The sequence below is a fragment of the Oenanthe melanoleuca genome, chromosome 18 (genome assembly GCF_029582105.1).
Source record: "Oenanthe melanoleuca isolate GR-GAL-2019-014 chromosome 18, OMel1.0, whole genome shotgun sequence".
Classification (NCBI taxonomy): Eukaryota; Metazoa; Chordata; class Aves; order Passeriformes; family Muscicapidae; genus Oenanthe; species Oenanthe melanoleuca.
The window spans coordinates 5,957,344-6,167,785 of record NC_079351.1 but is presented as its reverse complement, the minus strand read 5'-3'; the positions used below and the strand labels follow the sequence as shown (position 1 = coordinate 6,167,785).

General features: G+C 52.0%; 17 protein-coding genes and 2 long non-coding RNA genes across 33 annotated transcripts; 11 read left to right on the top strand and 8 right to left on the bottom strand.

The window, feature by feature from the left end:
* Window positions 1-341: 341 nt before the first annotated feature.
* On the bottom strand, window positions 342-43,527 carry TMEM104 (transmembrane protein 104). 2 transcript variants are annotated; one of them, XM_056505608.1, is made up of 10 exons: window positions 43,424-43,527; window positions 42,057-42,180; window positions 40,154-40,275; window positions 38,266-38,347; window positions 37,247-37,349; window positions 36,778-36,858; window positions 32,423-32,522; window positions 31,634-31,742; window positions 15,523-15,616; window positions 342-3,841 (listed from the first exon to the last, which is right to left on the bottom strand). In XM_056505608.1, exons 2-10 carry the CDS (start codon window positions 42,099-42,101, stop codon window positions 3,081-3,083), a joined length of 1,497 nt encoding a protein of 498 aa, XP_056361583.1. In that variant the 5' UTR covers window positions 42,102-42,180; window positions 43,424-43,527; the 3' UTR covers window positions 342-3,080. The 2 variants fall into 2 exon arrangements, with proteins under 2 accessions (XP_056361583.1, XP_056361584.1); XM_056505609.1 differs by having other exon boundaries at window positions 31,634-31,739; window positions 43,424-43,523.
* A 217-nt stretch (window positions 43,528-43,744) lies between these two features.
* On the top strand, window positions 43,745-49,707 carry NAT9 (N-acetyltransferase 9 (putative)). The gene is made up of 6 exons (XM_056505604.1): window positions 43,745-44,150; window positions 44,783-44,892; window positions 45,830-45,964; window positions 46,179-46,238; window positions 46,402-46,496; window positions 46,588-49,707. The coding sequence occupies exons 1-6, from the start codon at window positions 44,074-44,076 to the stop codon at window positions 46,732-46,734; spliced, it is 624 nt and encodes a 207-aa protein (XP_056361579.1). The 5' UTR covers window positions 43,745-44,073; the 3' UTR covers window positions 46,735-49,707.
* On the bottom strand, window positions 49,525-59,215 carry NHERF1 (NHERF family PDZ scaffold protein 1). Of its 2 annotated transcripts, none has more exons than XM_056505595.1 (6): window positions 58,740-59,215; window positions 52,772-52,933; window positions 51,869-52,022; window positions 51,303-51,343; window positions 50,689-50,787; window positions 49,525-50,565 (listed from the first exon to the last, which is right to left on the bottom strand). In XM_056505595.1, exons 1-6 carry the CDS (start codon window positions 59,130-59,132, stop codon window positions 50,413-50,415), a joined length of 1,002 nt encoding a protein of 333 aa, XP_056361570.1. In that variant the 5' UTR covers window positions 59,133-59,215; the 3' UTR covers window positions 49,525-50,412. The 2 variants fall into 2 exon arrangements, with proteins under 2 accessions (XP_056361570.1, XP_056361569.1); XM_056505594.1 differs by having other exon boundaries at window positions 49,525-50,577; window positions 58,740-59,211.
* Window positions 59,216-59,303: 88 nt separating this feature from the next.
* RAB37 (RAB37, member RAS oncogene family) lies at window positions 59,304-76,255 on the bottom strand. 2 transcript variants are annotated; one of them, XM_056505603.1, is made up of 9 exons: window positions 76,202-76,255; window positions 70,667-70,777; window positions 64,696-64,737; window positions 64,481-64,547; window positions 64,347-64,399; window positions 63,807-63,872; window positions 63,085-63,141; window positions 62,742-62,818; window positions 59,304-62,631 (listed from the first exon to the last, which is right to left on the bottom strand). In XM_056505603.1, exons 1-9 carry the CDS (start codon window positions 76,238-76,240, stop codon window positions 62,526-62,528), a joined length of 618 nt encoding a protein of 205 aa, XP_056361578.1. In that variant the 5' UTR covers window positions 76,241-76,255; the 3' UTR covers window positions 59,304-62,525. The 2 variants fall into 2 exon arrangements, with proteins under 2 accessions (XP_056361578.1, XP_056361577.1); XM_056505602.1 differs by lacking the exons at window positions 70,667-70,777; window positions 76,202-76,255 and adding exons at window positions 66,712-66,822; window positions 68,733-68,899.
* A 5,192-nt stretch (window positions 76,256-81,447) lies between these two features.
* On the top strand, window positions 81,448-83,960 carry LOC130260328 (protein CD300H-like). Its single transcript, XM_056505601.1, has 4 exons — window positions 81,448-82,193; window positions 82,591-82,926; window positions 83,110-83,197; window positions 83,407-83,960. The coding sequence occupies exons 1-4, from the start codon at window positions 82,142-82,144 to the stop codon at window positions 83,777-83,779; spliced, it is 849 nt and encodes a 282-aa protein (XP_056361576.1). The 5' UTR covers window positions 81,448-82,141; the 3' UTR covers window positions 83,780-83,960.
* Window positions 83,961-85,501: 1,541 nt separating this feature from the next.
* Window positions 85,502-89,822, top strand: LOC130260326 (CMRF35-like molecule 6). 3 transcript variants are annotated; one of them, XM_056505596.1, is made up of 7 exons: window positions 85,502-85,623; window positions 85,704-86,048; window positions 86,763-86,898; window positions 87,811-87,914; window positions 88,448-88,500; window positions 89,029-89,166; window positions 89,419-89,822. In XM_056505596.1, the coding sequence occupies exons 1-7, from the start codon at window positions 85,584-85,586 to the stop codon at window positions 89,551-89,553; spliced, it is 951 nt and encodes a 316-aa protein (XP_056361571.1). In that variant the 5' UTR covers window positions 85,502-85,583; the 3' UTR covers window positions 89,554-89,822. The 3 variants fall into 3 exon arrangements, with proteins under 3 accessions (XP_056361571.1, XP_056361574.1, XP_056361573.1); XM_056505599.1 differs by having other exon boundaries at window positions 85,507-85,623; window positions 86,832-86,898; XM_056505598.1 differs by having other exon boundaries at window positions 85,508-85,623; window positions 89,032-89,166; window positions 89,419-89,793.
* Window positions 89,823-92,771: 2,949 nt separating this feature from the next.
* XYLT2 (xylosyltransferase 2) lies at window positions 92,772-105,110 on the top strand. The gene is made up of 11 exons (XM_056505577.1): window positions 92,772-92,943; window positions 97,579-98,050; window positions 98,511-98,686; window positions 98,953-99,155; window positions 99,549-99,629; window positions 99,773-99,989; window positions 100,392-100,568; window positions 101,415-101,677; window positions 101,785-101,980; window positions 102,381-102,714; window positions 103,049-105,110. Exons 1-11 carry the CDS (start codon window positions 92,791-92,793, stop codon window positions 103,369-103,371), a joined length of 2,595 nt encoding a protein of 864 aa, XP_056361552.1. The 5' UTR covers window positions 92,772-92,790; the 3' UTR covers window positions 103,372-105,110.
* Window positions 105,111-105,658: 548 nt separating this feature from the next.
* LOC130260332 (uncharacterized) lies at window positions 105,659-111,366 on the top strand. Its single transcript, XM_056505605.1, has 5 exons — window positions 105,659-105,808; window positions 106,394-106,515; window positions 108,370-108,468; window positions 108,894-109,058; window positions 110,345-111,366. Exons 1-5 carry the CDS (start codon window positions 105,721-105,723, stop codon window positions 110,489-110,491), a joined length of 621 nt encoding a protein of 206 aa, XP_056361580.1. The 5' UTR covers window positions 105,659-105,720; the 3' UTR covers window positions 110,492-111,366.
* Window positions 111,367-111,848: 482 nt separating this feature from the next.
* MRPL27 (mitochondrial ribosomal protein L27) lies at window positions 111,849-115,064 on the bottom strand. Its single transcript, XM_056505606.1, has 4 exons — window positions 114,936-115,064; window positions 113,456-113,578; window positions 112,700-112,767; window positions 111,849-112,272 (listed from the first exon to the last, which is right to left on the bottom strand). Exons 1-4 carry the CDS (start codon window positions 114,955-114,957, stop codon window positions 112,066-112,068), a joined length of 420 nt encoding a protein of 139 aa, XP_056361581.1. The 5' UTR covers window positions 114,958-115,064; the 3' UTR covers window positions 111,849-112,065.
* A 4-nt stretch (window positions 115,065-115,068) lies between these two features.
* EME1 (essential meiotic structure-specific endonuclease 1) lies at window positions 115,069-121,261 on the top strand. The gene is made up of 8 exons (XM_056505589.1): window positions 115,069-115,834; window positions 115,918-116,045; window positions 116,223-116,315; window positions 116,734-116,852; window positions 117,045-117,177; window positions 117,697-117,812; window positions 118,824-119,013; window positions 119,362-121,261. The coding sequence occupies exons 1-8, from the start codon at window positions 115,159-115,161 to the stop codon at window positions 119,536-119,538; spliced, it is 1,632 nt and encodes a 543-aa protein (XP_056361564.1). The 5' UTR covers window positions 115,069-115,158; the 3' UTR covers window positions 119,539-121,261.
* Window positions 121,262-121,357: 96 nt separating this feature from the next.
* LRRC59 (leucine rich repeat containing 59) lies at window positions 121,358-126,087 on the bottom strand. The gene is made up of 7 exons (XM_056505600.1): window positions 125,753-126,087; window positions 124,962-125,021; window positions 124,315-124,473; window positions 123,904-124,008; window positions 123,260-123,332; window positions 122,664-122,837; window positions 121,358-122,160 (listed from the first exon to the last, which is right to left on the bottom strand). The coding sequence occupies exons 1-7, from the start codon at window positions 125,855-125,857 to the stop codon at window positions 121,916-121,918; spliced, it is 921 nt and encodes a 306-aa protein (XP_056361575.1). The 5' UTR covers window positions 125,858-126,087; the 3' UTR covers window positions 121,358-121,915.
* A 3,525-nt stretch (window positions 126,088-129,612) lies between these two features.
* Window positions 129,613-165,209, top strand: ACSF2 (acyl-CoA synthetase family member 2). Of its 2 annotated transcripts, XM_056505587.1 has the most exons (16): window positions 129,613-129,819; window positions 134,995-135,190; window positions 136,865-136,993; window positions 137,980-138,033; window positions 140,481-140,599; window positions 140,801-140,963; window positions 141,357-141,452; window positions 142,338-142,486; window positions 143,031-143,122; window positions 144,181-144,257; window positions 162,564-162,671; window positions 162,777-162,928; window positions 163,371-163,512; window positions 164,576-164,686; window positions 164,845-164,913; window positions 165,005-165,209. In XM_056505587.1, exons 1-16 carry the CDS (start codon window positions 129,734-129,736, stop codon window positions 165,053-165,055), a joined length of 1,794 nt encoding a protein of 597 aa, XP_056361562.1. In that variant the 5' UTR covers window positions 129,613-129,733; the 3' UTR covers window positions 165,056-165,209. The 2 variants fall into 2 exon arrangements, with proteins under 2 accessions (XP_056361562.1, XP_056361563.1); XM_056505588.1 differs by lacking the exon at window positions 141,357-141,452 and having other exon boundaries at window positions 129,624-129,819.
* Window positions 145,435-162,557, bottom strand: CHAD (chondroadherin). Of its 2 annotated transcripts, none has more exons than XM_056505592.1 (4): window positions 153,006-162,557; window positions 149,343-149,506; window positions 148,530-148,675; window positions 145,435-146,386 (listed from the first exon to the last, which is right to left on the bottom strand). In XM_056505592.1, exons 1-3 carry the CDS (start codon window positions 153,783-153,785, stop codon window positions 148,534-148,536), a joined length of 1,086 nt encoding a protein of 361 aa, XP_056361567.1. In that variant the 5' UTR covers window positions 153,786-162,557; the 3' UTR covers window positions 145,435-146,386; window positions 148,530-148,533. The 2 variants fall into 2 exon arrangements, with proteins under 2 accessions (XP_056361567.1, XP_056361568.1); XM_056505593.1 differs by having other exon boundaries at window positions 145,435-146,381.
* A 410-nt stretch (window positions 165,210-165,619) lies between the features above and the next one.
* Window positions 165,620-167,274, bottom strand: LOC130260335 (uncharacterized). The gene is made up of 3 exons (XR_008841766.1): window positions 166,691-167,274; window positions 166,474-166,539; window positions 165,620-166,081 (listed from the first exon to the last, which is right to left on the bottom strand). It is a non-coding gene; the product is annotated as an uncharacterized LOC130260335 (long non-coding RNA).
* A 56-nt stretch (window positions 167,275-167,330) lies between these two features.
* RSAD1 (radical S-adenosyl methionine domain containing 1) lies at window positions 167,331-169,966 on the top strand. 2 transcript variants are annotated; one of them, XM_056505591.1, is made up of 9 exons: window positions 167,332-167,514; window positions 167,897-168,030; window positions 168,112-168,316; window positions 168,393-168,758; window positions 168,842-168,905; window positions 168,984-169,131; window positions 169,201-169,255; window positions 169,618-169,721; window positions 169,796-169,966. In XM_056505591.1, the coding sequence occupies exons 1-9, from the start codon at window positions 167,350-167,352 to the stop codon at window positions 169,950-169,952; spliced, it is 1,398 nt and encodes a 465-aa protein (XP_056361566.1). In that variant the 5' UTR covers window positions 167,332-167,349; the 3' UTR covers window positions 169,953-169,966. The 2 variants fall into 2 exon arrangements, with proteins under 2 accessions (XP_056361565.1, XP_056361566.1); XM_056505590.1 differs by having other exon boundaries at window positions 167,331-167,514; window positions 167,897-168,316.
* An 89-nt stretch (window positions 169,967-170,055) lies between these two features.
* On the top strand, window positions 170,056-182,118 carry MYCBPAP (MYCBP associated protein). The gene is given in 20 exon segments (XM_056505576.1): window positions 170,056-170,521; window positions 170,524-170,823; window positions 171,421-171,557; window positions 172,456-172,603; window positions 172,704-172,807; window positions 173,270-173,444; window positions 173,742-173,857; window positions 174,529-174,679; window positions 174,856-174,971; window positions 175,590-175,690; window positions 176,322-176,442; window positions 176,781-176,970; window positions 177,496-177,683; window positions 178,234-178,380; window positions 178,556-178,789; window positions 179,573-179,694; window positions 180,404-180,519; window positions 180,978-181,093; window positions 181,284-181,496; window positions 181,971-182,118. Coding segments are annotated over 20 exon segments (3,084 nt in total). The 5' UTR covers window positions 170,056-170,298; the 3' UTR covers window positions 182,037-182,118.
* Window positions 182,119-182,426: 308 nt separating this feature from the next.
* On the bottom strand, window positions 182,427-186,569 carry LOC130260336 (uncharacterized). The gene is made up of 2 exons (XR_008841767.1): window positions 186,348-186,569; window positions 182,427-183,903 (listed from the first exon to the last, which is right to left on the bottom strand). It is a non-coding gene; the product is annotated as an uncharacterized LOC130260336 (long non-coding RNA).
* On the top strand, window positions 185,696-194,805 carry EPN3 (epsin 3). Of its 3 annotated transcripts, none has more exons than XM_056505585.1 (10): window positions 185,696-185,939; window positions 188,381-189,027; window positions 189,347-189,465; window positions 191,042-191,125; window positions 191,400-191,507; window positions 191,600-191,684; window positions 191,941-192,249; window positions 193,132-193,233; window positions 193,566-193,787; window positions 193,903-194,805. In XM_056505585.1, the coding sequence occupies exons 2-10, from the start codon at window positions 188,457-188,459 to the stop codon at window positions 194,220-194,222; spliced, it is 1,920 nt and encodes a 639-aa protein (XP_056361560.1). In that variant the 5' UTR covers window positions 185,696-185,939; window positions 188,381-188,456; the 3' UTR covers window positions 194,223-194,805. The 3 variants fall into 3 exon arrangements, with proteins under 3 accessions (XP_056361560.1, XP_056361561.1, XP_056361558.1); XM_056505583.1 differs by lacking the exon at window positions 185,696-185,939 and adding an exon at window positions 186,626-187,064; XM_056505586.1 differs by lacking the exon at window positions 193,132-193,233 and having other exon boundaries at window positions 185,697-185,939.
* Window positions 194,806-195,081: 276 nt separating this feature from the next.
* SPATA20 (spermatogenesis associated 20) lies at window positions 195,082-205,326 on the top strand. 5 transcript variants are annotated; one of them, XM_056505578.1, is made up of 16 exons: window positions 195,082-195,164; window positions 196,042-196,179; window positions 196,268-196,332; window positions 196,696-196,850; window positions 197,079-197,222; window positions 197,471-197,672; window positions 197,771-197,901; window positions 197,995-198,099; window positions 198,592-198,666; window positions 198,878-199,090; window positions 199,218-199,410; window positions 200,104-200,272; window positions 200,675-200,883; window positions 200,987-201,186; window positions 201,301-201,381; window positions 203,870-205,326. In XM_056505578.1, the coding sequence occupies exons 1-16, from the start codon at window positions 195,136-195,138 to the stop codon at window positions 204,038-204,040; spliced, it is 2,280 nt and encodes a 759-aa protein (XP_056361553.1). In that variant the 5' UTR covers window positions 195,082-195,135; the 3' UTR covers window positions 204,041-205,326. The 5 variants fall into 5 exon arrangements, with proteins under 5 accessions (XP_056361553.1, XP_056361557.1, XP_056361554.1 ...); XM_056505582.1 differs by having other exon boundaries at window positions 195,088-195,164; window positions 195,987-196,179; XM_056505579.1 differs by having other exon boundaries at window positions 195,098-195,164; window positions 196,013-196,179.
* Window positions 205,327-210,442: the final 5,116 nt, after the last annotated feature.

Sequence of the window (210,442 nt, the reverse complement as noted above, 5' to 3'; positions counted from 1 at the left end):
GCTTTAATATTTTAACATAAATCAAGCTGCGCTTTATGGTGATAATAAATTTGCTGGCAGAAACTCCTTTGCAGCCTGAGGCAGCAGAGAAATTAAATTTGTTTGGCTTTAAGTGTAAGGAGCCGTAATTGAGAAGGGGAAAGTACAGATGTTTTAATTGAGTTTGCAGAGTTGCAGTAGGCTAATAGAGAAGAGGTGAGGGTCTCCATTAGCCTCTCCACTTGCCATTTCTCCTTGACCTGCAGCCCCATCCGTCATGGCCATCCCCTCCAGGAATAGCTGCTCCGTGCCTAAGCACGAGGAAGAAAGGGATGGAAAAAGAAGTCAGATCAAACCAGATGTATAATGTACATTTTATTGGTTTTAATCCCATTTTTTTAAAACTAATTACAGTCAGGACAAAGCATCACGTGTGAATCTGCAATAATGAATTGTTAGTGCTGATAATGGCCAAATAAAAATAGACTTATTCGTGATGAGTGAGAGGAGAGAGCTTGTGCCCTGCACCATGGGGTCACACAGCAGTCCCTCAGCCAGGGCTGGCTGCACTGAACCATCCCCTTCCTGCTTTCTCAAGTAATTTTTAAGGCATTGCTACGTCATGTTTTATATGAAAAATGTTCTTTGCTGTAGAGCTTCTTTCTGTTAATCACCCCAATTCCTCGGATATATTTGTTTTGCTGCTGTGCAAGGACAGCAGGTGTCTGGAAATTCATGGTTATTTATTTGAGAAGCACTCGTGCTCCTTGGGGAGCACGGTCCTTCCCAGTAAGGTACCGTGGCAAAGGCTGGGGCTGGAACACAAGCCCTAAGCATCCCATTGCATCCAAAACCTGGATCCAAGCAGCTCTTGGAGGAGCAGCCCCTCAGAAGCCACTGTCACACATTTTTGAGGAGGAGAGTGGTACACACAGGCCAGGGAAAAGAAGGCACATCTTTAAAAGCAAGAGATGGTAGGGAAGAGGATGCCAGGCTAGGCTCCCTCCCTCCTGAGAAGGGAAGGGAGAGTGAAAGGAGATGAAATAACAGAGAACAGCCCTGATGCCTGGCTGCAATGAAATGTGAAGGCAAGAGGCTGAAATGGGCATGTGGAGGGCAGGGGCTGAGCCAAGGGCTTTGCAACGCATGGGCAGCTCAGGGCAGACAGCCCTCAGCCCCTCCATGAACCCACACCTGCACACTCATGCAGAGGAACAGCCCCCTCAGCATCTCCAGCTTCCAAATGCTCATTTCATCAATGCATTCCATTCTCCTGCCAGCTCTGCCCAGCTCCCAGCTGCCACACAGGTGGCTCCCAGCACAGCTGCCCCGTGAATCTGCCCTCCAAACTACTGCTTCCTAAACAAGACACCAGCACCAGATACCTGTAAAATACCTTCTTAATTTGGTACTGAAGATGCCACATCAGCTTTCCAGAAGCACTTGGGGATGTTTAAACTCACTAGCAGGGGCTGCAAATGCCTGTTTAGGATCAAGCTGGAGAGAAGATGAACAGTCTCTCCAAATTCTCTCCAGGCAGCTCAGCAAGGACACAGTGGCGGTGCTCAGGCTTGAGAGGTGCAGGGTTTTGCTTTAAAAGCCATGAAGTGGTTTTATACAGCTCCAGGTACTTGCATATTCCCCCAGGAGGAGCACTTCAGGTCATATGGAAACCAGAAAGTCCTACTTGAAAACAGAGCTTGATTAAAAAGAGCTGCAGTTCAAAGCTTGCTTTAGAGAGCGATGACATTTAATATTGCAGCAAGTGCAGAGGGCAGGAGGATCTGCCATGCACCTGGCTTTCAACCTGCTTTGATAACAGGGGGTTTAAAATAGTTCAGGTGAAAACTTTCTAAGCTCTTCCTTCTGTCAGGAGACCCCGTATGATCTGTGCCCCAGGGCTTCTGAACACAGGACTGGTGACAAAGTGTGGTGTTACAGTGACCACGGTCATTCTGAAAGCAGAGACTCTCCTAGAGCTGCCTTAGGTAGGAGCAGCCCAATTCTGAAAGAAGCAGAGCAGGAGCAGCCACAAGCCCACCTTAACCCCGTGCAGAAACACAAGGCCAGTTCCAGCAGGGTTTCAGGATTTGCTCCCTTGTTTCAGGAGCTCTGCTGCTGCATGCAGGGCTGAGGCAGGGCACAGCTGCTCCCTCCTGGCACCGGCTCATTCCCCTGAGTTAACACCCACCTTGTTTCAAGGCTAATTACCCAACGCGGGAGCCGGGAACGCATCAGTGTGCACAGCCAGAGGCTCTCGCGTGTCAGGACTGGGTAATTAGCACCTCACACCGATCCCAATCCCGGCCGCTTGCACCAGCCCCGGGCAAAGCTGAGAAGGGGAGAAGGGCTCTGCCAGTGGAAAGCTCCGAGTCCTGTGCGGGTGCTCATTTCCTTTCCAGGGGGAAGAGCTGTATCCCTACATGCAGAGGGGCATTGCTCTGCCCAACCGAGCTGCCACAGCACAGGAGAACAGGATGGAAGTGTGAATGTAAACTCCCAGGCTGGAGAAATCCAGCTCTAAGCAAAAGATCCCCAATCCCAGGCAATGTGCACAAACATGATAATGCTTCTAGAAAAAGAAAATGTAACAGCACAAAATTATTTCCTTCTTAATTAGGTCTATTTCTACCCTTATGTTTTCCTTCAGCTGGCACAGGAGGTTGGTCTGAAGGAGTCTCATCAGAAAGAAGAGACTCAGTTATCCCAAACTCCTGTTGGATTCTGCACAGCACATTCCTGCCTTTGGGAGAAGGGACATTTAGTGATGCAGCCAAGACTGTCTCTCTCCTGTGTGCCGAGACCTGCAGCACACAGAGAACCACAGAGGGACAGACAGAGAACGTGCTGCTCTGACAGAGCCAAAGGCAGGAATGGCTGGACACTGATTAACGGTGCAGGCTGCCAAGGGCTCAGCCCCAGGTCTTTGTCTGAGAACCAGAACTGTAACAAGGCTGAGTCCACTCCACCCACACCCAAAGTGGAGTGAAGAAAGTCTGTGTCACCACGCAACAGCCTGGAAACTTCCCTTCATACTGCCTCTCCCCCTCACTGCAGAGTTCCAGAGGGGGAGCCGAAATGCTGGAGTCTCTGGAGCTCCATCAGAGCTTTGACTCACTCAGGACAATGTTTGCAGTCACAAACACGAAGCAAGAGAAGCCCCAGATGAGCACGAACACAATCCAGAAGCTGTGCCGGAAAGGGGAGAGGTGCTTGTTGACTGTCCCGCTGCCGAAGACCAGCTGGGTGTCCTTCCTGCTGCAGTACGCCAGGAAAGCCGGGATGAGATACTGGATCCCATTCCCAGCATAGGCTCCCGTGATCCCCACCAGGGACTCCAGGTCGTGGGTGCAGAAGGCCACCAGCACCGGGGGGATCAGCGTGATGGCAGGAAAGACAATCCTATCCACCAGCCACGGGTAGGTGCCCCCCTCCCGGTGGAAAAGGGTCTTCCAGTTGTTGCGCAGGGTCACTGCGATGATGGGGAAATTGGTGCTGATGGTGAAGACCGGGAAGAGGCCCAGGAAGTAGCGAATGAAGGCCACGCTGATGATGTCACAGTTGGTGAAGTTGAGCGTGTACATGTCCATCAGGGTGTCGTTGCGGAAGCAGTAAATGGCGGTGAAGGACAGGAGGCTGTAGAACGCCAGGATCAGGATGTAGTCCAGCAGCACCAGCTTGTTGACGTGCTTCTTCTTGGAGATGGGGGTGATGAGGGAAGGCAGGGAGTGCTGGCACATGAAGGAATAGACACACACCCCAAACAGATTGCGGATGCCCGAGAGCTGGGCCATGGACGGGTGACCTTCAGCTTGGCCTCTGCTGATGCGGATGAGGGCCAGAATAATCATGAGGATGAAAGCTGGAGAGAGAGAGAAGGTCTCAGGTCAAGCCCAGGCTCCCACTCCTCATGACCTCCTCCCACTGCACTGGCAGTCTTGGCACCAGCTCTCTCCTGCTATGCAAGAGCATCTTCTTATCTCTTTGATGCACCACCTTATCTGAGGGTGCTACATTAAAGGCAAGGTGCACAGGAATTAATCATGATTTGCTGTCAATGCCAGTCAGCAGATAAGGGAATGGGCCCAGACATCTCCCTCCAGTCTCCTTCCCACCCCCAAGAGCACAGGGCTGTGCTAAGCCCTTCAGAAGCAGAAGGCTGACATAGCTGGTGAACCCTAAGCCCTCAAGGGTTTTGGTCTATGGATGCTTCTGCCACATACACACAGGTTAAATACCATCATTTCAAAAAGGCTCAGAGATGTCTGAGCTCTGACTTGGCTCCAGCCAACCTCAGTAATAGTCCTACACATTTCCAACTGGACTAATGTTTTCAAACCTCCCCTATGTGCACAGGAGCAGCAGCTACTAGCAAGCTTTCCTGTCCCTGGGATCTGTCAAGCATGATAGAGCAAGAACTAGCCAGCCATTTCCTGGGCAGGAGAACAGGCTGTCTGTAGCTAATCCCAGGGTGGAGAAGCCAGTCTGGAAGGGACTAAAGCAGCACTGAAAGACTGCTATTAAAATTCATTGTTTCTAGACAAAGTCTGCTCGTCTACCCATCACTTATGTCAGGAAAAAGCCTAACAACATTTTACAAAGCTTATTACAAATAACAACGTGCCAGGGACAAAATGAATTGAGGAGATTGGGCTAATGCCCTTATTACTTTGAGGGTGGAAATTTGAGCCAGAGGAGTTACTGTGAGACTTTCATTCCTAGCATGGCATATAAAAGCAGCAGAAAACTAATTCTGGTGTCACAAAAATTGCATCAACCTGGGAAAGATGATCATCAGCTGCTGGAGTTAACAAGTAATGGGGAGAAAAGGACCTGCCTGGCAGGGTAGCAAGCAATGAGATTTACAGTCTGGTGCTGCAATGGGTGAGCCACTGTGGCTTGCACAGAGCTGTCCTTGCACCAGTCTGAGGCACAGGAACAGAGCTGTGAATTATCAGGTAATGAAAAAATCAACAAAATGCTGAGACAACTACTACAGACAACTTTGAATGTCATTAATATAAATCCAGAGGAATTGAGCAGAGCAGTGCACAGTTCAAGCCCATAGGAGGCTGGCACCAGTGCCAGGAGCTGGGCAGGCTCACCATGGGGTGACAAGATCACAGGCTTGCTCTGTGCCCAGTCCTGCTCCCAACAACAGGCAGCTGGAGATGGGAAACACTGCCAGGGATGGAGCTAGGGAAAATAGTTACAGACCAGTTAATGAATGCTGCCTCTTCTTGTGCCCAGCAAGATCAGATTAACCTCATTGAACATTGCCTCCCATAAACCCCCAGCACCCTCCAAAACCCTCTCTCAGAAATTCATGTTCTCCTGCAGCAAACACCAGCTCCATGCTGAACCCTCCCCAAGCCACACACTGCATTTCATCCTGTGTGCCTCAGGAAACCTCTTGCTTCCAACTGTTTTCCAGTGACAGGACAAGTCTACCAGCTGTCCCCATACACTGCACTGACAGCAGCACATCCATTCCTTCACAGTACCACGAGGCCAGGTCGTTTTGGGAGTGCTGGGCTCTATTTCCTCCCCCAAGGGCAGTCACAGAGAGCTATGGAAGGCAACAGCTCATTGCTCTGGGGGTGTGCAATTCCCCTTGCTTTCACTCAAGCACAGCAGGTGAGGGGCACTGTGAACAGGGGTACAGTTGTGCCTTCCCCACAGCTCCCCAGAGGGGAGGTGCTTGCCAGCCATATCTGCTCAGCAAGAGATGCAGAAAGAGCTGTGTTCCACGAGATGTGACATTGCTGCACTCCCCAGGGCTGCACAGGCTACAAGGAAGAGGAAAAGATGCCCTGAGTAGTAAGACAAAGCAGGTTGGGCAGCTCTGGAAATGTGCAGAGACTGTAGCTTTCCTTCTTGCCTGGGAGAGGTGGTCAGGCTCTGCAGCCCCATCCTGTATCTGGGCTAAGACATGCCTCAGAAGTCTCACACCTCTTCCCCTGCACACTAGACAGTGAACCTTCTCACACTCTGCTCAACACAGTAACGAGTAACTATTTCCATCCCCCAAATCCACTCTCACCATTGGCTCAAAGCCCCACTTTCTGCACCAGTGCCAACAGGACCAGGTCAGGGGAACTTTCAGGCAGGCACCCCATCCTTGAAGCATCTCCCACAGACTCTCCTCTGCCCTAACTTGTGCTGTTCTGGCAGGGAACATTAATGAAACAGAATTTTTGTGGACTCGATAAATGATGGATGGTCTTTGGCTTAAGCAACTAGAATTTAATACATTTGTTTTTCATTAAATATGCATTTCAGAAATTTATTAGAATTACAAGGAGTGAGGATCCAATACTAAGATCCAAACTAGTTTTGCTTCCAACAAGGCAAGCTCTGCTTCCCCTGCCTGAGCACTGGTGCTCTGCAGATGCAAGATCCTTGAGAGAAATGGTGCTGGGTAAACTGGAAACCTCCCCTGCACAATTCCAGCCTCAGAGAGGACAACAAAAGCCCTGGCCCATGGTTGTTTTCTCTCAGTCCCTGAGGCAGAAGAGTTTCTCACTCCTGGAACTGGAGAGCTAAAACACTTGCCTGTCAAATTTATCTCTCTGTCCCTGAGAGGAGGCGAGCCAAAAAATGAAATTCTGAAACCTAGATCTGGTTTGGATGATAAGTCAAAATGAAAAGAAGATGACAGGCTGATGGACAGGCAGCTTTGAGCAGAAAAGAGGCAGCACAGGATCCTCAGGCACACAAAAAGCTCCCACTCACATCCCCTACTCAGGACAATAGGCTGAAGGCAGAGTCACACAGCGCTATTTCATGTCACCTACTGCTGTCACATCAGCAGTCCAACAGCATTCCTTCAGCACAAGGATCCTGGTGAAGTAAGAAAAAAAACCTTGATGGGCTCCTCTCCACACAGAACAGAGAACACAAGCAACGTGTTCAGGTATGAAACACCTTCAGGCCATGATCATCAGCACCCAGAGCCACAAAGCAAGGTCAGCAGTGATGGCACCATGAATTGTTAGTTGGTTACATGAAAAATTTGCTTTAAGCCTTGTTTTATATAAATGCTTGAAAAGCAACCAATGGTTTTGCTTGTCCTGGTTTTTCCACAGCGTTAAACCCACTCCAAACCCCCACACCAGAGGCTTGGCAGTCAGCAAGGCACAGAGGCCACTTCTTGTCTCATCTTGTCTCCTCTAGATGTTCAAGCACCATTTTTAGTGAAGGATCTAAGTGAGCCTGAGGAAAAAAATAGAGGGGCTACGCCATAAAGGAAAATTGTGATGAATCTCATCCCAACCATCCAACTGCCTCTCCTGCAGACTCTCTGTGCTCCCCTCACTATTTGAAGAACAAATGTTCCTCTCAGATAAAGCAGACCTTGAAGTCAGCTACTGCTCCTCTCCTGCTTGACTAAGATGTTGATTCAGAGACAGGGCAGTTCTGCTCTGGTTCTTGCAGGTGAAGTAAGGATGAATATGGATGAGCAGACATCCAAAGTAGTACAGTTTGGGAAATATGGGAGTCTGGGGATATTAAGAAATATATTTTTGTGCATTTTGATAGAAACATAACAGAGCTGCAGAGAAGCAGTGAAGATAATCTAGCCATTCCGAGTTTAAGGATCGTTTTAGAGTCAGAGAAAACACCTCTGTAAATGAAAAATGGTGTTTGTACATGAGCTTCATCTCTCTGCAGAAAGGCTGTTGCAGGAAAGAAAATAAGTCCAAGCCTCAGACACATTTTTTCCCTGTCATGGTAGGTTCCTGCAAGAACAGATGCTCAGAATGAGCTTCTGGTTTAACCCTCACTTACATCCCTGCAAGATGTGAGACATACTTGTGAGGTGTTCACATCTTCTCCAGCCCTGTCCCTACTCCCATTTCTCCTTCTGCAAGGAATGCCTGGAGAGAACATCACCACATGTGCCTGCCACATTCCAGGGAGCAGAGAGGCAGTGGTGAGCAGCCACCCCATGCCTGGCTGCTCCCCTACCCCCAGCCATTTGTCTGAGCTGGTGCCATGACACGTTTGTGGCAGCGCCATCCGTCACCGCCGGCTGAGGGTGTGACAGAGCTTTCCTGTCCAAGCAGAGAATCAATATGCCAGGAAATAATGATAATGGATCACCCTATCCCAACACACAGCACTTCCTTCCCTTTTCATACATTAAGCAGCATGATGGATTCCAAGAGGAAGATGCTTTCAGGAGATTCCTAAACTCAGTCTCTCTGGAAAGGAGAAGATTTCTCACCACCTCAATTCTGTATTGAGTCAAAACACAGCATGCCACTCTTAAACAGAGGAACAGATCCAATTTAGTTTAACATTAGGCAGCTCTGTCATAGGAAGGGTACAAAAACAGCAGCATCTGCTCTGTACACACTGAATGGGCCAGGAACACGTCATGACAGTCCTACCTTCTGCATCCCCACCTGACACTTGTGCTGTCTACTTCCCTGCTGATGTCTTTCTAGGATGTTGGTGCCCCTTCTCAGGGCCAGCTGCCTTCCAGCAGTGATGTGGACAAGCTGAAAAGCCCACTGCAACTCTGGAACCACCAGGCATTCTGGATCCTGTGGCATTTGAAGTATTAAAGCACAGCTGGAGTCCAACATGCTGGCAGGACAAAGTATCTGAAATTAAGACATTGATTTTTAAATTTAAAACTCATTTAGCCAATTTCTCTTGCAGAAGCTATATCCTGCCACTTGTTCATGACCTCCAGCTCCCCACAAACTCCAGAACACCAAGTGATTAACTTCTCCAACCTTCAGAGGGCGTTTCTATATGAATTGACAGTAAAGAAGTAACATGAAAACCAGGTTTTGCTCAATTAAATATGGGAGCTAGAGTAGTTAAGGATCAGATTTGACAATCACAGAGCCTAAAACACCATCTCGAGGAAGATGAAGGATTTATGAATGCAGAGGCTGTGGGGAAGCAAGATGGATATGCTCAGAGAAGACAGCAATTCTCTGGAGAGAAACGTCAGGAGGAAAAGAAGAAGGAAATTACTCCCCAGAAGAAAGGTATGAACAAAAGTTGTGGAAAATCACTGTGACTCCTTCCTCCAGTGGAGAGCAGGGACTTGTCCAGACAGTGTTACCCTCCCTGCCCCAAAGCCTGAGGCAGGGTCCATGTGGCAGAAGACTGTTGCTCATACACAGAAATGTGACACAGCTTACCAAGAAGGCAAGAAAAAGCCTCTCAGGCACCTCCACTACCCCAGGCCTGGCTTGCTCCTGCTGCAGCCAACTCAGACACTGATGCCTTGGGCCAGGTGGAGCCCCTTTTCTTCACAAAGGGAAATTCCATTTAAAAAGTATTACCAGGACTTTTTGGCAGCCAAAAGCAGTTCAGTGGAGTTCCTCTGCTCTAAGGGCATAATTTCCCTGCTTTTCTTCATCAGGCTTGCAATACCATAACCAGGATTTACAAGTAGCTTCCCTAACTGTGGTAACAACACCTGCCATGAAACCAGCATAGCTGCCCCATCCCAGCCTGCAGACATCTGAACACCAACAAGTCCACAAAAGAAATATGGCCCTGCACTCGTGTGTTTATCACAGATGCCTTTTCTCAACATATAGGAAGGAAAGCAGCCAGTGAGGCTTGTTTGCTTCTGGGGGAAAATTACTCGTGTAGTTTATGGTCCTCTGTCTGCTGGTCACCTTTGGCAGAAGAACCATAAAACTTCTGCAACCAGGACTCTGCTCTCAGCTCTACTGCTGGCTTGGCCTATTAGCTCTGACAGTCACCTCTCTGTCCATGCCATAATTTACTCTTCTGAGAGAAGGGAATAATACACACTTTGGTGTCACCATGAGCCCAGACTATAGCTTTGCATGCTTTGGAAAGCACAGGCTGCAGAGCACCCATGTCCCATGACATCCAGCTGCTCTGCAGACTTAGCCACATACTGCCATCCTGCCTTGGGCCCTACACAGCAAAGTTTTTTATCATCTTGTTCCACCAACATCCAGGAACAGGAAGCAGCTTTTCATGCCACAGCCCCCCTCTGAAAACCTGTGTGGGCACCGTCATCCAGACCCTTCTGCAGGGTTGAATGTGCCCTTACATTCCAGCTCCCTTTCTTCAGCTCTCAGGCCCATCAGTGTCTCCTGCTGCCTGAATAAAGTGCTCTTTTCAGGAGCATCATCTCCTCAGGCAGAATCTCAGTCCAGCACTGCAAATCACTCTCCATCTGTGTCTGAAGCTCACAAGGCTCTTTCTCTCACACAGGCACTGCTTCACCCCATTGCCCCCCACAAACAGCACTGAAATGAGCTCCTCAAGCAACAATTCCAAAAGCAGGCCTGACAGAAGCACAGCATTTTAACTAACTCTTCATAAATATATTCACTTCTCTTGGTGAATTATTTACCCTGGGCTCTGGCAGCAGCTTCATCTGCTCCAAAAGGGATATAAGAACATGAAGTAACTTTGTTGAAAAAGCTTGTCAGAATGAACATGCAACAGTGTCCTGATTTACAGTCCAATTCCCTCATCCTCCTGTACGCCCTGCCGTGTTAAAGGAGAGAGGTAGAGATCACAATGATCCCTCCTTAAGCTATTTGCAGAAAGCTCAATTTCTGATGTGAAAAGAGGCCACCCACCTTGAGGACTGTGGGCACTGGCAGACTAATTTCTCAGCAGGGGACTGGAAATGCAGGACTTTAGATAACTGTCACCCCCTCCTAAATCTGCCTCCTGTGTAATTCTCAGTCTCAGCACTTGAAGGGATGTAGCACAGTGACTCCAGATTTCTGCAGCCAGTCAACTCCAGCACAGATAGTTCTGCTGCTAAGGATGGCAGCAACAGTTACCTGAGACTGCTCACAAGGTGAGATGGTCTGAGACCAGATCTCTGCAGAGCAGTGCTGTCAAAAGCAGGGTTCTGGTGGATCACAACTACTAGAGAAGCCACCAGGCACAGCAAGTCAGCCCCACTAGCAGGCTCTGGACAGCCCTTTCCCAGTTTCTGCCCCAGAAGCCTTCTACCAAGTATCCTGGAAGGGAATGGGATGGAGAAAAGAAGGGTTTAACACAGACTTCCCAGAAATTCTTTGCTTTCCCTCCATGTTATTGGCCTGGGGAAAGAGATGGAGTAGAGATTTTATTCTTGAGCATGTAATTGTGAGATCATTGTTTGGGCAGGGTTGGGAAGGCTCTGTCTCAAGGGCTGCATTTGCTTGAATAGATGTGCTGTGATCCAACAGGGAGAGAGAACCGAGCCTGAACCAAACCCAGAAGTTTATTACTTTCTAAACTATCTCTTCATTAAAATACAATACTTTCTAATAACTACAATACAGCATCATGAGCAGCACACAGAGCACAGGCCCCATGTGGGAGCTGTCTGGGAACATTTGGCAGAGACAATTTAATAATAGCAGCGATAATCACGCTACCAAAGTCTTTAGAGCCAGCAGTCCTCACCTATAGAGCTGGACATCTCGGGCTGCAACAGGCTGCAATTAATCGGGTTAGCTGCTTAATACACAATAGCCCAATGTTTGCTGCTCAGCTCCACCAAGCTCTGTCCTTTTGTTATCTTTCCTAATCCATATCCTATCCCATGATGCTGCTAGACAGTTATAATCCAATATTATCCAATAATATAGAGGTAGGGCTGTGCCCCAGTGAGCTGTATCCCCTCTGCTGTGAGAGGTGCATGGGAGTTGCCTGGCTCAGTCCCTCTTGTTGGGCCATGCCCTTCAGCAGCTCACCCCTAACAGTACCCACTTGATCAGGATTGAAGAATGAGAGGGGAAAAAAACAGCTAGATAAGCAGGTCTCTTTAGAGAGCAATCCATCGCCACTATAGATTTAAATCCTCCAGAAAAAAAACAATAAGTCTGAAATCCAAATAGCAGAATTGGAAATACCAGCAGCTCTAAATTTATTGATGGCTTAGCTGGTTTAACCTTCTGCAGAAAGTCCTGCTCCAGTAACTTTGTAAGAGACCTGGAAAAAGGCTCAAAAACTGGTAAAGGAATTGACCTAATAACAGCTCTACACTTTCCCAAGGCTGAGGTGGAAGAGCTGAAAGAAGGGAAGGAATTACACTTTAGGGAAGGACCCTCCTCACTCCATAGGAGCAATTTGTACTCACATGGCCCCAGGACTGGGTGAGCCAACAAGGTTCTAGCCACAAATCAAAACAAGACTTAACCGTAGGCACCACTGTCAGGATTTAAACCCAATGATTTTCATGACTGGCCCTTTCTCCAGAGAAGCACAGAGGGCAGGCTTCCTGTTGCACACCTTAGGGTGCCTCTGCTCCATCTCCCAAGGCAGCCTAGGTACCTACAAAAGGCTGGCAAAGCACCGGGAAAGGGATGAGAACTTGGGTAGGCAAAGCCTTACTCATCTGCCAGCTCCTGGAGACCAGAGATCTCAAAGCAAGGATAAGGCCAGCAGTTCAAGCACCAACTGCTGCATTGAATTTAACCATTGGCACTCACCAATGCCAAGTGACAATCAGATCTGCAGCCAGGTGTGTAAGCTGCTACTCTTCAGAAGACTGGCAACAGCTCGATTCCGCTGGAAGCTTTCTCTGCCACCAGCCCCACTCCACCTGGAGACACAGATCCACCCTCTGTGCTCCTATCAGTCCTGGCAGGGAAGTGCCTTGCCATGCCAGCCTTCTTTCCAGATGAGCTGTTTGTGATCAACAGGCCCAGACAAGGAGAGCCCATCTGTCTGGGCTCTCTAGCAGCACAGCATTTGGGCTTGCAAGCTCCTCCTTCAACTTTCTCCTTTTAGAGGCTTCAGAGGTGGCTGTCCTGGCTACGTCCCTTATCCTGGGAGGATGCCAGATAAAGGGCTGATCCCTGGAACATCTCCACATTCTTTGAGCTGGCCCATTTTTAATTTCCAGCTCAGATCCCAGAGTTTAAGCCTATTTTTCAGAGAGAGAATGAGTTTTTTTGTTTTTTTTTTTTATATCTGTGAGGTGTGGAATGAGACTGCTGTAGGCTTTGATAGCCAACGTGCTGCTTGTGATGAGCACAGGGCTCTGGAAGAGGCTGGTGACATTTGATTATCACTTAGATCAGGAGAAAGAGGGAAAGCAACTTTTCAAAGGCAAGGCTGACACTGTTACAAACACCAGCAGAAATGACCTTCACACACAGCTAGCTCTCTCTGCTGCCAAGAACCATCCTCTCAGCTGCTATCATCTGAATCACCAGTACACCTGAGGCAGTGCTGCTTGACATCAGCCTCTTCTACTCTGAAATCCAGGGACTTTCCACTGGGCTGGGGAGAAGAATGTGTGGTGGGTCCTGTGGGAAGCACATTGCAAAGTCTGTACTGACCTCCCAGCTCAGGGAGGCATGATTTTTTCAAATCAAGATGCAAAGCATGGGTCAGATTCCCATCCACACCAAGCCAATGAGCACAGGTAAGCTGAATAAGCCACTGTCCACATGGGAAGGTTTTCTTTCCCTCACACAATAAACAGGTAGGCAGGAAGCTGGAGTGTTGCTCTGCTGCTTAGAGTGCTTTGCAGAACCACCCTCAGCACTACATGGCTAAAACCAACCCAAGGAAGGTGAAGGAAAGGCACAGCTTACACCAGGACAAAGAATTCACATCTGGCCATTGGCATGCAGGCAGCACCACAAAACACTGCCCAAGACCATTCTTTAGGATCTACGCTCTCTAAACACCAACCTGTGTTTAACTCACAGCCTTGCTTTTGGAGGAGGTGACAGCAGTTATGTGAGGACATGGGAGAAGCCAGTTTGACAAATCTCAGCAGTATGGGATTGATCCTTATGCTGGGATCTGCAGCAGGAGCTTTTCTCTGCTCCCTGCATCACATGGCTTTTTGACAAATTGTCTTTCCCAATAAATCTATCCCTCATTGTACACATACGGAATCCGTTCCTCTAAGTAGCCACCGAGGTGCTGTCAGGGTCATTAACTATCATTATCTGGGGCAGCTGTTCCCCAGCGTGCTGACGCAGGAATCAATCAGGCTAAAGTATTAATTTCCCCTACACTTCTCCAAACACTGCCTTTATCCCTCTCCATCAAGCCATGAAAGAGAGGAACAGTTCTGCCATCAAGCCAAGGTTCAGCAATCCTCATACTGGAAGGAGCTGGCTAAAGGGAAACCAATGGCAGATGAGGCAGGCATCAGACTCACAGAGACAGGATGAGGTCTGACTGATGTCTTTACCAGGAAAGAGAAGGCAGGGTGATTGGAATCAGGCCAGTCAGCTGAGCAGAGATCACTCTTATAAAGAAAGAAAGAAAAAAAAAAACCAACAAAAAAACCCCACGCAAAACTTTCTCATTTTCTTTAGTATCCCTTAATGTGATAACCTCTTTCTCTGAAGAATGGGGGTGCTTTCAAACCTTTCATGTGCTCAGACAATAAAGGAGAAAAACAGGCATTCAGGATTTTCACACTATCCAAAGTCAGGATTTATTAACTCAAACTGTTCGACATCTGAGACTTGAGAGCTTAAAATTCAACTTAATTTTCCTGGGTGTCAACTGCTTAACCCCATCTCAGGAATTCTCTAGAACAGAGGATCTCTATTCCTCTGCAGTGACTGCCAGTCACCTCCAAACAGGATGAATTCACAGAGAAGGGACAATACCCAACTGCAGTCTGGTCAAGAGTATGGGTGTAATGGGAAATAGTTAAAAAAGCAGCTTTTCTTCTTATTCCAATGATGGGTATAAATGGAACTAATTCTGTGTCTGAATGGTCTGGATTCACACACCAAGAGACTGTTAACTGGCAGAAATGCTGGCCATTAACCTGGAGAAATGCTCTTTATTAGCCTTGAGTATCAGGCACTCAGTCTAGGTGACACAAAAATAGACAAACCTGAACATAAACCTTCCCAACCCACACACACCTCTCAGCCTTTAAGGGCATATACACACACACAAGCCAGACGTGAGGCAGCTGCATATTTGAATGACAAAGGCATTGGGGAAAAAAAAACAGGAGTGATGTCTTACTTCCCTTAAGGGAATGATCTGTCTTCCCAGAAGTTCATGACAATATTTTGAAAGAACGCATGGAAGCAGGACTTCCCAAGGACAACATACATTGGTTTGGAGGTTTCCAATGCAGCACATCCTACCATAAAAGAAGACTGAGGAAAATAAATGCAAGCAGATGATAAAATTAAGGGTGGAAATTCTGACAGAAATGCCATTTTTTCCTCATATCAAAACAAAGATTGTCCAAAATATGTTGTGCATATGCTATGAGAATGAGAAACTTCCAACTGGTGAGTATCACAGCCAGTATCCTCAGACAGGAGATTCTGCCCCTCACACAAACCAGACTACAACCTCATGTACTAGCCATGTCTGACTGAGAACAATTTGTTTTCTTTTAATCAGAAATCTCATCTTAGACTAAAACCTTTCTCCTCAAAGATTCATTAGTCCTGCACAATTGTCCTCAAAGATGTTGCTTTGACAAGCACTTGCTTCCAAACAAGAAGATCTTGCCAAAGAGAAGCGTCAGTGGCATGACTCAGGTTCCATTAATGGTAAAGAGGTGGCCAAGCCTCTGCCAAGACTCACCTATCCATCTCATGAGGGACGTCATGATTTGAAGATACTTGGTCTTCTGCACATTGAAGAAGGTGAAAGGACCCAGGAGGAGCGTGAATGCTGCCTGGAAGGACAACAAAATCACACATTAGATTAAAGACCAGAAATTCTGCCAGTGAGATGAATTTATCAGAAGAACAAAGCTTGCATTGAAAGTTCACCTCCAGACACGTCTGTTTATCATGAAGCTTTCTCTGCTGCTTAATTTTACAGCTAAGTTGGATGAGACACAAGGGGGTCAAGTAAGCTGTAGAGTATCAGAGAACATGCCTGGGGAAGAAGTAGATCTCAGGATCTCTTGGCTCTCAGCCGTTTGCTATCACTGCTACAGCACTCCTTTACTGACACATTTCAGTAAAAGCTCTCAGTGCAGCCTTACAGAACATTAAATATTAAACTGTGGCCTCTTTGCCCAAGTACATGCTCACTTTACGTATGAATAGCAATAGCCCTCACCAGTCTGCTTCCATTAACATTGATGGGGTGGCTTCGGGGAATCCCAGGCTCAACAGCAATGGAGCCACGTCTGCCTGGAGCTTTTTTACCCACATGCTTTAAGTGGCCTGTGTAAAACATAGAGGGTTTTCTATACAGGTAAAAACAGATAGTGGGAAGCTACAGTGTAACAGTTCAGCTCTTGGAAGCTGAAAACCTGTGTAAAGTGAGGGATCAAAGAGATATTCATGAGAGAACTTAATTCAGCGTGGAAAGTGAAGGTTCTTTAATAAAGAACCTCCTCAGTGCCTTCTTGAATGTCTATTAAGAGACCAGTGTTTCACAGAATCACAGAATGGTTTGGGTTGGAAGGGACTTGAAGACAATCTCGTTCCAATCCCCTGCCATGGGGAGAGACCTTCCTCTAGACCAAGCTGCTCAAAGCCCTGTCCAACCTGGTCTTGAAGACTTCCAGGGATGGGGTAAATTAAATTGGGGTATACTGCAGCACCAGTCTGTTGCAAATCTTCCAACTGGGCTGCAAAATACATCCTACAAAGATCCATCCTAGAAACCTGGACTATAAAGCTTCCCATGAGAATTTCTTCCCATGAGAGCACACAAAGCAACCATGCTATCAGCCCATGCCCAGAGGTGACACCTCTGCTCGGGCATGAAGCAGCACTCCAGCCTTACCTATCTAGAGAGAAAAGGCTTCAACTGTAAGAAGAAACAGACCTTGGTTGCAGTCTGAACATAGATGAGAGAAGCTACTTTTAACAGGGAGACAAAATGGGTGTCAGAGAAGAGAGCCCTGCCTGTCCTCCATGGGATGGCACTGGCTTGCAATACACTAACAGGTCCAAATGCTGTATGCAGGCAGTGCTTAGAACGCCACAGCACACACAGCATAAGTTTATGGAGCATCCCAAAGAGATTTTTAAAGACAAATATTCAACATTAATATTTACACATTGATCTTTTCCATGACTCCTTAACACAGTTCAAGAAAAGGTGTCACCAGAAGCGAAGAACTGGGACTCAAAGGGGCAGGTCTGCCAAGCCTCAAGGTCTCTGTCAACCCCAACAGAGTCAGGACAGAACAGAATCCAAGCTATTTTAAGACTAGCACAACCCCAAGAAACCTTTTTTGAGACAGTTTCAGAATATCTGCAAGGCAAATTGGAAATGCCTCGCATCACAAGTATTCTCAGGTGACGAAAGTAAACCCAGCTGGGGAGCAGGGGACAGAACCCTTGGTTTGACATGTTGCTTCGTGGGGATATATTCTGATCTGAGACCATTGCTTACACCAAGTCCTGCTTTTACTGCTCAGGTTAAAAAAAAGGACAGGAAGCATGCACAGAATTCAGATTTTTGAAGCAACTGATGGTTGTTGGAGGATATGCTGAAATCACACAGAACACAATGCCACAGGCATAACTAGCAAGACTAAGAGCCAAATCAGGTTGAATAGTTATGGGACTTGAGGTTTTAATACAGAAGCAAACCAGTCAATTACAAACCTTTCTTTACTCTTCTCTCTCTTAACTCCACCCTCCTGCCCACTAGGGACTGCCACTCCATCCTAGAGCAGTGCATAAACCCCAACAGACTAAATAAACCTTTGACTAAAAGTGATGTAGGGCAAGGCCCCAAAGCAAACAAAAGTTGACACCAACTGTCTTACTGACAAGTATTCTTGACTTTGTGACTAATCTCTTTCAACTTTCTCTCCCAACACTGCTCAGCACAGCCTCCCTTCAAATCACTTTATAGCTCCTGCGTCAGAAAGCGCTGAACACAGAGACAAACTAAGGATGTGATAATTAAGGAGCAGGTGCCTGCTGCAAATGAGAATGCTCCAGAACCAATTGGCAAAACAAACGCTCAAACCATAGCGAGGACTGACACAGAATCATCAAGCACCAAAGCAGCTGGGTCTGAAACCCAGATTTGCCTCATCCACCGAGAAAAGGAGATGTGTCAAGGTGGATGTGGGGCTCAGTTGCTGAAAAGCATCAAAAAGCATCCTTAGGTACTGGAAGAACCTGGGTGTCCTTCACCTTTTGCAGTTATTCTCTGGTTTTCAGAGCATCTTAAATAACCAAATCCATTCAGCAAAGTTTTCAACTCTCCTCCTCTCTGGCCATTACTGCTTAACTCATGGGGAAGAGATACAAGTTGTTGTGCTTGAATGGTTTAATGTTCCCCCCATCCTTTAGGATGATCAGTGCCTTCTGTTCTTAACAAGGGCCTGGTCCAAAAGAGCCAAGTGAGAGATCAATTCTAGTGCAATAGAAATTTATTACCTTTTCCACTTGACACCCATTAATGATCCAAGATGAATACCCATGGATCAATACAAACAATGCTAAGGTCTGAAATGTGATGAAGTTGCCTTGCTTTGCAGGGATTTGTGCCAACTGCTGTTAGGAAGGGAAGGTGCAGAACACACTGGGCTGCTTGGAAGAAAAAGCCTGGGCAGAACTGGACATCCTTAAACATCCAGACTTAAACATCCAGATCAACATCATTTTGAAGTGAAACTGCATACAGCTCAACAGGATTGAGCACAAGGCAGGAAAAAGGGGCCAGTTTCTCACCAACAGCCAGGACATGAAGACAAGGACTCAGTCCCTGGATTAGAGCTAATCTCAACATCAACCACCAGAAGAGTCTCAAGCCCAGGAAGCCTGTTTAAAAATACATCCCCAAAAGGATGAGAAGAGACCACAGTGCTTAGCAGGAGGATGTCTACTTCCTCTGCCTCGCTGTGCCAGACACCTCAATGCTCTTCCAACCCATTAAGTTAATTAGTTTCATAACTTCTCCCTAAGGAAAAAGTAAGCCCAAATAAGCACCTCAGACATATCCCAAACTTTCTACCTAACATTTTCCAAGCTCTAGTCTCTCCTGGAGGGAAATAATTTAAAAAGTACTTCATTACACATGTAATTCAAACAATCTAAAACCTACATAGAAAACTTTACCAGTCAGCCCTGTCAGAAGTCAAATATGCAGAGCCCAGGCAGATGAAAAAAACGCTTTCAAGTTTTCCAGTTCACCTCTTGAGTAAGCTGAGGTATTTTCTAGTAGATTATAATTATCTTCCTAAAATTCAGCAAATAAACCCACCCAAGGCAGAATGGGCATAGTCTATTTTGATTAAGATTTTTCTGCTGGTGAAGTGGTTTATCAGAAACAAGCAGGCATAGGGGACTGATTCATTGCTAAACTGAAACAAGGTAAAGAAATACCTCCTTCAGCTAAGAAAGGGAACTGAATCTATTAAATGCTGTCTAAATTCACAGGATGGCAGAGAGAAACCATTACAGGGCTGGCTATTAAGAATTATTCCCTCATTTCCCTCCAAGCTCCTCCATTAAATGGGAAAGGCCAGGTAAATCACCAGGCTCATAGTGGAGGCTACGTGGCTTCCACACACAGCAAGTAAATGCAAAATTCTTTATTTTTTCTTCCTTTCTCATGCTGAAAAACAGCATGAAAATCCAGCATACTAATAACTAAAAAAGATGGTGTTTTTGTTGCTTTTACTGACATTTCCAGCCAAAAAATGAGAAACCAGTGAGGGAAGAAGAAAGAACAGCAGCTTGTCACCCTGAATTACACTCTACCCTGCAGGCTAGTAGGAGCCACAAGCAGCACACCAGCTTGCTCAACTCCTGGGAGGGACTTCAAATCCATTCCTCCCACCAAGCCACAGCAATACAGGCACCAAAGGTTTGGGATCTTCCCTGGGCTGGCAACTCAGCTGATACCATTTTCCCAGCTTCTGCACCTGTCAGCTCTCAGTATTTCAAAATGAGAAAGCAGGTTGGTCAACTCAAGTCTTGTTGCCACAGGGGAACTAACTAGGGCTTACCATTGCCTGGAATATATTTATTTATAAATATATATATATATATATATATATATATTTCTAAAAGTATATTTTATTAAAGCTCTTATGTTAAAACTTGGTTGCATAACCTTGTTTATTGGATTATCTTACAAAAGCAAGAGTAAGATCAAGGGTTAATAGGACATCTGGTTGGTTTTTATCAGCTTAGCTGCAGCCAAGAGGACCACCAAGACAGCTCTCAACCACTAAGTGATGGCCAGCCAATGCCAGGAGTTTTTCAGACCATACAAACATGCTCTATGCCAGTCAGAGGGCTGTTTGACCAAAGAGGCTCTTTATTGACCTGAAGGGTCCATCTATCACTCTGAACCAGTACGGTTCAATAGCTTTCATCTGCTGCTTAGCATGTGGCTTTTACAGCAGCATCCAATAAAGCTCAGGAAGCACAATTAGCATCCAAAATGTGGCTGATTCATGTATTAGATACAGTAGTTACAGCATTATGGCTAGTGCCTGCATACATTTGCAAGAGAACCATCTGAAAAACCAGCCTCATTCATAACTGTCATCAGAACTTGCTTGTTTTCATGCTACACAAACTCATCTGGAAGAATTGCATCTGGTTTTGGTGCTTGCCAAGTAGTGAATTAAAAACAGTAGCTATTGCTCTTTATTGATTCAGGGCCTTGTAACTTTCAGAAAGAGTGGGTGGAAGCAGGGTATGTACCTGAGCAAAGTGAGACCATGATTGTTAAATGCAGCAAATGTGCCAGGAGCAGTGCAAAACGTGCAAGACTTTTGGAATAAAATCATTATGCAGCACATGGCTATCATACCAATGAGAAGTTGCTAAGTTTCAGATAACAGAGCAATGATCCCTCAGTTTTAATGTGAAGATGGAGAGGAGGTGTTGCAGTGCTCACTCCTTAGATACTCATCTCCCTTTGGGCCCTCAGCCACCCTGCCTTTTCCTTTCCTCCTCTCTGCCTTTCACACTCTCATTCAAAACTAGAACCCACCCCAAACCAGAACATTCCTTGGAGTTCTTGCTTCCCTTTGATAGAAGTGACATCTCAGACAAACTTCACTTTAAGATGGTATCAGCTCCATCTCTGCAGATACTGGTGTTTAGATTTCACAGCTCTGCCCCACAAGACAGCACAGGAAATAACTCTAGAGACTGGCAAGATAAGATCTCATTAAAAAGTCACTGGTTTAATAAAATGGATCACTCTCCTTGGAAGACTTTGACACTTTTGCAGGAAAGACAAGGGTTGAGTGCTTGATACTGGACTGTGGGTACATAACATTCCCACAGCAAAACCTGACACCAACAAGACACAGGCTTGACTGGACGAGCACTTCCCAAAGGAAGCTTTGCTTGATTCAGTGCTCAGAAGCAAGGAAATCTCCTTGAGCACAGCAGGAAAAAGCAGACATTTCTTACATGCTGTCAGGAGTGGGAACTCTGACACTCGCTCTGCTTCTGCAAGACATCCCCGAGCTCAGAGCTATTTCACAACTCAGATGAGCACTAGAAGGGACAGATGAAACAATCCAACAAAACCAGACTGCACAAGTACAGAGAGCAAACAAGATGTCAGGGAACTGGGATACTCTGTTCCCACCTCAGCTGCTTCTCACTAGAGTGTGTCACACACAGGGAAAAAGAAGTCCAAAAAGCAAAACTGGATTTATTGGCATGGGAACAAATCAGAGGTTTTATTCCTGCTTGGAAGGCTGAACCAGACCTATCACCTTTAGTAATTCCTTAGGAACTGGTGTTGTATTCACACCCTCAGGGAATTTTTAGGACTGACTTTGGAGAGAAATATTACATGCATGGTGCTTTCCCCACTCTTGTTTGGAACTCCTCAGCTTCATGGCATTTCAGACCTACCCGCAGCTCTCCCAGCACACACCTGCAGCCTCTGCAAGCTCCTCTGTACTCACTTCAAGTTGTGGCTACTGCAGTGCTACCCCAAGATGGGCTCCAGTTACTCCTGCCAGGGCCCCAGGGCTTTTCAGCTAAAACACCTTAAGGGAAAAGGGTCTTGAGTGTGGTGTCCCCTCTGCCATCTCCTGTCCCCTTCACTAGGGTAACAAGGCCATGTTTCTGTCCTACATGAGCTCATATCTCAAGCTACAGAGCCAGATGGCCTATCAGCAAGGGCGGCGATCCAAGCTTTCCTTGGTAAAGCTTTACCCCTTGCAGCGGACAGTACAAATATAAATACATGGAAAGAGTCTGATTGCTCAGGAAGGAGCTTTTTAGAGAGCTAAAAAAAAAAAAAAAAAAAAAAGCTGAAAATCCACAGCCTCTCAAGGTTGGAGGCAGGGCTGCAGCAGAGGCTGTGCTGATAGGCAGTAAGTTATCAGCAGACAAGCTGCTATGAAGCTCAAAGTTGGTTGAAAAGAGATAAACCAGCCACAGAACAAGGATTGCTCAAAGAAGTTGAGAGGCAAGAGAAATTTTAACCTCCAGATCCCCTGCAGAGTCAGGAAGTCACAATGGAGGGAGGCCATAGCCACCAGACAATCCACAAGGAATATTTATAGCTGAAGAAACAAGGGCAGTTCTGCTTCGGGTACAGCAGGCAGCTGCCACAGCAGCTCCGGTAATTAACGTGCTGCACTCGGGACACCTGGCAGAGCTTTATAATCATAACTCACACCAGGCACATTCCTGGCACTGAGGAGCCCTCACCCACCTTCTTCCCCAGCTCCTTCAGCAGGGAGGAGGCATCCTCCAGGAATTAAGACCTAGGTTGCTGCCAGGCTGGTTTTTGCCAGCAAAGCAAAGTGGCCTTTCACCCACAGTACCCTTTAAGCTGGATGCTTCCTCCCAACAGTTCCTGTGCCACAGTGATCCTAATGCCTCTTACAAAATGGAAGACTTTCAGCAAGGGATGAAAAGAAGTGCTTGTATCCCCAAAGATGCCAACTGCAGTGGATCTGAATACTATCTAGAGATTTTCAAAGGCTCGAGCTCAGCACCAGCATTTGATTCTAACTGCCCACCCAGCAAAAAGGTGTAGTCATGTCAGCTCCTTAAGTTCTGACCTTGGTGGTCATCCAACACACAAAAAACCAGCTGTGAACTGGGAAGCCTCCACAGGCATGGACAGCAAGGCAGTACTTGGGGATACTGCTCTCCTCTCCCCATCCCTACTCAGTGCCACAGCCTGTTTCTGGAGCTGGTCAATCTCTGAGCACCAGGAACTTTCCACTTTGGAAGAATACTCTGAATATCAGTTCTTTCTCCACTTAATTTGAAGGAATTCAGGCACAAACTGTTCTCAGAAAGTCATTAGGTGCAAGAATTCTGTTCCTGGCATACCTGAGGTGTGCAGGATCACAGCCAGCAGCAAGCTTACACTCTCTGGGGTAAATACACTTCCATTATCATTTTTCACAAGAAGAGAGAGATAGAGGCCAGCAGTAACCCCGAGGTGACTGGAATCTAATTTTTTATCATTGGAGTATTTATGGCACAGCCATTTGCAGCATCTTGTAATCACTTTACTGCCTCCTTGACCCCTGGCTCCCCCTTATTCTGCATCTCCTAATTGCATCTGAACAAGCAGGAGGGAAGCAGCAAAGTGGATAGATGCAGGACAGCTGAATGCTTGGGCTGTAATACTTGGAAGGACAGCAGAGGAGGTGCAGGGCCAAGTTTGGCTGTACCCCCCACCACCAGCTTGCTCTGGTCTCCTACAGCTCATGAAAGTGGAGCTTTCCTCCTTCCTGACACTGGGTGACCTTGAGGAGTTGTTCTCTGCCTCCCCAATTCATTAACATGGTATAAGACATTAATGAGTTTCCTCTAAGAAAAGTGTGAGGGCATCATCTTTATACACAAATACTGCCCCAATTCCTGCATATTTGTAGCCTCTCCTGGCAGGGCATTGGCAACTACAATATTTATATTGACTACAAAAGCCCCTGGGTTAGACAGCACAAAGCGAGGGAGATGTGGACCAGCATGACACGGATGCACAGAGGGCCCTGCAAACATGTCAAGTACAAGCTGCCAGGGTTAGGAGGTACTTGGGCTCAGCAAGGATGAATGTTCCTGACAGCCACCAAGCCTTTGTCTGCCACAACACCAACAGTGCTTCCACCACTAAGCTGTTATTTGTCCCCTTTACTTTTTTCCCCCTACAAACCTCTCAGTTGAGTTTCACAGGATTCTCCAGCTGCCTGGAAGATGCAGCTTCAGGGGCAGCATCATCCTGCTCACTGCCATGCAGGAGTTGCCTGAAGGGAAGGAAAGTCCCTCACTTTGAAAATACTTAGCACAAGATAAGAGATGAAGCCTTGTTGCCTGGGGTTAGTGGGGTGTCTGTTCACTTCCAGCCTTCCTCCCTGTACAGTGCACACCAAACAGGTGCAACAGGCTTGGGAGATCAGCTCTGCCCCAGAGCATTATACTGACTTCAACTTACAAGATAAATCCCAGCTGCATTATTTGTATTTATAGTCCTGCTTACAGAAGCATGAGCTACGTGTGGGATTTGCTGATGTAGTCCAAAAATCCACATTTTTGGACAAGAGCATCAGTGATCTCACTCAGACATACAGCGCAATTTAGGATGGTGTTAAGTTGCAGACTTATTTAGGAGTAAAAAGATATATGGGTCTGTCCCAGAGCTATCCTCCACAGCTTCTGATAACGTTCATAGCAGCAGAACTGCACAGATCTGCAGTCCTGGTACTTTCTACCTGTATATTAAGGAATTAATGGTAATTCCAGGGGATGAGAGACCAAGACTGCTGTCTTACTTGATGAAAACACTGATGTGAATCAAGCAGGCAGCAAGGTCAGACCTCTATTTAAAAACAAAGCTGGTGCTAAAGCACCAAACAGAACACTGGAAAATATGCTGTTAAGAAAAAGGCTTATATTGCATTTCCCAGGGGATTGTTTAGCTGACTTAACAGGTCTTCTCCAACTCTGGCTCCTAGGATGCTGTCACAATCACTGCAAAAAGTAACACTGCACGGGAGAAATGTATTTATTACTTATTTTCTACAAATGTTCTGAAAACCTAAGATTTGTGGCTCTGCTGGAACAGCCTAGTCCAAGAAAGGAATGCAAAAAGGCCCTTTTTAAACCTTTACCACTCAGCGTAGGGAGGGGGTGATCACAGATATTAGTTCTGACACCTGCCCTATTCAGGAGACATTGGTCTCCAATATCAGGAGAGAACAGTGTCAGCTTTGGTACCTTGCTGCCCAAGTGAGCTGACTCCAAAGGACAGCTTTATTCAGGGAAAGCAGAAGCATGGCCTCAGCCTTGGCAGGGTGGCTGTGCTGTGCAGCAGGGCTGTGGTTTGAGCCCAACATCACCTCTGGTCAGCTCCCAACTGCAGAACGTGCAGAAAAGCAAACAGAAATCTATCTAAAGCCACTGCTTCACCCAGTTTGTTTGGCTGGTTTGCTTCCAAGGTTCATGATCCCATCCAATACCACATAAGTCAAACCAAGCACCGAAGTGTGCAGGACATTCTTCCTTGGGGAAGCCAAGAGTGCCTGAGCTCACTGATGGCCTCTGCCCATTGTATCTCTGCATTTCTTGCACCTTGCTTCTCTGAAGGGCTGGTAGCACCTGCAGCACACCTGGCTATGCATTCAAGCAGCACCACAGCATCCTTTCCTTCCAGACAGCCCTTGCCAGCCTGCTGGAAGTGCCAGAGGGGCAGGATTGGTCCTTTGGAAAAGCTCAGTGTCCAAGTGACAAGCTCAACCCAAGCTCCACTTAGGAAAAACCCACTTCTCATTGTGAAGTGAACAGACAGCTCTGTACAGAAAACACATTCCAGTCCCCTGCACTATTGATTTTCCAGTGAAAAGAGACAAGCTAATCCATTAATGTTAGTTGCTTCAAAGCGTGGTCTTGCAGTTGCTTCAGTCTGGTCCCAAAGGCTGACTCTCTCACCCAGTGTTTGCCTTCTGGCTGATGTTTCTTTTACTCAAAAGGCCATCAGTTACAAGGAAGCAAGAAAAATCACCCATCAGAAGCTGAACTCCAGCTCTTAGGTCACTGGTACAACAAGTTTATATTTCACTTCCACAACACGACACTGATCTGCCTCTCCTCCTGACAGCTCAGGAGGAACCTCTTTTTCACAAGGCCAGTTATTATCTGAAGATCTCTTTGCATTAGGAAACACAAGGAGTGTGGCAACCTCTAGGAGAGCCAGTTTATCTGTCACAGGCATATGATGAGCAAGCAATTGGAAGGATTTATTGATGAGCCCACAGAAGAAAGGACCAGGATGAAGGAGGCAGGATTTATGCCATATTAACAAGGCTGTCTGCCAATTTCAACCTATTAGTTGCACAATAAAAAGAGTTGAGACTTGCCTTCCCATCCCACACCCAGACACAATTTATTTTAGCAGAATTTGGCTCCTCTCCCTCTTCAACCACTTCAGACCAAAGCAACAACTTAACTGACCTTACTTTTTGGAAGCTGAGTAGACGAGAGGCCTGAGACGACTCCAGTCAGCCTCTGAGACAGGGCTTTTAGCCAAGCAAAGCTATATTTCAGAGGCACCTATAACAATGTGGCCTACTGATATTGATACTTAATGCAGTACTAATTCCTCTTGTATCACAGCAATGTTTCAAAACTCAGGTGGCCTGTACACACAGAAATGGCACAATATTCTGGACTCTTGAAAAGCTTTTTCTTATTTTGAAGGCTTTCAGAACTGTCTTTATGCACAGAAGTATCAGCTGCCTTTTTTGTGCATTTATTTCTATTTTGTGGTAAGGAATATAATGCAGTATTTTTGGCAAGAAGGTCTTACCATGAATAACTTCTTATAGCATATGCGGGGTGACAAGCTAATAGTGTCCCAGTCCTGCTGCATCCTTACTGCAAGCTGAGGTAACCTAGAACACAACAACACTACAGTTCAGGTAATTTATATAAACAAGATGATGACTTCACACCATCAGGATAAACTTCTATCAGCTTTCCTTCCTTTTTACAGGCTCACTCTGGGAGCCCAGGACAAGCACCCTAAACCTTTTTGATTGATGTGCTGTGAAATCAGCCCTACCTGGTCCAGCTCCTGCCACTGAGGCAGCTTCTTTCCCCACCATGGGTTTTCAAGGTCTCTAGACATTGAGACCTGTAAGAATAAACATCCAGGAGACAGCAGCTGTGACCCATTTATTACTGAATGTTGCTGCAGGGCACAGCTGAGGAAGGCAGGGCACAGGAAAAGCACTTGCTGCAAAGGGCATGGTGGAGAAAACCCAGGTGCCCTTGGAAGAAGTACTCTGCTTGCAGCACTGCTCCAGTTCCCAGTTGGCAACAGACAGCTTAGATCAAGCAGGGATGTACAAGTACTGCCATGAGGGTTCCTCTCATATCACTGCTGGCAGGCAAAATATAAAAGAAAAAACCAACAACAACAAAAAAATCTAAAAAACCAACAAAAAAGTCTACAGAAGCCAACAACGGACTGACAGGCCACAAGAGAATCGTGTACCAAACAAGCTGGTAAAACTGCCCCAGTGCAGGTAAATGCATTTGAAACGATCTATTTTGACAATAAAAATCTGAGATTCCTTTACCCAGAGCAGGGCACAGGCAGAGGCAGGAAGGAGAAATGCCGTGGAGGGAAGCAGAGCACATAGAGCAGGCACACTTATCAGCTCAGCCTTTACATTTGCCAACTGAGTTCTGCTGGTGCTGAGCAATGGCACAGCAGTGTGTGTGTCCTCAGAGCACCCCCTGACCCCCCTGCACAGCCCCCTGCAGCTGCAGCCCCGATCAGAGCGGCGGGCCAGGGTGACATTGTCCCCTCCTGAAGAGGGACAGTGAGCGCCTGTGAGCCCGCTCGTTGTACTGACTGCACAAGCACGTTTCCAACTGGGATAATCTCCATTAAACCATCTGCGCTGCCATGCTCGCCCGGCCCGCGCCCGCTGGGCTGCCTGCGAAACTGCAGCATCTGTGAGCCGGCACAAGCGGATGCCACGTCCCTTCCCCAAGCAGCTAAAAAAACCAACGGAGACTCAGACAGAACAGATGCACCTGGTGGCTTTGACGTGCTACTGAGCCAGGCTACCAGGAGTACCTGTGCCAGTGCCTCTCCTGAAAGGCACACGGCTCCCCTGGAGAATTTAAGCCATTTCCTTGCTATCATGGGAAGACATCATGTCCCAGATTGCCACAAGAGGAGGGCTGAGAACAGAGTCGAGGTTTCAGCCTCAATGACTGCCCTGGTGCAGAACAGAAGTACTGTTTGCCAGGTCATGAACACAGTTTGGATCAGACACTCTGAATGGCTGTTGATCCTCAGGATTTAATCTCTTATTTATCTCGGTACCTGCTTTCTAGAAACAGGGACTATCATATCACATTGCCACATGACTTGGACAGAAAGACAAGAAAGCGTTACAATGAAAGATCTGAAACTTAAATCTGCTGCCCCTTCCCCGTGACCTCCCCAGCAAGCCCAGTGGCTTTACAGAAAGCATGATAAAGCAGCTGCACTGAAGTGTGAATTCAGCACTGAGAGAATGTGACCCTACCTCAGCATTGCCAGAGACAGCCAAGGGACTTGGGAGTCACTCCAGCTGTTGAGGACATAGCAGGGTGGCAACGGGTCTGATGCAAAGATAGAAAGCCATCGATCTGCTTTAACTGTGATCACTGCTTGCCTTAAACAAGGTCGCTGGGCTGCCCAACACACACCTTTCCTCAAAGAAAATCTGTCCTGCAGGGTCTTGCCCTCACAGGAGTGGAACAGTACAGCAAGGCTCACCCTTCAAGCCTCCCAGGTCTTTCACGGTCCCAAAAAGGAGGCAAATATTAGCAGCAGGTGATGGGACAGGAGCAGAAGTCTATTTACATATTTCCTGCACTTGCCTTCACTTATTTGTTTTTATTTTCCAAAGCAATTTATAAACAAGAAGCGAGACAACCGTTTATTCAGACAAAGGTTAATAGGGGCCTAGCAGTCTCTGAAGACTCTGCAGACACACTTAGGTGTGAAATCTTGGAGCAGCAATAAAGATGCTGCACAGACAAGCAAGTCTCAAGAGAAGAGTTTAATCTGTCTAAATATTCTCATTATGTACACAGTTTTCAGCTTCCATTCACAGTAATCAGAGCAGAGACAGCTTCCAGAAGCCTTTTTAGACAATAAGGCGTGAAGAAGGATTTTTACGCCAGCCATTATTCTTCTCTCCATCCCCAGATTGAAGAGTCAATGTTTGAAATGGTTTTTGTTGAAAAGAAGACACAGTGTTGGGAGAGAAAAAGTTGACAGGAGGAAGGCAGCACGGGTCTTTGGCAGACTGGTGGGACTTGGCACAAAGCAGCTCCCATTGGCACCATTTGTCCAGAAAACCTCAAATAGATTATTCTCCTCCAAAATAGGTTTTCTGTAGGGTCATGCACAGAGTATGAAATACAACACTTCTTCCAGAGAACTGCTTCACTGAAACAGGCAAGAAGTTTCAGTTACATCCACACATCTTCCTCCTAAAAGTCACTTAAACTTAAATACAGTACTAAGATAAGGTAGGAAAACTAGAGGCAGGCATCTAGGACAAAAGGGCTGATCCAAAAACTCAGCTGCTTTCTTTTGGGATCACAGTGTCCATCTGTCCCCTTGCCACAGGGGAAACTTGTTTGCAGAAAGAGACCTTGTTTGTCCACTGAAACGTGGAATCTGAATTATTCCACCAGGCAAGAATTCAAAATAGAAAGTTAAGAAAACAGAATAGCTCTCTATGGGTATGATCCCCTGGAACCAAGAGATGCTTTACTCTTGATGCATCTCTCCCCTCCTCACTTTCATGTTGCATTTTTCCCTTCAGACAGGCAGGTTTCAGCTTTTCTGGCATGTTCAAAACTCTACTTCTATACACAAGAAGCTCAGACAAAATGTGTAGAGATAATGACAATGGTTTACTACAAAATTATTTGCTTGAAATCAAGTGATTTCCTTGCCCTGCCCTCCCACCCCCAGGTTTCTCTCAGAAAGTTTAAGAGTTCAACTTGTCACTAGTTATCCACACTGCAAACAGGACAGTAGGGAAAGTATTAACCAGGACAGCAGGTGAAAAATCTCAGCCAGCACAGCCACTTCAAGGGTACTCAAACTCAAATCCAGGGTCAGTAATGTGGTCTGAGTGTTTTATAAATGATTACATCTCTTATCCCTCTCTAAAGAGGTCACCATCCTCCCTGTTTTCTGGAGAATGAAATCACACAGGGCAACCAGGGAGTGGGACCAGAAGAGCTGAGGCAGAACAAGTCCCAATTTATTCCCACCCTCACCCAGTAAGAAGCATTAGAGACTTTTAACAGAAAAACAGAACTCAGAGGCAATGATGACACCCAGAAGTATCCTAAGAACAGTGATTGTGAGAACTGACCTCCAGCAGCAACCCACTGCACTGGTCTGCTTTCCCACAAACAATCCCACCCTCCATCTAAGAGGGCACAGAGAACAACACTGAAGCCTCATCCCAATTACTGAGCAGGAAAGGATTAACCACTAGCAAAGACTTGGCAGATATTTATTTTCCAAATCCACAAGACAAGCAGAGGGAAAAGCTCCTCTGAGAGTTATGTACACAGACTGCAAGTCTAATGCTTACACAGTCTTAATTTTTTTAATTTTGCAAGTCCTAACAACAATTATCTTCATGAATTATAGACATAATATCGGAGAGACACAGGCAGTAATTAATGCATGTCTGCCTTTTCTAACTAGCTCCTTCTGCTGGGTCAGGGAGAGTTATTGAAATTCAGGAAGGAAATCTTCAATCTTCTAGAAGTTTTAAAGAAACAGACTGAGACAAAATTTAATAAAGCAATAATATTTCTCTTAAATAATTAACTAGACTTTGACATTCACTAATATTTCTGAGGCCCAGCTCTTACTTTTGCAATCACTGAATGTGATCCACTGCATGTCCAAAATGCACTAACTCCAAAATTACCTCTGGATCTCCCTGCACACACACAGCAACCCTCATTCCTTCTACTTAAAATTCTCACTGAGACCCTTAACAGAAGCCACACTACACAGCACTAGCATCCTTTCTTCCTCCCATTCTGCCCTACCGACATCTGCCTCCAAATACAAGCACTCAGCATTCCCCAGGCTCTAGAGCAACCATGTTCATCATCCTCTGGGAAAAACCCTGGGTTCAGAGCAGAACCCCAGCACAGCATTAGATGCAATAGACAATCCTGAACTAGACAGAGCTATTACTAAGGCAGTGTATAGCCCTGGATGTTGTCTAAGCTGCTTGTTTCCATCATCTTTCAAGTAGCAATTTTATTCACATAAGAATGGACTCAATGATCCTTGTGAGTCCCTTCCAACTCTGGGTATTTTATATTCTAAGCACTCAAGTGAGTTTAATATACTTCAGTATCTTGACAACAATTACCCTCAAGTGAAAATTACTTAGCCAGCCATTGAAAAACCCAGTGAAGAAAAACCCAGCCTTTGGCAAAAACATCTCACCTGCTTAAGCAATATAAAGCTACACACCAAGATGGACAGAACTCAAACTCAAAACCATAGGGATCATTATGATGGCAAACAATTTCAAACACAGCCATATCACCAAGAATAGGGAGTGGGTATTTGGCCAAAAAAGCCAGACTGAACCAAAAGTTTCATATTCTGTTTTTCACTTGAACTATATTATTTCTAAAAGAAAAAAAAATCCCTATGCACTAGAAGCAAAGTTTAAACAGCAACAGTGGTCATCCCAATTCCAGAAGCTCACCAGATACAGCCTGTAAGCATCAATCCTTCGAATTGGCCCCCAGCACTTGTCCGTGTCGTTGTACTTTGTGCCATCTCCAACACTGCAAGAATGGTTGCCAGTGACACTGCTGGGAAAGGAGGGAGAAACAAAAGACAGTAATTAACTCCTAGCAGATGTCTTCCCCTCTCCTGCATTCAAGAAAGAAGAATGAGCAGAAGCCAATCCTTCTCTCTGTCCCTGATCACACTCACTTCCTTACATCTTCTGGACTGTGTAACACAGCAAGTCACTGAGTACCAGAGACTTAAAGGCAAATTCTTGAACTGCCTGCAGTTATTTGCAAGTTTCCTCATTTAATCATCAAACTGGCGAGCTTAGATCTTTTATGGATTGCTGAGGTTTTCCATTTTCGAGATAGAAGTCTAAATCAGACCCAGATTTGATCAAACCAATCTTCTTTATTATCTGTTTCTTAGAGAAAGGCACCACTCTCAGTCCAGAGCTAAGTCCATGTCCCAACACCACTCACTAGCCTCAGGCTTAGTAAGCATCACACCCTCAACTCTTACCCAAAGAGACAGAGAAGGAAACATACTGCAGAGTATTGCAGTCAAACTATGGAGCAACAAGTCTCATGTCTGCAAGCAGGCACTCAGGTGGGGAATACAAAACACCTTCACCTCCCACCCACAACAGATGAGCTGTCCTTGAGTCATTTCTCCACCCCATGCTTTGGAAAGCACAGCTGACCCTAAGCCTGCCCTGCTCCCTGGCAGCACACAGCCCCTCAGGAGTAAGCACACTTACCAGGTCACCTGCATTAGGGAGACTGGCACCGCTGCTGCATAGATTGCCAGATCTCCATAAAGGTAGATAATTATGCAGAAATAGAAGAGGTTGACACCCACTGCAGAAAAAGAAAATATTGTCCAGATTCAGCAGAGTACACAGAGAGTCTTGTTCTCTGCTCTTCAAATATACAAAATTTTGAAGATCTTAAATCACCATTTACCTCCATAGTTTCTGCAGCAAACTCCACCCAAGCTCAGGGAACAGAACTGATGGGGCATGAGGGGTCTCTGAGCTTCACTCTGCCTCCTTCAGTACCTGGCACTGACACTAAATAAACCCTCTATCAAGGGTTCAAGCCATCCTGCAGTCAAGACCAACAGGTCTCACATAAGTCACCTGCCAGACAAAGCTGTCGACTCTGAACAGCCACAGGCAAACATCCAGATGATGTTCTGACTCAGTGTGATCACAAAGTAAAATGCAGAGAGAATGTTTTTAGGCTCTGCTGATTCCAAATCCTCTGACTGCAAACCTGCAGGACTTTCACAATATGGATTTGTAGGAGAGGGATTTGGCCTACAGAGTTCAGATTCCAATGGGCTGAAATGGAGCTGCTTTGGGAGATTCCCTACCACTGGCAGCTGAGCCAAGGTACAATTCTGCAAAGCTTTAAAACTGTTTCTGCATCCCACTTACCTTGATGCCACAACATACACTGTTCCTGCCTCTACTAATTTCTTTGGATAAGTTTTTTTTTTTTCTTTTTTAAAAAATTATTTTTAATTTAAAGCTTGCCATGCCTTCACCTATGAGATTAAAAGAAAATCTCACACAAATTAATTGGATGCACAGAATAGCCTTACCAAGCCACGAGACACTGCTGTGAAGGGCTAAAATCTAAAGGGATAAAGAAATGCTTGATGAGACTCCTGGATTCTCTTCTTGTAAGCAAGTCTGTATAAATTTCACCAACAAATTGGAAGATATTTTATTTCAGAGTCAGATGAGTAAGAGAATAAAAGCTTCAAATTTATTTAATTTAGGAAGTTGACACTGAAGGAAAACAGCTCAAGAAATCTGCCCATACTTACAAGTTGTGATGCCACCTGATGCTTAATCCCAGTACATCTTAAGCAAACCTCACACTCATAGCTGTGACAACTATCAAACAAGGACAATGCTGCTGCAGGAATGAGGACTCATTCCTACAGTGCTTGGGTGCCCCAAAGCTTCACCATGTTTTGCCATCATACTGCCTCTGGATGTCTGGAAACGCTATTAGGCAATCTCCTTTGTTTAAATATTTAATATTTAAATATTTAATATTTAAATATTCCACATGCTAAGCCTGCTTAGCATGAAAGGGGCTGTATCAGGAAAGCACTGAGAGAACTTCCCTGCTTCTTTACAGCAGCACACTAAATCAGTGCTCTAGAGTTGCTCCTGGAGGCAAATGGACTTCCTACAAAAATTGTGAGATCATTCTATACAGTTCTCCCCTTGTTTTCTTGCTCTGTGAAAGATGTCTTCACAGTTAGGGTGTCTCTGCATTGTTCTGGAGACAGCAACAAACTACCCACCAGTCTTCTCCAATTTCCATTAAGAACGGTTGAAGGTTTTAAAAAATGTCTGACATAGGACAGAAGCTGCAGAGACACTCAGAACAACACAGACTCAGACAGATACTCTGTTTTGGGATCTGTGATTGGTCTCAGGACTCAGCTGCCCCACACACACAAAATAAAGTTGGCATGACCAGCTAAGCCACAGCAGCACCAGCCAGTACCCAGCACTCCCATCCCAATGCAGACCTCTCTGTGTGCAGGAAGCACAGGTGACACTCCTCTCCCAAACTCATGCTCTCCAAGACAGGAAGACTTCAGCATCAGCTCTTTTATAAACTGCTGCTCACCCTCCCAAATCAATACTTTCATTACTGGGCACAAAACAGGCTGAGAAAAAAAGAAGCAATTACTTCCTGTGAGGAAACAGCATGACAGATGCGCCTAAAATCTATTACTGCAATAAATGACTGCTCATCTCCAGAAGAAAGCACCCAACATTAAAAAATAAAAAAATTAATTCAAGAAAAAAGTAGTTTTTCAGAGCCAGATCTTTCAAAAGAGCACACAGTCTCTTCACAGCCTAAACCTAAAGTCAGCTCCCTTTAAGAAAGCAGACAATCTGAAATTGAGATTTATCCCCAGCTTACCTCCTAGGACTGCAGATTCAACTCCTGTCAGATTGTTGAAAATAAGAATCAGTCAAGGGAAAGAAGCAGAGAACTCACTAGAAATCAGGGGTTTTGAGGTCTACTGCACAGCTTTCATCAGCCTTCCCTCTGGAGGCTGTAAAGCCCTCCATCACTTTGGGTTTGGATCCATACTTTGTATATCATAAGTAAACACCCAGACATTTGCCAGCTATGAAACCTCACAGGCTGGTGCCCAGAGCTAAGAATTCCCCAGTGTGGCCCAGTTTCTCAGCACTAAGTGGTCACTGAGCAGCTGCCCTGCTGAAGGCTTTCTGTGCAGCTGTGGGGAGGCAGCACCTCAGCAGAGACCTGCAGAGGGAGTTCCTTCACCTGCCTCTGCAGTCACTCAAAGGCCACAAGGTGTCTCTGAATAGGTGACAGGGATGGAGTCTTACTGCTGAGATCAAAGGGAAAGCAGCAAACAAGCCACAGCTGCCTCAGGCCCTTTGCCCATCTGGAAGTCACAAGTAGGGTCAGGCCATGGCCTGCAGCTGTTCCAGCCACCTTCCTGCAGATGGATTCACCCCTTTGGATGGACTGAGTAGACCCTGGGGAGGATCCCTAACACAGAAATCAGATAACTCTGGCTAAAGCAACATTAAGAAGAGGGATTAAGATTTAAGAGTACTAAGCAGTTTATTTAACTTTGCTCAGAAGCTCCATTACTGCTGATGGAGAGGAGGACACATATTCCCAGCACCCTCTACTGGCTGAGCACCAGAGAGGCTCAGAACCTGCCTGGCTTTTGGGGGTCCTTTCCAGCTCCTCTTTGAAGCATAAGCAAGGAAGGGGTCTCCTGAAACTTGAGGAAAACACTGACTCCTGTGATCCCCATCCCTCCACTGCCCAATCCTCAGCAATACTGCTAAGCCCTGTTACATGATTGTTCTCAAAGCACTTCTTAAATACTCCTCAGAAGAACATCAAGAGACAGGGATGTGTTCACCATATTTTACATATAGCAAAGCAAACAAGCAAGAAAACTTGGCTAAGATCATAACAACTCGGTGGTACAGGAAAGACCAGGAACAAGATGTTTCTGACACACTTCACTTCTCTGACTAAAAACATGGCAGCCTAGTCCAAGGTGGATTATTTTGATAGTCCTAAATGATTCAAATCTACAAAATCCCAGAAGAGGCATGCAGGAAAATGAAAAAGTTTTTTTTCCAATTAACTTAAAATAAATAAATAAAGTTCAAAGAATATTCACTCCTTAAGCCCAGCTGTCCTTCAGAGGCAACAGCTTTACGCTGGTATAACCCTGATGTAATGTAGTGGAAAAAACCCAGCCTTCCATCAACTCTTTACAAGGTGGCCAGCAAACAAGGGAAAACATCACTTTCCACAAAAAATGGGGCCTGACAGGCTCAAAACTGCACAGCCATGGTGTCTGATGATGTTCTGGCTCTGTGCAGCATTTCATTGTCCTGCTTTACAGGTTTCAGGATCCTCATCGCTGTGGTTTGCATTTCTAGCACGCACAGCAATGGATGGGGCTTTATTAGAGCAGGGTTACAAGTTTGTTCCCTGGCATACAAAAGATACTTAAAAGCAAAAAGACAAGCCAGCTGTCTATCACATCCTCAGCAGGGACCTCTTCAACCGTTCATGTCCCAGTTCTCTTGATGATTCCCCAGACAATTCCTAGAAGCTCCTATCACAATCTCTCTCCTTCAGACTGCTGTTTACAAGGCTCAGGGAAGCCTGAATGTCTTATTCTCAAATGCAACTAGAAAACATTACCACCAGGCTCTACTGCTTCAGACAGTGGAGATCACAGAGGACAGATGCAGTTCAGAGGTAGGTGAAGTGCAGTCAGGAAAGGCACTGACTTACACTTGCCTGTATCAAGAAACTGCTCCCATAATCTGCAGTGTTTTGATGGTTCCATGCCCATCACAGCAGATTCTGGCCCACCCAGCCCATAAATACTTTGTAGAAATACCACACAGGAGGATGAATACAGTTCACAGAAAGAAAGAACAGCACCTTTGGGTGGAATTATCACAAACTCAGGATGCAAACCCACACTGAGAAGCATGAAAACTTATGGAACAGCCATACACAGAATGTGCAGGAGGACCCAAAGGGGCTTTTGAAAATGTTCACTTACCTTTATTGAAGAACATGGAAGCCATCTGACCCATTTCCACCCTCTCAGTGATTTCAAAGATATTGGCTGAGCCACGTCTCTCTGCAAGTTAAAAAATAAGAAGAGTTTCAACCAGCCCCTCCAATAAGCCCTGAGGCCAGATTACCTGGATACTCGGGAAGCCCTAGCAGCAGTTTGAAGGACACTATGTACAACTCCACAGCTGCAGTCACTGGGCCAATTACTCTGCTGAAGCTAGTTTAAAGGTATTTAGAAAATAAGATGTTCTCATCTTAGTGACCTAGAAGGAAAAGATCTTTATCAGGCTGCAGAAGGCAAACTGAATTCTCAATGAGTCTTATCTTGCAAGTGCTGAGGACTTTGGGATGAGAGCACGTGGAATTAAGGTGAAATGGGCAGAGGAGTCCACTGGAACACTGTCTACAGAGAAGAGGCCTCAGACTGGTGAAAGCATGAACTGGGTACTCACGAACTGACAGGATAGGCCGTGTCTCCGCTCGCTCATAGCCATCCTGGAGGAGAACATCACTGTCAGACACTCCAGAGGAAGAATCCTCATCTTCATCATCCTCCTGGATGAAAAGACCAGACCACTGTGAGATATCTGCTGCCCGCAGTATAGACTGTGTCACCCCCAGTGTCACAGTCACTTCCAGACACAAAAAGGAAGGTCCCAAACAGGGAGGGGAGGACATGCAAGCAAAGGCAATACCAGGGAGCCCAGGGGAAGCTGTGGAGGGCAGAACAGGACACTAGCAGAGCAGGCTGAAGTGAGTGACAGGCTGTCCCAGCCCCAGGTCACATACACACACAGAGCAACACTGCCCAATTCATGTAGTGATAAGCAGCACAAGGAAGTTGGAAAGTTCAGGCAGATCTGCAGTGTTGCAGAACCGGGAGAAAAAAAAAATAATTCCATGCACATATAACCAGTACAAGCAGGTCTAGTTCCTAACTCCATCCCAGTAACACCAAGCCAGAGGTCTAAATCAGTGCAAACAATTATGCCTCCCTCTGATCTAGCAAAGCCACAAGTAAGTTTTACAGCAAGGACATAATTCAGAACTGTCCACAACCTGGGATACTGCCCAAGTAACAGCAAGGACATCCCAGCCTGTCCCAGTTAAATGACCTGAGATCAGCAAGGATTTATAGTCCTCAGCACACTCCAAATAGCACCAATATATTGGCTGCCACCTCTCCACATTCATTGAGCAGCGCTTCTGAGCAAGGAGAGCGTGAAGAAGAAACTTCAGTAAGAAATGTGGACAGCACAACAGATTTTTCAAAGCAGAAGCAGAAAATCCTGTCTTTAATGAGCAACCCCACAGGGAACTAACAGCTATATTTTATATGGCAAAGTTAAGTACAGTAGAAATTTATTTCTTTAGAGTAAGTAACTAGGCAAGGCAAAGATGCAGAGGAATGCCAGGAAAATCCTAATGATAAAACAACAGGAGGAAAAGGAGAATTAAACCCCACACAAACTTTGCGTTTTTCCATTCTCTTCCATCTCAGCTGGGCATTTGCAGCAGCCATGGCTTCCACCACAAAGGTCGTAGTCATATAGCTACAGAGAGAAGAATTCAATTGATATCATCAGTAATAGTCAAGAACTGTCACTGAAGAGAGATGGAGAATAATTCTCATCTCTTTGTAGGAGCAAACAAACAAACCAAAACAATCCTTTTGCCAGCTCCCCACACACTGTTTTGATAGAGTTTCATCTCAGTTTATTGCTCCCTTTGGCTCTTGAGATTCAGGTGTTCAAGCAGACCACAACATGCAGTAAAATACAACACACTTTCAGATACAAAAAGACACTTTAGATATTTGGAAGGCACATTCCTGGTGTTCCTGTGGGTTGAAGGCAACAAGAGAACTTTGGCCTTTGCTAGAAAGCAAATTTCCTTCCTCTTTTTAGAACCTAGGATAAAATGAATTTTATTCTGAAGCTCATGGCAAAAGTACTCTGGTCCCTTAAAGATTCTTACACATGGCATCAGAAGTAAAGCAGCAATACAAGAACAAGGAGCATTTCATGCATGCAGGTAAATACTGGAGGCAGTGAAAAAGCTGTCTAGGGAGACAGGGAGAGCTACTGATGGAAGGAATATCATTATCTCAGCTAAAACCAGTCCTATAATGTTAATCAATACATTTTAAAACACCTTCAAAACAATCCTATTTAAGGCTTTAGAGTGGTTTCTCACTGAGAAACCTATCAAGCTCAAATAAGAGACCAGTTTTGCAAGAATAAAAGGAAGTGCTGAGCCTGTGTAGCAATTTCCACCCAGGCTTTTCCTGCACCAAAGGTGCCCAATGGGCATGAGGAAGTCACAAGTATCAGAACAAAAGCAACAGAAATCCCAAGGCATGTTGCACTTTGAGCTGTGTCTTCTCAGCTTAATCCAATGAAGTTCTGGTGCACAGATTTGTGCTTTCCTGCTGACCTTGAAGGATTGTCTGCTGGTGCTGAATTCCATATATTGAATTTATGTTTTAAACTAACATAGCTAAAAGGAATTGCTTCTAAAGCTCCCAGTTACTGGTAACTCCACAAATATCATTTCACCAAGCCTTTGCAGCACCCAACTCTGAGGTGGGGCACTCACGAGCATTTGACAATACAGTGTCCCTACACAGCAACACAGAACAGATCCCAAAAGCTCTGCCTCCAAACCAAAGGCACATTCAGGCTGGCAGAGCTGGTTACTTAAAAAGACTAGCACTTCAAAAGTCCACTTGTACAAATGGCAGGAAGGAATTTTGATTTATTTTATTTTAAAACCAAGCAAGAAGCAAGCAGGGATTCTCAGCCCACCAGAAGATGGCAATTGTAGCAGTAACTCCTGAGAAATCAGCGCTGTATCCACAGCCTTCAGCTCCACCTGCTGCTCCAGTGAACCAGCGTGACAAACAGGAGGCCATCTCCAAGGTCTTGAGCAGCAAGGGTCTAGAGGAGCTAAGACAGGCCTGGCTATACAGGAATTTGTGTTCCTGACATTCTCGTAGCTGTGAGAGCATTGCCAGAAGCCAAGAGAAAGCTTACACTTCTGCAAGTCACAAAGCAGCAAAGCAGACAGAGGCAAGCATGGAATGCATCCACAGTGAGGACAATGTCAAAAAGGTAGATGGGATAAAGGTCCCAGAAGACTCTGGACGGGAGGAAAAGTCCTTCCCACCAGTCAGGAAATGGGATGTACCAGAGAGTCAGGAAGTGCATCCTTCAAATTGGGTCCACAGCCCACACCACTGCGGAAACCAACATTCAAGGAGCAGAGGGACAGAGCACACAGGAAAACAGCAAAAGTCCTTCACTGTCCTCACCCAGCTGAACCTCCCAGTCCCCTAAAGACACACACACACATCCTACCTCATAAATCCCAGGAACATCAGGAGGACAAGGCTGACGAGCCACCCTGCTGTGGCAAAGGCCTTGGGCATGGTCAGGGCTCCTGTCCCCACGATGAGGTTGAACATGTACACCAGGCCAACCTGCAAACAGCCACATGAGCCAGCATCAGAGTGTGCCAGGAATCATCCAGAGCATCTCACATACACCCTGATTTAAATGGAGGGGGCAATCTCTGAGCCAGCAGGGTGGGAACAAGTCCATATGAGAAATAACTGGAAGAGGGGACTGAAATCCAAAGAGAACAATGTGAGTGTCAGAACATTTCTGGAGAAAGTTATATTCCCCTCCATTTTTCTAATTATTTTAAATTATTTTTTTCTCTTTAGTTTGTAGAGTTATAAAGTACATGAGAATTTTTTTTGTTTGTTTTCAAATCACTGCCTTCTACCAGAAGGTCTGTGCTGTGGGTTGGGGTCTCCTTTTTTTCCTGACCTGAACAGAAGTAGTTATAACTATGAACCTTTCAGGACCTTTTATTTCAGTCAAGCAGGAAATATCCAAACAGAATTCTAATTCAAAGCCTGCTTGCCATTATACCAGTTAGAAGCTGAGCATATTCTGAAGAAGGGATTTTACTTTCTGAAGGGAAAGAATTTTATCTTCTCTGGCAATGAGCTTTTTCAGTGTCCAGAGACAAAAGAGAACTCTGCACTTGTAAAGAACCCTCTGGGCTATGAATTTAGCTCAATCCAAGATCAAAAACTGCCAAAGTTGTTGTGTTTTACTGTTTGTTTTATTTTTTAATATAGGTCAGAGTCCCTCCAGAGGAAAGCCAGTAAAGAGCTGTGTATGAGCAGACTTTTCTGGGCATGGAGCAATTAACATCAGGAGAACTATTCCCCAGTGACCCTGAGAGCACTTCACTGGCATAAACACAACAAATTCATCTTTTGCTGGACATCCCAGAATGATGATTTTCCTTTGGTCAAGCAGAAATAAGAATGGTGCCTGTAGTGCTCAGCCTGGTCCAGCCTTCAGGGAAGAGGGGAGTCTCAGCCTCTGAGATGACTCCAGGAAATTCATGCAGCACCAGCATAACAACATGAGAGCAGGTGACATTAATCCTTGAGGGCCCAGACATCCCAGTTACTGTCTTATTTCTCCATTTTCTCAGTTGTGACCTATTTCTGCAGCCTAATATCCACTTCTCCTACATTTAATCATTAACATGGAGATGAAATTTTTAAAGCATTTAAAATCCAACACACAAATTTCAGGGCTGGTTCTAAATTTATTGAGTTCACTTTAAAAAAAAAAAAGGGTTCACAAAGTGCTGTTTTGAAAAGCTGACATTTTGTGAAGACCTATGAAAACTGGTATTTCCAGTAGTATAGGAAAGCAGTAATTTGCTCTGCAGTTGCACAGGACGCCACATTACAGGGAAGAAACCTCTTAATTACTTTCAGTGAAGTGGTATAAAACAAATTACTGCAACAGCTGCAGCTAAGTAAACTTTGAGAAATTCAGGGGAAAATGTTTATATAAAGCAACGGAAGAGAAGAAAGTGGGATAGTTTCAATGTCCCAATCCCCTGTGTTTATGCCAATGACAATTTTGGTTGATGAAAACATCAACAAAATGAAAGAAAGTGGGCAGAAGGATGAAAAGCTGGTATGGCACATGAAGCTCTTTTTAGCACTTAAGCACACATCATCCCTTTACTTTATGAAAAGCAATTTGTGATGTAAAAAACCCCACATAACTACAAATACTAAGCATCTTTAACCACCCTTTGACCTCCATCATCTCCTGAAATGCTGAGGTCATGTCCATGAGGAAGTAGGATTTGCAAACAAAATGCTGAGGAAAGACAATTTTGAAAAAAATTCTCGTGACCAAACCCCCAAGCAGTGGAACTTACATAGGGAGAGTAAAGCTCTCCAGTATCAGTGATGCCACCTGCCATCCTGGAGAGGGAGGGGAGCCCCAGAGCAAAGCCAGAAGGGTATTTTGGGAGAGTGTTTTCAACTTCTGTCGTCTTTAACCTAGGGAAACATCATAACACTGTGTTATCTTTGCTGGAAAAAGGAAGAACTCACAAGTTAGCTTTGGCACATCAGTTTTGTGGTATTTGAACAGATTCCAGCAGGATCTTTCCCTTCAGGCAGACCCCACTCACCAGCACCACTTGGTTCAATACTCTGTGAGAAGTTTTCATACCTGCTAAACTGGTTTAAAAAGCAACCAAAAGGTCCTGCCCTTTCACAGCATGTGATGACCAAACTTCATCTTCTCCAAACAGCCAGAGGGGCTGTTTCAGATAACTAAAACCTCAAGAGGAAAAATGACTGCCTGGAGGATGATCTCAAACTGCTGCTTCTCATGCAGCTACTACTCCGAGTAAACATGTGCTTCCTGCAAACCAGAAAACCAGCCTAAAGTCTCTCTTCCTAAATTCAAGTACAGAAATAAGTAGACAAATGAAAATATTGGATCTATTAAAGACACACCAAGATGCTTTTCACACACCAAAATTTCCAAAGTAGAAGCATTTGGGAAGTTTTATATTGTATGAAAAAAACTATACGTGTATGGGGGAACTGAAGCCTTCTGGAAGGTTTCAGTGTCAATGACTACTTATAATTGAATTAAGTATACACTTCCACATGTGCTTCTACTCAGCCACACCAGCTGGGACAAACCATCAGCAAAACATGAGCTCCACTAAAAAACAACAGTTATAAGCTTGTACACCCACGCTGAACGCCAGAAAGGAATCAGGCAGCATAGCTCACTGAGGTCATAACTGGACCAGCCTCAGAAAAAGAGACCAAACACCACCTTTTATAACAAACCTCGGCTCAAAACACTGAAGGCAAACTTGGCAAACGCAGAGCAAGCAGCAAGACAAGGGACACTCCGGGACAGCTGGCACCACCCCAGGCGGGGGGAACCGACCCCAGGGCCCCCCGAGGGCACCAGACCCCCGGCCCTACCCGGCCTGCCTCCCCCGGGCCTGTCCCACACACGGAACGCTGCTCGCCCCCTGCCCTCTCCGGGGGAACTCCCCCGCCCCACAGAGCGCTTACAACCCCGGCAGCGCCCCCCACCCGGGTCCCGCCGCTCCGCTGCGCACCCCGCCCCACAGCAGGACCCTCCCCAGGCCTCTCCCCGCCCGTGGAGCTCCTCCCCAGCCCTCATCCCACCCTGTCCCCACGCAGAGCCACCCCCAAATCTCGTCGGAGGGGCGCGTCCCGCCCGGGCCCCCGGGACCCCCCGGTCCCTCACCGGCACCGGCAGCAGCGGCTCGTGCCGCGGCCCCGCCCCCGGCCGCGCGGGGGCACTCACGGCGCACGCGCTGCCCGAGCGCGGAGCCTTCCGCGCACGTGACCGGCCCGCGGGGAGCGGTGAAGGTGATTGGTGAGAGTAGCGAGGGAGGGGACGGGGCGGGGCCTGCAGGGGGCGGGAGCAGGAGTGGGCGCGGCCCAGAAAGGGGCGCGACAGCGCACATGGGGTGGGCCAGAGAGAGGCGTGGCCGTGCCGGGAGGGGGCGTGCCCAGAAGCGGGGCGGGGCAGGGTGAAGGCACGCACCGCGATTGGGCCACTGGAGGGGCGGGGCGTGGGCACGGCACGGAAGGGGAGGGGTCACGCGGGGCGGAGCGGTTACGTCACACGTTCCGTGGCGGGGAGGTGCCGGGGCCTGTGCGCGTGCGTGGAAGCGGTAGGGCGGGCAGAGCGCGGTGCCGGTTCACGATCCTAGGGCCAGGATCCTCCCCCAGCCCCGGGGGTCCCTCGGGATGTTGGAACAGGGATTCGGGATTGTTAATGTGGGGGTATTGGTGCGATCTGGGAGATCCGGACAGTGAGAGCCGCCCCATCCCTTGGGCTCGGCCCGGACGCGGAGTGGGGTGTTGGGTCTCTCCCTCGGTGCAGAGGCCATGAAGATTAACCAGGACACGGTGCTGCGGGGAAAGAAGGTGACGCTGGTGCCCTACACGGCTGCACACGTGCCCCGGTACGTGCCCCGTGCCCTGCATGGTCTGGTTCCACTTCTCCCCCTGAAGGGATCAGGGCAGGTGCAGGGCCCGCTCCTCGCTGTGAGTCAGTCACGAGAGGTGCCCTCCGTGCCCGGCAGCACCACCCCTGTGCTGTGAGGGACAGAGAACTTCACCTGTGCGCCGGGAAATACCTGGCTGTGAGTGAGCACAGCAGCTCCTCTGTTCATTGAGGCTTTTCCCTGGTGATGGGGGAAGAGCAAGGCTTCAGCATGTACACCCAGGGGATGTTTGATAAATTAGGCATGCCAACAGTTTTGTAAAGTCAATCAGCACAAAGATACCAGCATTAGTGTTCAGTCAGTGCCCAGGAGGTGCTGTGGGATGAAATGCACCAGAACTGAGAAACATCAGGTTTGCACTGGGCACTCCAGACAAAGCCACACGATGGGTGAACTTCCTCAGTTTCCACAGAGAAGTCTGTCTGTGTTAGATAGATTGTGTGGAAATTCTATCCGTGTTAGATAAGGGACTTGTGGGTACATTTTAAATTGCCACAAAAGCTGCTGTTTGCAGAGCTGCTTGGTGCTGGCCTGAGCCCTGGAGCTCTGGGAGGGCTCCTGCTGTGGTGCTCAGCTGGGTCCATTGGCAGGTACCACCAGTGGATGCAGTCGGAGGAGCTGCAGCGACTGACGGCCTCAGAGCCCCTCAGCCTGGAGCAGGAGTACGAAATGCAGCACAGCTGGCGGGATGACACTGACAGTGAGCATCTGGAACGCTTTCTGAGGGAGGGTGGGAATGGTGAGCAGGTTCTTTCCATCCTGGGAAGGACCCACAGTGATCTGGGAGTACTCCTGAGTGGGTTCCCCTAAACCAGAGGGGATGTGAGACTATCTACAACAGCAGTTTGAACTGGTTTTTTTGTTACAGCTGGTATATACTCAGAGAAGTGGAGAATATCCACTTCCTCGAGCTGTTTGTGTCCTTTTTTGTTGCAGTTTTCCAGAGACTGTAAAGATTCATTTCCCACAGCATTTTGTGCTGAGCTAAGAATCATTAAGCACTCCTGCACTCCCCAGGTCTGATCGTTGCAATAAGGTGGAAGGAGGTTGTATTTCTCCTTGATAAACCGAATGATTTTATGATCACCTGGTTGAGGTGTGTTGATTGAATTGGTTCCCTGACTCTCCTACAGGTAATGAATCACTGCCCATAAAAGCCTGGTAGAAATTTAGTTAGCTGGAAAATACTGAAGCTGGCAAAGACCTCAGTCTGGAGCATTTGTCTTAGGTAGCATTAAAAACCTTACTCAGAGTGGCAATAACATGAACCAGGTGAATCACTCAGTCTCAGCTTCTTGTGCACCCAACAATTCTTTGCCCCAACTTGCTGCTGAGTAAGACAAGGCAAGGAGACCTCAGACATGAGAAGGAAGTTTTCACACTTTTTCCACAGGCTTTTTCTAGTCTTGGTGTCTGTGCCACCCTCACAAACGGATTTTCCCAAGTATTTATTTAATTTCTGTGGGTGGGAACAGGCACACCTAGTGTGGGAAGCCAAATTATTAACTCTTCCTTGCTGTTAACACATGGAAACTGTTGTTCCTCTGTCCCTTATACACCTTCAATTTCATCCTTTGGTAATTTATGAATAATTTTCAGTACACTCTGAAGATGCTGCCACATTCTTGTTTCCCCAGAGTGCACCTTCATCGTGCTGGACTCGGGGCGCTGGCCTGGGCAGGCAGAGGAGAACTCCATGGTGGGGGATGTGAACCTCTTCCTCACCAACACTGAGGACCCGACTCTGGGCGAGATTGAAATCATGATTGCAGGTCAAGTTCTGCTTCATAGCTCGGGGCTCTGTCAGTGTGGCTGTGTGCTGCAGACAGGTGTTGATGTTCCTGCATCAGCCTTTTGTTCTCATGCTTTACCATAGCTGATCAGTCCATGGTGTGTCCAGGTCACACACAGCCTGTTCTCAGACGTGTCTGGTGTGGCTGGTTTGTCTGCCCTAACTGGGTGCTGACTCTGTGCTGTCTCTTTCAGAGCCCAGCTGCCGTGGCAGAGGATTTGGCAAGGAGGCAACTCTGCTGATGATGGCCTATGGTGAGGGTGGCTCAGTGCACAGGAGCAGGAGTGTGGTGGGGCTGGGATCTGGGAGCACATAATCCTGGTGATATGGGCAGGGCAGTGAGGGATGCATCTGCCCCACAGCTGGAGTCCTGTGCTTTTATAGATGTGGCACATCTCTCTCTGATTTTTCCTACAGGAGTGAAAAAACTGGGGATCACCAAGTTTGAGGCTAAGATTGGTCAGGAAAATGAAGCCAGTATCTGCATGTTCAAAAAGCTTCACTTTAAGGAGGTGCAGTAACAGCCCACCTCCCCAGAGGATGTGAGCAGCATTTGTTTGCCCTGTGGCTGAGGCTGAGCTGCTTTCTCTCTGTGTGCTACAGGTTGCTGTGAACAGCATTTTCCAGGAGGTGACGCTGAGGCTGGATGTCAGTGAGCAGGAGAGGCGGTGGCTCCTGGAGCAGACAAAGCACGTGGAGGAGAAGAGCTACACCGAGCTGAAGCAGCCAGCTGGGGCGCTGGCCAGCTGACACACACCTCCAGACACCAGCTGGGCTTCCTGGGAGAACTTGGACATTGTTTTAAAGCTTGGGTGTGGAGGACACCAGTGAGCAAACTCTGGAACTGTTTTCATCTGTCTCCTTCAGCTGCTTTGTCATCTCGTCAACTTTGCACTTTGCTCTGCCAGCCAGGATTACTGCCTGAAAGTTGGACCTGGGGATCAGCCACCAACTCCCAGGTTTGGCTAGGAATGACTCTCAGTTGATTCCTGGACAAGCAGAAACTTCTCTCACTGCTCTTAAATTAGGATTCTGCAGCGAGGAGTTTTCATAAAGTGCAGCTCAGTCTTTTTTACTCTTGAATTAAAAAAAAAATAAAAAAATCACAAAGATCTGAGGTGCCTGAGCACTACGTGGGGCTCAGCTGCTCTCTTTGGCAGCTCAGTAAGTGGTTTAGAAGTTGTGAAGGACAGCAGAGACTCTTTAAAGCCAGTTTCTTGGGGTCTGGGAGGTTGCAGGGGGGCACTGCTGGGTCCTGGCAGGGGGAAGCCCAGATGTGGGTGAGCAGAAAGGGCAAGTTAAGATGATGGAAATTGTTGATATTGGCTGATCAAGACTAGAGCTGAGCCCCACCACGATGAGGGAACTGAGAGTTGCAGGAGGCTTTTGAGACAAACCCCCTTCAGTTTCAGGGCTGTGCTCCAGATCTGAAAACCTCAGGCCAGCAGTGATGTTGCACTTTATTTTCCTTGGCTTTCCTTTGATGAATTCATGGAGAACACACTGAAAGGAGATAGCTCCCTTCTTCCATCAGCTCAGGACTTGCTCTACTGAGCCTGGAGGCTTCATTTGCTGTTCTCCACTAAGATAAAGATGAATGTGGGGAAAATATCTCTTACTGGGGGGCAGATATATTTAGGGCAGGAGTTATCCAGCATCTGCTGCAGAAGAGCCGAGATCCATGGATGAAAAAGAGGCACTTGGCCTGACTCTCACTGGACAAACTTCCCTGTGCAGTTACTCAGCCTGACCTCTCCTGCCCTACACAGGCTGTCCACAGCAGGGAAGCTGCTAAGAGGAGAGGACAGAAGGTTAGAAGGATAACTGATGCTCCTGTGTGTTTTTCTTTGGTAACAGCAGCTGTAATGGCTAATCGTAGACCACAAATTACCTGTTTCAGTGATGGAGGATCAGGTAGTAACTTTCAGATTTGCCCAGGGATGTTTTGCAGTTTGGCAGTCTGTGGAATTTTTAGTGTTGCTGTGCCTATATTTTTAGGGCCTGGGGGCTTCAGCTTTCCAATTTTAGCTAATTTAAATACATGACTCCTGTGACAAATATTAAGGCCAAGCGTGGGAACAGTGTATCATGGCATTTTAAACAAGTATTTAGTGTGGATTTAGTTGTAGTGAAAGCTCTATGTGGTAATAAAGTAAAGAGCAGCTCTACTTCCCGCTGGGATTACCATGACAAGGGCTACTAATCCTCCTGCTACTCGTCACCTGCTGCAGGCAGAAATGGATTCTGTCCTCCAGAACAAGATTTACAGAACCTGCTTGGTGAGCTGCTGGCTCTGGTGCTCCTTCCCTGAAGTGTCTCATCGCTGTGCCAGAGCAGCAAGGCCAAACCAGCAGGAGAGATCTAGCTGGGCTGGGATTTGCTCCCCTAAAACCTGACCAAGGTGGGAAAAAATAATTTCTTTCCACCTCTGCTGGCAGGGGGAAGGGGCAGGGTGATGTCTGTCAGCTCCCCTGCCCAGCTGGTTGCTCTGGAGCCAGCGAGGGCCCTGCTTGGCATCCCCGGTCCCGGCAACGCCGGCGCTGCCCGGCTCCGCGGGCGGCTGGGAACAGCTTTTCCTGGCAACCCAAAACAAAGTTGGGTCTGTCCTGGAGCTCAGCCCGCCCCAGAGGCTGGGGAGAAGAGTCCCAGCAGGGCTCAAACAGGCTTCCCACAGGGAACCAGTGCCCAGCTGCCCTGGCCAGGCCAAGAGGCAAAAGATGCTGCTGGGACCCACTGGGTGCCCCCAGTGCTGCCCTGCCCCACCCTGGAGCATCCATCCCTGCTGCCCCAACGGGATGAGGATGGCAAAACAGGGGATGGGGGCTCACTTCCCTCAGAGGATGAGACAGGTTGGAATGGGCTCCCCCAGCTTCCAGGAGGAAGTGACAGCCTGTACATCCCCTGGAAATCTAGTGGCACTTTGTCACCTGGGTGTCATTTGAGGTGCAGGGATCAGTGACCACTCGTGTGCTCAGGTGGAAGAGCTTCTTTGCAGATTTGGAGCACAAGAATGTGCATTAAGGGAGGGAGGAAGTGAAGATACCAGACAGAGGCCAGGCACAGCCCTGCCTTGTCCTACTGTGCCACCAGTCTGGCCCCACTGAGCCACGCAGGGCTACATCCATTCATTCAGAGGTTCAAGCACCCCTCTCCTCACCAATCCCCCATTACCTTGCCTCAACCCTGGCTCATCCCAAAAACCCCCACAGGGACTGGGGGCACATAGGGGCTGCCCCCAAGAGAGTTGCTGCCCTCCAGCCTGGCCAGCAGACACAGATTAGAGCTTTGCATCACTGCCCCTCACCCTCCCCATCCCCCTCCTCCCCTTCCCCACCCCCAGCACTCCCCAGGGGATTAAAGCCCATTAATCACCCCGAGGCATTAACCCCCACTGGGACCAGACAGTGCTTCCCCCAACCTCCTCAACCTGTCCCTCAGGTGCTGAGGGGCCCCAAAACTAGGCCCAGTGTCCCCCAGTTACCTTTCCCCCAGGACTCTGCACCCCCTCTACTTCTGGAAGAATTTAGCCTTAAATCAGACTTGTGAAGTCAGAAAGGTTTATTCCAGTAAACAGAATTTTTCTTGAGCTCAACAGTACAACAACACCCGATTGCAGCACATGGAAACAAAACATCCACAGGAAGAATTTCCATAAAATACAGGTAAAAAAAAAACCCAAAGATGTGATTGGAAAAATGCTTATTTCAGAAAAAAAAACAAAAACGAAGTCTATGAGAAGCTTTTAAATTAAACAGTGTTGGATTAAAACCCTGATTGGCTGTCTCCGGAAGTGTGCAGGAGCAAAGGAGACTATTATTGCTTGCTGTGCTGGCTCCAGACACCCTCTCCTCTCCCAAAATTGCCCCAGGGCAGGGTGCTGGGCACTCCCCAATGCTGGGCACCCATACCCCTCCTTGCAGCTGAAGAGGCAAAGGGACAGGGTCACTGTGGACGGAGCTTGCCAGGCCAGGGTCAAACACCCCGGCTGTGGTCAGTGGCTGGGAAGGTGGGGTTTGGTAGAAGACACTAAAAGCCTTTGCAGTTAAAGGGTGATTTAGAGGGAATCTCAAATGGAGATGGGGTTTGGAGTGGGGAAAAAAACAGGGAACAATGGGGACCAGGAGTGTTGGGCATCCGGCCACTCCAAATCCTTGATCTCTCCCAAACCCCTGCTTGTGCCTACCAGGGTGTGCAGGGCTTCAAGGCAGGGCTGGAGAAGCACCCTGGGGATGAGCTTTTGGGAGGGGGCACCCCCAGAACCCCTCTGCAGGGATGCTCACTGGCCATCAAACCCCTGCACCTGGGTCAGGGTGGTAGGGAGCAGCCCCACATCTCCACCAGGAGCATGTGGCAGGGAGGAGAGGAATGCAGGAGAGGTGGGTATGGGGCTGGGGGGAGCTAGAAGACCCTCACCCTGCCTTAGGGCCTTCACAGGTTGCTGAACAGTTCATTTTTCTTGCTCCAGTCCATCTGGGGTGCCCTCTTGCTGGTGCGCTTCTGGTGCGCCCGCTCCTTGGCCACGGCCAGCGGGATGTCGAGGTCCAGGAGGGAGCCGGGTGCTGAATGGCGTTTGTCACCCTCCTGTGTGACAGGCTGGGGATGAGAGGCAGTGTCAGCCCCACTGAGTGTGCCCTGCACAGCCCCACGGTGGGGGTGCAGCCCAGCTGCTGCTCTCCAGCCTTCCCCCAGCATTCTCAGCCCTACCTCGCTGTGGGTCTCGCTGGAGTTGGGGGACACAGCCAGTGGTGCGGGGCTGGACGGGCTCTCAGACACCGAGCTGGACCGTGGCTCTCCTCCATTTTCCTGAGGGGAGCAGGGAGGGAGTGTGAGCTCCAGCCCTGGGGCTTGAGAACAGCCTCCAGAGCTGCAACTCCCACCCAGGGTGCGATGAAATCCATCCTCCCCACACGTAATCCCCTGCAAGCTGCAGGCACATAAATACCTCCAGCACTGCCCATCTGGGGCGGGGAAGGATTAAAGCCCAGCCTGACCGCCCTGGCTTTAGCAGGAGCGGCAGGAGGAGGGCGGCTGCAGGGCTGGGTGCCACTTCCCTCCTGCAGCACGAGGGCTCCCAGCCCTGGAGCATCAGAAAGCAAAGGAGAGGAGGAGAACAGCCACCTCCATGACATTGAGCACCACAATCCCCCTTCCTGGAGGACACTAGTTTCCATCCCAGTGGCACCAGCTCTTGTGTGGCAGCATGAGACCACTGTAGTGTTGGGTGGCATCACCCACCCATGGGCAGAGGGGACATGAACAGGAGGGTCCCTGACTGCAGATGGGCATAGATGGAATTAAAATCAAGACGAGGCTCTTACCTTCCCTATATCACCGTTGGCAACTGGTTCTGGCAAGGGACCTGTGGGATAAGGATGTAGGCAGCGGGTGAGGATGTGTTTGCTTTGTCCTCTTGCCAATGGATGGCAAGCCAAGGCTGTACATGGCCAATGCTCACACAACACTGCCCAGGGTCTGGCCAGGTCCTGAATTTTTTAATCACTCACTGCAGCCAGCCCTGTGGCACAGGGGAATGCTGCCAGATGCATCACAGATGCAGCTGTGATGTGGAGCCCAGTGAGACCCCCCTCCCCCTCCTCCTGGGGACCACAGAGGAGAGCAAAGAGCAGCTGATGCCTGTTTGCTCCCCAAGCCATAAACCCTGCCAAAGTGCAACCCAGGGCCATAAACCTGCCCACGTCAGCCCCACCAGCCCAGCACTGGGCCCTAGGCAAGGCTGGGAGACACCAAAGCCAGGTGACTCTGCTTGGCTCCAGGGTGATAACACCACCTCCCAGGGCTCAGCACCCTTAGGTTTGGTGAGAAGGTGACACAGAGCCAGCAGAGGTGACACAAACCCCTCCCAGCAGCACAGTCCCCAGCCCACCTGTCAGGTGCTGCTCCGAAGGCACCACCTTGCACTTCTTGAAGAACTCATCTGTGAGGACGTCCACCACCAGCAGCCTGGTCTCATCACCACTTGCCTTGATGGCTGCCACCACGTCACTGTGCTGCTTGCCTTCCATGCACACACCATTCACCTGCAGGCACCACATTACCACTGAAACCAAGGCACATCCATCCCTCAGAAGCACCATGGAGGGGTCAGGTACCAGCCTTGATACCAGTCATAGTCCCAGCACAGCCACCTCATAGCCACAGGCATTTGTGGCCTCACAAGGATTACCAGTGAAGCCAGGAAAACCTCATTAAAAGCAGATTTTCCTCTGAGTGATTGGCATGGGATCGAATGGGCAGAGCTGGCAGGGAACTCCCAGCAGCACATGGACTCGGGGCTGGCACAAAACTCTTGTGCAGTGCCATGGTCTCCAGAAACCCTAAAAGCTTCACCCCAGAACAGGCAGCAGCCCCACACCCTGGTGAGAAGCAGGGCTGGGGCTCAGTTGGTCCTTGCTCTCGTGGATCATCATCCCACCTGAGCTGGCACAAACCTGAGCTCATCCCCACCCCGGTCACAGCTGACAGCAGGACCATCGTGCACCTTGTCCCCAGCCTGCCCCACCCCAGGGGCATCCCGGGGACAGTGCTACTGCTAATTAACCCTTAGACAGCTAATTACTGCTCAGTCCAGCCCTCCCCAGCGCTGCACCCCTGGGTGGGGTCCGGCAGGCTGGTGCAGGTCGGGCAGCTGTGCCGTGAGTCACCGCCGGCAGCAGGGACACTGCACACCTTCCCGGCCAAGGGCAGCTGTCTGCCAGGCCCCAGGATGTGAGGGAGTGCCAAGCTTTCCAGAGAGACACCCCTCAGCCCTGCCCTGAGCCCAGCACACCTCGATGATGCGGTCCTGGGGTGCCAGCCCCGCCGCCTCAGCCGGCGAGCCGGGGTCCACGGCGCGCACGTACTGCCCTGGGCGGCTCTTGTCACTGTGCAGGTTGAAGCCATAGCCTTCAGGGCCCTTCTTCATGTGGCACAGCCGAGGTCTCAGCTCCCCCTGCAATGGGAACAATCTGTGGGTGAACTGCTCCTCGACCCCCAACACCCAAGGACAGCACCAGGAATCCCAGACAGCTGCTGGAGTGGCAGGGATACCATCCTTGGCTGGCCACCTGTGGGCACTGACACCTCAAGATGGGAGGCAGGGGGCCAAACACCCTATGCTCTAATTAATTAATTAGGTGCAGGGCACACTAATTGCAGTGAAACATTGAAGAAACATGTTATTATGTGTGTGTTTCCAGACCACGCTCTTCCTTTTGGGATCAGGATTGCAACTGCCATGAAGGTGGAGGAGGAAACACAGCCCAGGCTGCTGGTAAGCACCCCCACTCCACCCCATCCCACTCGGGAAGCTTTGGCTACTGGAGAGGTCTCAGGTGCTGGCACAGGTTCTCTCCATCACCCCCTTGCCAAATGTAGCCCCTCTCCATGGCAAACCCAGCCATGGGTTCAGGGAGATCCCCCACCCCAGAGCACCCCACAGCCAACTGCCAGCCGGGAAGGGGCACACAGGGCTCGGGCAGGCAGCTGGAACCCAGCTGGAGCAGCTGTAATGCCCCAGCATGAACTTCCAGGATTGCAAAACAGAAACCAGATCCAGTGGGGCGGTGTGACTGGGACGTTCACCTCTCCAGGAGGCAACACCCAGCTCATTTGCACCTGCTTTCACCTGTGGACCCACCAGTACCTGAAGCCAGGGAACCCCACTGGGGCAGCCACAGCCACTCACTTGGCCCACCTGGTGCCCTCTGAGCTCCCCACATGGTGAGCAGCAGGAAGAAGCAGGAGCATCCCCGGGAGCCTGGCACATAGGAACTGCCTCTGCTCACCCAGCAGGGAGTAGGATGTCCAGGAAGCATCAGAGGAACCAGGTGACATGAACCAGACACCTGCATGTGGCACTGTCAGAGCTGCTCCGACCCTAGCACCCAATACCACTTTTACTGTTTATATATAAAATTATTTGATCCCACCTTGACCACCAGAAACTGGGCTTTGGTTGGGCTCTCCCAGCCTCACTTATGGAACATTTCTCACCAAGGGGGCTAGTATTTAACCTTTCATCCAAGATAATTTTTTCTCTGTTCGTACCCATAGCATCACTGAGGATGGGCACTGCAGGAATTTGCCCTCCCACACCTGCATCAGGTGCACCCTCTGCACAGCACAGGGACAACCTCAGTCCTGGGGTGCTGACACCCCATATCTGACACACTGGTGTGGCACAGGGTCCCACAGGAGCCAGAGTGATGGACTTAAAATTGCTCAGCACAACACTGAGATAAAGCACTGATAAAGCCCCGATAAAGCCCCATCCTCTTGCACAACGCCTTCCTTCATGGTCAAGGCTGGCCACCACCCCAGCACCACTTGACAACAGCCTGGGAAGGGAGGTGCAGGCAGCACCCAGCACATCTGCCAGGAGTGAAGGTGATCCCGAGATGTCTCAGCACTGGCATGCAGGACTCCACACCCAGTGCAATAGCCCAGCTGTGGATTCCCTGGCTGGGTGGAGGACTGTGACCCCCTCGACTTCACCCCTTCCACCCTCCTATCCCCGTGCCCAGGTAGCAGTGGGTTCACAGGGTGTGACAGCATCCTCCACCCAGGCAGAAATCCCAAGCAATGGTGGGGACAGACAATACCCAAAATAAGGACAAAAGGCAGGAGCTGCTGGAGCCTGGAGGAAGGCAGCACCTCCCCAGATCCCTGCCCTGGCTCGACCCTGAGCAAGGGGTTCAGGCTCCGGAGCACCCACGCTGCCGGTGCCCCTGGCAGCGCTGTGGGGCTGCTCCACGCCGATAGCTCAGGACAAAGCCAGAGGGAGCACCCAGCAAGTGGTGCTGGCAGCGCTCCCGGGCGAGGAGGAGGAGGGAGGGCTTCGCTCCCACCCATGCCAACAAAGCCCTGGCAGCCTGGGCTCCCTGAGATGCTGGTGCTGTGAGTTTTTTTTGGGGGGATGGGTGGACAGATGTCTAGGGACACAGGGACAGGTCACGGCAGTGAGGGAGGCACTGATCCTGCAAAGGCAGCTGGCCAAGGCAGCAGCACTTGGTGCAAGGGCAGCCTGGCCAAGCCATGACCCGGCCCCCAGCATCCCCCCAGCCCAGCGAGGCTGCCAGTGCCAGCCCAAACACAGAAACCCCACAGGCAGTCACCATTCTGCTTCCCACGGAGGAAAACAAATGCATCTGATCCTCCAGCAGCTGTATCCTGCCTGTGCACAGGGTGAGCACCCCATGGCAGGGCATCCTTCCAGCCCCAAAGTCCCCTTAGGGCTGAGCAACGTGAGGCAAGAGGGTTTGGGGCCAACCCCCGGGATGTGAGCAGACCAGTGGCTATGGACCTGGGAAGCGGAAATGCCCCTAATTTCTCTAAGCCGCTGCATCCTGTCCTGCAGGGCCAGCAGCTCTCCCACCACGCTGGATTAGCCGGCAGAGCCTCGTTACCAGCAATTACAACTCGGTCAGGGAGGGCAGCGGGGAAGCTGGAACCAGCCCCCTGCACAGGCATCCCATGCCTCCCCCTCCTCTACACCCAGGCAAGGCAGAGAGGTCTCTGTCTGCAGAGATGCCTGTTTGGGATGAGGACTGCAGCACTGCACTGCTGTTCTGACCCTGAAACAGGATTTGGGGCTAACCCAGATGCTTCTCCCTCCGCAGCGCCTTCAGCCACCTGGCAGGACCAGCAATCCCAGGATTGTGGGGACCCCAGCTGCACAGTATGTCAGCACTCACCCCCCATTTCCCAGCCCCCCAACAGCAATTTCAGGACAGCTTTTGAAGCCTAAAGTCCGAGGAAATTCCCTGCAGCCCTACAAGCAGCATCAAGCCTGCTGGCGGCAGCAACATTCCCAGTTACTCAAAGAGGACACAACAGCTCTGAGGATGCCTGGGCCAGCAAATTCACACGGGTCCCAAAATCTGGCGCACACATTCGGGCTTCATACAAAGGGGATGCAAAGCAGCCTCCTTGCAGCATCCCTGTCACGTCCTGTTTGACTGGAGCTGCTTTTCATGCAGCTGCCTTGAGAGGAAATTTAATTCATTTCCTAATTAAACACCAGCTACCCCAGCGCAACACTCCCAGCGCCGGGGGAACTGCTCCCTGTTACACTCTGAAACCCAGCCCTGGGAGGCTCTCCCAGGTTTTACAAGGAGCCTTGCTGGCAGGGAGGACTCTAATTTAACACTGTATTTGCATGAAGGAAGCTGGGGCTGGTAGCAAATGCCTTGCCCTGGTACCAGGCTGGCAGCACTGATGCTGCCCTAGGAACACTGTGTGGTTTGCATGAAACTTTCTCAAGACACTTTTGAGCAGCTGAAACCTTCAGAAACAAACGTGGAGGGAGACAAACTGTCACAGCTCTTGGTGGAGGGACACCCCCATGGCACAGGGCCCCAGGAAATGGGGGTCACCTGAGGGGTGTGAAACTGTCACCGTGCTGGCTCAGCACCACAGACAGGGGTGCATGGATCAGCTCCCCAGGGAGGCTCAAAACTTCCACCACAGCACCAGGGGGATTTGCACACTCAGATTTTGATAGGAATGACAAAGGATCCCATAATGAGTCTCCCACAGCTGCCTCAGGGATCTGTGGGGGTGCCCGAGCCCCCGGCAGTCCCAGTTGTGCAGGACTCAGCACGGTTTAGAAAGAGAATAGATTCTGCTGGAAGGTGGGAGATGCCAACTAAACATTGCTCACCACAAGCAGCTCTCCCAGCTTTTGAGCATCTCCAGGCTTGTTAAACAAATAAAGGCAAGTCCAACCCAATAAAGCAAACAGGACTCTGACATGTGCAAATCTCCCGCTTCTCCTGTGATCCCAGGGAATCCCACCAACCCGCAGTGATGAGTAGGGCTGTGGGGGGATGGAGCAGCCAGCACTGCTTGCCTGCCAGTGGCCAGGAACAGGCCACCAGTGTGTTCCTGCCTCACTGGAAAGAAATCCCTTTCTGCCTGCTCCGGCTTGGCTCAGCATCCCGCCCAGCATCTTCCCACTCTGCTCGGGGGGTGCCTGGCCAGGGCGATGCCTCTAAACCCACTTGCCTTTTCCACTGGGCCCTGCCCCCAGCCACAACATTTCCTGCTGCTACCTGTTGAGAAACCGTTTGGGGCCTTGTGGCAATGTCACCCCATGTCACCCGCTTCCTGCTCTAGTGAGGAGAGAAACCGCCAGTAGTAACTGTGCCTGAGCTGTGCCCCGAGCCTGCCTCCCAAAGACTGTGGGGAATCTTCAGCCAAGACTGTTCCCCAAAGCCCATGAGTATCTCCAGCTAGGGCTGTCTCCCAAAATCTTGTAAGGCATCTTCAGCTTCCGAAACTCTTTCCATCACTCCAGCCAACACAGTGAGCAGGCAGCAGTCCCAGAGCACGAGAGGGCTCCTCCTCGGGGACAGCACATCCTCAGCCCCCAAGCCTGGCAGGGGACTCACCTGAGCTGCATTAACAACATCCCTTTTATTTTTCCCAGCTTATGGAGAGGTCTGGGAGCAGAAAGCAGAGCACAGACAGTCTCACTCACCCTGAGGGAGTGCTGGCACTGTGACATATGGGAGAGCAGGCACGTTGTCCCTGCATGGGGCAGCACCAGAGCCCAGCACGGGGCCACACGCAAGGGACGTGGGATGATACAGGGAACAGGGGGAAAGAGAGACAGCACAGGGATACAGCATGGCTGTTCCCACATAAATAAGCCCATCAAGGAGGTGCTGGAGTGATGTTTTAGCCAGGCAGGGATTAGAGGTATGCCTGCAGTGGATCAGCCCAACCAGGGGAACAAGCACAAGGCTAAAGTCCAACAGAAGACACAGCTCAAAACCACCTAATCCTCAGCAAAACCTATGTGACAACAGCTCAGGCACCAGGGTCTTCCTGGGGCTCAGCATCAACACTGAGAAGGCTTCACTGCACCAATCTCTCTGAGAACAGGTCATGAGATTTCCCCCGAAGGTTCCTCACACTGGGGACACCGAGAGGCTGCTGCCCAGGGAGCCATCCACACGTCTGTTGTAACAACAAACACTTCTTTGCTGGGTAAATAAAAAGCAGTATTATCTCCCAGAGCGTCTCTTAGGAACCACTTGGGGCATAAAAAGGTCAGCTGTTTCTCAATTCCTCACCTTTCTACATCACTTTGTTTGTGCAACTGCTCGCTCCCACGCGTGCTTTAAGGTCGACATTCCTGAATTAGGAAGTGTCTGTGGGATCGGAGTGCCACGATCGAGCCCCCAGCCCCGGAAGGACTCTGCTATCTCCACAGCAGGCACTGAACGCACTCAAAGCAGGAGTGACTACCACCAATACCTGAGGTCTCAGCCACAAAACCACCCTCTGCCACGGGTTTTTTTGTTGTATTTTGAGGTGGGTTAGTGCCAGTCCTGAGCTGCACGGCTAAGCTCGCCCTGTTGCTTTTCTCATCCGTGTTCCAGCCCCGCAGCACAAGGAAGGGCCGGAGAGCTCCGGGACCCGCCGGGTGCAGTTACGGGTCCGACCCGCCCGGTGTGCCCGCCTGCCCCGCCCTCACTGACAGTGCCGGGAGACGGGACCATTAGGGGAAAAAACAATGATTTAGAATAAAAAAGGCAAAGCAGTCGGGCGCGGCAGAACCCGGAGCTTCTGGAGCCGCGTTTAAAGCAAAGCAAAAAAAGAAAGAATCGAGACCGAAACCGCACACGATGCCCATGGCAGACGCGGCTCCCGTTCGCTCGCTCGCCGCGGTCGGTGGCGACCCCTCCTCCTCGGACAACACCCTCTGCACCGAAAACTTCCGCGCCCCAGCGCCCCGGCCGCTCATTTACCCGCTGCTCGCCGCCGCTGGGCTCCCGCGCCGGGGGCTCCGCCGGCACCGGCGCCGCCTGCCCGCCGACCACCGGCGGCTCGGCCCCCGGCCCGTCCCGCTTCGGCAGCTGATCCTCGGCCGTCGAGTCTACGACCAGGAGACTGACGGTGCCGGCGGCGGCGCGGATCCGCTCCACCACCTGCTGATGGCTCTCCCGCTCCACGTTCTCTCCATCCACCTCCACCAGCCGGTCCCCAGCGCGCAGCCCCGACCGCTCGGCCGGCGAGCCCGCCTCCACTAGGCGGATGAACTGGCCCGGCTTGCCCTTCTCGCCGTGCAGGTGGAAGCCGTAACCGTCCGGGCCGCGCTCTAGGCGGCACAGCCGGGCGGCGGGGCCCGCGCCGCTGCTCATGGCGGGGGAGGCGGCGGGAACAACAGCTGATCCGTCCCGCCACCCGCCCTCAGCGCACTGCGCGGCAACCGGCCTGCCGCGCGCCCTATATAGGGGGGCGGGGCCCGAGGGCCGGCGGCCGCCAATGGGAGAGTGGGATGGGATTATGCCCGCCAAATAAGGACAGTGAGGAGGCGTGTCTATGCAAATATTAAGGTGGGGTTATGCAAATGAAGATGGTGGTATGCAAATATCCTCGCCCCGGGGGGGCGGGCTGGGCGCCCGCAGCGGGACCGGACCGCTCCCGTTGGGGGTCCGGCCGCTCCTCCCGGGGGCCAGGCAACCCCCGCAGCCACCTCCGCCTGCCCCTGGGTCACCCCAGCCCACCGCGGCAGCTCCCGATCCTCGCTGTGCTCCCCGCACCGCGCATCGGCACGGAGACAGCCCCGACCTTGACCAGAGATCAGCGGCACATCCCGGGTGACCTCTCGGAAACCTTCCATCCCGTAATTATCGCCCAGTCCTCGAAGGCTGCAGTCGGTCCCAGCGCTGCTCCGGTGTATAGGGTGGAGGGATGCTCCAAGCTTCGACAGTAAAATAAAATCCCCGAAACGAAACTGCGTGGGACAGCAGGCCGGGAAGAGGGAAGGTAACTCGCTTTGCAGTGGAAGTGAGATACCAGCCCTGTTCCCCCAGCCGCCTCTGAACCTTGCTCAGCACCCTAGAGCTGGGAGAAGATGGAGGGAACCCCAGAGGATTTGCTTTGCCCTGGCTCCATGTTCTCTGCTCGTGGACTGAGGAGCAGAAGTAGCTGCAGAGGGTCATGAGCATATGAGGGTTTGGGCTCAACCAGGGCAGAGCAAGGCAGCAACAATCCTGGGCTGCTCCGGCTGCTGCAGGGCTGCTAGTGCCAGGCAGAGCTGGCTCCTGGGACTGTCCCAGAGAGGGTGGCACAGAGATACCTTCGGTGTCTCCCAGTGCAGGGCCTGGCTGAAGTTCCTGGGCAAAGGTCCTCAGGGCAGCCAGGACCACGTTTAACCGAGCTGCAGACAGGCGAGCAAGGAGGGGGGAGCTGCGAGCCATGGGACATGTCTGTCACAAGGTGCTGTGCCCCAAAACCCTGCTCGGGAACCCCCTGTGTGCTCGGGGTGGCCGTGCTCCAGCTCTGTGGGACCCAGCTGGGAGCAGAGGGTGGACTCATTTGTTTCCTCCACTCGGCTGAGCATTCGCCCGCAGCCACTGGGCCCTGAGAAAAGCGTCGGAGAGGAATCCCACGGCAGCCGGCAGCAAATGCCTGTGGAGAGGAAAACCAGGGCAAGCATGTTGTGGTACGGCCCCAGGACGGGGGGATCTATCACCCATGTGATTGGCAAGGGGGTTGTGAGCAGCACAGTCCCACAAGTGAGCTTCTGGGAAGGGCAGATGCAGAACATCTAAGTCAGGAAACAAAACCCAGCTCCAGCAGGACTGGTTTGAGCACGGGACCGTGATAAGGAAGAAAGGCAGCAGCAAAGGAAACAGCTGAAACTGCGTTGGTGTCCTATAGTGCCTTCGGGATGGCCGGGCACAGGCAGGACCGTCGTGCCCCAGCTGTCTCCTCCTGCCCTTTGCCTCTTGGAGTGAAGTTAAAGGAGCTCAGGCAGGAGGGGGGAAAGAGAAAAGAGCCAACGTCTGTTTGTGTTGAAGCCATCCAGCATTTTTTTGCAGACATCAGCCAAGCGGCAGCAGCAATGCCATTGGTGGGAAGACGGAGTTATTTGGGGAATGCTGGACTCCGCACCATGAGAACAGCAGGGGAGGAGGTTGGTTTTAATTTAACAGGCCATGTTTACTCTTCCCCTCTCACCTTTGGTCTGTCTGCAATGTGCAATTAAGCCCCCCCGGCAGGAAGGCAGGGAGGAAGGGGCTGTGCTGCCTCCCCCTCCCCTGGCTGCTCCCAGGGCCCCCAGCACAGGCTCTGCAGCTCCTGTGTGCAGCAGCCTCCCACGTTGCAGACCCAGGGCAGGGATTTCTCACGCAATAAACAACCAGACAGATGCAAAGCCTCAAAAATACTCAGCTTTAATCTGTAAACTTGCAAAGAGAGACCCAGAAGCAGAGGTGAAGGAGGCACTGGGGCAGGTGAGACAGGAGCAGTCAGGCACAGGGCCAGGGAAGATTATGGGGACAGATGTGCTGGACAGTCCCTGAGTCCTACGTGCAGCAGTGCCATGCCCTCCACAGCTGCTCTCTGCATCAGTGCTTCAGCTACACAACCCAAATATTCACCATCTGACTGCTCTGGGTAGTGCTCAGGGGAGTGGACAGTGTGCTCGAGAGAGCAACAAAGCTGGGCTGAGCACCAGGGACGTCCCTGAGCCCCACCAGTGCCCAAGGGAGCAGCGTTTGCTGGCTGAAGGCTCTCAGGCATCTGATCTCCAGAAAGTGGGTTCCAGCTGCTATTTGCCAGCAGCAGCAAGGCATGGTTGTATTGCATGGGAGAGAAATGCAGCCTGGCCTGGGAGGCAGCAGGGCTGGAGCATCACCCCAGGTGATGCCACTGTGGGCATCTCCTGCGTGAGGCTGGAGATGGTTTAGTCTGGAGGCTAGTCTGAAATGAAAAAGCCTTTTCCTGTTAAAAAATAAAAAATCTCTGATTTCTGTTGCTACAACATGGGGGAAGCAAAGTTTTTCCAAATTATTGTGTGTACCAGAAGTGCCCCAAGCATTGCTCGGATGCTCCCAGGGGAATTTTACTTCTCACACCAGCTGTGTGGGCAGGGAGCAGGTTTGGCTGGACCCTTCCCCATCCCAGCCCTTCCCTCGAGCAGAGCCAGGATACAATGGGGACATCATTGGCTTTGTGGTGGCAGGAGGATAAAAGCCATTGGCAGCAGAAATGAGGAGCCACAGCTGAGCGTGGGCATTGGGGTGTGGGGCAGAGCTGAGGTTCCTTGGAGGGAAGCCAGAGCCTGGCAGCACTAGGGACACAGGGGCTGGACCAGGTCCTTCCAGTTGGACAGGAGCAGCACTGTGAGCAGGAGGAGCTGCAAGGAGAGGGCAGGACTGGGGGCTGCAGGGGGGCTCATCCATGGCACAGCTGCTCCAAGGGTCCCAAGGGTCAGTGAGGTGTGTGGCTGTGTCCTGCACCCTCATGTGATGGAGGTGTTGCATCACCATGGCTCGATGGCCAGGCTGGCAGTCACCACACCAGAGTGATTCCCACGGTGGCACACAGGTCATTGCCCTGCAGGGCAGCAGGATCTGAATCCTGGCACCAGGGCAAGGGCCCTCCTCGTGCACTCTGCTTCATTGTACTGTCCCATCCACCTTGGTTTGTCAGAGCTTGGTTCCCTCTGGTGCTTGAGGGCAGGATTGGGCCCTGCTCTGCCTCCTGCCTGGGCCCCCAGGCCTGCCAGCTCCTCTGGGCCACCCTCAGGAGAAGGCACAGCAGCTGGATTTCTTCTTCTGTGACTCGATGTACTCGTGGATCTGGAAGCGGGGCTCATCCAGCGGCTGCACCGAGCGCTGCTTCAGCTCCCTGGAGTGGTGGGGCTGTGTTACCCCCTCCCACACTCTGCTGGTGTGTGGGAGGTGGTGGGGCTGCAGGAGACACCTCCCTTGCTCAGTCCCCTGGCCCCAGGTACTCACTTGGCAATGGCCAGGAAGGCCAGCTCCACGTTCATGCCTGTCTTGGCACTCGTCTCCATGAAAGGCACTCCGTACTCCTGCAAGAGCAGCATGGTTCCATCAGTGGCTATCCCCACATGGCCTCCTGGCCCTCTGAATCATCCCTGTAGCCTGGACAAGGCTTGAGAGTCAGCCCCTCCCTGCCTTGCCCCAGGTTTTGCATACAAGTGACTGCTATGCTGCCCCTCCAAAACCCAGGCAGGTCTGGGCACTCAGAGGGGATGGCACAGCTGCATGGGAACCCTGAGTGACATGAAATTGTCTGGGGGGTGCTTAAGTCAGGTTAGACCCTGGCACAACTCACCCTGGCCAGTGATGCTCCATCCTCTGTCCTCACAGCCCTCCCGCTGCTCACATCAGCCTGCCAAGGAAAGGAAAACCACACACCAGGCTGGCACCCTGGGGCATCTGGCAAACCAGAACTGTGGGGTGTTGAGGGGGTGACAGGAACAAGGGGCATCATAGATCCAGAAGAATCTACTGCCCAGAGAATCTGGGACCTGTGGAGCTTCTGGGACCTAGTGGCATTGAGGATGTCAGGAGGCACCTGGGACCTGGGGACACTGAGGACCTGAGAGCATCCAGAACCCAGGGCAGGCTCTGGTACCCTGATGAGCATCAAGCACCCAGCATCATCCAGTCCCAGGAGGAAATCCAGCTGGGCACTGGGCATCCAAGAAGCATCTAGGACTCCTGGAGAGGATCTGGGACCTTGTTGGGTCTCTAGGGCTTGGGTCCAGGGGTGCATGCAGGCCTGGGTGGGCATTCCATAGTGTCCCATAGTAAAGCATCCCATAGGAGGAGCATCCGGTCCCTGGAGCCTCAGCCTCGTGCTGCCACCCGCTGGCTCCAGGGAACACTGCCCTCTCCAACCCCCCGAACCCCGGGATCACCGCTGGGCTGGGCTGAGCCCAGAAAGAGCTGAGCCCGGCCGGGGGTGCAGGCAGAGCCCCAGTCTGCACAGCCATGGGGATGGCAAGGGCACAGCACAGCAAACCCCAGGGTGGATGGGGACCCTGGACACACCTTATTGCCCAGCAGCATGATGACCACGTCCTTCTGGGCATACTCATGGATCTCTGTCAGCCAGGCCTGTGGGGCAGCAGGACTGTGTCAGGGTGAGGGGTGCTCCTGTCTCCCCCAGACTCAGCTCTCCACCCCTCAATACCCCCTCTCTTCCCTCTCAGCCCTCACACCCCCTCACACCCCCATCTCTCCCCCTACGAGGACAGGGATAATGACTTTTCTTGGCACGGGAATTATTCCAGCATCACAGATGAGCAGTCCTGAAAACACCCCGTCTCCTGGCTGCTGCCCAAGCTGTAGTTCACATCCTTCCCAAACCACGTTTTCTCCCTCAGGCATTCACCATGTCCTTAAACAAAACTCACCCAGCCATGCAGCACCCAGCCAGGTGCCCTGGGATGAGCTCCCAGCTGGCTGGGTCTGGCCAGAACAGCCAGTGTTTACAGGGAAAACAGGCTCCCAAGTGCCCCAAACACCCAGGCAGCCAAGCAGGGCACCAGTCCCTGGGAGGAAACACTCCCAGCCCACGGTGGGACTCACACGGATGTTGTCAAAGGACATCTTGCTGGTGATATCGTAGAGCAGGAGCAGGGCTGGAGAGGAAGAGGCTCATTGTTACCCTGCAGGGATGTGCTCTGGATGGTCTCCCCACCCCTGCTGGACCCCAAACTCACCTTGGGCATCCCGGTAGTAGGCGTGGGTGACGCTGCGGAAACGCTCCTGCCCGGCTGTGTCCCAGATCTGCCAAGAAACTGCCCTGATGAGAGCAGGGAGAGCAACCTCCCCAAGCTGGGTCTGCTCCTGTGCCTCCCAGCCCTGCCGGGCCAGCACGCTCGGCCTGAGCTGGATTTCCATCTGGAAATCTCTTCCCCCCCCTCCCAAAGCTCACCTGCAACTTCACCTTCACACCATCCACGGCCACCACTTTGTTCTGCAGAAGACAAGGAGAGCAGGTTTATCAGCCCAAAGCATGTCCTGGTGCATGTGCCAGCCAGCCCTGGCGCTGAGCTGGCATTCCACAGCCCCTGAGCTGCTCTCCCAGGCCAGTGGGATGAATTTAGGCTGCCTGTGGGGCTGGACCTGGGTTGAAGCACCATTGCTACAAACCGTGATCCTGCTTGTTTGGCAGCTGCAGGCACAGCCCAGAGCAGCAACCCCTCGAGTCAGTGTGAGGAGCAGAATCAGCAGAGATGAGACAGCAACATCCCAGCCTGCCTTGGATCCAGTGCCTCGTTCATGTCCTACAGCCAGAGTCCTCCCAGGTCCCTTAATGAGTCAGTTAATGACATTGGTGTCCAGAAAATCCCAGCAACACTGACCTGCTCTGGCTCCTGCTGGGAAGCTCTGGGATTGCAGCAGCCCCTGGGAATTGGCCAGAGCTGAGGAATTGGGGAGGCATGGATGAACCACATATAAATTTTCATTTGTCTATAACACCTTGGTGTGTTTTTATGTTTGCCCACCAAAAAACCCTGATCTTTCTGACGGGACTCTTCAGCTCCAGGTGCTCAAGAACCACTGCTGCACTAAAAATTCAGCCTGTTTGCAGTAATTTAAGGCCTTTGCATGCTACAAACTGCCTGGGAATGCTCACTTGATGATGCTGAGTGTCCTGCTCAGGTTTCCTTGCTTGGTTCTTAAAGAAGGTAAAGAACACTGAGCTGGAGGGGCTGCATGTAGCACACAGCATGGAAGGAGGAAATCTCCTGGGTCAGGATGGTTTGCAGCCAGGCTGAGCTGGGACTGGGAAAGGAAAGAGGTATTTCCAACTGAGCTGGGAAGGCAGCTATTGAGGCTTAAGCAATCATTGTTCTCATCTCAGAAGTGCAGGGGCTTCTCTCCAGAGGCCAGAAAAAAAGAAAAGCAAAAGCTACTGAAAAGCTATTTTAAGACTCTTAAAGAATCATACTTGGAGTCTGAAAAGAGAAGACCCCTATAAATAATTTGGTTGCCTGGAATTGTTTGAAATGGAAATTCAGCCCATGTGGAGATGACAGCATTTGAGCAAATGGGCTGGATAAAACAAAAACATGCCCTAGGAGACTCTGGAGATTACCTAGAGCAGTGAGCCATGAGCTGCTGGAGGGGATGTTGCAGGAGGCAGAGCAGATACCTACGGGCTGCCAACACCTCTGGGGACCCCATTGAGCCCAGCAGTGGGACACAGCAGATTTTCATTCTTTCATGGCTTTATCACAAGGACAGGCCTCATGACCCCTTCAAACCAAGCCCACAGCCCCCTCTTTTCCCCAGCCCCTGATCACCAAGCCCCAGTTCCACCAAAAGCCAAGCACAGCCAGGCAGCAGCACGGGAGCAGCTGCAGCTGCGGGGGCAGAGGAAGCTCTGACCACACTCGACACGTGTCAGGGGTGTGGGCAGAGCCTGCCAGGGACACCCCCGTGGCTTCCTTCCTGCTCTGCCCTGTGCTGCCAACAGCTGTGCCTCCCTGCACACCCTTAGAGAGAGCCTGCAGCTGAAATCTGGTGAGCAGAGAACAGATCACCAGGATCTGGTAACCCTAACCACTTCTCAGCAGCCCACTTCAGCCCTTTCAAGGCGTGAAATTACAGCAAGCAGTGTTTGTCCCCAGCTGTTGGTTTTGGCCTGCATGGTGGAGCACACTGGCTGCCCAGCACACACCCCCAGCCCACGAGTACAGCTGGGATGAGCTAAACCTGGGCTGTTTGCTGATTTAAAGGTAAGAGGCAACAGTACCAGCAGGCTCTTCTGTCCGTTCCTGCTCTCCCAGGGAGGTGTGGAAGGGTTCCAGCAAGCACCTGCTGCTGGCTGGGAGAAAATTTGGGGTACAGAGGCTGGAAACCCCCTGTTCCCCCTCCCCAGCACCCTGTCCTGGCCAAGGTGTGGGTAGAGGGGGGCGAGAGGCTGGCAGCCTGGTGGTCTCACCCGGAAATCTATGCCCACGGTGGCAATGAATGTCCCGGAGAGAAAGGCCCCGTCTTTGAACTGGAGCAGGAAGCAGGTTTTCCCCACGCCCGAGTCTCCAAGTAACATCACCTGCAAGATGGGCGCAGGGAGAGATGTCAGCAGCACAGGGAGGGAGCAGCACCCCTGACTGGTGCTGAGCCCTCCCCAGCTCCTTCTCTCCCTTAGTTTCTTTCCCCAGGGCTGGTCCTTATGGGTCTGGGAAGCCCCACGGGAGCTGGGTATGGGATGGGACCCCTGAGGGTGCAGCCAAGCAGTGCTGCAGGGCAGCAGAGTAGCCCCCAGCCATGAAAAAGGGGGAGAGCTGGTGTGAAAGCAAGTACTGCAGCAAGAACAGATACCTCCTGGCCAGCTCCTGGCCATCTCCCAGGCCAGGAGGCTCCTGGAGAACCAGCCACAGCTCCAGGGGCGTGATGCCACCTCCGCCCACGCTCTGCCCCTGGCCCGGGCGTGCCCAGCCCGAGGGCTGATGCATGGCTTGGGCAAACCCTGCGTGTCCGGGACTCTGTCCCTGCCGGTGCCTGCTGCGGACACCAAAGCAAACACCGTGCCTTTCCCCTCCTGCTAAGCAAACAGGATCAGCCCAGACTCTCCTGGGCTCCAGCACTGCCGGGCTCAGGCAGGGAGCAACTCTGGGCTCCATAGGCACAGCCTTTCCTGATGCTGTGCTCCTTCTGCCTACCTGCAGCAACCTGTTCCTGCCCAGCAATCATTAACCTGACTGCATCCGGCCCCTTAGGGAAAAAAGCAGTGAGCAGGACTTCAGCAGGAAGGTTCATCCCCACATGCCCACCCTGCTGGATGGTGCTGGAGTTTGCAAAGTAAATCCCTGCAGCCCCACTGCCTCTGGAGCAGACAAACACAGCAGGCCATGGCCACCTTCCACAGGGATGGCACAGCAAATGCCAAAGCTGGTAGCGGGAAGTGCTCTGCCTCCTGCTACCACTTTGCTGGTCAAATCTTCTTCCAGGACTTGTGGGGAGCTGGGAACACTGCTTAGTTCTGTCTCCATCTCACTCTAGAGCAAGCTGAAAACTGGTTTTCTCCCTCAAGCACGGAAATTGCCCCTCCACGGAAAGGAGTCAGAGAGGGGAGGATAAAGGCAAAGGAATGAAAGCAGTTTAGAGAAGATGGCAGTGTGCAGGACCACTTTGGAATCAGCTCAGTGAGGCAGCAGGGGGTGTCAGGGCTGACACCATCAGTGCTGGGCTCAGCCTGGGGCTGTATATGAAATTTGGGGGTAAAAGATTCATCAGCCCCGTGCCTCCCCTGAGCTGCTCAGAAAAGGAAAGTTCTTCCTGGGCTGGGATGAGGAAGAGGGGGGCACTCAGGGAGGAAGGCTCCCCTCTGCCCCAAGGCCTGGCAGGGGTGCAGACACATTCACAAGCAGCATGCTGCGGTGTGGGGGAAGGGGGCTCGGATGCCCTGGGCTGATCGGGGGCTCAGATGCTTCTCCCACCTCGGAGCCCTCAGGGTGCTGTGGTGCCCTGGACGGGGTCCTGCCCTCCCTGCCCTGTCATGGGGAGCACTGCTGTGGGGCTGGCAGGAGCCCCTTGCCCTGGGAAAGGTCTGACGGGCTTTGCGGGGGCAGAGCTCGGTAATGCTCCTCTTCCCCCGGGAGCCCCCCAAAGCCCTGTTCCTGCAGCCGGTCCCTCCTACAGCCACCGCTGGGCAGGGACCCCCCATCTCCACCTCCCGCGGACAGAAACCCCAGTCCCCGTTCCCGCAGCACCGGGGACTCCCGGGGCAGAGGAGAGCTGGGGGATCGGCCGGGGCTGCCGCCTCCTTCCCCTTCTCCTTCCCCTTCTCCTTCCCCGCTTCTCGGCCGCTTCCTGGGCGCGATCGCAGCAGCGGAGGAAGCGGGGGCCCCCGGGACTCTTCCTAAACCCTCCTTGTCCCCCCCGAGACGGGGAGCGGACCCAAACCTTCCCGTCTGGCAGAGCTGGGAGGGTCCATCCCGCTCACCCCGCGCCGCTCCCCACCTTGCCGGACAGTTCGTGGTCCCGGGGCAGCGCCGGGGGCTCCCCGCGGCTCCTCGGCGGCTCCCCGCTCCCCTCGGGGGTCCCGCTCCCCTCCGCCCCACCGGGGCCGCCCATGGTGCGTCCGGCAGGAGCCGCCGAGTCCCGGAGCCAGCGGGAGCCGCGGCCCCACCCGCCTTCCTCCTCCTCTTCCTCCTCCTCCTCCCCGACCGGTGCCATCCCCGAGGCCGTGCCTCCCTGCCCAGCCCCGGCACGGGATGAGGAGGAAGAGGCTGAAGAGAGGAAACCTGCCCCACTGCATCCCCACAGTGCCTGGGTTTGCTGGCGGCTGGGCTGCGCTGGGCGGCGGGCAGAGCCCGGCACATCGCTCCGGACACACGGGCGGGGAGACCAGGAGCTGCTCACCCCGCTAATGAACGGACACCCGCCCCAGCAGATCGTGGGGATGGAGACCCCGGTGCTGCCGAACCGCACCGTGCCCCGGCGGGGCAGTGGGGATGCAGCTCCCCCTCCAGCCCAGCCCAGGGTGCGGGTTCGCCCCGACTGCCGCAGCCCCAGCGGGGCTGAGCCGCGCCCCGGTGAACCGAGAGGAAGCGAGCGGAGCCGCTAGCCGGAAACCGCGAGCGGTGCCGAGCCGGTTCAGCACCTGCATCTCACCCGCGACTGCTGCCAGGCCTCCCTCTCCCCTGCATCCCACAGCAGCTAGTGGGACCCTGCTCATACCGCACTCCGTTTGGGAAAAGCCCAAAGGGGAATGTGGGTGAAATCCCTGGAGAGAGATGTTGTATTACCCTAAACCCCACCCCGTAAAAACCCCATACAAGTTCATGCACTACAGCTGCCCAAGATCCTCAGCCTTACAGGCATCACTTCATGTACAGGAGCCTTGAGCCCTCCCTGATCTATTTTCCCTGGAATATCTCATCTCTCCCACATCAGGGCTGATCTCAGGGCTAATCTCCCTGCTCACACCGCTGGGGTTCAGGGGAGTTCCCCTCGCTGCTGTCCAGGTGAAGGCCATGCAGTGGCAGAGATGCCCTCTGGAATGGCATCCAGCTCCGTGCCTTCTGGGGCTGCCAGCTCCTGCACCAGCCAAGCCTTCCTCTGCCCCCCGGGAAATAGAACCTGTATTTCCAGTCCTGTAACTGCTTTCAGACCCAGCCAGGGGATTTATAATTTATATGTGCTCTTTTGCCAGGAAAGTGCCTGGAGATGGAGGCTGGAGGCACTTGGAACTCCTGGAAGTGGCTGAGCTTCCCTGCAGCAAGATGGGGAGGGGGCTGGAAGGATATAGAAAACCATGCTGGAGCTCATGGATTTGCCTGGGCAGGAGAAACACCTGGCTGAGCATCACTTCCACACACTGGCATTTGCTGTGGGAGGAACAAGGTAGCCAGAAGCTGGTGGAGATCAGTGGTGTGGATCTCTGGAGTAAGGTCCCAAGCACTGTCCCTGTGTTGAGCTCCCCCAGGAGAGGGGACACACACATCAGAGCCACTTGAGACCCCATGGCAGCTCCACAAATAGCTCTGGAAGGCAGCCCAGTGCTTTTCCCAGGCACTGTCACCATCTGCCTGACTTTCAGCAGGGCCCCGGGCAGGACACAGGCAGGACACAGGCAGGACACAGGCTGGCATCTCCCTGACAGAGCAGGGCAGCTCCAAGGACAGATTTCTGTGTGTGAAGCATAAGGCTGCACTCAGACACCGCTCCACCAAGGATTTTGGAATATGGAGCTTTACCCACCCTTCATCTCTCCCAGTAATCCAAAGCATGTCAAGAAACACACAGCCAAACCAAACTCTTCATCCAGCAGCACCCAAAGCAAAGTATCCAATTCTTTGTGCTTACCACAGATTCAGAGATTCTGATTCCCCAAATAAAGCTGCTCCCCAAGGGTGAGTGCACAGCCCAGGGACCAGGGACTGGGCACTTACCGTGAACCCAATGCCCACAGTGGCAGAGAAGGAGCCAGGAATGAACTTGCCCTGGTCAAACTGGACCAGCAGAGATGTCTTCCCCACGCCACTGTCTCCAACCAGGATTGTCTGCAAGGACCAGATAAAGAAGCATCAATGCAGGTGCAGGTGATGGAGGAGCTGGGGGCCAGACATTTGGCTTTGTGTGCTGGGGGGATGTGGCAGCAAATGCAGCAGGATCAAGAAAGATCCACCCAGCCCTGGATCTGTTATATTTGATTCTGCCACTTGCCCAGAGAGGAATTTCCACTCTTTTGTCCATCTCTACAATTAATGAAATTAATGAGCTTTGGGTGAGCTTTCAGGCCTGAAACCCACTGCACCCTGTCCAAGAGAGGAGAGATGGGAGGGAAAGTAAAGCACAGCCTGTCATGCAGAGTGAGCAGGAGAGATGCTCCTACCCCAGCTCAGGAAGCTGCTGGGCAGAAGCAGCCTTGGCTCACACAGGCTTGTTGGAAAACCTCTTTGGGAGGACTTTGGAGTCACTGGATTAAGTCCAAAACTCTTTAGTAAAGAGAGCACCTCCTGCTGCTACTGCAGACAGCTGCTGCCACAGACACACAACTTCTCTGGGACACTGGGCTGGCTTTGTGCTGCCTTAATGGTGTGGGCCCACAACACTCCCTCCTGCAAAGTGATGGGTTTGAAGTCGTGGAGTCCCTCTGCCTCTCCAGCCTCTGTGGGAAGCCCCAGACCACTCCCACCCCAGAGCAGAAGGGACAAGGGAGCTGTGCTGGTGACAGAGCTGTCACCTCTTAAGCAGCTCCCACACTGCCAACCCCCAGCCCTGGTACCCACACTGCATCCCTGGGGAGCTCATCTTCCCTTCTGCTCCTGCCAGTGTCCCTCAAAATCCCTGACCTGAGGGAGACCTGCAGTGCAAAGAGAGCCCCTCCCTTCCCTCTGCTGCTGTCTGGGTTTTGTTCACAGAGCCACTGGCAAACATCCCCATCCTTTCAGGAAACCAAGGAACTTTCAACCCTTTTGCAGGACACCAAATAAAATAAACACTCTGCTACCAGCCCTCTTGCTAGAAGTGGTTTGTGCTTTGTCATTCAGGACAGGGGTGTTCCTGAAGCTGCAGTCCTGGCAAACACAGTGTCCCCTCTGTTACTGATCCCCTGTCACCTGAGGCTGCAGGGATGAGCCAGGGAGGTGCTGGGACTAAACCTCCCCACTCTCTGCATCCACCTCTGCTACACTTGGCTGCAGCTGGTTTTCCCCTGCTTGCTTAGTGTTTGTGCAGTTCCAGCAGCCTTGCTCTATCCTGTGACACCTCAGTCCTTTGTCTCCACCCTGAAGGGGCTTTGGTGCCTCCCCAATATGTGGGGGAGCCTCTGTGCTCATCCTGTCCTATCCCTCTCCTGCCCCAAAGTGCCCTGGGTGTGACCAGCCCTGGCACTGCTTCAGGCACTGCACTTCCCCTTGGGAAGCACAGGATGAGTGTGAAGGAATGTGTTTAATCAAATGCCTGAGCAGCCCCAGCAGATCAAGGCCCAATTCCATAACCTGGGAAGACATGTGGCAAAGAAGTGGGCTGAAACCAAAAGCCAAGGAGCTTGAGGACCACAAACTGTGGTCTGCACAAGGGATGCAGAGTGTCAGGAAATCAGCGTCCTGCCCTGCATGAAGCACCACTCCACAACCTGCCTGGAGCCTGTTCATGCCAATACACCTGGGTTAATGCTTGCCTCAGTGAATCAGCAATTCCACTTGGAAAACACACCCCAGACACCAAACCTGTCCTGGGAAAAGCCTGACCTGCTGAGTTGAGCTGTTGGCAGGAGGGAGCCCTGCCCCTCTGCCAGATGCAGGCTGCTGCACAGACCTGTGTGCTGAGAGGCAGCAGCCTGTGCTCAGATCCACAGCCAGAGATTGCTCCCCCCTCCCTGCCTGGGCTGTTTGCAGGTCACTTGTACATTCAGAGCAGCCTCGTGAGCTGGGAGCTTGCACAGGATACAGGGGAATGTTGGGAGGCAGAAATCCCTGGGCCAGAGGATCTGGGTCACCCCTTTCCTGGGGGAAATCTCCCTGCCCAAACCCCCCTTGGCTTTTCCCTAGGGTCCAGAACTCTTCCCTATGCACAGAAAAGGATATGCCCAGGAGCAGCTGGATAGGAAAGCACTCCAATAATTCATTACCAGGGGCTCCTGCACATCAGTGCTGTATACTTTGGTCTTACATACTATTTCCAGGTAAAATACTGATGCTGGGATGTGCAACAAGACTGGGTGCACCCTGCAGTGCTGTCTTTGGGAACAGTTAATGCAGAGAACAGCATTAATTATGGAGGGAGAAGAGCTGGTTGGAATGAGCACCAGAAAGCCTCCAGAGCCCAGGGTTTACAGAGAACATGTATAAAAGGCAGATTCCTCTATTAATAATTTAAATGGGATTCATAATAGAGACAACTCATGAATTGCTTCATGACTTAATAATAACACTAACATTTGGCCTGGATCAGCCAAGAGAGGGCTCTGTGAAGGGACAGCTCAGTGGAAATCACTGTGGCCTTCCTGGTTACCAAATAAACAAAAAACAAGAACAAAAACCCCACTGTGGGAAAGATGTGGCTGGCTAGCCCTTGAAACCTCAGGCTGGACACAAGTGAGTCATGATAGTAAAAAGTCTCCCAGTGACAAAGTTCCGTAGCTGTGCTGACTCTTCTGCCATCCTCAGCCACAGACTGACGTCCCCCACACCTCCTCAGCCCCCAGGTTTTCCCAGAGGTTTTTTGTTTGGTTGGGGTTTTTTTCCCCTCCATGGGAAACTTTAGTAAAATGTTGCAGATTTCTTTTGGTGCTGTCAATCCTCTCTGCCTCGTGGAGATGGAGCAGTGCTTTGCCAGGGTTGGGCAAGATACCGAGGGAAACCTGACTGAGATCTGGGGACTCACTTGGTGACAGCCCCACATCACTGCTGAGCCCCAGTGCAATCAAACAATCCTTGTTTCCAGGTAAAGGAAATTATTTCCACTGATGGGCAGAGGTAACCTGACTTCCCCACCACCTCTCAGCTTGTAACACCCTCCTGAAATCTCTTGTCTGCCTGCTCTTCCTTAAGGGAAGAGCAAATATCCTTCCTATACCTTGAGTTAGTTTTGGAGCTAATTCAAATGTAGATGGATCACTTCCAGTCAAAATCATTGCTGGCTTGTCATGGGCTGCAGGGACAAGGCAAAATAATTCAAACTTCCCATACTTGCAAGGAAAAGAGAGATTTTGGTCTAACCTGCCAAGGGAGGGAGGTTTTGCACGGCTGTCAAGGCAATGCAGGGAGGCAATGGCTGCAATTCTGGTGCCAGCCAAGCAGGAGGAGATCTGGGACAGCGTGTGTGGGTTGAGGTTGTCTTCCCAGTTCATCCTCAAGATTTAACATGCAGAACCTGGACCTGAGCTAAATATAGCTAATGGAAGCTTGACAGGGTAAAACCCCAGTCAGGGGATGCAGGGAAGGGAGAAGGGCTGTCCACAGGCTCTGGTGCTGCTCTCAGGGAGCTGATGAAGCCCCAAACCCACAGGTCTGTGCCCAGGTGAGCAGGATTTATCACAACAAATTGTGGCAAATGTGTAGGTGTGGCCTGCAGAGCTCAGCTGGGCCATGGCACTGGGAGAGCTCTGAGGGTGAAGATGTGGCTGCTTGCTGCCCCTCACCACCACTCTCATGGCCCTTCTGGCTGACATTCAGTCTCTGAGACTTCTTTTCAGCCTGCTCTTTATACAGAATTGTGCTGCCTCCCCCCTGCTCCAAGCAGTACCCAGGGATGGAGTTGGATGCTGCTGGAAGTTGCTGTGTGCCACAGGGACAGTACAGGGCTGTCCCCACCTGCCCAGGCACTATTTCACCATGGCCAGGACACTTAGACTGGCTCGAGAGAGAGCCTGGAGCCCTCTGCCAGCCTGGCTGGGCCCTTGCCTTGCAGAGCCTTGCAGACAGGAGCTCTAGGGCTGTGCATCAAACAAACCTTGGCTCAGATCATGCAGCAGATCCCTGTTTGCAACCCCCTGTTAACACCTCGGATCAACCACAGCCAAGGAACACATCCCTCTGCCTCTGGGTCTTGTTCCAGCTAAACAGATCCAGGAATCACACAGGAAGAAGAAAGATTTGGCAATGGGTCAAACCACCTGAGAGCAGAATTCATCATTTTGTATCAAGCAAAATTTTTCTGGAAAAGCTCAGAATAAACCTCTGCTGTTGCTGCTTTGGTTAACTCCTGGCCCATTTCCTCTCCAAGCCTGGGTTTAACCACCAACCAGAAATCATTTAATCCTTGTCTTCAGACTGCAAACCTACCTTGAGGTTTTTCAGCACATCTAAAATGTGATTGCTTGCTTAGACACAAGATCTAGTGAGGTATTTGCTGCCTCACTTCCCTGGAGTGAGAGCAACCTTGTTTCTGCAAGACAAGCAGCCCTGCCAGGAGAGGCAGAAAATTACCAAGGGAAACAGCAGGGAACTTGGGACTGCAATGGTTATTAGCCTGGGCAGGTCTTCTGCCCAGAGCCTCAATTCCACCAATTTCATTCCTTAACTGCTGCAGCTCCTTCCTGGAGAAGAGAGAGTTAAGGCTTTGCAAAGAATCAAAGTTTCTCAAGTCATCCCTGGGGGCATGTTCTATGTATTCCACGTACAACAGAAACGAGAGCTGCTAGTAACTTATATTTTGCTGCTAATCAGGGGCTGGGCACTTAGCCCTGAGTACAAGCAGGGTACAGAACAGACTGGGATTTGTGAGGAGGGATCCACAGAACCCTAGCCCTTCCTATGTCTTCATCCCTGCTTTTCCCGAGAGTGCCAGTTCCTGCACAGTCACCGGGGACTGCAGGGAAGCAGCGTGAGGACATCAGGAGGGAGTGATGTGTGGGTCTATCATAAATCAGCATCTCCTCCATCGCTCCAGACTGCAGAGAGCAGAAACGCCCCGCGTCCTGCATGGACAGCGCCAGCCCCGACCTCCCTCCGTGCAAAACAGTTACAAAACAGTCCCGGGAGTCACAAAAGCACAGCCCAGTAGCGCTGCAAAAGAGGATTTCAAAGCAACAAGGGCAGGAATGGACGTCTCTGGGACACGGCTATTTCATGGCAAGGAAGTGCCGGCTCGTTAATGTGTTTCTGGCAAACGGAGCCCCGGGGTTCAGCTGCCCCGGACCCTGAGCCCGCACAGGACAGCGGGAGCGGCTCAAGGGCGGCTGCGGGCAGTGCCGCGGGGCTGGCCCGGCTCCAGCAGCCCCGGCTCCCCGAACCCTGCCACCCCTGCCTTCCATCAGCCGGGATGTGGCTGGGACCGGGGCCAACCGCTGCAGGCTGCCCATCCCCACAGCAGGGAGAGAGCTGCCGCCGCACCGGCACGGGGGCGACAGACGGACCCCGCCGGGAGACCAGCAGTGAGCAAGGCAGAGGGACGGGATTTGCCGGGAAGTTCAAGCAGGATCCCCGCCCCATCTCCCCGCTCTGCAGCCCCCTCCAGGGTGCCCCCATCCCCAGCCGTACCTTGTGCAGCAGCGCCTCGTTGTAGCCGTCCCCCACCATGGCCGGGGGGTTGGGGATGCTCGGGCCGGGCCCCTGAAGCACCGCGGACAGCGCCCGTCCCGCTCAGCACCGCGGGCAGCGCCCGCCCCGCCCGGCCCCGCCCGGCCCGGCCCCGCCCGGCCCGGTTCGGCACGGCACGGTACCGCCCGGCCCGGTTCGGCCCCGCAGCGCCCTCCCGGCCTCCTCGCTGCCGCCACTCGCAGCTCCCCCGGCCGGCGGGGGGAGCGGGGAGAGGCCGGTCCCGCCCGGGGGCGGGGAGGCGGCGGGAGCGGCCCCCAGGCCGGCAGAGCCCGCCGGACTCAGCACAGCCGCGGGTCCCTGCCCGGCTCTGTGCCCCGCGATGGATCCCCCGACCCCAAAGCCGCGGGTCCCTGTTCGGCTCTGTACCCCGCGATGGATCCCCGACCCCAAAGCCGCGGGTCCCTGCCCGGCTCTGTGCCCCGCGATGGATCCCCCGACCCCAAAGCCGCGGGTCCCTGCCCGGCTCTGTGCCCCGCGATGGATCCCCCGACCCCGCACAGCCGCGGGTCCCTGCCCGGCTCTGTGCCCCGCGATGGATCCCCCGACCCCACAGCCGCGGGTCCCTGCCCGGCTCTGTGCCCCACGATGGATCCCCCGACCCCGCACAGCCGCGGGTCCCTGCCCGGCTCTGTGCCCCGCGATGGATCCCCCGACCCCACACAGCCGCGGGTCCCTGCCCGGCTCTGTGCCCGGATCCCCCGACCCCGCACAGCCGCGGGTCCCTGCGGCACCGCCGGCAATCGCTGCCGTTCTGCGCTGCGGGAGGCGCCACGGGGCACGGCCAGCCCTGGCAGGGAGATTTTGGGTACCAGCTCCGCTCAGTGCCGAGCTGAGAGCACGGAGCCAGCGCTGCTCCAGCCAGGATTCACTGCAGGCTCGTTGGCACTTGAGGAGCCTGATGCCCGCACTGAGGCAGCTGTGGCTGACACCCTCCAGACTCCAGCCCACAGAGCCCACGGGCACAGTGAAGCTCAGAGCTGCTGTCATCAGCACCACAAGCTGTGGTCACCGGCCTGTCACTCCATATCGTGCTACCCAGGCCACTTCAGCCCCTTTACCAAACCGGTGCTGAGCCTGGTTTACCCTGGCAGACTCACTTTGGGATCCCACTACATTTACAGAGCCCAGTTAGGAAGCTGCTTAGAGCAAAAAAAAAAAAAAAAAAAAAAAAAAAAAAATTGTTATTAGAAACAGGATGAAGCTGTGCCTAAACCAGAACGTGACAGTCAATATCCAGTTGAGATCCTTCTCTTTATGACTCTCTTCAGAGCAATCGGATGTTGTCGATTGCACTGGAAATATATTAATCTTTACTCAGAAGTTTATTTAAGAGACTCAGTTTCAGTCCTTCCAGATCAGCAGATGGCCTCAAGCCAGAGGAGCAGACCATGTTTCCAAGAGCCATCTGCACCCATCCGATCGCTGATTGACTGCCTGGGCCTGACATCATTAATTATAACTAATAATAATATGCCCATTATTTCCTCTGACTGCAGAGATGGCTCTGCTGGGTCAGATGACTGGACTCGGAAACAACAGACAGAAAAAAAATTTAAAACCAATAGGGACAGTGGAGTTCGGGCTTGCCTGAAGCCAAAAAGCCCAACCCAACCCAGACCATGGCCTCATGCACTGGAAGACAATCAACAACACAAAAATAAATGATATCACAAGCCCTGGTGTCTGGATCAGAAAACTAACAAGTGCTTCAACATAGTGCACACACCCCACAGCAAGAAAGGCCAAGAAATAGAGAACAGCAAACCTCAGGGGGGCTTCAACAAAGCTAGGGCAACTCTTAAAAACACCAAGAACATGTCAAAACTCCCAAACTCCCATGGACATCAGCACAATCCTTCCCATGGATGGCCCATTGAGGATGGAGACTTCATGCCACCATCCTGAGTGCATGCTCAGCCTTCTCCTGGCCCAGAGGGGTGGTGCTGCCTGACCCCAGCTGTCTGCACAGACCCAGACCTGCTGCAGGGACTGCCCTGGGCACCCAAACTGTGCAGGTACTCAGACAAATCTCTCCTGGAAGATGGGGGTGTACAGGACAGTAACCCTCCAACATCTCACTGGGTCTGAGGCTTCAGGTCTGCTTATCCCTGGATGGGAATTCCTGGCAGGTTCCTGGTGCAGGAGAAGCTCTGAGGCTCAGAGAGCATTCTCTGACTTTTTAGCTCAAGCAGCATTTGTTAACTACCCTGAACACAAAGGAGAGCAGGGAGGAGCTGCTGCTGGCTGAAGAGCTCACAGAGCCAAGCTGTCCATTCCCTCTGCAGGCACTGGTGCTGCACCACAGACACACTCAGCCCTGCAGGTTTAACCTCACTCAGGAGGAAGAATATTTTCCTGTCTATCATATCTCCAAATGTAATTAACGCAGCCTAATGAGACAACACAGATTGCTGGCAAAACACAGGCACCAGCCCTGCTCCAAGGGGTTTATCCCACTTTCTCATGCTGGAGGACCTGACCCATCATAGATAAGTGGTAACAGCAGCTCTGTCAGAGCCCAGCAGCCCAACACCTGCATCACTGCCTCCCTTCAGACACCAAGGAATGCATTTCCCCACCACCCAAAGCAAACCACTTGCTCTACCAGCCTCCCCCAGACCCAGCAGAGGTTTCTGGCAGCCGGTGAGAAGTTTATAGCCCCGAGCTGAAATCAATGCAAAGCAATGAAATCAGACGAAATGACCTGTAAAAGGCAGGAGTGATTCCAAATGAACCTGCAATTTAGATCCATTATTTCATGTGTTTGCTCTCAGACTGTATCTCTGGTAGCTTAATTACTTGTGTACTTGCCTTGAGAAGTACAGCTCTAACAGTGGAACATTTAAATCCAGCTCAGGAGTTCCTGCTTCACTGTCTTCCTGGCCTGTTCCTGCTTGTTCCCTGCTGCCAACCCCATTAACTGCTGTAGCATCTCCCTGGATTGCCTGTACAACACATCTAGGGAAACTGGAGCCTTGCTGAAGTCATTCCTCCCCCATCAGCTAGGAAGGGATCAGAATTTCATCCTCCAAATGCACCGAGTATGGATTCTTAATTTCTTAGCATCAAATAACCTCTACTTTGACCCTTTCTGGCTAAGTCCAGCCTCAGGTAGAGCCCAGAGCAAATCCTCCACCACAACAAATTTGGCAAGTAAGTTTTGCCACTTTTACTGGCTTTGCAAAATCAGGAGATCTGGGAATGATCTGGATTTATCTTGGTTATCTGAGATGGCAGCAGAAAGGAGAGATGAGACAGTGCCTGCTCAATCAGCCAGCACTAAAGGAGCTACATCATTATACTCAGCCTTATCTCCTAAGGACAATTTCACCAAACTTGCTAAATCTGCCCTTGAAGAACAAACTGAAATGACTTGATTATTTTTCAAAGGACCTAGATTAAATGACAGAGTCACAATTGGAAATATCATTGAAGTCCAGAGAAGACAGGACTCTGGGAAGGCTCAGATGTGGTGGGTGTGATGCATGGGATGAGAACTGGGGGAGATCTGTTTCTTGCTGGGCAAGAATTAACTCGATCACTGTCTGTCTTAGGAAGGCTTTTTCTTAGGACCAACAGCAGAGAGTAAACCCAGATTAATAATCTCGAAGAGCTAGAGCAAAAGCATCAGATGGCAGTGTCAGGCAGTATTCTGTTCCTACTGGGCAGGGGCTGCAGGGGCTGCAGGTGTCAGCTCATCCCATCCCCTGTGCAGCACAGACCAAAAGGCAAATTGATGTTCTTGTGTCAGGGTGCATCAGTGAGATTCCTCAGAAGGGTTCCAGCAATGCTGCTTCTCTCGAGCAGCCTCACCTTGTGCTTCCTGGGCTTCTTTCTGCCAAAAGAGAGAGAGGTCTTGGCTTGCAGGGTCCTGCAAACCCCCAGAGGTGCTGGTTCAGAGCAGAGTGCCCCCCTGTGCAGGGGCTGTGTTTATTCGTCCCCCCAGGCTTCTGGAGCACCTCAGCACCTGTGCCTGGCTGCAGGGTGTGGGGAGGGCTCTCTGCAGGGCTCCCCCCACTTTAGGAAGACATTCCTCATCACACTCTGTTGCACTGGTTTGTGCCTGAGTTGCCTTGCTCCCTTTCTGCTTTGCCTTCCAACTGACACTCACTTTAATTGGGATAAACATCACGGCTCCTCCTGTGACAGACTTCTGTGTCAGCACTCTGGGGTTCCTCATTTCTGCCTGCTCTCATCTTGACCTTCTGCTCCAGGAGGATGTTCACACACTGCTGTTTGTCTGGGGCTGAGGCACTGAGCTGGAGCCATCCCCTTTGCAAACCCCTCACTGACAGCCCCTGGCCAGTGTCCCACTCAGCCAGGGACCCTTCACACAGCAGGTGAGAGGAGAAATAAAGGAGAGGAGTAAAACCCCATGTGGAAGTCACAATGCTGGTGTTGAGTGGTTGTAAATCACTGCTGCATCATCCTCAGGGGGTGGAAGGAGATCTTCTTTCACCCACTGACACAGCCAGGAGCTCCCTGGGGTGTAACACAGTCCTGGGGACTGGCACGATGGGGTGAAGGTGGCCTCAGTCTGTGCAGGGGGTGCCACCCTCTACACTGGATGGGGCAGCTGCTCGTCCTGTCCAGGACCCAAACCTGGGAAATAGGGAAATGACACCTCACATCTGATGGTGATGTGGCAGTAATCACAGCGTGATGGGATAGTAAACACAGCGTGGGTGTGGCTTGAAAAATTCCCCAGCAACTCGACCAAAGTGGCTCTTTGAAGGAGTGCTCCTGCCTGCTTTCAGGTACTGAGAAATCCTTTTGCAGCAAATACCTTTGAAGGCACCTTCCCTGTACACATTCCACCCTCTCCCAGTCCTCCTCTCACTCCAAGGGAAGGGTGGGTAGGATGCACTGTGATTTTCCAGGCAGTGGCAGGGATGCACTCCCAAGGAAGGTGAGCTGACTGGAGAGGGAAGTTTCCCGGCACAAAGCAGGTTTGCCCTCTCTAGCCACTTTTAAAATTTAGGTCTTGCTGTTACTCGCAGCGTTTTGGCCCACAACCAAAGACCAGTCAGCTGGGAAGGAGTTGGTGAACAAAAGGAAAACCCAGAGCTTCTTCTTGCCACGGCAAGGCATTGAGAGAGGAGGGGATTCTGGAGGTTTGTGCTTTCTGCCCCTTCCAAGGGGCATATTGGAAAAAAAGCCAGGGAAGCAGATTTACTTTTTGTGTTTGGGTTTCTGAAACTTTTAGTGGAAGCATTTAATTCTGGGGAAGAACAGCATTACCACTCAAAGCCCCACAGCTGTGCTAAAAAAAAGGTGGTTTGGGAAGGAAATGAGACACTTCTGCTGGAGAAAACAAACAAAAGCAGTCCAGCTCAAGCTGGCAGCCCACTCCAAAGCCAGGGAGCAGCAGTGCAGGGGGTTGGATGGCTGTTCATCATCCCAATCCATCACAGGACAGCAACCCAGCATCCCAACCAGCCCATCAACAGGGATTGACCTGCACTCACTCTACCCCTGTCCCTGCATCCCTGCTCTGGCCAGGCCCTCCAAAATTCCCCAAACCCTCTGGGCTCTGTGCAGGGGAAGGGTCCCTGCTGGGATGGGCATCACAGTGGAGGAACCTGCTGCATTTTGGCATTTTTCTGAGAACCCAGTGACTATTTCAGAACAAAAGCAGAGTCTCTGTCATGGAACAGCCCCGGGGTGAGTCATGAGCCCTGGGTGGAGGGGAGGAAGCAACTGTCCTAAAAAGAAGACATCCAGGGTTGTGGGTAAGTACTGCCCAAAGAGAAGCTGCAGGAGAAGACAGCTTGGAAAACTCTTAGGACATCCATGTGCATGTGGGCCTGGCTTCATCCTGAAGGATTTTTTGTGAAAAACCACGGGGAAAATTTCACCTTGGGAGCAAGGAGCTGAAAAATGAAGATTTTCTTGGTTTGGACCCTTTTCCTCATGAGACCCATGAGCACAGGTCAGGCAAATCTGTCTTGGGGGTTCTGGCAGAGCTGTGGAGAGGCTGGGGCTGAGGCAGACTGGGAGGCTCACAGTGGTCATGGCAGAAGACCAGCTGATCCCAAACTCTTCCTCAGGCAGTTACAGGGCGTGATCTCTGAGATTTGCTTGTTCTGTCATGTGAACCCTGGGATTAAGGCTTTTCTCTTACTAACATACACCCTTCTCTTGCTCTCTTACTAACATACACCCTCTGGGGGCTCTTTTTTTAATGACCTCTCACCTCGCCACTGCATAGTGGGTGCACAGGCACAGCTTCCCTGGGGCTGTACCCCAAAAAACCTGGTCTCAAATCCTTCATGGTTCTTGAGGCAATGCCAGCATGGGTTTACAGCACCTCTCTCTGTCCCCTGCAGGTGGCCAGGCAGTGACAGGCCCCAAGCAGGTGACAGTGGAGCAGGGCAGCTCCCTGGCAGTGTCCTGCAGCTACAAGCCACGCTACAAGCTCAACTCCAAGTACTGGTGCCGCAAAAGCTCCCCCGGGATTTGCTCGACCTACATCATCCAAACCGATGGCTCAGAGGTGACAGTGACACAGGACAGGGTGTCCATCAGGGACAACCACACAGCAAATTCATTCACAGTGACACTGAGCAGTGTCACACTGGCAGATGCAGGCCGGTACTCCTGTGGGGTGAGGAGGAAACTGGGCATCAAGCGGTGGCACAGCACCAAGGTGATGGTCTCTGCAGGTACAGCAGGCTGGAAGCAAAGCTGGCATTAAACTTCCCCCTTTTCCCTCCTCCTCCTCTGCAGTGCCCAGATACCTCCATACCCACCCCCTGCACCTTCACTGCTGAAGAGACTCCTGTGCAGGGTGCAGGACAGGGGGCGTGGGGGGCTCCACTTTGCTCTGACTCTGTTTTCTCCTCCAGCTGTTTCAAACACGACTGAGGACAGCAACGTGAGCCCGTTGACCACCAATCCTCTGTGTCCCAGGGGCTGTGAGGAGCTTCCAGAGCTGTGAGTCAGGCCGAGGGATCTGGCCAAGCCCCCAACAGCATCCCTGGCCAAAACCTTCTTTTCCCATCCATGTATCTCCCAGCTTTGAGTCCCCAAGGAGCATCCTGGGGAGAAGAAGGGCATCTGGCAGATGTGCAAGTGCCCCAGTTCCCATCCTCATTCCCCAGACCCTACTAAAGCTCTAGCATAAACTCCTTTCTCCTGCACAGGTCCCAGTTCAGTGTCATCTTGCTGCTCCTGCTCAGCATCAAGGTACCCGTGGCACTGGCCATGGTGTGTGGGGCAGCCTGGACGAGGAGCTGTGGCAGGAGCCATGGCCAGGAAAACCTGCAGCTCTTGGAGGCATCCAGCAGCACCAGGGCACAGGGCTGCCCACCCACCCCAACCACCTCCCAGCCCCAGGGACACCCTCCTGCTGCCCTGGCCCCCACCCTGCTGGGGCTGTGCCACCCCTCACGGCCTCCCCGTGCTGGGAAGGGCTCAGCTCCAGCTACTCCTGCCCCTGGAAACCTTCAGCCCCTCCTGGCAGCCCCCACACTGAAGAGGGAAGGGTTTGGGGTGCAGGGAGCCTGTGTGTGTTGAACTGCAGCTGCCAACCGCAGACAATTTTGCAATAAAGGCAGGGGATCCTGCAGGACCTTGTCTGCTTGTCTGTCTGTCAGTCTGCTCCTTCCTACAGCTGCCAGCCCTGCCCGGGATGCCCGTGGCAGCCGATGGTGATGCACATACCTGTGTGGGGACATGCTGCATTGTGGCTGGGGGGCATGGGGTCACAGGGGCTGTGCAGGCTCTGCCATGGCCCAGCTGGACTTCCTCATGGGGAGAGGAGCCCTCAGCCCTGCCACCTCCGCCTGATCCACCAAATGCCTGTCTCCAGCTGAGAAACAGCCAGGAAAGAGTGTCCTTCCACAACTCTGCTCCCCACTCAGCACTGCAGGGACTGGGGACACAATCAGAGCATGGGGCTCCAGAGCCACAGAGGGGCTGTGCTGGGAGCAGCCTGGGGAGATGTGCCAGCACTGGGATAAGGGGCTGAGGTTACCCATTTCATTCTCCTGGGAAGGACAGGGTGGCCATGCAGGAGCATGGAGGATTGTCTGGGGTTCAGCTGGTCCCTGTGCTGTGCTGTACCTCTCCCACTGGGTGCCCTGATTGTCCAGAGGGGCTGAGCAATGTGGCAGTGAGAGGCAGGCTGTGTCCCGACATGGGGACCATGCTGGAGGAAGAAAAAGGAGAAGGGGGAAGAGCACAGGGGACAGTGCACAGCAAGTAATCTCAGTGACCGAGAGAAGCTGAAACTCTAGGAAACAGGAAACGCCATGATCTTGCTGAATCTCCAGCAGTGAGGGAGGTGGTACCAGAGGCAAAAGGGGAAGCGAAGCCCCAGAGACACAGCGAAGAGGAGCAGCAGGGCTGCCCCGACACGTCCATGTGGCTCCTGCTGGTGCTGGCCCCGAAACTGCTGCCAGGTAGGGCTGAGCGACCGCCGGGGCTGGAGCCCCACCCTGGATCCGCCAGAAGAAGCGGGAGGGGCAGCGGCAGCGCTCCCGCCAGTCCGTGTGTCTGCACAGCCCCGGGACAGTGCCAGTGCCCGACACCGGGCACGGATCCCTGAGGGAATTCCTCCCAGCAGGGACTCCCTGCTGTCACCTGCACGTACCAGCCCGGCCGGGAGATGTTGCCGAAATTCTGGTGCAAGCCGAGTGCACGTACTGGTGCTGCCTGTGCCGCTTACATCGTCAGCACCCGGGAAGTGCAGCCCGAGGCGCGGCAGCACCGGCTCTCCGCTCCGGACAGCTGCGTGCGCCGGGAATTCGGGGCGGCTGTGGAGCGCTGGTCCAGGAGGATTAGGGCACGTTCCGCTGTGCGATGCAGAAGGGATTTTTCCCGTTACATCAGAGTGCTGATGTGGAGGTGATCATAACCGCAGGTCGATCCTTGAATGTTTTCCCCACAGCCACGGCCGAGGTTACACCTGTGCGTGTCAGGAACACGGTGTCCGCCCGGCACTCGCTGCATCCATCCCGTTCTTCCTCCGCATCTGCACACCCGACGCTCCGGAGGATACCGGCAGCACCTCCCAGTGCTTCCCAGCGCTGGCCGGGCTGGCGCTGCTGGCCGTGCTCTGGGTCAGCCTGCGGGACCCCGGCCGGCGCAGCTCGACCCCCGGGCAGGGGCACGGCAGCACCGGGGTCCCACCGGGCCCTTCCAGCTCCAGCAAACGCTGCCGCCCCCTGCCCTGGTCTGTTCTGATCCCCGCGCTCCGCCCAGCGCGGTGACCGTGCCCGGGGGCGGCGCGGGGCGGGCCGGGCTCCGCCGGGAGGAACCGGGGGGAACCGGGGGAGCCGGGAGCGGCAGCGCGCTGAGCCCCGGCACCCGGAGCGCCATGCGGCTGCTGGCCCTGCTGGCCTGGGCGCTGCTCCCAGGTAAGGCTGTGCCCGAGCCCCGGCTCGGCGCGATGTGCCGGGGCGGCGGCAGCACTCCGCGGCTCCCTGTGTCCCCACAGGCTGCGGAGCGGTGATGGGACCCGCCGAAGTGCGGGGATTCCTGGGGGGTTCTCTGTCGATCACCTGCACGTACGAGCGGGGCCAGGAGAAGTACCCGAAATTCTGGTGCAAACCGAAGGCATTTTCTCTTTATACCTGTGCTTACGACATCGTCATCACCTCGGAGTCGAAGCCCGAGGCTCAGGAAGGCCGGTACGCCATCCGAGACAACGACACACTCCTGGCATTCACGGTGACCGTGGATAATCTGTCCAAGGAGGATGCGGGCACCTTCCGCTGTGGGGTGCGAACGAGCAAATTATGGTATGATAAGAGTGCTGCTGTGAAGGTGATCGTGTACTCAGGTCAGTACTCGTGGGTTGCAGGTCCCCCAGCATGGATGTGTCCCCTTCCAGCTGCTCGGAGCAGGGGCTGCAGTGGGGGCAGCCTGGAGCTGATGGGTGCCCATGCAGGTGGGACAGCAGCAGGGTGTGTCCCCAGAGTGTAGTAGGTGCCACTATCACTCATTCTCTGTTCTCAGTTCGCCCCAGAACCCCATTCTTGACACCCCAGCATCAGCCATCTCCATTACTGAGGTGCACTGTGTCAAATTTTCTTCTTCATTAGCTCTTGCTGGTGTTTTATGTGCCTTCCTTGCCTTACTGTGTAACACTGGGGAGTTCCTCATTGCACTGTGCTTGGGACAGGCAGTGCCTCTGGGCACCAGGCCCTGGGTTTAGGAAACATCCCTCTGCATTGCCCTGCCAGGGATCAACCCACATAGCAGGACAATATGTATGTGGGATTGTTGTGTTAGTACTAAATGGAACATAGAGTGCCCAGACCCCCTTTCTGCAGGGTGAATCTGTTTTGTGCATGTTTTGGGGGGGACTGATACTGTGAAAAGCCTCGTGGGCAGGGGAAGGGTCTCAGAGCACTCTGACTTCGAGATGTGTCCTCTGGATGTGGAAGAGGGCACCCAGCTTCTCCTGCTGTGACAGCACACTTCTAACTCACTGCAAAACCCACACCATTTTCCCCCACAGAGATCAACCAAGTCTTTCCTCTTTTTGTTACAGCTTCTTCCACCCTCCCATCATTGACCTGCACCACCATCACGTTCTCTGATCTTACTCTCTCTGTAACAGGCCACACACAGACAGTTTCCCAGGGGGAAATTGTGCAATCAACATCAAACCCCTCCACCCCTCAAGTGTGAGTAGCAGCTCCTGCTTACAGCAGCCCCTTTCCTCCATGAGCTCTGTGGTGCAGCTGGAGCCCTGCAAACATTGAGCTCTTCACAGCTCCCTTAAGGATCCACACCTCCTGTTTTTGCATTTAGAGACCACTCCACATGGAAAAATTCTTCCATGTGAGGGTAGGGAGGTCCTGACACAGGTTGCCCAGGCACAGTGTGGATACCACATCCCTGGGACTGTTCAAGACCATGCTGGATGGGGCTCAGAGCAAACTGGCCTAGTGGGAAGTGTCCCTTCCCATGGGAGAGGGTTGCAACTGGATGACCATTAAGGTCCCTTCTGACCCAAATAATTCTCTAATTCTATGACAGAAATTCTAGTGCCTCTAGTCAAGTGGGAGAAGTGGTTTCTGCCTGCAACATCGACCTAATTTCCTTCCCCAAAACTCAGTAGAGACTGTTTGTGGGAAGTCAAGTGCTGCCCAGTGCTCTGTTCTTTGTAGTCACACACAGCCTGGCAGAGTTGAAAAAGCATGAAACCAGGGTGCTAGATCTTCCCTGCTTCTCTCCTGCCCATGGGAGGAGATGCCAGCAGCAGACAAAACTGACACTCCCCATCAGCACACTCAAGGTGTGTTTGTTCACCAACTTCTCCTGCTTGTCCATTACAAGCAAGGTTAACAAAAGAGTGGAGTTAAACCAGAGCAAATCCATCCTTAGATCACTGAAGACACAGCAGCTCTCAGACCCAAGCGTCATTTTGGTTCTGCAATTTTTGGTTTGCTCTGCTCCACACACAGATGGCAGCCTGACCATCCCATGCCTGCTGTGATGGGCAAGCCCTGCACCACACAGCTGCTTCCTGCAACCCTGCTCCATGCTGCTTCATCCTGACTAGTGTGACAACATAAACTCTTTTTTTCTTGCAGCTTGAACGTGGTTGAGCACATCCTCATTCCGGCTGTCATTGTGGTACTTCTTTTGCTTGTAGTGGCTGCTGGTGTTCTGGTAATACTCTCCAGGAAGAAGAAGGGTGAGTGAAGTTGTCAGTACCACACACATCCTGTTTCTGTAACAGAGCCTGCTCTACTTCCCTTATTTTCCCCTCTGTTTCTTTTTCCTCTCCCATTCCCTTCCTGATCCATCCAGTTACTCAGCCCATCATTGACACCTCCACCAAGGAGGTCTCCTTTCCTCAAGGGAACAGTGGGACCACCCCATGGGTGCTGTACCCTGGGAGCAGGGAATGGCAGCCCTTGGGGTGGGTGCTGCTGGGCACAGAATCTGCTTGGGTTTGTCTGGGCACCAGCAGCTTTCCAGATGGGCTCACTTGCATGGGCCAGGCTTACACTAGGCTTGATGCAAAGTTTAAGGCCAGTGTGAAGGATGGAGAGGGACAGGAGGGGACATTCCCAGCTGGCAGGTGGGGTGTGGCTATATTTTGAAGAATTGCTCTAGTTTAGCTGGCTCATGGAGTGTCAGGTTCCTGTCCTGCTTTATGGCAAGGTTTGCAGTGGCAGTGCAATTTCTCAATACATTTCTTTTCCTCTGTTTTCACTCACCCAGCCCTTTCCAGCACAGACATAGAGATGGACAAGACTCGCAGCATGTCACCTACAGTAAGGAAAACCTCATGAGCTCTTGGGATTCTGTGCCCCTAGTTCACATGGAGAAGGGAAACACTGCACCCTGAGCTGCCAGAGCCGCTGCTTTCAGCCAGGCTTGTGGCAATTTAGGCTGGGAGGGAACCTTTGGGCTCTGTTTACCAACAGAAAGACACAACCAGGGACTTTGTGTGACTATCACACAGTATTGCTGGGAAAGGAATTTAGGATTGAGCTGAGGGGCTTCTCTCCAAACCTTTCCAAGCATGGGAGCTGCTTCTCTGGATGAAACGGCCTTGGCACACCTGAAGTGGCTGCAGGGTAGCTGCTCCTTGCTTACTGCTTGGAAAGTATTCTCTGGTATTTTCTGCCAGCTCTTGAGGAGGGGCTGGTGTCACTAGAATTCCCCTGGGGAATATTGAGCCAGCCCTTGCTCGAATTTTTATTTCCATCCAGTGCCCCAGGCAGCAGGCTGGGAGAAGTTCCCACCCCTGTGGATGCAGGCAGGGAGTGACAGCAGGGTAAGAGCTCATCCTTCTCCAGCAGGACGCAGGAGCCTTGGACTATGCGGACATTAATCACGGCAGGGGCGCGGCCGAGAGCCCGAACAGCAATGCGGGGGCTGTGCGGCCCCGGGAAACGCCCCCGATGGAGTACGTGGAGGTCCGGCAGAGCGCTCGGGTAGGAGAACGCCGAGCACAGCGGGAGGGTGGGTGGGTGACAGAACGGGCAGCAGGATGGGCTGGCTGGGGAAGGAGGAGCTGCAAAGGGAAGTGCCAAAGTGGGGTGCAAGTGACCCTGGCTAACGTGGGTTCCCTCTCCGGTCCCTGCGGCTGCTCCTGGGTGCTTAAAACACCACAGAGAGGTTCCAGCAGTGTTTGCCAGCAGCAACCCCGTGAAGGATGTTTTTTGTTTATCTCCCTCCTTTCCCAGCCTTTGGAAGAGGAAACAGAGGCATTATACGCCAAAGTGCAGAAGCCCGTGCCGCGGCAGGAGCAGATCTACGCCAACGTGCCAGCAGCTGCACGGCCCGGTGAAGAGCTCTACAGCACAGTGTGGGGGAGATGAGCGGGCACCCGGCCCCATGGGCTGCTCCTGCTGCTGCCAGCACCGAGACTTGCACACAGGACATGGGCTTGATGTTCTGCTCAGGCAGGAGCAGCTCGACAGCACAGCAGCTGCTCTCCGAGGCTTGGGTGTTTCTTTGAAGCAACATCAGAGAGGATGAGGTTGTGTGGAGGCACAGGGAGGGTTGAAGATAAAGTCATCCCTTAGCAAATGCGATTTGGAGTGCTCATCTGTACAGCAGTGGTGCTGGAATAAAGCTCTCCACCTTGAAGTGGGGTACTCCAGGCCAGAGACCCTGCAGGCAGGGTGGGAGAGGTGGGCAGGGAGGTGGGCTGGCTCCCTGTGCTCACCACCCAAGTGCTCCTCTGGCTTCATTGTTCGTGTGGGCTGAGCTCCCAAACCCACTGGTTACCTCAGACTGGCATTTTTTCGTGCTCATGCCAGCTGGCAGCTCCTGGGAGCTGGGATAGTGGGAAATGTTATATCCAAGTGCATTTGCATGGGTGCTCATGTGGAGGGCGAGGTGTATCAGGATCTTGGTGCAGAAATGGCATCTCCCCAACCCCTGGTCCCACAGGCTCCCAAGCAATTTGCTCCCCCTCTTTCTCTTCCACCAGCCCTGAGGACCCCAAGCTGGGAGCACACAGATGGGCTGTAACCATCACCTTGCTCTTCTCTGCTTTGCTGATAACCTTTTTTCTGGCACCCACAAATCACTTTCTGAGCTTCATCAGTGGCACTGAGAATCTGATGGCATCAGCCCAGTGTGTGACTGTGTTTGTACAGCAGGCTAAAGGGCTTATTGCAGAGTGCCACCCTGAAAACAGCTCCAGCCCCTTCCTGGTGCCCAGCTGGGCTCCAGCAGTGTGAGAACTCACATCTTTAAAGACAAGGGCTCTTGGGGCTCCTGCACAAACCCACAGCCCCACCACCAGCTGCTGCAGCATCCCTCACCACTGGAATATTCCATGTATTCCAGCTCCTGGCATTCTGGTGCCCTCCCCCATGAGTGTTCACTGTTCTCCAGCCCACTACCAGGCAATTCATCCATCCATTCCCATGAAAAACAGGCCATAGGGCTGGGTGTCCATTTGTGATGGGCTTGGAAAACCTGACCACTTACACATACACAGTTCTATGCAAGCGTTTTTGACAAAAAGATGAATTTTTCCTTGCCATGAGAATTTGGGCACTGTAGGTTTTTGCAGTGAGGTTGGTTTCAGGGCAGGGGTGCTGATTTACACCAGAATCAGGAGGAGGCTGAGGTGGGAGCTTCTCACTCTCTCCAAACACATGAAAGGAGGTTGCAGTCAGGTGCAGATTAGTCTCTTCACCCAGGTAACCAGCAACAGGACAAGGAAAAACAGTGCCACAAGGGGAAAGAATTCTGCAAATTGTGCTACTGGAAGTTTAGATTAGATATTAGTGTAATTTCTTCACCAAAAGGGCTGTGAAGCCGTGGAACAAGCTGCTGAGGGAAATGGTAGAGTCACAATCCCTGGAGGAGTCTAAAGGACATGTAGATGTGGCACTCGTGGACATGGTTTAGTGGTGGCCTTGTGGTGCTGGGTTAATGGATGGTGTTGATGTTCTTAGGGGTCTTTTGCAACCTAAAGGATTTTAGTAGGGAGCCTTTTCCTGCTGGTGTGGAGATGCTGAGGCAATCTTGCAGCTCTCAGCCCTTGAGTCATGGACCAAATTGCTCCTATCAAAGGGGAAGCCCTCCCAGAGCTCAGCAGGCTGCTCAGAGCCCTTCTTTAGCCTGGGGAACCCCCTCTTGTCAAAACTTCTTCCTCTTAAAACCCTCAGGGGTGTCGAGTCTGCAGTGTTCCCTCAGCTTCACTGGCAGAATCTGCCTACAGAGCTCACAGGAGGTCATGGAACTCCCAGGAGCTGCTATCACCACCCAGCCACTGCTTCCTACTTCCTCTGCTGAAATATTTCCCCCCAAGCAGCTTTCACAGGAGAAAGGCTGAGAGAGCTGGGGGTGTTCAGCCTGGAGAGGAGAAGGCTCCAAGGAGACCTCAGAGCCCCTTCCAGTGCCTAAAGGGGGTCCAAAAGAGCTAGGGAGACTTAGAACAAGTGTCACTTAGGAGAGTGCCAGGATAAGGGGAATGGCTTCACGGGCCAGAGAGGGCAGGGTTGGATGGGATATGAGAAGAAGTTATTCCCTGGGAGAGTGGGGAGGCCCTGGCACAGGATGCCCAGAGAAGATGTGGCTGCTCCATCCCTGGAAGTGACCAAGGCCAGGTTGGACAGGGCTTGGAGGAGCCTGGGATGGTGGAGGGTGTCCCTGCCACGGCAGGGGGGCTGACACCAGTGGCACAGGCACACACAGCAGGGCACGGGTGGCCACACACAGCCATATGTGCACCCCATGCACACTCACATCACTCACAGTCCCACACACATTCACTCACACTCATTCACACCCACATTGTCTCACCTTCATTCACACTCACACATTCGTTTACATGCTTACACTGATTCATTCACATCCATTCACACACTCACACATTCATTTGCACACTCGCTCTCACATTTTTACTCTCACATATTTACTCTCACATTCACATGAATTCACTCTCACTCACATTCACTCAATCATTAACTAACATGCTCACACTCATTCATTCACATCCACTCACACCATTTGCATACTCACTCTTACACATTTACTCTCACATTTACACATTCATTCATTCATTTGCTTATTTACGAACATGCTCACACTCATTAATTCACACTCATTCACTCATACATTAATTTGCTGACACAAATTCACTGACACATTAATTCACTCTTACATTTACTTACACACTCATTCACTCTCGCGTTTACTTTAACACTCATGTTCATTCACTCACATTTACTTTAACGTACTCACATTCATTCACTCTCACATTTACTTACACTCACACATTCATTCACTCTCACATTTACTTTAACACACATTAATTCACTCACATTAATTCACTGTCGCATTTATTTTAACACTCACGTTCACTCACATTTACTTTAATGCATTCACATTCATTCACCCTCACATTTACACTCACACTCATATCCATTCACTCTCACACATACTTTAACACTCATTAATTAATTCTCTCACATTAATTCACTCACATTTACATATTCTCCCACAAGCCCCGCCCCTTCGCGTTGCCCCGCCCCTTTCCCGCCCAGCCCCGCCCCCGGTGCCCGCGCATGCGCGTTGGCGGCGCGCGGCGGGCCATGGTGGCCGGCGGGGCGATGGTGGCCGGCGGGCGGGCGCGGAAGCTGCTGCGGCGCTACCGGCTGGCGGCCGCCACGGCCCTGGCCATCCTCCTGCTCCAGGGGCTCGTCCTCTGGAGCTCCGCCGGCCTCGACGAGGAGGGCCCGGCCAAGGTGTGCCGCGGGAGGGAGGGGGGGCGGCCGGGGCCTTGCGAGGGGGACGGTGAAGGGTGTGAGGGGGCCGTGCTGAGGGAGGGCGATGAAAGGGCTGCGGGGCCATGAGGGGCTGAGGGGGCTCGAGGTGGGCTGAGGGGTCACGGAGGGCGGTGGGTGCTGGAGGGGTCTCTGTGGGGAGCCCTGCGGGGGGACAGTGCCCTGGGGGTCGGAGTGTCCCCTCGCTCAGGAGCGGGGGACAAGGGGGTGGGCTCTGGGATTGGCAAGGCCAGACCCAGGCTGGGGTTCCTGGGGTGGGGGTCCTGCTGCCTCAGGCTGCTGGAGCTGTTGGCGGTGGGCGGTGGGTGTTGCCTGGGGGGCTTCTGGCTGCAGCAGTGCGGGGTCATAGCACCTGAGAAGAGGAGCTTGTGGCGCACGGTGGGTTGTTTTGGGTCTGGCATAGAGTGGGAAGTGTGGGGGGTTTGATGGGGATCTTGCACTTGTGATTTGGGGAATGTTGTGGGAAACTGGGGTCAGAGAAACCCAAACCAAAAAACATGGAATTCAGAGAGCTGGGAGGTTTGTGTGAGCTGCTGTGTAGGGTTTTGGTGAGAGGTATCCCTGTGAATTGGGAGAGTACAAGGACTTTTTGGAGTTGCTGATGTCTGTATACCAGAACACCCTACTGAGGCCAAATGCATCACTTCTTTCTTGTGAGCGTGGGGAAACTGAGGCATGGTCTGGTGAAGGAGTTTGCCCAAGGTCAGACACAGAGCAGGTATCAAAGAGGACCCAGGCTGATGAAGCACGCTGCTGCCACTGTCAAACCATGCTCCCACCCCTGGATTGTTAACTTGGATTTGTTTATTTGTTGGGAACTGCCCAGACTGTGCTAAGTCTATGTGGACCAGTGGCTGAAGCCTCTTATGGGCTCCCTGGTGTGGAGGGATCCCATGGTCAGCAGGTCTAGAAAGCTTTCCTTGAGACCAGAGATGAGAAGGGGAATGGGGCAGCCCCTTGCACTGGGGAAGGTCTCTAAAGTGGCACCACTCTTTCAGCAGGTTAATTCCCAGCCTTAGGCCTCCTCCTGGGCCACAGGGAATTGCCATGAGCACCCTCATGTGCTGCCATATGCCCATCACCAGGGAATGAATGTGTCAAGGAGAGGGTTGTGGTCTGGAGCCACTGGAAGTGTGAGGGTAAACTCATCTGGCACCAAGGAGTGCCCAGCTGCTCCTTTACCTGTTCTTTGACCTTGATCAAATTACTTCACCCGTCCTGGCTTCTCCTTCCCTCTGCACCATCCTGCACAGCTTGTCTGCTGTTTTCTGTTCCTGCCCTTCACAGCTTCCTGGGTTGGCTCATTCTGCCTTGGTCCTTGCCTGGTTTCCCCATGTCTGATCCCAAAACTGAGCTGGGCAGCTGAACCACCAGCAGTCCTGGGAATTGACAAGCCTCTTTGGAGAAGACAAGAGCCATCCTTAACTTCATGGACAGCCCAAACCCATTAGCAAGCTGGGAAAAGTCCAATTAACCTTTATTTCTTATAAAATGCAAAGGTCTCGGTTTCTGTGCCATCCTGCAGCTTCTGATTTTGGCCAGACCTAGAGGAGACACCATTTCCCTAGGGCATTTCTGGTAAAGACAGAGGAGCAGTCCCAGAAGAGTCTGACCTTGCAGAAAGGCTTTGTGGAAATTTGGAATTGCCACAGTAAATGGCTCCTTCCCACTAATGGACACAGCTCATCCCCACCATGAATGGGCTGTGACTGGCTGTGGAGAAAGAAAGAGACACTCAAGTCCTGGAAGTGCTGTGGAGCTGGCTGTGCCTGTTGGATCCATCAGTTCTCTTCCCAACTTTATTTAGGATCTTGCAGGCTCCCTGTGTTCACCAAGCAGATGCTTTATGGGGTGCAGACTAGGAGTATGTGGATCTGTCTCCATCTGCCTAAGTCAACACCGTTTTTCCTCATGGAAACCAAATTAATGTTGTTCCACCAGAACCAAACAACACTATCCCTATCTAGACTGACGGATGAGAGAGGAAATTCCCATTCCTGCTGTGGTCAGCATGAGTGTCTCCCCACACAACTGGGAGTTCAAGAGGTCAGGGCAATCCTGCCTCTGTCATTGTGACACCCACAGCTCCTGAGTGAGCACATGAGCTTCCTGAAGCTCTTAGTTCATGGTGGAGCTGGCACCAGTGAAACTCAAACCACAGAGTTTCCTTGTGGGTGGAGAAGAGGATCTGTCACTGCAGTGTTTTAGCCACTTGGTCTCCTGTCTTTGTCTGTCCAGGAAGGAGGTGGCACCTCTCTGGGCCTGTGTGCTGGTGTCCTCTGTGTGCTGTGGCCATAAGAGAAGCTTCCTATAAAGTGTCTTTGCTTCCAGAGAAGAGATTCCTTGATAGTTACTTTTCCTGCAAAGAGCTTGTTTTTAGGGGACTTCAGCCATTTTAATTCGAGATTCCTCTGATGGCTTTGGAATGCTTTGGTGCTGGTTTTGCCTGATGAGTTCTGGTATGTGGCAGAAACCAGAGTCAGACAGCCAGAGAGGGAATCCTGCAGAAACCAGGTGCTGTTAGCTCTACTCCTCCCAGTGGCACAGCAGGACCTGTGCTGGGGGTGCAGGTAGATACGTGACCCACGGCTCTGTGTCACTCTGGGGTGGTGCTGTCACATTGGGGAAGGCAGACAGGACAAGTCTCTCCAGTATCAAGCAACAGGACAAGAGGAACTGGCCTCAGGTTGTACCAGGGGAAATTTAGAATTGGATATTAGCAAAAATTTCTTCACCAAAAGGGCTGTGAAACCCTTGAACAGGCTGGATGAGGAAGTGGTGGAGTCACAGTCTCTGGAGCTGTCTAAAAGATGTGTAGATGTGGCACTTGGGGACATGGTTTAGTGGTGGCCTTGACAGGGGTTTAACACTTGGATGATCTTAGTGATTCTTTCTAACCTAAATTATTATGTGATTCTAAGTGTGCTTTGGCTGGTGCCTGGAGTCATATATGTGTGTGTCAGAAGGAGGGGATGGGGATGGGGAGCCTCACTGACTGTCCCATACAGGTCTTAAATACAGCAGAACAATGTGGCCGGAGCCATTCCCTGCCAGGCTGGGGTGGAGGATCACTCTGCTGTGGTGCAGTAATTAGAAACCCTTGAGCTCCTTGGCTGGCAGCTCTGGAAGGGCTGGCAGTGCTTCTAACAACTTCCCTACTGGGAGAGGCAGCTAGGCATACTCCTGAGCTGGGAACAGCACTCCTTCCAGGAGAGTGAGCGGGACTGTAACCTCGGGTGGGCATTGAGTAAGGGGTGTCCCCAGAGTCAGGTGTGTTGGGGAGTGCAGGGTGTGTGTAGGATCAGTGAGTGTCTTCCTATAGGAACATGGAAGAGACTCTCCTCACTTGTGGCCTTCCTGCTGCCCTCTCCTTTGATGCTCTGTGGGGAAAACAGGTTTATAGCTCTGGAACAGATGGTCTCGCACGGTGACTAATGAAGGGTTTGCTGCCTGTCTCAGGCTCCTGTGATGCCTGTCTGGGTGGAAGCAGGCTTGGCTGATCCCTGCTGAACCAACCCTTCAGGATTTAAGCAGTGGTTTGGCCATGGCTGTGCCAGCACCACATGGGTAGTCTGGGGAGTGTGAAATGGGCAGATCACACCAAATGCTTTCCAGCCTTTTCACTCTGTGCTTTCTCCTGGCTGTGACCTTCCCAGCAGTTACACCCCCAGGGTAGTCTTATGCCAAGGACTAGTTCAGTCCTGCTGTCCTTGTGAGATGCTGCTGCTCAGGAATGCCCCTGGATGTTCCTTACAGCTCCCTGTGGTGCTGGCACAGCCGCTGGGCAGTCAGGGCTTGGTGGTGCTGTGAGACAGCCCTGGGAGGCTGGGCTGGAGCAGTCAGCTGCCTGCTGTCATGCGGGAGTGCCTGCGGTGGGCTGGGGCACATGGCCCCGACATCACAGCTACCACTCACTGGGGAAGTTCTTTACCCAAATTTCCCAGCTCCCTGCTCTCCCCAAGGCTGTCTCTGTTGGTCAGCCAGCCTGGCAGAGGTAATGAAGTGCAATTAACTGCTCCCTTTGTACATCCACTTGGGTCCACAGGAGGGTTTGTGACCGGATTTCTAGGGAAGGTGGTGATGGCAGTGCCTGCCCCAGCCCAGCGGGGAGAGCTGGGGGTCTGGGGAGGGGAGCGTGGGCAGAGCATTGGTCTATTCCTGTCCAGTGCTTTCAGCCCAGAAAGCACAGCTGTGGCTGCCTGGGACTCTGGTTGTGCTGGGCTGGGGCTCACAGCAGGGTCGTAGCAGGGAAGAGCTGGTCCAATAGCCTCCCAGTGAAGCAACCATCACCAGCCAGTACAGCCCAGTGCTCATCTCCAGCCTCAGAGAATGAGACCGTCTGGGTGTCCCCAAGATGTGGGCATAGGCAGGGGACTGCTGTTGGGTGTTAGCCTGGGGTTTTAGGTGGCAAAGGGGCTGTGCAATGTCCTGTGCTGCACAGTGACTGGTCCTGAGCACCTGCCATGCTGCAGCATTGAGCTCTGTGGGGACTGGGAACAGGGATGCTCCGAGGAGCACGCTGACAGATCTGGGGGGAAACAGGCCTGAGTTAACGCTGTCTGTCCTCTCTTCTGCATCCACATGGACCTGCAACAGGAGCGGCAGAAGAAGGCTGGGTTTCCCGAGAGCAGCGAGGGCTCCAAGGACTCGGACAGCTCCGCGGGGCGCCGCAGCAGCGCCGGCCGCAAGCACGGCCGCTGGCGGGGCCGGCCTGACAGCCCCGGCGCCGCGGTGTCCAAGGTGGTGAGAGCCGTCACGGCCAGGCACAGACCAGGCTGGAGGCTGCCTGCCATGCTGGACTCCTCCAGCCGCAGGAACCTGACGGAGCTGCGCGGGGAGGCCCAGCTGGCCGTCTTCCAGCAGGGCGACACGGGCAGTGTGGAGGGGGCTCCCCAGCCCACCGACAACAGTTTCACTCCCAAGTGCGAAATCACGGGCAAAGACGCCCTGTCGGCGCTGGCCCGGGCCAGCAGCAAGCAGTGCCAACAGGAGATTGCCAATGTGGTGTGTCTGCACCGGGCTGGCAGCCTCATGCCCCAGTCTGTGCCTCGCCACTGCCAGCTCTCAGGTGGGTCCTGCTGGAGTGCTCCTGGTCACCCTAGGCATTGGGAATATCCCAGGCAGGCTTGTAGGCCACCTTCCTTATGTCACCAAACTGCCCCACCTGGCAAACAGCGGCCTCAATCTGTCACTGATTCCCAGATCACCGCTGCCTCTGTAATCCAATCAAAGCTGTGCCAGCCTTCTTAAATCGGGCTGCTCATCCCAGCCTGCAATTCTGCAGGGGTCAGAACCAGGCCCAGCTGCAGTTTCTGTTTTAAGGCACTAGAGGAGGACACCTTCTTTCCCAAAACCCCCCATCAGTGTAACAAAAGGGGCTGCATGTGCTACCATGCCCTGGCACTGCAGCCAGTTTGGGGTTTGCCCGAGATTAAGTGCTTCCCTGCTGTCCCCTGCCTTGCTCAGGAGCTGCAGGTAGCAGATACCAAGGCTGGGGATGGCTGACACCTCTGTCCCTCCCCATGCAGGCAAGGTCAGCCCTGTGATCCAGTGGGACGAAAGCCGGCTGCAGCAGGGGGCCCCCAGCAAGCCCGTGCGCATTGCCTACATGCTGGTGGTGCATGGCAGGGCCATCCGCCAGCTGAAGCGGCTCATCAAGGCCGTGTACCACCAGCAGCACTTCTTCTACATTCATGTTGACAAGGTGTGTGGCAGTGGGGAGGGAGTGGGTGCTAACAGTGCTCCATGGGTCCCTGGGAGAGGGGGCAGAGCTGAGGCAGTGGCTGGATAAGGTTAGTCCTCGCTGCTGTGGAGCTGTGACCCTCTGCCACTACTTCTGCACCCCCACGGAAGCAAGATCTGTCCCCCCTACCCTATTCACTGCTTCCCTCCTTATGGAGGCTGGTTGAAAGGAAAGCAGGGCCCTGGGAGGATGAGCTCCTTGCTGAGGGTGGCCATGTTCCCTGGCAGCGCTCCAACTACCTGCATCGCGAGGCTGTGGAGCTGGCCCGGCACTACCCCAACATCCGTGTGACACCCTGGCGCATGGTGACCATCTGGGGAGGTGCCAGCCTGCTGAAGATGTACCTGCGTAGCATGAAGGACTTGCTGGAACTGTCTGAGTGGCCCTGGGACTTCTTCATCAACTTGAGTGCAACTGACTACCCCACGAGGTGAGGGCCTTGCTGGGGCAGGGGAGGGGCTGGAAGTGTTGGGCTGTGTGATGCCTTGGGAGGGGCAGGGACAAGTGGGGAACTGAGGGAGATAGGGTTGGGAGTTGCACCCATGTGCTGGTGATGATGCTCTGGGGCCAGGCTGTTCCCATGTATGCAGAGCAGCCCAGCCAGTAGCTCAGAAGCTGTTTTTTCCTGTGGTCTGGGTATTGCAGGAGAATATGCATGTGAGGCGCCAGACAGCAGAGAGGCTGTGTCTGTGTCTGCCCAGTGATGGAACAAGGGTTTGAGTCAGCAGCTTTGGGCTCCTTGCGTCTAATGGCTCTTGCAGAATTAATGTTTACTGGGCTGTTTCACCCCAGGAGCATTAATGATTCCTGATTTGCATCTCAGGACCAATGATGAACTGGTGATGTTCCTGTCCAAATACCGAGATAAGAACTTCCTGAAGTCACATGGCCGAGACAACGCCAGGTAATCTTGGCTAGAGGCAGAGCTGAACTGGAGGAACAGAAAACGAGGGATTTCAGAAAAGAACTGAAACAGCTGTGGCAGGGAGGGGATGTTCTGCATCTGCACTTAGCAAGGTGGTTGACACTTCTCATCCCCATGCCCAGGTTTATCAAGAAGCAGGGCCTGGACCGCTTGTTCCACGAGTGTGACTCCCACATGTGGCGGCTGGGCGAGCGCCGCATCCCCGAGGGCATTGTGGTGGACGGGGGCTCTGACTGGTTCTCACTGACTCGCAGCTTTGTGGAATATGTGGTCTATGCTGACGACCAGCTGGTGTCCCAGCTGCGCCAGTTCTACACCTACACACTCCTGCCAGCTGAGGTGGGTGCTGGCTGTGGGCCACGGAACAGATTTTCTTCCCAGTGTGCTTAACATCTCTTTCCCACTTTGTCACTGCTCTGAGTAGCTGCAAAGGGTGTTGCTGGTTTTGCTCAGGCAGTTTTGTGCCTCCCCTATTCCAGACTTAGATATGAAAGAGGGAAAAGAAGAGCAGACAGGTCAGGGGTCATGTTTACATACAGCCCAGCTTTAGGTCCAGTCACCCTCTGGGCCAGATAAGGATTGGTGCAAGCCTGGTCCCTTTAGTGTTCTCCTGTGCTGGGAACAGGGATAAGTTTCTGTTCAGTAGCAGTTGAGGTCTGTCCTTCTCTATTAGTGGGAGTCTCCATTAACCATCTGTCCTCCATCCCACTGTGTGTACTGTCCCTTCTCTGCCTTACACAGTCCTTCTTCCACACGGTCCTGGAGAACAGCCACGCCTGCGAGACGCTGGTGGATAACAACCTCCGTGTGACCAACTGGAACCGGAAGCTGGGCTGTAAGTGCCAATATAAACACATAGTCGACTGGTGCGGGTGCTCCCCAAATGACTTCAAACCCCAGGACTTCCTTCGGCTACAGGTGAAAAAGATCCTCCTTTCTCTTCCTGCTCTTTCCCCTGCTCCCTGTCTTCTCCTCTCTGAGCTGTCCTACGGGCACCCCAGGCTGCAGTGCCAGCTGCTGTGCATGTCCCCACAAGAGACTGGAGCATGGTCAGGTCCCCCAGTGGGGCTCAGTGGAGATGTGTCTGTAAACAGGTAGTGGGATTATCCTTACTATACTGTCCTGCAGCCAGGCTTCTGCTTGCAGCATTGCTCCTGTTCCCAGACTTTCTCTCCTCTGTTTTCCTGCTCTTTCCCTGCAAATGTATCACTTGGGGCAAATACCTTTTTAGAAAAACTCCTTCAGAGTGCTGTTTCTTTGGCAGATCAGAATGCCTTGTGACGAAAAGTCTCCCATGCTCTCAGTGCATGAGAACGTGGACTGAACATAGGAGGTTTGGCGGAGATAGAGCCAGCCCTGAAAAGAGAAGTTGTGGTGGGATTTTCCAGCAGTCCCAGGCTTGCAGAGCCCAAGACCATGTTCCTGCAGGCAGTGCCAAATGGTCAGAGCTAATGCAGGGCTCAGCAGTGTCTCTGGTGGGTAGGATCCTATCAGAGTAGAGATTGCAACAAAGGAGCTGGATGACACATGGCTGCTTCTGAGCACGGAAAGGGGGAGGTGGTGGGAGAGATGGGGACCCATCTGCATTACCAGTAACTGGTGGTGTGCTCCCACTGATCCTGTCGTAGAGGATCCCACATTCAGGCTGGCTGTGCTGTGCTGCTTCTTCGCCTGTGCCTTCAGAGTGGGCAGGATGGCTCCTGCTGGAGTGGGAGGGCAGAGTGGGTGCAGCCAACACTGTTAGAAATGCCTGTGCTCTTCCAGCAACTCTCCAGACCCACCTTCTTCGCCCGCAAGTTTGAGTCGACAGTGAATCAGGAGGTGCTGGATATCCTGGACACACACCTCTACGGCAGCTACCCCGCCAACACCCCGGCCCTCAAGGCCTACTGGGAAAACGTCTACGACCGTGTCGATGGGCTCAGTGGGCTCACCGATGTCACCCTCACCTTCTACACAGCCTTCTCCAGGCTGGGGCTCCACAAAACCTCATCCACACCCGCAGCCAAGGCTGACAAGCTCTGCAGGTGGGATATTCTCTGTGGTCTCAACCCAGGCTCCAAATGGATGCCTTTATCTTGTGCTGGAAGGATGCTTGTGCTCAGATGTGCAACCTCTCTGTCTGTCTCTTCAGATTTGAGCCTCGAGGCTTCCCCACCAGTGTGCACTTATATTTCTATGACGACCGTTTCCAGGGTTACCTGGTGATGCAGGAAGTGCAGAATTTGGCAACTGGGCAGGCAGAGTCCTTGGAGGTGTGGATGATGCCCCAAGGAGCTCTGAAGCTGTCAGGTCATGGAGGGCAGGCAAACCGCTTGCAAAACCTTGAGGTAAATGGGGTGCTTTCCTCCCTGGCTTTCCCACACCGTGCTGCTGTTCCTCCTCTGCCCCACCTGCATGACATGGGGACAGTGGGACACAGAGCTGCCATTGTGTCTAAGAATAAACCTTTATCTGGGAGTTTATTGGTTTATTGTGAGGAGCTGATGGTTATAGAGAACAGGCCACCAGGGGATCTTTCAGAGGTAAGTGAGATCCATCACCTGCAGCTACAGGAGCCCCTGCACAGCTGCTGAATCACTGCTGGAGTGTGATCTGTGGAGGGTGGGGTGTCCATTGCTTTGGACTCCAAGGTTTATGTGTTCTCTGTTTTGGGAAAGTGAAACACAACCTCAGCTGATAGTGTCTCCTTGCCCAGTGTCCCATTGCTTGTGTTTCCTGTTCCTTCAGGTGGGCACAGAGTGGGACCCCAAGGAAAGACTCTTCCGCAATTTTGGAGGCTTGATGGGGCCTTTTGACGAGCCGGTGGCCATGCAGAAGTGGTCACGGGGCCCCAACCTGACAGCCACGGTGGTCTGGATTGATCCCACCTACGTCATTGCCGCCTCCTACGACATTACAGTGGATGCTGAGGCAGAGTTCACCCAGTACAAGCCCCCCCTCAACCACCCCCTGCGCCCTGGCGTCTGGACCATCCGCCTCCTCCAGTTCTGGGAGCCTCTGGGGGAGAACCAGTTCCTGGTGGTGCCTCAGACCTTCAACCACAAGCAGCCTCTCAGGAAAGGTGATGATGCTCTGGAGTTTGGGGCTGGATGAGAGGGTGTCCCTGTGCACAGACCAAAGTGCTTCCCCCTGTGCTGGCCCCTTTCCACTGGTGTCCCCTTGCCCATGTGAATCTTTAGACTGGGCTGTCCTCTTGGCAGCTGTGGAGAGCCCATTGGCATGTCAGTCAGGTCCTTCCTGCAGCAGCATCCCTTTCCTTGTGCTGGAGGGGAGCTGGGGTTGCAAAGGGATGGGGTGCTGTGTCCCATCTCTTGGAGTTGGAGGTAGGACCTGCAGGGTGCCAGAATGTTGCTGTGCTGCTCATCCCCTCTCTCTTCTCTCCCTGTCCTTCCTAGACGACAGCGACTGGCTGCATGGTGGCCCCCCACACAACGAGTACATGGACCAGAACTTCCAGGGGCTGGGCGGGATCCTGAACCTGCCGCGCTCCGAGGCGGCAGAGGAGGAGGCGGCGCGGAAGGCGCGGCTGACGGGCAAAGAACTGGAGGACTGGGCAGATGCTGCCATCAGCACCTTCTGGTCCGCAGCCAACGTCTGTGTCAGCAGCCCCTCGGCCTGCGCTTCTCTGGAGACCTGCAGCAAAACCTCCTGGAGCTCCCTCTCCCCAGACCCCAAATCAGAACTGGGGCCCGTCAAACCTGACGGGCGGCTGAGGTAGCAGGAGCAGCCGGAGGGCAGCCTTGGGAGCAAGGAGCATCCTCCGTTCCTGATTTGGAGGGTGTCTCTGGACCACATCACCCTGTGCCATTTGCACCATAGTCACTTGAGGAAGAGAAAATGGGAACCTCCAGGCAGGGGTAAACCTTCTCCTGTGGGGTCTTTTGGGCAGAGAGAGAGGCATGAGGTGGGTCTTTCCTATCTCTGCAGGAATGAGCCCTTGCTGGCCAGGGAGGGTGTGCTGGAGTGCCCATCCCTGAGGGGGCATGGCAGGCACCTGGGAAGTGCTGTGTGTTTGTTACTCCAGGCCTTGGAGCCTCAGAAAAGGGTGATGTGAGAGAGAGGGACGGCTGGCAGGTGGACAGGCTCTGGATCAGCTCAGCATCCTGCCCAGCCCCAGGTTAGAACTTGGCAGGATGGGCCCTTGCTGCCCTGGTGCGCTGATAAGGGACTGGGGATAGGCAAAAGCAGACTGGGTCAAAACCTGCCGTGTGCATGGAGCTGCTGCTGGCCCAGACTTTGCATCTCATCCCTTCCACCCCAGCCCTTTAGTTTGTATTTTTATAAATATATATATAGAAATATATATGATGCAAAGTGCAATAGAGACGAGACCCCGCATTGGCCGGGAAGTCCTTGTGTCTCCATCTCCCCTCAGACTGTAACATGTTCCCTTGGGTGTCCTGGTGCTATAGGACAGGGTGCTGGGTTGTTTACATATTTTTTTATTATTATTGTTTTGCCATTTGCCCATTTCCTGCTGAGGGCTGCTGGGGACCTGTAGCCTGCTGGCCTTGGGGCAGGGTTGCCCCCAGGTTGTGGGGCAGCTGCCCAACTATGCCAAATGTCTGGAGCCCTGGTGTGTTGTGCGACAGCGAGCGGGGAGTGCTCTGTGTGTCGTTCAGGGCCAACAAGCTGTGCTGTAGACCTGCCACTTCTGTCTCCACTTCAGCAAAAGGACGCCCTGATCCCCTGCCAAAATACCATCCACAGAGCCGATGTCCTGTGTGGATGAGCTGTGCCTGGAGGGCTGCCCTGTGCCACAGCTCCTTGACCCAACCTTTTCTTCTCTCCCACGTCGGCAGAAGCTCTTGGGACCTGCCACACTTCCCTGGCCAAAAAGCAAAGCAGCGAGACAGGGTCCAGCCAGCTCCATCCTCCCTCCTCTGTTTCTGCTCCCCACTGCTCCAGAGGGAAGAGGTGCCACCTCCTCTTGGGAGGGGTTGTAGTGGAGCATCCTTCTTCCCTGCAGTCCCCCCGTGCTGTCCTTGCGGTCTGCCTCCAACATTCTCTCCAAGACTGGTGCTGCCTGGAGAAGTCTGGATTTGGTTACACCCTGGGGAGACACTTCACAGCTGGGGACAATCTGGAGCGCATCTGGCCCAACCCTCTGCTCGAAGCTGTCTCCGTGGATCTGTGCCATCCTAACTTTTCTCCCATGTCCCAGCTCTCCCCGCCCAGCAGGTCTGACACTCCTAGTCTCCAAATTTAAGGATTGTGGGTGTTGCAAGATGTGTACTGTAAAATGGAGGGGACTGAGACCTCTGTGTGAGGCAGGTACCTGCTGGCACTCAGCCCCCCTGTCCTGCACCCACTGCTGCCTGGGGTGCTTTGGGGCTGTGGAGGAATGTGGGGGGAGAGGGGCCACACGGGGGAGGACGCCAAAACTCTGTGTCAGAACCGTTATGTAAAGTTGTGTTAAATATGCAACATCACCACAAATACATCTATATCTCTACAGTTTGGTGTGTCGGATTTTTGTGGTGTTCTGAAATGGGTGAAGGAAGCTTGACCATACCCGGTGAGGGTGTAAATACCTCCTGGGCACCGGGACAGGAGCTGTGAGGGTGTTGGGGCAGGGTCACCTTCCTCAGATGGGTGACGTGTGACCCAAAATCAACCTCAGGGTTTTCAAAGCCTGTGGCTGGAGAGTGAGAGCTCGGAGCCACGGGCTGAGTCCGGTTACGTCCTGGCAGCGGGTGCCCTGAAGGTACCTGGATACTTAGCCTTGACATGGCACGCAATTAAGGTGTTAATCAGCTAATGAGCGGGCACCTCCTGCTGCCTGCGGGGCCAGGAGTCTCCCGCGGCACAGCCCAGCTTTCCCTCCGCAGGAGCGGGGCCGCGCTGCGTTGTGCCGTGCCCGCTGATCCGGCACTGACCCGCGGGCTGGTGCCGCTCGCCCGGGACAGCGGCACCCGCGGATGAGCCGGGCCGGCCCCGCCGCGGTCCGAAGAGGGAGCCGCGGGAGCCCCGCGCTGAGCCCGCCCGCTCCGGTCCCGCCCCGGTCCCGCCCCTCGCGGGCTGCGGGCGCGGGCGGCGGGCAGGGGCTGCCGGCGGCGGGGTCGGGATGGCGCAGCCCGCGGAGGCCTCGGGCCACACAGCGACCGCCAGCGCCAGCATGGACAACAACGTCCTGGCCATCGTCATCGCCGCCAGTGAGAGGCGGGCGGGGGCTGCGGAGGTGCCGGGAGCGGAGCGGGGGCGGCCGCCGGGCGGGATCGGCCTCTTGCCGGTGCCTCGCGGGCTGTGCCGGTACCTGGGGGCGGGCGGGGGAGCGGCCGCTGCAGCGGCCTGACCTGCTCCGGGGGTCCCGCTGGCATCGTGGCCGGAGCGGAGCGGCGGCGGTGCCGGCGGGGGCTGGCATTGCTGGCGGGCTCCGCGGATCCGCGGGTGGCCCGGGGAGGAGCCGCGGGCTCCCGGGAGACCGGACCCCTGGCGAACCGGCGCCCTGCCGTGGTGCTGAGGGAGCCGAGAGCCCCGGGCAAGAAGAGACGGTGGGTGCCGGTGCCGGTCCCTGCCGCCGCGGTCCGGGATGGGGTGAGCCCCTCCTGGCTCTGCAGGTTGTTCCCGGCTCGTAGAGAGAGAGATGTTGGGTATAAAGGGGCTTTAGCGCTCTTGGGACGGGTAGCAGGTGGAATCGGCTTCTCCGAGCGGCAGCCGCGGGGCGAGAGCGGGCGGCAGCAGGAGGCCCGCGGGCCCGTCCAACCTGCGGCTCTCTCGCCTCTCCCGTCTCTTGGCAGCCGTGTCCACCTCCGTGTTCATCGTGGCAGTCCTCATCCTGCTGCTGCTCCTGTACCACCGGGACCCCATGTGCTGCCGGTTCCTCTGCTCCTGCCGCCTGTTCCAGACCCCCAGCCAGTATGTGAGTGCCCTCCGAGTCCTCCCTCTCTTCCTCCTGCCCACGAGTCCCCTCTGCCCCCTGAGCTCCTGCTCCCTTGTGCTGGGTCTGTGGGGCTGCACTGCTGGGTTACCATCCTGCAGCCTGGCTGGGGTTGCTGATGGCCGTGGGTCCTCCAAGTGGAGCTGGGCTCTGCCACCGTGCTCCCATTCCATCCACGAGATCCATCCATCCACCCAAGTCCTGCCTGTGCCATTGTGGTTGTATCACCAAGGGCCACCACTAACAGGCTTCCCTGCTCTCCACACAGCTCGGGAGGGAGGTTCTCCTCCCCCTGCACAGTCGTGTGGGGTCGAGCTGTGCTCTATAGGAAGGGGCCCAGAAGGGAAGGGAACTGGAAGCTGAGGGCAAAGGCAGACAAAGCCACCCGCATCCCTGACAACTGGCTCTCTTGTGCACAGCTCCTGGGGAAGGAGCAGTGAGACACAAAGCCCTTTCGCTCGCATCTGTGATTTCCTGGGGCTGGCTTTCAGCTAGGGAAGCTGGTGGAAAAAGAGCAGTGCATGTAGCCAGCATTGCTTTTGTGGCAGTGACTGCCTGGGGAAAGCTCAGCCTCCAGAGCTGCAAGGATGGCTCTTGAGGGGAGGGCTGCAGGTACCTGGGAGAAGAGTGGACATTCAGTCTCACTAGCAAGGGGTGGAGAGACTAGTGCTATGAAAGGCAAATTTAATAGTCCAGCACAGGCTGGGAAGTCCCTAGCAGAAATCACAGTGAAAATGGGCTGCACTGATGGTGTCCTTGTCTGATTGTCTCCACTCCTTTCCCTCTCTTCCCTCATGTCGCCTGCCCATGGCACAAGTTGGGGGTGGGTCTTGCTGCTGTGCTCCCTGCCCTGTGGAGCTGCTCCCTGAGGCAGTGTGGGATGCTCCCTGAGCTCTCAGGGTATCTTGCCCTTTAGCAAAGGGCTGTGCAAAAGGATGGATGCAAAGAATTATGTATGGAAAGGGAATATATATAGAATGTATTTCCTTCAGAAAAAGCAAAGCAGTTTTAGTATGTGAGGCACCTTTTGGGTAGGAATAGTTGCACTGGTTTTGCTCATCAGTTATTGAATCAACAGCTGGCTGCTGTTTTCCTGCACCTTCTGTAGTTGTGCTGTAGGGCCAAGACAAACAGTTCCTTGGTTGTTAAGAGCAAAAGTAAATCCTCATAGTCCTCCCTTGCGTATCCCTGGTTGCCCTGGAAGTTTCTGGGCTGGTTTCTGCTGGCAGAGATGGGGTTTTCCTGAGAGCAAGGTACAGCCATGGCTCAAGTCCTGGCTCTGGCTCAAGGGGCTGTTCTCTGTGAATAGGATTTCTTCTCACTGTTGCTCAACACCTTGACAGAGAATCCAGTTTAACTGGAGTGAGACAGCTTGGGGACAGCCCTGCAGATTTGCTTGCTGCATTATCCTGAAATGACAACCTCGGTAGATAAGAGCTTACAAATTCTGTAACCCTGAGCATGTGATAGAGCTCTTATCTACACCAGTGGAATAGTTGGGTTGTTTTTTGTTGTTCCCCAAAAAGAGATGATTCTGCTGATTTTCATCAAAACCCTGCCCTGGTGTCCAGACTCTCCCTGTGGCTGTGCTCTGCTCCAGCTGGCTCCAGCCCTTGGAGCAGACCCTGTGCTGCCAGGGAGGATGTCCTGGAGCTGTTGGTGTCACTGAGCAGGCAGGGGCTGCTGCCAGTTGTGAGAGCTGCAGGAGCCACATGGGCAGAGGGAGCAGCTCTTCCTCTGCCAGGGTCCCGCTGTCCCATGAGTGCTGGTCGAGCTCTGCTCTCTGCTGGAAGGATGTGAGGAATTTTGGCTTTGCTCACGTGCTCCTCTTTCCAGGACCGCCCCCCGCCCTACTTCAGCAGCAGCCAGCAGCTGGTGGGACCCCAGCGTGGAGCCTCACGGCTGGAGAGCACTGCTGAGAACCCCAGCGTGCAGGTGATGGCAGGGTCCCTGCTGGGAGCTGGGTGGGAATGATAGCAAAGGTGCTTGTGAGCTGGGAAAGAGACTGGTTATGGGGTTTGCCTGGGGCAAACTTCTGGTGCTATCCCACAACTTTGGAAGTGGTGCCAGTATGTAAAAACCCTGGGGTAGGCAGCATGTGGAGGGAAGGAATATTGCAGAGGACACCACAGTGCCCTGAGCTGTTTGGGCACGATGTGCCAGTGGTAAATCCTGGGGGCTTGGATCCTGCAGTGCAGGTCGTGGCATAATTGCCTCCTGGGAGGGGGAACATCCTCTGTGGGTGTACAACCACCTCCAGCTTTGAACCCCGAATTAACTCATGGTTGTACCAGGGCATGAACTTGTAGTGATAAGAGCCACCATCACACTGACCCTTTTCTGGGGATGGGCATTTCTAGGGAGACGAGCTGTTCTGTGTGGGACCCCCAAGCACATACCAGCTGCCGTCCTGGGAGCAGCCCCGCCTGCCCAGCTACGAGAGTGTGCGCAAGAAGGATCGCCAGCGGGAGATCCATCAGATGATTGCTGACAGGTTTGGGCTGTGGGCTGAGCCATCCCAGGAGGTGAGCTCTCCTCCCTGCAGTGGGGGCTGGCACATGGCAGTCCCCACCGTGGTTCGTATCTGAGCTGGTGGTAGCCGAGGACTCTGTGCTCTGTGATTGCCTTCCCCTGATAGCTTTTATCTCTGGGACAGCACAAAGTGTATCGGGAGGCTCCTTTGGTGTACATCCGTGCTGGTTAATGATCTATCTCCCCTCCCCCAGTGCATTTGCAGAAATGCCTGTACCAGGAGGCAGGGCAGAGCCCCAGGGAGGGGGGGCCTGGCTCTCAGATCACCTGCTCCATACAAGTCCAGGCTGGGAGTGTTATTTTTGGATCTCTAAAGCTTTCGTGGGTTCTTGCTTCCTACTCCCTGCAGGACACTCCTGGGGAGACCCCTTGCTATTACCTTGAAGTGTTTATGGCTTATTTATGAGCAGAAGGCTTTGCTTTTTATGATATTGCACTCGCACAGTAGAACAGGGAAAAGTGAGTGCATGCTGCCAAGTAGATCCTGTGGCAGCATCCTGAGACGCTCCTGTCACAGACCTCATTGTCTAAAGCAGAACAAAAACGTTTGAAACCCTGAGCAAAGCATTAAAAGTTCACTGATTTCCCTGGATTTTGAACTCTTAAAGCTGTACCATAAAGCCTGGCATAATCAGCCCTTGCCACTCAGCATTTAGGGCTGTATCTAATAACACCTGCCTGAAAAGTACTAGCCTGATATAGTGGAATGTGTCCCTGCCCATGCAGGGTTTGGAATCAGATGATCTTTATGGTCCCTTGCAACCCAAACCATTCTATGACTCTATGAAAACTCGACAGCAAGGGCACAGGACAGTAAAGCTAGCCCAGCTCTGCCAAAATAAATGTGACAAGGCCTGGAGGTTCCTCTCTGTGCAGTCAGACTTGCTTCTGAAATCTGGGTACAACACCTGGTTTATAGCGACTTGTGTAAATCCCAGTAACTTTAGTTAAGGGAAAGCAAATGACAGCCCTCTCTCAAGAAAAGTCAAGTTTGTTCTGGCCTTCTGCCAAGTCCTTGAAGGGGAACAGGGAAGAGCAGGAACATGGCACAGAGTGTGAGAGGAGAGCATGTCTCTCAGCAGGTTTGTGCTGTGTTCTAGACTGATGCTCTCATCTCCAGGTGTTCCCCAGCCTACAGCCGGCTGCGCTGGGGGACTGTGGGGGTTTAATTTCAGGCTGGTGGCAGCTGTGAGCCTTTTTATCCACTCTGTAAGAAGAGGTGGGATAATCTCCTGGTTATTTCTGATCTGCTATAATGCTCTTCCTCTTTCCTCAATAGATGCCACCTCCTTATGAGCACGCTCTGAGGCACCCTCCAGCTTTCTCAGGAACAGGAATAAGCTCGGAGAGCCTGGACAGACATGGTGTTCCAGACCCTTTCCATGCCCCCCTCAGCTACCAAACTCAGCGAAACACTGCAGTGTAAGGCTTGGCCTCAGTGTACTGCTGCTTCCCCTGCTGTCAGCAACAGAAGTGCCTGGGATACCACTTTCCTCTACAGGGAATGGCCAAACCTTCACCAGATCCACAATCAGCTGAGACACAGGCAAGCCCAACCCAGCTATCAGTGACTCCCTCTAGCAGCACAAGAACAACCACAAAGCCATTGCTGGGTATTGCACTGAGCAGAGGAACCAGGGACGTCTGCTCATCCTCTGGCAAACACCAAAGGCAAAGGTCCAGCTGCTGGAGCTGCACAGGGCAAAGCCAAGGGAAGATGTGCTAGGCCAGAGCTCCTCAGGAGCACCATTTCATACCTCTGTGGGGCAGCACTGCTGGCTGTGCAAAGGATCAGACCTTAGGCATGGTGGTGTCGTGCTGCTTCACCTGTTTCTTAGGTTATCAAGTGTTTTACTGTATCTGGGTTGCCTGCCAGGTGGAAATCCTCACCTGTGCATGGTGAAGGGATGTGCTGTGGAGCATTGCTGCATGCTCTGGAACCAACAGCCTCTGTGACAGTGGTTCTGTACAGACCCCACACACGGATCTGGATGGGCTCCATGGGTTATACCCAAATACAGACCATCAAGATGAACCATGGGACTGGATTTGCAGGCTGGGAAAGGACAGATGCATGGACTGAATAGCTGGAGGTCTACATGAAGACTGTGAAGCACAGGTGGACACCTGTGGCTGACCTAGTTCACCTGGTCTTCTGCAGAGCAGAAGAATTGTCTAAATAATGTCAACACTGGTGTCCTTACACTACTGATTTTGATAACCTGTTTTCTACTGCAGAGTCAATGTTTCAGATTGTTTACAAACCTGTAGATAAAATGAGATCAGTTTGGGCATAATGCATTGGGGCTCCTTTATTTTGAGCAATACAAGCTCAAAAATGTCATGTAATGACTCAAAGATACAAAGGATGAATAGCCTGGATAATTCTTTATTATACACCTCCAGCTGCTGAGCTTCAAATACCAGCCCAGATTTGGGAATCTTGCCAGGCCCCCTGAACTCAATAATGAGTTAGAGTTAGGCCTGTGTACTTGCCTCACATGGCCACTGAATGGAACACTCAGATATTTGAGTTAATCATTGAGGTAAGGCAGAGGGACAAATCCAGCTTCCGGGTGCACAGCCTTAGGTGCATGTGGAAAAGGATCTGTTCTGCAGCATTGTGAATTAAGGTACTAATAGAACAGTAATGACTAAAAATGAGCAAAAATAGAAGGAATTGTTAGCAGGACAAGTACTGACACAAGAGTGATTGTAGAGGGAATTTATCCAGTGGCACAACAGACCAGGCTCTCCAGGTACTAAATGACCATGGTAACACATTCCATGAGCAGCCAAGACCTTCAGCTTCCCCACAGCATTTATTAAACACTCTTAAAAATACCAGCAGGTGATCTCAGTGCCTGAACACAGATGGTAAGCACTTCAGGAGCAAAACCAAGTCCTAAAACAGTATCTTCAGAGTCACTCTTGTCCTCAGATGCCAGTGTAGCTGTAGTGGTCTGTCCTTTCCATCTGTGCCCACATGGCACAGCAGGTTCACAGCATGGTGACGAGTTTGAAGCTTCCTACCTCTGTGGAAGGGACAACACTGATAAAAGTTTTATAAAGGACTGCTCCTTTGGGCAGCTGGCAGATGACATCCCTGCTCTCGCTGCTGCGGGGTGGGGGCACGAAGACCTCTTTGGTGTATCTCACAATCCCATCCTCCAGGGCATAGAGTGTCTTGTTCCGGCCCATCCCCACCTGGGAGAGGATGAGGAGCATTAGAAAGGAGGGGTTGGATATCCACAACTAAAACAGATCTAATAATTGGTCTGCCTTGTTTGATATGCTGGCTTCAACAGCATCTGTTGCTTTATTTTTTAAAATAAAAACACTCAACTTGCTTCCAGCAAGCAGTTTGCAATGGTGCTCAGTATGAGACATGAGACACCCATTCCAGCCTGAAGCACAAGTGCCCAGTCAGGTCACAGAGGTGTTCTGGGACAGCCATTACTTGCAGACCCTCCCTGAGCCCCATGAACACAGGTGCTGCTCTGAGCAGGCTCTGGGACTAATACCACAGAACACAGGGATGAGCATTAAAAATGAGACTCAGAGGAGGCAGTGAGTGTGGGACTCTGGGGGAAACTGATCTTCTCTGAGAACCAAGAGAGAGAAAAGGCCTTACGTGAGCGCCGGGATGCCAGCGGATCAACCGCTGCGTGGCCAAAATGTTTCCAGCGTGGACAAATGCACCTGCAACAGAGTGACACAGTCAGACTGCAGAGAAACAGCTCCCCAGAGCCCTGGCAGAACACAAATCATTCCAGGACTTACAAACCCCAGCTTTCTGTAGGCATTTCCTAAGGAAAAATTACTTCAAATGCTAAAAGCATCTGAACAAAGATGCTGTTAGCAGGAAATAAAAGACAATGAATAGACCATGTCAAAAAGTGAAATCTCTGAAAAGATTGCTTCTAGGGTACAAGGCATTTTCTGGTTCCTGAAGGCATTTGTTTTATTACATTTACATTGATATGTTTCCATCAGCAAAGCTAATAATTATTAAGCACTCAACTGCAAGAATCTGCACTTTGGCTTCTGCTAAGCCTCATAATTCTCTCCTTTGTAAACACTGGAAATGCTCAGTTTTTCCACCCAGCATGGGGGGAAAGTGCAGTGCAGTGATGAGGTGTCCCACAGTGTTCCCGCCTCCTGGGCTCTCTGGAGAGGCAAAGTTAGAACCAAAGTACATTTTCTGTAGGCAGTTTCAGCTGGTAGCTGCTGGGCTCATGATGGGGGGAGCTGACTCACCCTGCACACCCACCAACGACCCTGGATCATGAGGTTTCACTGATCCCCCCCTTCTCTTTCTCCTGGAAAAGTGCCCTGCCCACCTCCTCTGAAGAATCCAGTGAAATGCAAATAAGACACTCAGATCTACCTTCGACTTTTTTGAACCCGTAGCGTTTCCCAGGGCTGCGGCCACCGAGGTTTTTCGAGCTGCCCCCACTTTTCTTAGAAGCCCATCGGACAGCAACCAGGCTTGTATTTTGAGTGGTTAGAACTAGGTGAGGAGAAAGAACATCAGCTGGAAAAAGCATCATACATAATTCCTTCTGTCGCATGTAAAGGATATCAGTTAAGACAGGCTTTAAAATTAAAGACAAAGAAAAAGCCCTGGGTAAAACAAAAAGTATTCCAAGATAAATTAGACCAAAATGGCCTAAGTTTCCCTAAAAAAGGCCACAAGTGCTGCTGCTGCCCAGGTAGAATAAAACTCGGAGCAACAATGTTAAATGCTGTGCACAAATTCCCATTTCTTTCTTGTAAAATGCAGCATGTCACTGGCTGCTCTTACAGTGTTTTGAGAAAAGATGGGTTGTGATTTGCTTCAGTTTCCCCTTTGATCAAATGGCATTTACTTACACAGTTACATCCTGAAATCTTACAAATGAGCACACTCCAATTCTGGAAAATATATAAACATCCATGACCAGCCAGAAAAAGTCTGAGGAGTGTCCAAAAGGAGCATAAAGGTTGGACTTGCTGGTATTGGAGGTATTTTCCAACCTTACTGATTCTGTGATTCTTAAAAGCTCTAAGAAGAAATACAGAGCCTTGGGAGTGGCAAAAAAGGGAGTGTGGAGCACAGTTTTTTCATTAATCTTCCCAGTTTAAGGGAAGTGTTTAAGGCTGGGATGAACAGGGCTTGGAACAACCTGGTCTAGTGAAAGGTGTCCCTGCCCATGGCAGGGGTAAGAACTGGGTGTTCTTTAAGTTCCATCCCAACCCAAGTCATCATTATCTTAAAAATCTCTGCAGTACCACCTTTCATGCAGTTAAGAGACAAACCTAATTCTTCTGAATCCCTCTACTTAGCCTGTTAAGGAGCAGGTTAGTGCAGAACAGTAGTTATCTTATTTCCTTAACCAGAGCAAAACCACTGGTTTAACTTAATTAAATCATCACGGATACTCAGTGAGCTGGAAGTATGTCCCATCACTGGAAGTGTTCAAGCACAGGTTGGATGGGGCTTAATGCAGCCTGGGCTAATGGAAGGCATCTCTGCCCCCGGCAGGGAATTGGAACGAGATGATCTTTAAGATCCCTTCCAACCCAAACCTGTCCATAATTCTACGAAATGCTGTTCAGTAAAGGGTACAAAACCCTATTAATTTCAGGAGATGACCTATTAAGTAAATTAAAGCTTCCGACACTTGACAATTTGCAGGACGAACTACAGTTACAGTTTCACGTACGCAAACCCGTCCACCACCAGGCAAAGGCGAAAGCCGCGGGCTCGCGCTACCGGCAGTGACCTCCCTGGGGCACCTTCTCCCGAGCTCATCCCTCCCGCTGCACGGGCAGACCCCGCTCCCCGCCCCTCAGAGGGAAATAAGCCGACACAGGCCCACACTCACACAGCCGCCCCAGCGCCGCCATCTTGGTGGCGCCGCTTCCCCGCCGTCCTTCCGCTGGGACGGCCACGCGCACGCGCGCGCGCTGGGCAGCGATTGGTTGAGCGCGCGCCCCCGCGAGCGTTCCGACCAATGGCCGCGCACCGCACGCGGCTCCGGGCCAACCAGCGGCCGGCGCGCGCTTTCCCCTCAGGCGGGCGCGGGTGGCCCTGAGGAGCCGGGGGGGATGGCGGAGAGCGAGTCGGGGTCTGAGAGCAGCGAGGAGGAGAACCTGCCCTCCTTTGCCTACCTGCTGCAGCCGTCCCCATGCCTCGGCGAGCCGAGCCGCCCGCGATCGCCGCCTCCTGATCCTGGAGCGACAGAGGTTGTCACCATGGTGAGCAGCAGGAGCGAAGAGGGGGATGAGGAGGAGATGGACGTCGTCCCTTTGCATGAGACGGTCGAGATGAGGGTGGGAGCGGAGCCTGAGCCTTTCAACGTGGGCGCTGGCGATACAGGAGAGGCATCTGGGCTTTGTCATACTGGTGACCTGATGGCTCTTGGGAGCGGAGGGCTGCAGGACGACCTGGTACCGTCTGGAGAAGTGGCTTGCGACGGTGAGAATGGTACACGCAGTGCTGAGAGATTCCCCGTGTGCTCCTCGCCAGTCGACTCAGACAGGCCTAGTAGCCCCCCGGTAAGCAGAGAAAGGCCAGAAGCATCGCTCCCTCTCAAGAAGCGACAATATAGTCAGAAGGAACGGGAGGCAATCTGCCAGAATGCGTTGCAGAGAAGGAAGGAGCAAGAGGCAAACAGGAGGGAGCAGGAGGAGGAGAAAGAGAGGAAGAGAGCCGTTGCCAGGATGCTGAGAGCTCAGCGGCCAGGAGAGTGCCAGAAATACGTAACAGTGGTGCTAGATCCAGGTAGTTGTCCTCACAGCCTGCACCTGCCTTGTATTGACTGTTGTCTCCTCTCTCTGGAGGCCTGACCCGTGCATCGATTTCAGTCATCTTACAGGTAGAAGGTGGAGAGCAGATCCTTAGTGCTTTGCAGGCTGCCAATTATTCCTGTGTGTTTGAGAACCAAGCTGTTCCCTGCAGCATCACCTGGAGGAGAAAGACAGTGTCATCACAGGTATGCGAGCAAAATTTTGATAGTCTTGCCTATTTCTTCATGGGTTATTTGCGGTTGTTAGTAATTGTATTTAGCCACCCAAGTAAACACCCTCTGATCTCCCTGCTCGGAGCTCTGAGTGGGAGTCTGAGGGAATTCGAAATAGACTGTGGCCTGTTTGTTTTCATATCTGAACAGATGGGAGGAGGAGATGAATGGACAGAAGAACCAAATGTCCTTGTTCTGCTTGGCTTGGAGGAGTTTTTGTCCATGGCTCGCAGCTACAAGCAAGTGAGAATACTTATGACTTTTGTTTTCCTGAATATGCCTTGATGCAAAACTGGTGTTTTGTCATCTCTCTTAGTGGCAGGAAGGTTTTGGTGTGGGAGGAATGCAGGGTTTCACTAAAACAGAAATCTGGGTTTAGGAGCCATTAAGGAGTTGCATAATGTTAAGTCCTGACAAGCTTTCTTCGCTAGTTAAAATTATTCACACATTCCTGAAGAGTTGCATTGTTACATCAAGTGGGTTGGTTTTTTTTTTTTCTTTCTGCTCTAACTTCATGTGGGATCAAGTATTGCCTGCTTGCCCTGAAGAGCAAGGATGAACAGACTCATCTGCAGACCTACAACCAGGGCCATAATTTGCTATGCTTCTCTGTGTACCTCAAAATGGTTTAACTCCTTATTTTTCCCATTCATCTTTGCAGAACACTGATGGCTGTGCAGAAAGGCAGGAGACCCTGCAGAGCTATGTAGCTCACGTGATGGAGAAAATGCCTGGGAGAATTCTGGCTCTGGCAGTAGTTGGAGTAGAAAATTATTTCAGGTCAGACTTCTTCCCTCCAAATGTTTCTGTGTTTTCTCTGGCCTTGAAAAATGCCATAGGTGTTTGTGTTAATTCCATCTAGCAAAGACTGGAGTATGAGAGGTATTCCCAGAACTGCTCCTCCACTTTTTACAGAAACAGAAGCAAAGGTCCATCCAGACTGTCACCCCAGTCTTACTTGACTCTTTTTAGATCTCTCCAGGTTCAGACAAAACAAAGGCTGCGACAGACAGCAGCAAGTGGGAATCAAGAGAAACGGGGAGAAAGGAGAAAAAAGGAGGTTAAGGATTCTGGCCTGGACTTATCCAGAATGGATGTGAAAGAGGTGAGTACTTTTAAAACAGACATGCAGCCATCATCTCTTGTTTCCCAGTATTTGGACATTTGACCCAGTCACACAATTTTATGGGTGGGAGTACATGGCTTTCATTATTAATTAGTCCATCAGACTGTGGACAGAGCTCTTTGGGTTGAGCTCCCCACTGCTCGGTCATGTACCTGCTCCCACACAGACTGATGTGTCTCATTCACCTGGATACTGATGTCAGTCTCAGCACCTCCTGCCCTTCATGGCCCATTGGCAAAGCCCACTGGTGGCTTTTTTGTAACAAGAGCCACAGAGGAGCTGAGGCAGCTCAGAGGACACTGAGGTGGTATTAGCTGTCAGGAGACAGACTGCCCCTAAATGCTTCAGTGTCTTAAGTTAACTGTTCCCAAAGTGAAGGGAGTGTGAAGGTTCTTGTCCTACAGCAGAACGTTTGTGACCTTTTTCTGCTTCAGACAAAAATGGATTTTAATTCAACAAGACTGATTGTGCCATTTGTTGTTCCCAATGGTGATACAGGCCCTGGTGGATCTACAGTTGAGCACACAAGTCCAAATAAGCATTTTTGAGAGCACTGAGGAGCTTGGGGAATATGCCACTATGTTCACAAAAGCTGTGGCTGAGGCACCGTACAAGTGAGTAAGCAGAGGTTTAGTCCTACCTTTGGAGAGGCTGCACTTTAAGCTATTGGGAAGGAATAGCAGGTACAACACAGTGCATAATGGTTCTTAAAGGCACAGGTGACAAAGCAGCTGCTATTGCAACTCCTTCAATGCAGGACTTATTCCTGAAATTGATGTCCTGCCCACTGAAACCAGGATCTGTCCTGATCCCTCTTAGTCACAGGCTAGTTTGGGTTGGAAGGGACCTTAAAGATCATCTAATCCAGCCACCTGCAATGGGCAGGGACACCTTCCACTAGACCAGGTTGCTTAGTGCTCCATCCAGCCTGGCACTGAACACTTCCAGGGATGCGATATCTGCAACTTCTTCAGGCAGTTTGATCTGGTGCCTCACCGTCGTCAGGTTTCACACTGGAGCCTTGACATCAAGTAGAGCTCTTGTTCTGAGTCAGACTTTTAGAGTGGGAAGGGATTGCAAGTAGGGTTGGCTCTTAGAGTGCTTAGCTTTTCTTCTTCAGTATGTAACCAAGAGACGTGCCTGAGAATGAACCACTTGGCTCTTTCCATTGACGAGGGAGGACAGCAGCTTGTTGCAGTGGTAACTAAGAAAGCCATCTTGTGCAGTCTCACACAATCCTGGCATTCCCATCACAGCAGCTGTTGGGTTTCCATGTCAGCCATGACAAGAGATGAGATGTCATTAAAAATGACATCTAAAAGTGTTTGATTATGGTTGACAGCCAGAATGTGACTTCTTGTTTACCACTTTGTCTGCAAGTTGGCTTGTGTCAGGATTGCTGCTGGGTACAGGATTGTTTCTTTTTCAGTAGCAATCTGGGCCTTAAAGAAATTGGTAATGCATGTAAAGAAAACAGGGTCAAATTGTTCATGTTTCCTTTGATGCCAGTTGTGTCTGACAGCTCAAGTGAGGGATGGCGCTCTGTGTGACAACAGATGGCAGGGACAGGATTTTCTTCACAGCCTCATTGTCTCATTTACTTCCTCATTCCTTGTTCTCCCTAGGCGAGAGCGAGACAACACAGCATTCTCTTTCTACTTGGAGAAAGGCTGTTCTGGAGGAGTGAAGGTGGATCCTTCTGGAAAGGGTCTCTTGAAAGTTTGGAAGAGGCAGATACAGCAATTTAACCGTGTCAGCTCTGAGATGGCTGAGGCTATCGTGTCTGCATACCCTTCTCCTCAGCTTCTGATCCAGGTGAGGATACCTCAGGGATACCCAGCACTGTGTGCAGGCAGCCAGCTCATCCAGGGGGTGGAAGAAGTAATTGAATCGGTATTAAATTAGACACAATGGTTCTGTATAAGCGGTTCAGTAAGTTAGTGAAGGAACTGATTCCTTGGCATCCACTGTTCTGGCTTCCTACTGAGGGAGCAGCACTGGCCCCACTCTCCAAACTCACAGATGGGACTTGGGCAGAAACCAAGTGAAAAAGGAGTGGGCATTGTGGAAGGGCAGAGCAGGTACAGGTGCATAGCTTTGATTGTGTTATTGAGCAATGGCTGCAAGCGGGTGATGCCATTGTTCCCTTTGTGCTGTCTCTAGGCCTATGAGAGATGCTCCTCGGAGCAGGAGCGGGAGAACATGCTGTCCAACATCCCTGTGCACCGTGGGGAGGGGGTGACAGCCACCTCCCGCCGCATCGGGCCCGAGCTGTCCCGACGCATCTACCTGCAGATGACTTCCCACGATCCTGACCTCTGTCTGGATTCTACTGGGTAGCACTGGGAAAAAGGGTTTTACTGTTTGTCCAGTTAAGTGTTCAGTTTTGGATTTCACTGGGTAGCTCCAGGGAATAAGGGTTTTACCATTTGTCTGGTCAAGTTTTCAGTTTTCTTCTGTGAAGAAGTGCTTAGATAACACTCATTGATCCTTGTTCAAAGACTTGAAGCACATTTAAACTTTACTGTTGTAGGAAAAAAGTTGGATATCAAGTTGATGAATAGCAGGAGTTTACACAAGAAAGATGGGGAACATCTTCCCTAAGCCACATGAGTTGCACACAGCTTATAGTACTGATGTTGTTTTACTTATCTGTCTATAAAATAAATAATTTTGAAGAATAACCTTTGCTCCTTAACATGGCGTCTTGAACATAGACAGGAATACTTCCTCTTGCTCTCCTGAACTGCAAGGACTCCTCCCTCTTTTGAGACAAATCCTGATGCTAGAGCAACATGGTGCTGCCCCCCCAGCACCTGCTCTAATGAGATGAAAGAACTTTACCTCACAAAACAGCCTCTCATTGTTCCACTGTAGCAGATGGGAATGAGAAAGACTAATTTTCAGATATAAGTTTAGAGTGCTCTGAGTCAGTCTCCAGACAGCTTAATCTACAGAGGATCTTGAAATCTGATTATATGTGCTGGAATTATGAAGTCTAAACAGTTGGCAGAAAAAGCTTCCTTTTAATTAGATTGGGGACCACGGCCTGTCCGTGCAGCCATCAGCAATTGTGTGCACACAAGGACAGTTGAGGGTTTTTGTAACAGCATTGCTGAGATGAGTGCTCAGAGAATTAAGCTGCATTCCATATGTGGAAGTTAACTCTTTGGAACTCTGCTGCCTCCAGTGGAAAACTCCCCACCGGCCCTGCTTGTTCCAGTCTTCCACCATGAGCCCTGGCCTGGCCAGAAGTGCTGTTGACCTGAACCTATAAATTGTGTAAGCCTGGTGCTCACCAACCTATGCAACACTCATCTGGATGTTGGCAGGAAGGGCTGCATGGAGGAAACATTGCTTTAGGTGCTGTTTGTCATTTTCCTGAACATTTCTGGATATAGAGTAATGATCTTTTAAAGAATGGGATGAGTTAGTCCCCCAAAGCAAAGCTTAAAGGTGTTTGAAGGAAGCTTTGAAAACATACACCCTCCTAAGGCAGAGGCAGCCCTTCCTTCTTTCTATCTGATACTTCTGCTGCTGCTCTCTCCTGTGTGATATTCAAGGAACCATAATCTTCTCACTGGGCTACAGAAAAATTAAGATTTACTACTATGATGGTTTCCTCATAGCACTGCTCCTGGCAGCAATAATCCCAGGTATGAGAAGAGGGAATTATTCTGGATACCAGTGTAGGATGTCTCAGTGGAGTCTGTGTACAGATATATCTCTGTGGATAGATAAATACAGACTGTATATACAGTCTGTATATCTGATACAGATATACAAGTGTAAAACTTGCACTGCATTTTAAGTACTCACAAAACTCTTAAGAATATGAAAAACTTTTGCTTGATGGGGGTTTTTAAAGGAAATTTTAAAATTAATTATTTCAAATAACTTTAAAGGAAATTCTAAATAATTCACAGACCATTGCAAAGCTGAGTTTTCCTCTCAAGGTGCAAACCACCCAACCTTCCCCCAACCCTGAGGCTTCCCCTTTTCTGCCAACAGTGCTCCCACAGTGCCACCCGGTGCTGCTGCTGCTGCAGCAGCAGGCAGGAATTATCCCCACGTCCTTGGAAACCACTTGTGGCAGTTCCTAAAAGGCCTAATTAAAATTAAAGCCATGTTAACAACATAAACATTCAGTTCAGACAAATTGCTGTGAAAACTGTTGTATTGAAAATTTTCAACTCCTTTCAATAGCACATCAGCCTCTTTGCTCCAACACAGGGATGCACAGCCATCCTACATGCCTGTAATTGGTCCTGGAGTGGGGCCTTAGTGTATTATTCCCATACAACCATACCACCAATTTTAGCACAAACAGAAATGAGAGCAAGGAATGGATATGTATTAAAAACCTTCCACCTTCAAGTCAGAGCTACAGCTGTCTCCCCCAGGTGATATGAGGGCTGCTGGCCCCCATTCCTATAGACTGTCAGCTTCCTGTACCTCACAGTCCTGGTGGATACCACTTGGAAGCAAGGAGTGGTGACAAGTTTGGGTTAACATGCACAAATAATGGGAGTTACAGGCTGACTGAGAGACATGCACAACGAAGATGGTTTGAACAATAGCTCTGCTCTGTGGAGTGGAGCAGCAAACCAACGCTGACTGGTTCAAAGCAGTTTCATCAGAACACAATTCCATAGGAATTCTGGCTGCGTAGATGGTAGAAGGAGATGCTGACGAAGCGAGTGCCCATCCAGGACAATCACTGCTGCGAGTTGTGCTGTAGCATGTTCTGCAGGGTTTTGTGGTTTTGCAGAGCAGCCACCACGTCCCCGTAGAGGGTGTTGACGCTGACACACAGAGGTTGGTGCTGCAGCTCCGTCAGTTTGCAGGCAGCCAGAGTGCAGAGGATGCAGAAGAGCACAAAGAGCAGGACTCTGAGCACCGACCGCGACCACGAGGGCTTGTGCCGGGGGGGCTGAGGGGGACGGGAGCTGGAGGCTGGCTCTGCAGTGAGAAATGAACAGCACAGAAAGTGAGCAGTTCATCAACTACAACAGGCTATGCTCACAAACTGTTCAGGTAAGATACTTAATCTCTGCTGCAGTTGGCTTTGGTTGTGAATTTTCACCACTTAGCTCTGATAAATAAGTAGATGTGCAGGATTTAACCGCTTAGGATGAAAAGCTTCAGATCCAGTTACACTGTAAAGCACCTCCATGTTGCACAGGATCTGATTATGCAAATGTAGTTCAGTAAATTTAAAGAAAAATGAGTGAAGATCTCATTAGGAACAGCTGGAGAACTTCCTGACTTGTAGCTTCACAGTTCATGGCAACACAGGCAAAGGGAAAAGTGCACAGCAGCAGAGTTTATCAGAACTATAAGTCCCCTTCTTCCCTCTTCCACTGTTTCCCAGTACCTGGACTGCATGAAAACAATTCTGGCAGCATCACAATCTGATGACAATGAATCCTGACACAATCCCACCCAAAATGGACACTACTTACTTCGGGTGTGCACCGTTTCCTTTTTAGTTTTCTTTTCCATCTCCTGTTTTGCAGCTTTCTGAGCATCGTACTCCCGCCTCCTGCGCTCCTTCTCCTCTGCCTTCTCTCGCTTCCGCAGTTCTCTCTCCTGAGCCTCCTTTGCTCGCTGCTCTGCTTCACGCCTCTTCTCCATTTCTGGGGGTTAACAGCAAGTTTTTCCCTTTTATGTAAAGGGTAGTCACTGCCATTTTCCTTATTACATTATTATACCAACTGGAATGAGGAAACCAGTTAAACAGCTATCTTTTTTATCATTTTATTTAGTATTACACACCTGCATTTTACTGTGCTTTTCTTTCATGTTTTTATAGGTAAGCTATAGCATATTCCATGTAAAGATTTAACTATTCCTCAGGCCAAGAAATCACATATGTACCCCCCTACTATCTTTCTCCCTCCAACCCTTTTACCCTACTACTCCCTGAGTACTTTGGGCTTGGGTGGCTACAAGTATGAGTTAAATGGCAATTTTTTAGATGGTGATGAGAATGTTTGGGTGTGTTAGAGAGACCAAGAGCAGTCCTCAGCAGACAGCACGTGGAGCTCTTCGTGCCTACCTCTCTCTGCCTGGAGTTTCCGCTGCCGTTGTCGATCTTGCTCGGACTGGATTGCTTTCATGTGCTGCAGTACCTTAAAGGGCCAAGAAAACAACCTGAGGGCTGTGCAGAAGCCTTGTGGCACAGTCAGTTCAAAACAGCACAGCTGGACTGTGGCTGAGGTCAGCTGACTCCCAACCCTCACCTACACTACAGCTATAGCTCTGAAAAGAACTCACAACTTACGTGAGTCTGTTGTTAAAAAACAGATCTTCCCATTAAAAACAAACTTGGCAAACTGGTGCTCAGGGATCCAGAGGATCACAGAACATTTCTATTTATATTTATCAGAACTTCTCCAGAGGTTGTTGTACTACCAGCACAGGCATGGATTATGATGTCTGATTACGGCTCCACTTTATGGGCAACTAGCATTTAATCCTCTCTTAACTCCACTAATAGAGAAGCATCCTGCTCAGCCAGGTATTTGCCCTCCACAGGCACAGCAGCAGTGAAGTCAGTGGAGAGTACCTGCACCTTACACCTCCTGAAGAAACTTCAGGCTCCTGCAGCAGCTGCCCAGCTTGCTAAGCAAACAGAGGAAGAATCACTGGCAAAGCCATGAAAGGAAAAAAAAAAAAATTTAATAAAAGCAGACTCCTTACCTTGACAGCAGCCTGCTTACACTGATTCTCATCCAGACAGTCTCCTGCCACTTTAGCCAGGACAGGATCAAGGGGATTGTCCTTCAGATCCAGCCACTTCAGATTCTGCAAAAAGGCACAACAAAGGGGAGGCTGTAAGAGCATAGCAGTCGTGGAATCATTTAAGAGATCCAAAGCAGAAGAAAAGAACTGCTTAGTTTTTACATGGATAAAACAGGTACAGAAGATGAGCAGAGATGTTTTCAATAGATTGAGAGGATTTTCACTGAGCTTGTGGTGCAGAGCCAGCTGAATTTTGGAATGGGTAGTCAGCAGGATGGATGCTTTACCAGAGATATCAACTTGAGCAGGATCACAAGACCCTGGGCTGCATCCCAAAGCTTTACGTAACTGCCCAGCAAACAGTTTTACCTTGAGCTGTGCAAAGCTGACTGGCAGGGTGACCAAGCGGTTGTTCAGAAGGTCCAGGTGCTGCAGATTCACCAGGCGGCCGAAGTCCAAGGGCAGCTGTTGCAGCCGATTTTTACTCAAATCCAGCTTCACCAGATGCATCAAACTGCAGAAGTCTGACTACAAACCAGACAAAGAAAACCCAGAGAAAGCTGGTCAGCACCTTTATGGAAGAACCTCAGTGGAAGCACATAGAGATAGCCTGCTCCTCTCATCTGGCACAAATCCTTCACTTACTACAGGACTGTGATGGAGGAAAATCACTTGCCTTGGAAGATGGAGGTGAGATACAGTGGGACAGATAAGACAGACTGAGAAGGTTATGGATGACAGTATGACAGGAACAAACCCATGTCCCCACTGCTGATGGGATGCTCTGGAAGGAATGTACTGTAACCTTCACACAGTTCAGCCCTGTACTCTCTCCTGCCTCAGCCAAATCCACTGCCAGCACTGACCTGTCACTAACAATAGAGTCATTCAGCCATCCCAGGGCAGGGAAAGTGCCAGTTCCACAGTGCCTGGTGAGCCCCTACTGAAGCACCAAATATGAATCTTTCCAAATATTTCCCAGCACACATCCCCACGGAGACTCTCTATCACCTTACCGGCAAGGAAACGAGGTTGTTACAGGACAAATCCAAGACAGTAGCTTTTGGAAGAGCAGCCTGAAAGACAAATAAGGCACTGAATGAACATGGAGGTTCACCCAAGCCCTTCTGACACCTGCTAGTTCTGCTTCGGCCTCTGCGGTTTCTCCCGCGTCAGTCTGTCCATCCCCCGCGGCTGTTCTGAGCTCACGTCATCTCCGGCTCCATCTCTGGGGCCAAAAAAAAAGGTTCTTATCCCGGGACAGCCGTGACTAGCGGCTGCCAGGCCCGCGGGACACAGAGCCTTACAGCTTTTAAATACCTGCAGGCCAGCTCACAGAACCTTACAGCTTTAAATACCTGCAGGCCAGCTCACAGAACCTTACAGCTTTTAAATACCTGCAGGCCAGCTCACAGAACCTTACAGCTTTTAAATACCTGCAGGCCAGCTCACAGAACCTTACAGCTTTTAAATACCTGCAGGCCAGCTCACAGAACCTTACAGCTTTTAAATACCTGCAGGCCGGCTCAGAAACCCTCAGAACACAGAACCTTGCAGCTTTAAATACCTGCAGGCCGGCTCACAGAACCTTACAGCATTAAATACCTGCAGCCAGCTCACAAACCCCCAGCACACAGAACCTTACAGCTTTAAATACCTACAGCCAGCTCAGAAACCCCCAGCACACAGAACCTTACAGCTTTAAATACCCGCAGGCCGGCTCGCAAGCCCCAGCACTCCTGGCTCTCCTACTGCCCCTTCCCGGGGGCCGGTTCCCACCCCCGCCGGGACGCGGCCGGACACTCACCAGCTCCCGCACCGGCACCTCGTTCAGGTCGCACAGGCTCAGGTCCAGCTCATTGCCGTCCAGCTTGTCCTTGAGGCTGAGCCCCTTCCCACTGCCCCGCGACATGGCTCCGGCGGCGACTGCCTGCGGGGGATGCGGCTCGGTTCGGAGCGGCTAGGCACGGCACAGCCCGGTCCGTCCCGGCGTGGCACGGCCCGGCACAGCACACCACAGCCCGGTATGGCACAGCCCAGCCCGGCCCGTCCCGGCGTGGCACAGCCCAGCACAGCCCAGCCCGGCCCGGCCCCGCCAGCCACTTCCGCGGCCACGTCCGCGCGGGCCCTGCAGCCGCCGCCGCGGGACCGAGCGCGCCCGCTGCCGGCCCGGAGCGGGGCCGCAGAGCACGCACAGATCGGCTTCAGGAGGGACGCTGCCCGGTGTTTGAGCTCTGCATACTTCCAAACATAAGCAACAAGAAAGGAGATTTAATCCCCGAAGCAGAGAGCAGCCAATAAGCTCTAAGTGCTGTCTTAGAAAGATGGATTACTTGTTGGTAGAATTGTCTTGTTTAGGTTTAAGGCTTGATCCAATGATCTCAGACTTAGTGGGAGGTTAACAAATCTTGGGAAGGAGGATGTAGTTCTGATAGCGGGAGCAAGGAATGCAGGATTTATAGGCTACAAGGAATCCCCAAGATAAGGAAGAAGCTAAGAAACCTAACTCAGCAATTAGGTGGAATCAGCTCCAAGTGGGTGAAAGGTAATTCTGTCAGGGGCAGATTGTGACCACCTACTCATGGCCATAGACCCAAGAAACTCACCAACCCAAAATAAGAGAAAGACCAATCCCGTGGGCTAATTAGCATGGGATGTGAAAGAATCATTAACCAATGGAAGATAGAATACTAGTTAATATGAGAACTAGGTAATTTGTAGCCAGTGAATATTAATGCCTTTTTTGCTAAAATAAATAGTCAGAAGTTTTGACAGTCATCATTCTGGCTTTATGGATTTGCCATCCAGTGCAGAACTGTAAATAAATCCAATACCTCAACTCTGGATGTGGGTTGGCCTCTTGCACACTGGATGGGAGAACCTATTTTGTGACATACTGCCACAGCTCAGGGCACCCCCACAGCTGTCCCACCATCCCTGGAGCCCTGGCCAGGCTGGCAAGAGTTTACATCTGGGCTACATGAAACAGCCTTGCAGAAGGAAGAACTCCAAGACCCATGGGCAGGGGAGGTTTGCATCCGGTCACGTCACCTGTCACACACCACTGCACAGAGAACCAACCAGTTTATGGCCAATAATCCCAAGAGAAACCTAGGGATGTATACCTTGTTTTGCAATACCTGATCCAGCTGCTTATATCTGTGGGCTGTTACATTACCCCACAATGTCTCTTCACAGGAGGAATGCTTTATGGACATTCTTGCTTTGCAGCCAAGGCTCCAGTCCCACAGGAGCAGAGCACTCTCCTAATCCTCTGTGGAGAAAGTCAGTGAAAGAGAAAGGAGTCTGAGGCAGAGCCAAATTAGTGTTACCTGGTAGTGGGATTACAGCAAGGATTAACCATGAATTTCCTGATCTCTGTGGTATTTATGATGTTTGGGATGTTGCAAAGATGTTTTCACTACACAGCATATCTACCCTGTGGATGCATTAGTTCATTTTTAAGCTACCAGTGAATTTCTTCCAACACCCAGAAAGCAGCATTAGCTCCGTATTGAGGTAACTGAGGTGACAGGAGTATCTGAACAAAGGCATCCCAAAACAGCACACAGGGATTTGCTTAGTAGAAACTACAATAAAGTCTGTTTGGATTTAGGTGCTCTTGTCCAGGAGATTATAGAAGTTTTTCAGAGCATGTTATTGTTCTTCCAAATGTGAGCAGGGATTACAGGGCCCTCATCTGAGAAGAGCAAGGTCTACTTATCCAAGAATCTCCCCCCATACCTCAGCTTTTTACAACAGTGTTTGTTGTTGGAGTGAAGGGCCAGAGAAGATCTGCTCCAGGGAGTGCTGGGGAAGCCTCTCATTGCCAGATCTCCAAGGGGACAGCTGAGTTCTGATCCCCTCGTTACCCTGAGCCACTGAGGGATTCATGTGATGTGCTGTGCTCTGTTGTTCCCTTCCATGGCTGGGAGGCACCAAATACAGTCCTGCTCTGGAGAGCAAAGCCCAGAGGGCTCTGAGGGGGTCTGACCAAGACTCTCTGAATCTCTGGGGAAGGTCTTTGTCCACGCAGTGCTACAGAGACTGAAATCTGTGTTTACACAAATCCGAGAGTCTTTGGCTCCTAGCAAAAACAAACAAGGGTGTAGATGGGTTACAAAACCTACCTACTTATTTGTGATTAACAGATTTTAAAGTCTTGACTAGAAATGAATCATACCTTATGCAATGGTGTATGAAATGGTACTGCTTCAGGGGTCCTTTGCTTTGATCTCCAACAAACAAGCAATTGTCAATGTCATATTAATTTCTGCATAATTCTTGGCTTAATTATTTTTTAACCACAATTCACTCTCTGGGCTAATGATCATAATGTGGGAAGATCAAGCCAGAAGTCATCTTTATTTTTATTTATTACAGGTTAACATCAATTTTTTTTCCATGTGGTTCTACGATACCGAGAGCTCTGATGCTCCATCAACACAAAGACAGTTGCTCTGTTCTGGCCAAATGGTGGAAGGACAAATTCTGGCCACAGATGTTACACAGCTTTACATCCCCTGTGGGAATCCCGAAAATTACCTGGCTGCTGAGTTCAGTGGGACTGACTGGAAGAGCTATCTGTGCATGTAGGCTAGAAGGACTCTGAAGCTCACAAGGCAGACAAAGCAGTGCACAAGGCACATCTGTGCACTCTGCTGGGGTGCAAGAACATTAGCAAGGAGAAAGGAGCAGGAAAGGCTGAGGGACATGGATGAACACAGTTGATCTAATTGTGATTTAATGATCCTGAGCTGGCCATGCCAGTCTGGGGTTGGAGACCATTCCCAGACTCTTGGAAGATCTCTGTGACCCCTCTGCAGCCAAGGCAAATTTTTCACGTTTCAAGGAAAAAAATCCTCCCTTTCCCTAACAAAGATGTTGTCACTGCTACCACCAAACACATTCATTGTGAACTAGATGCACATTGGGGAAAATCTTTCTTGTTTCTGAAAGCAAGTGTCAGACACTAGAGGTCTGCTGGCAGTTGGTACTTCACTCTGTTACAAGCACATTTCTGGCTTTGATGTCTGAGATTCACCATTCTGAGGCTGATATTTACACCCTCGTTCATCAGCACACTTTGTGCTTGATGTAGTACAGATATACTGTCTCCTCTTCAGGATCATTCAATCACTTCTTACCTGGTGCCTGCCCACACCTCTGTGCTTAGGTGAGGGGTCTCAGCCTGCCTAGCCCTGGAGCAGCTCTGCAGTTCCCAGCTGGTCCCTTCTCCTCCACAGAGAGTGCCTAAAGGTGTTAGTGGAGTGCTGACTGATAACTGATTGAGGGGATGGGGCTGGAGGCCAGATGGGGACTCACAGGGCTCCGGCACCAAGTGGCACATGTGGAGATAAGTGGAGCCAAATGATGGTGGTTGTCTTGCACCAAAATCCATCTCTACTCATTTGAGTGGAGGGGCTTATATGGGGTGTAAGAGCGTCAGGCTGATGGAACAGGCTGGAATAAGAGATAATGGAGCGAGAATGTACAGGGAAGAAATTGTGGTACACAGCTCGGGCTGGGGACCAGCAGAGGGTCGGGCAGGGGGTTCCCCCTGAGCCTGCAGTGCCTGTCACGGAGCGGGCAGGGCGAGCACTTTCTGTGCTTCCCTTCCCCGGTGCCGCTCCCGGAGGGTCCCGGGGCCGCGGGCGGGGCCGGGGCCGGGGCGGGTCCGAGCGCAGCGCCCCCGAGCACCGAGCGGCGGAGCGGAGCGGGACGGGACAGGGCAGGACAGGACAGCTCAGAGCACCCGGCTCGGGTCCCGCCGGTGCTCGGTGCGGGAATGGCCACGGCCCGTCTGGCAGCGCTGCCCCGGCACGGGCTGCGGCTCCTGCGCCGGGCGGGCGAGCGGCGGCGGGCGGCGGGCAGGTAGGGATGGGCTGGGACACGGGAGGGGAGCTGCGGGGGCTGCGGGCTGGCAGGGATGGGAATTATAGGGGTGAGAAGGAATGGGGGCCATAGGGCAGAGGGCTCTGGGTTGGGGATCTGCAGGGCACAGAGCTGCAGAGGATGGAGACCGTGTGAGGGGCTATAGGGCAGCTGCAGAGCTGTGGGTGTCCAGCTCGGGCAGTGGCTGCATGCAGGAGGGCATATTCGTCTCGGTGTGTAACCCTTGGCTACCCTAAAACCCTTCCAAAGTGGTAAAGGCAGGCTGGTTCCCCTGGATCTGCTTTGCCCCTGCTTGGGAGTGGGGCAGGGGCAGGGATGAACCCTGCGCAGCTGGCAAAGGGAAGTGAACGCATGGCAAGGGCTGAACTTTGTGCAGCAGCTCCATCCAGACTGCAGCAATGTGAAATGCATCGAATGGCTTCCCCACCCTCCTTCAGGGCTCCAGCTTGCAGTCAGTGTCCCTGTCCCCCTGTGGTTCTGTAGCCCCCAGAGTGCTGGATGACCCTGCGGGTCCAGGACACCAAGAAGCTCTGGAAGTCAGGCCAATTGTTTGCCTTGCTTTTCTTCAATGCTGCCTCTTGGAGCAAGTTCACATGAAAAAAGCAGCAGTGGGAAGCACCTGGCTTTGGGAAAGGCTCTGAAGGATTAGCTGATATTCACTGTAATAATCACTGGGATTAATGCCTTCCAGTGAGCAGTTTCAAGAACCAGGTGGGGCATTCCTTGTTTTTCACAAACAGGGTTTGGATGGGTTTTTTCAGCTGGTTTGACATTAGGAGTGAGGTGACTGAAGTCACTTCATCATAGGGGTGTGAAAATTGCCTTCTCAGAATCTGTTCTTACGAAATAGAAGGGAAGCACGACAGGGTTCACTGCAGTTCACTCCAGCCCAGAACTGAAACTGAGGGACAGGAACACAAAGCTGTTGGAGATAGAGAGCATGTATTTAGAGAGTAAACTCTTTCTAGTTATGTTATAAGAAAAGCTTATTAAATTTTGCTCCCAGGCTTGTTTATCCTTTTGGCAGGGAGAGTGCAGAGGGCAGAGAAGTACAGTAGGAAACCAGACCAGAAAGCTGATGCAGGAGGAGTCTGAAAATCTTGGGAACTCGATCTCTCCTTAAACAGTAAACAAACAAAAAAAAGGAGTAGTAAGTATCTGATTAACACTTTAGTCAGCAGATTAAAGTGGAAGTGAAGACAGAGCAGAGTTAGTTTCCACCACCCTTTAATTGCAGTCAATTTTGCAAGACCCAAAAGCTCTTGCTTTGGGGAGAGAAGCTCCTGGTAGATGTCCATGAGCAAAGGAACTGGCAGAATCTATGAACCTCTCCGAGTATGAGCTCTGTGTTTGGGACAGTTCCCAAGCTCTGGGAAGGCAGGGCCTTTCCCACGTGCAGAGGTGCTGGCACCGCAGGGCAGGTCAGTGTCCTTCACCCTGCAGAGGGGACAGGAGGTTACACTGCCTTGTTTTCTCTCTCATCCTGTTTAATAATTTCTGTAGAGACTGGTAAAGAGTTAAAGTGAAAACAGAGCTGGTTATCTTATATCAACAACTCCAGACTGTTCATTGGGGCTGTTCACAGAAAAATACAAACAGCTCCTAGGGTTAGTCCAGAGTGCTTACTTCAGTCTGATAATTTTTGCTTCCTGTCATCAGGCAGGAGAGCTCTGGGATTGCTGGGATTTGGCTGCTCTCCCACCTTATCCAGGGAGGAGGAGGATGCATTTTTCCCAGATCTGTGATGTCTCTCTGTTGAGCTGTGTTGCTGAACTTGAGGGTTCTGGAGTTTTGCAGGAGCCTCCTGTGGATGAGGCTGGCTCATTTGCAGGCTGTCTTGCTGCTGAAACTGTGCTGCTGACAAAAGGCATGTGCTCTCCAAAAGTCTGTGCTGACACCCAAGAGCAAGCAGAGTTTTATTTGCTCTCCTTTGGCTGAGTCAGGGAAATGAGAGCTGGTGTAATATCAGACCACTAGTCTTGTTTTATCTCCAGCAGCACCAGATGCTTTGTAGGAAGAGGTGAAGGGTGAATTACTTGTTTTCTGTAACAAAGATGAATGCAGAAATTATTTCTAAATCCTTTGGACCCTTTCTTTCTAGAGGTCTCTTGATACATTCTCTCAGATCAGATATGTACACTTGCTGCTGGCTGTAGGCAGGAGGGAGACCAGTGCTCTGTGATTTCCAGCATGATGCTGCTGATAATGAACATACCTTGTGTCTGCCTCCTTCATTCCACTCATGACCCCCCGTGCTTCCAACAGGCTGCTGTGTTTTATCTCACACCTTTCACTTCTGCCACTCTCAAAGTGATACAGAAATGCTGAAGCACATGTGAGTGTCAGACTCCATGGCAGCTGAGAATTTTGCTTTAATGCATTTGAAGAAATTAAGTGAGTTAGTGCTTTGAGAGGAGTCAGTAACTCTGGGTTATGAGCATGAGATATCTTAGCCTTCTTAACCTCTAATTTAAGTGCTGCTGATGCTTTCATTTGAAAATGTGAATGCTTGGGATCTCTGAGAGCAGGCTGTGTTCACAGTGTGAAATACAGCAATAGTTTCTCAGTACTTTTAAGCATGTGGCTTTGTAATGGTATCTTTTACTGCTCTTTGATGCACATTCATCCTCATGTTTGGGGGTAGGGAGGAAGCCAATCCATGAAACTTGGAGCTTTGTGCCTTCTTGCATTTATTGTAAAAATCTGGTTTCTGAAAAGTCAGTGAAACCCTTTGGCTCCTCTGGTCTGGAAAATATTGAGACAGTAAGTCCAGAGAGGCTGATCTGTGTAATGCTTGCCAAGACATGACAGTGTAAGATGTTCCCCTTTTCAGGGTTGTGCAATGACCTCTTTGAAGGCTGACTGCAGTGAGCAGGAGACTGTTTCAGCTGGACCCTTTGGATTCTGATCAAATTTTCTCCATCTGAATTTTGTAGTATTTCTCCCCCTCTCCATCTCTTTTTGTGGTGGTCTTGTGCTGTTTATTTTTCCCAGTGCTGAGCCTGCTTGGCTCCCAGTGCCCCCTGAGGCGGTGCTAGGGGAAAGATCTCTTGTGCAACCAGGTCAGCAGCTGCTCCCTGCCCACTGCAGCCCTTCCTGGATGGGAATTTAGGGACAGCCTCTGCTGACACTGGAGATGAGGGAGTTGTGAATGTGGCTGGCCCCATTAAGCATTTTAACAAACAGCTTGAGGGTTCCTCCCTGCCCTGAGCTGTGACAGGGGACAGGGACTTCTCCAGTCACTGTTTCAACCAGCAAGTGGCTGTGGGTGGCTGCACTGGCTTTCACTGCTCTCCCAGGAGCATTCATCCTCCCCTTGCTTTAGGGAGGGTTTTCTCTGCCTTTTATTTTATAGAACCTGTGTTTATAAAGGCCTTTCTTCAGAGCTTTCTTTCATCTCCTCATTTATCCACATGCTTTGCCCAAGAGTTTTCAAGCAATAAAAGGTATCTCAGTTTAGCACTTGTCCTCCCTCCTCCTCAGGCAGTCTTACAGCTTTGATGTGAGTTGCTCAAGAGCTCAGTGAGGAGGGATGTCTGAACAGAGCCTGTGGAAGTTTGCACAATCCTCCCTCTGCCAAAAAGCAGTGGGGAGAAAAAGGGTCAGGTAGTTCACTTATCTCTTGGAGCAGTACTCCCCTGAAGGTAAAATCTAGTGTTTTGTTCTCTGGACACCGCCTTTCACTCCACATAGGAGGTAACTCCATGCTCAGGCTTGTTTCTTGTGGGCAGGAAAACAAATCTTCTGTGGCAGTAACACCAAGTCTTTGCAGAATATTGATCCCTTAGTAGATGGGTGTTTAGGCTGAGCTATTTTTCCTCTTTAAGGCAAGGATTTTCCCATTGTACACAGAATTACACAAAGCCTCTGTACTATGCATCCTACAAGTGTCCCTTAGCCCTGTCCCTCCTGGTTGTCTCCTAATGTTGGAATGGAGGAGCTGAAGTTGTGGAGGAAGGCAGAGAGGAAATGAGGAGGGACAGAGAACGTGGGGGCTGTCTGGGGAGGAAGGCAGCATGATGGGAGGTGGCTGCTGGAGCAGAGAGAGGCTTGTAAGAGGTGGAGAGAGAAACCAAGGTGGGAACTGCAGTGCTCAGATGGCAGGAGCTGTGCTTTGAGGGGAGATTGCTGCATTTCCACTGATGGTCAGACCTCAGGAAAAGCCTTAATGAATTTTAAATTATTTGCCTTATTGTTCTGACCACATCTTCTCATTGCTACTTCTCTTGACTCATTGGCCTCCCTCTTGGTCTCCAGCACAATGTCTCAGCTCCCCTGCTTGGTTTGCACTTCTCAAACCTGTCCCTGCTCTCCTCCTCCCCACCTGTCCCAAATTTGCAGTGGGGGCCATCTCCTCCCTGCTGTGGTATTGCCTCTGCACTTCTCCCTCCTCATCTTGCTGGGTAACTCCTTGTTTTATTGATGCTGTTTCAGCTCCATAAACTCTTTGCATTCCAGCTGTCAGAGGTAGAATGTACAGCTGCTCGCTGTTGTAAATGCAGACCATGCCTTTGCAGACACCTCAGTTACAGCTCAGCTTCTCTGAGCTCTTCTAAACAGTTTTCATTCTTCAGGATTAGACTCTTCTCTGCTGATTGTTTTGGAGACTGACCTCTTTAATTTTAATTCTCTCATTCTCATTTGTTTGCTCTTTCCAGCCAGTTGGGAGAATTTATCTACAAACTGGTTTGGTTGTGTTACTTCACATCTATTTATCCTTTTTAATGTTGCAGAATGACCAAACCCAGTTGCCATCTCCCAGTGATCTGCAGAGCCCTTATTCTGTCCAGGCATGCTGACATGTCAGTGTAGTTTTCAATGCAGGTGGATGATGGTAGGACCAGGCTGTGCCAGTTCTGCAGGTTCCATCCCCACCAGGTTCCCATGGAGGGATGGAGGCTCTGCCTGTTCTGGTACAGACACACACGTGCCTGCCCTGGGGGTACCAAGGTTGTCTGTGTGCCCCAAAACACTGCATAAGCTTTCCAAGTTTTCTTGGAAATCTTCCTGATCTTGACCCACTGAAGCAGCTGCCTGTGGTCCCCACTGGTGCAGGACTGTGCATCAGGTATTCCCAGGCTGATAATCCCTCCAGCTGGGGAGAACTGTATCGACTTTAGCTTATATTAAATAACCTCTTCTTTTCTTTCCCAGTGCCCTGCACACAAGGGTGCCCTCCGTGTCCCCCAAGGTGACCAGCAGCTACATCCAGGGACCCACAGACGTTCCCCTCCTGGACAAGACCACGGGGCAGTGCCTGGAGGAGACTGTGGGGCGCTTTCCTGACCGCGAGGCTTTGGTCTTCTGCCGGGATGGGGTTCGGAAAACGTTTGCTCAGCTCAAGGAGGAGGTGAGTGCCTTGTTCACCCCTCAGGTCAGTGGATGACAGCAGGTGTGATGGAGAAACGGGAAACAGTTTCATTGCTCAGCTCAGGACTGGGATGAGTTGCTTGTGGACCTTCATCCTGGTGCAGAGGGAAGAGTAGGTTTCCTTCACCCTCCTCAGAATCTCGGGATGAAGGGGAGGAAGTGGCATATGCAAAATGCTGATATCCCATAATAAACATTCATACTTTAAAATTATCACACTTATCTGATGAGTCATGGTCTGAGTAATGGTGTTTTTCTCTGCTGGAGTAGACTCCACCTTCTGGATTAGTCCCTGGTTATCAGAGGTCCTGAGTGTGGGGAAGATTTTTATCAAGCATGAAGGCAATGGAGCAAAGTCAAGGACTAGGGCTCAATATCATATGCACAGATATTGAGCATATGTGGGTGTGGGCATATACAAATATATGTTTCTCTGTTTTTGGAATGGAGGGACTAACTACCTGGAAAGTTTCTAATAAATGCATGATATGATCTTTGATAGGAAAGAATTGTTTACTTACTATGGTTTTGATCACATCCATTCACATAAACAAGATTAGTTGTGTTCACCTTGATTTTAAGAAGTAGGCTGTAATTCAGAACTAAATCAAATGATTGCTCAAATTCACAATTCCTATGAGGCAGATTTTATAAATTCATTTGAGAACTTAACAAAACTATAGTTTTATGACTATAAAACCTTTCCTGAATGTCTCAGAATATTTAGATACACGTTTGTGACCTGAAACACACTTACCATCCTGCAAAATAAAGTAGTTGTTAACACAGTGGCTGAATTTGAGTTAACAAATCACAGAATCACAGAATGATTAATGCTGGGAAAGGTTTCAAAGACTGAGTCCAACCTCTGGCCAATCACAGTGCCATCAGTAGGTCAGAGTACTGAGGGCAGTGTCCAGCAGTTTCTTTAGTGCCTCCAGAGTTAGGAGGGAAATCCTTTCCAATATTTATTGACCCTTTCTGTGAAGAAATTCCTCCTGGTGTGCAGCCTGACCCTAGCCTGGTGCAGTTTGTGGCCACTTCCTCCCATCCTGTCCATGGTCCCTGGAGCACAGCCTGACTCCCACCTGGCTGCACCCCCTGTCAGGAGTTGTGGAGAGGAGGAGGGTCCCCTCTGAGCCTCCTTTTCTCCAGGCTGAGCCCTTCCAGCTTCCCCTGGTCACTCCTCACAGGACTTATGAGTACAGGAACCCAAAACTGGGCAAAAATCACTTGATAGAATTTTCTTCACCCAAATCACACTTGAAGTAAGTGATACCCAGAAGGGAGGCAGAACCAACAGTGTGGTTGGGCCCAGCACATAGATAGGACTTGGTGCTAAGTGGAACTGATAAGGAATTTGGCAATAGTCTTTGGGCAAGAAGTAACTTGCAACAGCATAATTGCCTATTTTGATTTCCTTTCTGCTTTGTTGTATTTTTATGCTTTCAGTTAACCTGCTGAGCAGGGGCTGGTCTGTGCTGCAGGCTCAGAAGCTACTGCAGCCACAGCTGATGGACAGTTCTGGGGAGATACAGTCTGTTGCATTTCAGTTACAAAGATGATACTTTTTCTCCAGAAAGCAGTGCCTGGAGACCAATATCCCTCACTGCATCCTGTGTGTGATCCTCAGGCTTTGTGTTGTATTTTTCAGGTGGATCAAGCAGCAGCTGGACTTCTGGCCCTTGGCCTGAGGAAGGGAGACAGGCTGGGGATGTGGGGACCCAACAGATACGAGTGGGTTCTCATGCAGTTTGCAACTGCCCAGGCAGGAATCATCCTGGTAAGGAGTTTGCTGTGTCCAGGTTTTAGAAATCTATTGGGAAAGGAAATACAGACAAAGATTCAATAGGAAATACTGGAGAATAAAGTATGTTTGTCTCTTTTGTCCATGCTCTTACCTGGCATGTCATCTATAGCTGAATCAAGTATTTAAGGAAGATCTGTGCAGCTCTCTGCATCTTTATCCTCCACTAGGGAATCAGGCTGCAGAGGGAGGAGCAGCAAAAAAGTGCTTGCAATGGTTGTTAGTAGGAGATGTGCTTTTCCCTACAGGCCCATTTCTATGGGGGATGTTGCTGTCCTCACCAGTTACCAGCTGGCTAGATCCCTTCAAAATGTATTGCTCCATGGAACAAAGGCTCACTTAGAAATCTAGTCCAGGCTGCATATCCCTAAAAGCCAATTTTCATTTGATAGCATGACCAGAATGCTGTTGCTTAGGCAGTGCACTGTGTTGAGGTCTGTTCCCTGCCTTCTGCTCCATTTCTTCCATCTGGTTCATTCCAGTGTCTGCAGGAATTGGGTGGAAGAGTGTGGCTCAGTAGGAATCTGTGGGTGAGCTTAACTCCAGTGGCCACTGTGGAGAGCTGGGTGGAAGGTGTTACCATGGTTGTCCATCAAGAAACACAAATTGCACAAGAGTTTTGATCTACTTTAGTGGGTTGGATCAACTAAATCTCGTTGATCTAGTTGATCAACTGGATCAACTCCTGTGAGCCAGGTCTGGTTTCTGTTCCTGAAGCTCTGTTTTGACTATGTGACCTCACATACATCTCTTTTCCAATTGTTTCCTTTAACACAAACACAGAATTCAGATATATTTTCTGTGAATGTGAATCCCTGTGGTGGTGAGCTCTTAGTTTTGTGTTGAAGGAGAGGCTCTGGCTGTAGCTTAACCTTGGGGGAACTTCTCTGTTGGAATCTGTGCTGGAGGGGAGGGTGTTCAAGGCAAGAAAGTGATCACTATTTTTGTTTCTGGCTCTCCAGGTATCTGTGAATCCAGCCTACCAGGCCTCTGAGCTGGAGTTTGTGCTCAGGAAGGTTTGTATGGCATGAGCTGTGTGTTGAAGGGGATTGGGGGGCACATGATGAGCTGCTCGAGATTTGGGTGTATGGGAAGAGCTGGAGAGCAGGGCTGGTGTTCAGTGTGTAGAGGGGATGAAGCTGCAATTCAGTGGCCACACTTCTTGCTGCTCCCTGTGGCTGCCACTCTGGTGGAAACTGCTGTATCCTCCTTCTCTCTCTGCTAACAGCCAGTGCTGCCCCAGCCCAACCACCCCTGTCAGCAATCATTTACCAGGGAAAAATACAGGGCTTGGTATCTCCTCTTTACCCTTCCTGCTCAGGGCAAAAATCACCATCTGGGATCTCAACCTTGAAAACAGAACCTCAGGAAAGACCTCATTTTAACCTCAGAAAGGACCAGTCTGCTTGGTAGCTTGATTTCTCCTTCCCAGGTTTGCCTGAGGCTGGCTGGCTTTGGATTTAAGCTGGTTTAAGTCCTAGGTATTGCCACTGTGTAACATCTCCTTGCTGTCTGATCCTGCCACCTCACCTACCCTTGAATACCTGCCTGGGTCTGAGTTTGTGATGTGCAGATCAATTTAAACTGTTCAGGCTTCCTTGCTCAGATAATGAGGAATTCTGGTTATTAAACATTCGATGGCTAAAAATGAAGATTAAGCAGATAATTTTTTCACTGTGGTTTGTTCAGCTACAAATGAAAAGCTGATATTAGAAGAGAGGGAGCCACTTCTGAATGTTCCCAGCACCATCCAAGTTCGTTTCACCTAGAAAGGGGATAATATTTAGCAAATTTCTTTTGCATTCAGTAACTCTGTAATGGGTTGTTGGGATGCAATTTGAATTCTTGTTTCGTCCTTTGTTTAATCCTCTCAGCAGCCCTGCTGGTCACTCCTGTTCTGCACTGGAGCACTGTCTCTTTCAGGGTGGTGTCCTTGTGCTTCTCTGTCCTATTGGAATGTGCAGCTCAGTTCTTCCCTTTTCCCCAGCAAGGCTTTGCTTTTCCTGTTCATCTCCTCTGATTTAATCTGGAATGTTGATGGGGTAAGAGCAGAAATGAGCTTCAGCCCCACTGGGAATTGCTGCTCCCAGATTTGCCAGCATTCCCAGCTTTATTGTGCACCTTTGACACTGGGATCTCTGGAGCTCCTCACCATCCTAAGGATTTGTTTATTTGCATAACAACATTTCTGAAGACTTGAGGGCTTTTTCAGTTGGATCCTGTCCATCTGTGCAGTCCAGTTGGTATTTATGAAAATATTTGTGGAATAACCATTCCTTGGATTCCTGCTGTATTCCCAGGGCTTTTTAAAAGCAAACTGGTGATGAGTTTTCATATTTTACATTCTTTGAAGACAGGTCTGCTGCCATTCAGGTTGAGACCAAGTGGGAGAGGCCCCCAAGCAGAGACTCTTATCTGGTACAACATCAGCCCTTCAATCAGCCCTCCTCTCCCCACACAGCATTTATTTTCCAGAATTGTAGTTTGAAGGAATCAGTAGTAAAAAGTTGCAGAGCCCCAAAACAACCTCAGTCCCCTGGGTTCTGGGCAGCCTGTTCCAGAAAATAGAGCAAATGTTTATCTTCCTTTCTGACAAAGCCCAGAGGGTACTTACAAATAATTTATTGGCCTAGCCTTTGTCTCCTTATTTCCCAGACTCTGAGAAAATGAGAGCAGCTGAGTAAATAATTTATGTAAATAGTTTATTGGACACAAATGCATTTTTTTGGAAGATGAAGAGAGTTTGCAAATCTGGGTCAAATTCAACAAATCTCTGCTGCTGAAAAAGAAATGAAAATTCTTGGATTAATTAAGGTGTTTTGTTATGGGATTATGTAAATTTAAGAGTTGAATGAAAAATGTTTTTATTTTCAAAATAGCTAGTAAAAGAGAGCTATCTTAAAAAATAGCTTTAAAAAGAAGTGGGAAAATCTTAGGAAAAGGACCACCTCAAAAAATTCCACAAAAAAATCTTGGCTTGATGTTTAAGCCAAATTTTAGAAATCCTTGCATTTTCCAAATTCCCTCAAAAACCCTCATTCCAAACCCACACAAATCAATTTGTTTTAACTTTATTTATTTATTCATGTTTTGAGACTGGGCTTTTTGTTAGAGTTGAGACTCATAATGTGGAAAATCAGTTGTTGGCCTTGTGCTAACAAGGAGGAGGGAGGGAAGGAGGGAACCTTGTGCTGCAGCTCTGCTTTCTTGACCAGAAGAATTCATCCTGAACCCAGCACTGGGGAGGAGCAAAGCTCTGGCTGCACAGCTGGAGCCAGGCTTTATTTCCTGGTGTGCAGTGGTGGCACAGCATTTCTTTGGGAGGGTTTTAGGAGTGCACCTCTGCAAGGGCTCATTTGCTTTAGTCACTGGAGAACTTTGTTCCTGTTCTGGTGGTGGCTGCTCTTTATCATGTCCTGACCACCTAACATGACTTTTCATGAGTTTGTGTCTCCCTTCACAGGTTGGCTGTAAGGCACTGGTGTTCCCCACTCAATTTAAAACACAGAAATACTATGATATTCTAAAGCAGTCATGTCCTGAGATAGAAAAATCCAGTCCAGGGGGAATAAAGAGCAAAAGGTGAGTTAGGAAGATGTCTTTGCACTGAGCTCACAGCCATGTCCTGCCTTGTGTCCCCTCAGCTGCACAGGCTTTGCTGAAGGAGGACCCACAGGAGCTCTCATGTGAGGAGAACCAGTTAGGCTGGCCCAGAGGTTTGCACCTGTCTGGGCACTTTTCTCCTTGTTCTGTTATTGATGATGGTATTTTTCTCTCTGCCAGGCTGCCTGACTTATCCATTGTCATCATGTGTGACTCTAAGCTGCCTGGCACCTTCCACATGGATGAAGTGCTGCAGGCTGGGGACAGCAGCCACGTGAAGCAGCTCAGGGCAGTGCAGCAGAGCCTGTCCTGCAGTGAGCCCATCAACATCCAGTTCACTTCAGTAGGTGCCCTGCCAGCTCCAGCCCTGCACTTGGGTTCTGCTTGGGGACATGGGCAAAGATGTGTGCAATGCCACACCTCACATTTTCTTCCTATTTCCCTCTGAGAACAAGCTTCAAGTTTCTGCAGTAGGATGGAGAGTGTTCCAGCATTTCCCCTTCTTCCATTCTTTTTGTTCAGCCCTCTGTTAAGGAGATGAGACAGTGCCAGGTGAATTCTGTTCAGCTGAGATTGGGCTATTCTTGGGGGTTCAGGTGCTGTTAAGGAAGTAAAAACAGTCTCCCAGGTCTGATAGGAAGAAACCTGCAAGATCACCCCTGAGTGTCCCTGGGGAATCTCCCCTGAGCTCATCCTCAGAAGATGGTGTTACTGCCCAATGCCCTGTGTCTTCCAGGGGACAACAGGAAGCCCCAAAGGAGCCACCCTGTCTCACAGGAACATTGTGAATAATGCCAACCTGATTGGTCTGAGGCTGGGGGTCACACACCAGGTGGGTTTGGTGGGAACAGGGTTGGGGAGGCCTCAGCTGCCACAGAGAGACCACGTGTGGAGAATGCTGGGGTGTACTCTCTGGAAGGGCAGGATGTTTTGCTGCAAATGACATTGAGGAATATTAATGCATAACATTTTTGCATTTCAATGGAGTTCAGTGATGTTTCATTTTAGTTTCATGTCAAGCTTTTTTTTTTAGGCAGAATAAGCTATCTTTTTGTGGGGGAAAAACATGAAATTAATCACTTTTCATTTTTGTGAATACTCATTTCAAATAATTACAAGACTCTGGATGTTAGCTTTGAATTCTGTTGAATGAAGTTTTAATTTGATTTACATGACTTCTTTTCATGTCATGTTTACAGTCTTATAACTCTTATCAGGGTATGAACTCTCTATTTGCAGTTTCTTTTAAAAATTTTTAAAGACAAATATTTTCTTTTGAAGTTCTGAAGTATTTATTTCCAACATATCAGCTTTGATCCAGAGAATAGATGAGTTGTTTCAATCAGTCTTCAGAGCCTTTGGTGATTTAAAAAAAAAAACAAAGTAAAATGAATAGCATGTGCCAAGTCCTGCATGTTTTGTGCCTCTCACAGCATTCCCATTGGTCTCTCTTGGCATATAATGTATAAGCAATACCAGACCAAGGAGTCCAGCAAAGAAGAGACATTGCAAAATTACAGGATGAAATATTGACATAAAACTCGTCCCACACTGATTTTCATTAAAGGCAGGATGTGCCAGTCGCATTTTCACCTCACAGGAACGTCAGATTTCCAGCCGAGCGGATCGGGAGCAAATGTCTTTGCTGCAGGGCAGGGAGATGGGCTGGACACTGCCGGGAGGTGTCCTCTCCTCACTGCTGTCTGGTTGATCCCAGGAGAGTCGCTGTGGGCTCCCTGCACCTCTCTACCACTGCCTGGCGTCGGTGGGAGGCTGCATGGTGATGGCTCTGCACGGCACCTCCTGCGTCTTCTCATCGCCCAGCTTTGAGGGCAAGGCTGCGCTGGAGGCCGTGTCTCGAGAGAAGTGAGAGCTCTTGGCCTCGTGGCTCTGCTTCTTCCCTTGCCCCACCTGCCAGCACCTTGCTTGTGCTCTTCCTTCCCACAAAGGGAGAGGCAGATTTGCTGCTGCTCTCGATTGCACAGGCACTTCAGGGAGCACAGCCTCCCTTTCCAGCTGTGCTTGGGAGCCTGTCACCCTTCTCCTGAAATCAAGGGATCCTTCTGTCACCAGAGGGCTTTGCCTGGGAAGCACAGTGGTGTCTTGGCTCTGTGGCTCTGTTTTCACATCTGAGCACCTGCCCTCCTTTTCCAAGCCCAGCTCTGCTGCTAGGATGATTGTGTTTCACATTGTTCCTCAAGTGTAGCTTGGGAAACAACAGAGCCGTTGCTGGTTCTTCACCATCCATGCACATGTGTCTCTGTTCTGTGCAGATGTATGTCTGTGTGTGCTGATGAGCAGCACCTCAGATGGGACAGGATGGGACGGGACAGCATCTCAGGGATCTGAGCTGGGGCTGCCCCCAGTTCCACCTCTGCAGCTTTGCCTTTTTTGTCCCTTCTTCCTCAAGATGCTCCTTCCTCCTTGGCACACCCACCATGTTCATAGACATGCTCTCCCAGCCGGACTTCGACTCCTATGACCTCTCAAGTCTCCGGGGAGGTAAGTCTCAGAACTCAAATGGAAAATCCTGGCAACCAGGATATTCCTGGTTCCCTGCTGGGAGGCTGTATTTAGTTTTGTGAGCAAACATCTCTTCTGGTGGGAAGAATTTAGTTGCATGAGCCTTGTGTTTCCCCTGTTAATTTGATGCTACATTTCCTTTCCTTGGGGAATCCTTCCATTATTATGTATTTTAGGACTCCTTCCTCTCAAGGCAGTGTAGGGAAGGACCTTTCTATTTTAGCTGCAAGGGGAGGTGTTAGGAATAGCCTGATTTTCCTCAGCTCTTGTCTCTCCAACCACCACCATGTGGCAGCAGATGCTTTCTGTGTCTCAGGCTAGTGCAGAGCCAAGCTTAGATTTCCTCCTCACACCTGAAGTTTCCTGCCTGAAATCATTCATCCCTGTTCTGGAGGGTGTGATACCATGTGCTGGAGCTTCCTCTCTTGTCACAGCCCACCTTGGAAATAGCTGGGCAGACCCCCAGTCCTTCTGAGGCAGTAATAGAGCAGAGAGAAGGTGGTGCTGGAGCATAAGGAAATATTTTAGCAGGTTACCTAATCATCTCTGCTATGTGCAAAATGATCCTGTCTCATCCTGTTCCCCACCAAAGCTCATATATTACCCTGCTCTTTGGCTCTGTCATCCTGGGTTGGAACAGGTGGCAGTGGGATCTACCCTCTCCCAAAAGCACTGCTCTATGCAAGGCCAGAAGAAAGGGTTTTGGTTTTATAGGGGTGATGGATGAGAGTGTTTGTCCCACTGTAAAACTGTGCCTCTTTCTGCTCTGAATCAGGCCATTTTTGGAGAACTGTAGGTTGCATTAGGTTTGTGTTACAGAGTTTATTTTCCTGTTGGGGAAGGCAAATTTGTCTTGCTGCAGCCTTTGCTTCTAGAACAACTAGGACCTGTATAAAAAGGTTTAGAAAGTGTTTTAACAGGAACCAGTGTATCCCACAGGTCTTGTCAGCATTAAATCTGGGAGTGCAGAGCCATTTGAGGGACCCCTCCTAGGAATAAATAGCTGGTTTCCAAGGTCTTTTCCTCTTTTTTCCTAGGAATTATTGGAGGTTCTCCTGCTCCCCCTGAGGTCATGAGGAAAATTATGACCAAGATGCACATGCCAGAGGTTGTGGTGAGTGTGGTTGCTGTGACCAGAGCTGCAAGGGGTGTTTGTCATGGTGAGACAGTGAGTTTGGGTATCTCTGGACCACAGTGGCACCTGGCAGTCCTGGGTGCTCTGGATCCTGCTGGGATCAGGCTGAAGAGGGAAGGCTCAGGGCACCTGGAAGGCAGAAGGGGGGGTCCTGCCTGGTTGCTGCTGAGGTGTCTGGGGGGGAAAGCTTCTGAAGAAGACAAGGCATCACATTCAGTGTCATTAAGTGAAATTCTGCTGCTCATTTCAAAACTTCCTCTGACATTCAGTTGTACCCCTGCCAGTATTATGATGGCAGAGTGCTGTTTCATGGATGCTTGCATTCCCCTTGTAGAGTTTCTTTCCCCATCCTGGATTTCCTGTAAAACCTCACTGAGTGTTTTTATCGTGTCTGAGTCAGGCTGTGGGAATGGTGCCCTCCACATGTGCAGCACCAAATGCTGCAGTGCCAGCAGGGCAGTGTGTGCTGCTGCTGCACCCTGCCCCATCACCCTGTGCAGGAGCCACCAGCATGTGCTCATGTGGGGGACAGCAAGGGGCACCTCTAGGTGCCACATTTCCTAGGCATGTCCTGCATCTGCATGGCTGAGCCAGAAAAGGACTATTTTGTTTTACCCTAGAGGAAATTAATTTGGTACCATGCTGCTTCCCAAGGCTGAGGAAGCAGCCAGTAGTGATGGATAAACATGTGGGTCTGGGAATCAGATTAGGCTGTTGTTGTTGGCAGACCCTGACTGCACCAGCACCAGGGTTTTACAGGGACAGCTCTGTGCTCTGCCACAGACTAGGGGAATCCAGGGCATCTCTCCTGAAGCTGTCTTGGATGCAGCCAGGTTTTTTTCCCAGATATGATGCTCTTAATGCTGAGCTGAAAACACCAGGGACAGCCTTGGTGCTGCTGCTTGATCTCTGTCAGGTGACATCTACCTATTTTTGTAGTAAGCTTGAGTTTGGCCTCACAAAATATTTTCAAGCATTACTGTGAGTGTTCAGGACTCATTAGGTGTCACATGTTCCTGTTTTGTAGCAAGAGAAATAATAAAACCCTCCCAAACAGTTGTGCTGCCCATGGGATAAAGAGGATTAAATCTATATTTGTGCCACTGGTCTCATGTTACTCCTGATCCCTCCAGCCCTCAGACAGACACACAGAGACTTGTTGATTTCATCTTTGCAGCAAGAGCTTTATACAGAAGATGTACATAAGAAAATATACAATTCAATTTCTATATAGGAGGCAGAGGAGTGTTCACCCTCTTAAAGGTCATTTACACTGTTACAGAGGAATAAATAGACATATATTTATATAACTCCTTAGGATTAAAAAAACATAGTTGAATTGCAACTGTGGCATTGTAACAGCTGTGACAATAAACCACAGTCATCCTGGTGTCCTGCTAGATCCTCTGGAGTGTGGGTGGGGAGGAGAGGAGGGGTGCCTGAGCCAACTGCACCGTGCCCACCTTCCCCTCTTGGGCATCGTGGTGACCCCACGGAGCGGGAGGGGATCCAGGTTTCAGCTGGCTCCAGGTCTGGGGGCTCCCAGTACTGCTTCCCTTACAGGATTTCTGGCCAATTTGGGAGCTTGCTGCCTCAGGGCCACCAGATCTTGCTTCACCTGTCCCCTGAGCCCTGGCCTGCAGGGATCCCCTCGTGGGAAGGCAGGGGAGTCTCTTTGTGTGGCTTGGGGCCAGTTTTCCTTGTCAAGCAGCTGGGGAGGGATGCTCCTGCCTTCCCATTTGCTCCCTCTCCTCTGGAATGGGACAGAGAGCGCCCAGCTGGTTGATCAGGGGTGTGGGTTTTGTTTCTTCTGGTAAAGATGTTTTCTACTGGCAGGATCTAGCTTGGTTTGTCTTAGTGTGGTCATGCATGGTTTGGTTTTTAAAAACGCCTCTTGTAAAATACATAGATGTTGGAAAAGAGTGAGAAGATGGATTCCATCCTTGTGATCAGCAGAGAAGCAGGGGTTTGGAGGAGGCTGCAGGTGTTCAGATAGGTCAGAAGTGTTTCCTGAAGGCAGGAGAAGCTCGAGGAAGGACTCAGAAGTCAGTAGTTCTGATGGTTGAAGTGACCGGTCACCAGGACGGGCCATGCTGGAGCCTGCTAGCCTTGAGAAAGAGAGAAGGCCACAGCTTTAGGGGATTTTCACAGCAGAGCAGTCAGTTTGTAACATCTGTATATTTCTAAATGAGTGGATGAAGCCCACACTTGAACATGGAGTCAAGGAACTGTTACAACCTCCCACAGCAGAGGAAATGGGTTAGTCGTGTCTCTGAGCTACTCTGCTTCTCTCTGTGACTCCTGAGGGTCTTACCCAAAGTGCTGATGGTCAGGAGCATTTTCTTGGCAAAGGAAGGAAGCCTAGAGTGAAATTTTCAGGAGTAGTGGACAATTTTGATGCCCTGGTTCTGAAAATCCAGGGCAGATGTATTTTAGAAACTACCAAGCAGCTTTTAATCTTAAATGTAGCTGGTGACCCAAGTCAGTCCTCATCCCTGAAATGCAGACCCCTGTATCTGACACCTGCCTGGCTCTCAAGAGGTGCCTGATGAAGTCAGAGGTACTTTCATAAAATTCATGCTCACCACACTGCAGTGCATTTGTGTACCTGCATTTTGGCACTGACACTTGAAGGGACTGAGCTTTGCTTTCTGCAAGACTAGAATAAATAGTTTCCTATTTCATTAGCACTTGTAAACCTGTTTGAGGGAGCTGGATATAAAGTGCTGCAGAAAAAAGCCAGGTATTATTGTCATGGTTTTCTTACTCTCACCATGGAGGAGTGAACTGGGATTGAGTTCAGGGCAGGGAAAGAAGATTAAGAAGAGTCAGACCTGTAAATAAACTATGTTTAAGCGCTGTGGTTTAGAACACTGAAATTTTTCTGTGCTTAGAGCAGAACTTTTCCTGCCCTGTATGGAATGACTGGTATTTCCATCTCTAATCCATAAAACCCTCTGGCACTACAAGAGAAATAACCACTTTAGAAAGGCACAGAGCAGCTGGCACTTTGGTCATAAATTTCCTTTCTCCATCCTGTTGTGCATCTCCTTAGTGAAATGGGGATCAAGTGGCCATAACGTGGCACAATGACCACCTCTGTTCATACAATGCTGTGCAGGATCCCTGCACTTTCCTGAAAAAATGAGCAAAGGTCCCTTTCCCAAGAGCTTACAAACTTGCAGGCTCCTTCAAAGCCCTCTGGAATCCGTACAAACTTCAGGCCTATTTCTGGGATGGGGAAAAGTAAAATGCTTGGGGTGGAGTGATGACAGTTGTAGCTTTTTACTCCTCTGCAGACTGAACTTAATAGCCCTTGTGGTTTCCAGCTGTGGAAGGTGTCTATGTGATCTGCTTTCACAGTTGGTGTTTGCCTTGGTAGCTGTCAGCAAAAGCTCATGGCTGGAAGGGAATGCTTCATCTCTGAATCACCTCCTGGCCCAGGACACCTTACCCAAAGAATATTTGCTGTCTTGAACCTCTCTTCTCTGGGATACTCATTTGAAGGCAACAGCCATTGTTTTTAAATACCTGACTGTCTTGGAGGGAATTGTAGCTGCAGCAAGGGAAGTGCTGGATCAGAGCTGCTCCTTATGGAAGATATCTACTGTCCTATGGGCTGGGCTGTCTGGGGCAAGACTTTCCAGCAATTCCCTGCCCTGGATTTCACACCAGAGCTGGAGAACCTTATTAGGGCAAAGAGCTGAGCATCTCCAGTGGTTAGAAAAGTAAAGCTTGTGTGGTCCCACCTCAGGGTAAGAGTTGGCTAAACCCACCCTTGTTTTGATATATGGTGTTTATTCCTTTTGCATAACAATTACATCTTGACTTGATATAGGGCTTTGGTGTTAGGACAGGGTGCATGTCTCCATAGTGCCTGAAGCATGATTGAGGCTTAAACCCTGTTACAGTGTGGGGCTTTTGGTTTTTTTCCTAATGTACAATGATTGCTGCCAAAAGAGACAAAATTTTTCCCATGTTGCAATAGAAGCTCTGAAGATTTCAAAGTTATTCTGTGTGTATTTTTAGGATCCTTATTTCCCTATTTTATATTTATTTATTTAGCGCTTCCTTTCTGCCCCAGGCCTGTCTTTAGCCCAGTGTTTGTGGCTCCATCCCTGATGCTACAGGCAGGTTCTCTGCTCTGGGAGCTCACAGAGCCAGGAGCTGGGTGGATGTGGGTGGATGAGCTGCTCTAAGCCAAACCCTGGTGGCATTTAGGACTGGTGTGCCTAAATGGGAACATCTTACACGTTCAGTGGCGGCTCCCCTTCCTGGACCTCTTGGTGGGCAGCCTGCAGGCACGGAGGGCAGGGCTGTCCCTGATGGGCTGGCCCCGGAGCTGGGCTGGAGTGGAGCACGAGTCCTCTGCGCGGGTGCGGTTGCCTTTCAGCCACCTGGGACACAGGGAGGGCGAGAGGAGCTTAAAGCAGGGCAAAGCCTGGAAATCAGAGGGCAGGGAGGGGAGAGCATCCAGCAGTGCCACGGAGGGGAGAGCATCCAGCAGTGCCACGGAGGGGAGAGCATCCAGCAGTGCCTGGGAGGGGAGAGCATCCAGCAGTGCCACGGAGGGGAGAGCATCCAGCAGTGCCAGGGAGGGGAGAGCATCCAGCAGTGCCACGGAGGGGAGAGCATCCAGCAGTGCCTGGGAGGGGAGAGCATCCAGCAGTGCCACGGAGGGGAGAGCATCCAGCAGTGCCACGGAGGGGAGAGCATCCAGCAGTGCCAGGGAGGGGAGAGCATCCAGCAGTGCCACGGAGGGGAGAGCATCCAGCAGTGCCAGGGAGGGGAGAGCATCCAGCAGTGCCTGGGAGGGGAGAGCATCCAGCAGTGCCAGGGAGGGGAGAGCATCCAGCAGTGCCACGGAGGGGAGAGCATCCAGCAGTGCCTGGGAGGGGAGAGCATCCAGCAGTGCCTGGGAGGGGAGAGCATCCAGCAGTGCCAGGGAGGGGAGAGCATCCAGCAGTGCCAGGGAGGGGAGAGCATCCAGCAGTGCAAGGGAGGGGAGAGCATCCAGCAGTGCTCGGGGAGCCCCGGGGAGCGCGGGGGGTGACAGTGCCCTACTTGTGCAGAGGTGCCAGCTGGCAGCTGCAGTGCCAGGGGTTTCTGGAGATGGTCAGTGTCTCCATTTTGTCGAAAGGGAAGTTCCTGGGCAGCTGGGTGAGCCGGTTGTTCTCCAGGTGGGCGGTTTTCAGCACGGTCACACCGGCAAACGCATTGTCTGCAAACTGAAGCACAAAGGTTCCTGGTGAGGAATGGGGACTCCAAACCTCAGGGCCTCTGTTCCACACTTCAAGTGTCATAAGAACAAGGCACTGGGATGTGTTGCCTAGAGAAGCTGTGAATGTGCCATCCCTGGAAGTGTTCAAGGCCAGGTTGGACAGGGCTAGGAGCAGCCTGGTGTCCTTGCCCATGTCAGATGGTTTTGGAAAGGGATGATCTTTAATGTCCCTTCCAACCCAGGCCATTCTGTCATTGTATGAAGCACAGAGAGAGCAAGAGAAGAAGGTGTGAACAGAGAGCTGGCCTGCTGGAAGCTCTGTACACTTGGGAGGCAGCAGGCTGGTGGGCTCATGTGTGATGGAGACCTACATCCCAAATCCACGTGGGTTGTCTTTGTGACCACAACCCTAAATAAATCACAGTCTGGCAACTCTTTATTTTTGAGCCACACTTCTCCCTTCTAAATGAAGATATTTTCTGGTATATTCCTTTCTAAGGCTGGAAATCCTCCCAAGGCCTGTTGCCTTGCCTGTCCTGGAGCGACTGAAGCAGGCTGTGGCCTCTGAAGGGGCTGTAGACTTTGGCAGTGCCTGGGGGCCCTGAGTGGAAAGTTACACTTGGCATCTGAGCAATGTAGAAATACAGGCAGGTTTCCAGCACCTCAGCCTCCTCCTTTTTTTCTCTTTTCCAGCAGTTTTTTTTGCAAGGGATGCTGTAAAATTTGTGTTTTCTTGGTTGACAGGGAGCTTTAAGGTAGAGCCTCCCTTAAGAAAGCTGCCAAAAAACAAGAGAGGCTGTAGACCCAACTCTGCAGCCCTCTCACCTCTTCCCTGAGACCTCATCCCTGACATTTTTCAGCTCAAGTTGGAAAGTTGTTGAAAGCAAACCCCTCAGCAGAAACTTGCATGGCAGTGATGGGTTAGAGAGGGGCTCCCTGACAAAGCACAAAGCTCTTCTTGGCCATGACAAACCACTTCTGCCCCCTCTCAGAGCAGGGGGAAAGCTTTCTCCAAAGGTTGGTGAGGACACCACATCTTCCCAAAGCCTGCCAGCCCCAGGAGCTGTGCTCCCATTTCTGAAAAGAGCCTTGCACTTCTCATGGACCATCAGGGCGTGTTGATGCTCTCTAAGCTGAAAAGCTTGACAGAGTCACTATTTTAAGCTGTGAACTTTTGTCATCTTCCAAATTAAGCGTGGCTGGATGGGATTAGAGCTTAGCTAGGAGACTCCCAGATCCCTGTAGCTGTTGGACACTCAGCATTGCTGCCTCCTTCCAAAGGAGCTGACCTGGGGAGGCTGGGCTGTGCTGATAGCAGAGCTGCTCTGAGGGATGCTGGCACGCTGTGCAGAGGGAGGAGGGTTGGACAGTGGTGTTACTGTCTCAGCTGCTCATTCCTCTCCCAGCCCCATGAGAAGAGTCCACATCTGCTGCTAACAGCTGCTGAGCTGCCTGCCAGACCATGTCTTTGGGAAGAAAAGAGTGATTTTTATCCCTTTTTTAGATGGAGGATTGCTGCTGTTCAGTTATTTTACACTGAATATGCAGAGAGGGGTCTCATGTTGGGGTACAAGGAGGGTCCTGGCCTGTGCAACACAGCCCTGAGGGGTCTGGTGTGGGTCTGTGATGCTGGGGGAAATGGGAGCTCTGTGCTGGAGCCTCAGGGCTGCCCTTCCTTTTGCTCAAAAGTCATTCAGGCTGGGGTAGAATTGCTTGGGTTTACACTTGATCAGCTCAAAAATCTTGCAGCCATGCAGGGAAGAGCCAAGAACAGCATGTTTGTGAAGGAGAAAGGGCTGCAGTAAGATGCACTTAGAGCATTTGATGGTGATTTCCTGGATCATGCAGCCTCTGTGATTAGAGGTCTCTTAGCAGTGCAAAGTTCACACGTGGGCTGTTTGAGTATGAGGCCTTTGAGGATTTGAAGGGAAAATGCTGAGCTGGGAGCCTTGTATTTGGAAGCTCTAAAGCTGCAGAAGCCACCCCTATTAGTGCTGATCCCATAAACTGATGTCCTGTTGGGCTGCTGGGGAGGAAAGGAGACACTGGCTGCACAAGAACCTTTTAAGTTCCTGTCCACATGTGGTCACTGTAAAAAAACCAAAACTTTTTCCTAGCTAGAATTGTTAACCATTGTTTCTTGGCCAAACCAAAGATGTTTGTTTCCCTAGAAGACCCCAGAGTCTATTTTCTTCAACATTGATATCTCTTTGATATCTCTAGCTGGTACAACATTATGGTGCAATATTTGACTGAAGGTGCCTTAGAACTGACTCTGCAGAAGTGCTGTCACAGCCTAAGGTCTTGCTAGTAAGGTCAGTAGATCCTTTTCAAGTGTTGAGTTTGCTCAGTCCCATATTGAGGTTAATGCACAGAGTGGACAAGGGCTTGAACACTGAAGTATTATTGAACTGGTTTAGTTTGTGTTGTAATTCCAGTTTTTGAGGTTTTTGGGATGCTATATCCCTTTGAAAACTCTGGCTTGATGCATTTCTTGTAGCTTTCATATGATCTGCTCATCCCTGTGAGACTGTCTGTGAAGAAATTCTCTTTTTCATCACATCTTCCTGTATGTGGTGGGTGGCTTTGCCATGCAGTCCCAGCCTGCCTCACCTGGGTGCTCTTTGGGCTTCCTGGCAAAGCATCATCCCAGAGGGAACTGTCCTGTTCTGCCTGCAGCACCCTCCCCTTCAGCCATGGGGGATCCACCCAGGACACCAGGCTGCATCAGGATGCTCTGCTGGGTTCTGCAGCACTGCCTGGCTTGTCAAGGTCCTGACACAAGTGGTTCCCTGAGTGTGATGCTCCTGCCTGTGGATCCTGCTTTCTCACAGAAAAAGGAGGGGTTGTTTTGCTCTTCAGGATACCTGAATGTCCCTCCTCCCCTGCAGTGGGAACAGGGCTCCTTTGTAAGATGCTGGGAGAGTTCCTTCTGAGAGAGCATCAATAAACAAACCTCTCTTTGTAACGTGTTGGGTTGGGAGGCAGCGGGGAGGTGAAGGTCTGTGCCCCTACCTGTCTGCAAGGCAGGGGTAAGAAACCAGGGCTATTCACAGCCCCTCCAAGGAGTCTCCTTCCTACCTAGAGCAGGTACCTGGGCTGAGCAAAGGAGGCAGAGCAGTTCAGCTCTGCAAGGTGGAAGTGCCCTCCACTACAAGGGACATGCTCACCTCTCATCCCTCACCTTGTTTCTGGGAGTATGGAAGGTTCCTAATTGTCTTGGAGCATACCAGGTACCTTTCTGAGTGTCCAGTGTCACCTCCAGCTTGGGAGGGAGTGCCTTGCATCCATCCAGAGGGCTTAATCAGTTCCAGATAATTTGGTTTTGCATAAATAACTCAGCAGAGGGGTGGGGTGCACTCTCTCATCCCTCGCTTGAGCCACGTCAGGGTGTTGTCAGTGCCTGCTCTGCAAGGGAGGGATGGCAAACCAAGGGCTTTGCAAAGGGGAAGAAAACCAAGCCCCATGTTTCTGATCTGGAGCAAGTGGAAGGAGAAAGGACTCACCTTCTTGAGTTTCATGTTGTCCAGGTGGAGCGTCTGCAGGTATCGCCCGAAGGACTGGAAGGCGTTGTCAGGGATGACCTCAATGGGGTTATGAGAAAGCTTCAGCTCCTCCAGCACTCTCAGCTTACTCATTGCATTCACAGGGTAGCTGCTGAGCTGGTTCTTGTCCAGGTGGAGGACAGCAAGGTTCTCTACATCCTCCATGGCCCCAGGCAGGAGGTTGGTGAGGGAGTTGTCAGAGAGGAAGAGCCAGCGCAGATCTTTAGCCCCACTGAAGACCCCTGGTTTCAGCTCCCGGATTTTATTGCTGCCCAAGTGCAGGATGAAGAGGTTGACAAGAGGGGAGAGGAGCCCTTTGGAAAGATCTGGGATCTTGTTCTTGTCCAGGTACAGGTAGGTGAGGTCAGAGAGATCGCTGAAGGCCCCTGGCTTGATGACGCTGATCTGGTTGTCGGTGAGGTAGAGGTAGACCAGGCTGCGGAGCCCGCGGAAGGCTCCGCTGGAGATCTCCCTGATGCGGGAGCCCTGCAGGTGCAGGGACACCAGCTGCTTCATCTCTCGGAAGCCGTTGCTGGGCAGCACCGGGAAGTTGTTCCTCTGCAGGTTGAGCAGCCGTGTCTGCTCAGGCACCTTGGGGATCCTCTTCAGCCCCGCGTTGTCGCAGATGACGTGCTGCAGCTCGCCGCCGTGGCAGTGGCAGCTGGGGGGACATGCCTGCATGGTGGGGACAAGGCATGCCAGCAGGCTGAGGACACCGAGGAGGAAGCCTGACCCATTCATGGTCAGATCTGGAATTAAGTGTGGTGGGAAGAGAAGCGGGAGGAGGAGAGTGATGGGTGGGGGAAAGAGAGAGAGAGTAACCGGGTTTGCAGCATACTGAACACAGCCCTATTTATAATGTTATTAAAAAGCAAAATCCCTTCCCACAAACCACAGGCAGCAGCCAGTTGGAAACAACTGGCTTTGGGAACTTACTGTGAGCTTAACCCCTTGGCACCAGGCAGAGGAGTGTCCACAGCCCTGCCTGGCCCTGCTGCTGAGCAATGTGCAGAGGCAGTTTTCATCTCTGGAGGAAAATCGGAGGCAAATACTCAGGAAGAACCAATGCAGACCTGCTCTGTGGAGAAGCCCCTGAGCAGGGCCCAGGTTCATCTGGAGGGGGGAAAACAACCTGTCCTGGTTGAACAGCAGAGCAGGGAGCACTGCTGAGCTCCACAGCCACCTCCTGCTGGAGCTTCCAGAGGCTCTGGGGTTCTATTCAGCCTCAGGTGGTTTGGGGAGAAGCACCTGGTCCTTTCTCAGAAAGGAAGGGTCCTGGTGGGGGGCTGGGGTGCCTTTTTTCACTGATTCAAGAGGAGTTTGCCTAAACAGGGATTGGGGAAGGCGAGAGTGCTACGGGGTCATGCCCAAAGCCAAAAGCACTGCAGTTGCTCCTGTAATGCAAAATTTTGGTTGAACACTTCCAGATCCAGGCTGCATTGAAGAGCTGGCCAAGAAAGGGAGCACAAAGACAGTCTTAATTTCTACTGTGTCTTTTCTTATGAACAATTGAGGATAATATGGTCATGGTCAGGACACCTGGTGCCTTCCAACAAGGGATGGGGCAGCATCAGACCTGCAGGGAAGTGGTGGGACATAGGCTGGTGGAAATGAAATGCCAGGCAGTGGTGTAGAGGCCAGTGGCAATGCCTGTGCCTCTTGAGGCATTGGTAAAGGGATGGAGAGGTAGCAAAGCAAAACAAATCACTGCTGGATCTGGGAGTGGCATCTGCCTTGGGGTAAGGGTGGCAAAGGTGAGTTAACACCACCAGAGATGTCCCCTGCTCTCCCAATAAAGAGGGCTAAAGCAAAGCAGTTAAAAGCCCCAGTGCCTGCTTGTGTGAGTGTGAAGAGAGCAGTCAGGGGTTGTGGGCTGGGGTTTGGAACTGGAACATTTTGAACTGATTTCCAGCCAGTTCCTGGCTGCAGCAAGCAGCTGAGCCTCGAGCACATAACTGTGAGCTTGTTGAGCTCGGGGCTGGCTGCAGAGCCCCAGCGGAGCCTGTGCAGGGGCGAGACGGGCTCCAGAAAGGGAGGAAATCCAAGGGCTGACTTAGGACACAGACTGGCTCATTCAGGGAGATTTCTGGGTTTTTCCATTGTTGCAGGAGGAGTCAGCAGGCGCCAGGAGCGCTCCGGCCCGCGTTATGCAAGCGGCTGGCAGCCTGCTCTGCTCAGCAGCTGTCAGGCCGAGCAGGGTGTGCACTGCAGGGCTCAGCTGGGGGAGAAAACAGCCTCTGGGCCGGGAATGTGCTTCTGTGAGCTTGTGGCCGTCAGTGATGTAATGTGGGACCTCGGTGCAAACCAGGTCAGGCCAGGCTGTCGGTGTTTGTGAGCCCTGAGGTGCCAGCCTCACCTCAGCACCACCAGCTTCTCACCTCTGCAGAGATGCTCTGACCCTGGCAGCTCCAGCCTGCTGTGGAGGGATCTCCTGGTTAATGTAGGATTTAAAACTCTGGTCAAAACGATGGTGTTTTGGCTTATGCCTGGTTCAGTTGGCACCACAGTGGTCATGCACATGCTTTTCTCTCTGGAGAAGCTCTTTGAGTGCTTTGATCAGGACCTTTGAGACAGAGAAACAGGAGATAGACAAAACCTTCTGTGTTTTCCTTCTTTGCCTCTTCAGTTTGCTGTTCCATGATTCTCAGAGTGCCCCTGAGTGTGCACTGCTCATAAAGCTCAGGCAGGGAGCTGGGTGAATGCTTGGAAAAGACAAAAAATCACCTTTAAAGTATAATTTTCTATCTAGCAATTGATTTTATTTTTTCTCTCTGAGCAGGTTCAACCACTTTAATTTTCACTGTAATCATTTGATGAACAATTCCTGCAGTTATGTTATTCTGTACAAGAGCAACTGGTGGGTGATATTTAAAACTCTGCCTGTTTCTGCTGGGCACTGAATCTGGGGACTGAATCTGTGCTCCTTCCCTGAGAGTCTGGTATTTGGATTTCCCATCCCCTTGCAAAACAAAAATCATCTAACAGCTTACTGCTTCTGCAGAGATTTTGGGCAGTGTGGGTCAGGTTGGAGCAAAAAGCTGGTGAGGGCCTTGCAAACCCCATCCATAAATACATCCTACCCATGTGTATTTCTGGAACAAGACCCTTTTCAAAGGTTAAACTGCTCAAACCTCCTTTTCTTTCTTCCTCTCAGGATAAAATTCACTATCTTCTACCCTTTTATGTTTGGTGGCTGAGATTGCAGATCTGGGGGGACAGAGACTCTGTCCCTGCAGGGATGTGTGTGCTGTGGCTGTGGGCACCAGTGAGACCTGAGCTTCCTTGTGAAAATGCTGGGACACAGCTGCCACCCTGCTGCTGTGAGGTGGGAAGCTGTCCCCCACCAGCCCTGAGCCTGCAGCAGAGTTTAGGTGGATGCCAGGTTGTTATTGGTGCCACAGTGGAGTGGCAAGAGGGAAAAGGTGTCTGCTCCTCAGCTCCATTTCTCCAGGCACAAATGGTGGATAAAAGGAAGTTCTTTCCCTCAGTATTTTTTGATTTCCTGCCTCGGTGAGCACATTCCTGTGGTGGGAGCTGTTTGGGCTCTGCTCAGCTGGCACCTCTCTCCTGGCTGTTTGTGTTTTGAGCTGCTTGCTGGATGGCTCTGCTCTCCCCATGCCAGGTTTTACAGCCCTCATCTGGCCAGCAAATGTCCAGCCATCCTCAGAAGCCTGCCTGGGTCCCACCTGTGGGTGGTTTGCAGTCTGCAGGTGACAATGGAGCAGTGTCAGTGTCCCTGTGCTGTGGTCATGGGCACCTGGGTCCTGGCCAGCTCCTACCTCACACATCCCCTGGGACCAGCCCTGCAAGGACAGTGCAGAAGAGGCAGGATTATCCTGCCACCCTCTCCTTCTTAATTGATTAACAGTTCTGCAAACATTCCTGGTGATTTGCAGATGCTGGACTCCCTCCCAGAGGCATTGTGGGCTAAGCAAATAAATGCAGTTTTTGAAGAAGTATAAATATAGATTTGGGGTGTTTCTTTGATGTTGCAGGTCTGAACTGGTTTGGTACAATACTGGAGATGGTATTTTCTATGTTTTATCTTAATTTTAATAAGTATGAACAGTTCTGGCATATCAAGTCAGCTCCATAGTTAAAATAGCCCATTGCTCTTTTAAGCCTGATTTTGTAGCTTTTAGGGGCTCCAGATCTGGTTTCCTGTGACAGTGCAGACTTGCAATCACCTTCTTGGAGTGGCAGTAGTGTAGCTGGCCTTGGGGTGCACAGCTCCTCATTCTGGCTGAGGGTGGGGCTCAGGCAGCTTCTGGGGGTGTCCTGGAGTGCCCCAGCTCTTATGGAGCTGAGTCCCTGGCACTGGGTGCTGGGCTGGGAGCAGGGTGAGAGAAGGTGCAAGTTCTGCAGTGCCCCAGGAGCAGAGGACGCTGCAGGCAGAGTTGGAGGAGCAGTGGTGGGTGGGCAGAGGGGAGTCCCAGAGGCTTTCCTGTCCCAGCAGTAGCATGCAGGGCTCTGTGTCCACACCTGAATTGCTATTTTTATTTAAAATTCTTGAAGGGTCCCCATTACTGCAGTTGTTGAGCTGGAGGAGGTGATGGTGGGTCCACCCTCCTTCCTTCTGATGGTTTTGTTCCGCTGTAGCATGGCCTCCATTCATCTGCTGCCAGTTTGGCTCCCCACTGTCATCCACCCACCCTTCCCTTCTGCTGATTCCAGCAGCTGCTGGATGAGGCTCTTGTCCTTTCCTGTGGAGCTCACCCAGCCCTTACAGCCTCTCCCAGCCCTGCCATGTCCACCCTGCAGGGCATCAGATGTTCCCCAGCATCCCACTGCTCTGGCCAGGGCAGTCCTGGTTTGCAGAGCCTTCTTCCCTTGTGGAGCTGATCCATGCAAGACTTCTGACTTTCCCAAATGCTCCCCAGCCATTAGTTCCCTCTGTTCCCAAAATGGAAAATGGGCTCCATGTGGTGACACCATCTCTGCTTGTCCTTGGCCTCCCCATCCCACCCTAGCTTGTTTTTGGGGAGGACCTGTTGAGGAGGTGGTTTGTGTAGCTGTGGAAATAGGCTGTGAGAACATTTAAAATACCTCATGGAAGCAACAAGATTCTGGACTTCCAGCCAGGTGTTTGGTGGGAGCTGAGCTCTCCAAATCCATAGGGATTTTACCTTTGCCCCTAGATTTTTGCTGAGTTTCCTTCTCCAATAGCTTTGATCATCCCAATACCCCAAAACAGTGGTTTTCTACCTTCATGTGACACTTTGTACATTTCCTCTCACTTTTTCCTTTTAATTTCATTTTTCCCAAATGCATTGGCATCAGCACTAGGGAGGATGGAGTTAATTGCACAGCAAAGACCTTTTATCATACTGTGGATACACCAGTACTGTCCATGTGTCTGCTGGTTGCCACTGGGCAGCACTTCTGCACTGCTGGCTGGAAGGGGGAAACATTTCCAAGCCTCAAAGCTTCTGCTTGGCCTGGGGAGAAGAGAGGCTGCTTTAACTGCAGACCAGCTTGTCCTCAGTGGGCAATAACAGGAGATTCATTCCCAGTGCAGTCTCAGCCTGGGCACACTGGGGTGTCCTTTTGGTCTCCTCCTGAGGCAAAGCCATTGCATGCCACAGCACAAAGAAGGTGCTTTGGGCACTCATATTTTTGGGATCTGTTTTAAGCCCCATCCAAACTGGGACTGTCTGGCAGCTCTCGTGGTGGGGAGAGATGTCAATAGAGTAGCCTTGGAGATTTGTCCTGTAAGACCTGTTTGTTTGTGTCCTGATGTTTTTGACACAAAGATGGTACTGTTGCTGGGGAAGGAAATGAGATCCTGGTGTGACACGGGCTGGATGGGATCAGAAGTTGTTTTTTGCAGCAGCAAAGTTGACCTGGAGGTTCAGGAATATTCCAATACAGTTTGGGATAGCAGGATATCTCCAAAGCAAGGAGATACATGCCCCAGGGGACAGAAGAGTATAGGGTGATCTTGGCAGTGAGCAGCTGAGTGAGGGAAGGTTGTTGCTCAGTGGAGAATGATTTGGAGCTAGCTGTGATGGGAAGGGCTGGGGTTGACCCTGGTGGAGATATCCAAGACAGACACTCGACATGGGTTTAGGGATAATTAGATCCATCCAGCTTGTTACACTGAGAGGGGTTCAAAGGGCCTCTTAGACATCCCTGAACACTTCTCTTGGGCTGCCAGTCTGCTTTCTGTTGTTCATTATGCCCTCTTTGAAGTCTGAAAATCCCTATTATTTCACAGTCAATTTGCTGCTTTTTTCCTGAGGCCAATATTGTGTCCAGCAAAGCTCAGTTTCTGTAGGCTTTAGTTTGGCAGTTGAAGCCCTGCCATCATCATCCTCCAGCGTGGCACAGCCAGAGGGTGGTGAGGAGTGTGAAGATCCTCCCTGAACAGGTCCAGGGCAGGGTCTCCTCCAAGGAACTCTGCCCTCCTGCAGCCCTGACCTTCTGCTCCAGTCCCACCCAGTATAACCCACTTTGGGTACTGGTGGTGCAAATCCCAGCCTTTTCATTACAGCCTTTAGCAGCAGTTCAGTGTGGAGGGCACTGAGTGTTTTTATTGTTGTTGAATGCAGGGGAAACCCAAGGAGCAGAGGGCTGATGTGGCTTGCTCCAAGTTATGCAGTAAATAAGCAGCACAGTTGGGAAAAACCCAGGGTCTTCAGAGTCCCCACAGTGCCCACCAGATCAGCCTGCCTCCCAAATGTTTACTAAAGAGACTGGAGTCTGATTGTTTTTACTTTATTTTTAATTTTTAGACGCTTCCCTCTTCAGGCTGTTTTGCCTGCTCCACAGTGACCAGTATTTGAACAGCACTAGCAGGAAATGTTTGGTAAAAGTGCTTTAAAAAACACAGTTCTGCTAAGATGTTCTTTTTATTCCTGGTTTATACAGAGGCTTGGGATTCACGAAGAATGAATCTCTTGTTGGTAGGAGCAAGTTAGGCAGCAGTTTGTTTTGGAGCTGTCCTTGTCATCACTGAGGGCAGGACTGGTCTGGGTGTTGGGGGATCACTTGTGGTCCTACAGTAAAAAAAGGCTTTGCAGTCAATTATATTTTGTATTCGTGTGGTTCCTCTCAAAGCCAAGTGTCCAAGCTGGAATCTTTGCCTCTGGAAAGCTTTGACACCAGATACAGCTCCAGTGGAAATTATGGAGCTGACACTGAAATTATTGGGTGAGGTTTTCTGGACTGAATTACACCAGATGACAAGGCAATGATGTTAAGTGTCCCTTTGGGTCATGAAGGCTAGGAATCTTCATGGATATCTCCCAGTTTAAATTGCTGTGTGGAATTTTGTGGAAGTGTTGTTTCATCTGCTGCTGACAATGGACATGTTGGATGGTCCATGTGTCAGATAAGGGGTGGGAAGGACAGCAGTGCTGGCACAAGGGTTTGCTCCATCCCCTGCCTCCATCCCAGGAATACAGCTGGGCAAAACCATCCTGAGAGGGAGATAACATCTTGGAAAGATCTGGGGCAACATCCTGGTGTCCAGCTATAGAGTGATGTGCTGATGTGAAAGCAGTGATTGGGAAGCAGATGAGGGGCTGGAGGTTCAGACCTGTTTTGCTCTCTGGAGCAGCTGGGACACCCATTCCTGAGGGTGTGAGGGTGTTTATGGGGACAAGCCACAGGCCAAGGCATCAATAGCTGGTGTTTGGGGTACAGGGCACAGTGCCAGGCATCTGGAGGAGCCTGGTGAGCCGCAGCACTCAGGATCATCCTGCCAGGGAGCTGCCTGCTCCTGCATCCAATTAAACTGCTGGAGCAACCCGGAGAGGCAGCAAGGATTGACTCAGGGCTTGGCTGGGATCCTGGGACCAACACTGCAATTCATCCAAAACAAAAAAACAAAGGCACTGGGATTTTTAATAAGTGTTTAAGGTCTTGGATTTGGGTCTGGTCAGTCATTTGATCCAGCCACAGGACTTGTATTAGTGGGTGGGAGAGAAATGCAGTCTGAGCATGAGACGCTGTGGGTTTGCACCCGGCTGGGAATTGTCCTTGTGTCTGGGAGCACGAGCCTGATATGGGGGGCTGCCAGGCTCCAGGCAGAGCAGTTTGCACCAGATGGTCCCTGCAGCATCCTGTGGAGGTTCTCCTCCAGATTCCTGGATAAAAGCAGGCTCCAGCCTGGATTCACACTGACCCTGGTGCAGTCAACAAGAGCATTGTGACAGACTGTGCCCAACACGAGATCCTGCAGCAGCTCCATGAGGTGGAAAGAGCCAAGAGCTCCACTGTTATTACACACTGTTGTGCACTATACCAGTGGTGTTTTCAGCTCATTCAGGATATTTTCATCCTTGTTCACAAGCTTCATCACAGTCATTTGCAAAGCCCCACATTATCTTGTGGCAGAGTGCCTGGAGTTGGGTGAGCCCCATGCCCAAGCCATGACATGTAGGGACACCTGGGCATTCACTCTGAAGGAACTGACCAGATCTGGGTGCCAGGGCAGCATGGTGGGTCAGAGCTGCTCGTGTGTCAGTCTGGAGAGCTGGAGGAGAAATGAGGAAATACTTCCCACATCAGCCCTTTCACAGCCATGCTCTCCCAGCAAAGCAGCCACAGGTGACATTACTGGGGTGACATTACTCTGAGAGGGTCAGAGACACCAGAGCAGTGCTCTAGCAGCTCCCACTGCTGAAACACAGCTCCCAAGAGCTGGAGATGTAGCAGCAATCCCAGAGATGGTGCTGTTGGTGCAGCTCAGAGCTGCCCAGGGCACCTCCTGTGCAGCTCCTGCCGCCTCAGCCTGGCCACTGAGCTCGGCAAAAAACACTGGAATTTTCCTCTGAGGAGAAGTGACCTTCAGCTGAGGTGGCTCAGAGCCTGCCATCGGGATTAGCTGTGAGGGAGGTTTAGCAGCAAGAAGTGTTTGTCCCACTGTGAGGCTTTGGGTCTGTAAGGGCAGCTGTGCCAAGCATTGAGTGACCTCGTGATGCTCTTACAGGGGTTACAGGGGCTGATGTCTGCACAAAAGGATCTGCAGCAAGCAGGACACACTGTCTCCCAGAGAAGTCTGCTGCTGGCTCCAGGGTTTGTCCAAAGTGATGTCCTATGTTCCCTGAGTTGTTAGAGATGCAAGGTGAACTCAGCTGCAAGGGCAGCAAGGCAAAGTCAGTGTCGGGCAGAGGTGGTGTGGAGTCAAAAACACAGTGCTTGGAGAAGCAAGGGCTGAAAAAGAGGATGGCAAACCCTGGAATCGTCCAAGAATACCAGTTAGGGTGTCAAAAGTACATGACACCCCAAGTGCTGTGGGTGAGGGGGTCTGGAGCACTGTGAGGGAGGTGAAGAAAGCCATGGCAGGCAGGTGCAGTGGTGCTTTAGCTCCTGTTTCTCCAAGACTGTGGCAGAAGTGTCCAGAGGGCCCATGCACAGGCAGCAGAGCAGGGCTTCCTGTCCCCTGAGTGGCTTGGGAGAGCATCCTCCTCACACCCCACTCTCCCCTGCACTCATGACCACCTTTGTCTTTCCTGTGCCTCAAGCTGTGTGCTCCCCTTTCCCCTTGAGACACATTTCCTCTCCTGTTTGCAGGTTGCCTATGGGACCACAGAAAACAGCCCTGTCACCTTCATGGGGTTCCCCAGCGACAGCATCGAGCGGAGAACTGACACAGTGGGGTACATCTTTCCCCACACAGAGGTGACCATGACCTTTCCCTCATGCTCCAGGTGCTCTCCAGCAGCAGACCTCACTCCATCCTCCTTGTCTGCCACTGTGTCTAACCAAGCCCTTCTTCTCTTCCAGGCAAAAATCGAGGATCCAGAAACAGGGCAGCCTGTGCCTCTGAATGCTCCTGGGGAGCTTCTGATCCGTGGCTACTGTGTCATGCTGGGCTACTGGGATGAGCCTGCCAGGACCAGTGAAGTGATCACTGCTGAGAGGTGGTACAAGACAGGGTGAGTCTGAGAACAATCCCACTTCTCCCAGATGGTCCTACAGCATGACACTGGATGGGGATGCATGGGTATGTATGGGAATGCAAGGCTGGGATTTCCAAAGTAGAGAAAACTGCCCCAGTTTATCCCTCTGATCTGTCTGTGACATTTCAGAACTGCTTTTAGCACAGAGCCCTTGGTGTGATGTCCCTGGAGAGGGGGATTGTCACTGGCCATGTGGATGGAGGGATTGTGGGGGTACAGGGCAGAGCAGGCATTGCCTCCCCCTAAACCCTGCTGCTTGTTGGACACTGACAATTTCTGTAACAGGAGCCCTTTGATCTATTCCATGTGCTCAGGTGGCATCTCAGCCATCATCCTCTGATCCCACCCTGGCTGGGTGGGAGCACCAGCCGTTCTTGCACCCAGCTGGGACAGGGCCAGCAGGGTGTTGTCATTGCAGGGACCTCGCCAGCCTGGATGAGCACGGCTACTGCAGAATTATAGGGCGCTGCAAGGACATGATTATCCGGGGAGGAGAGAACATCTACCCAGCAGAACTCGAGCAGTTCCTCCACACCCACCCCAAGGTTGAGGAGGTCCAGGTGAGAGGGAGGAGGTGGGATGGGTGAGCAGCTGTTTTGGGGAATCCTGTACATAAAGCTTCTGGGATTGCTGCTTGGAAGCTCGTTGTCTTTCCCTGTTTTCACCATCAAATTCCATGTAATATTGATTAGCAAGGAGGAGGGAGAGGCTCATGGGCAGAGCTCCTACCTTGAAGCATATGGATTGTGGAATCCCCTTGTGTTCCAGCTGCACATCTGCAAAGTGCCTGTCATTCTTCAGGTTTAAACTGCCTGTCCACTTCCATAGCTCCCTCTGAAATTCTTACTCAGAAAGCAGTCTGGAAGGACAGTGTTTAGTGATAATTGCTCAACCCTGACATCCTGGAAGACTCTTCCAACAAGTCCCTGGAGATGAGGAGTGAGACTTTGTTTCACTTCTTCACAAGACAGCAAAGATTTCCAGGACTGAGCAGCTGCTCCCTGTCTGCTGGGATTGTTCTCCAGGTTTTGTGCCAGACAAGTTTCCCCATAAATAAACTGGTTATTTAGTCAGAGTTCTGCCTATGCCAGGCAAGCATCTCTCTTTGGAGCAGTCCCAGTGCAGATGGGTTGCAAACCAGCCCTGTTTATGTGGTTTCTGGGGCTTTCTGTCACTGCTCTGGACTCAAAAGGATCAACGTGTCTCCAGCAGTTTGAGATACTGGTTCAAGGCGGGGAATGACAGTAGGATTCTTGTGGAATAGTGGGAGCAGACTTTGGAGAGAGCTCAGGCTTGGGAAGCCCATTTCCTGGTGTCACAGGCAATGGCCCACTGAGATATAGGGTTATAAAGGTTATACTGGTTATAAGGGTTTCAAATAATCCTTTAATTCAGTCTCATCCCTCCCCTGCCATTCCATCTGGAGATCCCAAAGCACTCGTGGCAGCCTATCAAGTCTCCCTGTTGTTTGTGAAACCTCTTGCCCCAGATTTTTGGAAGCTGAGGGATGACAGGTCCATGTTGCATCCATAAAGCTCTATGTGGTGTGGGGTCAGGGGACACACATGGGCCAGCACACAGACCCTGTGGATGTCCCCAAGGGTCACACTCTGTCCCCACCAGGTGGTTGGTGTGAAGGATTCGAGGATGGGAGAAGAGATCTGTGCCTGCATCCGGCTGCGGGCTGGGCAGGACTGCACCCAGGAGGAGATCAAAGCTTTCTGCAAAGGGAAGGTGGGTTCCAGCCCTCAGTTTCCTTCCAGACCAGTACACCCAGTGGCTGCTGGGGACTGCTGATGAAAGCCCTTGGATTTAGAGCACGGGGGGACCCAGCCCTGTCAGTGCCAGGCTGTTCCTTTCAGGCTGTGTAGCCCTGGCTTTTCTCTTCCCAGATCGCTCATTTCAAGATCCCACGTTATGTTGTGTTTGTGAGCCAGTACCCCCTCACTGTCTCAGGCAAGGTAAGAGGGGGCTGGGGCAGGGCAGGAACCCTGGCATTCTGTCCCAGCTCCTCTCTGAGCCTCTCTCTCCCCTCTCTGCCCTCTCTTCCAGATTCAGAAATATAAGTTGAGGGAGCAGATGGAGAAGCACCTGAAGCTCTGAGGTTGGGAAGGCAGAGCAAAAACCAGGAGAAATCAGCCCCAATGCAGTCAGCTCTGAGTCTGCTTTTCACCTGTGCCTTGGACTAAGCAGTGGAGACTTCCCCTCCCTGGCTGATGACACTTTCAGTCAATAAAACAGAGCACCTTTTTTCCCAGTTGGGCTTGTTTCTTTGCCAACAGAAATACTGTGTGTGAGGAAGGGATGCTTATTTCTTGAATTCTGTCCAGTTACTGAAAGACCTTATGAAGGTTTAAAAATTTTGCATGTCTCTGAACAATTTGGCTGCAGCCATTTTGCAGGAGTTGAAATGATGAAAAATTGAGATGCTGGTGGGTATTTTATTGACACTCTTAAATCCAAATGCCCTGGCCTGGCTTCCTAGGGTAGGTGATGCCTTTTCTTCTTTGATATTGTGACACTCCAGGGTCATTTAAGAGCGACTGAGCTTGAAATGAGGGGCAGAGGGTTCAGAGAATGAGACTTTGCATTGGGGCTCCCTAAAACTCATTCTGTTCCCACACCTCCCCTAGGTGTTTCCAAAAACAAAACCCAACTTCTCCAAGGTAGACATAGCTTTATTTATTTTGTTGTTTTAAACAAGATAGACAGTAAGGTTGTTGCAGAAATACCAAAATTCCTGTCCCATTGGCAGCATGAAGCAGAGCGTACCTGGGACAGCATTTTACGGGAGTTATTTGGTACCTCCCAACCATGAAACACTCCTGTGAGAGGAGGGACAGCAGACCTCCTCTTGGCCAGCAGAAGTGTCCCACCCCAGCTGGAAAGCAGATAATGTTGCTGCCAACTCTTGCTGACCTCCTGCTGTCTCCCTCCTGGTTCCTTTCCACGCAGAGCTAGGGCTGGGCCCCCTCCCTGCTGTGGCTTCCTCCAGTGGTGGAGGGCAGTGGGAGGCAGGGGGGGAGGAGGAGCATCAGTGAGGTTTCAGTCCTTCACCTCGCAGCTGGGCTGTGGGCTCTACCCATGGAAGCAGACGGTGGGGAAAAGTCCCTGGTCCACGTCTGCATTCTGAGAGAAAAAAACATGGATGGTTTGTGTCAGAGTTCTTCTGTACAGTGTCTTTCCAGCAAGTTCCTCTCCTGTTCCCACACTGCTCATGGGATTGGTTCAGCACTGATCCTTCACTCGTTTCACTCAGGTCTCCTCCCTTCCCTGGTTACCTCTGTAACCTTCCTTCCCAAGGGAATGTTACCTGCATGACAGCAGCTACAGCCAGACCCTGGGGACACAGAGAGCCTCTGATGTCTAGGGAAGGACTGCTTACCTTCTTTTGCTTCCCAAAGCACTAACCCAGGTCCAGAACAGGCCTGCAGTGAGTGGAGCTTCTCCTCCCCTCTCTGATCAATACCTCCACCCTTGGCACAGCCCCTGCTCTGCCCGCAGGTGCCCCACGTACTCACCGTAGGTGTGGGGCAGTGGGTAAGGAATGAAGGTGACATCAGCCCTGGCTGGTGAGGACAGACACACTGCTGAGAAAACAGTAAACCCTGGTCACAGACAGCACAAGAGGAACTGCCCTTGCCACCCCACTCCTGCCCCTGTCCAGGACAACTTCCCTGGTGTCCCCTGCCCCTTCCCAGCCCCCGGGAGGATGCATCCCCGGCTGTAAATACTCACGGAGGAGGAGAAGCTGGCCCTCTTGGCTGGCAGAGACGTCTCGGTGTGTGCAGTGCTCCCGGCTCGCTCCATGGCTTCACCCTGCCCGTGCCCGAGTCCCACTCTTATAGTCCTCGCTGCCTGCTCGGAAACTCCCGGCTGCGGGAAGGTGACATCAGGGCTGGGTTACACCGAACTACCCACTTCTGGCCTGGGAAGGGGAATCTACAGTCACAGTCTTTGTCATGGGGATTTCGGAGTTCCTCGTGTCTATTAATAGAGACAACTAGTAACGTCTGGGTGTTTGCACAACCCCGAGTGGGGACAGGCCACCTTCCTCCGCCGCAACGCTGGAAAACCCTTCCCGGCTCCGAGGAAGGATGCGGGGGCAGGTCCCAAAGCTCGTTCGGACAGTGCGGCTGGGGAGGACACTGGGAGAGGACACGGGGAGGACACGGGGAGGACAGCGTCCCTGGCATCCCCGCACCGGGACAGGACACTGACTCCGGTATTCCCGGCTGCGGGGCAGGACACTGACCGCAGCACGGTGTCATTTACGGCGAGCATCCCGCGCACAGCCCCTCGGCAGCGCCGGACCGTGTCCCCGGTCCCTCCCCCGGTCCCTGCGCCCCGCCCCGGTCCCGCCCGGTCCCGCCCGGTGCGGGCGGTGCCGCGGGGCCATGGCGGCGGCGCGGGGGTGGCTGAGGAAGGTGGCGGCTCTCGCTGCGGCTCTGCCCGGCGGGGGCGGCCCGGGACGAGCAGCGGCCCCGGGTCCTGCCGTGGAACCGGCCCCGGAGCCGGTCCAACAAGCGGCCGCCCCCGCCACAGCCGCGCTCTACGTGCACGTGAGCGGGGACACGGGGACACGGGGGTACCCCGGGGCTTGAGTGCGTGCGGGGTGCACGGGGAGTCACGGTTTGCACACGTGGGTCCTGGGGCCCGCACACCTTGAGGGGCGCGGGGCTGGCCCAGGTGCGAGGTGAATGCGGCTCCTCGGGGCTCGCACACACGTGGCTGTGTGTAGGACATCCTTGTACAGTCCTGGGGCTGGCCGGAGCTGAGGGGTCCCCGAGCCGTGCACACGAAGCGACACACCTGTGGGTCATGCGCCTTGTGGGGAGGTGCGGGGGCACAGGGGTGCATGCACTGGGTTCGGGCTGTTCCCCCTCAAGGGGGAGTGGCGGGGGGTGAGGGCAGGGCCGTGCCCCACACGCCCCGTGCCCGCAGTGGCCCTACTGCCGCAAGCGCTGCTCCTACTGCAACTTCAACACGTACGTGGTGCGGGCGCTGGACGAGGCGGCCGTGCGCGCCTGCCTGGTGCGGGAGGCGCAGACCCTGCTCCGCCTCAGCCAGGTGCACAGGTGCGTGTCCGGGGTGCGCTCAGAATGGGCACTGCTGCGCCCTTCCGTGCCCACCTGCAGCTCCCCACCCTCTGCCTGCAGCGTCTCCTCCGTGTTTTTCGGCGGGGGCACCCCCAGCCTGGCCAGCCCCGGCACGGTGGCGGCGGTGCTGGAGGCCGTGGCGGGGGCTGCCCACCTTGCTGCTGCCGCTGAGGTCACGCTGGAGGCCAACCCCAGCTCCGCCAGCACATCGCGCCTTGCCGGCTTCAGGGCAGCCGGGGTGAACCGCCTCTCCATCGGCGTCCAGGTGAGACGGGCTGTCCCCGCCGCAGCCCCCGCAGGTGTCCCCTGGGGACACCGCTGTCACCGCGCTCCCTCCGCAGTCGCTGGATGACGCCGAGCTGAGGATGCTGGGCCGGGAGCACACAGCGGCAGAGGCACGGCAGGCTGTGGAAGCGGCTCGGGGGCTCTTCCCCGGCCGAACCTCCATGGACCTGCTGTTTGGGCTGCCGGGACAGAGCCGGGATGCCTGGGCCCAGCGGCTGGAGGCAGCCCTGGAGCTCTGTGACGACCACATCTCCCTGTACCAGCTGACGCTGGAGCGGGGCACGGCGCTGGCAGCACAGGTCCGGGGGGGAGCCCTGCCTGCACCCCCCCAGGACCTGCTGGCTGACATGTACGAGACTGCCCGGAACGTGCTGGTGGCCACCGGCTTCCGCCACTATGAGGTCTCCAATTTTGCACGGAAGGTGGGGTGCCCCCCATGCTGTGTCCCCCCATGCCATGCTGGTCTCCCAGCAGGCTCAGCTCTCACCCCAGGGCTCTCTCCCAGGGCGCCCTCAGCACCCACAACCTCTCCTACTGGCGGGCTGATGAGTACATCGGTGTGGGGCCAGGTAAGAGGTGATGGGGGCCAGTGGGGACGAGTGACATGTGCCCCGTGAACTCTGTTGTCCCCCTGCCTGCTGCTGCAGGGGCGCACGGGCGCTTCGTGCTGCGGGGAGAGGGCGGCTGCAGCCGGGAAGCTCGTGTGCAGACCCTGGAGCCTGTGACCTGGATGCGGGAGGTGCAGAGCCACGGACACGGCACCAGGAGCCGGGCGGTGCTAAAGCCTCTGGAGCAGTGAGTGCTGGGATCCCCCCCGTGCCCCCGCCTGTCTGTGCTGCCCCACAGCTCTCCGTGTCCCCACAGGCTGGAGGAGCTGCTCACCCTGGGATTGCGCACAGATGAAGGCATCACACACGAGGTGAGGGACACCCCGCATCCACCCGACGCTAATCACAGAATGGTTTGGATTGGGTGGGACCTTAAAGCCCATCGCGTTCCACCTCCTGGGCAGGGAAACCTTCCACTAGATCAGGTTGCTCCAAGCCCTGTCCAGCCTTTGAACATTTCCAGAGATATGATATCCACAGCTTCTCTGGGCAACCTGTGTCAGGACCTCATCAGAGAAATCTCACAGGAGAATTTCTTCCCAATATCTAATCCAAATCTGCCCTTTCCCTTTTCCTGTCACTCCATTCTGTTCTCCAAAGCCCTTCTGCAGCCCCTTTGGGTACTGGGATGCTATGCCCTGTCACTAATATGCTTCTCTCGCCCTGGGCACAGCGCTGGGGGCATTTCTCGCCGCAGCTCAGCCTGCAGGATGTATTCGGGGAGCCGGGGGAGGCTCGGGCTCTGCAGCAGTCGGGCTGGCTCGTCCTGGACAGCGGGTGAGCCCCGGGGAGCCGTGGGCAGGGCCGGGGGTCTCCCCAGGACACTGGTGTCACCAGCACCTCTTCCCCAGCGGGCTGCGGTGCACCTGGGCCGGGCTGGCCGTGCTGGACTCGCTGCTGCCCGACCTGCTGTGGCAGCTGCAGCGGGCGCTGGGCGCCGCCCGGTGCCCTCCGAGGGACAAGGAGGGCCGGGACGCGGAGGCTGTAAGCGGCAACGATGGACAATGAAGCACGAGAGCAGAGTGCTGGCTGAGCGCTGTTGGGGCAGGGGAGGTGTTCCTGCAGGGTGTTCCTGTATCCCGGTGTTCGGGTGTTCCTGGTGTCCTGTGCCAGTACCGGGGTACCCCGGACTCCAACATCCCGCTGTGTCCGGGGATCCCGGTGCCACGCGGTGTGGACACTGCAGAAGGCCTAGGCAAGTTTCAGCCAGGCCTTTTCTCAGGTTCTGAGTCTTCTTCTCAGCTCCGGCCTGGATTTTTCCCAGGGTGACAGCTTTCTTGCAAATAGAAAGGAATTAATAAACATAAGATTAGCACCCTGTGTAGACCGTGGGACAGTGCATGATGTACATGACATGGGATGTTTTCTCCTATTGTCCAATATCCTGCTGTCCCGTTTGAGATTCACGAACAGTTCCATAAATATAGGTCAGGTTTTAATAAAGCGTTTTTTTCCTTCCACCCAAGAAGTGTGTTGCTATTATTTGCCGCTCGTAGTAAACAGCGACACGTGGTGTCCTGGATCCCGGTGTCCCGCCACCCTGGTGTTCGTAGTCGCCCAGTGCCCCGTGTCCCCGGTGTCCCAGTGTCCCAGTGTCCCGGTATGTCGCGGTATGTCCCGATATCGCGCTGTATCCCGATATCCCGCCGTGCCGTTGTCCCGGCCGCAGGGCGCACGCGCGGGTCAGGCGGCGCATGCGCCTGGCGCGCCGCCCCCGGAGCGGTACCGCGCAGCGCCGGCAGGGGGCGGTGCCCGCAGGCCGCGCCGCCCGCGCGCTCTGTCGCGACCTGTCGCGACCTGCGGGGGACCAGGCGCGGGGCCGCGGGCCGGGACATGGCGGCGCGGCGGGGCGGCCGGGCTCGGAGCCGGACTCCCCCTGGTACGGCCCGGAGCAGGGCGCGGCTGGGCAGCGAGCGGCCTGGCCGGGCCTGGCCTGCGGCCGGAACCAGCCCGTTCCCCAGCAGTGACCTCCTGTCATTATCGCGATAATTTATTGAACAAGGAGGAGGTCCCAGCGCAGGTTGAGGGGGAACAGCCTGTGGTGGGATGCCCTGAGCCGGGCCAGGCCCGCAGGCGGCTCTGGTGTTTCAGAGCTGTGCTGCCCCCGGCTGAAACCCAGTGCTCTGTTATCCCAGTCGTGCTGGGTAAGCGCAGGGAATGTGTGTGCTCGCACTCGCAGCTGCAGCTGGAAACTTCCCAGCAATGTGCTGTTCCACCTGTATTTATTTGCATTTATCTTACCCGTTGTCCTTCATCTAGAATAAAGTGTGAGACAATTCACTCCGACTTGACCCACTTCGGTCTTTGCAGCTTCTCAGATTTTTTTCAATTGCAAGAGATGCCAAATGTAATTGCTCAGTGCAACCTTAAAGAGAAATAATCCCAAAACATAATTCAGCTGGGAATCATTAACCAGCCTGAGAGGAGTATGGTTCTTCCTTGGGAGGCTAAAGAAGTCTCTTCATCTGTTTTTTAGGCAGGAAGGAAAAGACTGTTGAACAGTCAGTAATTCCAGAAGAGCCCGAGCCTGAACCTGAACCTGAGCCTGTTCCATATGTCCTGCAAGGAGAGGATATCCAGGCACTTGAAATTAAGGTGGAGGACCTGGAGAAAGTATGTATGAGTATTTTTACTGCTGTCTTAACTGAGACTCTCCTTTTGTGTGTTTAACAGAGGGTGCTGCTTATTTACTTAAGCCAAAACTCACTCCTGCAGCTGAGTTCTCATGCTATTTTGTCTGCCAGACTTTTTATCATGATAAAATGTCAGCTCATCAGGTTCAGTTGCTAAAAGTAAAGGATTATAAGTGCCTGTACAATCCTTTCAAATAGAAGGATAAGTCATCTGCCTCTTCAAAATTACATCTTCAACTTTCTGCTCTAATAAGACCTGTAAGTTGTTCAGTAGCTCTCATGGCTTTCCTTCCAAAATTCAGGTCACAGTGTGTGAGTGGAAGCATTTGAGTTGCACAGCAGCAGAAATCTCTTCTGGAAAGTGATCTAAAACTCTCCTTTTTGTGCCCCTGTTGTAAACCAGGATCCAGAGGAGTGAGACAGTAACTGAGTTGGTATCTGCACAGCTGTGCAAGGTGTCTTGTAGGGGAAGAATCATAGAAGATTTGGCTTGGAAAGGACCTTAAATCTCATATATTTCCACCCCCCTTGCCATGAGCAGGGACTATTGCAGGTTGTTCCAATGCCCATCCAGCCTGGCCTTGGATACTTCCAGGGATGGGTCAGCCACAGCTTCTCTAGGAACCTGTGCCAGGGCCTCACCACCCTCACAGGGAAGAATTTTTCCTAATATGTAATCCAAACCTATTCTTCTACTTTGAATCCATTCCTTCCTTGTCCTGTTGTTACATGTCCTCACGAAAAGTCCCTATCCAGGGCTCGCAGGACCTTACAGGAACTGTACAGATATGACTGCTGTGCCTATCCTGAAGGGATCAGATGGAATAAAGGTGAGTCAGTGTGTACCTAACTGCAGTGTGACTCTTTATTTCCTGAAGCTCCATGCTCCACGCCTTCCCCATGGTGCTGAGAGCATTCCAGTCCAGAGGAGTTACCTTGTCCGAAAATACCGACCCAAGGAGGTGACACATCTCGTAGCACATCCTGTTCCCCCCAAGGCACCCAGGGGACCACTCACTTTTCCTGGTAGGGTTCAACTTCACATCTTACCTCTGGGTTTTGGTTTTGCTAAGCCAAACTTTAGTGACCTCACTCTGGGGTTGGGTATTTTTATATGTGTTTGTAGTACCAAGACAGTTTGATGATGGCTCTGAAGAGATCCTCCCTCATCACATTTTGGGAAGTCTCCAGGAGTTAAAGATGGAAGCCTTGGCTAGAAAAAACACTCAGGTTGGTTTGTGGAGTTGGGAAAATGCTGCTGTGTGGTGCCTGCAGTACCTCTTGATGCTTTCCAGCACTATCAGTAGCAGGGCAGGCCTGAGGTGTGGTTTTCCCAGCCTCGTCACACTCAGGGGGAGGGTTTGCCTTTGGAGAAACTGCACCAGCAGGTTTTGGAGTCCTGTGTGCAGGACCAGGTCATAGAGGGAACAATATACAGGCTTCCTCTTCCCTCTGTACCCTGCTCATGGTGTTAGGGAGGAGCTGGTGTTGCAGCCATGCCATTGCTGGAGTCCCTTTACTCAGATAAATACTTCTATTTTATCTGAGTGTATCCCTGCTGCCCTGGCTTCCTTCCTCTCAGATTGCTAATGTAACAGTGCTGTCAATATGAAGAATTCTTCTCTCCTCCCCTCTCCCATTCCTGTTTGGATGTGCATGGAGAGGTTCATTTAATGTTTCATCTCTCATCAGCTAGCAGATGCTATTAAGGTTCCTCATCCAGATGTTACTGCAGCAGTTTTAAAAGAGGAACATGAAGAAAAGAAGAAAGTAAAGGCACGTCAGGCCCAACCAGCAGAGCACAAAGCTTTCCAGAACTGGAGCCATCATATGGCAATGAGGAAAAAGCAGGAGAAACACCTAGGAGGTGAGGAAAGCTAAGGAGGTCTCATTCTGTGAAATTATGTGTGCAGGTGGAGAGGTTTGATGTCCCCACACCAAACCACAGACAGCAGCCACTGCCCACCAGGGTTAATCCTATTGCCATTGCAGTCTAATTCCATGTTCTCAGAGCTCCCACACTGCTCATGCTGGTGGCTCTGGCTGGGGAGAGGACAGTGGATTTGGCAGGGAACAGTGTAAGTGGGTTACAGGTGAACAATAACAGTGGCAAAGGGTGTGCCCAGAAGTGCAGCACCAATGATGTGATGTTTTTTATTTATAGAAATTCTTCACAAGCCAGAGAATGAATTGCTGATGAACATGTCAGACAATTACAGGCAAATCCAGGAAGAACGTGACCTCATTGACCGGAGTCTCCCTGCCCTCTTTCCTGGAAAGGTGAGAGCCCCACTTCCTGTGTGTCCTGATTGTGCTGCTCTTGTGAAACAGCACAGACACTGTTCTGAGTAAGTCTCTGAAGTGCTGTCAGGAGATGTTTATCAAAGCCACTCTGAATCCCTCAGCTTAGTGCCTGAGCAGAGCTTTCAGGGACATGAAAAATAAAAACCTGAATTGTGCTATCCATACCAGTCAGGAGAAAGTGGTGATGAGCAAGTGGCATTGCTTGTTTCTCACCAGAGACTGTTGTGCCCTGGGAAGTGGCATGGGAACATGTCACAATTGCTGTTCCAGGGGCAGAAAGATCTGATAGCTTCAAGCTTGGATTTTAGTGATTGCCATAGAGAAAAGGGCATGGGTAGGGCAGGAGGGTTATAGGAGTATCATGTTAAAATCCTTTTTCACATTTATAGCACAATCAAAGAATTTGCATTTATGTGAGGCTTTATTTTAATATCATTGAACCTTCATGTGCACTAGATAGAAGATAGTTCTTTTGTCTTTGACAGCAGCCTGATAGAAATTTTGGCTTACTCTGCAGAAAGGGATAATTCATAGACTTTTAAAATGCTCATATAGTCAGGACCTCTTGTTTTTAGCTTCAAGTGCCTGTGAAAATAGCAGGTAGCTGCACAGCTGTGTATCAGTGGGAGCCTTGTTTCCTTCCCCAGGGGTACCGAGTGGGAAGCGAGTTCTGGAGCCTTCCTGAGCAAATTGGGGATGAACTCACTGGGCTGACTCTGAGCCTGACCAGGACAGAACGGGGGTACCCAGAGCCACTCACTCATGTGGGGAAACCCCAAACCATCCAGAAGGAAACAGGTAAGGGAACACTGCAGAGAGCTAATTCAAAATAAATGGGGCACAAGAAATGGAGGGAGCAGTTCCTTCCCTGTTGAGCCTCCTCTTTAAAACAAGGCCAAAGTTTGGCAGAGAATGAAATTTGATCAGGCATGTGGGTGTGTAGAGAGTGAGCTGTTGAATGGGTATTTTTACAGGTCTGAAGCCTCCAAAGAGGATTCCTTGCCACCTAAACTGGGATAAGAGTCTTTTCCTGAAACATCGACGGCAGGAGCTAAAATCTCTCCTGGAGGAGCTGGGCTTTTATAAGCCGGTAAGACCAGAGGAACAAGGACATTCTTTGTGTCTCTTGTCAGGTGCTGCAGAGTAACAAAATTGCCAGGAGTTGGATCTGAAAAAAACATTAGCAAACTAAAACTTGGTCCCACAGTGCTGTCCCTGGAAGTTCCCACATTTCTGAAGGGCCACACCTATGAAAGAGTTGTCTGACCTCCTGAAGTGTTGCCTGGAGTGGTCTGGGAGCCTCAGAATAGGACCCCAAACCAGCAGCATGCAGCTGCCAAGACCTAGGCAAAGAAAAACCTGCCAAGTGGTGGTGCAGGACTCTGATTTAGTGCCATGGGGCAGAGAGAAGAGATCTTTACCCATGTGGAAGACACTCTGAAATAATCTCATGAAGGCAGGTGGCCCCTCCTCCTACAAACAGAACAAACCTCACTTCTTTGTCTTTGAAACTTATCTCTGAGGGTGAGAAACATGTGAAGGACACTTTCTTCATGCATCATTGCTAGTGGGGAGTGCAGTCATCTAGAATTCTTGGGAATCTCAGGATTGGTGACCCTTTGCTGTGACTGTTCTTCACATGCCTCTAAAAACCATTTTAGTGTTGTGAAAGAGCAGCTGTGACTTGGTCATTTCTGTGTATGTCCAGGATCTGGAAGGACTGGAGGTGATTGGGAAGGGGCAGCCTTTCACATCTGTCTCAGCTGAGGCTTTTCGATGTGCTTCCATTTCTGAAGAGATTGAGACCCTGTAAGTTTTACTTCATGGCATACTCTGTGGCAAAATAAAGGATTTTGGGTGTGCACCACCAATCTGTGAGGATATCCTTAGCTGTTCTTATCCAGAATGAGGACGAGTCTCCACAGGACACAATGAAAGGCATATTCTTGTATTGTAATCACCAGATTTGGCAGCCTTTGTGCCTTGGGCCCTTGTGTCTAAGGAGCAAGAATCAGAGAAAAGTTTTGTTGAGGCTCTTCCTCCAGTCTGTATGGCTTCAGAGCTTACATCAGGCAGGGTGGGTTTCTACTCTCAGTTACCTCCATTTGATTGTCTTTTTCTAACCTTTCATCATTAACTTCCTGGTTTTCTCTGTCCTGTCCATCTAAACAGGCACAGCCTGAGAGCCTCTTGTCCTTTTTTACTCATGTACTTCAAGCAGGTCTCATTCTTTAATATTCTGGCTGTCCTGTCCTCCTTGCCTGTGACATGTAGCTAGATGGGTTCACTACATCTGTAGGGCTCTGTTCCTAAAGAGATTACTGTATGAGAAAACATAAAATGGGATTATTTCTTAGAGTGTCTTGTAAATCACCCCTGGTTCTCCCCTCTCTGGAAGTGAATTTCACTCCATGAAAATGCTGCCTTTTGTTTTCTTTAGCAGTGACCCCTTTAGTAATGAAGGTGACTCCTTCATTGTGGTTGAAGAAGCTGAAAAGGTTCCATCTTTAGTTTTCTGTGGCCAGCCTGCTCGTTGGATCAAGGGCATCACTGCTTGCAGGGTAATTGTGAGATTTTAATTGTTTAGTCAAGCTAAGCCTGTTTGAGTTCCCAAGTCATAGTTGTACAATAAGTGTCACTCCAAGGCCCCAGAATGGGAGACTTACTCTGAACATAATAGAGTATTTCTATGTTTGCTCCAGAGAGATCTAGGAGCAGAAGGGCTCTGGTTGTGCTGTGAGGTTCAGATTCCCAGGCTTTCTCTGTATAATGACCACTCTTTGGACCTGCCTTACAAGTTCTCCCACCAAGGCTCAATCCCTTACCTGAGCTATTACTTCATGCAGGATAAATCCTGCCAGGTAGTGTAAAAATTGTTCTCTTTTTCCTCTTCTTGTAGAAGGAAATTGGCATTGCTGCCCGGCTCACCTTTGAGGCTGTGACTAGTGAGAAGGTTGAAGGCTTCCTGACAGTGATGAATGATGGCATAGCTGCCATTTGGTACAACTGGATGAGGCTTCCTGAGCAGATCCCCTCCAGAGAAACCAAGGGAGGGAGGATGCCCTGTTTTTACTTTGATACCAGACCAGGTATGAGACCTGCTGGTCTTCAAGACCTTTGTACCTCAAGCAGAGAGCAGGAATTTGAGAGTTACCTGGGATATGGAGTCTGGCTAATGGCAGAGCACTGCTGGGTGATTTCTCCTGAGGAAGCCACCCTGGGTGTCGTAGCTGACTCATCCCAAAAGAGCTGTGCAAGGCAGATCCCTCTCCTGGAACTTAAAGGAAAGGAGGTTGCTTCTGCTCTGAGTGTAAATGGGTGGAATATTGAGAAGTGGATAATTTTCTGGTGGCAAACAGGGAGTTTCTCTCTTCTGGAGAGAAAACTGAGCTTGCTGTAGGAGGAGAGTACAATGGGAATAACCACCAGTTCTGGAACACAGGGACTGAGAGTAAATCTGGAAGGAGAACAATAGCTGGATGAAGTGTGATAACCAGCTAAACTATGGGGAAGGAGTCTCCTAGAGAGATAAGGACACTTGGGGTGGTGTTGGAAAAGTGTCAGGTTAACCAGGTGGCTTTTCGCAGACCAATGTATTTTCTCTCTTATTTCAGGTGTAATTTTGCCTGGAGAATCTCAGAGGTTTTCTTTTATTTTCAAGTCAGAGAGAGCAGGCATTTTTAGTGAGCCCTGGGAATTCAGGACACATCCTCTGTTATTAGGAGGAGCTCTGCTTCAGGTGACCCTTTGGGGAATTGCTGTGTATGAGGATAAATTCGCTGACTTCAGAGAGAAACTGGAGGTAACTGAGCATGTAGCTGGGTTACTGAGCTTTGAACTTCATATGCAAATAGAGGATAAGGGTGGGAGTGGACAACATGGTATTTTTATTGTGCAATTACTGCTGAGAGTGAGATTTACAGAATGTCTGCACATACTTGGGCAGGTTTGCTAAATGACATGAGGAACCCTGCAGTATATTATAATGTTGTTATTAAAGACATGACTGTGTCTCCTCAAGTGTTCACACTGGTCCTTTAAATAATGAAATTTCTGTTGGTACTTAATTGCATTAGTTACTTAGTGGGAAGGGGATTGACTGCTGCACACTATGATGGCAGTTAAGGTATAAATTGAAAATTACACTAGGCTTTGAAAAGTATAGTTTGGGGGAAGGATTTGTGTAGTTTATTTGAAAAGCTGTTGGAAATATTGCTCTGCTCTGCAGGGTTTGCAGTTGTTCGTGTTCTTGTAACTGTATAATGAATAGTGTGGTTACAGATGGGGCTGAACTTGTGTGTTTGCATGTGGAATGGGGACTCACACGTGCTGTTCTTGTTGTGGTGCCTCAGAGTGAGCTGGCTGCTCGAGAAGGTGCTTCTATAGTGAGGGAAAGCCTGAATGAAGTTATTGACCGGATTCGGACCCCTGTGCGCACCCCGTCTCCTGTGGATGCCTGTGTCACAGAGGAAGAGCTGTTCCACAGGAAAAATCCCGAGGTGGTGTTTGCTGTTCAGTTCACTGCACAACTGAAATAAGTGGGAGGGCAGACCCCTGGGGCTGCTGCATCCCTGGGGTTCTGGAGCTGGCAGAGTCTGCCGTGGAGGCTTTAACAGCTGGGTTTGAAGACGGAAGGTGCAGCTCACGTTTACCTTTCCCCCCCCATTATCACAGTTGCATTATCAGCATCAAGTGGTAAAGCAGCTGCATAAACTGTGGAGACAGCACCTGAGTGTGGAGGAGGAAGTGCCCTTGGAGCAGAGGAGCACTGCAGAGGACATGGAGAGCACCTTGGAGCCTGCCTCTGCTTGGAGCAGCACCACTGAGCTCCCACGTGGGAAGCGCACATTAGAGGAGGAAGAAGCAGGTCCTTCAGGATGGAACCTTTCCTTCGAGGACTTTAAACAGGTGGTCACCTCTGTTCCCACAAGCTGATAGTGTGTTAATTCCCCTACAAACAGCCCAGCCTGCCCCAGTGTGAGCCCACCTAAAGGGCTGCTGCCAGTATGCTGGGAGTTAGAGATTTATGATGTGTGTTGGCTCTGCTGACCACACCCTCAGTGCTCTTGTAAAGAGATTCCCAGCAGAGACTTTGTGGGCTGTTGTGTGAAGAAGAAAAGAGAACCACACAATATAATAGATATTTTAAGCTCTTCCCCCTTTAGCTTTCTGTCATCCCAGGACTGAATGTGGGGGGCAGGCTGGACTTACAGCCTCTTGTGGCTCCCCCAAGGGCTCTTCTCCTTGGAGAGTCCTTTTTATTCATCAGAGAGCTAAGAGGGCACTCATGACAGGCTGTGGATAAAGTACAGACCTCCCTAGATTAAAGCAAGAGTGCTTTGGATTCTGTCAGTTGTTCTTCTGTTGTGCTCTCTTGGAAATCTGTGTTGTTTTTCTAACTAAGTTTTACTAGGGAGCCTTCTAGCTTGATAGAATTCCTGTTTCCCAGCACACCTGAAGTTGCAAAGGGGTTTAATATCAGTCTGATGGGGGAATCTGGGATTGTTCCACAGATCTTGGGTACCTTGGCATATCCTATCTGTGTAGGAAGTCACATCTGAATAAGTGCCCAGTGCAGCCTGGTTTCAGGCTGGTGTCCAGGAAGAGAGCTGTGGGCTGCTCCACTGAGCTCAGGCTCTGTGAATAAAGACTGAGAAGTGCTCCACAGCCCCTGTGTATTTTCTCTCCCAGGCTATAATGTCAATCCCAGGGGAGGAGCAGCGGGAAGAAGCGCTGACCCAGCTCAATAAGGCAGCTCTGGAGCTGTGTGTTGAACAGAGGCCAACTCAGTCAGACCTTCTGTATCCACTCTGGTGGGTTACCTTTGCAAGGAAAAGCTTGTGAAAATATTGTGTGATCAACAGCCTCAGCAAGCTCTGTTGGAAGTGTTGTGATTCAGAGTTCACATAATTATACAAGGTCTAGAAGTCATCTTTACACTGTTTTTTATAGCTTAATTGTAGCAGCTGTCTAGGACCCAAATGCCTTTTTTTTTTTCTGCAGATAAGTTTAGCATATTAAATGCATGTAATTTTGGAGAGTGTACAAGATTATTTCTGGCAAGATTATTCCAGTCTGTATTTATGAAACCTTTGGGTATTTTCTGTACCCTTTTACTCAGATAACTGTCTCCTCCCTCATACAGTCTCTCTGTTCTTTGCTCAGGCTTTCAGACTGTAAACATATCAACAGCTTTGAGTTGCTTCTAAATTAGAAGGATGCAGGTTCCTCTTGGTAAACACAGAGCAGGTTGATTTACCAATGTGTGTCATGTTGAAGAGCAGACCTAGTTTCACAGTAATATTTATGGGTTCCTTGGAGCCTGTTGATTTGCAAGGCATTGAGCCCTCAGAGGGATCTAGGATGAGGAGAGCAATTTAGCATCCCCCTGCACAGATATTTAGACAGTGGGTGCTGCTTTGTTGGTTTAGTTGCACAGGGCAGCTGTCAGCTATGAGGTGCCCTCACTCCTGGGCACAGGGTCAAACAAGGAGTTTGACCTGATCCTGATCATTTTCTCAGCCTCCAGCTGTGGCGTGGAGCAATTGATGACCTGGTGAGTCACTCTCTGAGACTGAGATCCCTGCTTGGTTTGATTAAGGAGGACACTTATGTAGAAGCTGTTCCAGGAGAAACAGGTAAATGGTTTTAGCACAGCAACTGCTTTCTGTAGGCTGTTGGAAATACAAAAAACATGATGGATTTGAACTGAAATGTCAATTTCAACATGTCTCCCTGAGGAAAAAGCATCAGGAAAGAAACTGGCAGATTGTGTGACAGTCACAATACTAATTGGGATCTGTGGTTTGGCATTAGTAAAAAAACACCCCTACAAAAAAAGTCTTTTAATTCAGCTAGGTCTAGCCATGGTTTTTACACAGACTGACCCAGCAAATGCTGCCTCAATGGGACCTCTTCATTCCTTATTTAAACAAAGAACTCTTCAAGGTACTGTTTATCAGTACAGTACATCTCAGATTAATAAAAAGAGGAAAATATACTGCAAAAGTAATGTATTCCCATTGTGCTAGTGCAGTGGACTGGACTTTCTGGATGTGTGGATGCTTTTGGTTAATTGAAATCCTTTCTTTTGTAGAGGGAGTAAAGCAAGGAGGAGCAAAAAGAGGAGGAAAGGAAGACAAAATAGCTACTAAGAAAGAAGAGAAAAAGGATAAAGAAAGCAAAAAAAGTAGACTGACATCAGGGAAAGGGGTAAGTGTTGGGATGTTTGGTGAGCCCTGAGTGGTGAGGACAGTGTGATCCATCCTGAGGTTGTGTATCCCGAGTTTGAGCTGATTTCCAACCCAGTGAAAGAAGTTCTGCTGCTGGGAGATGCATCTTGAAGCAGTCTGAGTAGTGTCCTGACCTATGTCCCTTTTTTCCTTGGTCTGTCCCTGATTAGGATTCTTCAGGTGGCAGAAAGCTGAAAGGAAAAGAAGAGAAGCAAGTATCTTCCATTTCACTGCAGGATGTGAAAGGGGGAACAGAGTATGTCAGAGGAAGAGATGAGAAGCAGAAGGTGAAAGAGGGAGCTGCAACTACATATGAGGCAGAACCTGCTCAGGAGGTGGACTCTGCTTCACTTGAAATATATCAGGAAAAGCTCTATACTGAAGTGAGTCTGTCCAAAGCTTGTATCATCATCTTGGCTTTGTTCTTTTCTGGTAAGGCACACTGAGGCTCAGGGGGAGAGGCAAACATTTTGTTAGACTAAGAAAACTGGCAGACATATGTCCCTTGTGCTGCAGCAAGGTAAGTGTGAAATCCAGATTAATTTGTTTCAGCCTGGAATCTGTTAGCAGAATCCAGCCATCACATAGCCACATGTGGGACTCCTATCTGGGATGTCTTTAGCATTGCTTGCAGACTCTGGAGGGATCAGCTGAATTAATTGTACCTCAGATAATGTTAAACACACTTCATAGCCAGGGAAATTATTACTAGAGCTCTGTTGGCAGCAGGCTGCCACTTCTATGTGGTTGTTTGTGTGCCCATGTGAAAATGTGCCTCAAAAACCATCTCTGTCACTCTCAGCCTCAGAATTTCTTCATGTATTTTCACTGCAACTGTTTTCTCTGAATTTCTGCAGGTTTACAGGCTGCTGGATTCAATGGTGAGTGAAATGGTGTCTTTATTTGAGGATCTAAAGCAGTAACGTGCTCTGAAGTTGGAGTGAAGCTCTTTGTATGTAGAAATAGACTTGCTTTTAAAAAATTAAATAAATAACCATATTTACACAGATGGAGTGGAGATTCTTCTTCCTGAAGTGATTCAGTGATTACAAATACTGGGCTGCCTCTTTTCTGACACACTGTGATGTGAGACTATTGCTAGATCATCTGTTACTTTTACAGATGATGCTTGCCAAGAAGAGACAAGGCAAGAAGTATCACAACTTCAGAAAATGTTAAGACTGGAAAATACTGGTATTTCTGCTAGGGGGAGAGTTTAAAAGTTAATATGAGGAATGTTCTTTGTGTCTTGATTGTACTTGGGTAGCAGATGAGTGAGCAGGGTGATGTACTCAGGAATACTGGTACCAGGAGAGTAGACAAATCCATCCTGGTTTTTATCATGTTTTTGGCTGCTTGTCCAGTCTGCCCTTGGGAATTGCTGACAGGAGGCTTCTCTGAGGCATTCTGGATCCCAGTAGAAGCACTGTCCCAAGGGGTGTGCCATCCTGCCTGGTTTTGCACTCACAGCTTTCCTTCTTGTGCTGATCTTGCCTTCTCTTTCCATTGAGCTCCAAGTACCCATGCCCCATTCTGAGCCAGGTTTTAGATTCTTTCTTCCACTGATAATCACTCTTAAATTAGTGCAATTTGTGCTATAAAAGTTGTGAGCCATGGTAAGGCCTCGTGTTAGAGCACCTGTCCTGTCTGTCCATCTGCCTGAGTGTCTGGGCTCATCACCATTTTCCATCTGAGTGCATCACTGCTGGAAGGAGGCTTTTTGTGGAGGCATCCCAGGCCTGAGTGTGGCACACTGGGCTTCACTTGGAGCAGGTTCCTGAGGCAGAGTGAGCTCTGTGTGGAGTCTGCCTTGGCCTGGTGTCACTAAGTGCCACCTTCCTGCTAAAGCAGCTGGACAGCATTCCCCAGGAAGGCTTTGGCCCAGCAGAGCAATGACATCAGTGTAGCTCATTAATTGGGGATGGTGATCCCACTGGAGCTCTGAGGCAGCAGATGCCTATCCATGCTGAGCATTGCTCAGCCACGAGTTCAGTGGCTCCAGGTGTGTCCCTTGGGCACGTGTCCCTGTCCCTGGGCTGGCACACAGCACATCTAGTGTGAAATGACTGCTCCTTCTGCTGAATTGGTGTCTTCTGCTTTCTCATTTTCATTGGGGAAAGGATCTCTTCCTCCCCTTGGCTCCCAGCAGGACCATGGCAAAGCACAGCTTGTTTTTTTCACTGGCCAGGTGAGGCTTCTCATCTTTTGAGCTGTTTTCTCTTCGTGGGTGTGGGGAAGCATTTTGGCTTCTATAGCAGCAGGAGCCTCCTCTGGCTTAGTGGGCACAGACCCACAAAGGAAATGTCTCTGCTCAGCATTCCTGGCATGAGAATTTCAGCAACATTTTGAGAATTAGGAGGAAAAAGGCCTGAAGTTGGGGTATGTCTTACAGGCTCTGACAATAGCTCCTGCCTCCCTGGAGATGATTATCAGCTTTGTGAATCTGCCCAACTCAAACTGCTCACGCCATCTGTTTGTTTCTAGGAGAGAGGGCGTCTGCAGGTTCCAGAGGAAACGTGATTGTCTGAGAGGCAGGAATGCTTTCCTTTGGTAGCTTTACCTTAAAGGATGGCAAAGCCCATCCATGTCTCCATGGATCCATATCTTCAGTCCAGCCTATGGAAACCAGGCTCCATGTGTTCATCTGCCCACTGGAAAATCTGTTAATACAACACTGAGTAGATGAAAGTTTTGCATCAGTCACGTACAATGGAAGAATGTCCTGTGCTGGCATCTTCCCTTCCAAGGGAGGAGTCTGGTGCCAGAGGGCAGGTGGGTGGCATAGGAGTTCTGCAAAGGAGAACAAACCTGTGAATAGTCTCATTTCTTATCATAATTTTTTGTCATAAATATTGCCAGTGCCTCTTAGAGCCTTGGATGAGTGTCCTCAGGGGACAAGGTACAAGCAGAATGCAGGAAGGGATGTGATAGGCTGGGCCAAAAATCCAAAAATTATGATACTCTGCTGGCTGCTGCAGCTTTTTGTAAGCTAGCTTCTTCTTTTTTTTTTTTTTTTTTTTTCCCTCTTTTGCATTGATTTGTAGAAGTAACAGGACAGGAACTGCAGTGGAATTAGAGGTGGCTTCCACAGAGCAGCTTTAGAAACATAAACCTCTTATTTACAGGCCCAGTGTGAGATGTGGGCTCTATCTTTGGCACAGAGACCCTCAGGGCTGTCAGCCCTGCACTCTGCAGGGCCCTGTAGGCTGAGTCCTTGCAGCCAGGCAAGGAAATTATTCCTTCTCCTCTCCCAGATGTGGGCATTATTTGTATTAGTGTTAATAATTTGTGTTGTGTTTGCTAAATAACCAAGGTGAGCGACCTTCCTGGCCTTGGGAGTTGCATTCCAAACCCATCACGTGAGTGGGGCCTGAAGACACCAGAGAGGATGGGAAGAGGGGGAATTGCAGGAAAATGCTGAAAGCAGAAGGTGACAGTGCATTTCCAGGGGTTTTTCAATGGCACAGGGGGTCTGGGTGACAGCCAGGCTCTGCTGAGGGCAGGCAGTGCTTTGCTGGGTCCTATACCCACAGTGGAGTTTTGGGCCCCCCAGCAAAGAAGCCCCACATTTGTATACAGCTCCAAAAACACCTCTTGGGCTATTTTCCCCAGAAGAGGTTCACTTTGCTTATAAAAAATCACTGCCTGAAGAAAGGCAAGCTGTCTGCCTCACCATCTGACACAGTGAAGCAGGAGCATTGGGAATGGAGGCTGAGGAGGGCTCGGAGCTTGGGCTGCCATGAAGAATGCCTGCCCCTTCCCAGGCTGGGATGTTCTCTGGGCTGACCTGCAGAGGATTTGGATGCTGGATGTGCTCTATTCCCACACTGCGGCTGGGACTGGATGCTTATTCAGCCTGCACGGCCGGAGCCCGTTGGGAATGTCAGAGATCTGCAGAGCCCCCGGGGGCACACGGCCTCCCCGAGACCTGGGGCAGGACAGGACCCTGGGGCAGGATGGATCGCAGCTCTGCACTTCGTGTGGCTGGCGGGAGCAGCCACAGGAAGGGACGACCCCCCTCCCACCCCAGAATGTCTCAGCACCCCTGAGATGCTTTTCCATCGTGAAAAATGTCAGTGATATTAAAAAGATTATATATATCCATAATACTTGAAGGGCTGTCAGTGATTAAAATGGAAGGCAGAGGCCGGGAGAGAGGGGGTGGCATTGAAATGATTGAGAGACATGACTTATTTTGTCATGTCATCTGATGCCTCCCTCTCTCCCCCCAGCCAGGCTCCAGGGAGCTGTTCAGAGCAGGGGAAGAACCCGCTCCAAATTAAGATACTAGGGAAAAAAAAAAAAAAAAAAAAAAAAAAAAAAAAAAAAAAAAGGAAAAAAAATTAAAGAACCCAAATTGCTAGCGTGGCCTGGGGTAGCAGAGAGGGACCTGCGTGGTGGGCAGGGTCGACATCCCCCGGAGCTTTTTCCGCGCGCAGGAACGTGGATTTCTATCTAAAAATAATGGGGGGGGAGGAGAAGGGGGGGGGGGGGGGAAAAAAAAAAAGCGAAGGAATAGAGGCACGCAGGCAGCAGCGAGCAGCGCCTGGCTGGCTGCCAGAGAAGGGGCAGTGACTGAGCATTTACAGCATCCCCGCCTCCCGCATGCGGCGGGGCAGGGGCTCGGCGCCGCATCCCCCGCGGCCGGCACCGCACCGCGCCGCACCGAGCCGGCGGGGCCCAGCGCCTCTGCCCGAGCCCGGGCGGCCCCGAAGGGGTTAAGCCGGGACCTGCCGCCAGGACCTGCCCAGCCAGCCCGGCAACTCGGCGGCAGCAGGAGCGGCGGCGGCCGCCTCCAGCCCGCGCTCACCGGCGGCACCGCGCAGGTAAGCGGGGCTGCGCGCCCGGCACCGCGCTGCGCTGGGGGGAGGACGGGACCAGGACGAGGAGGAGGAAGGTTCTGGAGCATCGGGGGATGCCGGGCCCCGCGCCGGTCCCGGGCCGGGCTCGGGCCCCGCGGCGGCTGCGGTGCGGGAGCGCTGCGGGGCCGCTCCCTGCTGCTCCCCCCATGGCGGCCGCCGCTGCTCTCAGCGTTGCACCTGATTAAGGATGGAGCTGTAATCCCCCTCCCGGCCCCCCTCCCCTCCCCTGACCCTTCTGCCCCCCCGCCCTGCAGCCCCCCCATCCCTCCCGCTGCCCCCCCAGCCGCTCCTGCTCGCCCCCCGCCGCCCCCGCAGCCCCCGCGCTGGCCCGGGCGATGGGGACCGCGTCCCGCAGCCGTGTCCTTCTCCCACCTGGCCACCCTTTGGTCAAGGTCACTGCAGTAATTCCATATGAGCTGCTGGGTGCTGCCGCCTTATCTCCCACACGGCTTCTGTTTCAGTCCCTTTATATTCCGGGCGGGGGGGGGGGATGATATTGTGTTTGATAAACCCGCAGCTCTTAACCCCGCTGGCAGCTCCAGCCCTGATTACGTTCCTCTCATCCCTTCCCCAGCCCATGCTTCCCATCTCTTTCCATTCAGACTTCCAGGGCCGTCTCATGGCGGGCAAAGTCCAGCTGGGGTCAGGTTTCTGGCCAGGATGAGCAATGCCGGGAGCCTGTCACTGGACCTGGGGTTTGTCCAGCTAGGAAACCTGTTGGAGGCAGAAGGAACCATCCTGCCTCCTCCTCCTCGCATTGCCAGCGTGCTTGCTGGTGCTTTCCAGGCTGGTGGCACCTTTGGGGAACACGACTTTATCTCCACCTGGGTGTTGGTGGGAAGCAGAGCGTGGGGCCGAGTCCTGGAGGACTTTGCTGTGCTGCTGCCCTTGTCCTGGAGGCATTTCCGTGCCAGGCAGGCACCGTGGGCTGTCCCGGCGGATCCAAAGGCTGCATTGCGAAAGGAATCGGTGCAGGGAAGCGTCTCGGGAGAAACTCGGTCCGCCCGCGGTGCCAGGCTCCTGTGACTCACGGGAGATGTTGCTGGCGGGGCTCTGGGGCGCCTGGCTGCTGGCCCACGGGAGCAGGAGGTGCTGGACTGGTCACACAGGTTGGCTGGGAGCGTGGTGGGTGCCTGCACGGCTTGTGGGCACATCAGCACGACCCTGGCCCGGCTCTGCTGGGATGGAGAGGTGTCCTGAGCTGGGAGAGGGCTGGATGTGGTTTGGAGCTGCAGTCCAGGGAGGCACCGGCGCCCGAGCAGGGTGATGGGATGGATGCCGATAACCGCTGCCTGCAGGCTGCTGTGTGGGGGAGATACTGCTCTGCTCACACGTGTTATCTTGGCTGGGGGAGAAATTGCCAGTGAGTTTTGTCACGGCTGCAGCGAGGGCTCTGGGAGCAGCTCACTCCCCAGTCCTGCACTGCAGCCCTGCCGAGGGCAAGGCAGCTCCAGGCAGCCTCAGCTTGGCCCTCTGACAAAATGAGGCTGAACATTGTCTTCTCACCGTGCAGGGAGAAGGTGAGGATTCAGCACCAGCATGGAGCGGGGCACAGGGCTGTGATGGGCTCACATGAAGTCAGGTCCAGACTGCCCCACGTCACTGCATCTGTGTCAGTGCAGCGCATCCCAAGGACAGGCATTGCCTGTGGGGAGGTACCAGGACAGCTCCTGGCCATGCCAACCCCTGCAGCCCCTGTGTCTAGGCCCAGAGGAGGCTCAGACAGCTCGGGGTTTTGGTGAGAGGGCCATTGCATTGTCCATCCTGCTGGCTGGCCTGGCCCTGGCTGTTAGCACCCTGAATTTGCCGGCCTCTCGCGGGAGCAAAATTACCAAATTTGCTGGGAAAACCTGCCTGAGCAGCTGCCAGCACTAGTGAGTCGTGATAGGCTCTGACTCATGATGAGGTTTTGGGGTTGCACGATGCAGCCTTGACAGCACTGAGAGCCTTGGGCTGACAACTGGGACAAGCAGGGCTGCGTGCAGCTGCAGGAAGTGCATCTGGGGTACAGGGGAACTCCTGGCTGCACAGGGGCTGGGAGGGTCTGAAATCAGCTTTGCCAGGACAGTGGAGCTGAAGCAGACAGGATCTGGAGGAGGGAGCTGCCATTTTCAGATGGTTACTTTTAGAAGCAGAAGTGCAGGATACAATCTCCAAATGTTGCTGAATCCAGAGTCAAAACCTGTGGTAGCTCTGCAATGCTGGGTATCACTTGCCATGATTCCCCTTGAGCGTCCTGTGTGTCCAAGCTGGTGAGCTGTGGCAGCGTGCCAGGGTGCACCTGATGGCCCTGTGATGGTCACATCCAGCTAGAGAAATGTCCTGGTGCCAGCTGAGGGCTCTGGGGACGGGGCTTGGTGGTTGGGGTGATGCTGAGCTCTCTGTGTCCCTGTTCCCTGCTGCAGGTGCCGGTGAGGCCGCGCTCCCTCGTTTCTCCACCGTTCCTGCCTGCCACCGGCAGGTCTCCAGCACCACACAGCCATGACGACCTCGGCGCTGCGGCGGCAGGTGAAGAACATCGTGCACAACTACTCGGAGGCGGAGATCAAGGTGCGGGAAGCCACCTCCAATGATCCCTGGGGCCCTCCCAGCTCCCTGATGTCAGAGATCGCCGACCTCACCTTCAACACGGTGGCTTTCGCCGAGGTCATGGGCATGATCTGGCGGCGGCTGAACGACAGCGGCAAGAACTGGCGCCACGTCTACAAAGCGCTCACCCTCCTGGACTACCTCATCAAAACCGGCTCCGAGAAGGTGACCCACCAGTGCCGCGAGAACCTCTACACCATCCAGACGCTGAAGGACTTCCAGTACGTGGACCGTGACGGCAAGGACCAGGGCATCAACATCCGGGAGAAGGTGAAGCAGGTGATGGCGCTGCTGAAGGACGAGGAGCGGCTGAAGCAGGAGCGGGCGCACGCGCTGCAGACCAAGGAGCGCATGGCCCTGGAGGGCATGGGCAGCGGCAGCCACCAGGCCAGCTACGGGCGCCGGGCATCGCCCTACGGCGAGGATTACAGCCGGGCTCGGGGCTCGCCCTCCTCCTTCAACTGTGAGTGTTGCTGGCGGCTCGCTCGGGCTCGCTCGGGGGAAGCAGGTGCTTGGTTTATGCTTTTTGGTGCCCATCGTTCTTCTGCCTCTTTTGGGATGGTGGTGGTGAAGCCCATCCTGCGCCACAGGGCAGAGATTTGGCTGGGCCGGTGGTGGATCCCAGCAGCTGGTGGTGCCTGCAGCCTTGTACTCATGGAGCTCTAATGTGTGGCTACATCTCCTGGGAACTCTGGGCATTGGGATGGAGGCCTGCTGATGTGCTCCCCAAAAAGCCCCAGTCCTGATGCCACTCCTTCTCTTTTTCCTCTTTTATCTCCCAGCATCATCCTCATCCCCACGGTTCACCTCTGACCTGGAGCAGGCGCGGCCCCAGACGACAGGAGAGGAGGAGCTGCAGCTGCAGCTGGCACTGGCCATGAGTCGGGAGGAGGCAGAGAAGGTACAGTGACCCTGCCTGTCCTGGGGCCTGAGGCATCTCCCTGTACTTTGCCTTATCTGTGAATGCAGTGGGTCAGTTCCCTGGGAAGAGACAGGATTCTGGGGGCTGCCTGAGGCTGGTGCATGTTCCTACAACTGCACCAGGCTGCTCGCATTGTGTCTGGCATCCAAAATCACCAGTGGGCAGATAGAGGCGTGGGCTGCCCTGCTCCCTGTTCTCATATTAGAAAGGACAGCACCAGGCTGGCATCTGTCCAGCCTCCCAGACCCCAGGGTGAACTTGGGGTGGGGGGGGGGTCTTCTGGATTTACCCCAGCCCTCACCTCCCAACCTGGCTGCCCTCTTCTGCTGAGGACTTTTGGTCTAAGCTCCCCCATTTCTCTTGCCTACCCACAGAGTTTTAGGAGGCAAAGCCTTGCCCAGTGGTTTGTGTGGATGCAGGGCCAGCAGGACCCCTGGGGTTGGGGGCTCATTGCATGCAGGTGCTCCCTCCCACAGTCTGGTCCTTTCAAACTGGGCTAGAAGGAGCACTGGGAAACAACCCCAGGAGGAATTAAGCAAGTGAGCTGTTCTGTCCAGTGTGAAGCCACCTCAGGCTGTCCCCTCTCCTATCTGCTGGCCCCTTTTCCACCAAGGATGGATTATTTGCTCACTGGCAACCAGCTGGCATGGCATGCATGAGCCTGTACAGCCAGTACACAAAGTCAGAGGGACATGGGGACTGAGGAGCTGCATGGCTGGACCAGTGGGCATCCCCTGGAGCTAGCACCCAGCACCATGAGCTCAGTCCTGCCAGGCAGGGGATGTGCTCTGGAGATGGTGCTTGTTGCTGCCAGTCTTCCCTGCCCAATGGAGGCTCTTCTGGAGGCAGAGCAGGGTGTATATTTTTATCCTGGAATTGAAGTATTTATAGCCTCCTCATGCTGCTCCAATGAGCACTGTAGAAACACTCTCTGGGAAGTGTTGCCTGTTTGTTGGAGTCCATCTGGGCTGCACATGCATGCAGACACATGTACGGGTGTCGAGACACGCACATCCCCACCAGGGTACCCAATTCCAGCCCCTGAGAGTCCCCACACTGCTGGAAAAGTGTCATGGGGTAGTGATCAGGGCCACCATGGCGGTGCAGGGAGAGCCTCTCCCCGAAGTCTACTCAGGTCTAGGTGTGGGGCTGGCAGGAATCCCAGTCAGTGTCACCAACCCTCTTCCCCAGCAGGCTGCCAGGGCAAGGGGATGCCTTGCTCATCCCCTCTCCTTCACTGACTGCATCAGGGTCCCCAGAAACCTCCCAGGGGAGATGCTGACTGCCTAATTTAGGGTCATACCAGCCTTAATCCAGTAGCAGGTGATGGGATTGGGGAAGGAGCTGGGCAGGGGCTGCAGGGCTATTAGAGCAGGAGCTGGTTAGAGAGCACAGGGACACTGGGCTGGGGGCCTGCAGCAGGGCCAGCTGGATGGGCACAGATGCTGTACAGGCAGGCAAGGGGCCACAGGAATGGCAAAGAGTGGGACAACCTCCACACAGTCCTGCGAGCTGAGGGCAAGCTGAAATGTCACGCAATTTCCTCTGTTGCCAGAAGCCACTTCCTCCACTTTCCAGCACAGACGAAGAAAGGCAATTGCAGCTCGCGCTCGCGCTGAGCAGAGAGGAGCACCAGAAGGTACCTGTGTCCTGCAGCCCTGGCTCCGCTCTCCTTGCACTTGGCCTTCTCTCTGGGGCACCGGAGCCCAGAGCATCACCTCGCTCCGGTGCCCGCTTCGCTTTCGCTGCTGGGCTCTGCTCAGTGCTCTCCCAGGGCGCTCGGCCCTGGAGGAGCTGTCTGCTCAGATGCTGGGTCTTTTTCGGGTGGCAGCTCCTGTGTTGGGTGTGTCTCCTAGAGAAGGTGCTGGCTGCAGGGTTGCTGAGCTCACAGGCCCCGTCTCTTGTCCCCACAGGAAGTGAGGACTTGGCAAGGGGAGAACTCCCTGCAGCAGAGACCCGCGGAGGAGACTGCCCCAGGCAGGCACGAAGAGCAGGAAGAAGATAAGATGAAGAAAAGCCAGGTACAGCACTGGAGGCTGGGTGGCCACACTGGGGTGGTCCTGCAGGTCTGCCCCAGGTTCCTCTCAGCTCTTTATTCCCTTTCTGTCTGCAGTCCTCTATTCTGGAGCTGGCAGATATATTCGGGCCGGCGCCAGCCCCCTCCAGCCACACGTCTGCTGACCCGTGGGATATGCCAGGTGAGGACAGCTTGCAGGCTGACAAAATTTGGGACAGTGGCACAAAGTTGTCCCTTGCCCCTGTTCCTCCCCAGTCCTCAGGAGCTCAGCAACTCAGAGCAACTCAGCTCTGCCTTCTTCTCCCTGTGGTGCCTACTCTGCTACACTTCCAGGTGGAACTGCTGGAAGCCATGGTCCCCTTGCCACATCCCCACCACTCAGCATTCCTCTGTGCTCTGCATTGTTCTCCTCTCCCACAGTTTCCCTTTTTTTCCAGATATGAAACCCAAAGAGCCGGTGGCCTCTGCCTGGAGCGGTGCAGCGGATCCCTGGGTGCCAGTCCCAGACCCTGGTGGGGAGCCCCTCTCCCAGGCCAGCGCCTCATCCCAGCAAACCTCTGCTGGGCCCTGGGACTTTCCCCCCAGCACCGCTGCGGCCTCTGACCCCTGGGGGAAGGCGCCCATGTCTTCTGGCTTCCCTCCTGCAGACCCCTGGGGAACAGCAGCCCCTTCAACCCCCCAGGGCTCCAGTTCTACACCAGCTCCTGACCCTTGGGCTGCTGTGCCTGAGCAGCCTCCAGCCCCTGGTAAGAGGCTCAATGGACCTTTTGGCTCTGTTGAGGATTGAGGACAGCCTTGACCATCACTACCCTCCTGCAAGTGGGCATCTCTGGTTTCTCCCCGCTTCCTCCTTCAACCAGCTCCTCAAACACCCCCTCCTCATCTTGCTGACCCTCAGCTGGATCTCTACTCACCCCTCAGCATCCAGAAGACTTCAAGGAATTTTCAGGCTTTATTTTTGTACAGAATAGGCTGCTTTAATTACCACAGCAGTTAATAGAGCCACCCCATAGGAGCAAATGGCAGTCCCACACCCCTCCAGCAGTGGGGTGATGCTGTGTCCCATTAGTAATACCTATTTGCTCAACCCAAATGACCCCTGTACACCCTGCCAGGACCAGACAGGACCGTTGCTGGTCACAGGTGCCCACACTGCAGATGGGGAAACAGTTGTAGGAGCACCCTGTGTTTCAAACCTTAGGGTCACTCTCAGTTCCTCCTTACTATTTCCTCTAGCCCTGTGCAGGTCCTGCATGGGTTGCCCCCAGTTTTCGTCCCTAGTGAGGGTTGCAGAACCTGGTCTGGGGGCCAGTGCTGGTTGCTAAAGCATTCCTGCAGACCTGTTCCCTCCACCTGTCCCTGCTGGGGCTGGGGAAGGGACTTGCTTGGTACAGGGTAATTGATGGCTGTGAGCAGTCGGGGTGTCTTGGTCTGCAATGATCCCACGATCTGTCTCACCTAAGCCTTGCCCAGTGCCCATTCCTGACCCCCACCCCCATGTCCCGCACTGCACCCCCTCTTCTCTGTCTTCTTGCAGGCAGCCACCCTTACCTCTCTCCTGCCCTTCCACCTCCTGCCTCCCATCTCCCTGCTTGCTCCCCTCCTTGAGTGTCCCCTCTTGCCCCCAGCTCCAGGGGGGAACGCTTTTGACCCATTTGCAAAGCCGCCCGAGCCGCCGGAGCAGGAGCCCTCCCAGCCGCCCTCCTCGGCCCAGTGCAGCAGCCCCGTGGGTAAGAGCCGGGCGTGGGCACTGGGGACGGTGACTGTCCCTGCCGGTGGCAGGGAGGCACTTCTAGGGCTGGCCAGGGCGTGTGCAGCTGCTTGCTGGCGTGGCCAAAGCTTGTTATGGGCTGAGGGAGCAGCCCCAGTCTCTGAGTGTGTACTCATGTCCCCAGCCCTGCTGTTTCCCGTGGTGGCTTGGGGGATACTGGGGCAGCCCCACTGCAGTGACCGGGGGTGAGATGTGTTGTCAGCCACCCTGTGCGGTGACAAGGGAGGATGCTGTCACCCTTGGTGTCTCCCAGCTGGCTCACGTGTCTCATCTCCCCTCTGTCCATCCCAGAGCCCGACCCCTTTGGAGACCTGTTCCCCAGCTCCAGGCAGGATGGGGCAAAGAGCTTTGACCTTGCCAACCTGGCTGACTCCCTGCCTGAATCCGGCAAGGAGCGCAAGGACTGTAAAACCCCCGAGGCTTTCCTTGGCCCTGCCGCCTCCTCCCTGGTCAACCTGGACTCCCTGGTCGCACCTACTCCGGCTTCCAAGACCCGCAACCCCTTTCTCTCGGGTAGGTGCCGCAGGGTGCTGGGCGGATGGTGGGCAGGGGAGGAAGAAGAGGAGGAGGAGAAGGGCTGGGGGTGGCCTGGCTGCCCTGACGTGTCCCATCTGCCGCTCCTTGCCAGGTCTGAGCACGCCGTCCCCCACCAACCCCTTCAGCCTCTCCGAGCAGCCCAAGCCGACGCTGAACCAGATGCGGACCAGCTCGCCGGTGCCCGGGCTGCCCGCCGGCCACCCCGCCAACTCCATGACCTACAGCGCATCCCTGCCGCTGCCGCTCAGCAGCGTCCCCGCCGCCACCGCTGCCCTGCCCGCCTCCGCCAGTGCCTTTCCGCAGGCTGGCACCTTCCCCGAACTCCCCGGCTCCTTGCCGCAGCCTTTACTGCCGCTGAGCGGCCCCCCGGCCCCGCCGTCCGCGCCCGGGGGGCTCAACCCCTTCCTCTGAACGCTCTGGACATGTGGACTCGCACCCCCTCCCCAGCTGTTTCGATCCGCCCCGATCTTTCCTTCCACCGAGACTTGGGGGTTTGCTAAGCTGCACTGGAGGGTGTCCCCCCGCAGCCCCCTCCCCGTGCCCGCCGTGGGGGACAGCCAGCATGAGCCCCGCGCTCGATGGGCCACAGGGGACCCCTTCCCCTGCCAGGGCTGGGCTGGGGGCACGGGGGATGCCTGGGGAGCAGCCGGCGTGAGCCCCGGGCAGGAGGGACCCCCCTTCCCCTGCCAGGGGCCGTGGCGGAGCCTCACCAAGGGCTGCGGAGCGGGGGCTCGGCTGCGGGATGGACCCGCGGGGCTTTGCCGCAGAACCCCGGCGATCGGGGCCAGCGGGGGAACGGGGCTAGAATCCGCGGGGACGGGGCTGGAATCCGCTGGGACAAGGCTGGAATCCGCGGCTCCTCCCACCCCGCGGGGCTCGTCCCCGTCCCGCCGCCACTGCCCCCCGCCCGCCGCTCCAGGGGTCGGGGCGGAGGTGCTCGGGCGCTGCGACGGCGGCTGCGGGTGCCCTTGTGACAATAAACTGCGCCGAGCGAGCCGGTGTACGCCTGTGAGTGCCCCGTGCGACAATAAACTGCGCTGAGCCACCGGTGCGCGGCAGCCGGGCGGTACCGGGAGGGGCGGGGTCTCAATGGGGCGGGGCCAGGGCTGCAGCGGGGCCGGTGATTGGCGCACGGCGGCTCAGGGGGCGGGACCGAGACCAGAAGGGGCGGGGTCTCAGGGCCGGGGCTGCAGCGGGGCCTGTGATTGGCGCACGGCAGCTCGGGGGGCGGAACATGGACTGGGGCGGAGTCTCGGGGGCGGGGCTGGAGCGGGGCCGGTGATTGGCGCACGGCAGCTCGGGGGCGGGCCCGGGAGCCGCCGCCATGTTGGCGCCGCTGCGCTGCGCCCGCAGGTACCGGAGGGACCGGGGGTCGGGCCCGGCCCGGGGTGAGGTGGCTGCCGCCAGCCCCGCTGCGCCCTCACCGCGTCCCCACCGCTCCGCCAATCCTCCCCGCGTCCTCGCTACAGCGTCAGCGTCCCTGAATTCTCCTGCTACGCCCTGTACACTTCCTGCATCTCTGGATACTCCCTGCACCTTCCTGAGTCCCTCCTATAGCCTTTCCGCGCCGGTACACTTCTGCCTTCCCCGACATCCTCTCATATCTCTCTGCTTCCCCCTGTATCCTCCCTAAATCGTCCTCGCACTACCGCAGCCCCTGCACGACTTTGCGAGCTGTGTACCGCCGTTCTGCACCGCTCTCCCACCTTCTGCATCCCTCCTGCGGCCCCATACCAAACCCTGCCTCTGCCCAGCAGCACAGCGCTCTCCCTGCTCCCCTCCTGCCCCTCGCTCCCCGCACCATAAAGAGCCTGTGCTCCCCCTGCCCGCACCCATCCCTCTGGGGATGTTCTCCCTGAGGACGCGCAGGTCGGGTCCTGCAGATGCTGCTCCTGCATTTCCAGCTGCTAATTGTGCCCCAAAAGCGTGCTGGTGGGGGGCAGCCCTGGGAATGGCCTTCACCCCACCTTGGGAGGGGTGAGAGGGGAACAACCCCCCACTCCAGTGAGTGGGAAGGGTTTGTAAGGTCCTAGGGGGGATTGAGGTGGACTGGGCCCCAGCAGAGCTACCCGGGCTGGGGCTGAGGATGGGCGTGGGGAGCAGAACCCTGTGCTGGGGCACAGCAGGAGCTGGGCTGCTGGTGCTGATACTCTGGTCTGTCACGGCTCTGTCCAGAGGCTGAGCTTTGTTGTGGTGAGCAGGGAGCCCCTGAGCCTGTTTGGTGTCACAGGCACACGTTTCTGACGGGGATCGCAGCCATGGCCTCGGTGGGGACACCCAGCCCCCCCGGTGTCCCTCGTCACACCAACCGCCTGATTAAGGAGAAGTCCCCGTACCTCCTGCAGCATGCCCACAACCCTGTGGATTGGTAAGAGCAATGGGGAGCCTTCCCTCCCCGCCATACTCCTCCTCCCCTTGTGCCCGTGGGGCTCAGGGACTCTTGTCTTCCCCCACAGGTACCCTTGGGGTCAGGAAGCCTTTGATAAAGCAAAGACAGAGAACAAGCTGATATTCCTGTCAGGTAACCAGAAATAAGACATATTTTGTGTCCCTCTGTGTTGGTCAGTAGATGATCAGATCAGCTGAGCTGTATCCTGAGCTGGTGTGTGAGTAGCCATGTGGGTGTAGATGACCACCAAGCAAGAGAGGACCATGTGCTGGAATAGCTGTCTCTGAAAATGGGCTACATGCAGAATCAGAGTCTTTGGCCAGCTTTTAGGAGCAAGAGCTGGAGAATTCAGGAACTTTTCTCCTTCATCTCTTGTTCAAGGAGGCAGCAGCTATTGCCCATAGCAAGGGTCCCCATCTCTGAGTGTTCTCCCCATCATTAGTTTTCCTGCTCCCTGCAAAGGACCATTCCTCACCCCCCTGAGCTTGTTTGCAGTTGGCTACTCCACCTGCCACTGGTGCCATGTCATGGAGGAGGAGTCCTTCAAGAGCAAGGAGATTGGGGAGATTATGAACGAGCACTTCGTGTGCATCAAAGTGGATCGTGAGGAGCGGCCAGACGTGGACAAAGTGTACATGACCTTTGTGCAGGTGAGGGAGGCACAGGCAGGGCCCAGGAGGCTTTCAATGGCTCCCCCAGGGTGTTGTTTGTGTTCCTGTTCCTCAGGCAATCAGAACCAGTATATGGGTGGTGTGGATGGGTCACAAGGGTGGACAGGAGCACGCATCTGTCTTTGAGAGAGGCTCTTGGGTGTGCTGGAGGGGCACAGAGCAGGTGCCTCTTGCATAACCTTGGTGCACATGTGTTTTGTCTTTCAGGCCACCAGTGGTGGAGGTGGTTGGCCCATGAGTGTCTGGCTGACCCCAGACCTCAAGCCCTTTGCTGGGGGCACGTATTTCCCTCCTGAGGATGGAGTTCATCGTGTTGGTTTTCGGACTGTGCTGCTCCGGATCGCAGAGCAGGTGTGGGGCAGGAATGGTGTAGCAGGCTGGGCTGAGCCAAAGGGGGCACAGGGAAATTGCTCTGGCCTTGAAGGGTGACTGGTTTAGGAGATTCAGTTGTGAGGAAGAGTAGCCCAGAGAACAAGCCAGAGCTTTGGCTTGGTTAGAAGTGGGTTTCAGCTGATTTGGGGAGGGTGATGGAGAACTGGAGGTGTGGTGTGGACTGGTGCAAGGCAAGAACAGCTGTCTTTTTTCCCCTTGCATCTTAGTGGAAGGAGAACAAAGATGCCCTGTTGGAGAGTAGCCAGAGGATTCTGGTAGCATTGCAACACACATCAGAGATCCGTGTGCAGGGCCAGGAGTCACCCCCACCAGCCAAAGAGGTGATGGACACCTGTTTCCAGCAGCTCTCCAGATCCTATGATGAGGACTATGGTGGCTTTTCCAAATCCCCCAAGTTCCCCACCCCAGGTCAGTCTGGTCTCTGCTGCTGAGACCTGCTGTGGGGCAGACAGCACCGTGGGGGCAGAGCCCACTCATCAGCCTCCTGTTTTCTCTCTGTGTTTCAGTGAATTTGAATTTCCTGTTCACGTACTGGGCCCTGCACCAAACAGCTCCAGAAGGTGCCCGGGCACTGCAGATGGCTCTGCACACCCTCAAGATGATGGCCCATGGGGGCATCCATGACCACATTGGCCAGGTAGGAGTAAATCTTTAGGGTTAAGCCCCTGTCATGCCCTGAAAGTGTGGGCTGGAGATGTGGGGTAGAGATGTCTTCACATGGTCTCTGCAGGGGTTTCACCGCTACTCCACCGACCAGCACTGGCACGTCCCTCACTTTGAGAAGATGCTCTATGACCAGGGACAGCTGGCAGCTGTGTACAGCAGAGCCTTCCAGGTACAGCTCTAGCATCCCTCTGTGCAGCTCCCACTCCTGCAGGCTGCAAGGGCTGGCCTGGTCTGGGGAGCCAAAGCCCGTTCCCCAAGATACTCCCCACCCCATGGGCATAGAGCAGTCCAACTCTCCACTTCATCTCCTGTTGTTTATCCAGAATGCTGCACAAACCCATGACAGTGCAGCCCCAGGGCTTTGAGCATAATGGGGGAGGAGACAGCCTTTGGGCTGGTCTTTGCAAGTCAGCAGACAGTACTGCTGCCTCTGACCTTGGTGTAACTCCAGCATTGCTCTCCACTTGCCCTTTGTAGATATGCAGTATTCACTGATAGTAGATTTCTGTTGAAGGTCTTAGTCTGAATCCACCCCTCATTTAAAATCCTTGGACTTTAAAATACTCTTTTGCCAGCTCTTCAAATTGAAATCTCTCACCATATCTTGCTGTGTCTCTTGCCCCCCAGTGTAACATTGGTGTCCCCTCCATGTCTCCCACAGATCTCTGGTGATGAATTCTTTGCTGATGTTGTCCGAGACATTCTGCTCTATGTCTCACGGGACCTGAGTGACCAGGTGGGCTTTTCCCTGAGCTGGGCCAAAGGGAGCCACTTACCCTGCCCTGGGATGTGGCTTGGGGCTGTTTTTCCCTCTTTTCGTTCCCAGCTGAGCTCAGTCTGGAGCACTGCTGAGGCTCATTAGCCAGGCTGCCATTCCTGCAGTGATGGGGAGCTGGATGAAAGTGCTGTTCTGGAGCTGGAGGGTCTCTCTGTTGTGCTTTTCCCAGGCAGGAGGTTTCTACAGTGCAGAAGATGCAGATTCCTACCCGACCACCACATCTGGAGAGAAGCGAGAAGGAGCTTTCTGTGTGTGGGCAGCTGAGGAGCTGCGGGCTCTCCTCCCTGACCCTGTCGAGGGGGCCACAGAGGAAACAACCTTGGCAGATGTCTTCATGCACCACTATGGAGTGGAAGAGGCTGGCAATGTGGACCCCATGAAGGTGAGGCAGAGGGAAGACTTGTCTGGTGCCAGGAGGGACCTGCATCCATCCATAGGCCCCAAAACACTGAGTCCAACACGTCCCAAGCCCCATGGCATTCCCAGAACGTGTCTTCCTCTCCCTTCAGGACCCCCATCAGGAGCTGAAGGGGAAGAACGTCCTGATTGCCCGCAGCTCCCTGGAGCTGACAGCAGCCCGGTTCGGGCTGGGGCGGGGCCAGCTGAGTGCCCTGCTGCAGGAATGCCGGCAGAGACTGTCCTCAGCCCGGGCACAGCGGCCACGCCCTCACCTGGACACCAAGATGCTGGCAGCGTGGAATGGTGAGAGGCAGCTCCACTCTGGGAGCTCCTGCCTTGGCTGGAGCCCCCCCAGGTCCTGCTGGGGCTGGAGAGCTCCCACAGAGCCACTGGGTAGGCTGGGATCAGGGATTGTGGTCGTGGGCTGTGTGGAAGCAGCCCCATACCTGCAAGCCTTGGGATACTGTCCTGGCTATACTTCCCTCCCCAGCTGCCAGCAGAGAGCAGCAAAACTCTTCCCCTGGCTCAGTCCAGCTCCTCTGGCTGGGCTGTGGGGAAGGGTCTGAGTTGGGCACTCAGGACTTTGGTGGGCACAGAGCCAATCCCTACTGCTGCATGGGTGAGGGATCACAGCGCTGTGTCTGTCTGGGGGCCCTGCCTCAGGGAATAACTGCAGGCTCTGTTCCCAGCAGTAAATTCCTGAGTGTTTGGGTCTGGAGCTGGCATGGGCTGGAGTTATCCTGCAAACTAGAAAAGTCTTGAGCCCTGTATCTGCCCCTAAGTGAGGGCTCAGCTCTTACTGGCCTTACAATACTCTGCCCATCTCTTTGGTGACAGTGAGTGACTTCATTAGTGATTTTAACCAAGCTGAGACCTGCCCTGCTGGCTCAGGGAGGATGAGCTTCACGTTGAACACCATTCAAAGCACTGACAGTGACCCTCTCACTGGTTCCATGTGTCCCCCTTTAACCTGTCCTGCTGTCTCTGCCTCTGCAGGGCTGATGATCTCAGGCTTTGCCCAGGCTGGGGCTGCCCTGGCTGAGCAGGAATATGTGAGCAGGGCTGCAGAGGCAGCTGCCTTCCTGAGGACACACCTTTATGACCCCAACAGTGGGAGGCTGCTGCGGAGCTGCTACCGGGGCAAGGACAACTCAGTGGAGCAGAGGTGAGTGTCAGAGAGTCCAAGACTTGACTGGCCACCTGCTGCCCACACCCCCAGCAGTCCCTGTCCTCTTTTCCAGGCAGGACTGAACTGGGAGGGAGGGAGGCTGTTTGTTTTCTATAGAGCTCCAGTGCAGTTTAGGAAGGATTAGTGTCCCCCAGTTAGTGAGGAGGAACTGAGGTCAAAACCTTTCCTGTTCCTCATCTTTCATGCTAGCAAGTGTCTTCCCCTGCCTTCCCCTCCTGTACAGAGCCCTGGGCTGTGTGATGGCCACAGCCATTGCTTTGCTTGGTGGCATCTCCTTGGGTAGCAGAGACCAGCAAGCAGGGCTTTGCTGGGTTGGAGAACATTTCCAACCTGCTCAGTTTAGAGATTCTGATTTTCCTTCCCTGTCTGCCACTGCAGTGCTGTGCCCATCCAGGGCTTCCTGGAGGACTATGTCTTTGTCATCCAGGCACTCTTTGACCTGTATGAAGCCTCGCTGGAGCAGGGCTGGCTGGAGTGGGCCCTTCATCTCCAGCACATGCAGGACAAGCTCTTCTGGGACCCTAAAGGCTTTGCTTATTTCTCCACTGAGGCTGGTGATCCCTCCCTGCTGCTGCGTCTCAAGGATGGTGAGCTCAGGGACCTGACCATGTGTTCTGTGGTGTGGGAGCTCAGGGCTGATGGCACATGCTGGTGAGGCTCTGAGCTGATGGCAGATGTTGTCCTTTGCAGACCAAGATGGAGCAGAGCCCACCCCTAACTCTGTCACTGTCACAAACCTGCTCCGAGCAGCTTGTTACTCTGGTCATATGGACTGGGTGGAGAAAGCTGGGAGGATCTTGGCTGCCTTCTCAGAGAGGCTGCAGAAGATCCCCATAACCCTGCCAGAGATGGCCCGGGCCACTGCTGTCTTCCACCACACCCTCAAACAGGTATGGGCTGGGGCTCAGTGTCCCCTGCAGGACCTGCTGTGGGAGGTGGGGCTGGCAATGGCATGGGTGCAGTCACAGCTCTGTTTTCTCCCTCCTGCCACCCACCCTGCTCAGGTTGTCATCTGTGGGGACCCCCAAGGAGAAGACACCAAAGAGATGCTGCGCTGTGTCCGCTCTGTCTTCAGCCCAAACAAGGTAGAGGTGCCCCCTGCCAGCCCTTCCCTGGTCTCTGCTGCCTGCACTACTGGTGCTTCATCCTTTCTCCCAGTGCAACTGTTGCACCCATCTCCTCTGTTCTGCCTCTCTTCTGGGAAGCATCCTGTCCTTTTTATACCTAAGCACAACCAGCAGGACCACCTCTCTTCACCCCTCTCCCTGCACAGAGCACGAGCAGCCTAGCCCAGAAGTGGCTGCAGCCGTGGTTGTTATTGCTGCTGGCTGTTTACACTGCTCTCAGCCTGAGCCCAGTGCTTTCCCAAGGGGAAACCTTTCATTCTGGTGTGAATATGTCATTCCCAGTGTGCATGTGTCATGTCCTGTGCAGACCCAGTTAGTGTCTGGGTCACCTGCTGCCTGGAGGCACTCTCATCCTTGGAAGGGATGAGGCAGTGCCTCTTCCAGTTCTAGGTACCATTCCCCAGCTGGGAGAGGCTGGCTTTTCCCAAAGCTTTTCTCCCATTCAGCAGCAGTTGCAGTGTATTGGGGTTCCTGCCTGGCTCTGCTTGTCCTCATCCTGGCTTTGAGATGTATCAGTGCATCCCACAGAGGGGCTGGAGTTGTTGGCTTTGTCTGGAGCTGGCAGGGGAGAGCAGCACAGCAGCTGGTGCCCATCAGCTTTGGTGGGCAGTGTCCCTGCCTTGGGGATGATGGCTCTGACCTCAGAAAAGCTGTGGAGCTGAGGGAAATAGGACTGGGCTGTGAGTGAGGGGCTCAGTGTTTAGATTGGATTCATCCCTGGGCATTGGGCCCTGATGCCAGGGACTGGCATGTTCACTCTCAGTATGTGGGGAGCTGAGGCTGAAGCACCACTTTGCCTCTGTATCCCCAGCTGGATAAACTGGGGAGGGCTGAGCCATCAGCACAGGATCCTCTGCTCTGTCCTCTCATCAGCTCAGCCTTGGGAAGCTCCCTAAGGAGAGCAGCCCTGGGTCACCTGCTCCAGGGACACGGCTGATTTGGGAATTGCCTTTGCCTGTGTCCCCTGTGCCCCCACTCCCTTTGTGCCCTCAGGGTGCTGGGGGCCAGGCTTGTGTGCAGGAACACAATTAATTAGGTCATTCCAGTAATTAATTCCTTACAAACCTCACCCTGAAATCCTTGCTGTAATGAGATGCTGATGATAAAATTGCATTGAGGTTGTGATTTTAAATGGACCCTGGGTCTGGGGTAGCCCTTTACTGCAGGGGAAGCAAGTAGGGGTGATGCTGGTGGGTGTTCCTGGTGCTGGGAGCAGGAAGGGTTGGATCCCAGCTCCTGGTATAGATCCCTGCCCTGTTAATGGTCTTTAGGGTAATTATGAAGGATCCCATTATCTCCTGGGCTGCAGAGCGCTCGCCTTCATCCTGGCCCCGTGAGAGGACCTTGGGGAGCTTGTGAGAAAAATGAATAATGAATTTCAGATTGGACATGAATTGGTAATTAATCACTCCTGGAATTAATTCCAGACAAAGGCGAAGGGGGAGGAGATTGGGGGGAGCAGGAGGCAGTCAGGGAGACAGGCTGAGCCAGAGCTGGGTCAAGCAGATATGGGGTGGAGGGGGACAGGACAGGACTGCAGCAGCCACTATCCAGGGCAGGGACTTGGGGATGTGGTGCTCCTTTGGGGACACAGGAGTGTGGGCAGCCCCTGCCAGGCAGGAGTGAGGCTGTGCTGGATCTTGTGCTGGTCCTGGTGTAGAGGATGCTGCATGCCAGGTGAGAGGTGCCATGGTGGGAGATGTGTGTGCTGTGAGAGGCAGCATTTGGTGTCAACGTCCCTTGCTGACAGTGGTATGAGTAGCAGGGACATGTGAGTGTGTCTATACAGGGCTGGGCAAGGGAGAGCTGTGTGCTCCAGCAGCAGGGTGCTTGCTCTGTGCCTTGGGAAAGGACAGCCTTTTGCTCACCATTTGCATCTGTGTCAGCATGAGGCTCACTGCCAGCTCCTGGCCTTTCTCCTGATTAGCCTGCAAGCCCTAAGGCTTTAACAAACATTTTCCCTTTCAGAAAAGCTAATTATCCTGGCAGCCCAGTCGTCACCTCTGGCTGATGCTGCTGTGTCAGCCAGGAGAGGCCCTGACCCAGCGCTCATTGCAATTTTTCTGGAAAGCATGGGGAAGGCAGGAGGCACTGGGCTGCAGGTGGGATGGGGCAATGCTGCAGCTCTTTCTGGGGCTGTTCCTGGGCTGGGCAGGGGTCCCCAAGGAGCTGGCTAGGCTGGGATGTGCTGATCCCTGTGCTTCATCCCAGTGCCAAGGGAGACAAAGCTGCCACATCTCCATCATGCAGGAAGCATTATAGGGATGTGACCACTGTGGGACCCTGGGGAGGGCTGGAGTGGGTCCCTTCAGCTCCCCATCCCCTCCCCATTCTGGGAGAGTGTGTGGGGGGACACTGCCAGCCCCCAGCACATCAGTGGGGCAGGAAGGAGCAGCTGGCTGGGGCTGGCTGTGCTCTCTGGCTCTCACAGTCCTTCTCTGGGCAGGTGCTGCTGGTCGCAGATGGAGACAGCACTGGGTTCCTGTACCACCAGCTGCCTTTCCTTGCATCCCTGGAGAGGAAGGAGGGCAAAGCCACTGCCTACATCTGCAGCAACTTCACCTGCTCCCTGCCTGTCACCTCTGTCCAGGAGCTGCGTGGGATGCTCAGCCCCTGAGCCCCTCAGTCCTGCTGCCTGCAGGACTGGCATGGGAACGTGGGAGAGCCCATAACAGAGCCACCCTGAGCACCATCCCCCGTGGCTCCTAGCAGTGCAGTGAGGCTGTGCTCCTCCTCACCTGCTGCAGGTTGGGGTCTGCTTGCACTGTTCCTCCAGCACAACTGACTGTGGTCCTGGGTGGTGTTTTTGGTGAGGCCAGGAGACACTCATGGAGGAACATCTCTTGTCTCTGTGTGAACGCTTGCTTCTCACCTCTTCTTGCTGAGGAAAAGGAAAACAAATTAAACATAAATCCCAGTGTTAATGGAGAAGTCAGATGGGAAAACTGTTAGGGTTCCTATAGCAACCCAGGGTAAACACTGTCAAAAGCACCTGGATGGCTTGGGAGTCAAATGCTCTTAAAAGTGTTACTGGCTCCAACAGCTGTGGTATTTTTCTGGTACAGAGGAGACTGTAACATACATTAACAATATATAGTGCATAGAAAAAACCTGCTGATTACAACTGATGTAAAGTTTATTCTCCCTTTCCTCCCCTCCTTCCCTCCTTGTCCTCCCTGCTTCCAAATGGGTGCATTTGGTTTTCAGCATCCCTCTGACACCCTGGGCTCCCCCAGCACGGCACCTCACACCCCAGCTGGCTGGGTGCCATCATCTGGCAGCAAAATGGCACTGCCCACTGGATTTCTAGAGGGTTGTGCCAGGATTTGGGGGTAACTGGCCAGGAGAAATGCCTTTGAAGTCAAATTGGAATTTTGCACTTCATCTAAGTGCTTTCTGTGCTTGTGGAAGAGGAGGGGTTTTGTTTTTTCTCCTCTCTTGGTTTTAAAAGCCTGAAGTGTTTCTGGAAATCCAGCTGAAAATTGCTGGTTTGGCAGATGTCTGCCTGCTTTCTTCTGGGATTTTTTGCCTTTTCTTTTTTTTTTTTTTTTTTTTTTTCCTTTAACTTGGCATCTCTGCTGTGGGGATTGATTTGACACCCATCCTCAGAAGTGCTCAGAGTGAGTTGGTTTGTGTCTGCCAGGAGAGCAGGGCTGGTGCTGAGTGTCTGGGGAAGCCCACAGGGATGTCACAGTGGCAGCTGCCCTGAGGTGGCACAGGGAGGGCATGCTGAGCCTGTTCTGGTGCTCACCAGCCCCTTGTGGCACAGACAGGGTGCTTTCCTCCCATACCATGCTGCTCTTTGGTGTCTCTGTGAGCAGCCCCCAGGCAGAGCTGTGCTGTGAACCTCTGTCAGGATGAATTGGCTTCACCTCTCAATAAAACAAAACAAAAAAAGAATGAGAGTTCTTTGTGATGAATAATTGTTGTTGTGGCACCTCTGTCCTCCCAGAGCCTTTGCCTTGCTGCTGTCCCTGGCTGCTGGTGGCCATATCCTGTGATTCCCATACTCTGCCTGTCCCTGGAGCCACTCCTGGGATTTATGGCCTTGGTAGGGGGTGGCTTTGCTTGAGTCCTGCTGCAGCTCCCCTTCTGGACCCCTTGGCTTGGTGCTGGGGCTCCCAGGGGTGCTGCTCCTCACTGCTGGCTGCAGTGGTTAAACCCCCCAGTGGTGCTTCCTGCCCTTTCCTGACATCCCTTTCCTGTCACCAGCCCTCCAATTTCATGATAAATGCTGTTTTGCTGCAAGGGTTGTTTTCTGGGGCAGTTATCAGGAGACAGGGCTGGTGGGTGCTGCCCAGGCTCTCAGGAGGATGATGCAGTGGGGTTTCTGGGCTCAGGGGTCCTGTGCCACTGCACAGTGCCTCTTTCCCTGATCCCTTCCCACATTCCCTGCAGTGGCAGAGGCAGGGGCATTCTCCACCATGCCCCTTTGGGGGGTCTGGGACACATGGGGTGAGGGGGAGGCAGGGTAAGCAGCCACCCCTGCTGTGCAAATAAGGCTTTCTCTCTAATTATAATATTCTTTGGAAAACCCAGCACTGGTTCTGGATGTCTCAGCTTTTATCTCCTGTGGCATTGATGTGACATCAATGGGAGATGGGCTTTGAAAGTTGTTTGTTCTGGGGGGTGCTGCATCTGTGGGAGAGGGAGGGTGGAGAAGAGTGTCCCAATCCTGCATCCTACTCCATCCAAAACACGTGGGGGTGCAAATTGGGCATGCCAGCCTTTGAGAGGGTACATTGGGCAAAATAATGAGGTTTCCTAACCTGGGCACATGGTTAATTCACACATGAGCACCCCATTGTCCCACACTTGGGTGGCCAAATAGTCAGCACCTGAGCACTGATCTGCTATGCCTCAGTGGCTGATTAGCTCCTGCCTGAGGGTTATTTTGGGCATGAACAGGCAGGTTTTGGTAGCTGGGGGCTGCTGCAGCAGGAGGTTTGGAAGTGCTGATCAGTGGTTGCTCTGAAAGTGATGGAAAGGCTCCATAATTCCCCAAAATATCAGGGGAACCTATGACAGGCAGGTGCAGGGGGGCAGGAGATGTGGGGCTGGTATGAGGAGTCCCTCCAAAGCCAATCCTGGTACTCCAGTATTCCCCCAGAGGGAATTTGCAGCCAGCATTGCCATGGTGAGTTCCTGCCTCCTCCCCTGGGTATTTTGGGGTGCTTGCTGGGGTCCCCTTGCAGCAGGGTGTGGGTGGGGGCACATGTTGGTTGCACCAACCCTCCTGTGGCATCCCCTGGATCATCTGCAGCCACTGGATAGGGCTGGGGGGCTGAGCAGCTCCTGCTGCCCCTCCCTGCCCCAGCATTTGCCTTGCACAGATGTTCACTCCATTCAGCTCCAAGGAATTCCAGCATTCCTGACAAGTGGATTTGCAGCTGAGGCTGGCTGACTCTTGCTCAAAACGTGCTTCTTTCTTTTTAAGCTGACCTTCCATGCAGATAGGGGCCAAGGGGACACAGCCAGGCTGTGCTGTGGGGGTCTGTGGGTGTCCCCTGTTGCTCACTGGCCAAGGTATTTTGGGGACCATCATCCCCATTGATGCTCAGCTGCTCTGAACAGGCTCTGCACCCACAGGCCAATGTCAGAACCACTTTACCACCTGGAAGTCTCTCATTCCTGCCTGGCAGCTGCAGAAATCCCACCTTTGTCTCAAGGGACTCCCACAGCTGGGGAGGGATGGCTGAAGGCCACTGGCATCATTAAGGGTTATGCAATGGACACTTGGTCATTGCAGGCCAGGGCAGGGGTGCACGTGGCCATTAATCCTCCTTTGATACAGTTTTGGTGTTTACTGACTGTGCTAACTGTTGCATTAAATCAAAATTAAACGTTTATTTTGGAGGCTTTACAGAGGAGGATGTCCAGGGTGGGAGGTGCAGGTTTGTGGGTGCCTGGGTGGGAGGGGAGTTTTGGGGGTGTACAGAGGAATCAGAGCTGCAGTGGAGGATGGGGATGTTCCCAGGTGAGGGGACAGTGGCATCTCTGCCTTTGGCCCTTTGTGAGCTGCTGAATTAGAGATGAGAGATGCAGAGGGCTGCTAATCAAAGGGGAGCAGGCTCTGCTTCCCACCTGGGGTTTTATCCAGGACTCCAGGAGGGCTGAGGCTGCTCCTGCCCCATGGCCAGGTGGAATTTGGCATTAACTCCTTGTGTCCTGCAGCCTGGCAGGAGCAGAGAGCACTATTTGATGGTATCACCTGAGACTAAATCCCACATCAGGAATCCTGAGGCTTGGGGCAATCTGGAGCTGGGAGGCAATGCCCAGATTTTGGGGCCAAGTCTCCCAGTGGAAAAGCAGCTCCCAGCCAGGTTTCTGTCTGCAGCATGGATCTCCTTCCCTCTGCCTCTGGGCTGATGCCTGCTGGCTTCTTTGGGGTTTTTACCCACGAAGGAGAAACCTGAACATCCCTGTGTGACCCAGCATCTCCTGTCCCTGACACCCTGAATCTGGGACAGGCAGAGCTTGCAATTATCCCTGGATTAACAGCAGCTAATTTAGTTTGAGCCACAGAAGCTGAAGTGGATCGATTTGGGGTGAAGAGTATAGAGGAGGAATCAATAGGTGTTCAGAAATGCAGAAATGGGGCTGTGCAGTAACACTGAGCAAGTTTAGCCACAGTGGCATGTCTGAACAAGTCCAAGCCATGCTCTATATCATATGCACCAGCCAAACTATATTTAACTGTTTTTCTCCATATTTTGCTGCCTAGTTGCTTTTCTACATATTTTGCTGTTTCTTCACACACTTAGTTGTTTTTTTCTGTATATTTCCAATGTTTATAACAAGTACATAAAATAAGCCATTTTTAAGTGTTTTTCTACAACTTACTAAAACCCTTCAAAACCACTAAAACATAAAAATTAAATTAAAAAAGAAACCATAAAAAACAAAATACCAAAACTAAAAAAAACCCAAAATAAAAGTGAACAGCAAAATTCTAAACAACAACCAATCATCCTACCTAAAAAACTCATACAAAGCACATAAAACCACCAATCAAAAAATACATAATCTCATAAAGAGTAGTCTTAAAATGTACAATTAAAACTACAAAGTAAACAATAAATCAAGCCCTGCTCCCTCTTGTCCCTCCTGGGAGCCTGCTCAGGATGCCAAGAGCAGTAAGATTTCTACACCTCTTGACTTTTTTTCCTCACCATCCTTTAAAACTCATGTTTAGTGGCTGTGAATGAGGTTTCCATCAGCTGCTGGGGGCTGTGGGAGCTGCCACCCCATCACATGCTGGGGATGTGCTGCCCTGGGATGCAGCCACAACAGGTTTATCTCCCTGAAAAGAAAGGAAATCCATGTTTTGGTGAACAAGTAGAAATTAAAAGGGAAAAAGATGGAGATAGAGTTATTTCCCATCTCCTGAGGGGCTGGCAGGGATAATAAAGAGCAAAATCTAATTTAGGAGCCTACAAAGACAGAAGTGCTGGGGGGCCCTGGCTGTAGTGTGAAGCTGCAGCCTGAGCATCAGTGGAGCAAACCCACGGAATGGGATGTGCCCTGGCAAGAGAAGGTGTCCCCATGTGTTTGGAAACCCTTCAGCCCACGGGCAGCCTTGGCCAGGGGCTGAACTCTGCCAGGGGATGGGCTCTTGCTCTGCTTTCTGCGGCCAGTGCTGGGGAGCAGCTCAGGGAGGGCCCAGCCTGGGAGGAGGAGGAGGAGGAGGAGGAGGACCCTGTGCTGGGAGCAGGCAGGCAGAGGCAATGAGGCAGAGCAAAAGGAGGTAGGAAACAAAATTAGGAGGTAATCAGGCTGGAAACACACCCCGGGGAGGGAGAGCACTGAGGCCCTGAGCTGGGTTATCCCGGGTCGGTGCAGGGCAGAGGTGCAGTGTCACTGTCCTGTGACTGCAGGGCCTTGGCAGAGCCCCCAGGGGGGCTGGGGTGGAGGGTGCAGCAGGGATCTGTGTCCCTTGAGGCTTGCAGGTCTGGGAAGCACCGGGAAAACCCCTCTAGGAAGGTGCTGTTCTCCCCACAGCTCCTCCCCATCCCCCTGTGCTGCTCTGGGCTCCCTCACGACTAATGAAGGTCCTGGATGCTGCTGCTAATGAAGGGCTTTGATCATCACCACACATCCTTCCCCTGTTTCTGGATGAGGTCCTTGTGGCACTAATGAAGTCCCTAAATCCCTTTTATCTCCCAGGACAGCCCAGGGGAAGGGCTGCAGTGCAGTGGGGCCTGCAGCACCCAGGCTCCTCCTGGCCCCTCTCCCCATGGGATGGGGATGCTTCTGCTGGATGCTCCTACAAGGCCACCAAGGGGATCCCAGCAGCCTGGGAGCTCTGCTGGGGTCAGGGAGAAAATGCCAGGCTGTGTTCAGAGCATGCCTGTGTGTTCTGTCCACCCTGTGGATGCTGCCCAGAGGCTCTGCTTGGTCCCAGCAGCAGCCACACCCAGTCAGTCCATGCAGCCTCTCCAGTGATGACGAGCATTCCAGAATTAACCCCAAAGGCCTTTCAGCCCCTAATTCTCCATCCCTGACCATGTCCTTAGCCTGGCTTTGATGAGCCAAGGGACAGAAAATCCCAGCATTTCTGCAACATGGCACCAGTGCAGCCTTGGCCCTTGATATATATTTTTCCTTAACATCTGTCTTTCCTTTTTGCTGTGTTTTTTATTACCAGGCACAGTCAGATTTAAGGAAACACAGCCCAGGCACAGGGGGCTCAGGAGTTTTGGTGGTTTTTGGGAGGGGGGAGGCTGGGGCTGTTTCAGGTGAATGCATGAGCTGGTTAGCAGAGAAATGGGATCCATCCAGCTTCCCTGAGGCTCTGCTTCAGGATGTCTTAGGGCAAAAATCAGCCCTGCAGAGAAGACACATTGCTGTGTTGTTGCTTGCTGGCTGGGATGGAGGTGTCTTGAGGGGGCTGCCCTCCTCCCAAAATTGTCCCCCTTGTTCCCCCAGCCTGTGCACTGGGGAGCTCAGGCTGTTCCCCTTCATTTGTTGTCATTTATCTATAATTTAGAGTGGGGTTTAGTTATATTCTAATTGAGTT

Excerpts from the sequence above, each read along its gene's own strand:
- TMEM104 (XM_056505608.1), bottom strand. The coding sequence starts at position 42,101 with ATGGCAGGTGGCATCACTGATACTGGAGAGCTTTACTCTCCCTAT. Across the intron at positions 37,350-38,265 it reads AGAGAATGGAAAAACGCAAA|GAGGATGATGAAGATGAGGA; the intron begins GTTTGTGTGGGG and ends CTTTTCATCCAG. Across the intron at positions 31,743-32,422 it reads TCCCTAATGCAGGTGACCTG|CAGTGTCACTGGCAACCATT; the intron begins GTAAGTGTGCTT and ends CTCCTTTCCCAG.
- LOC130260328 (XM_056505601.1), top strand. The coding sequence starts at position 82,142 with ATGAAGATTTTCTTGGTTTGGACCCTTTTCCTCATGAGACCCATGAGC. Across the intron at positions 82,194-82,590 it reads CATGAGACCCATGAGCACAG|GTGGCCAGGCAGTGACAGGC; the intron begins GTCAGGCAAATC and ends TGTCCCCTGCAG. Across the intron at positions 83,198-83,406 it reads TGTGAGGAGCTTCCAGAGCT|GTCCCAGTTCAGTGTCATCT; the intron begins GTGAGTCAGGCC and ends TCTCCTGCACAG.
- LOC130260326 (XM_056505596.1), top strand. The coding sequence starts at position 85,584 with ATGCGGCTGCTGGCCCTGCTGGCCTGGGCGCTGCTCCCAG. Across the intron at positions 87,915-88,447 it reads ACTCTCCAGGAAGAAGAAGG|CCCTTTCCAGCACAGACATA; the intron begins GTGAGTGAAGTT and ends TCACTCACCCAG. Across the intron at positions 88,501-89,028 it reads CTCGCAGCATGTCACCTACA|CAGGACGCAGGAGCCTTGGA; the intron begins GTAAGGAAAACC and ends ATCCTTCTCCAG.
- XYLT2 (XM_056505577.1), top strand. The coding sequence starts at position 92,791 with ATGGTGGCCGGCGGGGCGATGGTGGCCGGCGGGCGGGCGCGGAAGCTG. Across the intron at positions 99,156-99,548 it reads GCAACTGACTACCCCACGAG|GACCAATGATGAACTGGTGA; the intron begins GTGAGGGCCTTG and ends TTTGCATCTCAG. Across the intron at positions 101,981-102,380 it reads ACCGCTTGCAAAACCTTGAG|GTGGGCACAGAGTGGGACCC; the intron begins GTAAATGGGGTG and ends CTGTTCCTTCAG.
- MRPL27 (XM_056505606.1), bottom strand. The coding sequence starts at position 114,957 with ATGGCGGCGCTGGGGCGGCTGT. Across the intron at positions 113,579-114,935 it reads GGCGGCGCTGGGGCGGCTGT|TTCTAACCACTCAAAATACA; the intron begins GTGAGTGTGGGC and ends CTCCTCACCTAG. Across the intron at positions 112,768-113,455 it reads CGGGTTCAAAAAAGTCGAAG|GTGCATTTGTCCACGCTGGA; the intron begins GTAGATCTGAGT and ends ACTCTGTTGCAG.
- NAT9 (XM_056505604.1), top strand. The coding sequence starts at position 44,074 with ATGAAGATTAACCAGGACACGGTGCTGCGGGGAAAGAAGGTGACGCTG. Across the intron at positions 44,151-44,782 it reads ACGGCTGCACACGTGCCCCG|GTACCACCAGTGGATGCAGT; the intron begins GTACGTGCCCCG and ends GTCCATTGGCAG. Across the intron at positions 46,239-46,401 it reads TCTGCTGATGATGGCCTATG|GAGTGAAAAAACTGGGGATC; the intron begins GTGAGGGTGGCT and ends TTTTTCCTACAG.
- ACSF2 (XM_056505587.1), top strand. The coding sequence starts at position 129,734 with ATGGCCACGGCCCGTCTGGCAGCGCTGCCCCGGCACGGGCTGCGGCTC. Across the intron at positions 135,191-136,864 it reads TTGCTCAGCTCAAGGAGGAG|GTGGATCAAGCAGCAGCTGG; the intron begins GTGAGTGCCTTG and ends TGTATTTTTCAG. Across the intron at positions 164,914-165,004 it reads CCCTCACTGTCTCAGGCAAG|ATTCAGAAATATAAGTTGAG; the intron begins GTAAGAGGGGGC and ends CCTCTCTTCCAG.
- EPN3 (XM_056505585.1), top strand. The coding sequence starts at position 188,457 with ATGACGACCTCGGCGCTGCGGCGGCAGGTGAAGAACATCGTGCACAAC. Across the intron at positions 191,508-191,599 it reads ATAAGATGAAGAAAAGCCAG|TCCTCTATTCTGGAGCTGGC; the intron begins GTACAGCACTGG and ends TTCTGTCTGCAG. Across the intron at positions 193,234-193,565 it reads CCAGTGCAGCAGCCCCGTGG|AGCCCGACCCCTTTGGAGAC; the intron begins GTAAGAGCCGGG and ends TGTCCATCCCAG.
- LOC130260332 (XM_056505605.1), top strand. The coding sequence starts at position 105,721 with ATGGCGCAGCCCGCGGAGGCCTCGGGCCACACAGCGACCGCCAGCGCC. Across the intron at positions 106,516-108,369 it reads TCCAGACCCCCAGCCAGTAT|GACCGCCCCCCGCCCTACTT; the intron begins GTGAGTGCCCTC and ends TCCTCTTTCCAG. Across the intron at positions 108,469-108,893 it reads CTGAGAACCCCAGCGTGCAG|GGAGACGAGCTGTTCTGTGT; the intron begins GTGATGGCAGGG and ends GGGCATTTCTAG.
- SPATA20 (XM_056505578.1), top strand. The coding sequence starts at position 195,136 with ATGTTGGCGCCGCTGCGCTGCGCCCGCAG. Across the intron at positions 197,223-197,470 it reads TGCTCCGGATCGCAGAGCAG|TGGAAGGAGAACAAAGATGC; the intron begins GTGTGGGGCAGG and ends CTTGCATCTTAG. Across the intron at positions 200,884-200,986 it reads GCTGCTGCGTCTCAAGGATG|ACCAAGATGGAGCAGAGCCC; the intron begins GTGAGCTCAGGG and ends TGTCCTTTGCAG.
- EME1 (XM_056505589.1), top strand. The coding sequence starts at position 115,159 with ATGGCGGAGAGCGAGTCGGGGTCTGAGAGCAGCGAGGAGGAGAACCTG. Across the intron at positions 116,046-116,222 it reads GAAAGACAGTGTCATCACAG|ATGGGAGGAGGAGATGAATG; the intron begins GTATGCGAGCAA and ends ATATCTGAACAG. Across the intron at positions 117,813-118,823 it reads GTGGCTGAGGCACCGTACAA|GCGAGAGCGAGACAACACAG; the intron begins GTGAGTAAGCAG and ends TGTTCTCCCTAG.
- CHAD (XM_056505592.1), bottom strand. The coding sequence starts at position 153,785 with ATGAATGGGTCAGGCTTCCTCCTCGGTGTCCTCAGCCTGCTGGCATGC. Across the intron at positions 149,507-153,005 it reads ACAACATGAAACTCAAGAAG|TTTGCAGACAATGCGTTTGC; the intron begins GTGAGTCCTTTC and ends TTTGTGCTTCAG. Across the intron at positions 148,676-149,342 it reads CAGCTGGCACCTCTGCACAA|GTGGCTGAAAGGCAACCGCA; the intron begins GTAGGGCACTGT and ends CCTGTGTCCCAG.
- LRRC59 (XM_056505600.1), bottom strand. The coding sequence starts at position 125,857 with ATGTCGCGGGGCAGTGGGAAGGGGCTCAGCCTCAAGGACAAGCTGGAC. Across the intron at positions 123,333-123,903 it reads GTAAGCAGGCTGCTGTCAAG|GTACTGCAGCACATGAAAGC; the intron begins GTAAGGAGTCTG and ends TGGCCCTTTAAG. Across the intron at positions 122,838-123,259 it reads GAAACTCCAGGCAGAGAGAG|AAATGGAGAAGAGGCGTGAA; the intron begins GTAGGCACGAAG and ends GTTAACCCCCAG.
- RSAD1 (XM_056505590.1), top strand. The coding sequence starts at position 167,350 with ATGGCGGCGGCGCGGGGGTGGCTGAGGAAGGTGGCGGCTCTCGCTGCG. Across the intron at positions 167,515-167,896 it reads CAGCCGCGCTCTACGTGCAC|TGGCCCTACTGCCGCAAGCG; the intron begins GTGAGCGGGGAC and ends CCGTGCCCGCAG. Across the intron at positions 169,722-169,795 it reads TGGCTCGTCCTGGACAGCGG|CGGGCTGCGGTGCACCTGGG; the intron begins GTGAGCCCCGGG and ends CCTCTTCCCCAG.
- RAB37 (XM_056505602.1), bottom strand. The coding sequence starts at position 68,846 with ATGGGCGGCCCCGGTGGGGCGGAGGGGAGCGGGACCCCCGAGGGGAGC. Across the intron at positions 64,738-66,711 it reads CCGTGGGCATAGATTTCCGG|AACAAAGTGGTGGCCGTGGA; the intron begins GTGAGACCACCA and ends TGTCTTCTGCAG. Across the intron at positions 62,632-62,741 it reads GCCTTCCTGGCCATTGCCAA|GGAGCTGAAGCAGCGCTCGG; the intron begins GTGAGTACCTGG and ends CCACCACTCCAG.
- NHERF1 (XM_056505594.1), bottom strand. The coding sequence starts at position 59,132 with ATGAGCAGCGGCGCGGGCCCCGCCGCCCGGCTGTGCCGCCTAGAGCGC. Across the intron at positions 51,344-51,868 it reads TTCGGAGCAGCACCTGACAG|GTCCCTTGCCAGAACCAGTT; the intron begins GTGGGCTGGGGA and ends CTTATCCCACAG. Across the intron at positions 50,578-50,688 it reads CCAGCGAGACCCACAGCGAG|CCTGTCACACAGGAGGGTGA; the intron begins GTAGGGCTGAGA and ends TCTCATCCCCAG.